We start from the raw sequence: 288358 nt of genomic DNA, 5'->3' as shown, positions 1-288358 counted from the left end.
AGTAAAACTTTTAAATCCATAAATCTGGATGAATGGAGCAGTCTTAGCCAGTGGGAGAACCAAGAAAGCATCAGCATCCGAGCATGCGAGACGAACCCACAGATGGTGGCCTCTGTGTGCCTGATGATCCCAGGGCCATTGGCCAGTTGGAAGTGAGGTTTGAGGGGGATCAACTGCTGAATGGGTTAACAACTGAATTTACCCTGTTTGATGCTCATGATCAGACTGTGAGCTGATCAGGGACATGTTCAGATTGCATTGGATAACTACAACAGCTGCTGCTTAACAACTGTACAACCAACTGCCAGTTGGTCAGAAGTCAGCTCCCATGGCTCATGACTCAGTGAGACTATGGCTCAGTAGCAGAGCATCTGTTTGGCACATAGATAGAGCTCCCAACTCTGGACTGGAAAATTCCTGGAGAGTTGTGCATGAAACCTAGATTTGGGGAGAGGAAGGACCTAATACCATAGGGTCCATAGAGCAGCCATTTTCTCCAGGGGAACTGATCTCTGCAGTCTGGAGATCAGTTGTAATTGCAAGAGATCTCCAGGCCCAATCTGTAAATTGGCAACTCCACTCCACATGTAGAAAGTCCTCAGTTCCATCTCTAGCATCTCCAGTTTAAAAGACTGGGTAGCAGGAAAGACAGAAGGCAAAAGAAGAAAGGGACAGCAAAAGATGAGATGGCTGGACAGTGTTACTGATGTAACAAACATGAATTTGAGCAGACTTTGGAATATGGTGGAAGACAGAAGGGCCTGGTGTGACTTTGTCCATGTGGTCGCAAAGAGTCAGACTCGACTGTGCGACTGAACAACAACAAAGTAGGTAATGAGCCCTTGAAAGAGACTCCAGCACCCTGGAGAGCTGCTTTCAGTTGGAGTAGATGGTACTGACCTTGATGGACCAATGATCTTATTTAGTATAATGTAGGGTCTTGTGTTCATATTTTCATGTGTTCACAGCTGGTCAGGGTTTCAACTAATATTTGGGGGTTCTGATCCTTCCCCCAAATAACAACACAGTGGAGTTACAAAAGGGAGAGGAGATGTAGCTCATTACTCTCCCCAGCTTTACAAGCTGGGCAGGAACAGAAGCAATGCTTTCAATCATTGCAATACAAAAGGAGGAGGAAAAAGAGATTCTTTTATGGGATGTCTTGAATGCCTTGAAAATATGGCATGCTTCATTGCTGCCAGTATAGCCTTTCCTTATGAGATCTGACTATAACATTTGAGTTTGTTTTCAGTCCCAGCATTGTTTCTTGCAAACACCCTACCCCACCCCACCCCCCAAATCCCTACAGTTACAGTCAGACACAAGATTACTCATGAGATTTTATGGGAACATCTGAAGACCTTGAATTTTAAAGAAGTACTAACCTGCCCAGAAAAAAAACACTGACCAATCAGAGAACAGAATCAGGGACAACTTCAAAAATATAATATACTGTTCCGGGGGGGGGGGGGAACCCTTGAGAGTAGGCTTTCTTGTACTTCCTCTGAAATAAAATCTTAGTCGAACATGCGGTTTCAATGACGAGTTGAGTTTGATACAAAACTATGTTTATTGATAGACCGATACTTTCAGTGTAACAGATTCTTGAGAGTGATGCTAAAGATACATCGATACAATACTTTTAAGGCTTACTTCAAAAGGATTCCAAAAGGTGGGGGCGAGGGATGCACTCTCATACAAACTATCATAAATGTCTACATTCTCATGGCGTTATCAGGACTCCAACCTTGCTTTCCCCAGATGTGTCACACTCTCTAACAGGAATGTATGGGAAGGTACTGATTACTTTTTCTCTAGTTAATTTCATTTCTCCCTACTTCTACTTTGCAAGCAATAAAGTAAGAAGGGGGAGGGGAAAGAATAACAGAGCTAACAGACCTTGGTCCTGCATGATATTTCACAGACCAGCTTTATGGAGGACCCTAAAACAATCAATTACCAATGGAATTTTACCATGCTTGACAGTCTTATGTCAATCTTGACTACCATAGCTTGTAAACTGCAACAAATACAAACCAAGCTGGACTTGCACTAGGTAATAACAAGTGGGGTTAATGCCTGATGTAATGAGCAGTGTCTCCCAAAAGCTGATGCTATGATAAAGTCATGAACAATGTCCCAACACTAGGTTGAATTCAAAGTACCATGAGTTAAGCAACGCTCCTGTACTGAGATGTCACCACTTTCTCCCTTCCGCTACAGCCCGTTGAGAGTGTCATGTTAAGCAATCACACCCTTCTAAGTCTGTTAACTTCAATGGACTTAGATGCAACTCTACTTAGATGCAACTCTACTTAGGATAGCACTGTAAGCCCCTCCATTCTGCTCCTGGGGACTCTCATAAAGACAGTGAAAGGCACTATGAATGCCATGAGTAAATGCGTTCTCTTCTTTGCTAATAGAAATGCCATTCCTCTAGTATTTGTGTGGTTATGCTGGCAGAATGCTCATGATCAGAACAGCACCTTTGGATCGAACCGAGCAACTACTAATATTCTGTGGAAGATATTTTATATTCAGAGAAAATGTTCAAATCAGGGGAAACGTGGTGAAAAGTTTAAATCATTATTCTTGGTCTTGCCTGCTCTGTAATGAATTAAGGGCAAAACAGCTCACACCTTTGAAAAAAGTCAAGGAGTATGGGTCTGATCAAGAAAAATCAATTTGGCTTTTAATCAGTCAAAGTAAAGACATTTGCTTTGCATTAAGTACATTTGCCTTGTTGGATCAAAGGTTGGGAGAAAAGGTTAAATACAAATCCAAAAGGGCAGAGCTACAATTATTGAAGCCATAACGTTTTCCCCACCACCACCATATCAAAAAAATTGGCATAAATCTAGGCTGCAAGGCTAGTTTTGGTAGGGATGAATAGATGTGACAATGAATTCTTTTATAGTTCTGGAATTATACTACATATTTTGGTTCACTTAGTTCTGATTTCTCTAAGAGAATTTCAGAACTGGAGTATACGCAAATAGTTGCAGCTTCTGGATTCTCAGGTTTATTTGTATCTCCTTCCTTGTATTACTAATGTGCATGTGCTCATAGATAAAACATTGCACACAAAAAGGCAACAACATATATAATTGTACCAAGATTCATTGTGCATAGTGTTTTACTGATGCACACATTATGGGTGTGCATTTGGTTCGGCTGAATCTTATTCTCCAATGTGATTTGGCAGCAGAATACAGCCCCCCCCCCCAAAAAAAATACTGTCAAATAGGTATTCAGCAGTATTCAAGGCTCCTGAATAATAGCAGGAAAGTGCATTTAAAAGTTAAAAGGACTGAACCTGCCTCTTTTTTTGCTGTTTCTGGGCTTTTTTATGCCTCTTCCTAAGGAAGACTCAGCATGGGTTCTGTTAAGGGAAGATCTTGTCTCACTAATCTGCTAGAGTTCTTTGAGGGAGTGAACAAACATGTGGACAAAGAGGACCCAACAGATGTTGTTTACCTTGACTTCCAGAAAGCTTTTGATAAAGTCCTCATCAAAGGTTCCTAAGTAAGTTCAAGAGTCATGGGGTAAAAGGACAAGTCCTCTTGTGGATCAAAAACTGGCTAATTAATAGGAAACAGAAAGTGAGTCTAAATGGGCAATTTTTGCAGTGGAGGGTGGTAAGCAGTGGGGTACCGCAGGGCTCAGTACTGGATCTGATGCTTTTTAATTTGTTTGTTAATGATTTGGAGTTGGGAGTGAGCAGTGAAGTGGCTAAGTTTGCAGATGACACTAAATTGTTCAGGGTGGTGAGAACCAGAGAGGATTGTGAGGCACTCCAAAGGGATCTGTTGAGGCTTGGCAAGTAGACATCAATATGACAAATGAGGTCCAATGTGGCCAAGTGCAAAATAATGCACATTGGGGACAAAAATCCTAACTATAAGTACAAGTTGATGGGGTGTGAACTGGTGGAGACTGAACAAGAGAGATATCTTGGGGTCATGGTAGATAACTCATTGAAAATATCGAGACAGTATGCGGCTGCAATAAAAAAGGGTGCCACGCTGGGAATTATTAGGAAGGGAACTGAAAACAAAACAGCTGGTATCATAATGCCCCTGTATAAATCAATGATGATATTGATGATGATGATGATATTGGATTTATATCCCGCCCTCCACTCCGAAGAGTCTCAGAGCGGCTTACAATCTCCTTTACCTTCCTCCCCCACAACAGACACCCTGTGAGGTGGGTGGGGCTGGAGAGGGCTCTCACAGCAGCTGCCCTTTCAAGGACAACCTCTGCCAGAGCTATGGCTGACCCAAGGCCATTCCAGCAGGTGCAAGTGGAGGAGTGGGGAATCAAACCCGGTTCTCCCAGATAAGAGTCCGCACACTTAACCACTACACCAAACTGGCTCTAAATCAATGGTGTTGCCTCATTTGGTGTACTGTGTACAATTCTGGTCACCACACCTCAAAAAAAGATATTATAGCATTGGAAACAGTGCAGAAAAAGGCAAATAGAATGATTAAAGGGTTGAAACACTTTCCCTATGAAAAAAGGTTAAAATGCTTGGGACTCTTTAGCTTGGAGAAATGTCGATGGAGGGGTGACATGATAGAGGTTTACAACATTATGCATGGGATAGAAAAGATAGAGAAAGAAATACTTTTCTCCCTTTCTCACAATACAAGAACTCATGGACATTCAATGAAATTGTTGAGCAGTTGGATTAGAATGAATAAAAGGAAGTACTTCTTCACCCAAAGAGCCAGTAGCAGCAAATTAGAGCATGAGTAGATCCATGTTGTAAAGAGTAGAGCTGTGGCTCCATGTAACGTCGGGAGAAAGAGGCTGAGGAAGAACTAACTATTGAAACTGTGAGGAGTCTTTTTAAATGCAGTTCCTTATTCGCTCCACACCATCACAAGTGAAACACTAAGAAATTAAAGACTTCACCCATATCTTCACTAAGTCCTATTTGAAGAGGCTATCATTTTTTCGTGACTGTTGAGTGACTTGTGGGAAAAATTTCAAGAATGTTCAGTGTTCCTTAGTTCTGTTTTTGTTTAATCTCAGTAAATACGCATACGTTTACACTTTGCGTGAAAGTTTCATTGCTTCCGGTGGTTATCTCATATATCTGGGAATAGCTGAATATCTCCAAAATCAGATTCGGCCATCACATCTGATATTCAAGGGATATTCCCCCCCCAATATTTTTGCCCCCGAATATCCCAAATCTGAATTTTACCCAAAAAAATTGTACATTCCTAGTACACATGTGCTGTGCTCCTGAGTTTTAGTAAAACAGCATCTAAAAAAATTGAGATGCTGTTTTACTAAAACTCAGGAGCACAGCACAGGAGCACATCTAAAAAAAATTGAAATAAAACTGTAAATACAATTACCATTGCATGGTTTTATTAATGTGCTTATTCATGTTGGCAATACAGAAGGAAATCATGTAAACAAACAGAAGAAACTGGATGCTGTGGCAAAGCATGCATGCACAGTGCTCTGTTCAAAATTTAGATTTTTTTTTAAAGAAAAGAATAATTCTTAGTATCTTGGTTCCATCTTGAATAACAAATAGGTGATTCAGGAGCTTCCCAACTGTAGCAGTACTTTGGATGAGAACTACAAAAGTATCTTTAAATATGACCAGGGCCAGCGTGTGGGGGGTGGCCAAGTAGGCAGCCGCCTCAGGCGCCACTTGGCCTAGGGGTGCTATGAAGCACCCCCCTCTGCCCATGGGCACCCCCCCCCATTGTCCTACTTGGCTGCATTAAAAAGGAGAAACAGCTGAGCAGCATCAGCACATTGATGGCATCTCAGTCTCATGTCTCCCAATAACTTCCCTCCCAATTGTTTCATGATGTTGTCACAAAGAACTATTCTAGGTCCCTTCAAGAACCAGGAACAAAATCAATCTCATTTTTCTAAGGAAAAAAGAAATTATTTAATACAAATTAGTACTAGAAAGGAGGGTCTGATCATCATCAGCATTCATATCTAAACTTAATATTGTGTCTAATACTAAGGAGTTAAAGGAAGAGATGAGTTAAGAGGACCACTGGAAAGGATGACTTGAAGGAGTGGCAATGTTAAAGAATGGATTAAAGGCATGTAGGAGAAAGTTAAAGAATGGCTTACATTAAAAATAAGCAAAATCAAACATAGATTCAAAGTAAGAAGACATTATTACAATATAATACACATTTCAGAAATGATTTTGAGGGCTGGCCTTTTAACATTCATTTTTGTTTGAGAATTTATAGAAATGAGCGTAACGATAAATGTTTCTTAGGGTTAATTTACAAACTTCAAGGGCCAGGGCTGTACACTTATGCATTTGAGTATATACACATAGGGCCCAGCAGAGGCAACCATAAATTCTTCCCTTCATGTGTTCATTTAGATCTCAACTGATTGGCAGTGTATTCCCATACAACATTATCCAGTCTAAGTCCATTTGCTTCAGTGGGTCTTAGATTGCGTTAATGTTGCATAGGATTGTATAGGATTGAGTAATGAGGGCTTTAGAAACCAATTTCTATGATCGTGGCAGCTGAAAAAGGACTATTGTGACCCTGAAAATCTCTGTGATGTATCGCCACTTCATATAATCCTTTTTTCCATAGTTAAAGAACATTAGAAGTGATTGTAAAGAGAAAAGATACCAGGAAACTGTTTGTGTGAACTGGCCCTTATTTTTCTCCTCCCTCCCCCGACATTGGGTTATAAAATTCTTAGTGATTCCTAGCAGGAATTTACTCAGTCTCTTGATGACCTAGTTTAAACTGGGCATGATATGCTGAAAATAGTGGCTGGATAAAATGGAAGATTTCATTGTCATTGCTTCAGAACACAAATAACTGGGTACAAGGAGTTCAGTGGAGTTTTAAATTGAGGACTGAAATAGGACTGCACAAAATGAACTACAAGTAAAATATGACACAAAGTTTTTAAAAGGATATTAGTATTGGTACAGTAGGCAGCTTTTATGTACAATCTAGATCTCTTTCTTTTTTTGCCATGAAATCACAGCTGATTTATGGAGACCCCATGGGGTTTTCAAGGGAAGGGATGTTCAGAGGTGCCTGCATCTGTGCTGTAACCCTGGACTTCCTTAGTAGTGTCCCATCCAAATACCAACTAGCACTAACCCTGTTTAAGCAGCCAAGATCTGATGATATCAGGCTATCCTGGGCTATCCATGTCAGGACTTCCCGATTAGTAGTGCTTTATTGTCAGTATGTTAGAGTAATTTAGGTTTATGGGTGAAACGTGAGTGCCATTGCCAAGATTCCAGAATATGTACCACGTTGTTAATTCTTATAAGCGTGAGACTTGAAGGCAAATAGGACATTTCCACAATGGTATGGTTGTCAATTAAAATAGCTTTGTGCTTGTGTTGATGCAACTGAACATAGCTCCACCAAAGTTGGATCATGAATCCATGAATCATAAGAACATAAGAGAAGTCATGTTGGATCAGGCCAATGGCCCATTCAGTCCAACACTCTGTGTCACACAGTGGCCAATATATATATATACACACACACACACATACACACACAGACTGTGGCTAATAGCCACTGATGGACCTCTGCTCCATATTTTTATCTAACCCCCTCTTGAAGCTGGCTATGCTTGTAGCCGCCACCACCTCCTGTTGCAGTGAATTTCACATGTTAATGACCCTTTGGGTGAAGAAGTACTTCCTTCTAACCATTTTAACCTGACTCCTCAGCAATTTTGTTGAATGCTCACGAGTTCTTGTATTGTGAGAAAGGGAGAAAAGTACTTCTTTCTCTACTTTCTCCATCCCACGCATAATCTTGTAAAACTCTATCATGTTACCCTGCAGTCGACGTTTCTCCAAGCTAAAGAGCAAGAGGACCTGTCCTTTTACTCTATGGTCGTTTTCGCACTCACCTTAATCAGCAGCGACGACCCTCTTCACCACGCAGGATCTGCGCGGATTTCGCACTAATTGCCGCGGAGCACCCAGAAGAGCCGGAAAGTCCCGGCGCTTTTGCGGCGCAAACGGAAACCGCCAAAAACCAGTTTCCGTTTGCGCCACAAAAGCGCCGGGACTTTCCGGCTCTTCTGGGTGCTCCGCGGCAATTAGTGCGAAATCCGCGCAAATCCTGCGCGGTGAAGAGGGTCGTCACTGCTGATTAAGGTGAGTGCGAAAACGACCTATGACTCTCGAGCTTACTAAGGAGCCTTTGATGAGGAACTTTATCAAAAGCTTTTTGGAAGTCAAGGTAAACAACATCTATTGGGTCTCCTTTGTGCACATGTTTGTTCACCCCCTCAAAGAAATGTAACAGGTTAGTGAGGCAAGATCTTCCCTTACAGAACCCATGCTGAGTCTTCCTCAATAACTCGTGTTCATCAATGTGCCAACTCATTCTGTACTTGATAATGGTTTCTACCAACTTTCCCAGTATTGAAGTCAGACTGACTGGCCTGTAATTTCCTGGATCTCCTCTGGAACCCTTTTTAAAGGGTTTAATCTAACTCAGGTCTTTCAACACCCCTTCCAAAATAAGTGGTTCTGGAGCGGGCAAACAATTCTCATCTTCCAAAGTGAAGACGGAGGCAAAAAATGCATTCAGCTTCTCAGCCATTTCCCTATCCTCCTTCAGTAATCCTTTTACCCCTTGGTCATCCAAGGGTCCCACTGCCTCCCTGGCTGGTTTCCTGCTTCTAATATACTTGAAGAAATTTTATTGTTGGTCTTTATGTTTTTTGCAATATGCTCCTCATAGTCCCTTTTTGCCTGCCTGATCACAGTCTTGCATTTGATTTGCCACTGTTTCCTTTCTAGCTTTCCACTGCTTAAAGGAGTCCTTCTTACCTTTTATAGCTTTGTTTGTTAATCATGCAGGCCTTTTCTTATACCTGTTTGTGCCTTTCCTAACTTGTGGTATATATTTTATCTGAGCTTCTAGGATTGTAGTTTGAAATAGCCTCCAAGCTTCCCCAAGGGTTTTGACTGTATTTACCTTTCCTTTCAGTTTCCTCTTCACATGCCTCCTCATCTCAGAGAATTTACCCCTTTTAAAGTTAAACGTGGTTGTGCCGGTCTTTTGGGGCAACTCCCTATTTATACAAATGGTGAAATCAATAACGTTATGGTCACTGCTCCCAAGCGGTGCAATCACTTTTACATCTCTCACCAAGTCTTGGGCATTACTTAGGACCAAATCCAGGATTGCCCCACCCCTGCTAGTTTCTGTGACCATCTGCTCCATAGCACAGTCATTGAGAGTATCTAGAAACTCAGTCTCTTTCTCTTGACCTGAACACATATTGACCCAATCAATCTGCGGGTAGTTAAAATCACCTATTATGACACAGTTTTTATGTTTAGCCGCTATCTTTAATTCTTCCATCATATTATAATCATCTATCTTTGATTTGGTGGGCGATAACAAACTCCCATAGTTATATTTCCTTTTGGGCCCCCTATTTCGACCCAAAGCATTTCTAGAAGGGAATCTAATTCTTTGATCTCAGTCTTACTGGACTGTATACCTTCTTTGACATACAGAGCCACCCCACCTCCAACCCTTCCCTCCCTATCCTTCCAATATAACTTATATCCAGGAATCACCGTGTCCCACTGATTCTCCTCATTCCACCAAGTTTCTGAAATTCCCACAATGTCTATGTTTTCCCCCAACACTAAACATTCCAACTCACCAATTTTACTTGGAACACTTCTAACATTTGTATACAAACATCTATAATTTCCCAGGCAAGTTAGGCCCGCAACCTTCCTCCTGCTGCCTCGAGACTTTGGCAGACAGCCCATACTGTTTTTCATCATCTCAGTGTACAACTCTGATCCTTTAACCAGTAGAAAGGTATCAGCTAACCCTTCATCTCTTTGAGATGAGTCCTCCCGAACCAGAGACATTTCATCTCCTGTTGACTTTCTCCTAACAGTTTAAAAACTGTTCTGCCACCTTTTTGATTTTAAGTGCCAGCAGCTTGGTTCCATCTGGGGACAAGTGGAGACCATCTCTTTTGTACAGCTCCCGCTTGTTCCAGAAAGCATCCCAGTGCCTAACAAACTTAAACCCTTCCTCCCTACACCATCGTCTCATCCACGCATTGAGACTTCTAATTTGTGTCTGTCTCTCCAGCCCTGCACGTGGAATAGGTAGCACTTCTAAGAAGGCTACCTTGGAGGTCCTGGCCTTAAGTCTCCTGCCTAGCCGCCTAATTTTTTTCCTCCAGGATCTCACGACTGCGTTTCCCCACATTGTTGGTACCAACATGCACCACGACCACTGGCTCCTTCCCAGCACTGTCTATCAGCCTATCTACTACACTCGTAATGTCCGCTACCTTCGCACCAGGCAGGCAAGTCACCATACGGTCAGTATGCGGTTTTGCCACCCAGCTGTCTACTTGCTTAAGGATCAAATCACAAACTACCAAGACCCCCCCTCTCTCCCTGCCCAGGGATGGTTCCTTGGCGTGAAAGGATACCCACTCACCAACTGAAGAAGAGGTCCCTTCTAATGGCGCATTCCCCTTATCCTCAACACGGTGCCTTGTTCCCTCTTGACCCTCATGCTCCCTGGCAGCAACGGGGCTGCCACTTTCAGAGTGGGGCTCATCCAATACGTCCCCGAGAGTTTTCTCCGAGTGCCTAGCTGACTGTCTCTGCTTCTCCAGATCAGTCACCTTGGCCTCAAGGGTATGAACTTGTTCCCTGAGGACCAGGAGCTCCTTGCATCGAGAACACACCCAAGACTTCTGTCCTGTGGGCAGATAGTCATACATGTGACACTCAGTGCAAAACACTGGAGAGCCCCCACCCCCCTGCTGGCATTCTACCTTCATGATGGCTGTTTAAAAAATATACAGTCCTCTTTTAAATCCTGTTTGTTTATGTGGCTTCCCTTCTGGAGGGTCAACTTACCTTATTGGGAACACAAGGAAAATAGGGATCTGGGTTCCTGGTCTTTACAGAGCCCCCAGGCGAAGAGCCACAGGCCAAAAGCCCTTTAGCTCTTGCCCTTCAGCTCACACCTCTGACAAGGTGCATGCAAAGAGGGTGGGGAACACGGCCGCTCATAATCAATCAGCAACAATCACCTTCAATCATCTTCAGCCCACTCAAACCAAACAGACAGCAGTTCCCCAGCAACCACAAACTCAGAATTTTCAGCAGTCACACGAACTCAGAAATTCTCAGCAGCTTTCCCAGCTGCTTGGAAAGCCAAACCTCACCCTTATAGCACTTATTCTCTGTTCTCTTTCAGAGCTTCTCTGTTCTCTCACAGAGCTCTCTGAAATGTGCTCAGCCTCTGGCAAGATGCAGCTTAATAATCCTCTCTTGGTAACCCATATTTTGAACATTTTAGGATATGGACCCCAAGGCAATAAGAACATAAGAACACAAAAGAAGCCATGTTGGATCAGGCCAATGGCCCATCCAGTCCAACACTCTGTGTCACATAGTGACAAAAAAACCCAGGTGCCATCAGGAAGTCTATCAGTGGACTAGAAGCCCTCCCACTGTGCCCCCCCCCCCAAACACCAAGAATACAGAGCATTACTGCCCCAGACAGAGAGTTCCAACAATATGCTGTGGCTGATAGCAGCTGATGGCCTCTGACCATATGGTTATCCAATCCCCTCTTGAAGCTGTCTATGCTTGCAGCTTCCACCACCTCCTGTGGCAGTGAATTCCATGTGTTAATCACCCTTTGGGTGAAGAAGTACTTCCTTTTATCCATTCTAACCCAACTACTCAGCAATTTCATTGAATGTCCATGAGTTCTTGTATTGTGAGAAAGGGGGGAAAGCACTTCTTTATCTACCTTCTCTATCTCATGCATCATCTTTTAAACCTCAATCATGTCACCCCTCAGTCAACTTTTCTCCAAGCTAAAGAGCCCCAAGTGTTTTAACCCTTCTTCATAGGGAAAATGTTCCAACTGTTTTATCATTCTAGTTGCCCTTTTCTGCACTTTTTCCCAATGCTATATCTTTTTTGTGGTGCGGTGACCAGAATTGTACACAGTATTCCAAATAAGGCTGCACCATCAGTTTATACAGGGGTATTATGATACTGGTTGATTTGTCCCCCGTTTCTCACAGAGTTTGCCACGTCATGGTGCGACTGAATGTCTGGCGGTATAACCGGATGGGCAGGCTGGGCTTACCAATCTCGTCAGCCAAGAGAAGGAAAACTCTAACATCAAACCCGGGCAGATAGAGCTCGTTAATGTAACACCTACCACCTGGAGGACTTGCTGCCGGCATCCTGGCTTACTGGGCCATGGCAGATGACCCCAAGGTGAAAGGGTGGAGCCAGTACCGCGCACACTGTGCTTCACCTAAAAATTCCTCTGCTCAGGCCTGAAGGGCATATCCACATCTACAACCCAAGACTTTTCCCTGCATTCACTGTGGCCGGATCTGCCTGTCCCACATTGGTCTTGTCAGCCACCAGCGAGCCTGCAGCAGACGTGGACCCTTCTTAAATCTTCGTTCGCGAAGTCAAGCCGAGAGAGAGAGATATATATTTGTTTTCATTTTCCTTCCTAATAATTCCCAACATGGTGTTGGACTTTTTTAATTGTAGTCTCACACTGTCTCATTTTCAGTGAGTTATCTACCACAACCCCAAGATCTCTCTCTTGGTCAGTCTCCGCCAGTTCACACCCCATCAACTTGTATTTATATTTAGGATTTTTGTCCCCAATGTGCATTACTTTGCACTTGATTACATTGAACCTCATTTGCCATGTGGATGTCCACTCATGCAGCCTCTACAGATTCCTTTGGAGTGCCTCACAATCCTCTCTGGTTCTCACCACCCTGAACAACTTAGTATCATCCACAAATTTAGCCACTTCACTGCTTACTCTTAACTCCAAATCATTAATGAACAAATCATTCATGAACCTTGGCTATTCATATACAAAGTGGGGATGGGGTTGTCTTGTTTAACAGTATAAGTAGGAAAGTATCATTGAAACTTCTCACTTCCTGTATCATCTCTTCAAAGTCCACTCACTGTTCTGCCACCCACATCCAGCACATTTTCTCCTAAATTTCCTCCAAGGAGTTTTGGTTGAAATATAATTTTCCTCTCATCCCCCTTTTATCCTCACAATAATCCTAAAATATAGGTTCAGCTGGCTGTTACAGGGTCATCCAGACTGAGTTGAATTTGAATCCGTATTTTCATTTTGTGACATAAGACATCAGTGCTGCTGATGAAAGAATGCTCCCTCGTAGTGCTTGTTGTGAAGTTTGTAACACAGTTTCCTATCAGTCCCTGAACAACCATCATTCAGCTTCATTCTCTCCCTCCAAGAGGTTCAGCTTTCCTCACCTTACTAGCTTCAAGCATTTATTTCTGTGAGCTGAAAACAAAACAAAAAACCTGGGTCTGATTAAGTGAGGTATAGTGCCATAATCTGACTCCTCGTGCTTGGAGAGACTGTGTTCTGCTGCAAACTAAGGATTTTCCTTCTTGTCTGTGGCTTGCAAAGGAGGAACTTTGTACATCAAGGCACACACAGAATTGATCTGAAACAAAGCATATCACAAACTGCAACATCATCAACCTGTCCTTTCATCAGAGGCCTCAGATCAAGAAGCTCCCTAGAGAGAAAGATGCTTTGAATATTCTCACTGAAGAAGTCCATTATGCTACATGTTGGCTGTTGATGAAAGATCCATTTGCTTGAGAAGAGCCTAACATTGCAGGAATGGGTCATCAGTCACTGAAACCATCCAGAACAAGGTGAGATGGAAGATCAGAGTTGCCAAGGTGGACTGTTAACTTCAGAGCTAATGGCAGACCAGATGCCCATGTCTCTCATATATTTCTTCCACAATAAGAATTTCCTGGATAAAGACTTTGACTACAATAAAGTATATCCCAATAACCTCTGCTTCTTGATTAATGAGGCATTTCTTTCATGTCTTCTTCAGAGTGAGAACAACATTTTTACATGATAAATCTCTTTCTTTTGAACAGAACAGTGTCAACTGAAGGAAATCAGGTTGCTTATACATTAGATTAGAAGTATCAGAATGGTGGGGAAAGATGCCACCTAGTGATTGATTATTTCTTATTTCTCTTCAGTTTCTACTATTGATTCAGTCTTGTGCTAGGTCAGTGGATCATAGCTTCAGGTGGAAAAAAATCTGATCATCTGTTCAAAATAAGTATTATTCTTGTTCTGGCTATCTTCTTGGTCCCTAAGAGAGACCACAAAACGGTAGTAAGGTGTAAAGGCGGGATTTCCTGTGAGAGGGCACTTTATATTTCTGCTTTAAAATGGCTGGGTCAGTGGATCATGCTGTGTGAGGGGAACCCTCATCATGAGTTTGAAGTAATTATTGTTGCAGGAATGGGTCATCAGTCACTGAAACCATCCAGAACAAGGTGAGATGGAAGATCAGAGTTGCCAAGGTGGACTGTTAACTTCAGAGCTAATGGCAGACCAGATGCCCATGTCTCTCATATATTTCTGATGACCCATCATGAGTTTGAAGTAATTATATATATAATATAATTTTTTATAATTTTTTATTTCTATCCCGCCCTCCCCGCCGGGGCAGGCTCAGGGCGGCTCACAGCATAAAATACATATTACATCCGTTCATATTATAAAAACATAGTTAAACAATTATAGGTTGTTAAAATTAGCATAACAATAGTAATAATAATAATATGGCGTTATAGCATCAAGTTTTTAGTAGACTTCCAAGAATAAAACATTTCAAGAATAAAACATTTTCAGCAGCATATCTAGCTTTCCCACTAGTTCTGTCACTAGTCGAAGGCCATCCTGAAGAGGTGGGTCTTACAGGCCCTACGAAATTGATCTAAACATCTTAGGGCCCTCACCTCCTCAGGAAGTTGATTCCACAATAATGGAGCGGTGACAGAGAAGGCCCGATCCCGGGTGGCCTTCAGTCTGGCCTCCCTTGGCCCAGGGATATTCAACTGGTTTTTCCCAGATGACCTCAGTGCCCTCTGGGGCTCGTATGGGGAGAGACGGTCCCTCAGGTAGGCAGGTCCTCGGCCATATAGGGCTTTAAAGGTAATAACCAGCACTTTGTATCGAACTCGGTATGCCACCGGCAGCCAGTGCAGCCCACGCAGCCCCGGCCGTATGTGCTCCCACCTTGGGAGCCCCAGCAACAGCCTAGCCGCCGCGTTCTGCACTAGCTGCAGCCGCCGAGTTCGACACAAGGGCAGCCCCATGTAGAGGGCGTTGCAGTAGTCCAGTCTCGAGGTGACCGTAGCATGGATCACCATTGCTAGGTCACGGCGCTCCAGGAAGGGGGCTAACTGCCTTGCCCGTCGAAGATGAAAGAACGCGGACTTGGCAGCAGCCGCTATCTGTGCCTCCATTGATAATGAAGGCTCCAGAAGAACCCCCAAGCTCTTGACCTTATGCGCCGCTTTAAGCTGCACACCGTCAAGGACTGGCAAGGGGATTTCCCCTCCCAGGGCACCGCGACCCAAGCAAAGGACCTCTGTCTTCGTTGGATTCAACTTCAGCCCGCTTAGTCTGAGCCAACCTGCCACGGCTTGCAATGCTAGGTCTAGGCTTTCTGGAACGGAGCCAGGCCGGCCGTCCATTAGTAGATAGAGCTGGGTGTCATCGGCATATTGATGGCACCCGAGCCCAAACCTCCGGGCGATCTGGGCAAGGGGGCGCATATAGATGTTAAACAACATCGGGGAGAGAACTGCCCCTTGTGGCACCCCACATACTAGTGGGTGCCTCCGGGACCGCTCCCCCCCAATGTTCTTCTTGGTTCCTAGAAAAGACCAAGGAATAGTGATAAGGAATAAGTGATAAGGAGGGGCTTTCTGTGAGAAGTCACTTTATATTTCTGCTCTAAAATGACTGCTAGCTTTTCTGTCATGCATACCACAGTCTGTATAAATTGCATATTTGTCATTCTATAGTATTAAAATGATGGTGCAACAGTTTGAATAAAGATTCACAAATAAGAAATAAACATGAACTAATTTATTAATGATATTTCACCAAAAGGAAATACAAAAATCTTGGTAGAAGATATGGTGAAGAGCAAGAAAACATTTGCATCCTCAATTGTTCAACTAGGGTTGCCAGCTGGCAGTCAGCACCCAGTTAGAGACTGGGGAGCAGGGATATGAAGGGGTGCCCTTGCATTAATGTCATGATGCCGTTTCCAGGGAAAAATCTGGAAATGATGTCACATCATTGATGTGATGCTCTAGAATTCATTGGAAACCTATGATACCACAAAATTTCCAATGAATACTAGAGTAGTGTTGATGGAGTGATATCACTTCTAGGTTTCCTGGAAATGATGTCATGTTGTCAACATAACACCAATTTTTGATTAATTTTACCTCCACCACCCTACCAAACACTGCAGGGATTCAGGGCTGCTATATGGAGGTTTCCCCTTATAATGGGAGACATGGCAGCCCTGACTTAAACAGTCATGACAATCCAATATGGATGTCAAATTGTTCACAGTAAATTCAGAAGCTCCTGCTTATGATGACTGTATAGGTTCCATATACCTAGGATTTCTGATTGGAGAAAATTAATATTAATGCCAATTATTTCAAACATATAAATTAATGGCCTATAATTAACTTAGTAGTAACATATTATCTGTTACTACTATTACTATTAAACTATATTTTAGTTTAATAGTAATAGCAGTAACACATAGTATTTACATAGCACTCTCCACATTGAAAGCACTTCCCTTACCTGTCATTTATTCTTAAAGCACTTAAAGCCATTATGGAATAGTAGTTAGAATGCCAGACTAGATTCTAGGGAGACCCAGGTTCAAGTTCCCACTCTGCAATGAAGATCACTGTGTGACTCTGGACTGTTGTACTCTAACATACCTCAGAGGAGTTGTTAGGATGAAGAGGATATTTTTTTTCCCCCAAGAACAAGATTTTTATTGAATATAAAACAGAATACAATTCAGAACCCTAAATATAACATAAGCCACATTAAAAGGGATAATAGGGGTTAATGTCCCTTGCACTCCTGCGGTGGTTCTGTTAAATTTATGGTCTGACCAATCGCTTTCAACATTAAAACAGGATTTGGTTGCGTTACTTTTGCTTGCTGGTAAAATTACTCTGGCATCATACTGGAAACACCCGGATACACCTCCACTCCAGAAATGGTGCACAAAAGTGTGGGACATCCTGATCCAGGACAAGCTAACTACTGCTATTTCTATGCTTGACAATATCAAAGCAGGAGATTGGTTTTTACAAAAATGGTTTGGTTTCCTGGATTATGTAAATAGCTCTGACACTATATTTGGGAAACTGCCGGTGAAATATGTGAATTTTATGATTTATTAATTTTGAATTGGATGTAATCTATAGGTTTTTGAAATCCCGATCTATATGCTTTTTTTGAGAGGGATCCTTTTTCTTTGTTAAAATTTGTTGATAATATTGAGTGTGACGGTACATGTAAGGCAATGTCGTAGACCCCATGTTGGGGCGTGTTTTTGGTTATTGGAATGTTATTTAAATTTCTTTAATAAAATTTAAAATTTAAATTTTTAAAAAAAGGGATAAAATTCATTAATGCATCCATCAGAATTATATATAAAGTGCAATCACAACATTAGCATAATTCACTATTTGCATAAGGTAAACAAAGATCAAGGGTAATCAAAAGAATAGTAATCAAAAATATAACATTCTTTTGCAGATATAGTTATTTGGAATAACCTCATTTTCAGTAAGGTAATTAATAATGGGATACCAAATTGCAATCAGTTTAGCTTCTTGAGGGACAGATACAACAGGTTCAATATATGACGTGATTTTATACATAATGAAATAGTCCTACAGCTTGCTTTGCCAAGATCTAACAGAAGGACTGGACTCAGAGATCCAGAGTGAAGCTATCACTCATCGTGCAATGGACAATAACAAGTGAACAATCTCAGTTTTAATTCGATCGTGAGTGCCCATCTCTTCAAAGCAGGGCTGGCCCTGTCACTATACAAACTAGATGATTGTCTAGGGTGCTGGCCTTCTGGGTACCCCAAATTGGACATCTCCTGTGTGACTTGGTGATGTTATCAGTGCAAGGGGGGGGGGCACCAGAAGTTAGCCTTGCCTAGGGTACCAGACAGTTTAGGGCTGGCCCTGCTTCAAAGCTACATGATTATAACCACACACACCATACATAGTGGTCTGTGGAAACACTACAATTAATATAACAAAGCAATGTTACATCACCACATTTCACCCCATGATATCATAGGATCAATCCATGATATTATCATACCCCACCCAGTCAGTCTTTGTGTTTGGGGTTATGCCTAGGGATGGGTACAAACTGAGAAAATGTGATTTGGTTCATGGTTTGTGGCTGAACCATGAGCTGAACTGAACTGAACTAGAACATTCTCATGAATGGGCTTGGGTGGTTTCTAGCCCTGCAAACCCAGTTGAAAGGGACCACAGTCCCTTTAAATGTAGTTTGCAGAAAACCTGAAAAACAGCCACTCAGCTGTTTAAGGCTGTCTTGTGCAGTCCTTGTAAAGTTTAAAGGAAATGCAAAACAACATGAAAAACAGCTGTGCAGCAGGGAGGTGCTTCCCACCATACATTTATTCAGGATGTCTTCTGCAGTCTCTATTAAAAAAAAATTGTCATTGTGGCTTTCAAGGGGAACAGAAAGCAGGGGTTGAAAGAGACACTGAGTCCATTTAAACTCCCACTTTCTGCTCCATTCACAAACCACTCTAAAATTTTGTGTAAGTTCGTGATGGCAAACCCATCATAAATTTCTCTTTGTGAACCACAAATGGCAATATCCACCACAAATTTTGATTTCTGGTTCCGTTTGTACCCATCTCTAATTATGCCTATATGGTCACCCACCCCTTCCCCAATGTACATTTATGTCCTTTCACAATAATATTTCAGGCTATGAGACTGTGAACATCTTATCCCTTCTGCTTTGAATCCATTGCCCAGTGTACTTTGAATCCTTCCCCAGTGTACATTTATGTCCCTTCACAATAATATTTCAGGCTATGAGACTGTGAACTTATCCCTTCTACTTTGAATCCATTCCCTATCCATTGGCTTCCATTCGATATGCAGCAAACATGCACCTGGCTTGACAAAGAATTGTTGAAGAACAATTTGAAGAGACAAAGTCATGAGTTGGGAGGCGGGGACAAGCACCTTATCTGCTTTTTGTTTTCTCCATCAAGGATTGAAGAGTTAATTGAAAATTTAGATCCCTTTTTATACATCTAAGAAAAAAAAATGTCAAGCAACAAAGAATCTTAGGAAACGTTTAGCTGCAACAGCCAGAAAATCAAACACTGATGATTATATCACTCCCTGAACACCATTTTAGAATGAGTACCACAAGGCACTCCATAAACTTATCCTTACAGGCTTTAGAAGCAATGAAAGCTGGCAACCATTAAAAAAAAAAGCAATGTAATGGATTGTATAAGTAAGGATGAGCAAATATGCCTCATTTTGGGGTTGTTTTGTTTTTGTTTTGTACACAGTCATTGTGAACCTTTTTCATTTTATTGGTTTCCTGCTGATGTCCTTGATACACTTGTTCATTTACGCCTATATAATGTGTATGTTACGCATTTATATGTTTATGCAATAAACACAAAAAAGAAAAAGGAAGACATAAAGACAACAGGAATCAGAAAATGGTGGGAAAATAAAGACAGAATGAAACAAAATATGGGTCTTTAAATCAAAATGGGGAAGCTGGTGGAACCCCTACTGATAACCCTATGTCAATATCCCTAGCTATTAGGCCATACTGAACAGAAAGCAGTTCTACCCAAATCTGCTCTAAGTGATCAGCAACAGGAGAGTGGGGCTAATGTGTCTTATCCCCCATAGATCAGGCCCTCTTCTCTGAGTCCATGTCTTTTTCACGCCAAACATGACTGAGGGTCTTACAAGGTTGTACTAGCACTATGGGTGCAAACCAATTAAAAACCTGGTGAATCATTTAGAAGTCACCCCTGACCTCTGAGGTTTCAGATCATATTGCTTACATACTTCCAAACTTATATCATAGTGACTCTAAACTATTGGAATACAAAAGATGAAATTCTTAGGGAGCTGAATTTTATGGTCAGAGCTACTCTCCGTGGCTTTTCTGAGCATGAGCAGGTCTGGCCCTAGACTGTCTGGCATCATAGGCAAGGTGAACTTCTGGAGCCCCCCCTGCACTGATAATTTCACTGAGCCATATGGGGGGGCACCCAATTTGGCACCCCCAGAATGCTGGCACCCTAGGTGATTGCCTAGTTTGCCAAGTAGCAGGGCTGGCCCTGAGCATGAGGAATTGATGTATACCAGCAGACCTATTGTCTGTCATTTACAAACATGGTATCATCTGTTCACCAGTGTTTCTGCAGAGATGCCTCCAATTTCATCTGCTTATTATTCAAAAGCTACCAAAAGTAGATAGAAACATTTATTTTTATCCATATGCTTGAAATATAGAGACAGAGACATGCCAACTGTAACATGGAAAATTATATCATATATTCTTTAACACATGTGAATTCTGAAAGCGAAATTATATTTAATGTTCTGAAGAGACTATAGTCCTGAAGGAATACAGGGTGAAGAGACAATGGTTGGTGGGCAGCTGAGTTTAAAAAATCATCATTCATAATATTGATGTTTGGAATTTATAGCTGAAATTCTGCCAGTTTTTTTTTTTTTAAATCTCAAACACAAGTCCTTCTCTCTCCCTGATATGCTTAGCATGGCTCTGGATATTGTCTAACAAACAGTGCAACCGAAAGAGCCTCTGCAGACACATTACTGAACTGGCACTTGCTGACTATTTACGAGCAATTGCCATCACAGCCAGATTGTGGGAGATGAACAAAATTCTGTTGCCTGCCAAGTGCTGACCCTAAATGGCCATTGCCATCAGCTGAGGGAAATATTCCAAGGATCTGATTTTTCCTCCCATCATTGCCAAGAGCCGTTTCTGAACTGCCTACCAAGCCTCTTTTCAAGTCAACTGCTGTTCCCAGTGTCATCTCTTGGCAGAAGTGCAGATGAAATTGGTGCTAATTTCTGAGCATTATTTGATTTTCTCCCCTCCTGTAGTTTTCTGTATCCAGTCAAATGCGCAAGGGAGAAGGTCACTGTATACTGGTTCCCCATCTGACCCTGAACACAAAGCCATGAATCACAGTAGTTTAGGGTGTTATATAGTATGAGGAACAGAAAACACAAGCAGTTCATGCTTCCTGTTCTCTATATTTTAAAAAATAGGAATAAATTTGAATTTCTTATTGTGATTGTTTTAGTCACCCACTGCAAATAAATAACTAAATCCCTAGTTCAGTTTTATTTCTGATGGGCAAATGGAAACCATGATTTTATTTTTTGTGCCATATTCTGTTTTCTCACATCCATTTTCCTCCCACAAGATATCCACATTTTCTAAATTTATTTGAGACACTAAATCAGCATGAGAGCCAGTTTGATGTAGTGGTTAGGTGCACAGATTCTAATCTGGAAGAGTCTGGTTTGATTCCCCATTCCTCCACATGCACCTGCTGATGTGATCTTGGGTCAACCACAAGTTCTCTCAGAGTTCTTCTGCTCAAGAGCAGTTCTGGGAGACCTCTCTCAGCCCCACCTACTTCAAGGGTGTCTGTTGTGGAGAGGGGAAAGGAAAGGATATCATAAGCTACTCTGAGACTTCAATCTTTTCTTCTTCTTCATTATACATGATATGCATATTATACACAGCAATAACATACTGTACATTGTGTATTAAAAACCCCATGTGTTTCACTATATACTTTGTCAGGGAATCAGTTATCCAGTTGTTCATGATGGGAGCCAAAGAAGTTTCTATGAAAAATTCCTTGATGAAGCATATAGTGAAATGCTTAGGGATCTAGAAGTTCTAATATCACGACTGACAGAGTTTTGCTACGCGTAGGGAAGTGCCCCTGTTGAGTAGGTAGTAAAGTGCAACTCCAGAACACTGCGGTAAAGAAAACAAAACTCCAAGACAGCCGAGTAATCAGTTGTATTGGGTTAACACGTAAGAAGCAGTCTCAGGCAAGCCAATGGGTCATACACATTAAAGTCAGTCAGTCCAACATACAGTACCAATTCTTAGTCCAAGTAGAGAAGTCAGAAATCCAGTCCATACATCAAATTCAGTAGCTAAGCAATCCGTCAGAGTTTCAGTATGCAAGCAAGATGTTCCTCCTTCACACACAACGTCTGCTCCTTCTCTCTCTCCATCAACACCACAAACCACACAGGGCAAGGCCTTTTACTAATATAGTACAGCCCACCAATCATAACACTGATTGTTTTCATTAGCTGCACCTGAGATTCTCGTGACTCCTGTATAGCTTAGTTACATAACAAATGATTCAGCAGTTTTTAGTTGTCTTAAAGCAACTTAACACTGACAACGACTCAGACTTGTACCTTGTTCTTATTTTCTCCTGCTTCTGGTGTGGCCTTATCTTCTTTCTATATAAAAACCATTCCAAATGCAGAACCAACAGCAAAGAGTAGAGAACTGTAACCACAGACAATAATGCACATGAATATACACAACAATATACAAAGCACAGCATTTGCTCATCCTGAATACAAATGCATCACTTTTTCATAATTTAACTTTGCACACACCCATAGGTTTGTTATGCCCCATTCAGGGAAATTGAATGGGGCATCACCCTGGCAACCTAAATAGCACTTTCCAATGTAGACAAGGCTGGAAGAGCTGATTATGTGGAACACCAGGCAAAAGGTCTTTTGGCAACTCCTCCACCACTGCTATCATCTCATACTTCTTCACATCATTTCTCTCCTCTTTGCTTAGACAGAAAGCAAAGGGTGACCACATTGCTGCTGCCTGGAAAGTGATTGATCAGAGGTTTGCAGCCTCTGGCTTTAGAGCCAAATATGGCTCAGTACAGACCAACCAAATATGGCTTTTTGGAATAAAAATGAAATATTTCTGTCTATTGGAGTACATGAAGGAAACAACAGCAAAAAAAAAAAAAAGACTGAGGGGCTTCTTAGAGATGCTTTCAAGAAAAAGAAATTATAGAGGGGATTAGTGGCCAATAAATCAAGTGCAAGCCATGCACAGATTTATGCCAGTCCTCTAAAACAATAACATGGGGTGATCCTCTTTATATTTATTACTTATTGGCTGTTCTACTAGGAGGTTCTAGGGTCAGCCATGAGCCTTCCTGTCTATGTCAGACATCAGCAGAGCCCAAGGATGAAATATCAATCATGAAGTGGCCCAGAAGCTTCACTCCCTTGTTTTGCTCTCACAACCCTTATCTTGGCAAAATGGCAGCCAGTCTAGCTGCAGCTGAGTAAACAAATTGGGATGTACCTAAGCAGTACAATTATGCACACACATCATTTTTAATCCAAGAATAAATTTATTTTGTTTTTAGGTCTTCTGGGGAAAAAAAAGCTTGCCTTAACTGAAGATGCCCTCAAAGCACCATTTGAGTCCACACCCTCTAGAGGGCCTGATTATTCATTACCATTACCATTGCCAGACACCTTCTCCCCATAATTGAACTTTTGGTGAGTTGTATATAAACTGCCCTTGCTTTTGATAAATACATTTGCCATTTTCAGGTACTGCTCAAACAAATTTGCTCAAGCAGACTTCATACTCTTTTAGTTCATAAAACTGTTCATTAGAGCCAGTTGATGATTTTTTTTTCTCGGTCAGCATAATGGTATGATGGTCAGGACTTTTTTTAAAAAAAATCAGACATATACTAAATGAAAAATGACAAAGGTCAAACCATTATTGATTGTCTTTGCAGACGAGCTGATGCTTTTCATTCAAATATAAATGGGAGTTTCTTTGTAAGTTTCAAAAACTTTGTTTGCGCTACATTTGATTTTTCATTATTGCCTTTTTTCTCAGTAAGAAGCTAAGTTATTCCACTATAAAGATTTGTTGCAATATAAAAGAAATCAGATGTGAAACTAAAACAGCACCCTTCTGACAGCTGAAAGACTTATATTTGCATACTCTTTGCATTTCATTTGCTCATCTTTTGGGGTAGGAGCACATGGCTGCCCCTCTGGAATATATAAATATAGCATAGTTTCCTATATTAATAAATTAAACAAACTACTAATTGCTTCTGGAGATTATTATGTCTTCTGAATTTAATTGGGTGAATATTCCTTCAATATACACCATTGCTTGGTGATAATTGGCACCGAATGAAAGATCATATGAATTGCATTTTGGGGAACAAAGTCCATATAGTCCATCATTCTTAGTACAGTTGACTTTTGGACTTGAAGATCATCACTACTAGAGAGGGGCATGAACCTCATCATCAGCTTAATTTCCTGATAAACATTACTGGTTCATGCTTTGTGAACAGGAGGTTCATGCTCATCCCTATCCATGCCCTCCCACAACCCTTCACAAGGTTTCAGGGGTTTGTGTTCTTGGGGCGGGGGGAGGATGAGAAGGATTGCTGCAATTGCTTGCATCTATTTCAGCCAAACAGGCTGAAATGAATGCAACCATTTCAGCAATCCCTTTCACTCCCCCTCCCTCCATTTCCAAGTGCTCCCTTTAAATGGCTTTTGCAAGCTGCAAACTAAGAGAAATCTTTACTGCGTAAGAACAGAAAAATCCACTTGCAAACAGTCACCACTAAACCTCTGAATACATGTGCTAGGAAACAACATCAGGATATGGCCTCAGCCTCTATGCCCTGTTGTTGGTCCTCCAGAGTAACTGATTGGCCAGTGAGTGAAACAGGAAGATGCACCAGACAGCAGGTGGAATCAGCTCTCCATGGAGATCTGGGCCCTCTCTGATCTACTATCATTTCACAGGGCCTGTAAGATGGAGCTATTCTGCCAGGCCTTCAGTTGAGGCAGCAGGCATTCTATTCCATCTGTTTTGGCCTCCCTTGCTGTGATCACCATCTTACTATTGTATTCCATAGGCCATAGTTATATAGACTTGCAGAATGTGCTCAATCAAAATTGCTGCCTATGTGTACATTATTGGTTTTATGGTTTTAGTGTATAGTTATATGGTTTTAATCTATATGTTTTCATTGTGACTTAATCTATGTTGTTATCCACCCTGAGCCCGCTTGCAAGAAAGGGCAGAAGAGAAGCCAGCAAACATAAACAAACAAATGAATGAATTTCAGGGGAAAAAAAAAGAAATTTACCTCCCCATAACAACATCAGCATTTGATTTTTAAGGATACACTGTAACAAAAGTTTCATTAATCCATTAAGTACTAATGGATTCATACATGGAGATTCGGTACTTCACTACTTAGTGAGCTTATGGATAACATCCCATCTTGCAGAATTAAATAATTGGACCTAATACTTTGGGACAGGAAAAACAAAATCTCCCTTCATATTCATAATTTTATAAACCTGTATCGTGCATCCTATTTACCTCTTTTCTAAAATATAAAAAAATAATCTAGCTAATTGCAAGGAAGAAGATATTTGCCATGATGAAGTAAATATCACCTGTCATCCTTTGGGGTTATTTTTTGTCATATGAAGTAAGAGCATAACAAATAAGAAGAGGACTCCTGGATCACAGCAGTACTCTGTCTGGTGCAGCTTCTTGTTTCACTCAGTGGCCAATAAGTTACTCTGGAGGACCAACAACAGGGCATAGAGGCTGAGGCCTTACCCTGATGTTTTTTCCTAGCACTTGTGTTCAGAGGTTTAGAGTGTTTCCTGAGACAAGTAAGATCCCATTTGCTCCTTGATTATTTAGAATTCTGCAGTTCTGAAATATGCAATCCCCAACTTGTGCAACAGGCAATGGTGTGGAGGCTCTGTCTGTACTTATCTTCTCTATGGGAACTAGAGTTTCAGTGATATGTGAGTCCTTTATGAAATATGGGATTTCAACATCTCCTTCCTCACAAGAAGATGATTTAGAAATTAATGGCAGAAGTCCAGTGTTTCCTATGTTATGCCACAAAAGTAGATACAGTTGCACTGAAATTCATATAAAAAGTTTATCTGAAGTTCTGAACATGGCACATAGCAGTAGTCTAGCAACCAAGATATAGCTGTATGTCATGATGAAATCAGGTTCTTAACCAAATGCAGTCCCACTAATTTCAGTAAAACATTCTGTCTATCTTACAGTGCCATCCTAAGAAGAAACTATAACTCTATTTAGGAATGCTAGAATTGTTTAGGAATCTTAATCATGAAATAAGTTCTGAAATAAAGCTTATAGCTCATAGATTTCATTAAACAGGTTAAATGGAATGTGATCATCACTCAAGTTTCACTATTTGCATTGCCCTCTTGCTTTAGTTATCAGCCTCATGGATCGTATAATATTTAAATCATCAGCACCTGAGATATCAATATGTTTACTGCCATATGCAGATCCTTTTGAAAAGCATTGCTCAGGTATATATATCCGATCAAAGAATAACTGCAGCTGAAATAAATTCCCACTATAACACATCTGTTTTTTTGGCTCATTTTGTTTTCAGGGAGTCTACAGATCCTATCTAACCCTTTTCTAGGTTAGATAGCAAGATGTGTTTCAGTTGCTGATTTCAGTTACAATTCAGTTACAAATAAGCAAGATGTGTTTCAGTTACTGATTTGTATTTAACTCTTGAAGCATATTGAGGTTTTTAGTTCAGGGTGGGTCAGTTATATTCAGTAAACATGGCTAAAGGGCCTATTTGTATATTGATAAACAAACAGAAAATGCTAGTGTTGGGGGCTGTGCTGTGACAGGCTCTGTAGTTGTTCTCTGGCATGGGTAGTCCATGTGGTTCCAGGCAGGAGTGTGCAAAGAACTATGTGGTTCTGCTAATGAACCAATGAGCCAGTGCCTTACTGTAGCCTTAGAAGGCTTTTAGTTCTGGCTCTTGAGTTAGGAGAAATGTTCAGAAGAAGGAAACCAGGGAATAACTGGTACCAGTGCATTTGAGGAGGCTGGCAAGGCACAGTGTCTTTCCCAATACCACTGGCCTAAAGGGATCTAGTCTGCAGTGAGAAATCTCTCTAGCTATTTCCTAACCTGCCCTGGAGCTGAGTAGAGAACAAGTGACTGATTTCTGAGGTGATTTCCAATGGCTATGGTCTCCATTAGCTGTGGAATAAACAAGGAAGATCCATGATATAGAGTTTTGTTGGAGGTTGGGGTTGTACCTTCTCAGAAGAGTTGTGAAGCTCCAGGAGGTGCCTGGAGAGCTCTGGAACGACAAAGGAACTCCAGGTTATAGAGATCAGTTATTCTGGATGAAATAGCTGCTTTGTGGGTGGACTCTATGACATTATTTATTTACCTGATTTATATACCACCCCATAAGGAGCTCTATATCCTAGTTAAGTCTCACCTCTCCCCAAACCCTGCCCTCTCCAGGCTCCACCCTCAAAATCTCCAAGAATTTCCCAAACCAGAGGTGGCAACCCAATTTCTGAGGCCTACCAAAAGGAGTATATTTGAAATGTAGGGACATGGAGAAGGTCTGGGAGCTATCTAGGGCAAAGAATTCTCAAATTATTAGACCAGCCATTTAGAAAAAAACATTGGGCTGGCTTAAATCCATGGGCCAAAAGGTGAAGGCAGATGATCTCTTACACCCATAGAGGGTTGCCAACACCAAGGGCCACACAGAAAAGGCAGATAGACTATCAGTTCTCTTTTAAACATTTTGTTCATCTTGTAAGAAGTATGTTCTTAGTTGTAATCATTAGAATGGCTAGAAAAAGCTGAAAGGCAATGAAAATAGATGGAGCTATGTAAGCTGAAAGAAGATCACATTTACAAAAGTGAAAAAATATGAGGAGAGCAGGAGACAGATGCTGAGGGGGGAAAACAGCTATTATATACACTTGAATGCTCAGTAAAATCATGAGAAAATGGGAGTTTTTGAAGCTTCTCCTCCACAGTGTACACAACATAATCATTAAAACGACCGTGCGGCAAAGAAAATAGAAATGAGCTTCATGCTTGATATTATTTATATAGACGCATTAGTAATGCTAGACTTGTGCCTGGCCAACTTCTCAGTTTCCCCTCCTGCTTGCTTATAACAGGTGAAGACAATGCTATTTGGTGGAATGAATCTGAACCATATAATTAAGAGAGGCCTGGTCCTTTCCTTGGGTGACCCTTGCAGGAGTTGTTTCTGTAAAAGCCATATATGCATTCCATAAACACATGAAGCCATCTGTGTCTGTCTGTGTTTGTCCACATTGAGCTCTGGATGGTCCTTTGTTGGCTGGGATGGCAGAAGGGGGGAAACAATGCGGCCATCATGGCAGTTTCATTTCTGCAGGTAGAGGATCTTTGTGGGATTCTCCTTGACATCTAGCATTTTGCAGATAAAGTAATCTTGAAAGTTGGGTTTCTATCATTAGATTATATCAGTGTTGCCAACTGTGGGTTGGGAAATACTTGCAAGGTTCTGGGTGTGAAGGCTAAGAAGGGCAGGGTTTGAGGAAGGGAGGGACTTCAATGGGGGATAATGCCATAGACCCCACCTTCCAAAGTGGCCATTTTCTCCAGGTGAACTGATATCTGCCACCTGGATATCAGTTGTGTCAAGGACAGGCTGAGATGGCTTTAGGGTAGCTATGCTTCTGTGAGTTTATTAAACTGGTGGTTATATGCAGACCCCATGCCCCTTAGCCATACCTGCAAAGCAGTCCCTTCTGGCCGGCCTCCCCTCAAGTGGCCTGTTGGGTCACAGCTTCATCCTCTGGTTGCTCCTTGTGCTGCCTTCTCTGGAGTCAGTTGTCAGCTTTTCCCAATCTGTGGCACCCACAAATCAGCTCAGCTGGTCTTAAATCTCACATTGCTGCACCTGGAGCTCGGTTTTCAGTCAAGTGCCCCTGACTGGTCTCCTTTTCCTTACAAGCTGTAATAGCAGGAAATCTCTAGCCATTACCTTGAAGTTGGAAACCCTAGATTATGTATAATGATTTTGTGGGACTCAAGGTCTAACTGGCTTGCTCTTTTTAAAATCCTGAGTAAATGTTTTATGGATATTTAATCAGTTTCATATTTTATTATTGTTATTCATTGGTTTCAAATATTTTGCTTTTATTGTTCTCTACTGGTTTGACATAGCTTTGTAAGAGGAGTATTGAGAAAGGTGGACTAACAGTATTGGAAATAAGCATCTGGTTAGGCATTGTGTGAAACAAAATATTGAACTAGATGTATCACTTATGCAATACAGCAGGACTTCTCATGTTTATTGATGGATTGATAAATGTTCCTTTATGTTCCAGAGGTGTCACTGTTTACATGTTCTAGAGCAGGTGTGGCCAAACTGTGACTCGGGAGCCACATGTGGCTCTTTCACACACATTGTGTGGCTCTCAAAGCAAGTTTGGCCACTCCTGTTCTAGAGGGAAGTTCCAGGTATGCAGAAGTAGAATGGGGAGAACTGTTTCACAGCCCAAAATACCTTCTGGCAGTGAGATCTAAAATGAGGAGTAGGAGTTTAGATTTATACCCTGCCCTTCAGTTGGAGTCTCAGTGGTTTACAATCTCCTTCCCTTCATCTCCCCACAACAGACACCCTGTGAGGTAGGTGGGGCTGTGAGAGCTCTCAATGAACTGCTCTTGAGAGAACAGCTCTGTGAGAACTCTGGCTGACCCAAGGTCACCCAGCTGGTTGCATGTGGAAAAGTGGAGAATCATACCCAGTTCTCCACTATTAGAGTCCATGCACTTAACCACTATAGCAAACTGGCTCTCAGGATACTAAGATTGTGGCAGAAAATCATTATGTGTTTTAATTTATGTTAACATTTGAGAGTGGGTGTGGTGGATTATTTAGAGTGTCAGTGTAGACATGAGTTCTGGTAGACATGGGTTCAGGTCTCCACTCTATCATTAAGCTTCATGGGTGATTTGGGGCCAGTCATTGTCTTGTAGCCCACTCATGGGGTTGTTGTGGTCCATGTAGGATGAAGAATGGCATGAAATTGTGTGCCATCATAATATTTTTCCACACATACAAAGACAAAATGACTCAAAATAGGTTTAAGTATGATAAGTATGTAGGCTGAGGTTATATACTCTGTTTGCAAATGAGAAATAAGAGCCCTTTGCTTCTTCAGATTGGCACTAGGTGCAAACATTAATCAAAGATATTGTGAGATTGTTGGGTATTGTAGCAATATAGTGGTGTGAGAAATGCGCAGGAATACCTGGGGAGGGGAATGTTGATTTTTTCTGCAAAGGACAGCTATTTAATTAGGGATTAAGAGCAGACATCTGTTAATTCTGTTCATAATATATTCTGATTTGCTGTGTTAGACAGAATAAACTTTTATTAATGGCATCTGAAAGCCCGGAGGCCAGTAACTGCCTGGCTCCCTATGTGCTGCATTGTCCTTCCAATGAAGTCAAAGTAAATCTTGAATAAATAAAGCTGGTTCAGGCCTCAAATACAAATGAGAGGAATGCTCATGTATCAGCTCCCTCCTTGCATCTGGACTGCTGGTGGTGGTAATATAGTTTCTGCTCTTTTCGAAGTGTCCTTCACATTATATGCCCCACTACATGGTGCACAAAGACACACAGGTGACATACTTGCATAGCATAGATCTTGTCCTCTCTGCTATATAACAACTACATCTCAGCAACAGGCAACCTTTTCAGCCTTGGTGCAACAACAAAAAAAAATGTAGTGTCTACTTGCAAAGATGTTGGTGGGCCTGGAAACAAAGGGAGATGGGGAGAGGGAAAGGCAGGAAAGGATAAACAAAAAGAAGAGACACTCAGACATACCAACACCCAGCATCTCTGGTACAGGACTCTGCCCTATCTGGTAACTATGTGGATCTGGGAAGCAATGACATGATGGGCAGGGTGGTGTAGAAGTTAGAGTGCCAACCTAGGTTCTTGGGAATCTGGGTTTGAATCCCTACTCTGTCATGGTATCTTGCTTGGCAATCTTCTGCAAGTCTTCCTCTCTCTCTCTCTGTCTCTCAGAGCCTTATTTGGTTTATATGGTTGTTGTAAGTATAAAGTGGAGGAGGAGAAATTAACCTTGTAAGCTGCCTTCGGCCCCCATTGGAGAGCAAAGCAGAATGAATGAATGAATGAATGAATGAATGTTACAGATTTTCCAGGCTGTGTGGAAAATCTGACCCAGAGAGAACCCAGAGAAAATTTGACCCAAAGAGGCCTCCAGTTTTCTGGGTTATACCTTTGAGGATGCCAGTCACAGTTGCTAAAGAAACATCAGGTCTCACAATGCCAAGACCATGGCCACACGGCCTGGAAAATCTACAACAACCAACGGACTCCAGCTGTGAAAGCCTTCAACTAAATAAATGGATAAAGGAATAAATGATACCTTTTCCCATGTCCGCAACCCCAGTGGCATTGCCAGTGCTCCAGGGCTCACCTCAGTTGCCTGGACAAGGAATTTGTCCTACATTCCAAGCGAAATGGTCTGATATGCCACTGTTTAGCAGCTCCTGGACCAGATACCTATTACTGGTGGCAGCTGTAGGCTCTTCATCCCACCAATCCCAGGTATTTTCCAGCCTTTTCTGCTAAGTTCAACTAGAGGCATTCTTCCCCTTAGGTCACCATAGGTAGACGTCAAGTGAAACTCTGTGAACAAAAGAAGGAACGTGTCATTGTTTTAAAAGAAGCCAGATACATGAGGTTCCTCACAATGATGACCAGAATCTGATAATATTACTCAGAGGAATTCGGCACTGCCCAGCCGAGCGGCCCATCGGCCGCCTTAGGCTGGGGGCCGTCCATTGCCTCCCCTGCAGGATGGGAGACAATGGTTTTACCCAGCTGCTTGGGGGCGGGTGCCTTTTATAGGCTGGCCCGTCGTCTTGTGGCGCAGTTTGGAAAAAGGTTTGGTCGGTGCAGCCACGATCGTGCGTGGCTGGGCGCGTCTGTTGGAGGGGCCCTGCTGGCTGACGGAGAGCTGGCAGCCTCCTAGACGGCGGCAGAGGCCCGGAGACGTCGTTGGATCGTCGGCGAGCTCGCCGCGGACCTTTCGGCAGGGGCGAGGCTCGGAGCAGCGCATCGCGCTCGCCTCCTGAGTCGGCGGCAGTCGCTACTGGGCGCGGCCCTGATTGACGCGGCGGGCCGGGTAGCGAAGGGGGAGGCCAGCTGATCGGCGGCGTTGCGTCAGGCGGCTTCGGGAGCGTCGCGCGGATCTTTGCAGGGAGTATTTCGCTGGGCGGTTTGGATACGGCGCTTTGCCGGCCCTGGCACCCCCCCCCTCTTATTGGGAGGCCTCTTGTTTCCACCCCTCCCTCACCCCCCCCCTCTCCATCTTAGCAGCCGTTTTGAGCACGGTTTAAGAGGGGGCAGTTGGCTGCTTATTGTTGGGTTCATACTGGAAGGGAGGGACGGGGGCTCAAGGTGGAGCATTGCTTGGTGGCAGAGGGTACAGTTTGGCCCCCGGTGTCTCTGGCTCTTAAGAGTCTAGGCATAAAAAAAAAAAAAAAAAAAGGAGCCCCAGCTCAAGACCCAGGAGAGCTGCTGCAGTCTAAATGGATAAGACTGCCTTTTTGGGCTTTGGGCTTTTGACCGCTCTGAGGAGTGAGGGGGCCAGACTGCTTTATCCCTTGGCTGCTTTGTTAAGGGATCTTCACAGCTCCGCGTTAAACGGCAGTTGGGTGGGGCAGCGAATCGTTTGGTGAGAGATGGCGCCAAAGAAGGGCCAGGGCCCCTCAAAGGGGAAACAGCCGGCTAAAAAGCCTGCAAAAAGGCCAGTTCCGGCTGAGCCCCCGGGTGAGGATTGGGATGATGCCAGCACACGCCTGGCTATTCTTGAGAGTTTGGCGGCATTGGAGGGTGAGAGGGGTGTTGCAGGCCCATCACGGCGCGTGTCAGGCTTAACGGGCGGCGGCAGGGCGGCGACCATTGCATTTCAAAAGGAGGTCCTGGCGCGTTTATCTGCCCTACAGGGTGCCGGGAGCAGTGAGACGTCGGACCAGGCGACACCGGAAGAGGAACAGGGGCAGGAGCCCGAGGAGGTTGCGGTTGTTCCTCATCAGCAGGAAGGTAGGTGTTCAGTGCAGCCTTATGGTGGGGTGTGGCCCTGGGGCCCTTGGGGCCCGGTGGTAGGACCCGGGACGGGTTCAACTGTGCCAGCCCAGGGGCAGGCCTTCCAATGCCCTGTGGGGGGTCCTCCTTCGGGTCAACAGTCGCAGGTAGTTTGGCCACCCCTCCTGCCCAGTATGCCGGGACAGGCGGGTTCTGGGTCTGCATTCGCATCGTCATATATAGCTGGGGGCCAACTCAGCGTTGCTGGGGGTGTTTCGACCCCCTTAGGCGGCGGCGCCCTTCCCTGGGGCTCCCAGACGGTTTTGTCACCCGCATTCCCGTGGCACGCTCAACAGTGGGGAGGTTTGGGGTTTCCCGCCCATCCATCTTCGGCCTATGCTTCAGTTCCTTTCCATGCCATTCCCTTTGGCGACTCGGCCTTACCGCTAGGCGATCACCTTACGGCGGCGACTAGGGAGAAGATATTGAAGGGCGAGTACGTGGACGTTTTTAGTCTACTCTTTAGGGAGTTAGAGAAAAAACCAAAGGAGGAAATGGACGAAAAGGACAAAGAGAAGCTTAGGAAAAGAAAAATTGATCGGACCTGGTCTAATTGGTTGCCAGGGTTTTTGATTTACGCGGGAGTGATTGCCAGGGCTCAGCCATGGCGTGCGGCCCCGCTGTTTCAATACTGCGATATTATTTATCGCGCCTACAGTGATTTTGTGGGTGGGGCATGGCTCCAGTATGACGAGGCCTTCCGGATGAGGGCCGCTGTGAATCCCAATCTACCGTGGGACCAGATCAGCCAACAGCTCTGGTTACAGCTTATGGCTCCTGCTAAGCCTAACGCAGGTGAGAGATCTGACAGCGGCCACATCGTCCAGAAATCCAGTCACCCTGCCGGTTCCCGCGCGCCCGCGGGGCAGTCGGTTCAACCTCGGCTGCTTTGTTGGGAGTTTACCTCCCAGGGGGCGTGCTCTCGGAAGTTCTGTATGTACCGGCACGAATGCCCGGTGTGCGGAGGCCCGCATGCCTTCACGGCATGTAGCAAGTCAAAGCAGAGAGGGGGCTTCAAGAGACCCGGGGGCCCCAATCAGCTGCCTGGAAAAGGGCCCCAGCCCCATCAGGATAGCGGTTCTCACTGAGCTTTTGCGTTATTATCCAAGTTTAGAGGATAAGCGTTATTTGTTGGAAGGTTTTGAATTCGGGTTTCGGATCCCATACCAAGGTCCTCGCACCCCCTTTATGTGTTCCAATTTGAGGTCGGTTAGGGGTTTGGAACACGTGGTGCGAAACAAGATTCAGAAGGAATGTGCGGAGGGCAGGGTTTTGGGCCCCTTCGCCGAGCCACCAGTGCCTAATTTGAGGGTTTCCCCGTTAGGGGTGGTACCCAAGAAGGCAAAGGGGGAGTACCGGCTGATCCATCATTTGTCATATCCGAGAGGCCAGTCGGTTAATGATGCCATCCCCGACGAGCTTTGCTCAGTTAGGTATACATCCTTTGATCGGGCAGTTCGTATAGTTCGGCATTGTGGGCTTGGCGCGGAAGTTGCCAAATGTGACATTAAGTCTGCCTTCCGCTTACTGCCGGTGCACCCTGAGGACTTTGAATTGTTGGGTTTTTGTTTCGAGGGTAGTTTTTATATGGACAGGGCCCTCCCCATGGGATGTTCCGTATCTTGTTCCGCCTTCGAGCGTTTTAGTTCATTTTTGGAGTGGGCTCTGCAATTCAGGACGGGCTTGCGCGACACGGCGCATTATCTTGATGATTTTTTGTTTGTGGGCCCCGCGGGTTCTGGCCAATGCGCTTACTTGTTGCGGTCGTTCGAGCGGCTAGCGGCGGACTTGGGTGTGCCCTTGGCTCCGGAGAAAACAGAGGGCCCTGCGACGGTGTTAACTTTCTTAGGTATAGAATTGGACACCCTGCAACAGGCGTCGCGACTGCCCCCGGACAAGCTGAGCAACATGCGAAAAATGGTGACTTCCATGAAAGGGAGGAGGAAAGTTTCATTGGTCGAGCTGCAACAGCTGGTTGGCCACTTGAACTTTGCATGTAAGGTGGTTGCCCCCGGGAGAGCCTTTTTGAGGCAATTTTGCGAGGGCATGACCGCGTTGCGCTCGCCTCACCATGTTACGCGTGTAACTCGGCGTATGCGCGAGGATCTGGAGGTGTGGGAGTCCTTTCTCCTCCGCTATAACGGTACATCCTTCTGGCGGGAGGTCTTGTTGCTGGAGGCTGAGCTGCAGATTGTTTTGGACGCTGCAGGCTCCACCGGGTTTGGAGTTTATTTTCGGGGCCAGTGGTGCGCAGAACCGTGGCCGGCTGAATGGCGCTCCTCCGATCTGATCCGCAACCTAGCGTTTTTGGAGTTTTTTCCGATTGTTGTAGCCGTTTTCATTTGGGGCAGGGACCTGGCCAACCATACAGTGCACTTTTGGTGCGACAACATGGCGGTGGTGCATGTTGTCAATAACCTCACGTCTAGGTCCCCCCCTGTTATGGGTTTGGTTAGGCGTTTCACTTTGCGCTGCCTTGAACTGAATGTGCTTTTTGCCGCCCGGCACGTTCCGGGGTCTAATAACGGAGTGGCGGACGCCCTGTCTCGTCAACAGATGGAGCGGTTCCGCCAACTCGCCCCGGAGGCCGACAGTTGTCCTGTGCCAATGCCCGCGGAGCTGTGGCGAATTGGAGGGAAGAAGTGACACGGGCCATTCAACTCGCGGTTGCACCCAGTACAAGGAGGGCATATGACCGGGCGGCAAAGCAGTTTTCCATGTTCAGAGCAGGTGCCGGGCTAGAGGCGTGTTGGCCGGCCCCAGTTGAGCAGTTGTTACAATATTGTGTGTTTCAGAAGGAACGGGGCCTGTCCGTTAAGTCTATCAAGGGCCAATTGGCGGGACTGGCATTCGCTAGCAGGTCCAAGGGACACCCTGAGTTTACCAAGGACTTTCGTATTGCCAAAATGTTAGAGGGGTGGGCCCGCGAGGCGGGCCGTCAGGTCGACAATCGGGTCCCCATATCCCCATCGATCTTGCGGGGTCTTCATGCCACATGGGCAGCAATTTGCGGGTCTAATTTTGAGCAGGCACTTTTTCATGCAGCGGCGTTAACCGCATTTTTTGGAGCATTGAGGGTCTCAGAGTTGGTGGCCTGCTCGCGCAACGACGTTTCCGGTAGGGCCTTGATGGTGGGCGACGTTAGTTTGGTTGGGGGGCAGGCTGTCATCCGAGTTCGTATGTCCAAAACTGACCAGAAACAGAGGGGGAATGTCATCACCCTGGGCCCTTGCGTGGACAAGGAGTTATGCCCCGTCCGGGCTTTGGAGTTATATTTGGACATGCGGGGCAGGTCTAACGGCTTGTTATTCTGCCATGAAGACTTCACCCCTCTTTCCCGGTTTCAGTTTTGGGCCGTCACTTCCCGGGCGTTAAAGAAGCTAGGACTTGGGGGATTGCGGTTTGGTACCCACTCCTTCCGCATAGGTGCGGCTTCTACCGCCGCGGCTATGGGATATGAGGGCGATGCCATTCGCCGGGTGGGCCGTTGGAGGTCCCGGGCCTTCAGGTCTTACATTCGCCCCCTGGTGCCGTAAGTATCCGTGGCGTTTTAGTTATGTTGGCTATTAATATTGTTGAATTTACTGTTTCTTCTCAGGTGCTGTGGCTGGCCGGGAAAGGAGGAGGATCCTCATTTGCGGCCACAGTATTGTCTTCTGGGCGGCACATCAGGCACGTCGGATGCCAGGAGGACCTCAGTTGGGCCTGAGTGAGCAGGCCACGATTGAGTGGCAAGGCCGGCGTGGAATGCGGTGGGCAGGACTCCTCTCACTTTTGTTCAAGGAGAGGAGGGGCCTGCCCCCCCATATCTTGGTGATTCACCTGGGGGAGAATGATTTGGGCCTAGTAAAGGGTAAGGCCCTATCAATTCAGGCCCGGGATGACATCACCCTGATAAAGCGCAGGTGGCCTGGCGTCCTCGTCCTGTGGTCGGCCATGCTGCCGCGCCGGGTGTGGCGGGCAGCTTGGGACCCGGAGGGCCTGGAGCGGGCTAGGTGGAAGGCTAACAGAGCCTTGCGTATCGCAATGGAGGCGGGCTTGGGAAAGTACGTCCCGCATCCTTCTATCAAGGCCAAACGTGCCGAACTGTACAGGCCGGATGGGGTCCACTTGTCAAAGAAGGGCAATGAGGTCTTTTTGGCCGACCTCAGGCAAGGGTTAGAGCATGTCCTGGCTTGTGGGGGGTCAGTCGCCTAAGCAGAGGCTTGGCGCTGTCCTTGGCAGGTTTACCCTTGGGGACATGTTCTATTGGGGGCATTTCGGTGAGCGCACATGGCAACGCACCTTTGGGGGTGCAGGGCCTACCTGGGGAACCTATGCTGTACGGCGCAAGGTTGGCTCCAGGGAAGCCTGGTGATCCAGTCATTAGGGAGTGGTCCACAGCCCAGGCTGTACGGCACGGGGAGGGTGGAGCTCAGGTGGACTGGATCTGTGCCTGGCCGGCCGGTTTTGAGCCGTTGGGTCGGCTCAATCCCGGGGCCTGTGCCTCGCCCTGTTTCAGGTTGGGGAGGTGGTCTTGGTTTTTGACCCCTGGCCCATCCTGGCCCCACGTTTTGACCCATTGCCATCATTTAATAAAGTGGCCCTTCTTACCAACTTGTTGTATGTCTCTTTATTCCGAATGGGGGGGCAATTCGGCACTGCCCAGCCGAGCGGCCCATCGGCCGCCTTAGGCTGGGGGCCGTCCATTGCCTCCCCTGCAGGATGGGAGACAATGGTTTTACCCAGCTGCTTGGGGGCGGGTGCCTTTTATAGGCTGGCCCGTCGTCTTGTGGCGCAGTTTGGAAAAAGGTTTGGTCGGCCCGCCCGCCCGCCCTTCATGCAGTGTAGGCACAGGCTGGTCGCCATTGTGGGGCCAGGTAGGAATTTTTCGCTCCCAAGCGATTGGCCTGTTTGGGAGTGTTTTTGCCTACCTTACACTGCTGGAGGTGCGCTGGCAATTGGTTGTTGGCGGTGCTATACATAGGTCACTGGCAGGTTTACCCTTGGGGACATGTTCTATTGGGGGCATTTCGGTGAGCGCACATGGCAACGCACCTTTGGGGGTGCAGGGCCTACCTGGGGAACCTATGCTGTACGGCGCAAGGTTGGCTCCAGGGAAGCCTGGTGATCCAGTCATTAGGGAGTGGTCCACAGCCCAGGCTGTACGGCACGGGGAGGGTGGAGCTCAGGTGGACTGGATCTGTGCCTGGCCGGCCGGTTTTGAGCCGTTGGGTCGGCTCAATCCCGGGGCCTGTGCCTCGCCCTGTTTCAGGTTGGGGAGGTGGTCTTGGTTTTTGACCCCTGGCCCATCCTGGCCCCACGTTTTGACCCATTGCCATCATTTAATAAAGTGGCCCTTCTTACCAACTTGTTGTATGTCTCTTTATTCCGAATGGGGGGGCAATTTGTTCCCAGCTGTACAAGGTGTGTGCATGTTGTCAATGAAATGACATTTTTGACAAATCTTAGGATTTGGATTTCAAAACATACATTCTGATGTCATAATTGGAAATTGTGATGAAACTGTTTGAAAATGAGGCCTTACTAATGTAAAGTCACTAGAAGTTATTTATGAGGCAATAGTAATGAGGGTTTTTTTGGTATTTTTGTATTTATATGTGCATGTGTGTCTGTGCATGTCTCTGTGTGTGTGCACCTGGAAGTCATGGAAGTCATGGCGAACTCTGGTGACTGACCCCTATTGGGGCGTAGAATACCTCCTGGTATTCCAGGGAGGTCTCCTATCCAAGTACTAACCAGAGTTGACTCTACTTAACTTCCGAGATCTGATGAAATTGGGCTTGCCTGAGCTATCCAGGTCAGAGCAAAATGTCATTAATGAAAGAGTAAAACACTGACAGCATGCTGGTTTATTTAAATATTTTGTGGTTATCATAATAATTTAAAGTTTCAATAACAAAGCACAATACCCATGATGCAAACACACTACATAGCAGCAAACCAAATTTACCAGAGTGTACATGATAGGATGGTCAATTTGCTTTTTTGAGAGGGAAACCTTCAGCCCATAGCCTGTGTCTCCCCATTGTGTTCAACAGGGTGATGGGAGGTAATGGGGGGGCAAAATGGCCTCCCATGATGCCTCAATATCACTTACAGTGGTGTAACCAAAAGTGACATCATCTTGTCCCAGGATGCTCTAGGATTCACTTGAAACTCTATTTTTTGACAGCGTAATATGCATAAAAGCCTAAATCTGTATGCCTAGTGCTCCTAGCTGCACTGGGGAACAGGAGAACCATCTACTCCTTTCTGTTCTTTGTGGATGGTATGACTAGAACAGCAATTTCCAAGTCAGAGGGGACAAAGCATAACATTTCCTACGTACCAGACACCCCCCACCCCAGCCTTGGTAGCATTAGGACATGTCAGCGTATAATATTTCTGTATTTTCTTTAAAAAAAGAACTGTCCTTTTGAAGAAAATACAGCAATATCATCATGGCATCAGAAGTTTGCTTTCTACTTCATTGGAAAGTACTCATAATAATATCGAACATTCATAGGCAGAAGGCGAATGAATATTGCTGCCAAAATTCCTGGGATGCAACCTGCATACTTCAGTTACTCACTCTCTGCTGGAGGCCATTCACTTGCTAAACACAACCCAAATGTTGCTACTTTAATCATTTCCGAAAATTAGTACTGAAAAGAAGAGAGGCAAAATGTAAGGAATCTAAATTGATACTCCTTCTTTCTTGTTTATTTGCTTAAATAAGGTTTCATTTCTTGAGTTGGGCTGCTCCAGTGCTTTCTAATTGAATAACAGTATTGGGTTACTGCTGTATCTAATCAGCAGTATAATATCAAATGTCAGGAACTGATTACTCTAGACTGTCCCCCCCTCTCCTTCATTCTTCCAGCCACAATCTATGGGCCAAATCTATCAAATGTTCAACATGCTTTTTTTTCAATTACCAAGTTTTGATAATTTTTTAAAATGTGATTTTAAAAAAATCTAAATAGATTTACAATTGACATGTCTCTAGTATTAACATGGATATATGTTCGAACCTAACGTTTGCTTGCAAAAGGTGTAGTTCAAATAGCATTCAGATTTCACTGCTTGCTCGTACCATAGCAGGATCCCCTACTGAATTCTTGAACATACATGAAGCTGTTTTATATTGAGTCAGACCATTTTTTTTCAAGGTCAGGATTATCTTCAGGGTCTCAGATAGAAGTCTATCCCATGACCTGTGACTTGATCCTGGAGGTGCTGAGAATGGAATCTGGGACAATCATGAATGTCTATATGAATGTCTGTATATGATTTCATGACAATTGTTTTATTCTCTCAGCTACAATGAGAACATAGTATAAAATGTCCATGGGCTGTATGGCACAAACACTGGCTACATCCAGTCTGGTGGCTCACAGCCATGGGCACAGAGCTGCAATGATGGACTGTTGGCAACCCGGGGTGTTATAAAATACCCTCAAGTCTGTTTGAGATGGTGGTGGATTGCTATGGTGTCTGGCTTTCTGGTCTAAAGATGCCAAAAGATAGTCAATATGAGTTAGCAAGCACATCTGGAAAGGGTTGAATTTCTTCACAGCTGAAATAAAATCATCTTGCACACAGATTTCAAACTGCAAAGTTGGAAATTTAAGCAAAACTGTAATAACCAGAACACTAATTGACCACACCTTGTCCTTCATGCTATTGAATATTTCCATGGAATTTGAAAATATACCTTGGCATACTTAAAAGTTTACAGGCCTAAGAGATGTAGGTGGCGTTACTTTATAGATAATCATAGGTATACTGTAGATGGGAAGAGATACAAATTTCCAGGGCTTTTTACAGAAAAAAAGCCCAGCAGGAACTCATTTACATGTTAGGCTACACCCCCTGACATCACCATTGTTATACATAGGACTTTTTGCAGAAAAAGCCCAACAGGGACTCATTTGCATATTCGGCCACACCCCCTGACACCAAGTCAGCAGTAACTGCATTCCTGTGTGTTCCTGCTCAAAAAAAGCCCTGAAAATTTCTTTGTCTTTCTGTGTGTGTGTGCTTGCTTTTATATGAAATCCAGTCTTTGCACAATGCAGAATATACAGGTTGGCGTTTAAACAGGAGAGTAAGTCCCTAGCACACAGCTGGGGAGGTAACATTCTAATGTAATATTTTCATGGCAGCCAGAGCATGTGCGGCTGCCATGTAAGTAATGTGTGGGTCTACTGCACAAGAAGGAATATTATTTTTCTCCTCAGCTGTGCATGCAGTAAGATTGACTAAGGTGGCTAGCAGAAATTTATATCTGGTCTCCCAATATAGAGGACAATGTAGCATGTAGTGAGGAAGATCCTCAGTGCACTGGCTGCCAAGCAAATATGTGTAAAACTGGTGTCTGAAACTTAAAATCTGTAGTCTTGCAATCCATTTTAATTGTGTGGCTTCTTATCTTGATTACTATTTTCTATTCTTCCTAGAACTTTGTAATGGCCTTTGGCCTCATGCAGCAAACATTTATTATTGTTACTAATATTAAAGTAGTAGACTTTTGGACAGATTATAAATGGAGAGGATTACATTTTTGAATGCTTATCCATTTTTCTTTTTTGTTTGTATTTAACTAGCACATTTAAGGGTGTAATGGATGCTACCTTCTTCCTGGTGAATTCCTAGGGATATTCATCACAAGGAACATTCAGATATATGTCTCAGATGCCCTAGCCTGGATAGCCCAGGCAAGCCTGATCTTGTCAGATTTTGGAAGCTAAGCAGGGTAGACTCTAGCAAGTACTTGGATGGGGGAGACTTCCTTGGAATACCAGTAAGGAAGAAAGGGGCAGGCTTTATTCAGCCACCTCCCTGAATATCCTCCAGGCCCCCAGTAGGGGTCAGTCACCAGAGGTTGTCATGCCTTCCAGGTGTACACACACATGAGCACGTCTGCATACACACACAAACACACACAAGAATATCAGAAATATGTCACTTGGACAGGATTGCTCTCATTTCATTCTGTGGCAAGTACAGGCTGACCTTCATTCTTATAACTTTCAAATCAGAGTTTCTTATTGCTTTGTCTTACCCCCTATCCAAGTATATCTTCAAAGAGCATTTAAAAATCATCAGCATCTTTTGGGGAATGGACTTCTTTTGGAATCACAATAAGAATAGTGGGGATGAGGAGACGGAGAGCTCAGTCCAAACGTTTGCCTTGAAAGCTGTTTACATGTAAATATTTGTTAGGAATGGAGCCCTAGCAATGTTTTTTTGCTGATGTGCCTGAGTTCAGACCTTCCTCTGGGTGTACTTTTAATTCTGCAGCCCAGAGTATTAGCAATATTAAACTGAAAATGTCATATAATGTCAAGTCTGAAAATGTCACTGAAAAGAGTGTGTGTGTGTGTGTGTGTGGGGGGGGGGGTTGAGGAAAAAAGTGATGGTGACCCTGCTCCATCAGCAGATGAAATAAATATGTCTCACTGGTACTGTACATTGGCTTTTGGGGTGGGTATAATTTTATACATTTTGCATCCTATTAATTTTCATGGCATCAATGGAGAAATATTAGAACAGCAAGAGTGCTAAAGACAAATTAACTCATCAATTACATAGATGGGACGGTGGAGACTGAGTTTATTTCACCATTTCCAATTGCAATAAAACTGTAATTACCAACTCGTGGAATCTTCATGGAAATCTGCATTCATTACCGCTTAATTTGAAGTCAGTGACTGCTGTGTACTTAACTTTTCCCGATATCTCGTACAGGGCACTAAGACAGGAGTTGGAATAAAACAGCTGTCCTGATCCCTGCAGTGACATTTTAAAAAACTTGTCCTAACTCAATTTCGCCCCTGACACCATCAGGTTTGGCTTGGCTTTCAACAGCACAGCTAAAAATGAATATGGATACATTGTGTTCAAGGTCATTGCTCTTCTTTAAAAAAAAAAAATCCTCTGTGTCTGTCTGGCTCCTGAGGGCAGTCTAAACTTGCTTTGTATGTGCAGAAGACAAATGAATAATGACCTGTGGGTGATGACCACCACTGAAAGCTGTGTCCATGTATCTCTTCCTCACTGTATCCAGAGTCCATCACAGTGTGCAGGATTTCCTTTGGCATTTAGGTCAATATGAAAATGGGTTCTTCTGGGCAAAAAAAGTTTGGAAACAAGTGTTTAATAATAATGACTTGGGCCAAAATCAATGTGACATTTAAAGAACGATTGGTTGGATCCAACTAGTTTTCCCACTTAGTCTGCTCCCTGTCTCACATGGTTTTTGTCCTTGCAGGTATCAGATCCTTAGCATAGCTGTTTTGAGTCGTCAGAGGGCTCTTCTTCCTTTTTCGTCAGCAGATCTAATCCCATCATCAGATCTTCCTGATCATAAAAAAGACATTTGTGAGATTCAGATTGAAAGGGTAATGTGGAGACAGGGGGAAGAGGGTTTAAATTCTTCCAAACCACATGTCTGTCCTGCATGGGCTTTCATTAACCCTTGAAACAGGACAAGACAGGCATGTTCTTCTTGCCAGTCTTTTGTTTTCCTGTCTAGGGTTAATAACAGCTCTGCTGGGGTAAAGACAAGCATTGGTTAATAACAATGTGTGTGGTTGACAGGGTTAAATCTCTTCTTTTCCCTTTTCCTGGGGTTGCAGTGAATCCAGACTAGGACCCAGCATGGTGGCATTTACAATTTCTAAAATATTGGGAACATCTGATGGCAGATCTTCCAGCATCACGTCTCTTTTAGCTCTTCAAGTAGGAAGCATTTGTTTCCCGTGGAACTTCACAGCAGTAATAGCAGTTGTCATTTGAGAAGAATATATTTTCATTCCTCCCTTCCCAGTACTATGCAAAAATGTGTTTAGTCTGTACACTGAGAACAACTGATAAATAAATTGACACCACAGGGTTTTTTCTTCTGTTGCAGAACAAATGAATCATTTTTTTCATCCCACTCTCCTCCAAGAAGCACAGGATGACACGTGCAGGAAGAAGAGTGGTGTTGGACCATTTCTATGAGGTACCACAATGACATATATTTCTCTTCAAAGCAGTCAATGTCCCCTGCTGCCAGATACAACAGTGTATTTTCCAATATCTCTCTATTACTGAATCTCAGGAGCCCTTGCTGAGGGTTCTTCACCCATGAAAGGCATCTTTAGTGAACGATCACATTTTTTAACCTTCCCCCAAGGAGCTTGTGCTGACATATATCATTCATTTCTCCCCTGTCTTACTGAGTTCTTAGACAGATCCAGGTGGGCAGCCATGTTGGTCTGAAGCAGTAGAACAAAGCATGAGTCAAGTAGCACTTTTAAGACCAACAAACCACACATCATTTTGAACATATGAACATATGAAGCTGCTTTATACTGAATCAGACCTTTGGTCCATCAATGTCAGTATTGTCTTCTCAGACTGGCAGCGACTCTCCAGGGTCTCAAGCTGAGGCTTTTCACACCTATTTGCCTGGACCCTTTTCTGGAGATGCCAGGGATTGAACCTGGGACCTTCTGCTTCCCAAGCAGATGCTCTACCACTGAGCCACTGTCCCTCCCCTTCATGTTTTAGTAAACTTCTCCAGATTCAGAGGACTTCTGGAACTTTGGTTGCTACTTCTTGCTCTTTATTATTGTGTATTACTTTGTGCATTCTAGTTGAATGTCATACAAGGAAGGAAGGAAGAATACTCAAAGTGTACCTGGCCAGGTATCAGTAAACACTATAAAATATTTTTTTAAAGTCCTCACATCCAATAGTTTTCTTAATCATAGCTGGACATTTTTTCGAAAATCATTCTCTATATAGAAATCAAAGACTTTGTGATGTGTCCTATTGCTGATATATTCTCTTTTAGATCTTGGAGTCAAGGGGAAGTTTTCCCCTTACACCACACTTTCTTGATTCCTACATTGGCTTCTACTAAACTGAAGCATTTAGTGGTTCTTTTTGCATTTTGATTTCCCTGCTTTGTATAGCTGTTCCATTGCTTCACTCTAGGAAGGAACAAATCATTTTGCTAAATGGAAAAAAAATCCCTCTGTCTTTAATGATGTTTTTGGACTGAACCCATGATTGATTTTTTACTAATCCGCCTTCTTGTAAAGTCTGTGTTCTTTTGCTGGCATCACATAATTTGACATCATCATGGCTCAGTTGTGCCTCATCGATGAGTGATCACTCACATCAGAAGCACCAATGAGAGCATGTTTACTACCTTGTATCTTTCCTGGTAGTGGAGATAAATAGTGCATTGCTCCAGTGAAAAATAATTTAGCCCCCTGCAAGCCACTGCTGTCTGTAAATAGTATCTCCATTTTCCTCACACTCCTTACAGTTCTGTTCCTGGTGCTCTTTATCCACTGTTTGATCTTTTGGTTTCTTCTCTTAAAAAAAGACTCAGCACAAGTGGAAAGGATTTGATGCAACTCAAAGATACATGCAACTGGTTAAAAAAAATGATGGTGAGGCATATGAAAGTATTGTTAAAGCTGAGGTCTCAGACTGCTCAGCAGCTGGATGAGCATCTACTGGAGAGATCTGATGTAAGCCTTTTTCTAGTCTCCTAGCAAGAGCATTGACAAATGCAATAAATAAATATGCTCTGCCATGGTGTCTGAATTCTGCCATTGCATCTACAGTCCCATAAATATCTTAAAGGTGAAGTGCTTCACATAGGAACTGCCTTGATATAGCATTTAACAGAGATATTAAATCTTTCTAGCAGCAGAAACATAATTGCCTCTAGGAGCTCACATTATGGCATTCTCCTGTTTATCCACAGAACCTGGGACACAGCCATGTTTAGCTGTTATAACTAATAAACCTATCCTCCATTCCTCCCTCCCTCCATCCATCCATTTTACCCAACCCTTCCACCAAGATGGCTTAGGTTCTTCCTTCCTTTATTTTATTCTCATAACAACATCATAATGTCAACGAAGCTGAAGGAGAGTGACTGGCCAAGGATCACACAGATTGCTTCATGGCCAAATCTAGTTCTAGGCCAAAACAGGAGATTTAGGCAACTTTCTGACAATAGGAGAAGGAATCTCTGTGTAGGGATCAAAAGCTATTAAACACAGGACTAGGAATGCTTCAAATTTCTCAGTGAACCTGTTCGGCAGATGAATTTATATTGTTAAACACTCATAATCAGAATGTGAACTGACCAAGGGATATGTTCAGATTATGCCGATCAACTGCAGCAGCTGCTGAGCACTAATTTTCCATCTGTTGATCAGAAGCCAGCTCACAGCTGATCAGAGAATCAGCAGGGAGTCAAGCTTTTATCCACCTCCTCTCCTCAGCAAACAGTTTGCTGCAAACCAGCTACACAGTGAGATGTAAAAGGGATCTCGTCTCTCCTTTCTAATCTCCCTTCTAATCTGTGCATGGACAGATGCAATATTTTTAATTCTAAAAGTAGCCTGTTCCTGCAAATACAAATGAACAAGTTGCAGGCAGACAGACAGCCTGTCAATTAATTAACTGCTTGATCACCACTAGCAAATGGGAAGTGACCCAAATTGGCTGGTCCTACAGAGGACTAGTAAAAATGTGAGTTCCAACTTCATGACAAAGTTGGCCAATGATAACCAACTATAGGGCCAACCTCCTTGTGTCCAAAGTTGTTAACCTTATTTCCAACTTGGCAGAAATGAGTCACCTTCTTCATGATTTCCTCCTTCATCCCTTTCTCCCCATAACAATGCCATGAAGAATTCAAGATTTTGTTCTGAAGATCTTTAGCTGATTTACAAATTTACTGAAATATTACGCACAAGGATCATGTGCTGATGGTCCCTGGCATGAAAATGGAAATGGCTAGATAATGGACTAAGCGGTGTGATGTCTTTTCTTTATTTACTGGCAGAACATTTTCTTGATGTTAAGATAGTATATTTTATGGCACCGAATTATACTCAAAAATTATATAATCATGAGAAATTCTAGTGAGTATGATACATTGTTCACATGTGCTATGTCACTAAGCTGTCTGAATAAAGTGACAGTCTTCCAAAATTATCAAGTGAATTCCATGTCTAGGCACCATTGTTTCAGCTAATATTAACTGATTGAAGACATAAAGTTTTTTTTCATATATACTATACGATGCTATATTTTGGCTATAATCCAACTGAGTTAGCATTCTTAGGTCTGCTGAAATCAATGGACTGCAGTTAAAACTGGGATGGGCTGTACACTCCATGATTTATAGTATCATCAATGGACCTATTTTTTTTTATCAAGAACAGATCATAGCTCTTGTACAGTATTTTATCATAAAGTAACCTTCCTCTATTAATCAATTTTTGATAATCATCATAGCAAATCAGCAAACAATCTGCATTAAAATGTTAATAATGTTTAAAACTCCTTAGTAGCCACAATGGGGATATGAAAAATCCACTTTTTTTTCTTTCAAAAATCTGTAAACGTTTTTCTCAATCAGAAACTTCCAAATTTGCTTCACAAAAGAAGAACATTCTTGGAGCTTTGGGCTGTTCAAAGAAATCCCTTGAGGAATTCTATTCCTTCTAATTGCTAATCCTAATTGCTATAGCTTTTAGGCCAGCACACATCTGTGCTGTTGCTAAGGCTATTCCCACAGCCTTGAGAATATGCAGCTAGAGACTACAGATAAGCTCTTCCACTTCCCTTCAACTACATCTTCCTGCCTTCTCTAGAGCTTCATCACTCCGACTGAGGGGAATGGACCATAAGCATAAGCAGACTTTTGTGCAGAAGCAGACTTACTGCTCACATAAAACATCTCAGGAGCATCAGTATTGTGATGGAGGCCCCCAATCACTCCATGTGATTCCCATCTGAAATGGATGAAGACTAACATTCACATCAGTCTTGCAATATGAATGCAAAAGCACCATTTTGCTCATGAATATAGCATAATAGTCAGGCCTCATTTTGGGCAGGAGTTCACAGGAGCAGAGCTCCAGAACCTCTAAATTTTATTTTATTTCTTTCTTCCCCCCACCCCCAATACTTGCTTCTGGGCTCCATTTTTCAAATCCCCAGTGAGAATTTTGCTAAATTCTAAGATTTGACAAACTTCCTAATATTTTTTCCCCATAAAAAAATTGAAAAATAATCAAAACATCTAAAGCAGACAGATGGAAATCTTCATCATGCGACTGTGGCCACATAGGAAAAAGTCATTTAAAAAGTCTGATGGGAGTAAGGTTTTATCATGATAATTATAATTCAAGAAGCATTTGAAGGTAGATGCTGAGATGATATAATTTAGTACACCTTCCGATGATGTCAGGGGGTCTGAGGCATATGCAAATAAGTTATGCAAATGAGTTGTGCTAATAACATAATTTAGTACACCTTCCGATGATGTCAGGGGGTCTGAGGCATATGCAAATAAGTTATGCAAATGAGTTGTGCTAATAAGCTCCAGCACCTTTTTTTCCTACAAAATGACTCCTGATAATTGTACAAAACAACCATTGAATTGGACCTCTGCTGCCATGCTGTTTCACCATACAGAGGCTTCCCCCAAATCCCTGCACAGCAATGAGAGTAGGTAGCCATGTCCCATCATCAGCATTAAAGCACAGAAATAATGCTTTCCTTTCTATTGTTTTTTGTGCCAGTGAAGCAAACAGCAATAAATGGCTATTCTTTCTTCTGAGAAAAGACACTGGTGTCAAGTGTGTTAAATTGTACATAGTGCAGACTTTCCACGTATTCATTACTGTGGCACCAATATTTTAAGCTGTTATGCAGAATGAATGGAACATAACAATGGTGCTGTTAACATTCAGTTCAACATTACTTGCCTATTGTGTGATGAACTTTGAATACCCAAGTATTTATTGTGGTTTTATAAGGTGCCTGAGTAGGGCAGAAATTGTAATGTTTCTGGGTCACATCTCTGAGGAGAGAAAAGTGTAATTTAAACAATCGCTTGATTGTTTAAATAAAAGCACATGTGGGGAAACTTTCATATTTGAAACATTTCTTCTTGTGCTAGAAAGTAACCACTGAAGGGACCTGGAAATACTATCAGCTGAAGTTACAAAACAGCTTGTGTGACTGTGAGCATCCTTTTACAGTGCTTTTTAGGGATGCTGGAACACCCAACCACTTCAGCTCACATCCTGTTTGCCAGTTGCGATCAGGCAGCTGGTTTTTGGATGGGCTATTCATCATCCCGATGTTCAGCAGTTTGCTTTGACATAGTCCTTCCTAACAGACAGTTCAGCACAATCTGTTTTTGGCATGTGCACATTCTTACCACACTCCAGTGGAATTCTACTTCCCCTCCCTCCTGGCTGTGCCACGGCTCCATTCAGCAGGCAATTGTTTAAATACACAAACCAGTCACAAATGGTATCTATCAGCTGTAATTAAATGCTGAATTTAAAAAGACCAACCCCCCCCCCACAAAAAACCAAAACCACCCTACAATTCAGTGTTCCTCTAAGTAGCCCCTTTGACATTCACGACTGCTCTTCTGTTTGGACTGGCAGAATTTTTCACACATGGCTTTGCAAAATCTGGATGCAAAGCTGTTTGGCAAGTGTTTCATTCATTTATTGCCAAAGTGAAGAGACCCAGTGATCAGCTCATCTCTGAACCCCCCAGCTGAGCATGGAATGTTCAACTAACAAAACTGAAACAAAATTTGCTGCAAAATTTGCGGCATCCCAAGTAGTTTTACCTGATTACAAATCTCTCTCTCTCTCGCTCTCATTGTTTAATCCTATCTAATCTATCTATTTTAGTTTAGCCAGATCTACTGCAGATATGCACTGTAGATATACTGTAGATATATGGTAATGGTGCAACAAAAGCAAATGCACCTTAGATACATCAATTCTTCAGACCAACCCAGGAGTAGAACCTTGGTTGGAAAAGGGAAGGGGGGTCAGTAGTGCTCCCACCATACATTATTTTTTTCTGACTGACCAAATGCCTTGATGGCAGTTAGAATCTTCCATAGGAGATGAAAACTAGTAGGTCAGATGCTATTGTGATTCCAGCATAACTCTTTTATTAGCAAAAACCCAACTGAAAACACATGTGGCTAGCTGCAATTATATACACAGAAGCTCCACCCAAAACACACCTCCAGCAATAAACAACCCAATAGAAAAACAGGTGCTTGGAATCCTCATTTGCATGGGCTTCATTCAGATGGATATTACCTAATTAGCTGGCTCAGCAAGGGCAGCCACTCTGAGTGTAGCTGCAAGGAGCTTCTCAAACAATTGGCCTCATTCAAATACATATCACCTGATTGGCTGGCTCAGCAAGGCAGCCAATCTGAATGCAGCTGCAAGGAGTCTCTCCAGCAAAGGGTTCAAGTGCACTACAGGAGAGGACTTCATAGATTCATTTCCCTCCCTTTACAATCAGAGGCAGTTCTGGCTTTCTTGAGTTGAACAGTGGTAGGGCACACGCCAAGTAGTTCACTGTCAAAACTGATTGTCAGCAACTCTCAAAACCTTCAGGAAACATTGTACTTATTGGAATCTTGGGACTGAGTATGCTCCAATACTGAGCTACAGTTCCTGTCTGGCATACTGAATGCACATTTCATTTAATTCCTGTTCATCTGATCACTATCTAGAATGATAATTTGGTATGTTGCAGTTCTTTTACAGTTCTTTTACAATGCAGGTGTATGAGCATATTGCAGCCCCTCAGAGTAGGATACCAAGACATTTCAGTGCTATTTCCAATTGGTTTCAGATTACTGGCCCAATTTAGCTCTAGTTAATAACTCTATTTACTGGGAGATGGTTGCTGTTCTTTTATCAGCTCGGCAACACTACAAAACCCATTATGAACAACCCATTGGCGACATAAATCTCTCGATGTAGTAGCACAAGGAATGTTTTGTCTGTTGTCTCTTAAAAAGCAGCTTCAGAGAAACCGTGCCTCAGACTTCCATTTCTCATTTGCAAAAGATCACCTCAGCATCCCACTGTGTTAAAACTGGGTGGGCTCTTCAAAATTTCAGTTCAGGAGCCAATCAGGTGTCAGCTTTCAGGCTGAACACTCAGTTGATGCAGTCCTTCAGATAACAATAATAAGTGTGAAAGACAAATTGGAAGAAGCTGAGGAATCTGCTGCTCTGTGGGGTTCAAACCAAGGGACCTATGTAGTACCACAGCATGAGAACAAAGATCTAAGCCCCTAAATATACTTCATGTACCACAGAACTGTGATCTGCCTTCTGGAGTTACAGAAGTGAAGGGCTTTCATGTGTCAATAATAAGTCCTTTCATATTTTGAGCTTGGGCATTTCATACTACTAAGCAGTAAACACAGGAAATCAGCCCGTACAAAAGAAATGTGTTCTCTCAACTCAATGCTACCAAGTTGTACCATTGAGTTATTTCAGTCTTCCATTCCTCACCCCTTGTCTGTGCTGTAAGTTCAAATACCATGGGTATTTGGTGTCATGGCAAGATTGTTTTCTGGAACTCTGTGTTCTTGGTGCAGTGAGAAATGTTATTACTGTGGGAAGAAATACAACCAGAAAAAAGGGGGGGATGGACAAAGCACAATGTCACACTGGCCAATGATTTATGACCTAGAGTTGGAATGGAACAGGGGAATCTGCATTTCCTGGATCTATAGAGTTGGAAAAGCAGCTGAATGGGAGTTTTATGAAATGAATTAAGGAGAGAAGGTGGAGGGGGTTATGGAATTGAGGGATCTGTGGCAACAACAATAACAGTGTAAGTCAAAATTGATTTTTCATTTAAGGGAATGAGGATAGCTTTTCCCAAGTTGCATACATTTCACACTTTTGGCTGAGCCAGGCACAGCTAAGCTACAGATTGTGGCTGTACATTTTTCAAATCCACCTAGAGAAGGTATCAGCAACTTGAATATCCTGGGCCAGATCTGGTCTCTTGGGGTTCCTAGCCTTCAAACTAACGAACGAACAAACAAGCAAACAAACCTGTTGGAAGGGCAGTTAAAGAAGTAGCAGTCAGCTCTCAATCAGAGTTCAAAGTGGCCCTCTAGAAAAACAAATGGCTTACTGGAGCCTGGTAAATAATATGATCAAGCAAGAAAATATAATTGGTTGAGCCAATGAGGGAATGTCTAAGTAACCTATACAAAATGGGAATGGAGATGAAATTTCTAACATCGGGTCTCAAAGATGTTTCTGTCAGTGGTTCATGTGCAGAGTGCAAAAACAGGGAACAGCCACCAGGTCGACGCGAGGAAAGAATTTGAGCCTCACACCAGCACCTAGTATAAAATAGTGTATTTACAACTATATACAAACAACTTGGTGCGGTGAATAACATATACTATACTGAGAGACAAAGTGCTTCACCAGGAACTCGTTCTCACAAGAGAGAGATATTGTCTGGCACTGCATTCCATATATACAATGGCCAGCCAATCACGGCAGTCCACACAAATGCTGACTCCAGCAGGTGCTTTCCCCAGATACAGTCCAGCTTGAACCGGCCTTCTTCCAAGGTTGCTCTGACCTGAGCTGTCAGAAGCTGTCACTGTAGATCCACCTGCTGCTCCATGCTGCATCCATGCTGTGGACTGAGGACTCATACACTAACACACCTCCTAGTCCAACAGAAACAGCATGCCCAGTAAATTTGCAACTTTACAATGCTCATCAGTATTTAAACATTTTGTTCCCTTCCCCAAACCCAGGAATCTGCTCCACATACAAGTCCTGGTCCAGTGGGGAGTTCAGATAGGCAGTCTCAAATTCAATGTGATGTGCTCTCTGCTTTGAGCACCCAGCCTTACACAGAGCGGCTCTTAAGGTCTCAGCCTTCAGGGTTGGAGCGTACACCTGCTCGTAATCAGAACCCTTCCTCTGGGAAAACCCCCTGGCAACCAGCCTAGCCTTCCGCTGCACTGCGCCGTCAGCGGCTCTCTTGACCTTGTAGGTCCAGCGGCAAAATATCACATTCCTATCGGCTGGCCTTGGCACCTTTGAGAACACCTTGTTCTTCAGCAGAGAGTCATACTCTCGCTCCATGGCTGAGAACAAGGCCTGCCTCTCATTGCTTTTTAGCGCTAACACCTCCTGGTAGGAGTCAGGCTCAGGCACAAACACATGGTTAACCTCAGGGAACCCATACCTCTCAGGGGGAACACCCTTGGTCACTCTGGAGGACACGCGTGGCTCCTGGCTGGTACCGGGCTCACTCTCTCCCAGAGACACCTCCTGACTGGGTGATTCACACTCCTGTTTTACCTCCTGCTGCTCTGTCTCAGAGCTGCTCTCTGCTTTGTGTTTCATAGTAAACACCCAGCAAAACCTGGAATAGTCATCGGTCACCGTTAGGCAGAACCTATTCCCTGTATGGCTCCTTGGAAAAGGGCCCATAACATCCAAATGCAGCAATTCCAGAGCTTGCTTAGACACTCTGGAGCTCTGCCTTGCCACTGTGCATGCTTTACTCTTTACTTTCTTGCACACTTGGCAGTCAAGAAAACATTTACAGGGCTTAACCTTCAGGTCAGGCAAGAGAGACAGGGTCTTGTTTAGTACATGAAAACCACAGTGCCCTAGTCTGCAGTGGAGCAAGTGCACACATTTATCATGTTCAGGAACATTAGATACCTGATCAACTCCCACAGACTCACTCCCCAGCACATAAACCTTATCCACCCTGTGGCCAGTAGTCAGTACCTCCTCCCCTCTCAACACTTTACAACATTTGCGAGTGAACAGAACATCAAACCTTGGTCATCAAGAGCACTGACACTCAGTAGATTCGATTTTAGAGAGGGTACACACAGTACATTTTTTAACTGGCAGCCCAAAGAAGGAAAGTTAACAGTTCCTTCACACTCCACAGTAGCTGTTGAGCTATCAGCCAGCCGCATGTGGGAGAGTTTGGAAGCTTGAGAGTCCTGCAACAAACCTCTCGAGTTACAGATATGGCTAGTCGCCCCTGAGTCGAGTAACCACAGCGACTCAGCACATGCTGCAGACGTCACCAGCCGAGCTTGCTCTTCACAGCCGCTCCTGGAATGCTGACTCCTCTTCCCCTGCCTTTTCTGTCATCCAGCCTCTGTGCAGAAATGCAGGAGATGAGATGCAGATCCACACCGGTAACACCTCCTCACTGCCAAAGCTCTCAGCTCAGCCTCCGCCTTCGGCTACTTGGCAGCAGCTGCATGAACAGGCACTCCTCCAGACGGACGCTCCCCAGCCGACATTCCTGGATAGGCAACAGCCGCCGCTCTCTCCTGGAAATCATACAGATGAGCGCAGATGTACTCCCTAGTCAGGACAGCTGCATCCACAGTCTCCAGGGCAGTAATTAGCGGGGAAAACTCCGCAGGGAGGGAAGATAACAGGATGAACACTCTGTCGTCCTCTGCAATCACTTTGCCGCGAGTTTCCAACTCGACAAAGCAGTCGGTCAGCTCTTTGATGTGCTTCCTCACACACCACCGGCCGGCATCAAAGTGCGATACATTCTGCGAGTCAAGGCCATTAATGAGCCCGCAGTTGTTTGCACGTAAACTCCTCTCAGAGCATCCCACACTTCCTTGGCAGAGTCCTTGCCGCAAACATAGATTAGCTGGTCGTCTCTGATGCTCAGCATGATGTTGGCAAGTGCCTTTTCCGCCAGGACAGTCTCGTTAGGAGTTAACACAGCGGGGGGGTTACTCACATAAGTCCACAGACCTTCACGCTTCAGGAAGAATTCCATCCGCAAACTCCACACAGCATAGTTTGTGGACATGAGCTTCTCCACCAGCACGGCAAGCTGCTGTTGAGCCATCACTCCGGCCCCAGCGGACAGCTGGCTATCGTCCTCCCCCTCGTCGCTCTCGGAAAGAGATAGCTGGAGTTCCTCAGCACCGTCCTCCACGGCTTTCACCTCCGGCTCCACCTCAGCATGCCGACAGACCTCAGACAGCCCCTGCGCAGCAGAACCCGGCTGGGCCCATAACCCTGTCAGTGGTTCATGTGCAGAGTGCAAAAACAGGGAACAGCCACCAGGTCAACGCGAGGAAAGAATTTGAGCCTCACACCAGCACCTAGTGTAAAATAGTGTATTTACAACTATATACAAACAACTTGGTGCAGTGAATAACATATACTATACTGAGAGACAAAGTGCTTCGCCAGGAACTTGTTCTCACAAGAGAGAGATATTGTCTGGCACTGCATTCCATATATACAATGGTCAGCCAATCACGGCAGTCCACACAAATGCTGACGCCAGCAGGTGCTTTCCCCAGATACAGTCCAGCTTGAACCAGCCTTCTTCCAAGGTTGCTCTAACCTGAGCTGTCAGAAGCTGTCACTGCAGATCCACCTGCTGCTCCATGCTGCATCCATGCTGTGAACTGAGGACTCATACACTAACAGTTTCATGACTTGTTCCAAACATGGGATTTGAGTACCCTGGCAACAGTCCTGGACACAGTTAGATTGTCTTCATTGGAATTATCATGTGGCTTCATCATGGTCAAAACTAAGTTTTCTTTGGATGAAGAGTGGCGTACTGGATCTAGCTTTTCCTTCCTTTCAGTAGGGTCTGCCCACTGATTTCAGTATCACACAATGTGTGCAATGCATGCTGGAGTGGTGGATTGGACTAGTGTCTGAGAGGTAAGGTAAGGTAAGGTAGTCCCCTGTGCAAGCACCAGTCACATCTGACTCTGGGGTGATGTCACATCACAACGTTTTCATGGCAGACTTTTTTTTACGGGGTGGTTTGCCATTGCCTTCCCCAGTCATCTACTTTACCCCCAGCAAGCTGGGTACTCATTTGACCGACCTCGGAAGGATGGAAGGCTGAGTCAACCTAGAACTGGCTACCTGAATCCAGTTTACGCTGGGATCAAACTCAGGTCGTGAGCAGACCTTAGGACTGCAGTACTGCAGCTTTACCACTCTGTGCCACAGGGCTCTTTTAGGGCCTGAGAGACCCAAGTTCAAATCCCTACTCTGGCATGGAATCTTACTGAATGAATATTCTGCTTGCATGGAGCACTGTAATGAATGTCAGAACCTCCACATGTTGAATAGAAATGGCAGGACTGGGAACAATGGACAATAGCTTTCATGAACCATTTAGTTTCAGCTGCCCTCTAAGTAAAGTCACCATTTAAAAAAAATATAGAAATGTTGTAAACTTATGCTAACCAGTCAAAAAAAACCCTGCAGAACAGCATTAATGCAATATATGTGACATCTAGAATTAATCATTGATTGTTACGGACACTGAGAATTTTAGGACAATACTGATTTGAGGATATTTATTTTCTAAATGTTTCCTTGTAATTTAGCTGGTGGAAGACATTTATCCTCGGAGAAAGGGACGGTTGTCATTGAACATCCTGTGATGGGCAGGTAAAATCTGTTTTTGATTAAAAAGTGCTGCAGTGTTCAAAATAGAACATTTCAATTTGACCTCAGTGAGAGCCTGGCTGCCTTTTGTCCAACCCAGCACAATCAGCCCAGATTTTAATATAAACAGGTTCGTTCCGTCAGCAGTGGCTGCTGTCACCTGAGGATACTTTTATTTAATATGTAGCTGATGAAACTAATTTAGCTATGCATGGTAGTTTTTATGCATAGTGTGCTTGTGGCTCCTGGCTGGAAATCCCCATTCCCTTTCAGACTTCTGCTCTGACAAATGACCATGGCATTGTTCTGAGAACTGGAGAGTCTTGTGGCTACATGCACATCAGGGCTTTGGTCTCCCCTTCCTCTCTATTGATAACCTACATAAGCTCAGAAGAAGGAGGGGCTTTCAGCAGAAGCTGGGTTCAGAAATGGAGTGCCTGGGTGATGCCTCTCTTCCCTCTACTGGTTCCACTCATACATCACAACCACCAATCACCAATCACCTTTGTGAGGTATGAAAGCTTGGGAGGAGGCAATTGTAAGCATAAAACCTCAATGCTCATTAGCCTCTGAATATAATTAAAGGGATCATCTGGGTTAGGCCATTAATTCCGTAGGTCAACCATTAACCAGTTTTATGTGTGAATGGCAGAATTTTTATTTCTGTTGTTCAGTATTTATTTATAGAATCTTGATGGATCCTGGCATGTTGATTTCTGAGTAAGAGTTCAAAATTTTGCAGGATGTTACCCATAATTATCAGAAAGTCTTGTATTACTGCTCAAGCACCACACATAGAATCTAGTACAGCACTGAGCAATGTTCTATTAGTCCAGTGCTAAAGCCACAATCTCTTTATGACTGCAAGCATACAGCAGTGGGTATTAAACAGAGCTCCATGGCTGCTCGGCAGGAATTCAAATGTGCAGAATACTGTCAGCCACAAATTCAATCCATTTTCTGGCCTTTGCAAACATATACAATCTGCCAAAATGCAAGGCAGCCAGAAGCTTCATCCCCAGATTTGCTCAAATGCTGTTAGCTTTATTCATTTATGTTTGTTCTGTTCTTTTACTGCAGAATTCAAGAATTAGTTCATCAAAATAGCATTTAGTTTCTTGGTATGAATCACGTAATATAACAACACTGGGGAAATTATTTGCAGTTTGCAGCTGAAAATTCTGCCAGCACTCTACTGTACCATCTCTAAATGCATTTGTTGATTCTCCACAAAAGAACCTGCCCATCTCCTTTCTCTTTTCTACTTCTGTAGTTGTAGAAATCCTATTTGTTGTGTTCTTTGGCTTTAAGGGGGCTTTGGCTATACTTCTTTATTAGGGAAGCAGAACAAAATGGCTCCAGGTTTATAGTGACTCTTTTTTTCTCAGCTCAATTTTCCCCCTGCTGGTCTTACATGATATGAAAAATACTATGATAGTGGTGAGGGGAAGTGCCACATACTGTTGTATAATACAGTTATCTACATTTCCTGATTAACCATAACCACCACATTTTCTCTCTTTTCTTCATGAAAGCAGCTCTTTTGTTTATCTGAATTTCTGATTTTTTTTACATCATTTCAAATGTCCACAAGTTCTTTTGGATAAATCTAGCATTATCCTGAATTAATAGTGTAGCTAATATTTAAAAGATATCTGCTATTTTAAGTGGGTTTTCCTCAGTGATTTTTTTTCTTGGGCAGGGCATCACAGATCTCAATGTGAGGGGAAAATTAAAGTGGTATAGCTACACATAAATTATTACAATATATAACTCCCTTAACTTGAGTTTACACATTCAAGATGAAAGTTGTTCTACAATCCTCAAACAAGAGCAACTGCTCTTATGAATAAAATTCTGTTGGTCATAAAGGTGCCACTGGATTCTTAACTTGATCTATTGCTCCAGACCAACATGGTTACTCACCTGTATTGGAATAGTGTTTGTAATGTAATACAATATATAGGAATAGATTTCTCCAACATAACACCTCTAAAGAACAATATATTAGTCTATAGTATTTAAAACAATATAGAGTGATTATAATGCAATGTATTGAAAATGCAAATATATTACATAACACTGCACCCCACCCCAACAAAAGAAAAAAAATGCTGTTATCTTCATCCTTGAGAGGAGATAAATGGAATGATGCAACAGAATCTCAGTAAACTTTCTATGATTAGAAAGGATGCCTTTACACGTTTATCTCCTATTTTGACATATTTATTATTTCACTGTTATTCCCCTTTAATTAAATCCAAACAACTGTTGACCCAATAAATTTAACTTGTTATTCCCCTTTTGTCTCTGCATATCTTTAAATATCTTCATCATGTTGCATGCTAATTTGCTGTTCAGCCTCTCTCTATGTTTGAGCTGTTATCTTCCATTTCTTTGCGACCAAGATTGCGTCTGCAAATTCGCGCCTGGCACAATTGTTTAGGATAATTCGGAATTTTACTACATTGCCCCAGGGCAATCCAAACGCTAAGGAATTGGAGATAGGCTGTGAGGCTTTCGCGAAATTCTTTGCAGACAAGATCCAGTCGCTCCGCCACGACTGCCCTGCCAATTTAGATACAGTAAGTGAACTCGAGGCCCAATGCGTGTCTTCTAGTTTGATCTTGGACTGCTTTGACTCACTCAGCTTGGAGGAAGTTGACAGAATCCTTGTTACTGCACGCCCTACGACTTGTGATCTGGACCCATGCCCCTCCTGGCTAATTAAGGCTTGCCAGGAGGAGCTAAGATGTCCTATAAGGGACATCATAAATAGAGCTCTTTCAGAGGGTTTCTTTCCAACACTCCTGAAAGAGGCAGTGGTCCGCCCTCTCCTGAAAAAGGCTACATCAGACCCGGCCGAATTGACTCATTACCCGGCCGGTCTCAAATTTGCCCTTTTTGGGCAAAATTATAGAGAGGGCTGTGGCGTTGCAGATGCAGGATTTTCTGGATGACGCTTCCACCTTAGATCCATGCCAGTCCGGCTTCCACCTGGGCCATGGGATGGAGACAGTTCTGGTCGCCCTCATGGATGACCTCCGGCGACATCTGGATCGAGGCGGCTCGGCAGTATTGCTGTTGTTAGACCTGTCGGCTGCGTTCAACATGGTCGACCATCGGCTGCTGATCCGCCGCCTCGCCGATGCAGGAATTCGGGGGCTAGCCTTACAGTGGCTCTCCTCCTTCCTTGAAGACCAGGGACAAAGGGTGGCGATTGGAGGAGAGCTGTCCCAAAGACACCCACTTAATTGTGGGGTGCCTCAGGGGGCAGTTCTCTCCCCGATGTTATTTAACATCTATATGCACCCCCTTGCCCAGATTGCCTGGAGGTATGGGCTGGGTTGCCACCAGTATGCTAATGACACCCAGCTTTATCTATTGATGGATGGCCGGACTGACGATGTCCCTATAAATCTGGACCAGGCATTGCAGGCCGTGGCGGGTTGGCTCAGGCTGAGTGGGCTGAAGCTGAATCCAGCAAAGACTGAGGTCCTTTGCTTAGGTCACGGCGGGCCAGGAGGGGAGATCTCCCTACCAACCTTTGACGGTGCGTCACTGATACCAGTGCGCAGGGTCAAGAGTTTGGGAGTGCTACTGGAGCCTTCCTTGACAATGGAGGCCCAGATAGCTGCCACTGCTAAATCTGCCTTCTTCCATTTTAGGAGAGCAAGGCAGTTGGCCCCCTTCCTAGAACATAGAGACCTGGCAACTGTGATCCATGCAACAGTCACCTTGAGGCTAGACTACTGTAATGCCCTCTACATGGGGCTGCCCTTATACCGAACGCGGAAACTGCAGCTAGTGAAGAATGCGGCGGCCAGGCTGTTAGTGGGACTACCTCAGTGGGAACATGTGCAGCCTAGGCTGCGGGACCTGCACTGGCTGCCGATTGTGTACCGAGTTCGCTATAAGGTGCTGGTTATTACCTTTAAAGCCCTATATGGCCAAGGACCTGCCTACCTTAGGGACCGCCTCTCCCCATATGTTCCTCAGAGAGCACTGAGATCTAGTTCCCAAAATCTTTTCAAAGTCCCTGGACCAAGGGAGGTTAGATTGAAGACAATGAGGGAGCAAGCCTTCTCAACAATGGCTCCCCAATGGTGGAATCAACTACCAGAAGAGGTGCGAGCCCTGCGAGACCTAAATCAGTTTTGCAAGTCCTCTTTCAGCTCTCATTAAAATGAAACCCGGGAAACGACACCTAGCCATCCTATATATAGTTTGAACTGTAGCACCGAAATCTATAATTTTTAATAGTTTAACTGTCTTTCTAATTTTAACTTAATTTATGAATGTAATTTTATCTATTTTAATTGTTTAATTTGCTTTGTTGTAATGATTGTATTTTACTGTAATCATGGTGCCTACCATGTCGTGTTAGCCGCCCTGAGCCTGCCTTTCGTGGGGGAGGGCGGGATATAAAAATAAATTTATTATTATTATTATTATTATTATTATTATTATTATTATTATTATTATTATTATTATTATTATGTTTCAGAGGAAGTAATCAATTTGTTCTAAATTTGTTCTAAAGCAACTGCAGTAAATAGCAGTCGGTTTAGTGAGATAATTACTCAAAACCACCTATAGAATTTTTAGTTATTCTATTTAAAATTTGCATTAAATGATTTTCTCAATGCAGACTCTGTTTCCGATTGTCTTGTGCACAATAAGCTTTCTTCTCTTCCTGCTTTCTAGAATAAGCATCTCTACTTTTAATCTTCTGCATCCTTAGGACGCACTGCTGTTGTTTCCCACTGGAAGGCAACACTCTTTTCTTTTCTTCTTTGTTTGGTACACCATGATCCTTGGTGGAAACGGAGCTGCCAGTTTTGTTGAGCTCTCTTGAAGAAAAAGTAGGCAACAGAAGCCAGGATTTTCTGACTTGACTATAGTCTTCAGGGCAAGGCTGAAATACTTGTAAAATGTATGGTTTGTATAATGTATAATTTACTCAGAGAAAAACGGCTGTTTTTATGAGGGTCTAAAGGAGATCAAAAGATGTGCTGAGAGGAAATCTGGCCTCCCTGCTTTCAATCAAAAGCTAATGTGGAGAATTCTGGAGGCAGGGAATAGGAAGCTTGAATTCTCCTTTAATACTCTCTGGAAAGGAAGGCAAATGAAGTACAATGAAAATTAGGTGTAGCTCACATAGCTAGTACAAATGCTTTGCTTGATTTTACTGATGTATGCAATCAGTCATACAAGAGGCTTTTGACTCTGCTCTGTTCTTTTCATTTAATTATTCAGATGACAGGGGCTGCTTCCTACAGCAGCTGGAAGAGAGAATGAAATGTATTCTTTAAAAAAAATAATAGAAAGGTTTTTTTTTAAAAAAATCAAAAGTTGTCACAGTCTCTGGTTGTTTGTATAATTTAGCTGTTTGGGTTTGATTCTATATGGCAGATGCCAGGTTATATAAGGGGGGTGGTGGTGGTGGTAATTGTAAATAGTAATTGGGGGCTGTGAAGAACCACAAGGGGAGACAATTTGGAAATCCCACCCACTCTTCAAAATTTTACCATCCAAAATTAAATAATAAGCCCACAAGGGCTTGAATAGGATGATTTTCCTCAGTTAAAAGACCCACACAACTGATCTTGATATTCCATCAATTTTTTAACATCTCCAGGCCTCATCAGGATGTTTAAAAGAATTTATTTCAATTAACTTACAAGGGATAGCCTGAATAGGTAGGTAGAGATCTTGTCTGTGAGTGGCACTGCTATGTGGTTGCCACGATTCACACAGGGACAACCAGTTGATGTATGTATGTAATACACACTCATTGTACAAGACTATTACAATTATTTACAATCAGGGCTTTTTTTGAGCACGAATGCCCAGGAAAGCAGTTCCGATTGGCTTGGTGCCAGGGGGTGTGGCCTAATAAGCAAATGAATCCCCGCTGGGCTTTTTCTACCAAAAAAAGCCCTGTTTACAATTATTACAGTTATTTGGACACAAAGAGCTAGAGTCTAGAAACACATTGTTCAAGGCACAATATGGGCAGATGGGTGTATCAGGAAGAATGAACATGGCAAGTGGGGTCAAGGGCTCCATCCCCCTCTCAGTTATATCCTCCAGACTTTCGTACTGACCATGTAATGCATATGACTGTTCTAGATAGAGTGAGGCGCAGTGGGCATGATCCCAGCTCCCCATTCCTTGTTTTATTCAGTCTGCCTGATGTGTCTTCTACACAAGCTTCTGACTAAAACAGTAATCTGCAAGTGATTCTCTCTCTCAAAACAAAAACCTCAAAAGTTCACCCTTTAAATATTAAGGATTTGAAGCTACCCCAACAAGCTGAAAATTGTCAGACACATAGGCTGTCAGATACAAAACTGTACTAGTGTCCTGCTTACCTTTTACTCTAGAGCAGGGCTGTGGGTCCATAACAGAGGGTTGCCAGTGCTGGGTTGTGACATTTCTGGAGAGGAACCTGGGGAAGTTAAGGTTTGGAGAGGGGAGGGACCTCAGTGGGGAAGTTCTACATTTAGGTAGGAAAAATCCATGCATGGTTATAGGATGGGGGAGGCTTGTCTTAGCAGTAGTATGTGCGAAAAGGATCTAGGGGTCTTAGTGGACCATACGCTGAACATGAGTCAACAGTGTGATGTGGTAGCTAAAAAGGTAAATGCAAATTTTGGGCTGTATCAACAGAAGTAGTGTCCAGATCATGTGAAGTGATGGTATCGCTTTACTCTGCTCTGGTAAGTCCTCACCTGGAGTTTTGTGTTCAGTTTTGGGAACCACATTTTAAGAAGGATATAGACAAGCTGGAACGGGTCCAGAGGAGGGCAACAAAGATGGTGAGGGGTCTGGAGACCAAGTCCTATGATGAAAGCTTGAAGGAGATGGGCACATTTAGCCTGGAGAGGAGGTGGCTCAGAGGTGATATGATCACCATCTTCAAGTACTTGAAGGGCTGTCCTATAGATGATGGTGTGAAATTGTTTTCTGTGGCCCTGGAAGGTAGGACCAGAACCAATTGGTTGAAATTAAATCAAAATTGTTTCCGGCTCAACGTTAGGAAGAACGTCCTGGCTGTTAGAACGATTCCTCAGTGGAACAGGCTTCCTTGGGAGGTGGTGGGCTCTCCTTCCTTGGAGGTTTTTAAATAGAGGCTAGAAGCAATGAAGATCCTGTGAATTTAGGGGGAGATATTTGTGAGTTTTCTGCATTGTGCAGGAGGTTGGACTACATGACCCTGGAGGTCCCTTCCAACTCTATGATTGTATGCCATACAGTCCACCAGGGGTGGAATTCTAGCAGGAGATTCTTTGCATATTAGGCCACACAACCCTGATGTAGCTCCAAAAAATAGCCTTGTAAGCTCTTGGAGGATTGGCTACATCAGGCATATGTAGCCTAATATGCAAAGGAGCTCCTGCTACAATTCCACCCCTGCAGTCTACCCTCCAAAGCACTCATTGTCTGCAGGCAGACTGATCTCTTTCGTTTGGAGGTCACGTATAATTTTGGGAGATCTCCAGGCTGCACCTGGAGGCTGGCAACCCTAATAAGGAGCAGGCCACCCAAGATATAGAATTGGAGAGTGGGAATTTTGCTGCCTTTTCAGACCTGTGGATTTGGGGAGGGCAATTTGAACAGCAGCCAAATAAACCACCTCGGCTTTCAAAATGAATGGTTTCTACTTGGATTAAATACAGATTCTAGTAAATACAGATCCAGGAGATTGATAAAGTGACAGAGGTGAAGCTATCTGAACAGCCCATCAGATATTCAGCTGAGCAGATTCCAGGGGGAGAAATATGCATAGAATACAAGATAATTTTTTCCTGCAAAAAAACATAACAAAACAAAGGAACTCTGGAAGGAAACAAAAGCAAAGTTCAGCCTTTCAAAAGAGTTTCTGTCTCCTTTCTTTTTATATATTCTTCCTAGATTCTGTTTTCAATAGCAACAGCAATCCAAGCAGTTTTTATCTGAAACATTAGCCTGGCCCAGTAGGTGTCAGATTAGATATACATTACTCCATTATCTCTGCATAGTCCTGTGCATCAAAGGGTCTGCAGAGATGGGGCTCGCAAGGGAAGGAGAATAAATAAAGGATATCTCTTTTCAGTTTTGGAATAGCGCTTTTACCATTAAGAAAAATCAATAACTGGATTGACTGCATTCAGTGGGGAGTATTATTGTTTCCCATAATGTATCTAATGCATATCATTACCAAAGTAATCACATTATTATCTGCCGCTGCCTTCCTACTTGCTTGGCTAGATATAAACCCAGAGCTATTTGTAAAAGTTCCTGTCCCCCTCCTCCTCCTTCAAAATTGCTGCAAATTGTATTTCTTCCCTGTCTCTTTATTAGCTGCTTGAACTGCATAGAACCTTGCCATTCAAATTAAGTAGATTGCATTGCAACTTGTCTTTTACTCACAATTTTCTATAGCAGAACTCGCATCAATTTAAAATCTGGCCTCCTAATTGTGTTTTTAGCATTTGAAGCAGGCTAGGAAATCCAAGAAAGGGGAGGAGGGAGACTTCGAAGCATATCCTTTGAAAAGGAACTGGGCTATACACAGCATGCGGCACCCCAAGCTGAACCTTGAGAACATCCAGAGAGAATGACATGATGTGGAAGGCCTGTCCCAAATGGCATTGCTGACGAGGGAATGTGCAAAAAAGAAAAAAAGAAAAAAGACGTCTGATTAGGATCTTCTTTTTAAATATGTATGTGAATCACCTATTGTAACATCCGACTTAAAGCTAGCTGTATGAGGATCAAACCACACAAGACATGAAAAGTGTAGAATCATCTGCATTTTTTTTTTAAAGCTCACATGCAGCCCTAGTGTCTGCTTTGAAGATGAGGGAAGGGTCACTGGGTGAGCAGGTGTTTAACCCTTTTGTTTTATGGATTTTCTGTGAATTAAAAAGGAAACCCCCCCCCCCCCATTGCAGTTAGCTCTGTGTGGGAAGAAAGATGAGTTCAAGGTGACTGTGTTGCATCTCATTTGGCCCTGTCTTTCATTGGAGGAAGTAATTGTCTAAACAACAACACCCCCATCTGCAGAGGGCCAGAAGGAGAGAGTGCAAGTGACATGATAGCCTCATTCCTCTGCTCTCATGCTTCCCTAACTGACTGCTACAAAGCCCTCCTGGTTGTACCCCCATCCTGTTGGCAATGATTGATGGATTGAAGATGCCAGTGCTGTGCACAGAAATGCCAAATGGGTTGATTCTGTATGGTGGGAACACTGGCAAATGCTTCTGGTTGGGCAATGTCCCTCACAAATGCTCACATAAAAGCTGAATCTCTTTCTCATTTGACTACTACTTCTACTTCCTGCTGTCAGGGCTGTATTAACAATTAGGCCAAGTAGGCAATGGCCTATGGGGCCCCACATCTTTAGGAAACCCAGACCAGCTACCCCCGTTCCCCCCCTGTTTGCAGCTGTCTCAGCTTGCACATGCAGCCAGCAGCTGAGCTGCTCTTTGCCTTGCTTGCCTGGTGCAGCTGCTGCTGGCGTTGTCACCAAGTTTGCCTCTTTCTGCCTCTCCCCACAGCTTTGTCAAAGGGCTTTTGAGAAGGTGCCTGCAGGCTGCAGCAGGGGCTGCGGGTGACAGGATGGGGGCTCCGACTGTGAGATAATTTGTGAGTGGCATTCCGAGATTTTGACTGCTTAGGGGCTTCCAGAGGGTTTAATCTGGCATTGCCTGCTGTCTAGGAGGGTTCATCTACACATTACAAAGTCCTCATATTTGTCAGAAGACAAAAGCTTTGTCCCACATGTGTGATAGGAGGTTTGTGCCTCCCAGGCATGTACTGACTCTTTTCTGTTTGCAGTCACAGCAAATCCCATCACCCTTTCATTTCTTCAAACTGTTCCATGAAACTGCTATTGGCACCATTGTAAAAAAATCATAAAGTCTCACAATGGAATCCACCCCACACACATCTGCTAATTATTATTTTTTGCTCTGCCAATAAGTTCAAGATGGAGCACAGGTTTTCTGAAAGGAAGATGTAAAATGTATCATCTACATATTCCAATTTTCTGCTAATATTAAAATGAACACGAGATTGACAAGAACTCTTACTCAAGTTTGAATACTATCCATTTTTCTTCAGAGATTTTTAAAACCATACAAAATTTACAATAAGCATTCAGAAGGACTTAGGACTTAGAGGAATTGATTTTAACCACATTTGATATTACTTTAACCCAGGCAGTCCTGGGTTAAGTCCCCATTTAGTAGGGTTGCCAAGTTACAGTGGGCAAACTTCCACCACCACCCTCAGTTCCCTCTGCCCTCTCATTATAGTGAAGGGATAAAAAGGGGGGGGGCAGCATCAATGGTGCTGCTTTATCCCCTTGTCTCTATGATCTGTACCATGGAAATCATAAAACTTGCTATGTTCCAAGAGTACCAGAGTGATCAAGGACCCTGGAATCTCAGTTATCTTGATCCTCCTTTTCTCATTTTTCCAACAGTCATACTCCCCCTTGAAACTTGCCTGCAAGGAGGAGGAGGAGATTGGATTTATACCCCACCCTTTACTTGAGGTCAGAGAGTTGTTTACAATCTCCTTTCCCTTTTACTTCCCACAACAGATACCCTGGGTGTGGTCACATGTCACATTAAAAGCGGGTGTGTAGCACTCAAATTTGAACCGCTGAATATTGATTCGATGCAGGGTCGTTCAGACAAGCATCCAAGAATGCTACTCATTCTGTTGTTGAGCATTCAGACATCCAATACTATCACACTCTTTTCTTGGAGCATGCGTGATCAGATGGTGATTTCTGGGAGGGGGGGGTCCATTGAACATGCTCCCAACTGTTTGGAGGTGGGCAATCAAACGCTGCTTCAGAGGCAGGGCGGGGGAAGGGGGAAAGTTTCCGGAATTAACATTGCCGATTCAAACCAAGGAACTGCCAAGAATTACTTTCCTAGAAATTGGTAGTGACAATGATATCTGGAAATCCTCCACATTGAAAAAAAAGATATATTCTCCCGTTCTGAATAGTGGGATAACGTCCCCCCCCCCCCCCCGATGCTGTGTTGATTGGAGAAGCAGAAGCGTCACCTCAGATTCCCGGATGATCTGGCAATGTGCATGTCTGCTGGGGCTTTTTAAAAAAAAGTTGGGAGGAGTGGTAAACATTCCAAGGGGCAGTATCACGCATGAGCTGTCCAAACAGGAAAAAGCTGATCTTGTGCCGCTTTTCTGAAAAAGGGCAGGACTTTCTGCACTGTCAAATTAATGCGGCACTGATCCACAGCAAGTCGGAATGACCCTGGATGACGCTCGATTGCCAGATGTGGATGTCTGGATGAACATATTTAATCTGTCAGCGAGACGGAGCTGTGTCGCCACTAATAGTACGTGTGACCGCACCCCCTGAAAAGTAGATGGGGCTGAGACTGCTCTTTTGAGAGAGAGAGCAGCTCATTCAAGAACTGTGACTGACCCACTGGTCGCATTAGCTGGCTGCATGTGAAGGAGTGGGGAGTCAAACCCAGTTCTCCCAGATCAGAGCCCATGGTCTTAACCACTACACCAAACTGGCTCTCAGAAAGGAGGAGGAGTCAGTTTTTATACCCACCTTTTCACTACCCAAAGGAGTCTCAGAGTGACTTACAATTGCCTTCCCTTCCTCTCCCCACAACAGACACCCTGTGAGGTAGGTAGGGATGAGAGAAAGAACCGTGACTGACCCACAGGTCACATTAGCTGGCTGCATGTGGAGGGGTGGGGAGTCAAACCCAGTTCTCCCAGATCAGAGCCCATGGTCTTAACCACTACACAAAACTGGCTCTCAGAAAGGAGGAGGAGTCAGTTTTTATACCCACCTTTTCACTACCCAAAGGAGTCTCAGAGTGACTTACAATTGCCTTCCCTTCCTCCCCCCACAACAGACAGCCTGTGAGGTAGGTAGGGATGAGAGAGAGAACTGTGACTGACCCAACATTACACACCTGACTTCGTGTAGAGAAGTGAGGGATCAAACCCAGTTATGTAAATTAGAGTCCCCTGTCTCTTAATCCCTACACTGCACTGGCTCTCTGAATTATAATAGTTGCATTGTGTCATAAACTTGCACGGGTCTGCAGCAGAAATTAAATCATCTGGATTCCCAAAAGTTGGACCAGTTTTTGGTAAGTTATTACCTAATTTTCTCCAGTAAATCAGTACTTTGAGATCAAACTTGTTGTAAGAAAGTTTCAGAGTTAGGAAAATGGGATAGCCCTTTTCCATTTTCCTTAAAGGGTCACTGAGCAGCTGATAAGATCATATCTAAGGTCAGATGAAGGAGAGAAAACAGCTCTTCTTTCAGCAGGGGCTTCCTTGGAGTGTGTATCCAACCCTAATCCTCAAAAGTTAAAAAGATCATGTTTGCTCTGCTCATAGTGCCCATTTTCTCTCAAGCTAAGTGCTGCAAACATGGATATTTTTCCAGTTTAAAATAAGCAGATTTTTAAAAAGTGTAGTTGTCAATAATCTTTATTATATAGGAAGTTAGCTATCAGATGCTGTTGAAAGTTATTCATGGTCTTCATAGGTTTTTTTTTGTTTTTTTAAAAAATTCATTTTGAGGGGTCTGACGTTCATGTGCTATGGCGCTCAAACATCTGGCATTTATTCTATGTGGCTCTTACGTTAAGCAAGTTTGGCCACCCCTGATTTAGAGTGTTGCACTGGGAGACTCCATCTTTGCTAGTGGCCCAAAGTCTCTTGTTAGAAGCACTGATATTCAAAGCCTGAGTTGATTCTTCCCCCCACTGGAAGCCAGATGCAGGATGGCCCAGCTGTTTCAAGGGTTTGGGATCGCTTAATATTCTTTGAGCTCACAGCCAGCATTTAGGGTATAAGACACCTAGTTCTAGTTATGCTCTTGGTCTTGTGGTTTTGGCTAAGCTCTGTTGTGTGTGCTAAACCCAGCATCTGCTTTGATAACTATGATGGGTTATTAAAGCTCTCCTTGTAAGTAAACCCAAATTTCTTGTGTCAATTTTTTGGGTACTTCTGTGAACTTATGAAAGAAGAAGAAGAAGAAGAAGAAGAAGAAGAAGAAGAAGAAGAAGAAGAAGGAGAAGAAGGAGAAGACCGCAGATTTACTGTATACTCCACCCTTCTCTCTGAATCAGAGTCTCAAAGTGGCTTACAATCTGCTTTATCTTCTTCCCCCACAACAAACACGCAGTTAGTGGGTGGGGTTGAAAGAGCGAGAAGCTGCCCTTTCAAGGACAGTTCTGGGAGAGCTGTGGTTGACCCAAGGTCATTCCAGCAGCTGCAAGTAGAGAACTGGGGAATCAAGCCCAGTTCTCCCAGATAAGAGTCTGCACACTTAACCACTTAGAATCATAGAATCATAGAGTTGGAAGGGACCACCAGGGTCATCTAGTCCAACCCCCTGCACAATGCAGGAAACTCACAAATACCTCCCCCTAAATTCACAGGATCTTCATTGCTGTCAGATGGCCATCTAGCCTCTGTTTAAAAACCTCCAAGGAAGGAGAGCCCACGACCTCCAGAGGAAGCCTTTTCCACTGAGGAATTGCTCTAATGGTCAGGAATTTCTTCCTAATGTTGAGCAGGAAACTCTTTTGATTTAATTTCAACCCATTGGTTCTGGTCCTACCTTCTGGGGCCACAGAAAACAATTCCACACCACCCTCTATATGACAGCCCTTCAAATGGTGACCAGGCTAGGGTCTGTAACAAGTGTTCAAAGTATTTAATATCTTTATCCTCAGGAATCTTGATCAAAACCTTTTAAAATAGACCAGTATTATCTCTATGTTGATACGTGTGTCAAAGATTGAAAGAACAATGGCAAAGATCTATTTATCAAACTTACTGTAGAAGCAGGACTTGAATGATGAATTTCTTGGTTCATGGGACACTCACTCATTTAACCCCCCTCCCCCACTAGTTCCCAGTAATGTCAAAATAAGCCTCTTACAATCAGAACAAAATAAAAGCAAATTAAATAGCTTTGCAAACAAGCACATAATTTGGATTTTCTTAGCTCTGCATTGGGATTGATAGAATCCATGGAGTCCCAGGTGTAAGGTAAGGAATGTGGTGTGCCACCCAGGGAGATTTCAGTGCCTGCATTTTAGTGATTTCAGTGAGATTTACAATCCAAACTGTTTTTACTCAGAATTAAGTCACATCCATTTGATTTGAAACAATTAGCTTTCTTTGCCTCTAGTAATCTGCAGAGCCCTGAAATAATTCAGAAGATAATTCAGAGGCAGAAGGCAAACATCTCAAGGGTAAAGAAGATGTCAGAGATGCCCGTAGTGTTCTAAAGCACTCACAAGACTCATGCAAGCTCTAGAATGGGTAATATGATGATGATGATGTCTTGGTAAAAAGCCAAGTGTTGGGTTGGCCATGTCAGTAAAATGGCAACTGGGATTTTCTTTAATAATGTGAGTCCTTGGAAGTACAGAAAGCATTTAGAGAGTGCCAAGCACTGAGTGATGCGATCAAGCCAGAATCATCTCCATTAGATGGGAAATGATGAACATATTCTCCTGGCACTGCTTCCCTGATTTGGCTCATGAGGTTCAGCTAGCCGTTTTGGCACAAGGTTTGTTCCAGATCTCAGCATTAGGTGATCCCTCCCTCCCCCTCCTTATGCTGAACAAGTCATTAATAATGGAAAGCTGAAAAAGCATTGTCTGAGAAAGGCATTGTTGTAGCTAACAGTTCTCTGTACACTGTGAGGCAAGCTGGGGGAAGCCTGCTATTGCAAGGGCAATAGACCAGCAGCTTTTATGGATTATTTGAACTTTGGCAAACAAGGCCCTTTAGGCTTGGCTGCAAAGGCTCCCTTGTAATTGCTACCGTTCACCCATTTTGCACTGGGAAGAATAGGCAATACTGAAGGCTGCCAATAAATTTGCGTATTTGACTCAGTTCTTTGAAAGGTGAATTACAGAACTGAAATGAGAACTGAGTCAAGGCCAGAAAGATGCCCTGAATGATCCTGTTGATAGATAAATTTTTATATTTTCAGAAGCATATTATACAAATCACCCAACACTTTGTGTAAAACAACAAATTTAGCTTTACTGGAGAACAATTTTACAGAGTGATAACCAGGGCTTTTTTTTACAGCAGGAACTCCTTTGCATATTAGGCCACACACCCCTGATGTAGCCAATCCTCCAAGAGTTTACAGGGCTCTTTGCACTGGGCCTACTATAAGCTCCAGGAGGATTGGCTACATGAGGAGGGTGTGGCCTAATATGCAAGGGCTTCCTGCTACAAAAAAAGCCCTGGTGATAACTAATATACTGCATGGTACAGCATATAACAGAAGAAGAAGCAGTTGGCTCACAACTGAAGCAGAATGCTCAGAAATGCAAATTAGCATTCTCAACTGACCAGTAAACAAATAGTACTTCACCTTTGCTATACCTGATGTGCTGTCAACTTGTAAATCCTAACACCCTGATAGCTAGATTGTGGGGGGAAAGAAGAGGGGGCTGGGAAAACATCAGTGCAAGGATGCACTGAAAAGGCATTTCAAAAAGGATCCTGCAAAATGTGTGTTGCTACTTTGGCTGTTCTATGCTTTTGTGACACTAAATAATAAGGGCTTAGTTTAGACATGTATAAAAGAAACCACGTATTGGTTTCACAAGACTTGGCAATTCACAGTGCAATTCTATGCAGGCCCATTCAAAATCCTGTGGGGCTTATCCCAGGAAAGTGTCCTTAGGATTGCACTGTCAGAACTGCACATTCCAGGGAGAAACTCAAGTGAGAAGCTTGGAAGCCAAACTTTGTCAAACCCACTGATTTCAGGAGCAGAACGTTTAACACATCATCATCAGGTTATTGTCAGAATCTGCCCAGAACCAGAACCAGAAGATGATGGCCAATTGCATCAAAGGGTCTTTTCATAAAGCAGTAACATTATCTTGAAGGGACAACTAGCAGGAAAACCCTGAAGAATTTGGAGGGAATGTATCCATTCACTTCACAAAGATGAGAAATAAAGAGCAAGTATGAATAGTTGTTGGAAGTCAGGATTCCATGTTGAGGTACCCACCACAATACCATTTGATCCTGCCTCGGGGGCTGGGTCCTTTAACAACTAATGTTGTTTGAGAAAGAAACTATGCTCTGGGTTAAGGTACCATAGGGCATTCAAATCATAGTACAGCTTCTAAAAGACAAACTACTTCAATGCAGGAGCAAAGCTAATTATTTACCCAAAATGTGCAAAATCCTTTTTCTAAGATTTTTATTGGAATTCTTAAAAATTAAAATGAGCTGCGCCTATGGCACACCCCAACACTACTTTTACAGGGTCCTGGGATGGGAGAGAGCCAAGAAAGAGCATGCAGTTTGCAGCCAAGTGCACAGATTGGCAAGGGACGGGGTCCCACATTGGCTGGAGGGTAAGGCTGGTGTCATGTGGGGCAAGGATGTGGGCCATCCCAGGGCTTTGCCAGCCCACTCCCTCTTCTATTTAAATCCCTGCAGGGCTTTTTTTGTAAAAAAGAAAAGAAAAGAAAAGCGCAGCATAAACTCATTTGTGTATTAGACCACATCCCCTGATGCCAAGCCAGCCGGAACTGTATTCTTGTGAGTCCCTGTTCAAAAAAAGAGGGAAAATCCCTAAATCCTTGCCACCAGGACTTCTTCCTCATTTTTTGTTTGTGGTGTGGATTAGAGCACTGAACCCACCCACCTCCCACTTCAGCGGGCATGCTCACCATGAGGACAGCCGGCTGGGGCATTCACTGATCTTCCAGCTGGCCGTCAGCTGGGACTCTGGTAGCTGGGTTTTCACCCCCTTACTTCAGCAAGCCCTAGGTTTTTTGTTGTCTGAGCTGGGCCATGACTTTTAAAAGCCTTGGGAAAGCTGTGAAGTAACAATCAGGAGTGACGGCCCAGGCCAGCATGACAGAACCGATCTCAGGATCCAGGACCCCAGCAACAACTTTTGAGGTTGGTGATCTTTCAGGCCAGATAAGCTACCAGGCAGAAAGAGGGCTTCAGCAGCCAGTGCAGGGTGCATGCAGGTCACTATGATCTGGGGGCGGGGAGCAGCAGCCTGAGTCTTTTGTGCTCCACCAGGCTGGTGCTTTGGCTTCGAGCAGCCTCTTTTCACTGCCCTAGTGGATTTCCCACCAGCACCATGAGGCATTCCCCAGAGCTAGGCTGCACATTTATGATTGCTTGCACTAGCAGCAGGCGCTCCTAGATCAGTTTAGTGAATTGCTTGTAGGCTTCCAGGCCTGGTTTGATCATTTCATGGCATGCAGCTTTGGGCTGATTGCCCTTGCAGGGAATCAATTTGATAAGTCAGAGCTGGTAGATTGGCCTGTAGCAGAGGCTTATGGGGGTGATTGTGTGGTTTGTTTGTTTCTTGCATAGGCATTGTTATATGGGGTTTATTTTCATTCCATAGTTCATTTTAGAAACTGAATTGATGTTTGCATAAATAAGTGGAAAATAAGTAAACAGCAAATTAGTCAATTTGTTGGTAGACTCTTATGTACATGTACAATGTTATTGGTGATTGATTGGCTCCAGCACTGAGATGCAAATAAATAGGTGCATACAGTCTCATGGGGATTTGGTGGGGAGGAGGAGCCACTCAATCTCTTACTGTGGGGGGAGGGGGAGGGGGAGGAACAAGCAAGCAGGTGTTAAGGTAGCCATGCCTCCCAAGAATGCAGTGGTGAGGAGTAAATGGGCCTCCAAGCCCAAGTTTCAGCCCTTAATGAGGGGTTCAGCCCTCAGGAGGACTGCCCAGTCACAATCTGCCAACTCCTGGTAGTGCCCTTGTGGTGCCATATGGCACAAGGGGCTGTTCCTGTTGGGATAAAGCTTCAGGGGACATGCCATCTGGCGGCACCCAGCAGCTCTCCTCCCAAGCATTCCCTCTACCAGTAATACTGTCTTCCTCTCAGGCCTCTGATCATATAGCGTTTTACAGCGGATTGCTACTGGACTGTGTCAAGTCGGCTGAATTCAATAACGAGTCTCTTGGTGAAACAGAGTAACAAGTTTATTGTAAACAGAACTAGAGACCATGGCAGAGATTGAAGGACTGAAATACATAGGCACTAAACCAGCATTTAAGGTATGGATGAAAGGAATTCCTACGGTGGGGGTAATCTATGCAACACATTTTCGCACTAGGATGCTACTCCCTTCATTCCCAGGCCAAAGCCTCGACGCCCCATCCTCCCACAGAGAACAAGGCTGGGAAGGCGCCCTTATCTTATTCACATGTTAGCATTTCAAAGCAGACTACACAACAAAGGCCTCTCTAGTGAGGGGGCAGGAAAGTGAGCTAGCAGCAATCAGTGTACACTGTAAAGTACCCAGACTCCTTCACTTCAGAACCAAACTTAATACAGGTATTGAGTAATTCATAGCAGACTTGACATACTGCCCCCCCTAGGCCCCCTCCCTTGCCGGGCGGGCTTGCGAGGAGGGCGGTTCACATTTATGGCTCAGCAACTCGGGTCCCGAGAGGCTCCGGCACTCCCCCTTCGAGGGGAGGGTTGGTGAATCTTGTGAATGCCACTTGGACGGCTCCGGAGATCGGCGCAGTAGGCTGCAATGAAAAACAGGGTGGACTTTACCAAGAGCAGGGGGGAGGTCTAGCTCTACTGTCACCGGGTTGATTACTCACTTGATCTTAAATGGCCCTAGGAACTTAAAAGCCAACTTCCTAGACGGTTGTGCCAGAGGCAGGTTTTTTGTTGACAGAAATACAGAATCCCCCACCTTCAAGTCCCAGACTGGCACATGGCTTTTATCGTACTGTCTTTTATACGCCTCTTTGGCCAGCTTCAGGTTTTCTTGTATGGCTGGCCAACATTGGCTGGGACCTTGCCACCATTGCTCGAAACTTGAGCCCGTCAATCCCTCCCCCCCTGGCAACATGGGGATCGGCTTCCCCTCATACCCAAACACTGTTGCAAAGGGAGATGCTTTGGTGGAACTGTGAGCGCTGTTGTTGTAAGCGTATTCTGCGAAGGGGAGGAGGTCCACCCAGTCTGATTGGCGTAGGCTTACAAAGCACCGTAGGTACTGCTCTAGCACCCCGTTCACTCTCTCCGTCTGTCCGTCCGTCTGGGGGTGATAGGCAGAGCTTAGCCCCTGTTCCATCCCTAATAATTTACAAAACTCCCGCCAGAAGGTGGCAACGAACTGAGGCCCCCTGTCACTTATGACCTTGTCAGGGATGGAGTGATGTTTGGCCACGTGGTCGAAAAATAAAGCTGCTAGTTTCTTGGCTGTGGGTAACTGGCTGCAGGGGATGAAGTGGGCTTGTTTTGAAAACGTGTCCACTACCACCAGTATGACTGTTTTCCCCCGGGAGGGTGGCAGCTCGACTATGAAGTCCATGGACACTACGGCCCATGGCCATTTCGCTGTTTCTAACGGCTGTAGGAGCCCCGGGGTTCCCCCCCCCCTCTTTTTTGCCATCACACACACCGGGCAACCAGCCACAAAGTCCAACACATCCTTCTTTAGAGACGGCCACCAGAACTGCCGGTGCACTAAGTGCAAGGTTTTGACATAGCCGAAGTGCCCAGCTAGCTTGGAGCAGTGACACAGTTGGAGAATTTCTTTCCTTAAGGTTTCCGGGATGTACAGTTTCTCTCCCTTGTACCAAAGACCGTCTTTTCTTTTCTGCAACCCCTCTGGCCGCCCACCTCCCTCCCGTTCGGCCTCCAGGGCGATTCGTTCTTTGCTTAGCCCACTCAATTCCTTTTTTCTCTGCGAGCGGGTAGTGACCATAGCCGCCACTTGCGTGGGGGGGATCAGGGAGTCTACCACCTCCTCCCTCTGGCTCTCATGCTGTGGGAGCCTGGACAGGGCATCCGCTAGAAAATTGCGGGTCCCCGGGATGTGCTTCAGGGTGAAGTCGAATTTGGAGAAGAAGCCCGCCCACCTGATTTGTTTTTCACTCAATTTTCTTTTCCCTGTTAGGGCCTCCAAATTTTTGTGGTCCGTCCATATCTCAAAGGGCACCCTGGCTCCCTCCAACCAGGACCTCCAAGTTTTCAGTGCAAACATGACAGCGAAAGCCTCTTTGTCCCACACCGACCAGTTCCTCTGCTCCTCCGAGAACTTTCACGAAATGTAAGCACAGGGTCTCAGCTTCCCCTCCTCATCCCTCTGCATGAGAATGGCTCCTACGGCGACATCGGAGGCGTCGCATTGGACCACGAACCCCTTCCGCTCATCTGGGTGGCTTAAGACCGGCTCGCTTGTGAACAGTTGTTTAAGCCGGTCGAAAGCTGCCTGACAAGTCGGTGTCCAATTCAGCCTGGCCCCTGGTCGCTTTGCCTCTTCCCCCCTCCCCTTCGTCTTCAGGAGGTCTGTTAGGGGCAGAGCGATTTGGGCGAACCCCTCAATGAATCCCCTATAGAAATTGGAGAATCCGAGGAAGCTTTGGAGCTGTCTACGTGTCCTCGGGGGGGGGGCACTCTAAAACTGCCTGAACTTTGGCTGGATCCATGGCCAGCCCGTCCCCAGACACCCGGAAGCCCAAATAGTCTAGTTCCGTGCGGTGGAACTCGCATTTGGACAACTTGGCGTAGAGCTGGTGCTTCAGCAGGGTGGCCAACACTTCCCTCACTAGTTTCACATGGGACTGTTCATCTTGAGAATAAATAATGATGTCATCAAGGTACACAATACATCATTTATGAAATTCATGAACACCCCAGGTGCCCCTTGCAATCCAAACGGCATGACCAAGTATTCAAATTGTCCCATCGGTGTGTTGAACGCCATCTTCCACTCATCCCCCTCTTTGATGCGCACTCGGAAGTACGCGTCCCGCAGGTCAAGCTTTGTGAAAATTCCCCCCCCCCCCCGCCACCGTGCTTAGCAAGTCTTTGATGAGGGGGATGGGGTAGGCGTTTGACATGGAAATCGCGTTAATCCCACGAAAGTCAGTGCAAAGCCTAAGACTGTTGTCCTTTTTCTTTCTAAACAACACGGGGGCCGCGTGGGGGGCCGTCGCGGGTCTGATGAACCCCCTTTTCAAGTTCAAGTCTAGAAATTTACGCAACTCCTTCTTCTCAGCCCACCCCATTTGGTAGAGTTTGGCCCTGGGAAGGCTTTCCCCGGGGATCAGTTCTATCGCACAGTCTGTGCTCCTGTGGGGGGGTAGCTGGTTGGCCTCCCGCTCACTAAACACTTCCATTAGGTCGCGGTAGGCGTCCGGGACATGGTGCACCTCTTCCACCAGGACGCACTCCCTCTCCCGAGCGGCTGGCGCTCGTGGCCCCCATGCCGCTTGCCATAGGTGCTGGCTGCAACTTGGGTCGGGAAATCTGATGGTCTGGGCTCTCCAGCGGATGAGGGGCTCGTGCTTCTCCAACCACCCCACTCCCAGGACCACGGGGTAGCCGCAGGCGGGCGCGATCACAAACGTCTGTGAGTCCCAGTGGTCCTCAATCCCCAGGGGGCACGGCTCAGTCTCTTGCGTGCAGGGTTCCCCCCCCATTACTGACTCATCCATCTGTTCAAAGTGCATGGGGTGGGGCAGTTGAAAGCGTTCCAACCCCAGAGCCTCCACCACCTTGGGGGAAATCAGCTCTCTATTACAGCCCGAGTCTATGAGGGCCCGGATCTGTAGGAACCTTTTTAGCTTTGGGTTCAACAATTTGACCACTATAAAGTACAACCTTCCCGTGGGTCTCACCGTTAGCGGTGCCTCCTCCCGGTCGACCTGCTGGTTGGCACCGTTCAAAGCAGGTCGGCGTCGTTTCCCGCCGGCTCCTCTTCCCACGCCAGCTCGGCCAGCTCCTCGGACAGACGCACCTCCTCCTCTTGCAGGTCCTCTTGCACCAGGAGCACGCTGCCCTTCGCCGCATCCTTAGGGCGGCCGGTGGTCTTCTTGGGGCCGGGGGTGCCCGGGTGGGTGGCTCCCTGCGGTGGGGCAGCCCCGGTGGCTGGTTGGGGGCAGCCGGAGGCCAGATGGTTGGGGTCCCCACACCGGAAACAACGTCGGGGCCCCCCCGGAGCAGCCGCCGCCGGCTTCTTGACTTTAGGTGGCTCAGCCTTCCCGGGGGCTGCTTTCGGCATTCCCCTGCTGGCGGCTAGTGCTTGGCGCAGCATTGCCACTCGTTTCAGGTTGGTCTCCACCTCCCCCGCCAGCTGAATCCACCCCGCCAGGGTATTGGGGCTGGCTTGCGTGAGCGCCCTATCCAGGATGCTCGGGTTCAGCCCATTGGTGAAGTGCTCGATCTTCATCACCTCGTTCCAATTCCGAGCCTGGGCGGCGTTGGCCTGGAAGTCGGCCGCATACTCTCGGATGGATCGGGCCCCTTGCTTCATGTTCCGCAGCGCCGCCAGCGCTCGGGTTTCTTGCAGGGGGTCCTCGTACTGGGTCAGTAGAGCTTGCACGAAGGTGTTTACGAAGTGGAGGGCCGGGCTGTTAGTTTCGCATAGGCTCACATACCACTTCTTTGCTGCGCCCCGCAGCTTCGACCCGAGGTAGTCCACGCGGCTCATCTCATCGGGGAATAGGTCCCCCCAGTAGTACATGTAGCTGTTCGCCTGGATCGTGAAGTAGTTCACTTCCTCCGGGTCTCCGTCAAACGTGGCGTCCAGCTCCCGGCCTCCCCCCAGGTCTCTTTGTCTGACCGGGGCAGGAGGGTGCGCCGCTGGGGCTTGCGGGGCCGCTCCGGGTGGAGGGGCGGCAGGGCCCGGTTGAACCGGGGGTCCCCGCGGACCCGCCGGGGCTGGCTGCTGCTGGCGAGCCCCGGTCACCCCCAGCGCTCTGCCCAGCTGCGCGGTCAGGGTCTGCATCTGGTCCTTGAGGTCTCTCACCGCCCCGTCGATCTCCCTGCGGACCATCGCCCGAAACGTTTCATAATCCTCATCGGCCTGGTCCTTGGGTCTCGCCCCTCCGTCATCCGCTCCGCACTCGGCCCCTTCGCCTCCACTCCCGGGGTCTTGAGTCCCCGCAGCTCCGGCGCCTTCGCTCGTCTCGCCCGGGTTGGCGGCGGCGGCCTCGGCCAGTGTGGCGGGTCATGATCGCCTCCCGTCGGACCGGGGCTTGATCCATCAGCGTGGTGGAGGTCCTTGGCTGGTATTGCCGTGGGGTCACCACCAGCTGAAACTGGGGAGGGGAGGCCGCGGTCCTTCTGGCAGTATGGATGTGCCAGTGTGTCTCGGCCCCCTCCACTCTGGTTGGGAGTTCTCCGTTCTCTGGAGACTGTTCGGACATCGCCTTTTCAGTTGCCGGAAAGGTTGAACTCCAAGATAGGGGAGTCCTTCAAAATGTCAAGTCGGCTGAATTCAATAACGAGTCTCTTGGTGAAACAGAGTAACAAGTTTATTGTAAACAGAACTAGAGACCATGGCAGAGATTGAAGGACTGAAATACATAGGCACTAAACCAGCATTTAAGGTATGGATGAAAGGAATTCCTACGGTGGGGGTAATCTATGCAACACATTTTCGCACTAGGATGCTACTCCCTTCATTCCCAGGCCGAAGCCTCAACGCCCCATCCTCCCACAGAGAACAAGGCTGGGAAGGCACCCTTATCTTATTCACATGTTAGCATTTCAAAGCAGACTACACAACAAAGGCCTCTCTAGTGAGGGGGCAAGAAAGTGAGCTAGCAGCAATCGGTGTACACTGTAAAGTACCCAGACTCCTTCACTTCAGAACCAAACTTAATACAGGTATTGAGTAATTCATAGCAGACTTGACAGACTGCAACTTGGTTCTATTGCTTCAGACCAACACGACTGCCCATGGGGAGCTCTCATAACATTTTGACCATCGGGTAGCCCCACAATGCCAGTAGAGGCACATGCAGCCCCTTGTCCTTGAGGCAGGAGATGACAGGAGTCTTCAGCTGACAGAGACAAGTCCTGTCAAGGGAACTAGGGCTGGTGCCAGGCTTTCAGTTGGCCTAGGCTGGGAGGGTAGGGACTGCCTCCTCCCTCCTGAGCAATTTAAATTGCGCAGGATGGGGCCCAGGATCCTTGTCATTAAAGACATGGGACCCCAGACAGAAATTAATCTGATGCATGCTGTTTTCCTCAGCCTTGGCAAACCAGTATGGGGAAAGCTGCATCTGTTGGCTTTCTGCCTTCCGTGCAGCTATTAAAGGCACCAAAAAGAGCTTGCAAAGTCAAAAGGGTACAGCCTTGCAGCCAAGCAGTCACCCGTCAATGAAAGGAATCCTGGTCTACCCAAAGCTACTGTTCTGATAGTTACATCATGTAACAGACATGGAACTTCAGTGTCCAGGGGCAGTCTATCCCTGCGGCAATTTCCCAGGGGTCAAACCACTGGGGAACTTGTCTATCCACCCAATGAATGTCCTTTGGGCTCAGGCTCTTGCCAGAGACAGTCCCCTCATTGGATATGATTGAGGGCTTTAGAAAGAGTGCTTTCCATTATGAGCTAACTAGGTGGGACCTCTTGGATGATAAACTATGGCTGCTTATCATTGGCCTGCATACTGGGATCAGGCATGACCCTGCCCAGAGAAAGACAAATATGGAGAAGAAGGGGGGGAAACCCAACCTGAAAATCAGGCCAGGAGGCTGCCAGAAAATAAAATAAAATACAAATATTTATGACATAGTGCACAGAATTTTAGGATTAAAAATGACATGCATAGGATACCATTAAAAAGTCAGATCATAATATACATCAACATGAAGTTGCATGTCCAATAACAAAGAATCACAATAATGGTTCCACATGTATATTAACCAAAGGACCCGACATAATCATATGAAGCAGAGATCCATTAATGGCTATTAGCCACAAGGTATAGAAGAAACACTATGTCTGGAGCAGTGATGCTCTGTACTCTTGATGCATGGGGGAGCACAGAGAGAGGGTTTCTGGAGTTCTGGTCCCATTGGTGGACCTTCTAATGACACTTGCATTTTGACCACTGTGTGACACCTTGGAGTTACGCCAGCTGAAACAAGGGCTCAGACGACTAGAGAGGCAGTGGCGGCATACTCGTAACGAAGCGACGAGAACATCCTACAGAACGTTTATGAGGTCTTATGAGATGGCAGTCAAGGCCGCAAAGAAAGCTTACTTTGTGGCCAGGATTGCGTCTGCAAATTCGCGCCCAGCACTATTGTTTAGAATAACTGGAAATCTTACTGCACTGCCTCAAGGCAGACCAAATGTGAGAGAATTAGAGATAGGCTGTGAGGCTTTTGCAAAATATTTTGCAGATAAAATCACGTCGCTCCGCCAGGACCTGCCTATCACATTGGATATAGTACAGGAACTTGAGGCTCCGTGCCTGTCTTCCGATTTCGTTCTGGATCGCTTCGAACCACTCAGCCTGGAGGAAGTTGATGGAATCTCTCTTCTGCATGCCCAACAACTTGTGATTTGGGCCCTTGCCCCTCTTGGCTGATTAAACCTTTCCAAAGGGAGCTTAGATGTCCTTTACGGGACATCATAAATAGATCCTTCTCTGAGGGGCGCTTTCCAACACCCTTGAAAGAGGCTATGGTCCGCCCCCTCCTGAAAAAAAGTACAGCAGACCCGGCCGAATTGGCAAATTACCGACCGGTCTCTAATTTACCGTTCCTTGGTAAAATTATTGAGAGGGCAGTGGTGTTGCAGTTGCAGGGTTTTCTGGATGACGCTTCCATCCTAGACCCTTGCCAGTCCGGCTTTCGCCCAGGTCATGGGATGGAGACAGTGCTGGTCGCCTTGGTAGATGACCTCCAGCGGCATCTGGATCGAGGCGGCGTGGCGGTGCTGATGTTATTAGATATGTCGGCTGCATTTGATACGGCCGACCATCAGCTACTGACCTGCCGCCTCGCCGACATAGGGGTTAGGGGGCTAGCCCTACAATGGCTTTCCTCCTTCCTCAAGGAATGGGGACAAAGGGTGGCAATCGGGGGTGAGCTGTCCCAGAGGCACACACTAGATTGTGGGGTGCCACAGGGAGCAGTTCTCTCCCCGATGTTATTTAACATGTATATGCACCCCCTTGCCCAGATTGCCCGAAGGTATGTGCTTGGGTGTCATCAATATGCAGATGACACCCAGCTCTATCTGCTAATGGATGGCTGGCCTGACTGCGTTCCAGGGAATCTGGACCTGGCATTGCAGGCCGTGGCAACTTGGCTTAGGCTGAGTGGGTTGAAGCTGAACCCGATGAAGACAGAGGTCCTTTGCGTGGGCCGCGGCGCCCTGGGGAGAGAAATACCTCTCCCAGTTTTTGACGGTGTGCCGCTGAAAGCGGCGCACCAGGTCAAGAGCTTGGGAGTTCTGCTGGAGCCTTCATTATCAATGGAGGCCCAGATAGCAGCCACTGCCAAGTTGGCGTTTTTTCACCTGAAGCGGGCAAGGCAGTTGGCTCCCTTCCTGGAGCACTGGGACCTAGCAACAGTGATCCATGCAATGGTCACCTCAAGATTGGAATACTGTAATGCCCTCTACATGGGGCTGCCTCTGTGCCGAACCCGGAGGTTGCAGCTGGTGCAGAACGCGGCGGCTAGGCTGTTACTGGGGCTCCCGAAGTGGGAGCACATACAGTCGGGGCTACGCGGACTGCACTGGCTGCCAGTTACTTACCGGGTTCATTACAAAGTGCTGGTTATTACCTTTAAAGCCCTATATGGCCGAGGACCTGCCTACCTGAGGGACCGTCTTTCCCCATACAAACCCCAGAGAGCACTGAGGTCAGCAGAGAAGAACCAGCTGGCTATCCCCGGACCAAAGGAGGCAAAACTACAAAACACTCGCACACGGGCCTTCTCTATCACAGCTCCACACCTATGGAACCAGCTCCCGGAAGAAGTGCGAGCCCTGCGGAGCCTTGACCAGTTCCACAGGGCCTGCAAGACCACTCTTTTTAGGATGGCCTTTGCCGGCTGAGCGACTGATGTTAGGTGACTTGTATCACCATTATTTTGTAAACAGAATTAGCACCTGAAATCTATTTGTATTCATTTTAAATTGGAATGTTTTAAGACTAATGTGATTTTAAACCTTTGTATAATTATATGAATATGTCGTTAGCCGGCCTGAGCCCGCTTCAGCGGGGAGGGCAGGATATAAATAAAATTTTAATATTATTATTGTTATTGACAATATAATCAAATGTAATCAAATAATCAGATAATATAATCAAATATTATTATTTGAACTAGATGGGCCATTGTCCTGATCCAGCATGGCTTCCCTAATGTTCTTATCCTTTGGCTGGAGAGGTGGTGCATGTGTGCCTGCATAATGCATTCTGGAGACTCCCTTAAGGGGTCTTTGGTGGAGCCAAGTCAATGGTATGCTCAGCTTGCGGGCTGTCAGTGAGGCTCTCACCAGCAGATGGCAAAGGAACAAGGCAGAGGCCGCACCCACATGGCTCCTAGAGTTTGCTGCTCCTTGGTTGCACCCCCAACAGGTGGGCTGGGATGTGAGGGTTATCTGGCAGCAGGCAGGTCACCCAGTTCTGGATCAATCCCCATGCTGCACCAGTGCTCCTGTGATCTGCTCCATAAAGCTCTGGCCTCTTTGGTTCTCCAAAATATTTTTGGTTTTGTGTGTCATTTCTGTGTCATTTTTTGCCAGCATTTGTTCTCCAAACTTTTTTTTTTTTGTTTTGTGTGTCATTTCTTGCCAGTGTTCCTCCTGGGCCCACAACTGAGATAGTCCTCACTAAAATATTAAAGCTGTGTGCCAATAACTTAAAACTAAACCTACTTCATATATAATTAAGGAACAGTTTTGGGAAACTGTTAAACTTCATTTTCAAATAGAACTATGTTCGAGTCCAATGGCACCTTTAAGATAAACAAAGTTTTATCCTAGGTATAAGCTTCCATGTGGAGTCAGTGTGCATGCACACAAAAATTTATACCTAGAATAAAATTGTGTTGACCTCAAAGGTGCCATTGGACTCAAACTTTGTTCTGTTGCTTCAGACCAATATGGCTAATCACCTGAATCTATCTTCATATTTAAACTATGAATAAGGCCTGTTGTGGAGAAAAATTCAGCAGGCTCTGGAAAGAGGCTCTGGGTGAGTGCCCCCCACCCTTGCTGTCTTCCCACTCACCAAAGTGAAGGCATTTACTCCCCCTTCCACCTCAAGGGGAGCTGATCTCTGCCATCAAAAGAGCAGTTTAAAATCTGAGTGATCTCCAGCCCTCACTTAGAGATCGGTTACAGTATTTCCCCAGGAGGAAATGGCATTGTACCTGTCTGAGGTCCCATCCCTCCTCAAACCCTACTCTCCAGGCCCCACCCCTTAAATCTCCAGGAATTTCTTAACCTGGAGTTGGCAACCATATCCCCTTCCCTTTTTCTGCCCCTCTGAGTTCAGCTTTCCATTGTCTTTCCCCTCCCTGCAGCCTCTACATAGGAAAAGCACAGTCTTTCTGCACAGTGTGTGTGTGTGTGTGTGTGTGTGTGGGGGGGGGGCAAACAGTTTACCTCCTCTCCCCCCTTTAATCTGCATCACAACCCTGTGGTAGGTTAGGTTGGAAGTCTGTAACTGATCCAAAATCACTTAGTCAGTTTCCACAGCAAGAACCTGGATCTGGCAGACCCCACTCTGAAGCCCTAATGCCTATGCTCTCCTCAAATCTTCAAATCTTTAGGGATTTCCCAACCTGGAGTTGGCAACCCTATCTCCTTGTTAGCTGACCATCCTGGAGCAAGGCTGAGGGGAGTAGGGAGAGAGGGAGTGACAGGGAAAAGGCAGGAAAAATGGTAAAGGTGGGACAGCCATGCCCTCTGAGGAAATGCTCCCAATTGTGGCAGGCCTTGCTGCCTACTTGCATTATGGTGGTGACAATGGCTCCCTGGCTATTTTGCTGGCCTTCAGAGGCTGCGTGTGCTGGGAGGCTGTCTGTGTGGGCTGCTGATGGAGTGGCAGAGGTCTGTTTTCCTTGATGGCTGTGATGCCTCTCATGAGGCTGCAGTAGACAGAGAACAGTTGAAGACACAGAGAAGACACAGTAGAAGACACAGAGAAGCACTGAAGATGTGTCTGTATCTGAGGCAAGACTGTTTTGACAGTTTGTTCAACATTCCTGGGCCTGCAGTAGGTAGGGGTAGGGGAGTCAACCAATGGGAGGCCAGAGATGGTGACAGAGGCTTCATTAGCCAATAGTTGATATACCACATCCAATCAATGAGGAGCTGAGATATGCCAGGACGAAAAGGGAATTATATATAAAATATGTTATTAAAAATGGGATATGATATAGGGGACAGCTGTTTTGAATTAAGATAGTTTGCTGGTTGCTGGCAATAATACACAGTTGTTAAAAGGACATATCAAAGGATAAACTATATATGTACACATACATTTTGGTTTCATAACATTAAGTTCATTAGCACATAGAAACAGGTTTCCATGCACACGAGGAATCATGTATGGAAACAGACACCATTTACAGCCAGTTTGGTGTGTGGACTCTTATCTGGGAGAACCGGGTTTGATTTTCCATTCCTCCTCTTGCAGCTGCTGGAATGGCCTTGGGTCAGCCATAGTTCTCGTAGGAGTTGTCCTTGAAAGGGCAGCTGCTGTAACAGCTCTCTCAGCCCCACCTACTTCACAGGGTGTCTGTTGTGTGTGTGTGTGTGGTGGGGAAGGTAAAGGAGACTGTGACTGCTCTGAGACTCTGAAATTCAGAGTATAGGGTGGGATATAAATTCAATATCTTCTTCTTCATATATGGTTCTCTAGCCAGTAAGAGTTGCTTATAGCTAAATAAATCTATTCCATTTGCTGATCCCAACCAAACATAGCAGGAAAATGTACTTAACGATAGTGCCAATCAGCTGTTCATGACTGAGATTGGATTGGGTAGATTTAGTACCAGTCGCTAGTCACTACATTCACTGCCAAATTGAGAATTAGCTCTGTTGCTGAGTTACTGATGGGGAGGATGTGTGTGCAATACCAGTATGTTCAATGCCCATGCATTTGGGATCGCAGCCACAGATTAAGTTAAATTATGGATATAAATTATGGTTACTTGAGTTAGCTTAATGTTGGATCTTTCATAATGAATACAGGATTTCCCAAACATCCCATGCTAAATAGTTTTCTTGACTTCAGATCAGTACAGAAAATGCCGCCTAATTGTTTTCTCCCTCTTCACCCCCCATCAATGGAAAATACTAAGCTCAGTTGCATTGTAATTGTGAGGCATGTATCTGCTAATGTTATAACCACATATTTGTTGTTTTAAAAGATACAACTTTGTCCTCAAGGGATTAATTAAGATGCCACAACTAAAAGAGAGTGAACCTTTGTGTGAAGCAGCACCCTCTTCCTGTGTAATCAAACAAAAATAAGCTGTAGCATCTTATTTGGTAGCACACTTTGCTTTAATTCAGTGATGCTATGTACATGGCAGGAAGGAAAGCCCACTTTTTCACTTGTTGTTTCTATAACAAACTGATCAAATAAAGAGATGAAGGTGGAAAAAGCACACATGGTTGCCAACAGTATGTGAGGAAAAACACCCTCCCTTTTATGATCTCTTCTGGAACATTCTTGCGGTGTCTATTGTGGGGAGCAAACTGAGCAACTTCCCAGATCTCTACACTATAAGTCTCTCTCTCTCTCCCTCTCTGGATAGATCAGGGGTGGCCAAACTTGCTTAAGAGCCACATAGAATAAACAGATTTTTGATAGCTGCAAGACATGTATATGAGATGCTGGAGAGAAGGAAGGAAATATATGGGGAGGGAGAGAGAGAAAGCAACTTTAACTTTAAATGTATTCTCGAAGCCTTTGGCTAGCTTGGATTGGAGAAGTGATTTAAAGAGATAAATGCCTTCTCCAAATTGGCTAACAGGACAGTGGGGGCTTCAAGAGCCATACAATATGTGTGAAAGAGCCACATGTGGCTCCTGAGCCAGAGTTTGGCCACCCCTGGTATAGATAACATGATGGGCTCACTTACATAACATGTATTTATGAGGCTCTAAAAAAAAATTTGCAAAGTGACATACAGTTCATAAATCAGGCAGAATAAAAAGATTAAAAATAGTTATTGTAACACACATATACACATCACCTTTATTCAAAATCTAGACAGCACTGTATTCAAAACAACTTACCAAATAACTTGTCTGCTGAGGGAATGAATAGGGGGGGAAAGGATGATTGAGACTGATTTTATGCATGGCATATACCAAAACTAAACCCTGCTACATGTCCTCACACTTTATCTACATAAATGGTACAATGAAGAACAGATCCTTGTTTAAAAATCTAAAGCAGCAAAAAAAGAAACTCCCTACAATATGCAGGACCCTAACCATGTGGGTATGTCTTACAAATATTATAACCAGGACAGGAAAACTCTTCAAGGCTTTTTCTGGGGATGAACATAATATATGCTAAAAGATTACCAGCTCCTTAAGCTATTCACAGTTACTTAAATCTTTATGTTGAGAGGCTTTTGTTCCAGTGTTATCCCAAATATTCTAGTACATTTTCTTTGAGTGTTCTCTTGATTTCCAGAAGGCTGGTGCACTCTTTCCAGTACCCAGACCCCTTATCTTGAAATATCAGTATTTGTTTTGAGTTTTTAACTAGCTCTTAAGGTCTCTAAAGGCAGTTTCTACCACATCAGACTAGGGATCTTTCCACTCTCCAGAGCTAATACCCTGTTTGACTGGGTATGGGATTTTCTTCTTTCTCTAGAAGCTCTGTGCTTGACCCAAATGGGAGTCTTCACCTACTTCCTAAACGTCCTTGCCAATTTTCTCCCCAGTTCTCCTGTCTGTGTTAAACTGCTCTCAGCTAAGGCTGAATTCTGAAGTTGTTAGTACTTTATTCTTCCCAGCTACAGCTGAAATCAGACTGTCAGTACTCAGCTCAATCAAGGCAGAAATCTGACTGACTCTTCAGCATGCAGCTCTCAAATCTTTCTCTGTTCATTTGATGCTAGCCAATAAAATTGTTTGGAGCAGCATGTCACTCAAGGCTTTCTGGCTCTGTGAAACATTAACTGTTCACAGTTCTTCACATGTTTACACAACACTTCTAAGCTTCTTAAAAGTTGAGTCCATCACATCATTTTATAATATTTGCAGCTATAAAGATTACACCTGCTCTCGGACCAGAAAAAGAAGGGAAAATGCAAGTTAATGTAAAAAGAAGCACTCCTTATGTGAACACAGCTTTGGTGATATCTTAGAACGTTACAGACTCTTTTTTTTAAAAAATCTTCTACTGTTTTCAAGCTTTCACTGTGGCAGTTTTGGTAAATGATACCATATGTATACTTATCTCCAAGCCTTTTCCCAACTATAACAAAGATTCTTTCCCACTTCACTGTAGATGGGTGGAAAATGACCTCTCACTAAGTTGGCATGAGGAATCATGTCATTATATTCATTCGGCTTTTCAAATTAACTAACAGGAAGGAGCCAGAGAGTGTAAAAGAAGAGAATGCCAAAAAACAACAACAAAAAACCCCCACCCCACTGGATGTGTTAGGAAACATCTTCCTTGTTCTCCTTATCTTTTGTCTGTCTGGTAGTTCTTAAATATGCAGTGTTATATGCCAGAGTCCACTAACTAAGAATGTTGGGACATTAGGGATTTCTTATTTCCTTCTTTAAATACTGACTTAACTGCATCTCCTGTGGTTCTTAAGTAAGAAAAAAAATGGATATTGTATCCCAAGTTCATGATTGGTTTGGAATCTAACCTCCAGAGACCAAGATGCAGGATATGGCTATAGCTATAGATTTCCTTTAAAAGAGTATATTGACACTTTGTACAATGGGACATTTCTCAAGGAGAGACAGATCACCAGAACTCCAGCTTGCTGACCACAAGAAGACAGATATTGATTCACAAATGGAATAACAGTCATGAGTTGTTGAACTTTAAGCATTTTGTGTGCACTGCTGCCCTGTTTTAAAATTCTCCCACGCAGCTGGAAATATCATGATTCCCCCTCCTTCAAAAATAACAAAGAAAATCATGGACAGCATTTCATGGACAGCATTTAATTCTCATGGATCACTGAGCTCAGAGTCCTGATATGAAGCCCCTTTTCAGCACTGACTGAATGTTTTTGGGATAGACTGATCCTCTGTAGGTTTACTTACAAGTAAGTTGTACTGAGTTCAGTGTAAAACATGCATAGGATTGCATCCACTAGCTGATCTTATTCATATTTACTTGGAACTAAATCTCACGTTGGCCTAGCCTACAAGTGCAAGTGAAAGGGATGGTAGAATACACTCATGAAATGACTCTTTGGTTTATCAGGATATATCCCAGTGGTACAATCATCCAGAAGGCTGCTGCTTGTATGGTGGCTCCTCTTCCACACCTCTGCTTAAGAAGGTAGCAGTGGCTGGGATAGTAGTGGCAACAGCAAGTGTGCTCAGCTCTTTGTGAAGATGAAGTATCCATGAAAATGGTGGTCCAGCTGCTGTCACATTAGCTGCCAATAGCTCCTTGCCTGTTTGGGAGGAGGAGGAGCTTGCCCTGAGCCATCAACTTCAAATGGAAGCAAATTCTGCCACCTCTACTTTCCCATAGTGGGAACAGTGCAGGTGAAGTGAAGAAGCTTCCACTGTGTTCTTCCCCTGTCATAAAAAGGGAGGAGGAAGAGGCCACTGTTTTCATTCCTTCCTGTGGTCAGTAAGCTGGAGTTTTGGTGATCTGTCTTTCCTTGAGAAATGTCCCATTGTACAAAGTATCAATATGCTCTTAAGTGCCCCTCGCGCAGTCTCCAGTAGGATTACAAAGTAAGGCCAAGAGCAACTCTTGGGTAGGTGTCATGTGACACAGGCTAGAATTGATGTGGGTGTTCAGGGTTGTTTCAAATTTCCCAGTATGTTCCAGATAGAATGGACTGTACCAGAACTGCAGATGGTGGATCACCATCTCAAATGCTCCTATGCAGGTGCAAAATGGCTAGAATAACTAGCAAAAATAAAATAACTGCTAGAATAACTAGCAGAAAGTGTTTTGTCTGCTTTTCTGGTTTGCTATTTGCAAGGAGTTTTTAGGGAGGAAGGGTTCAAAAATGTGATTGTGATCATCACCAATCTTCAGTCTGAGGTGGTACAGGTCATTCTGTCACCTGATAATCACTTCATTCTATTGCCTACATAGACCAGGACTTAACTTGGTCCTAACTAGGTGCACATAAAAATGCTCAATAGAAAGTGAGCCCCATTAAGCCCAGTGACAGAGAATTCCAAATAAACATGTATAGGGACTTAGATCTGGCTAATGTATGTTTTATTAATTTTAATATACAATGGCCTTGCTTGGTTTTTTGGAAGCTGAGTGTGTTTACTAAGGCTTTCATACATAAATATACATGAGTTGCAGGGTTAGTTATGAAGTCATGATTGAAATGTTTACAGGACCTGACAGAGGACCAAGTATGTCTCTCTCTCTCTGTGTTTTACAGATAATGTCATATATGATGCACACTCTGGCCAGGATATGTGCTTGTGTAGATAAATTCAGTTTTTGTAACACAAATCGAGCACTGGTGTCATTTGGTATTTTATTGCGAAGTGCCTTATAGTTTATCAGAACTGTCTACTCCCTCTGGCAGCAGGTTTTCAGGATCATAATGCCTGTTACCTAAACCTGTTAAACTGGATATGCCAGAGATTGAACCTGGGACATTCTATATGCTGAGCAGAACCTCTACCACGAAGAAGAAGAAGAAGAAGAAGAAGAAGAAGAAGAAGAAGAAGAAGAAGAAGAAGAAGAAGAAGAAGAAGAAGAAGAAGAAGAAGAAGAAGAAGAAGAAGAAGAAATTGGATTTATTTAACACCCTATACTCTGAATCTCAGAGTGGTCACAATCTCCTTTACTCCCCCCCTCCCCATAACAGACACTCTGTGAGGTAGGTGGGGCTGAGAGAGCTCTTATAGCAACTGCCCTTTCAAGGACAACTCCTACGAGAGCTATGGCTGACCCAAGGCCATTCCAGCAGCTGCAAGAGGAGGAGTGGGGAATCAAACCCAGTTCTCCTAGATAAGAGTCCATGCACTTAACCACTACACCAAACTGGCTATGACTTTTCCCAGTAATGTAATATTGGATTGCATCTAGAGTAAATTTTCCATCAGTGAATGGAACTTTTCTGCCTCCTGCTCCCAATCCACTGCAGTTTACTGATTTCCACAAAATGCTACTCCTAGGGAGCAGAAGGAATAGTACATATTGAGGGGTCTACAGTGGGGAGACGAAAGTGGTGTAAATAGTCAGTGTGGTGAAACCAACCCATTATCACCATGGTGGACAACAGGTATTACCATTTTCTATCACTTACTAGGATTTTTCTATTCCAGTAAATGGATAGTGGGCCTACTTTTTCTGGGCTGTTTGTATTTCATTAATAATAGGCTTTTCTAGAAGAAAGGAATATATTTACATCAGGTATCACAAAAGGCCAGTGAGCATCCAGTACAAATGGGATATACAGTATTAATATGCATTTTGGCATTCAGGTTTATGAAATGAATGTGCCCTATAAAACAATTACCATATACAATCCCTTTCTTTAAAAGAGACACACACATCAGATAACTGAAAACTATATGGGGAAGATAATTAGATTCAAGTTTTGTCCTCTAGTTATTAGTTTGTTTCTCTTCTGTTGTTCATCCTTAGATGCATTTCTTTGTTAGGATTATGCATGCATGCTAATTCATTACCATGTGGTTTCCCTATTCTGAGGCTTGTCAAAGATCTAATTTATGTGCAAGACTGAAAGCTGTTTAAATGGATAATATGCTGCCTTCATGATACATACCACCCTCTTTATGCTCCATTAAGTTCCAGCATTGGCTTTATAAGCTATGTACCAATTATTTCTTCCCAAGAACAACTGCACAACTTTTCCTACAAAGGACAGCAGATTATTGTAACATGCTATTAATCTCCAGGTGTGCTTACAAATATTGAATACAATTGAGATCTGAAGACTGAGTTTTAAAATATAGACAATCCCAGACGGTAAATGGAAAGTGCTGGAATCAAAATGCTATTGTTTAGTGTCAGGTGAGGAACCTTTGTAGAAATTGGTTGCTTTCAAGTGGTCACTGGTGGTCAGCTAATAATTTTTGAGCTAGAAGATATCATTGATTAGAGGATTGTTTGTTTGTTTTTTAAAAAGCATAGGCGGTTTCTGAGTACTAGATGTTAGTTCACATATTCCAGTTTAGGATTAGGAGTACCTTTTGGGCCGCTGGAACATAGCCAGGGATGAAGATGAACGATAAGGTTTTTAGCTGACTGGAGACAGGAGCCTTATGGGACGTCAAAGATACATTGTTTTGCTCTAGAGGCAACTGATATTGCTCTTAAGACAAGAAATGCCTCTTTGGTGCTTGGCTGTTCCTCCATGCTCAGCATCTCCGTCTTTAAAGAAAGAGATATCACAAAAAATAACATTAAAAAACCCCTTAGAGGTCCTATCTCCTCTGAGAAGAGGGAATTCATATTGACTTCAGTAGAAATCGTACCTGAAGTGGAGTTGCAGAAGCAGTCCCCCTCTGTGAATAATTGTCACACCAATCAATAGGAAACCAAGAATAAAATATTTGTCTAATTAATTTGTGCCAAAGTCCACACAGTACTTTAGGATCATCCCATAGTGCACCCAAAAGGTTGGCTTTTGCCCTTGAATGTAATTTATTTATTTATTTATTTATTTATTCATTCATTCATTCATTCATTCATTCATTCATTCATTCATTCATTCATTCATTCTATGACTTATATCCCGCCCTTCCATAAAATGGCTCAGGGCGGCTCACAGCAAACAATAAAACAGAGTTTAAAATATTATTACATATATAAACATTTAAAAAATCAGAGCATTTAAAAACCTAAGCCTTAAAATCTTAACATCACATCTATACAGTATGATTCACAGAAGTCTAATAAGCTACATTTATTTCCCAGTCAGGCGTAAGCTAGCCGGAAGAGGGTTGTCTTACAGGCCCTGCGGAATTGAGCAAGGTCCCGCAGGGCCCTCACCTCTTCCGGCAGCTGGTTCCACCATGTAGGGGCCATTGTGGAAAAGGCCCTGTCTCTAGTTGTCTTAAGACGGACTTCCTTAGGCCCGGGGATGGTGAGAAGGTTTTGAGTCCCAGACCTCAGTACTCTCTGGGGAACATGTGGGGAGAGACGGTCCTTCAGGTAGGCAGGTCCCAGGCCATATAGGGCTTTAAAGGTAATGACCAGCACCTTGTACCAGACTCGGTATGTTATTGGGAGCCAGTGCAGAGCCCGAAGGCCCGGCCAAATGTGCCCCCATCTTGGGAAGCCCAATAACAGCCGGACCGCAGCATTCTGCACCAGCTGCAATTTCCGGGTCCGGCACAGGGGCAGCCCCATGTAGAGGGCATTGCAGTAGTCCAACCTCGAGGTGACCATAGCGTGGATCACTGTTGCTAGGTCGTTGCGGTCCAGGAAGGGAGCCAACTGCCTTGCCCGTCTAAGATGAAAAAACGTGGACTTGGCAGTGGTTGCTATCTGAGCCTCCATCTTTAGGGAAGGCTCCAATAGCACCCCCAGGCTCTTGACCCTATCCGCCGCCATCAGTGGCGCACCATCAAAAGCTGGCAAGGGGATTTCCCCCCCCCCGGTCCCCGCTGACCCAAACAAAGGACCTCTGTCTTCGCAGGATTCAATCTCAGTCCACTCAGTCTGAGCCACTCAGCCACGGCCTGTAGTGCCCGATCCAGATTTTCTGGGGCGCAGACCGGTCAGCCGTCCATGAGTAGATAGAGCTGGGTGTCATCAGCATACTGGTGACACCCCAGCCCATACCTTCGGGCAATCTGGGCAAGGGGTCGCATATAGATGTTGAATAACATTGGGGAGAGAACCGCTCCCTGAGGCACTCCACAATTAAGTGTGCGCCTCCGGGATAGTTCCCCCCCAATCGAGACCCTTTGTCCCCGACCTTCAAGGAAAGAGGAAAGCCACTGCAAGGCCAGCCCCTGAATCCCCCCGTCGGCGAGGCGGCAAGTCAGTAACCCATGGTCGACCGTATCGAACGCCGCTGATAGGTCTTTCAAAAATTGATAATGAGGAAATGAATTAAATCAAGGAAAGATTGGCCTGATAAAGTAAAAGAAACTAAGACCCCTATTGTGGCTGTATGTACATACATTTCAACCTTCAGCATCTTGGTATAACCTTCCTTCAACATTTATCCTTGAAACAGAGTAGACAAATAAGAATAAGCTCTCTTTTAAGTTCACTATTGATTAAAATGTTTCTGTTATTGTTATTTATTAAACTGCTGTCCAACATGGCTATCAGAAACACTAATATAGGTTCTGATACTTAACTCTCTATGTCAGAATGGTTTTTAAATGAAAAAAAAAAAGAAGATAGTAAAATACATCTATGTTTGTGCTAACCTGTATTTATTTGTTGGTACATTTTGATCACAGATGTCATGAACAGATTCCAGAATGAGCCTGTTTTGTCTTTGGGCTTGCCTGCTCCTTTCCCCTTATCTCTTCTTTTTTGCCTTTGTGTGCACCAACCAAGATCAAAGACTTCCTGATTTAGGAATTCTTCCATCCCATCATCCACTTGTTCTGATGTTGAAACTGGAGTGTCTGACAATGTGGCTTGTTTCATGCATACAAGCTAGGTTTAAGCAGTGGTTTTGAACCTTGGTACTGGGAAAGAAACTATAATTTATTAAGCTGCCCTATTTGGAATGTCACAAAGTTAAAGCAAAAACTTCTTAAACCAAGAAATCTTCAAAATTAGCAATATCTGCCAGCAGAAGGGAATGGCATGCATGAGAGTAAACCAGCCAGTTTGATGTAGTGGTTAAGTGTGCGGACTCTTATCTGGGAGAACCTGGTTTGATTCCCACTCCTCCACTTGCACCTGCTGGAACGGCCTTGGGTCAGCCATAGCTCTGGCAGAGGTTGTCCTTGAAAGGGCAGCTGCTGTGAGAGCCCTCTCTAGCTCCACCCACCTCACAGGGTGTCTGTTGTGGGGGAGGAAGGTAAAGGAGATTGTAAGCCACTCTGAGACTCTTTGGAGTGGAGGGCGGGATATAAATCCAATATCTTCTCATTTAGAGCACTGTTATCAAGAACATTAAGAACATGGGAGCATTGTGGGCATGTCTTGCTGGGTTCCAGTACTTGCCAGGGTGGCTTGGAAAGTGTTGCCTCAAATGTTACTTGTGATAGCCTTTCTAAGTGATATAAAAGGCAAAAGACCATAAGGACACTGAACTGGGAGTAATTCCTAGTGAATAACATGGGATTTACTACTGCATAGCTGGGTTATAATCTTGGAGTACAAGTCAGTAAACCAAAGAGACAATTCACTGGATTTGGTAGTCTTTGAGTGCTTGGAATCCAACCAGTAATGATGGCAAAGGTCAGTCTGAGTTATTTAAGTTTTAAATATACTTTATTCTAATATTTTCTGAAGCATTGCTCTCTGTTATTCACACCATGACTAATAGTTTTTGATCTTCATATTCTCTAAGACCTTTACTAAAGGCTTATACCCAAGCAAATGTGGTTACATTCAACAGGAAAATCTTTCATCTTGTGGCTGCTCAGAAACATAAAGATTTTAAAAGACGGTAATGGAAAAAGAAAACAAAGAATGCTTGGCTTCAGACTTTTAAGTAAAAAAATAGTAGAATTGGCCTATTTAATTATGAATACACAAAACCTCCCTTCTCCTCCTCCAGATAGTTCAACTTTCTCATGCTTCTGAGAAACAGATAAACTTTTGGGCATCTTTAAATTTTAGCATTACCTCTTGTACATTTTGACAACTTCATTTCAGATATACAGAACTACCTTCTCCCCTATCCAGAATTACATAATGGTGTAAACTTGTAATCAGGGTTACCAGCCCTTACTGGGAGAATATAGGATGCAGGGACAAGCTATTAGGTATCAGACCAAAGTCACTTTTGGCAGGAAACTGCAAGTGACATTACATCTAGGTGAAACTCTAGGATTCACCCAAAACACATACTGACACAATGATGTCACTTCTATTTTGTGACATTCACCCCATCACTCTGCCAAGTGTTAGCAGGGAACAGGGTCTCACAGTCTCCCTATTAATAAGTAATGAGGGATGGACATTAAGATGGCATCTGAAAGCAAATGTTTACCTAGGGCAGCCAAATGTTTGGTGAATATTCATTTTACTGAGATAAATTTATTAAGGTGAATTTTAATTAGGATGGCCTTTGTCATGTTAACTAGTCAATATGCTTATCATAAGTTTATCCTGTTAATATCAGTTTCCAATGAATGTTTGGTTTCTTCTAACCAATTATATAACCCCCAGCCCCCAAGTTGGCTTTAAAGGGAATTGTAAAAAATCTTGAAGGACAGGTCCATCAGCGGATATTAGCCTTGATAACATATGCATACCTCATGAATACTGGTGATGAGATTGAGGGTGGAGAAAAGGCTCCCCCCCACACCATGTTCAGCTTATAGGCCTTATGGAGCTATCTGATCACCCACTAGGTGAAATAGTATGCCGGAGTAGATGATGGACCATCAATCTGACCAAGAATAGTCAAACTTCCTTTCTTATGTTATTCTTCTTAACTGTGGTAAAGTGTTGCATCTAAACAAATCACTATGAGTTTGAACTACTGGGATTCCCATTACAAGTTGCATATTGAAACATTATATAGCTTCAGCACAGGCTGTATAATATTTATTGAGGACCAAGCCCATTCTTCCCATAAGGAAATCTAGTTGACTCTACAGGGCTATCCTATTTTACCATTACAGACTGTTGAGGTAGATTAAGATAAAATATATGGACATCCAAGATAACCAGTTAACTTTATGTCCAAAACAAACTAAACAGAATGCAAAAGATTTGTATTTTAAAAAGTCCTGGGCATCTGGTATAAAAATTGGGAAGGTTCACTAGGTGAGGGACTATTTCTTCAAAACTTCAATTAGCTTTGAACGAAGGATAGAATGAAAATAGATGGCCACTGGAGAGGTAGGCATGAGGGATAGCCTTTTAGGATGGGGGGGGGGCAATTCAGGGGGGAATTATTGTGTGTTAAGAGGAGAGAGAAATGGTAGGGATGATGGCACTAGAAGGAGGGAAAGGATGAGACCAACATAATGCTTAACTGAGAGGAAAGGAGAAAAGCTGGTGTAAGAAGATGGAGAAGTCAAAGAGGAGGGGGAAAGGCCAAGAGATAGAACACAGTGGACAATTTCAGGTTTTATCTTTGAAAAAAAAAAGCAACATCTTCAGCAGAGAATGAAGAGGAAAAATGTAGTGGGACAGGTTTTGAATATTAATAATGCAATCTTAAGAATGCTTTAGTGGAGAGGCTGTGACTCAATGATCCAAGGTTCAGTCCCTGACATCCCAAGGGCTGGGTAATTGGTGATATGAAACACCTGAAGCCCTGGAGCCCACTGCCAGTATGAGTAGATAATACTTACTTTGGTTGACTGATGATCTGATTCAGTGTAAGGCAGCTTTGTGTGTGTTCCTGGAGGTGAGCCCCATTGCATAGACCTAAGTTGGATTCTGAGTAGACCTGCTGAGGACTTCTGTCTCTCAAAATGCCAAATAAGTCTTCAGAACTGAGTGTGTTGCTAAAGAATTTTGCCCAGTGAGATCTTAATCCTGAACTCCTTTTAATTCCTTCACTTTACACATAATAACACATTGACTAGAATTTGATAGAACTGAGACAATGATTTGAGCTTGAGGGTTCTGAATAAGAAAGACTAGAAAATAGAACTAACATAGTATTTGAAGTACTTTGGAATTCCCAGAAGCGAGTCGGTACTAAATTATAAACTTGTACTATGTATTTGTTTCAAATCTGATTGTTTCATTATCTCTGGTAGAGATCTAAAAAGAAGAAAAGGATTCAAGAGAGTACATCTCAGTCCCTTTTTTAAAAAGGATATTTCAGTTCCTTTTATATGCGTAGCACATTTTTTCCATTATGGGAAAAGGTCTTCTATTTAATTTTTTGCTCCAAGTAGTCCATTGATGTGTTTTTCTTTGCGCCTTGACAGAAAATGGCAGTGTCCTAATTCTGACTACAACATCCATTCACTGATCAATAAAATTAATTCATTTTTTAAGAAGAAAAAAGGTTTCAGAAAGATGGATTTGGGGAAGAATCTGAAAGATTGCAGGTGTAGCTTTGTGATATACAGCCTTGCCTGGTTGATGTGAATCATTGGAAAATTTCTATTTTTTTATTCCTTTTCATGTGGCTTATAAGGAAACCTCTGCTGGAATCTATTGTTCACAATCCCACTGGAGGTTTAAGGAAATGCCAAGCCATTTCACTGCAAGGCTCAGCTGTTGGCATAAGGTCAGAATCACAGCACCTGAGGTTTAGTTTGTAATCACCATTTCTCCAGAGTTCATTTGAAGCACTCTCTTTTGGCTATATGACCCTTCACTGCTTCAAATAGTTTTGTTCAAAGGATTATGAGTTGATGGCTGTATATCCTACTGCAGTCAAAGAGACACAATCTTTTCAAAACAGGATCAAGGCTACATCTAGGCCTGTTCTGCCTGCGATGAGTTCCATAAAGGAAAACAAAGAATCCATTCAGGGAGGACTGATGCAGATTTTGAATTCCAAATTCATGCACCTTTGATATGAATCTTAAAATTCTGACTGAATTCATAGTAAACAGATAATGAGAGACAGTGAATGATAGAAGGTCACCCAAGAAGGGGCACAGGGAGATTTAAATCTGGGCATAACTACTCTGTTCCTTTAATCATAATACATAACTTACTCGGACTACTACACTAAAATGAGAGAAATCATTACATTAAAATCCAGAGATCATGCAGAAATGGAAATAATTATTGTAAACTTGGCATGCATTTTGATAAAATGTATAATAAATATACAGGAAGAAATCTGTGGGGTGGCAGCTTCAAAAATTATTTTTAATTGTTTTTTTCTTTTCACTGACCATTCAAAATATAAAATATAAAAAAGGTGGGGAGCTGACTTTTAGATAAGGACTCGTATTTTCATTCTCTGCTTGGGTATTCCTGCATGCACGCATGCACAAGGCAAATGTGCATTATAATTTTAAAAGCACCATGGAAGTACATCTCACAATACATATAAAATATATTTCAATAAATGGGAACCTGCAAAGACTTACTGGAGGGATCTTATTCCCCCCATCCCACATTTTTCTCTTTCCCTTCCCTGAAAGCCCCTATAGGCCCCCTTCCCCCCATGGAATCATAGAATTGGAAGGAACCCCCAGGGTCATCCAGTCCAACCCTCTGCACAATGTGGGAAATTCACAAATACCTCCCCCTAAATTCACAGGATCAGCATTGCTGTCAGATGGCCATCTAGCCTCTGTTTTAAAGGAAGGAGAGCCCACCACCTTCCAAGGAAGTCTGTTCCACTGAGGAACCACTCTGTCAGCAAGTTCTTCCTAATGCTGAGCTGGAAGCTCTTCTGATTTAATTTCAACCCACTAGTTCTGGTCCTACCTTATGGGGCAACAGAAAACAACTTGCAACATCTTCAATATGACAGCCCTTCAAGTACTTGCAGATGGTGATCATATTACCTCTCTGCTGCCTCTTCTCCAGGCTAAATATACCTAGCTGCTTCAACCTTTCCTCATAGGACTTGGTCTCCAGACCCCTCACCATCTTTGTTGCCCTCCTCTGGACCCGTTCCAGGTTGTCTATATCCTTCTTAAAATGTGGTGCCCAAAACTGAACACAATGCTCCAGGTGAGGTTTTACCAGAGCAGAGTAAACTTCCAACTCTATGCAAATCCATGTGGGTTCCTTCCTTGTTTCCTTCCCACCCAACAGCCAATATACCTTTGGTCTGCTGTCCTGTCTTCAGCTCCCCTCACCCCCCACAGACTCTACCTAGAAAAGCTATGGCTCAGTTGCGTGGCATTGGCTGTTGGGTCAGGAACACTTGCATGATAGGAAACCTGCAAGGACTTGCAAGGAGTACTTCACTCTGCCCTATATCCTCTCTGTTTCCTTCTTACCTCCTCTTAGTAATCCTCTGCCCTTTCCCTGCCTCATTGTCTCCTTCTCAGCCACTCACCAACCTACTTTTTATCTGCTTCCCATTTTTAGCTATATTCATTACTTTTAAAATTTATACCTCAACTTTTGCTACAGTGGGAATTAAGGCACCTTACATTATTTTTTATCATCATAACAACCTTGGGTGGTAGGTTGGGCTGAGTACAACCAGGAATTGACATGAACTGGGAAAACGTAGTTCAGTTATGTTTGTAATTTCTTTCTTTCTTTCTTTCTTTCTTTCTTTCTTTCTTTCTTTCTTTCTTTCTTTCTTTCTTTCTTTCTTTCTTTCTTTCTTTCTTTCTTTCTTTCTTTCTTTCTTTCTTTCTTTCTTTCTTTCTTTCTTTCTTTCTTTCTTTCTTTCTTTCTTCCTTCCTTCCTTCCTTCCTTCCTTCCTTCCTTCCTTCCTTCCTTCCTTCCTTCCTTTTCCTGCATTGCAGGATTCATGAGGTTCATGGCATGGAAGGACCCCCCCCCCCAGCATAGTTGTAGCCAACCAGCCAACTAGTATATGATAGTTGGGCTGTCATAAGCAGCAAGCCAGTTATCTTTTTATAAGCAAGTACAAAACGTTTTGTTTCATTGCTGGCTAAACACTCTCCATAAGTACAAGCACTGAAGGAACCACCCATTATTGCAATACATTTTTATATAAGGAGCAACCAATCATTTCCCTTAATCAGGTTACAAACCTTCAATTCAATAGTTGGCCTAATGCTCTCCCAAAAATACAAGCAATGAGTCCTCATGAAGGAAAATATTTGTAGAATTCTTATATAAAGAGCAAGCCATTTTTTAAACAGGAACAAAGCCTTTTCTTCTATTGCTGGGAAAACATTACACCAGCTATCGAACTGAAGGTTTGGAACCTGATTGCACCAATGGGCGGTTCCTCTGTTGAGCATGCTGCATCACAATACAAGGATAACATAAGAATCAACTCTGTTGAATATGCTGTACTGCATCACAGTACAAGAATTAGCTCCTTTGAAAATGGTTATATAACATTTTTAAGGTTGTTATTGCTAGTTCTCTGTGTAAATGATATTTGTGAAAAGTATTTTTAGTTAAAAAGTAGAGTGGCCATATATATCACAGTTATGTTTTTTGTATTCCTTGTGATATTTACACTTTGATCCCATTTATTTTTTTTTGCTTCAATATATTAGTGCCCAGCAGAACCAGTATATGTATATATATATATATGAAATGTGCACTGTATACACATGCACACAAATGAAGTTTGCAGAAATTTACTTTGTCTCCCTTAATGCCTTTGTATACTTGCAATTATATTTTGCTTGGCCCTTTCTTCCCTAGCAAGAGAGAGATTTAGGGATTCCTATTTTCTCTGGTTTAACTGGATTTTTTTTTTTAAAAAAAACTTTTATTGTAACCCACTTTCAACCAGATAGGAAGGTGGGGTATAAATATTTTAATAAACAAACGAAGGTTGACTGCTTACCATCTACTAGACCTATTCTCCTACGTTAATGGAACCTGGAGTTGGAACAGGGACACATGTTTAGATATTTTTACCAGGAATCATATGGGCATGTTATTTGGGTGAGCCTTTAACTGGGTTTAAGATGCAAGCAATTTTTTGGGGGGGGATTATGAGGTTTAGATGAATTTTGTATTTTAAAATTAAATTGCAAATTGGTTTGAGCCATACCGGAAAGGTGGGGTATAAATAATTAAACAAACACACCAACAATTAAATAAGCAACCAAGCTGTGGATCATCCAAAGAACAAGATAAACGAGATAAATATCATTGGTTCAACTCTAGGAAAGCCAGAAAAACTGTAGAAAAGGCAAAGCCAACACTTATAAGAAGATTATCACTAAACTGGTGAGCAGATTTCCTGCTGTGTTTTAAGCAGTATTCAAATTAATTTCCTTGCACAAAATCTCCTTTGTAAATGTTGCTATTGAACAATTTCCGAATATCCTCTGAATGGTCATATATTTGCTGAACATTCTCCAACCATTAGAAATCTGCATTTGACATACAATAATGCTTGATTACAAAATCTGATATATAAAATTTATATATAATATACAGAGAGAGAGAGAGAGCATACAATCACACTAACTGTTGACAGTTTTGATTACCAGTGTAGAATGCTACACATAGGGGTGTTCAAAAATACTACTCTCAGGAAATCACTTTGCTCATTGATCCGTCTGCAGAATCTGGATGCAGATGATTTTGAGACATATTCTGGTAGCACGCTCAGTTTGGGCAGGGTACTGCCAGTCTTCAGTATGTCCATTATGAACTAAAAGGATGTCCAGAACACATGCAGAGCTCTTCTACTGGAGTGCAATAAAGCGAACTAAAGCTCATCATGAATTTTGGCCAGTTCATGGTTCAAAACTGAAGTTGTTGTGAACTGGAGAATTGTGATGAACTTATATGAATTTTGGTGAAATTTGTGGTGGCTCATGGTGATTCAGAAAAAGCAGAAAAGCAGGGCCAACAGTCACAAGAAATAGCTGAGCAGCTGGGAGCTCCCTGCCATACAGCTGTTTGGTTTAAATGGCTCAGAGCCATTTAAACTCACTACTGCTTTCTCCTACATTGGTGAGGCAGTGGGTCAGGAGATCATGATCAACCATGTGATCATATCACCTCTCAGCAACCTCCTCTCCTGGCTAAACATGCCCAGCTCCTTCAACCTTTCTTCATAGGACTTGGTCTCCAGACCCCTCACCATCTTCGTTGCCCTCCTCTGGACCCATTCCAGCTTATCTATATCCTTCTTAAAATGTGGTGCCCAAAACTGAACACAATACTCCAGGTGAGGTCTTACCAGAGCAGTGTAAAGCGATACCATCACATCATGAGATCAGGACACTATACTTCTGTTGATAAAGCCCAAAATTGCATATGCCTTTTTAGCCATCACATCACACTGTTGACTCATGTTCAGCATATGGCCCACTAAGACCCCTAGATTCTTTTCACACATACTACTGCTAAGACAAGTCTTGCCCATCCTATAACCATGCATTGGATTTTTTCCTACCTAAATGCATAACTTTACATTTATCCCTGTTAAAATTCGTTTTATTGATTTTAGCCCAGTTTTCCAGCTTGTCAAGGTCATCTTGTATCCTGTTTCTGTCTTCTGCTGTATTTGCAACCCCTCCTATGAAGAAAAGTTGAAGGAGCTGGGCATGTTTAGCCTGGAGAGGAGGTGGCTGAGAGGTGATATGATCACCATCCACTTACTAACAGCACCCTGGCCCAAAACTCTACCAGTTAGGGGAGGGGGCACATGTAGATGTCAAATAACATTGCAGAGAGGATTGCCCCCTGAGGAATCCCACAAACTAAGGAGTACCTACATAAGCAACTCTCTTCCAGGGTCACCCTCTTTCTCCAACCTTGGAAAAAGAGGTTAAGCCACTTCAAGACTACCCCCCCCCCCCAGACTCCTGTGTTGGTGAGGCAGTGGGTCAGAAGATCATGATCAACTATGTGAAACACTGATGTAAGTTCCAACAATAACAGCAGCTCTGATCCACCTTGAACCAACTGTCTGCGGAGCTCATCTGTGAGGGTGACCAATTCTATCTTCAACCCATGGCCAGGGTGGAAGTCACTTAGCAGTTTAGCTGCTAAGATGGAGGTTCTGTGGCTGGGGTAAGGGGAGGCAGGTCAGGGGTGCCAGCTTTTGGCCCGTGATATTGTGCCCTTAAAACTGGCACCTATTGTCAAGAGTCAGGGTGTGATCCTCGATGTTTCCTTATCTATGGAATTGCCAGATTTGTGTTTTATCAGCTGTGCCATATCAGGCTGCTGGCCCCCACCTGTCTCATTCTCATATAACCATAGTAATCCATGTACCAGGAAATTGGATTAGCAGTTTGTTCATGGATTTTCTAGCACCTGTTGGCTTTACCTTTTCTGTGGTCCGGTACAGCCATACTTTTTAGATTCCTCAAGGCAAGCTTGTAAATGTCATGGCATTATCTAGAATCTGAACTTGAATATTGCTCATAGTCACATTGAAAGATTATTTTTTTATTCACACATGCATACACAGATGAACACAATTGTTTAAAATATTAACATGACTTTTTGAATTTCATTGCAGTTCCATTCCACACTTTCTGTCTGTCTTTTTCAGAGTTTGATGAGAAAATAAATAGTCCAGAGGTACCTAAAACAGTCATATAATAAAATTGTGGTGCCCACTTTGTCAAGTGGGCATAGTGTTTATTAAGCAGACATATATATACTAATACATGTTTCTATCAATGTAGTCCTGAGTAGAGTTACACCCTGTTTTGTTCACTTAGCATATCATTTAGTCAATATATTGCTTAGTATATATAGTTCACTGAAGTCAATAGATCTAGAAATGTGTAATACTGTTTAGGACTGCACTATAAATATATTATAGAAGTTTTCCCTGCTTGCTCTGCCATGTTAGTTACTTTGCTGGGTTTTCACATTTTTTCCTCTGCCTGTAAAACAGAATATTTTCTTCCTTTCTGCATGAAATTTTGCTGGGAGATTCCCTATGGGATGAGGGAGAAAGGATACAGGTTTTCTTATTGAAATCAGTGAAAAAAATAAATAAAAGTAATAACATTAAAAAATTACATATTGAAATGAAAGCAACCCTCCCCCCAACCCCCCCCCCCCAAAAAAAAACACTGGTGTTTTTTTTTGGGGGGGGCACATTTGATGAATAACTAACCATGTGTATTTAATTCAAGAGTGTCATTTAATTTAAACCTCTAGATTTGATCAGTGAACTGTGTATATTTAGTAAGACTGATAAATTTGCATTTCTCAAGGGTAGCTTTTCCTATAACACATTTTGGAAATGGAGGAAAGGAGACATATACTACAAAATTCTTCTTATTATAGACTTAAAATTTCCCCTTAATGTACTAGTAAATTTAATGGAACTGTCAATTAAAATCATTTAAAAAACTAAAAATGACTAAAATGTTTAAGTAACAAACTATCTAATATTGGTGTTTCACATATACTCAGAGATTGGCATAAGGTTCACTAGACTTCTATTGCCACCACACCTCTACAGAGGGAGAGGGAGAGAGGAGTTATATAGGAAGTGCCCATGGGCAATGCATTCCCTGTTATGAATCAGGTTTTGTAGTCTCTACTTGCATATATGTACATATCCAAGGGCAAATGGGGCAACAAAACTCAAGTGAACCCTGTACTGTTTCTTCCAGAAGCTGGCAGTTGTGTCTTTGGTTATTAGTTGTCTGCTATCTATACTTTAGGCTTTATGGTGATCCAAAATGTGTAAGAGGTACACAGAATATTCATCAGTCAACCCAAACTAGCGATGAGTGAATTTTTCATGGTGCAACTTGGGGTGGTAATTAAGAGCAGTATCAAAGCACTCAACACACAGTTCACGTTTTACTAAGATTTTTACAGTAGCTTGAACTTCTACATATGCACACTGACTCATTTTGCTACTAGGAAATTGATGCAGGTTGCCTTGGCTCTGTTTCCTTCCACAGAGATCGTATGTCATGCCCATCACATGTCTTCATGGTTCTCTCATAAAGGAGGAAAAGGAGGAGGCAGCTGCTCCAGCAAAGTACAGTTACATATTCAGAAAGCTCAGCTCAGTTGCTGCAATAAATACAGTTTCACTGAGACAAAGTAAAGGTTAAAGTAGGCAATGGCTCCTGATCTGAATTGCCTAGACTGATCAACGCTGACTTCTTGGCATATGGAGATATAATCTCATAGTGAATTGTAGTAATTTCAGGGCAAGGCATTTTAACTAGCCATAAGAGTATTATGACAAGGAGGAGGGATTCATATTACAAGACTATTATTTTCCAGGTTCATAGATGAACTGGGAACATGCAGTTTGGTTTGTGGTTCATGGTATGCCCAAATTGCAAGCGATGAATTGACATGAACATTTTGGGGCTAAACAATCTGGTTCAGTTAGTGAGGTCTGTGAACACTCCCCAGCATGTTAGAGATCCCAAACTTGACAGAGATCTTTGGGAAGCTTTTCTCTACCTGCCCTCCAAGTTTGGTGAGGATTGGATTTATGAGGTCTGAGTTACAGCCCCCCCCCCCCAATGAATGTGCCCCCAGGAAAGTGCTTTCTGGGGAGATTACAGGAGTAGGTTCAGGAGAGTCAGGAGTGTATAGAACAGACCCTGAGAAAGCTAGAAGCAAAAAACTCACAGAGAATCTTCAGCTGCCTTTCATTTACATTTCTTCCATAATATGTGCAGATTGGGCTGTGGGAGTCAGAGTTATGGCCCCAAAAATGTCCCCAGGAAAAAATTCAGGCACATGTTAAAAAGTGTACAGCATGGAACCTCTGCAAAATGCATATATCAAACGCACAGGGAACTTTACTCTGTAACCCGTGTAGGCACAATTCCAGAATTATTTGTTTCAAAGTTTGTATGCTGCCTTTTCACCCAATTTAGGGCCCCAAAGGAGACAAACCATGAAAACACAGATAAATATGTTTTAAATATTTAAAGCCATTAAATAGAATGTATAAACATACAAACTTGCAAGCAGGGAAGAGTGCCAATGAGAGTTAGCAAGGGAACACCAAGCAAATTAATGTTTGAAATTTTCATAGTAAAACCAGAGGGAATGCTGTCCAGAGTAACTTTCTGGAACTAGAAAGGAACTAATCCAGGGATATCTATGGTATTTCAAATTCTTACTCTTCATCTTTTTATGCCATAGGCTAAGGTAAGTGATACTATTGATCCTTTGAGACTGGGGACAGAGAGCCTTCTTATATTAATGCTGATTTTCATGCTTAGTTTTGCAGTTTTGAAGGATGTTTCTATTGGATGTCATAGGTAAAGATGTGGATTTGTTGGCACTCAGATGTTGAAGTGGAGTAGACAGGCCCAGTGTGTGGAGTTCTGGCACCTGAGGCAGAACCCCAATGTGTGCCCCCCCATCCCAGGAGCAAACCAGAGGTGATGTCATCGCACCGGGCACTCAGTGCGTCCCCTGCCTAGTGTGCTCCAAGTTCAGAGTGCACTCGGCAGGGGAAGGCTGGTTCTTTCTGGGTTTTGAGGGATCAGGGGAACACTCCTGATCCTTTAAAGTCCAGAAAGAACACTTGGCGCTTCCCCTGCCCAGCATGGTCCACATTTGGAGTGCACTGAGCAGGGGAAGCTGCATTCTTTCTCAGCTCTGAGGGATCAGGGACGCTCTTCTGACCTCTCAGAGCCAAGAAAGACTCAGGGACGATGCGAGCAGGGATGGGGAGGGGGTGCCTGCCCCTGCTGTGAGCTAGCGCCCCAGGCAGTTCCCTAGTTCACCTACTCCCATGTGCCGGCCCTGGGAGCAGAACACCTCTTGAAGTGTGCTTCTGTGCTGATGGATTCAACTAACCTCATTCATTTAACTCCACTTATATCATTGCCTTATTTACCCTTTATTTACATAAACATTTAGATTTTAGATGACTAATGTTGAAAAAAATATAGGAGATTTACTCAGCTTTGAGTCCTTTTCCTTGGCATTCATTCGTTTGAACACCAGGATGTCAAGATCTCTACATTTCCAAGCAATACAGATCTTTACAGGTAACCTTTTGAAGCTGAAGTTCGATAGATGAGGCAGAACTGTGATTTATATATGAGTTTTGTTTTTGCAACAAAAGCCATTCTTGTACTGTACGAGGAGCAACCACCAAGATGCATTAATCAGACCTTAATTAACAAGGAAGAAAGGTGATAATTTACATTTATTCTGGATTGACACATTGTACTTTATTTAGCAAATGAGAGCTGTCAGGTGCTACCAGTGAACCTTAGATTGAAGATGTAGGGTTGAAAATGTGTCTTCTGCCTGCCGGAGTCTTTGTAGGAGGGAGACTTCAGTGTGTTTATACAAGGATCATTAGACATACCTCATGCTAAGCTTTCATGAATCTTTGAATACGTAATGCTCAAAGGTCATCAGGTATGAAATATTTTATAATGGCAAACTGTCATCATCAGCGAGAAATGGTGATTTATCAAAAACCCTGTTCACATATGGCAACTGGATAAGATTCAAAGCATTGCTAGGAAATCTATAATACTTGTGGAAAGGAAAGGATGAAAGGCCTGGGTACCATCAAGTAGCCATGGGGGTGAAGAAAGAGAAAAGTAAGCAAGACTTCACTGGGGAGGAAGGGCTTCATTACCCTACTATCCTTTATTCCTGGTATCCAGGTCAAAGCTTCAGGGATTCTGTGACAAGGGATGTTACCAAATTCCATGCTAACTCTGACTTAATTTAACAGCTCAAGTTATTTTATGGTATCTCCATACTCAAAGCAAAACTGAACTCATATCCCACCCCACCCAATGATATTAATACATTTTGGTAAAAATATTGCCATTTAATTTAACTTCCATTTCTGGGCCAGTTGCTATATATAGTGTACAACAGTGCAGTCCTAAATGGTTACACTCATCTAAATCAAATGAAATCAGTGGGCTTAAAACAATGGATTGTATTGTGAGTGTTGTAAAAATGCCATATAAAATTAAAAGATGGCAGAATATGGTATTCTGGGCATTTGCAAACGAAAACAGGGGGCTGAAAATGGTCCACCCAACCATACATGGACATTCAAATATATATATATTTTAAATGCACAGTCCTTGACCTCAAAAACCAAAGACTGATTCATGGGTGGTAGAGTCCTGCTAAATCCACTTGTGGAAGCCTTAGAGCTACTAAAGCTGAATCAGCTGCATACAGTCTAGTTATGCTTGAACAAAGTGGAATCCACTAAAATGAAGGCTGAAGTCCAAATCAGACTTTTCAAAGGAGGGTAGTCTTTTAAGGAGGGGAGGGAAGAGGGATTTGAGACTTGCTATTTTATCTTTGGTTTTAGCTGGGGATATTTTAACTATTATTGTAAACTCCCTTGAACCAAGAAGAAGAAGAAGAACGTAGATTTATACCCTGCCCTTCTCTCTGAATCAGAGTCTCAGAGTGGTTTATAATCTCCTTTATCTTCTTCCTCCACAACAGACACCCTGTGATGTGGGTGGAGCTCAGAGAGTTCTCCCAGAAGGTGCCCTTTCAAGGGCAGCTCTGCGATAGTTATGGCTGACCCAAGGCCGTTCTAGCATGTGCAAGTGGAGGAGTGGGGAATCAAACCCAGTTCTCCCAGATAAGAGTCTGCACACTTAACCACTACACCAAACTGGCTCTTTATCTACACTAAGAGGAAAGGCAGAGTATGAACATTTTAATAAATAAAATAAATAGTGTGGATACTATCTAAAAAACTCTCAAGTCTCCTTCCTTCACCTCTGTCAGAAGAAACTCAAGCCTAGTGGCAAATTCTGGTTCAGGATACATCTAGGGAGAGGACTTACCATAGGATTACTATCATTACATTACTACTGATCTCATTGTGTGATACTACTAAATTACTCTTGATGGCTTTAGGAATGGTAAATCTAAAACTAACAAATACAATTAAAAAGAACATGGCATTCCCTCAAGTGATCTCTTTCATCTCCTGAACCAACCTAATTGTTTGTTATTTTCATCATAGAGATGAAATCTCTAATATGGCAAATCATTTCCTCCACACTGTATCCTGAACTATAATCCACCAAAACGGGAAATTTTAAGTTTCCTCTGATAACAGCTGCCATTGACTTGGCTCATGGGTGGTTGTGGGAGCTTTATGTCATCATAAATCAAAATATGAGGAGGGAAAGAACATAAGGAGACTGACCAGGAATGGGAAGTAATAATTGAGAAGTTGATGTAACCAGGGCTTTTTTTTTGTAGAAAAAGCCCAGTAGGAACTCATTTGCATATAAGGCTACACCCCCAACACCAAGCCAGCTGGAACCATGTTCCTATGTGTTCCTGCTCAAAAAAGCCATGGATGTAACACTGAGTTACTGGGAACCATTTTAGAGATTATGATAACATTCTGCTGTATGCAGAGCCAGTTTGGTGTAGTGGTTAAGAGTATGGACTCTTATCTGGGAGAATCAGGTTTGATTCCCTTCTCCTTCACATACAGCTGGTGATGTGATCTTGGGTCAGTCACATGTTCTCTCAGAGCTGTTCTCTTAAGAGCAGTTATTGAAAGAGCTATCTCTGCATCACCTGCTCTACAGGGTGTCTGTTGTGGAGAAGGGAAAGGATAGAAGATTGTAAGCCTTTCTGAGACTTCAAGTAAAGGGGAGGGTCTCTCTTCCCTCCTCCTTCTCTATCATATGTACAGAATAATCAGAAGAGGAACCTCAGACAGATTGCTGATCTCCTATGTGAATTGTACACGTGATGGAAAATGTTATACATGCTATTGTACAGAAAGTGCACAATGAATTATGAGACATTTACCCTTATATAATCCATGTCCTACACAGGAAACATATGGTTCAGGCAACTAAACAGCCTATCTCATTAACTTCTCACACAAGTAAAGCAATGTTCACAATCTTACAACAAAAACTGTTACTTACTATATATGAAATGAGAAATGCCAGATTTTCAAGCTGGATTCAGAATGGAAGCACCACGAGAGTTCATACTGCAAATGTACATCAGGGGCATACAAATGTACAAATGGGGCATACAAGAGAATTTCAGAATAAAATCAGTTAGTGTTTCAAAAATTACAGCAAAGCTTTTGACTATGTGGATCATGAAAAGTTATAGTTGGTTTTAAAAGAAATGGGTGTGCCACAACGTCTGACTGTTTTACTGCACAGCCTGTACTTTGAACAAGAGGCTACTGCTAGGATAGAATATGGAGAAACAGAATGGTTTCCAGTTGGCAAAGGTGTCAGACAATGATGTGTTGTATCTCCCTGTCTCTCAGTCTTTGTTCAGAATATATCATAAGAAAAACTGAATTAGATTTAAATGAATGTGGAGTGAAAATTGGTGGAAGGAATAGTAAAGGTTTGAGATATGTAGATGATACCATGTTATTAGCAGAAAATAGTAAAGACTTGAAACAACTAATGCTGAAGGTTGCAGAAAGCACCAAAGCAGGACTACAGCTGAAAATCAGGAAGACAAAACAGAATCACACAACTTTAAGAGTGATGATGAAGACATTGAAATTGATAAAAGATTTTCTATTCCTTGGCTCCATCATCAACCAAAACGAAGTCTGCAATCAAGTAATTAGGAGATAGAAATTGGGAAGGGCAGCCATGATGGAGCTAGAAAAAGATTCTTAAGAGTCAGAATGTGTTGCTGGTGAACAAGATCAAAATAATTCATAGCACAGTGTTCCCCGTTACCATGTATGGGTGCAACAGCTGGACAATGAAAGCTTATTCATTTAAAATATAGTTGGAGTGTTTTACAGATACCATGGGCTGCCAAAAAGACAAATAAGTGGATTCCAGATCAAATCAACATAGGATGGATTGACACAATAAAGGAAGCCATGGTCCTCAGTTTGCAAGATCTATGCAAATTTGGAGGTCGTTAATGCATAGGGTCACCATAAGCCAAAAGTGACTTAGCAGCGCTTAGCTCCCACATACATATGGGTTCCAAGAAGAAGCTTGCAAAAACAAGTGGAAATCCAGCTGAATCATGGAGAGTTTGCCCAGCTTTCCAATCTTCTGTTGACCAATAAGATCTCAGGCTATATATAAATAGATATGGATAGCTAAGAAACAGTCCTGCCCTCTTCCTGTCTTATTAGCAACACAGGGATCTAGAGGGAAACCACTATTCTAGCACAGCCTTCTACATTGGCCTCTTTCAGCTTCTTGAGGAAGCACATAGGATTGGTCCATAAGTGTTTTAGCTTGTTTAGCATAATAAATAATACAGTAAGTAATTATATACATTTTTCATCTTCAAAGGTCTTCACCAACATTATTTAATTAATCCTCAGAGAACAGAGATTTCAGTCCATTAATTGGCATATTAGCTTCACCCACTATTCCCCAAACCATATAACCATGAAACCAGTTGGGAATAATGTGTTATAAATAGTAAATGAACATTTGGATTAATTAATCCATAATTTTAAAGAAGAGCTTTGTAGCACGGGGTTGTATCATCACAAAATGTTGACTTTCTCAAATGCAGCAGTGGTAGCAAATATTTACCTTTAAAACTTTAAAATGCTATTTCCCACCATTCAGTATAGGTGTTGATCGTGCACGGCAGTTTGGTTGAAAGCAGTGATTTTAATTTGCACCAGTAAATACAATTATTAAGCAATTAACCAACAGGCATTTATAGATGGTAATTATCTTTGTTTAAATAAACACAAATGAGTTGTCTAACAATAGAATTTTGCTAGTGGCTCAGCAAAGTATTATATTCTGAGGTTCAGAAGCCAGAGGAAGTCAACGTGAGAGATGACTGGGGAATTGCATGGGTGAAGCCCATAGGTGATTGAAACAAAAAGTACTCTTTTTTTTTTCATTATTAACTTCAAAAGGAAAAGCTTCTCCAAAGTGATGAATATTTTGTCAGCTAAAATTATTCATCTTCAGTAATGGGAGGCATTCTTAGAAAATGAGGATTTAATATGTAACCAATTAGCAAAAAAATTAAGTCAATTACCATACACAATTTTCTGTGTTAAATGTTAATTAAAGCCAGGGGTATTTTTAATAAAATTAATATGGAGAAAACAAATCATGAAAAAAGAGCCAGTTTAACCTAACCTATTAATCTATTAATCAAGAACAGAGCTAGCTTCTTAGAGATATATTTATTGCCACTGCTAATTTAATATTTGGAGGTTCAGTGCATAAGCAAAACCTTTACAATTTAGGAGATCATATTTCACAACAAATGAACACAAATAAAAAGCACACAGCTAATTAGCAATGCCTCTCCACATACAAGATCTCCCTTGAAACTGAAGAAGGCCTCTAGAATTAAAGGGAAGCTTGGTGAATCTGCCCATAGGCTATATCCTTGCTGCGGAACTGTAATCTATCCAGTTCCGAGAACATTTGGGCATTATGAAGCAATGTCAAAAGAAGATTTCAATGTATACCCCAACCTTCACTTAGATTCTCAAAGCAGCTCACAATTGCCTTCCCTTCCTCTCCCCACAACAGACACCCTGGAAGGTAGGTGGGGCTGAGAGAGCTCTTTCGAGAATTGCTCTTGAGAGAAAAGCTCTGAGCGAACTGTGACTGACCCAAGGTTGCACTGGCAGCTGAATGTGGAGGAACGGAGAATCAAACTCAGTTTTGCAGGTTAGAATCTGTGCTCTTAACTACTACACCAAACTGGCTCTCTTTTGACACTTTTGATAGGCAACGTTATGATTGACACACAGTATAAAAGGACAGTCCTGTTCCATTTGTCTTGGCTGGAATTCCTGTTAGGGAAGGTTACTGTAAGTCACCCTCACATCTAAGACCAAGGTGTGATGCATCCCTCAAACATTTTCTCCCCTTGTTTAAAACGGAACATTTTTCTCCATTGCTTTGTAAATCCCAGCAGTTATACCTCTTCGACTCCCTGCTTTGATTCAGAAGAAATCAGCTAAGCCATAGTTTGGTCTGGAGTTTCTTTCACAATATGAAGTTTTCAAGACACGGTCACTTCAAGACAGACACACCTCTTGGTTGTGCCACATGGTAAGAGAAATTCTCTTATTTACTTTTTACTCAGTTTCCCCCTGAAACCCAACAATCCTTTTTTCCCCCCTCTTTGCAGGACTTTGGACTCAGTTGGACTAATCAATTCCTTTTTGATCAAAGAGAAATTTGAAGAGAGAAGGGGCAGGAAATGTGGTCTACAAAATTTCAGAATTTCAATCTGTAAATGCTCAGAGGAAGGTAATGTCTTCCCAAATCTTTCTACCCTCCTGTTAGAGCACCACTCTGTAGTGAGTCACCTAAAACAACACATGCCATTAAGAGATTTTGCACATTCCATCTTTTGGTTGTTTTGAGACATCTCAAATCTAATGGTGCAATTCTGTAAAAAGTAATTCCAGCCTAAAATCTTTCACACCATTAGGTGTTAGAGGAATATGGCACTATAAGAGATTTAGGAATACATTTAAAATGTAAATGTTGCATGTAAGAAATGTATATATCATACAAGTATTGTCTCAGATTTACAGGTTCAGCTTCAACTTCCATGGTTCATATGCAGTTTTTTAAGCTGAGGGATGCCTCTGAACATATTCAGTTAGAAGACAAAGTTCAGCAGGCAGAATAGATGCTAATATCGATACCTGCTGTCCAGAGACTGAGAATAAGTATCTTTTTTTATACCATGCTGCTCTGCTGACTGATCATTCTTTTGTTATGCTGATAACTGGTCATGAATGATTGTGCACTAGGTTGTAGGAAATCAGCAGTTTTGAAATGTTTGCTTTAAAGGAAAGTCTGTCTTCTAAATAATTGACGTCACCTATAAACTTTGAGACTTCATTGGCACATCTGAACTTTATCCCACTATTGCTAAGTTTTTTCAGGTGTCTTGATAAGGAGAATTTTGGCTTCTAGAATTCTTTAAATGACCAGCTAGCGGCTGAACAAGATTCAGTAGCAGTTTAAAGAGCAACTTAAAGATATCTACAAAAGATAACCCACCAGGACTCTTTTTCTAGCAGGAGCTCCTCTGCATATTAGGCCATGCCCCCCTGATATAGCCAGTCCTCCAAGAGCTTAGAGGGCTCTTAGTACAGGGCCTACTGTAAGCTTCAGGATGATTGGCTACATCAGGGGAGCATGGCCTAATATGCAGAGGAGCTCTTGCTAGAAAAAGAGCCCTGCTAAAACTATCTCCAGGTAGAATGAAATACCTTTTCCCTTAACTTGACCTTTGCTGGCTGATCACTGTTTTGTTAATAGGGTTGCCAGCCTCCAGGTGGTGTCTGTAGATCTCCTGCTTTTACAACTGTTCTCCAGCTGGCAGAAATCAGCTCCCCTAGAAAAAAATGGCTGCTTTGAAGGGTGGACTCTAAAGAATTGTACCATGCCAAGCCCCCCCCCCCACCAAAAAAACCCACCCCCTCTCCCAGATCCACCCCAAAGGTCTCCAGGTATTTTCTGACACAGACATGGCAACCTTATAGTGATAACATTTGCTGAATAAATGTAAATTATGAGATTTTGTACCCTGGACAACAGCTCGGAATGGTCTGATTTGCAGGAAAGCATTTCAAGTCAGTTTGAGATTTTCTGTTGAATTTGTTGCTATCTAGAAATTTCAGTGAACAGTTTTCATATCATGAGACATTACAATCAATTTGAAAAACACCAAAAATTACAGGAACAAATCAGTTCTTTGGGTGGACTGAAGTATAGTGAACAGCCAAACTTTTTTTAAAAAAATAAGATACACGCAGCAAGAATTTGGACTTCTGGAACAAAGTTGAACCATAAAAGAATAATTTATGCTTTGTGTTAGCTTTTGACTATATGTCCAATTGCAAATCGTATTTTAAACCTTTTTTTTTCTTCCATGTGACTCACTGAGTCTTGTTGTGCATATCAACAGTAGCTAAAAGGACTGTATTACAAGAAATAGAAACAGAGCATACTTAAAGCAGGTAGGGATATGCACAGAATCTTTATGCAGTTCATATGGTTTGCCAATAATTTCTTAATTTAATTATTTGACTTTTGAAATCTTAATTTGATATGAAGATTTTTAGATTTTTCTGCAATTCTGTAGCATTTGTAGAAAGGTTTGTAGAAAAGTATGTCTTATCTGTTCATGGCTCCAGTCTTTGAATTTAAATATCCATAGATGGAGCCATGTTGAAATTAGATATATTGATAGTAATTTCCATTGACTGCTCTTGGATATTTTCCCCTCCTGACCCAATTGGGATGAAATTCTCAGACATTGTTTCCCAATGGGTGCTTCTTTCAGAATTTCAGTTAGATGAGAAAGAGCAGCACATTTCTGACTTTAACCTTCCATGCTCAGGGATGGGAATGCTCAGGTTTTGTAGCCCTCACTCAAGGGATCCTTTCTGTCAATTTGTGGACAGAAAGGATAAAAGACCAATGGAATCAGAGACAGCAGTTTTCCCATGGATGGCACTCATAAAACAGTTCCATTTGTTTAACCCTTTGGTTCATGAATTACCTCCAAATCCCACCTGTCTATCCACTAAGCTTTATGACAGCATCACACAACCAATCCAATATGGCTTTACAACAGTATAATCAAATAATTTCAAACAGACAGAAGGAATCATTGCTCTTACTCTGAATAAATAAACACTTTTTGCTTTCTGCTCACAGCACGCTAAAAATGACCAAAAAGGAGTCCATTTTGTGCAGCTTTCAAAAACTCTCTCGAAGCACTTCTCCTAGTTAAATAAGACACACCTTTAATAACTGTAGAGCCAGTTTGGTGCAGTGGTTAAGTGTGCAGACCCTTATCTGGGAGAACCAGGTTTGATTCCCCACTCCTCCACTTGCACCTGCTGAGATGGCCTTGGGTCAGCCATAGCTCTGGCAGAGGTTGTCCTTGAAAGGGCAGCTGCTGTGAGAGCCCTCTCCAGCCCCACCCCCCTCACAGGGTGTCTGTTGTGGGGGAGGAAGGTAAAGGAGATTGTGAGCCACTCTGAGACTCTTTGGAGTGGAGGGAGGGATATAAATCCAATATCTTCTTCTTCTTTAATATAATAATAATAAATTTTAATTTATATCCCACCCTCCCCGCCAAAGCAGGCTCAGGGTGGCTTACAAGACATAGTACATTGTACAATGATACAACAATAAAATTCAAAGCGATTAGCAATTAAAATACAATTACATATAAAAACAACATTTAAGTTAATAATACAAAACCACAATAACATAATATGGTGCTACAGTCTTTATGTGCGTATAAACATAGTTTTTATGGAGATAATGCAATGGTTCCACCTTTCTACTTCAGCCTAGTTAAAGGCTTGAATTGCCTTGCTAAAACTTAAAAATGTGCTCCAATAACAAAAAAAGTTTTTTTTTTTTTTAAAAAGCTTATAATGTTGAGCTATTTTATATTGTGCTTGTGCTTTGGTTCACAGGGATATCCATGTGTCTTCTTACTCCACAATGTAGGTGGATTTTATTTCCCCAAGATATGCCAAACTAGTTTAAGTGTCTGTATATTGTATTTTCCATGATTACAGATGAGTCCAAAGGTTTTCTACCAGCAGAAAAAGGCCTGTCCCTTTCACTAATTCCCTCCCACTGAACATTTATTTTGCCCCCTCCCCACCAGGTGCAAGCGAGTTAGGAAAGGAAAGGTCCCCTGTGCAAGCACCAGTCATTTCTGAGGTTGCAGTTAATACGATTAATACCTGTGAAATTCAAGGAAGTCTTTTTCAGAGTTGTCAGCCAGTCATTTCTATCTCCAAGGTACACACAATGTCATCTATGGTTTCCTGCTTCTCCATTTAAACCTCACAGCAGCCTTGTAAAGTAGGTTAGGCTGGCCAAAGCCACATAGGGAATTTGAAACTTAAGTGGGGACCTGGAGCCTAGCAGTGCAATCCTAAGTGTAGTTATACCCTGTTTAGTTTTGCACTTAGTCTAACAATAACAAAAATACTTCATAACAATAACAGCTCCTAACCACAGTGTTCTCTCCTAAAACTAGAGTAACTTTTCTCTCATGCTGACTCAATCAGTTTCATGCAGCGAAACTTTTGGGGAGCTCATGGTGATAATTACAGGCCTCTGGACCTTCACTACAGTTAACAGAAGTGTAGTTGAGTTGCTGCCTCAAGTGTGTGACTTTCAACGAGTGACTGCTGACTATTCCAAGAATCCAGGCTTCAGAGGCAACCAACAATAGCAGCAACAGACATGCTTAAGCCTTCAGAAGACAGATTCCTGCTCTTATATGTCGCAATCTATTGATGAAGCAAGCATTTCCCAGAGTTAGTTGGGAATTTTCCAGCAGATGCATTTTCTCGTGCACAGCTCAAGAGAAACAGCTCCTCACTGTGGAGAGCTACAGGTTTGGGCTACCCAAATGAGAAATGTGTACAGAATTTTAGAAAAAGAAGCTAAGTAGCAGCAGGGAAGGTAGTTGTTCACTCCAATTGTTTTTCTAGTGCCAATTAGAAGGCAGATTGAGGAGTCATTCATAGATGAGATGATTGCAGCAGCTGCATTCCAGTTTGGTTGTGTGCAATGACTATCATAAACATAGCTATAATTCACTGTCAGTGGTTGCAGTGATGGCCATGTGCACAGATGGATTCAAAAGGGGGGTCAGACAAATTCAAAGAGGAGAGGGCTATCATTGGCTACTAGCCATGGAAAGCAAATGGAAGGTCCATATTCAGAGACAGTAAACCTCTGAAACCCGTAGCTAGGAGGCAACATCTGGGGAAATCCTTGGTCTCTATGCCCTGTTTGCTGGCTCTCCAGGGCAACTAGATGGTTACTGTGTAAAACAGAATGCTAGATTAGATGAGCCACTGGTCTGATCTGGCAGAGCACCTCTGATGTCCTTACAACTGTGATCAATATGGCTGTTCATGAAGCTTTCCAACCAGAAATCACTCAGCAGCTATCAACAAAGTTTGTGAATGATACCAGGTAAATTGATCTTATGGTAGGGTTGCCAGCCCCAGGTTAGGAAATACCTGGAGATTTGGGGGGATGAGCCTGAGGATAGCAGGATTTGGGGAAGTGAGGGACTTCAACATAGTATAATGCCATACAGTCTACCTTTCAGAGTGGCTATTTTTCTCCAGGTGAAGTGATCTCTGTCATCTGGAGACCAGTTATAATCCCAGGAGATCTCAAGTGAGGTTTGCTTGCAGGTAAACATGTATAGGATTGGGGTTAGGAATGGGTACAAACCACAAAAATGCAGTTCGTTTCATAGTTCATGGCTGAACCGTGAACCAAATCATGAACCCCATAAACCCAGTCAGCTTGCATACAGACAGAATTGGAATTGTGAGGTTCATGCACAAAACAGCTGAGCCACAGAAATATCCTGCTCCCATGGCTCAGCTGGTTTGGGTTCTAAACAGTTGAGCTGTGGGAGCAGGCTGCCTCTATGGCTCAGCTGTTTCCTATCTAGACAAATGAGTTGCAGGAGCTGACTACCCCTATGGGCAGCTGTTTAGAACAGAAAAAGCTGAGCTTTTTCATGATGGCCAGAACCAAGAAAGAGAATGCTCTGGCCGAGGCTAAGTGGACATCTTTTAGCAGATGTTGGTCAGCAGAGCACAATGCTCTATGGGTCAGATAGGGGAAGAGGTGGTCCTGCAGACCTGTCAGCCTCACGCCGCATAGGGCTTTAAAAGTTAGTACCATAACCTTGAACCAGACCCAGTACTCAATTGACAGCCAGTGCAATTGGTGTAATCTCAGCTGAATGCATGCCCATACAGATGGTGCAGTAAGCATGCGTGCTGTTGCATTTTTCACTAGCTGCAGTTTCCAGGTCAAATTCAAGGGCAGCCCCACGTAGAACACATTACAGTAATCTAATCTGGAAGTGACCATTGCATGGATCACTGTAGCTAAATCCTAGGAAGAGAGAGAGAGAACCAGCCGCCTGACCATTTATTTTACAACAGTCAATGTGAATGAAATTACAGCTATTCATGTAGCAAATCAAAGTGGCTGAATTAACACAGCATTGCTTATTCCTAAAAATTCCTAAAATATTGAAATGGATTATTTATGAAGATTAGATGATTTTTTAAATTGTTTTTACTTGTGATCTGCCTTGAGCAGGACTCTGGAGAGGCAACATATAAATTCTAATCATCATCATCATCTTTATGATAGCTACTGACATTGACATTTTCTTAGGTGTACAAACTATATTTACAAGTATGCTAAAAATAGATGAGGTGAATGTGTACTTTATGGGTAAACTTAACAGTCTAGATTGGCTGAAATTCCCTGCAATACCTGGATTTGCTGACATAATGGGTGACATGACCCATGTTGCAATGCCAAATGCAATAATAGCCAGTGCCAAATGGTCCAGTTCACTTCATGAATGAGCCATTTTGACTCAGGAGCCATTTTGCTTGCCTGTTGCTGGCCAGACTAGAATGTACTCAGATAGGAATTAGAGGCACATCAGTACTAAGAGACAATCTCTATAGGAATTGTTCATAATTTTTCTCATCTCGTACAATGTTGAGCATCTAAAGTAGCCCTCTTTCCTCTCTGTGTGATACTTCTATACTTGTAAACATAAACTGGGCTCATCTGCTTTCCCCTGTTCATCTAAATATGATGGGGCAGATGGTCTCTCCCTCCTATAGCTTAATAAAAAGACTCTAGTCTCCGGAGCCATCAATCTACTTCCTTTTGCCAGCACAACATTCAACCCAAATTCTATTTCAAGGCAATTTTTTTTTAGTTTACAGTGTTCCCTGCTCGTCAATGTTATATGTGCAATGGTTCTGTATTAAATATCATTTCTGTATTTCTATACTGTTAGTGTTAGTTTATTTGTGTCAGAACAGAGGGACAACAGCATTTCCCACAAAATATTTCCTGCTATATACAGTATAAGCAGTAGATTTCATTCTGTACAAAGAAAGGATATGGAATTTGACCTGTTCCCTGTTGGCATGGTTTGCAATAAAGTTACATAGCATCTTAACAAAGATTTAGTGAAAAACTTTATCAGATTCCAGTTTCCATAAATGCCCTAGGAACCTTCATAGAGTCTAGAGAAATCATACTGCACAACTCTTGTACAGTTGCCAACAAAGAAGCAGGGCTTTTTTGTAGAAAAAAGTCCAGCAGTAACTTGTTTGCATATTAGGCCACACCCCTGACATCACCATTGTTTCAGACAGGGCTATTTTTTGTTTAAAAAGCTCAGCATGAACTCATTTGCACATTAGGCCACACCCCGATGCCCAGCCAGCCGGAAATACATTCCCGTGCATTCCTGCTCAAAAAAAGCCCCGCAAAGACGTATTTTATGCTCTAACTTGTAACCTCATGGTTTGAAAAACTCATAAAGTCAAAATTCTAGTACGTAACTGACCAAGTTCAGGTCTGACCCTTACTCTTACAAGTTGCCATCTCAACTCCATCTCTGACCTGATTAGCCGCAGTTTGTTCTCTAGCATCCTCTAATGTACCAGGTCTAGGGTTGCCAAGCCCCCGGTCTGGGCAAGGATTCCCCTGCCCAGGAGGTTCCCAACCTGGTGACCCACATTGGGCTGGTGGGGGGAACCTCCCCCTACGTTGCTGTCATGATGATGTCACCCGGAAGTGATGTCATCACACCAGTGACATCCCCGCATGACTGCTCTAGGCTTTTCTGGGAAAACTATGATTTTCCCGGATGCTCTAGCCATTTGAGAGGGAAAACTCTATGGCACTTGGCAACCCTAACCAGGTCCCTCTCATGCATTGTTTACTTAACTCTTGCCCTCTGACCCAAGCCAGAAAAGAATTTATTTTTAAAAAATCACCAATCCAACTTGTAGTAATTCAGGCAAGCATGTCAAGGTAAAGAGAGAACTTCTCACCTAGTGCCTCCCACTAGTTTCTACCTGCAGTGTCTTTCTGTGGTAAGTAGTTCAAATATATGATTCTTGCAATCTGCAAAACACAGTATAGCAAGGGCTGCTGACCATATATCTCAGTAGTTCTTTTGGTTCATTTTACTCTCAATTAGTACTGAGTATCCAATCAGTACTGGTATTATTGGTAGGCAAAAAAGTAATTGCTTCTCATTGGAAGGCCTTCCAGTTGCCTGATGTAAAGAAATGGTATCTGTGTTTGTGGGATTACATATTTTTTGATAAAATAGAGGATATTAAGAGGTCAAATTAATATCCTATGTCTGAATCAAACTTCCTGAGTGAGTGGTACCCAGTTTTGGAGAGGAAAAATTAAATAATGTAGATTGCCCATATTCTTTTCGTAATCATTGCTATTTTAAATTTATCTCATTAATGTGTAATAATTTAGATTTATATAAGATGATAATGATAATTTTAATTCTGTAGTCATTTTATTCTGTCAGTGTTGATGTTACATTGATATGTTGTTGTTGTGTTATTAATACATTATTTATTAAAAATAGAAAAGAAAACCAGAATGGTACTTTAGAAAACAACTCTGTCATGAAAGGATAGCTGGCTCAAACTAGTTTTACCAGTAAGAGAAGTTTTTCCCAAAGAACTGTTGATTTATTGTTTTTCCCTCTGGTGCTCACAAGTACTCTTCCCTCTTTTGACTACTCAGTTCTTTAGTTTATTACTCAGAGCAAGACCTCTTCCAGTAGTAAAAACACTCTGGATAGCAAGATCTGCCAATCTCTTGGCTTCTTTGCCAAGTTTATTTGCATAAAAGGATTCTACTGGGTGGGAGGGTTTTTTTTTTCTCCCAGAAGGCCTTAGACAGATAGAAAGGTGTAGTTTTTCAGTGGGCAGGGAGAATAGAAATATAAACTGGACCATGATAATTTTATATTAATCAAGGGAAAAACTGTCCTCATTATGCATACAAAAAATGTCTGTAGTCCATAACTGAAGTCATTGCTAATCTGCCTATCAACTACTAGAATCGCTTGCCTCTTTGGTTGCAGTACCATTTACTGCTAGCATTTGAAATGTTACCTGGGATGCCAAGAATAAAAAAAATTCAATTTATTGGGATGCTTTTAGGTGTAAACTTGCCTTTCTCCTCCCCGCATACTTCTTTTCTTTCTTTCTTTCTTTTTTCTTTTTAAAGCCACGAATCTTTATTGTCTTTGGTTCTCGGTTTTATGAGCAGCAGAGGAGGAGAGATGCAAACAGAAAGCTATTAAACCATCCATATCTTCCACAAACCATATATGCTAGACAGCTATATTTCCAATGGAAGGTTTTAATTGTTCGGGTTTCATTTCTGCAGTATATATTTTTTACAGGGCACCTATCAATGCAGCTGCAAGTTAAAATAATGAGAAAAAAAACAAGGAGAAAGAAAAAGAAGAAATCAATGTAACCCCAAGTAGTTCTCACTAGAGTCCTTAATTTATATAGGGTTTTTTTCAGATACTTCTCTTCTTGCTGTTTCCTTCTCTCCACACCCCGCCCTCTTCCTTTCCTTCCTGCCTTCTTTCTGCTCTCTCTCTCTGGTGCAGGTATTTTTAAATTCCAGGCACCATACAGCGAGAATGTGCAGGTGCTTCTCGGAGAACTTTTTCCCCTCTAGCTGGCTGTGGAAAGGACAATGCAATTAATAACAGATGGTATGGAATGACCACGTCCTTGAGAGAATGCCTTATTGACACCTCCTGCTAATTGTATCACATATAACACAACTAAAAGCATAATAAATCTGAACTGGGGGACATTTTATGCAAGTGCTCGCCTCCTTTTCCAGACGGTAAATTGCTCAGCTCTTGAAATATCTATAACCTTGTGACACCCAACTTGCATTAGCTTAATTGCCTTTTTTTCTTTCCCTCTGCCTCCCTCCCCTCCTCCTTGCCTCCTCCTTTCAAAGAGCAAGTCTTGCTTCCTTAGTAAACCTTCTTTACTCCAAGAAATGAAGGAGCGGTGGGTGTTTGCTGTTGTGGGATTTTTGTCAAGCCTGGACTGATTTGCAGTTTTAATGGGAAATTGGCCTTTTCGAGGACGCTTTGCTGAGTATCCATTGATGGGTGAGAAGAGGGGGTGACTGATTAGATTTGGTAAATCAGCTTTCTCTTCATGAAGACTTCCTCTTTGTTTTCAAATGCCAAGCTGCCTGTCGAGCCAGAAGTGGGCGTGCTAAAAAGCTTCAGTGCCAAAAGCATAATTTCCCTCAAAATCAGTAATAACAAAGTATTGCAGAGGAATTGTTGAGATTGCTTCTGGCATGTCGCTGTCTAGCACTCAGAAAGGGTAGTTCACCCTGTTATTGTGCCTGTGAGGTTCCCTGCTTCTCAATTATGAAAATTAGACTTTTTTGCCCCTGGAAGAAGGGATTGCCTGCACTGAATTGGTTCCCCTGATCAGGAATTAACATACCTGCACTGAATTAGTTCCTCTGACAAGTATGCTGATGACAGCTCTATCTGCTGATGGATGGATGGCCGGACTCCACCCAGGAGGTTTTAGTTGGGTGTTATAGGCCATGATGGGATGGCTTAAAAAGAATCAACTGAAACTTTATCCAACAAAGATGGAGGTCCTGTACCTGAGTCGAAGGGATCTGGGATCAGGAATCTGGCTCCCAACCTGCAATGAGACATCTTTGGTGTCAACACCAAGGGTGAAGAGCCTAGGGGTTACTCTGGACTCCTCTCTTTCTGTAGAGACCCAGGTTGCCATTGTTTCTAGGTCAGCCTTTTATAATCTCTGGTTGGTTCCCTATCTTACTTCCTGGGACTTAACTACAGTGATCCATGCAATGGTCACTTCTAGACTAGATTATTGTAGCTCACTCTAGGTGGGGCTGACCTTGGGTTAAAAATGCAACAGCATGTATACTGACAGTGACACCTATGTGGGCTTGCATTCATCCAGTGCTTCACCAACAGCACTGGCTGGCTATAGAGAACTGGATCCAGTTCAAGGTTTTAGTGCTGATTTTCAAAGCCCTACCTGCATATCTCAGGGACCATCTCTCCCCATATGTGCTCTGCAGACCCTTGTGCTCAATCAACGAACAACTCTTGGTTGTCCCTGGCCCAAAGAACATTCAATTAGCCCCAGCCTGGTGGAGCAAGCTCCCAATTGAGATCAGGGCCCTGTGGGATTTATTACAATTCCACAGGGCCTGCAAGATGGAGCTGTTCTGCTGAGCTTTTAGTTGAGGCAGCAGGTGTCCAAATTGTTCTTTCATTTTCTCCTATACTTGAAAAATGTATCTTTGTTAACATGGCTGGCTCCCTGTGTAGTATATAACTATCTATGATATTTGAAAACCTTTTGATGAATTTTCATCTCTCCTAATCCTTCTTCCTTTCTGTATCCCAATTTTTTCATTGAGAAAAAAAACTTTATATAGAAAAAAACCAAATTTCCCAACTCTTGACCACCTCTACTGCTAGCCCTAGCCTATGGTCAGCAGCCAACTGCCATCAGCACTGTTCAGAATTGGTCCATCGCAGCATCGCCACCAAGGCATTATGTTGGTTCTTATTACCATGGTAAATTTTAATTTTCTGATTTTATATTGATGTGTGATATTGTCTATTTTCATATCAGGTGTGCTTTACTGTGAATGAACATAACAGAAGCACAGAAGCTTTCATGTATTTATTTCTTATAATGTGCTAGCAGTTCTTTTATCAGTCTTTCTTGGCTCCATATAATTTAGAAATTCCTTTACTTTACAAGAACCTGGGGCTACCATTAATTACAAAACAAACCAGACTAATTACTAATTTTTTTCCATAGGGTTGGATCTAGGAGCAGTTCTCCAATAATGGAAAAAAGATGTAAATTTTGTAAATTCTCCTCTCCTACTCTCCCCTAATGCTATTCCTGAGAGTGTCCTATCCCTCAGGAGCAGCATTTTGGGTTTCAGTGGAAAAGGGGAAGTATAAGAAAGTCTGCTAATGGAAAACGGGAAGAAAGAAAGTCTGCTAATGTTCTAATAATGGAAATCACTACTGGATTCAGCTCACTATTTCCTTTGCAGATATTTCAGCTTCAGTGCTAGCTGGTGGGCCATTGTAAATGTAAATTTAGATAGTGATAAATACAATGGGATGAATCTCTTTTGAAGTATGGTTTACACTTTAGGCTCTTTTGTTTTCATAAATAGAAAATTGACTGAAATACAGGGCTGGGAACATAATGCAGAAGCGGTCTGTGAGGAAGCAGGTGGAAGAAGAAAGGGGAGGAGTATGGTCCTTGAAAGGGTTTTGAATAAGAATGAGCCAATGTACCTGTTTTAGTTCTTTTTGATTCTGTATGTTATCATTGTCATTGGCTTTGATTCACTCTATTTTTGTTGGTGTCCTTTGTGGTTCCATTGTGTCTTTTATGTCAGATACACCATTTTACATAATTGATGCAAAAGTAATAGTTTTAATTTTAACGGGGAAAAGTCAACATGAGGACAGAGAGACTAGAAAGAGTATTTCCTTCCCTCAAGAGGAAAAGAAACCAAAATAAGAATATTCTAATCTTACCAAATGGTTTTTGAAAGTCTCATCCCCAGTTTCAGATATATTCAACATTTATTGTGTAATTCATCCAATCTTATTTATGTTTACTATATGAACTTAATTCAATGAAATTTATTCTCAGGTAATTGAGCATAGGATTGAAGTTTTAGCTGTATTGATAAAGTTGGTTGAAACTTCATTTTTTGTATTTCTGTTGGCTGGTATATCCAGGAGTTGAATGTTTACAATAGTGCAATATCCCTGTGTCTCCTACTCATTCTCAGGTGTTCTTGAATGTGCACCCACTGATGTACATTTGACACGTAACTAAATTGAAGGATTATGATTACTGAGTGACACTGACTTTACTGTTAGTATTTAATGAAGGGAGCTTTGACTACTGAGAGCTCATATCCTGAAAATGTTCCTGGTCTCTAAGGTGCTGCTTGAATCTTGCTACTGCAGGCCAACATGGCTTCCCGCTGAAACTAACTTTAAAGTGCAATGGATGCATTGGCCTCTTGGCACCTCTACAGCCTGATTCTATACATGCTTACTCAGAAGTAAATTCCACTGCATTCTATATTCTATATATATATATATATATTCTATATTCTATTGTTTATTGAATATTGTAATAGCATAATTTCATCCATATAAATATAATATAGTAAACATCAGTGAGTTAGAAAGCTGCATATAATCCTCAGAGGTAACAAAAGTCTTTTAAAGACAGAGACAGATACACACAGTCACCATTCACATCCATCCTCCGAAGATATGAAGTGAAGGAAATCAATCCACATAGGAGTGTAGTTCATAATTCTACATTCCATATCCTCTTCACTGGAAATTAATCTACCATGGACTGTAGTAAGGTCCAGGGGTCATTTGGTAGAAAAAGGGGTGGAGCTGCAGCTCATTAGCACAACTCATTTGCATAACTCATTTGCATATGCTGCATACCCCTGACATCACTGGAAGGTGTACTAAATTATATCAGGCCAGCATCTACCTTAAAATGCTTCTTGTATTATAATTGTAATAATAAAATCTTACTGCCATCATATTTTTAAAATTACTTTATCCTCTGTGGTCACAGTGGCATGATGAAGATTTCCATCTATCTGCTTTATATGTTTTGGTTATTTTCTCATTTTTTGTGGGGAACAATATTAGAAAATTTGTCAAATCTTACAGTTCAGCAAAATTCTCAGAGAGGTTGAACAAAGGAGTCCAGAAGCAAGTATGTGGGGTTTAAGAAAGAAAGAGCACAATAAAATTTAGAGCTTCTGGAGCTCCAGCCCAAACTGAGGCCTGGTAAAGTCCAAATATTTTGATAAATTCATGCTCTCCTTGACACATTTGTAGCTAATTGCTCCCTCATTTTGGAGCTGTGCCTTACAGCCAAAACCTTTACCTTGAATGAAGAGTTCCAACCATACTCATGCAAAAATCACTCCATCATTAACAGACACATGCTCATTAACAGGCACATGGAGGCTGGCAACCCTACCTGCACCAGTTACTGTTGTCAGCCTAATTTTCCTCACAAAGTTATTGCTGGGTTGATAAAATGGAGGAACAGAGAATGATATTGTAAACCACTTTGGGTCCCCATTGAGAAGAAAAGTAGGAGATAAATATCTAAATAAAAATAACATTAAAATGTACCATCTCCATTCCATAATCCCCAAAGGCATTGGTTGATTAAACACCTCAGATTTGCCCACTATTTCATTTATAGTATTGCACTTTTATGGTCAGAGATCTGCAAAATCACTCAGGATTGAGAATATTATGAATTTCTCATCTCTGATTATTATTATTATTATTTTTTAAAATCTCCATTTCAATTTTGTTTCTTTCTGGTGCCAATTGTACCCATATGTGTTTATTTTAACATTACTTTCTCTTTCCTTGCACTGAATTTGTATGCAGTTCCCAACATTATGTGTGTGTCATGGCTTATAAATAGAATGCAAATGTTGTAGAAACAAATTAATTGGAAACATCAGTGCTGACAATGGGTGGAACAAAAAAAGAAATGCAAAAGAGAATATTTGTATATCCCTACATTGGAGTGGATTATAGTTAGTAGTTTCCCCCGTCAACTGTGATTTATAAATTGTTTGAGAAGGTCCAAAACCACTAACCCTTTGCCAAACCAGCATAATCTAGTTTGCTGAAAACATTGTGGCCAAAATCCATTCAAGCAGATTCCGCCTCCCCCCCCCCCCCCCCCCTTGTTGGAAAGCTTACTGTAAGAGCAATGCCTGATTAGAAGAGGACATGAGTCACAATTGTGGCTTTTACAAAAATTGAAAAGGGAGATCTGTCTAAGGACTGATTCACATTTTTCCTCATTTGGGTGGAAACCAATTTCCCATGGTGTGACCCTCCCCAGTGCATTGGGAAAGTATGACTATGACCAATAAGGTGGCTTCTTTGCATGTGAAAATAGTTCTCTCCTCACTAAGTGACATCCGCATTGCAAGAAACCATGCCATAAGTACCACCTACCTATGTGACTCATTCTTGTGCTTCTTATCAAAGCGATTGTACCATGGCCCTGAGAAAAAGATATAATCAGCCATCAAGGTCTCCTCTAATACAAACTTAGCTGTTTCAACTAGTGATGTTACCAACAGCATGAAAACTGGCCTACAAAGATCCTTGCCCCCCCAGTTGGAATGAAGAGGCAGACACAGTGTGTTGGGTATAAAAACCGGGCCGCTTTATTAAAAGAACTTGTCAAACCTAAAACTGGCAGGGATGAGGCCTAGGAGGACAAGCCCTGGGGTCACCCCCTGACCCCGCCTTGTCCTAAGAGGGTGAGCCACCCTGCTCCCAGCACAAGCCCGCCGTATTCGGGTTGTTGCTGAGCAGCCAGGCCCCCAGCCATTCTCCACCTGGGCTAGCATCAATCCCCCATGGAAAGATCCACCCAGGTGAGGCTCTTCCGTGATCTGCATTCCCCATACTGAGCCATGTAGCCCATCTGTGGTTCATACAGACCACCCGCACACCTGGTGCTAGGCCATAGGTACTCCCCTGTAAACTTTGTGGCCAATACATCCTCCAGCCTGCGACCAAACCACAATTCCAACTAACAAACCCTAACACTACAAGGCAGTACAAGGTAGGTGAAAAACAACTCCACATGGGCCAATTCTGTGAAGATGAAAAAATTCCTACCTGGCCCCTAATAAGGCAACCGGTTAAAACCTGTACTGCCAAAAGGGGAGAGCGGGCGGGCAGAGAGCTCGAAACAAACTACGCAGCACTGGGCGGGGGCAGGGCTTATATAGCCCCGATGCCACTCCCAGAGAGAGCACCCGGATGAGCCAGGGTTGACGCTCTTCTGCTCCCTCCTTCCAGGGAGGCAAAGACGGCCCCCAGCCTGAACGCTGGCGATGCCGGCTTGGCTGGGAAGAGGCCGGGCCTAGTGTTCTATAGCTAGACATATACCATAGAACAATTATTTTACTTCATAAACCCGTTTTATTGGCAAGATTATTCCCTCTTCCTCCTATTTAACAAAAGATCATACAGGAGCCCATGAATGGTGAGACGCTTCCAGGTGATTGTAGACATTCTAAAAATGCCAGTTGCTTCTCAACACAGCTTTTGCCTTCTCACTTTCTCTCCAACAGTGCCAGAGTTCTTTGGAGACACTATGGAACAAAAACAAATAGGCAACAGCACTACTGACAGCCAGCAGGAATGTATTTATATCCTATGAAAGCTCATATGTGGATCTTAAAATTCTGGGTCTGCAATCTTTACTAGACTGAGCATATAACCATTTATCAAAAACAGATGAATTGTCATGAGGCACACCCAAGGGACAGCACCCTAGACAACCACCTAGTTTGCCTAGTGGCAGGACTGGTCGTGCTTTGAGTTGTTTGTCGCAGAAATGAATACCAATTGAGCTCTTTGAGCCAAGTTCTGCCAGTTAGTAAGCAAACCCCTGCTTCTTATTGATACAAATAGGAATTCAATTTGAAAACACTGAAGATAATACATATAAGATAGCTAGCTGTCTGAAGTCTTCTTAGAAAACTAGGGAATGGAAAGACTGACTTGAACCATACTTCAAATATAGAAGAAGAAGATGATATTGGATTTATATCCTGCCCTCCACTCCAAAGAGTCTCAGAGCGGCTCACAATCTCCTTTACCTTCCTCCCCCACAACAAACACCCTGTGAGGTGGGTGGGGCTGGAGAGGGCTCTCACAGCAGCTGCCCTTTCAAGGACAACCTCTGCCAGAGCTATGGCTGACCCAAGGCCATGCCAGCAGGTGCAAGTGGAGGAGTGGGGAATCAAACCCGGTTCTCCCAGATAAGAGTCCGCACACTTAACCACTACACCAAACTGGCTCTCCTATATAATTATATATATAAATATATAATTAAAACTACACTTCTGTCAGATTCAGGTATTAATTATTCCCTGTTGAATCAAGTCCACAAATATTATGAAGAGTCAACCCTCTTGACTCCGCCTTCATGTTTCAGTAACTACTGCTAATATGAGGTATGGAGGGAAGATCTGAATAAACTGATGTATGGAAATGTTGTATGCACAAATTGATGTTATTCATACATTTAAGCATATAGCCATAAAGAATAAATAATAAAAAGAAGAAAACGCAGACCTCTGTGAGCAGGTATAATCCCAACAATCAAGCTGATGCACTCTAATTATAGACAGTGATTCCATTTGGGGAAAGTAAAAAAGAAGTTCACTCCTCATATTTCTGGTAACATCTGGGTATTCCTCAGGAGCATCTCGAGTTATTTGATTTAAATGTGGTGTCAGGTAAGCTAAAATTGCGAACATGAGAAGCATTCCATGCAGCTGTCTTAGCAGGTAGCCAAGGCCCTCAGCATCTGATTGATAGCACTAGCTTGCCTGAGATCTTTGTATGCTGCCTATGTTTGCCTCAGTGGTGCAAACAGCAGATTTGAGGGCCATTTCAGGTCAGGAAAATGGCATGGAGGGAAAGGGTTAACCCTGTCCATTTGTACCACACTGCTCTTCTGAACTGGGGTCCTCAACACTGATCACAGAATTCCAAGTATCAGATTTGGATTGGCTCTATAGCAACATATGAAGCCTTTTCTTCTACAGACTAAATCACAACCCATACTGACATTCAGGGCTTTCTTTTTTGTAGCAGGAACTCCTTTGCATATTAGACCACACATCCCTGATGTAGCCAATCCTCCTGGAGCTTACAGTAGGCCCTGTACTAAGAGCCCTGTAAGCTCTTGGAGGATTGGCTACACCGGGGTACACCAATATGCAAAGTAGTTCCTGCCACAAAAAAAGCCCTGCTGAGATTCCTCTAATGTGACATTTAGTAAGAACAGCTGTGACATTTGTTCTGATGTTCCTAAGTAACTTTTGAAAATTCTACTTTTTGAAATATTATTATAATTTTTCCCTCTATTTTATAATTCTATTTTATTTTCTCACATTTTAAATTGTTTTCTCTCTGTTCTGTAAGTTTAAAAAAGAGAAGGGGGATATAGAAAACTATTTCCCATTTTGAGGCATGAGGCATCATAATGCATCACAAAATGCTACATTATGATGAAACAAATATAATAAAGGATTTTTACAACAGTGTGGGTGTCACAGCATAATAGCTTTATATTGTGTTGCTTTTAAGTAAATCAGATGCATTGCGATTCAAACTTGATTCTGTGAAGGAAATTATTTAAGTGAGAAAAAACAGGGGTTTTTTTTTTTTACAAGTAGGTGACTTATAGTGCTGTCTTAAGCAAAATTACACCCTTCTACGTCCATCAAAGTCAATAGATTTAAAAGAATATAATGCTACTTGGGATGCCACTGTGAACTGTGAGACTGTCAGTATGATGACCCTAATCAATGGGGAGTCAAATTGATTGACTAAATTTTAATACTTGGAATGCTGACTGGAAAGTTCCAGATGTGGTTAGTAAGCAAACTTTACTACTTCATTCCAGTTGTGTAATCATATGCAGAGTGTTGGACCTGGGATACCTTGGTTCAAATGTTTAATCCTTCCTAAAGTGTTCTGAGTGGCCTTGGTCTATGAACTTTTTATCTAACCCTATCTAATAGGGTTACATTGGTATGTGGCATCCCACAGGGGGCAATCCTCTCCCCAATGCTCTTTAATATCTATATGTGCTCTCTCACCTAGTTAGTCAGGAGGTTTGGGCTAGGCTGCCATCAATATTCTGATGACACCTGCTGTATCTGTTAATGGTCTGGCTGGCCAGACACTGTCTCGGAAGATCTGGCCAGTTGTCTGGGAGCTGTGTGTGTGTGTGTGTGGGGGGGGTGGTAGTTAAAACACAGCCACCTAAAGCTTAACCCAGTGAAGACAGTGGTTCTGTGGCTCAGCCAGGGGGGTCAGACCAAGATTTCAACTTCTCATTCTGGTTCGGGTACAGCTGACGTTAGCTTCCTTTGTCAAGAGTTTGGGGGTGACCCTTGATCATACAACAGGTATCTCTAGACTTGATTACTGCAACTCCCTTTATGCAGGGCTATCCTTGCACTTGCTCCAGAAAATTCAACTGGTCCAGAAAGCCACTGTATCCCCTTGAGTGGGCATATACAACCTGTGCTCCATCAGCTGCACTGGTTCCAGATTGAATACCAAATCAAGCTCAAGGTTTTAGTACTCACCTTCAAACCCTTAAACAGTTTAAGACCATCGTATCTGTAGGACCACCTCTCCCTGTATGCCCCTCAGAGAGCTTTACCCTCAACTGGTACAAATTTGCTGGTAGACCCTGGTCCCAAAATGGTTCATTGGTCCTCAGTCAGGGCCAGGGCCTTTTCAACCCTAGTCCCAGCCTGGTGGAATTCTCTTCCTAGTGAGATCTGGGTCCTGTGGGACTTGACTTAGTTCCACAGGGCTGAGATGTTCCACTGGGCATATGGTTGAGGAGAGCAACAGCTGGTGAGATCAGTGGTCTCACAAGATTCTTTTCCCCTACTGTTTTATTTCCATACCCCCTGGTTAAGAACTTTCCCATTAGTGGACTATGATGTTATACTAGCCACCCCAGTTGCTTGCAGGGGAGATGTGTGATGCCATCTAATAATGCAGGAATCTGAATTTGTTGTATGTACTTACTGTTTATTTTATTCATATTTGTTGTATGTTTTGACTCTGTATTGATGAGATATGTGGTGCACTGATATGAGCCCAATTTCAGGAGATGGGCAGGATAGAAAGTAAAGTTGTCAGGGCTGTTTGTGTAGCAGGAACTCCTTTGCCTATTAGGCCACATACCCCTGATGTAGCCAATCCTCCAAGAGCTTACAGGGCTCTTCTTACAGGGCCTACTGTAAGCACCAGGAGGATTGGCTTTATCATCAGGGGCTGTGGCCTAATATGCAAAGGAGTTTCTGCTACAAAGAAAGCCCTGAAAGTTGCTATTGTTATTTTGAGGATACAGTATGGAACAATATTGTTTATTGCTGTCTGCTTCTTGAAAGAATAAATCAGAGATCCTGAAAACATCAACATGAATATTATCAGTATTCAGAATTACCACAAACTACTTACATTTCCACAAGATGAGTCCCTCACCTGAACAGCTTGACATTTTTGTTCAAAGTTTAAGCAAAATTGCTTCTGGGTAATAGTTTCTTCTACCAACTTCCCTGAATAAGTTTTTTCTTATGAGAGTCAAAAGAGCTTGAAGACAGCTAATCAGAGCAGCTCTTTGTCATCATGAAGGATGAGAGTCATGCAGTTGCCTAGGGAGTGATAGGTCTTTTGGAAAAAAAAAAATCTACAACTCCCACCAGTTCTGAAAAAAATGTGCATGTGAATTATTTCCAATATGAACAGACATGTGTTCCCATGAGACCATATAAGAATGCACCTACATAAATTGATTCAGGTCAAGACAACTCACTTGCCTTGGCTTCAATGATCACCAATATCTTGCAGCCGGAAGTCACTAACTGTGAAAAGTTTTTTGTTTTTGTTTTTAACTTAAGGAACCTGTAAAAAGGTTGGCAGGAAAGTGATGAACATGGAAGGACATGTGGGAAAGCTGATGTTGGTTGAGCATGTACAGTTTTCTAACTTAAATTTTGCATATTTATTTTCTCAAACACTAGCAGATTCTCTGCTTGCCAGGTATGAACAGGGAGATGATTTTTTTTATGGACTGTTCAGTTGGTCAGGAGCATTTTGAGCATGTACATCAGGTTACTTTTCATGTATTCAGACAGTATAGTACAATGCACTGCAGTTGAAAGCATCCAGGCAGGTGTGTACACTCTTCACCCCCCTCGGAAGGACAGTAAGGAAAAAAAATTCTCAATGATGGGTTATTGTGACATCAGCAGCCTATAGGGCAATCATTTTCTATTACTTGGAAACATCTAAGCTCACTATGATAAACTGACATATTGCAAAATTTCTATAATTTTAACTATCCAGTGGGCATTTTGCTAGTTCTAATAAAACTCCTTCCCAAGTAACCAGTAGATTGCTGTACTTTGGAGTATAGTTTATTCTTAATATCCAGGAAGTAACACTGGGGCAGCAGGACCCTCTGATTGTTTTTTTTTTTTTACAATACAGATACCTCAAGTTCTTAGCTTACCTCTGGCTAAAATTGCCTAACAAATCAAATTTTCTCCTGGCCACCAAATAGAAAATAATCTGAATAGTACGTGTCACAGTTATATTTTCTGCTTTTTCCTGCTAACACCATTCTAAAAGGAAAACAGACCAGTCAAAAGCAGAATATGAAAAAGAATATTGCATTAGGAGTCTGTTGTCAAAGTGCAACCATCTTCAAAATCCAGCTAGAAAGCAGATTCCCCCCCCCCCCATCATTCTTGGTCAAAAGTTCCACAAGACTCTGGTTTATATTTTGATGCAACAAGTAGACACAACCACCATTCTGGAATAAAAAGTTAACATTATGTATATATGTGCCATCAAGTTACAACTGACTTACCATTACCTCAGCAAAGGGCTTTCAAATCAAGTGAGAAACAGCCATGACTAACTAGCTATTACCTTCTTCTGCAGAATCTTCCTTTGTGGTCCCCCATCCAAGTACCAACTCTGCATAGCTTCTGGGATCTGATGAGACTGGGCTATATTATACCATTCCACATTCCAAAGTTCACATTACCTGGAATGTAATATAGGACATGCAGTGTAGAAGATCAGATTTGCATGAGTCCAAAGAAAGTTTCACCAATAAATGATTGGGTACTTTCATGGCCCAAGAACGTACTGTTTTTAACCATTAAAAACTCTATGTACCATCTCTCCTTCTATGTTCCACAGTGTAAGTGTCAATTCAGCAAAGCATTCTGAGGGTGCATCCTTGGAAATGGGTAAGATCTGCAATGACCCATACACGGGGCATTAACTGTTGTGGCTCCCACCTTCTGGAATGGCCTGCCTGATGAGATCAGGAAAACTGCCAAAATTCTGTTTATTCTGGCTGTTCAGGCAAGCATGACCAAGACTCACATGCACCATCATTTACAGGAGAAGAGGCTGGAAGGAGGGCAGTTTGTTGTCTTGTATTGCCCTAAGGCTAGGTAGGAGCTGGTTGTCTACTGCTTCTTCAGCAAGTCATGCCATTCATGTTGGCCTGCTGGAGTTAGCTCAGCCCTGTGGTTGGCTCAGCCTCTGCATTTCCCCCTTTCCAGCTCCTTTAATTTGAACTCCTTAAGGATCACCATTTTGCCCACAAGCTTTTTTGCAAGTCTAGCCAGTTCCTTTGGATCTTCAGAGAATCTTCAGCAAGGATTTAATGGGCCATTAGCTGTTCATCTGCTCCATCAGCTGTTGGGGCTGTGAGGCTTTTAAAGGTGCAGACCTGCTTCTTTGAAGAACCATTACTTTGCCTATTCTCCCCCCCACCGCAAAAAAAAAAAAAAAGATTCATGAAGCAGCTCTCCAAAGTATGTTTTTCTGCTTTTGAGGCCACTATTTTCAAGGCAGCTTTCTCTTTAGTATTTTTGGGGCTTTTTGCAGCAGTGAATTTCTGGCCTCAGCATGTAATGATAGAGCCCTAGCCCTTCAGGACATTTCCTTGCAGGGATTCTGCTGTGAAGGCCCAAGATGAACCAATGGGGTCAGGGGACATGTATCCAGCTTTGTTGCACTCCTTGAGGTCAGCCTTGCCCTGTTTGCTATACCACAAAATATCTCTCTATCTGGCCTGCTGCCTCTGTGCATGCTAACAGTTCCTGCTTATCCTTTCAGTTTATCAGTGTCCTGGCAGCATCACAGGTTGTTGAGACTCTTGGTGGAATGATGATAGGGCACCCAGACATTTCCATTAGACTATCTGTTCTCTGCAGGTCTGGTGATGTGCACCTCTTGGAGTGGAGATGGCTTCCACCACCAGGTGGAAGGAGGACCATTCAGAGGCCAGAACCCACATGGATCTCAGTGTCACGGGCTGGGGCCGGGTCAGGCAAAGTCCAGGGGCAGTCCAAGGTCTGTAGCCGGTGAGCAAAGAGGGTCCAAGGCGCCAAAACCAAATCACAGTCCAGGTATCACAGATCAGAGGTCCAGAAGCCGAAGTCAGGGGGTCCAGAAGTCAAAGCCAAAGTCAAAAGCCAGAGTGGATGTTAGAACGTCAGGTAAGTGACTAGTTGCTTCCACAAAGCCTCCTCCCAAAGCCCACAGCTATATAGCCCTCTGCTGTCTGTTGCCCATTTGGGCTAATTGCTGGCTCAGAGAGGCAGCCAGGATCCTGCTGAGACTCAAGCATCCTCACTCCTAGAAGGGCCAGAATCCTTTCAAAACTCAGGGCTCAGGGAGCGTCTTGCTCGTGAGCGTGCCACCCTCCTCCGATCCCTGAGGTCCTGACGAAGGCGGTCACGCACATGAGCCACCCGAGAGGGCGAGGCAGGGGGGCTTGGATCTTCTCCAGCAGGAGGCAGGGGCACTGGTGCAGGTGGCAGGGGCACAGTTTCTTCTGCAGGCTCAGCTTCTTCTGCAGGGTCCCCAGTACCCATGACACCCAGTTCTTGCCACTCCATGGTCTAATCCACCAGCAGGTGGGCAGGGGTAGTTATCAAACAGCAGGTGGGCAACCCAGTATTGGATTTCTCTCCATGCTGCACCAATGCTCCTTTGACTGTATTCAATAAAATAAACTGTGGCCAAGTTATCACCAAAAGATTGAATCTGTGTGTGTTATTCCTTCCACTGCCTCATCCCTTATCCCTTCTTGAACCTTGCAATCTGCTTGAGGTGGGTTACAATACAAAGCATAATAAAAAACATAAAACATTAAAAATTCTTAATTACATTCCATTATAAAACACCAAACCAGAGCATAAGACATAAAGCAACTTAAAATGAATACCAGTTCCCAGACTGAATTACACTATTAAAATGATGGTAAAGCATCAACACCGTAATTAAAAACCTGGCTATACATAAATGTTTGGGCATGGTGCCTAAAAGAGAGTAACATGGGCAATATGTGAGCATCAGGTGGAAATGATTTTCACAGGTGAAGTGCCCACAGAAGAAGCCGAATGTCTAATTGCCTCCCATCTTAACCTATGAAGACATGGTGAGTAGAGCTAGTGTGGCAGATCTTAACTAGCAGGGTAAAAAGTATGGAAGAAGGTGGTCCCCAGGCACATACCTATGGTGGGCCTCTGGGGTCCCAGCTCCCTGCCTTCCTCCTAAGCCCCTTCCCCCCATCCCAGTCTTCCAACTTCCCATTTTTATTTTATTTTTTGCCCCTGCTCAGTCTAAAAGGTGCCTGACCCTTTCCCCATTGATGAGCAAGGCAGGCCAGGTAGGCAGGCAGGAGGCCAAGCTCCAATGTTGATGTCACCGGCAGTTTCAGGCAGAGGCAGTGACCATAGCATGAAGTGGGAAGGGAGGGTGGGGAAGCTTTGCCTGTGACTGTGGCTACTGCCACTGCCAGAGCATTTCACAGGTGAAGTTCAACATGATTCTTCTCAATGGTGCCGCTATATTGTGCTATATTGGTTTAGTGTCGTAGTGTTCAGCTTAGAACATTCAGAAAAAGTCCGTGGAAGATCACCTGGCAGAAAGGGGTGGGGAGGAAGCAGCATGGCAGGAATTGCTATGGACATTTTAAACAACACACCACAGTGATTCAAAAGCACAACAAAAAAGTTGAAAAACGGGGGAAAGTAGTTTTCCACAAAAATGGCTCAACTATGCTTTGCTAACCCAATGCAAGTGGGTTTGTATGAGCAGGTGAATAAATTCTGTTAGCAGCAATTTAATAAAATGAGTCTGTCTGAAATGACAGAAACATCAATTAGCAATTAGTAATTAAAACAGCATATAAAGGCAGTTTGAAAACTTTGTTACCTCTTTCACTACAAATGTTAAGATGTATGAACAAACTTTGTTACCTCTTTCACTACAAATGTTAAGATGTATGAACAAACTTTGTTACCTCTTTCACTACAAATGTTAAGATAAAATTATAGCTTTATAAATAGTGTCTTGCATCCCACCTAGAGTTTCCATAGGAGCATGGAAGGGGTCAGTTTTCATCAATGCCTCCTTTCCATGGCAGCTAAAACTTCCCTGAAATTCTGCCAAGGGACAGGAGACTTCCAGGAATATGTCTTGGGGAATTAATGAAAATTGCTCTTCCCTCTTGTACCCTTGTAAATATGTATAAAGAGATCTGAGTCATAAAATATATTTCTTGCCTCTAAAAAGGCAAGAAATATTGATAGAGGGCATGATCAACCTCCAACGAAGCTAAAGTATACCTGCAATTTTTGTTCTCACTTTGGCAACTCTCACATGACCATCTTTGCAATCATGTTTTAGAGTAGCAGTAATCATGTTCTAGAGTAGCCAAGAAGAGAAGGAAATAGTCAGCAGGGTAGATGTATAGAAGGTACACATTTGCCACCTTTGGCAAGTAACTGATGAACTTTACATGCCTGGCCCACAGCAAGAGAAACTTGCATGCCTTTGGCTGGAGATGCCAGTTTTATGGTTTATGGTTTATTAAATTTATACCCTGCCCTCCCCACCAAGGCAGGCTCAGGACAGCTTACAACAATAGTCATAACACTAAGTTTTAGATGGGCACAAAGAAAATACAGGCTTATCTTCCACTGCAAGTGAAGGCTGATGCCCTGCAGTACATGAGCATAGATGAGCCAGAAAGGGGGAGGGGAAAGGAGAAATCACTTACAATATGTACTTTATGATGGGAATCATCCCTATGATACTCCCATCCCAGAGACACAGCTGCATACATGATATAATTGACAGCAGAGCTCTGTGGCTATTTGGAATACATTTACACTTAGGCTTGTTGCTTAGAAAAGAAAGAGAGGTTTTTTATTTTGAGCCAACTCCATTTTAGATAGGAAAGGTAGCCTAATGGCTTCTAGTCAGCTATCTAAGCTAGGATGGAGAAAGAATGTAGAAAGCATGTCCAGCCCTCATGGTGGACAGAAGCAGAGAGGGGCGGGGTGATTGAAGGAAGGAATACCCGAGAGTAGCATTCTGGGTAACAAAGGGACATCAGGAGCGGACAAAGAAAAAGATCAGAGAGCAACCTATCTACCCAGGTACTAACTCTCTACTGATCTCCCATGAGACTCCAAAGTCTGTGTTAGCATTTAATGACATTGCACAGTATATTCCTTCCAACAGTAATTAATGTAGGACAATGATTAAGATAGATTCAGTGTGATGTTGTAATGAACCAACTTTTCAAAATTGGAGCTGAGAAATCCAGGTTCCGTTTTCCACTCTGGTGTGGAAGCTTGCTTTTGTAGCCTTGGAACAGTCACTATTCTGCATCCTAATCCACCTCATAGGGCAATTATGAAGACAGAATGAATGAAGAGAGGGGAGAATGATATAAGCTGACTTTGGCCCTCACTGGAGAGAATGGCAGAGTATAAATAAAGTCAATATAAATAAATAAATAATTTTAAAACCCCATGTCTCAGAGGATGATAAGAAGCAGACGGAAATTCTAAGCAAAGCACAAATCTAAAAGTTTTGTGCTATGTTACACAAAGTGCTGAAGGTATCTTCCTAACACCAACTTTTATTTGATATCTTTATTAATGATGTAGAAGAAAGAGCAAGCAGCACATTAATTAAATTTGCAAATGATGCTAAGCTGAAAGGGGTTGCAGATGCCGAAGATGGTAGGGAAATAATACAAAGGAATCCATGACCGTTAAAAGAATGAAAAGCCATAAAATTAGATTAAAACTGGAAAAAGAATGCAAGTTACTGTAATAAATCTCTGGGAAACTATTCAGAGTTACTGTAATGGAAGGCTCAAAAATAAGTTATATTAAAAAGACTCAAGGCTGATAGTGAATGGAAGCTAGAACACAATAGCCTAACACATCTTTCAACAAACCCTAGAACTATTTGGTTGAAAATATGGTAATGATTTGTTTCTAATATGCTAGCAGGTTCCATAGATCCTACAGAATGGCTTACAGAATATGATAAAATCAACTAATAAGCATGATCAGATGTCAAGATTTTGAGAGCAAATGAAGGAACATAATTCAGTGGCAGAGCACATGTTTTGCATGCATACCATACAGGCAAAAGGCTGTAAGACCCCAAAATATTCCTTTAAGACAATACCCTGAGGCCCTGCTCTCTCCTTTTTGTGAGGTAAAGTGAGTAGCAGCTAAGAACTGATAACAGGAATTAATAATTTACCTATGCTATCTGAATGTTCTTAAGAAACTGTGTTTTAAACAATGCTGTATCCTGACCTGAGTCCTCTGGGGAGGGCAGTGTAGAAATAAATAAATAGAAACAAATAAAACAGGGCCTTTTCAATGGTGGCATGTCACTCAGAGAAAGAAGCACATCTAGGCACTACTTCCTGAGTGTGTTTATCATTTAGGTATTTATTTCCGTTGACTTATACCCTGCCCCTCCTGGGAACTGCTCGGGGCTGCTTTAGTGAATGATATTTTATTACTGTGACTTAATTGTTCTCAACACAGTATTGCTTGTTCCAGGAACCAATATTTTGGTTGGGGTAGAATGTTTAAATAAATCCAAATTAAATATTACTCTACACCCTGAAGATACACCCCAAATCCCTTCAAATCTCAAGAGGGGAGCCCAGTTCAATTTATTTCAATATTAATTGTTGGAGATCATAGATGATCTTATAGGCTTATTCTTTGGTGAACATTTCTTTTAAAATCTTTTTGGGTGTTTTTTTAAAAGTCATTTTCAGTGTTCACAAGGAGCTGTGTTGTGTGTGTGTGTGGGGGGGGAGGAGTATTGCTGATATTTGAGATAAACTCTTTGGTTTGCTTTCATCTCACACATATATTTTTAACCAGCCTTTAGATGTCAAAAGAGGTTGAAATGTATCACTGTTAAACTGCTGCAAAGAAGTTCTCTGCTGAAGAGATTTATAACATCTCCCACAAGTGATATAACCCCTTTACAGAATGTGTCTTAGCAGCATGGGAGGGGGGGCAAGAGGGAATAAAAGGAGGCAGGAGTTCAGCTACAGGAGAGAAAAACACATTGTCTCTGTTGCTGGAAAAGATTGTGAAATACCAGCAGATCTATCCTATTTCAGATTTATTATTAGAATTCAGGCTACAGTACATGGGGTGGGGGTAGGTAGAGTTCTGCTTAATATTATTTATAGACTAGCCTTGGCTTATCCTTCAAGCTCTGTAAACTTAGCCGATATGCTGCTTGTCAAGTCCATCAAACCTTGTGCATCAGTGGCATGCCACAAAACACACACCACACACACACACTCAGTTGCTGTTGTGAAAGCTTACTCTTCTTTTTCAATGAAATGAGATTTCCCAATGTAATTTTAGTCTATTTAATGCTGCTACCCCCTGTTTATGTTCACTTAATTTTGATCTTTTGATTTCGAACACCAGAGATTTTTTTTGACATTGTAAAAAATGCAATGTCCATAACAACAACAGAAGCTAGGAGATGCCAAATGTGTTTATGAATTTAGTTATGCGATGATATCATTGAAGAGAAAGCAAGCCAGACCCAAAGAGGACTAGGGAATGATCCACACCAGCCAGAGAGAATATGTGGTCAAAACAGTGTCAGTGATTACAAACTAAAATGAATAATTTTATAAAGATCTGAAAACACATGAATTGCATTACCAAGGTGATACAATGATATTTTATAGCAGAGATGCCATCTTGAGAAGCAGACATACACAGTGCTCATTCTATCTGCACCATTACAATGAGAGCTGTTAAACATACAAGAGAATCTGTGGATTCTAACAAGGTCTGTGAACTGGCTGCCACAAATAATATTTTTTCTTGTATATTATGTTTGTAGCTGTGAGCACCCTGCCCATGCTTGAGACAATGTAGCAATGTAGCATCTCCCTACTCCATTCCAGGTATTTGTTCCTTGCTTAATATATATATATATATATTTTAACCTAAGAACAATGCTATCGTAGAAGAAACATTTCAAAGGATGCTTTTGAAATTTTCTGAATTTGTTCCCATATTTTGGAACCCAGAATTACCTGCTCTTGTTTCTGAAATGTATTCAGTGCATTGAAAATTATCCTTTTGTACTGGTACATTGCTATTGGTCCATGCTCTTGGATTCTTTGAGACTGGTAAAGTGTTTACCCAGCCCATCATTGGTTCAAGTGGCCTGGAGATCCGAGGCTGGAACACCGTTGGTGATTAAGCAGCATCAACTGGACTAGCATTTGTGGGGGAATGAAGCTTATCATCCATCAGAACTGTTTTCCATGCTAATAAGTGTAACGTACTGAGACAGGAGACGTTGGTAGGGCAACATGCTTTAATGGAGGCACGTTACAAGAGAGAGAACACGCGGGCCGGGTCCCGCTTATGTACAACTCCGGGAACCTCCCTCCAGACAGGCCAGTCCAATCCTGGCCTGTTGAACTTCCCGCCACAGCTGGTGATTGGCTGGGAGTTCGCGCCCTGCGCTGAGCAGCCCGGGGACAGCCCGGTCGCTCCGCGCAGGGTCGCGCTGGCTGGTTTATGTTATTGCGTTCATGCGTTGTATCGTTATCTCGATACACTACAATAAGGATAGGTGAAGCCTGTAGTAATGCTGGCTTAGCTTAGAGCCAATGTGGGCTTGCCTCAAACATTGCTAGTCCTCTCGTTAGCATCATTTAGCACAAATCCACAGATCCAGTTGATGTAGATCAGCCATCAAGCAGCGTGCTGGTATTTCAGGTATTTGGGCTGGCTTGGCTCAGGGTGCTTGCCAGATAGTCCTACTATTTTGTAGCAACTTGCAGTATTCCTGCCAAAGCTAATTACAGGGAGGAAGGACCCACCACTTTGGCAGGAGACCTCTCACCTCATTTTTGCCTGCTGCTGTTCAGCTGGCAGTGTGTGTGAGAGAGAGGGAATTCTAAGAGAAATTATGAGGTATCTGGAGACTTCCTGCATGGTGGAAGCCCTTAATGTCACTTTCTGAGATAACATCATATCATTGGATGGCACTCTAATATTCATTCAAAATTCTACAGTTAAACCACAGAATTTTGGATGAGTGCTATAGGACCAGCTGTGCACAATGCCATCTACTCAGGAAGTTATTTCAGTGGTGGGAGTCCCACCATGCAGGAAGTCTTCAGATCACCCCACCATTTCTCCTAGAATTTCCCCCCACTGCCCAGCTGTGTTGCAGCAGGCAAATATGGCTGCAGATGCTGGTCTTGCTCCCTGTAACTAGCTTTGCAGGCAGGGTTTTTTTTGTAGCAGGAACTTTTTTGCATATTAGACCACACACCCGTGATGTAGCCAATCCTCCAAGAGCTTACAGGACGCTTATCACAGGGCCTAGTGTAAGCTCTTGGAGGATTGGCTACATCAGGAGAGTGTGGCCTAATATGCAAAAAAGTTCCTGCTACAAAAAAAGTCCTGTTTGCAGGAATAGTGAAAGTTGCTATTGAAGATGTAAGGCTACTTGGCAAGCACCCCGAGCCATCTAAGGATGGGAGTTCTTCCTAAGATCTCTGTGAAAAAAAGACAATTGAAAAGTCTTTATGGGTAAAGTCCAAAGTTTGCAGAAAAATCGGAAATCTAAAAAATAAAAATTAAAAACACTTGGGGCTGCCAGGAGGAGAAAAAGAGGACATAGTGTGAGGGAAGAGGTTCCTACCTCTTGCAGATTCCTTGCAGGTTCTCCACTTGTGTTCTGTATATATATTCCAAATATAACCTTAAAAAGAGTAAGTCCATCAAATTAATTTGCATTAATAACAGTTTTTCTAACAAGAGGCACCAATGTCTTGCACATCACTACTGGAAGAGAAAAAGAAGAACGTATGATTAATCCAGTTGCACAGTGAAACTGCACTTTCTTTTAGTTTTAATTTTTATGATAGTAAAATGTATTAAACTAGCAAAGTCATCATTGAGACCCAGAGCATGATATCAAATTTCAGCTTACGAGTCATTTGACAGTTGTGAAAATGTGCTCATGCAATCTTGGGTGAGAGCATTACAATGCAATTGCAATGAAAAACAATGCTCATATGTAAAATTTAATTTAATGAGAAATGTACATTGTATTTTACTGGTCATGAGAGCTAAGGGCTTATAGCACTTACTGGAATTGGCATTTTTTTAAAAAAGTATTGTGCAAGCTGCCTTAATATGTCTACCTGAATGTATTTATCTCTCAGAATTTGTATTCTGCCTGTGCTCATCTGAATGGATTGGTTCTGTACTGTTTGTAGGATGTAGGGTCACAGCTCAGTAGTATAACACATAGTTTGCATACATAAGATCCCTAGTTTTAATCCTCAGTAGTTGCATTTATTGGGCCTCAAATGGCTGCTGCTGCTGGAAAAATATTGAACCTAGGAACAGACTGGGAAATACAAATGGGACAGGCCAGCTGAGCAGCCCCTATGATACTACAAGCTAGCCCTTCAGGGGCCATTGAACTCAATGGTACCAGCAATGGACATTGGTTCACCCTTTGACTCACACCACAAAATGGCAGCACTGTAGGAGGAGACAATTGGTGAGCTGACACCTATTACCAATGCAGGGTCTGAGTGAAGTGGCCCATAAAATTCTGGCTTAGCCACAAAAAGCCCTCAAGGGCAGTGGCCCACCAGGAAATTTCCCTGTAAATTAAATGACCAATCTAACCTCTGCTAGAGCATGTGGTTATATGAACTAGTTTTCACACTCAGTATAATACTGTTTCATAAAGTTGTGACAGTTATAACCAAGCCCCATAATGTACATTAATTTTGTGATAGATGCTCAATAGCCATACAGATTAGGGACAAACATGTATATTTCTATTTTAACCAGTTATATTTATATTATAACCGGTTCAGTTAGTTGTTTTTTTGCTGATGGTTTTGTATGTTGTTTGTTTTGTGTTTTCATGTTGTACAATATTTATCTGAAATGTATATAGTGTTTATATGAATTTATGAGTCCTACTGGATTGCAGAATGCTCTTGGGAGCAGTAATGTAGGAGCCAGCATGGAACAATGAGTAATTTGAGACAATAGACAATATAGGTCCCAAGTACCTTGCTCCCTGATTCTAGGAGAAACCATCTCCCAAGTTTACCAGATCTGCAGAAAATGTGTTAGGAGAGGATGTAATCAAATAGAACAGAGGTGGCCAACAGTAGCTCTCCAGATGTTTTTTGCCTACAACTCCCATCAGCCCCAGCCAGCATGGCCAATGGCTGGGGCTGATGGGAGTTTTAGGCAAAAAACATCTAAAGAGCTATCATTGGCTGTAAGCCAAAATGCCCTCAAAACGAGGTTGGGGAATTGACAGGTGGGCACCTGGCTTAAAAAGGATCTTTTAATCTATGTATACAGGATACACGTCTAGAAATTATTGCTTAAAATTACCAGGGACACTAATTAAATAAAACAATTAAAAGTTATTATAGAAAAATATAGGCACACATACAAGACAATAAACTCATAAAACACACACAGTCCTAAGAAAAATAGAGAGAGATTCAGAGATAACACAAGGATGGACAAACAGGGTGATAATTACCGATTGTAGTCTTCAAGGAAGGCTCCAATGGTGATGAACGAGGACTAGGGGGAGGGGACCCTCAACTGATCAGGAATCGGGGATGTATCTAGACAGCAGAATTGGGGTACTGCTAGATGCACACCTGTGGGGAGCTGGGTCACAGGTTATAAGGACTACCTTGAGCCCTTAGGAGATGGGAGGTACAGGGGTGGATGGCAGTGGTCATCTGGTACATGACCTCAGAAAATGGGGAGGCTCTGCAATGACCATCTCTCTCTCTCGGCTTGGCTTCGCGAACGAAGATTTAAGAAGGGTGCAATAGTCCACGTTTGCTGCAGGCTCGCTGGTGGCTGACAAGACCAATGTGGGACAGGCAGGTCCGGCCACAGCGGCTGCAGGGAAAAGTCTGATTTAGGGTTGGTCCTGTAGCAGTGCGATTCTTCCTCAATCTCCTTTTGTCCTCAAGACCAGCTATGCGTGCGTTCTCAAAGGAAGAGACAGCCTGGTGGATGGTGTGCCTCCATGCTTTGCGATCTGAGGCTAGGTCAGACCACTGGTGATGGTTGATGTGACAGGTGCTAAGGGATTTCTTCAAGGAGTCCTTGTACCTCTTCTTCGGTGCCCCTCTATTTCGATGACCGGTGGAGAGTTCGCCATACAGGGCAATCTTGGGAAGGCGGTGGTTTTCCATCCTAGAAATATGCCCTGCCCAGCGCAGCTGCGTCTTCAACAGCAGTGCCTCAATGCTGGTAACCTCCGCCCGCTTGAGGACTTCAGTGTTGGTCACAAAGTCACTCCAGTGGATGTTGAGGATGGTGCGAAGGCAGCGCTGATGAAAGCGCTCAAGGAGTCGCAGGTGATGACGGTATAAAACCCACGATTCGGAGCCGTAGATGAGGGTTGTCATCACAACCTCTTTGTAAACATTGATCTTTGTGCCTTTTTTCAGATGCTTGTTGCTCCACACTCTTTTGTGCAGTCGGCCAAATGCACGGTTTGCCTTTGCCAGCCTGTTGTCAATCTCCTTGTCGATCTTGGCATCTGAGGAGATGATGCACCCCAGGTAGCTGAACTGCTGGACTGTCTTCAGAACTGATTCACCCACAGTGATGCAGGGGGGGTGATAATCTTCCTGGGGTGCAGGCTGGTGGAGAACTTCTGTCTTCTTCAGACTAACTTCTAGGCCGAATAGCTTGGCAGCCTCTGCAAAGCAGGACGTCATATGCTGCAGAGCTGATACCGAGTGGGAGACGAGTGCAGCATCATCAGCAGACCTCAGAACATCATCAACATGACCTCAGAAAATGGGGAGGCTCTGCAATGACCATAAGGGCTGGACTTACGCAGTAGCCAATAGCCAGTTAATTGGCATTTCCTGATCGGATGCTCATAGCTAGCCAATGAGCAGACCTGGCCTTAGTTACCTGATTGGACTTCCAGGTAACAATGGGCCAAGGGGGAGGGCTCCAGGATGACCATTAAGGGAAAGTATGGGAAAATTGTTAAGGTGGAGGGTACTTAAGTCTATCAAACTTATCTAAAAAGATGACAATAAATGGCCAAATTGCTACCTAGATAACATCCGGTCTATACGAAGAAACTTGGCTCTGGGTGAAGATGTTCTTCTTCCTCTTCGATCTTCTATTGGCACAAGTCTTTGTCCTGAGTTCCGTTGGACAAAGGCTTAGGCGGTCCAACAGGATCCACACCTAAGATAAGCTTGATGGTTTATGCATAGGTGACATCTGTTGAGTATGTGAGCCTCCAGCTTCACTGTGATGGAGTCTGGCACTGCAGGAAGATAGCTGCTGGTGGTGTTAGCCTCCCAAGATGGATTCTATGGTTGAGGCTGGAAACCGCTTGCCTGAACAGTTCCTGGTGGTGCACCTTCTTCTGCCGCTATGGCCAAGATGGGGATTGCATGGAATGACTGGAAACCATCTGTTCTCCTGGTTAGCACTCCTCCAGAGACACAGAGTGCTGCTGCAATGTCGTGGCCATCAGTACTCATAAGTCCCTTCCAGTTTCGTAGACAAAACCCACGTTCTCCTGGTAGATGTGTGTGAATTGAGTCTCCAGGCACCCTGGCAACCAAGCAGGTGACCACGATGTTCTGGAATTAGGGGTATTTTTCTCACATGGCTACCCCTGAAATAGAACATATCTGTTACTGAAGAGCCATGATTTCTAGCAACCCCCACACCAGACCCTGTGCCTAAGGATTGTACATGGGTTGGCACCGTTGCCAGATCTGCTTCTGGGCACTTGGCCCTCCTGGATTGTCTTGGTTCTGAGCCAAGCAAGGCATAAGGTGCCTCTTACATGAACTGTTGAAATGTGGAAAGAGTTACCTACAGAAACATAAGGACTTTGGACTATGCCTCATCCTCAGCCACCCAACCATCCTGTTGCAGACCACGGCAACCATGTCTTCATGAAGACAAGACTGACAGCAAACCTGGGCAAAGCCATGTTCCTGAGGGTTTCAAAATTAAAGTTTGATCCATTTTTTTTATACCACTTTTATTCATGTTTTGGTACTCAGTTGCATTTCTGTGTCATGAGAGATGCTATCTGAACTGTTTTTAACATTTCATAATGAGCCATTTTATTTTTCCCACCCGTTCTACTTTAAAGAAGCAGTTTCTCAATATAATGACAATATCTCAGTGTATTGATAAAGCGCAAAACTGGCAGAAACAAGAAAACACAGGTGCCATGGGGAAATGTAGCAACATTCAAAATTCAAAATCTGACTGAAAGGCAGAGTGCATACCATTTAAAGGATCCATCCAAGAGTGTGAAATAATCCAAGCTCATTTTTACAACACCAACCCAGATTCAAAATGAGTTAATAACTTCATGTAAAACTGTGCTTAGTGTTGTGTCTTTTAAAGTTTCAACGTATTTATCCCTTATTCTTGTCCATATTTATGCCAGAGCATTATAGAAGATCATTTGAAGATTTGGGATTCCCCCCCCCCCCCCCCGAGATTTCATGACTTTATCTTATTTATGGCTTATATCTTATTGGCCACCATGCCTCAATAAATTGTTTAATTCATGTCAGGAAAAACTAGTGACTGTGTTTCTTACTGATTTAACCAGTGTGATCTTAGGCAAATTAGAAAGCAGATTTACATTAAGAGAAGAATGTCTCATGCTAAATTACCCTAAATTACCCTCATGTTAAATCTTGCCACTTTGATCCATGCTTCTGTAACATGCTCTGTTTAGGGCTGTCCTTATGCACCAGTTAAAAGCTTCAGTTAGTACAAATGTGACTCTCTAGTTTTTGATGAGGTTCGGTCAGTGTGATCATAATATACACAGATCCTGAGGTCTGATCTGCTTCTGGGTTCAGTTCAAGATTCTGGTTCTTACTTTTAAAGCATTCCATGATCTGAGATCCACATATCCATCTCCTTTAGCAAATCTGCTAATTATCCTCGTTCCATTAAAATCACATCACTAATAAGAGTGGCTAGGATGGTGGTCATGTGTCTGAGTCTTTTTGGTCATAGTCTCTACCTTGTAGAATGAGCTAGCAGCCAAAATAAGCATGAGTTCCCATCCCCACTCCACATTTTCAGTAGGACAACCAATATGATTAATTTTAATCAAGTTTTCTTAAAATCTGATGTGAAGTATGTTTTCTCTTTTGGCTACTGACTTTTCAACTGATTCTGATTTGGGAGAGCTATTATATTTGTGTTTTCTTGGGGCTATGGAAATGTTCTGCATTTTACAGTATTTTGGGATGAATATGGAACAGAAATGTTTTAAAATAAAATACATTTATTGATTCACAAATAACAATTAAAAATGTATACATTTTATGGGAAGAACTGAATATGGTGAAACAGAAACCATCCCAAAATAAAAATTTGATTCATTCAGGAAAGGTAAAAGTTGGCATGGAAGAGACATTTTAAATCATCCCTTCTGCAAATTGTTGGAGTCAGTGCCAACATTATGGTTATTTACATTTTATTATTGTATCTTTAACAGATCTTTTAAAGTCACTGTTTCAGTGCATTCATGTAAAACTGGAAGCTGAGGAGCTTTGTTATCTTCTCTAAGTTATTACTTAAAAATATGCTTAACATTCTGAAAAGATATAAAGGCAGGATAAAGGCAGATATAAAATACTTGTTGCAGTGTGTTCATGCCTTCCTTTTTAAAGCTGAAATTACTGCCCATTTACCAGTACTAGATATTTACAGTACACAAAGAAAAGGACCATACTTGAAAGATCATCTTTCCTGACATGAACCCATGTGGCAATTGTGTTCCTCACAGCTAGGTCTCTTGAACTTCTGCTGTTGTTGAATTTCTAAATCACCTTTCCCCGAAGATATCAGGGCAGTTACATCATTATCAAACATACATGAATTAAAATATACAATAAATAAATAATTATTAATAAAATCAATGAATCAACAAACATCATACAGATAGTTAATGACATACATTGTATTTATCTCCCTCAGTCAGTAAGGTGGTGCATAGACCAAACATGGGGGAAAAGACCATAGTAGAAGGCCATTGTTGTCCTCAACCATAAGCCTGGTGGAACATCTCTGTCCTACATGCTCTGCAGAACTGAGCTACATCCTGCAAGGTGTGGATGTCATTATGCTTTCAGCAACATGATCCATTAAAGTCCAAGCCTTCTTTGTTGCTGTCCTTGGTTGAGAGTCAGTTTGCTGTAGTGGTTAACTGCATGGACTTTTATCTGGGAGAACTGGGTTTGATTCCCCACTCCTCCACTTACAGCTGCTGGAATGACCTTGGGTCAGCCATAGCTCTTGCAGGAGTTGTCCTTGAAAGGGCAGCTGCTGGAGAGCCCTCTCAGCCCCACCCACCTCACAGGGTGTCTGTTGTGGGGGGAGAAGATATAGGAGACTGTAAGCCGCTCTGAGTCTTTGATTCAGAGAGAAGGGCGGGGTGTAAATTCTTCTTCTTCATGAAGGTGTGGAAGAGGTCTCTGGGAGAGGTGATAGGTGCCTATTCTTGAGGCCTTCCAGCAAATTTGTAAAATAAACCTACTTAAGAGAGTTTATGAGGCAGCTTGAAGATTATAAATGTGGATTCTACCTTATTTGAATAATGATGTGTTATGTTATTGTTACCCATCTTGGGTCTTGACAGTGTCAGGATAAAGGCAGATATATATAAAATACTCTAAATAAGTAAAACACTGTCATCAATGCCTGCCTCAGGTATTTGGACCTGCAGCAGTGTAACATGGTTGAGGTAGAGAATGAATATTGAGAGCATATACATCTGGTATTACACAAATTATATAACTTGCAAGCTAGGGAGTGTAGGGGAAGGGTTGTACAAAGGCATGTGTGAATTTGGAGAAGCAATTGCTCAGCTCACATTGGTTGGCAAGTGATGTCAAGCTCTTGCACTAATTAATGACATGTCACCAGAGGTGATGCTCTAGGGTTCACCCTAAATTCAGTGGTTCCTCAGGAAGAGACACCTAGAGGTACCAACATGTTGTCTGCTATGGAGTTATGGTTTTCCATATCAGAAATTACATCCTGCAAAAATATTAGGAAGGCTGCAGACATAGGCCAATTGACAACTAGAAAGAATTACATCAACCATAAATGCATCTCATCAAAATACTAATAAACATGAGGTTGGCTTCACAGAACTGCAACCTGTAGATTGATGATACAGATAGATAGGGCCATTTTTCTCCAGTTCAAGGACACTTTAGATATGATTATGACTTATGAGTGTCATATGAGTGTTTGAGAATCAGGACCCCATGAATTTAGATATTTAAACAATCAAATATAGTGAAGACAAGAATGCCTGTTCATTATCATGCCACTATCAGTGTAGACAGCGTATGGATAATGGGATGATAAAAGAGTTACATTATGGAATCTGGAAGTACTAAAAACTAAGCACAGCACTTGACAGCAATCAAAATGTTAGCGTGATCCCACATTTTATACACCAAGCCCAATTGTTCTGGTTATGGTTGTGCTGCACCCTTCATTTTTGGTTTACACATGGACACACACTTTGAAGAGCAACAGCCAAGGGCAGTATGGCGGTATAGAGCTATTATCTTTGATGGGTATGGGGTTCTCTATGTGTGCAGGCCTGACTGACATCAATACTTTATTATTTGGAGCTACACTATTTAGTTAATTCGCATACAATCCACCTAGTCTGGAACAGATATTTTATACTTACATTTCTAGCATGCATTGTCATTATTTAGACCACTGAAGAAGGCCCTCTGGGCTGAAATATGTTTGATCTAATGGCTATTTTGTGTAGCCAGCATTTTGGTCTTAGTTGTTTAGTTCATGCAATTTACATGTGTTGTTGCATGCTATGTGGATATAAAGTTATACCCACTACCTTGTGGTTTTTATTTATGTTTTTAATCTATATTTACTGTGTTCTTTGCAATAAATAGATTAATCATATTCTTTTGTTTAGCTGCTCAACCTTCTAGGTTCCTGATTTGCTTCTCAGGTTGGATTCCCCACCCCACCCCACCCCCTTTTTCTGTTTCCTATATAAGTTGTGTATCCAGACAGACCACAGCTAAATATCAGTAATCAGAATTCAATGTTGTCAAAGCTGAACTTCAAATATTCTTAACATCTCAATTCAAAGCCATCATTATCTGCCCATTCAACACAACAGTTTCCAGCCTCCTCAGAGCACCTAATGTTTTGGAGAGCAAAACAATAACAAGCCACTTTTCACTTTATTGTGTGCATATTCATTCATGTAGCAGACAGATAGATTCCAGCAAATGAAGAACAATTGCATGATCTCTTTAGAATTTAGCATTAAGGAACCCACAAGTTACCAGAATTCGGGGCGATGCAAACTTAGACATGATGTGACTGCCAAGCAAACTCACCTTGCATGACTCTCAAACAAATTAGTGCTAGCCATTGCCAAAGTCTATGCTGGACAGCTTAAGGCCTACACTGTAGCCATTTCAACATGGTTAGTTACTTGTATTGTCTATTCTTATAAATTCTGGCACAGTTATCATTTTAAAAATTAAAATTGCCAATATTAAACCATTACACTATTGACTCAAACTGAAAAAAGTGCAGAGGTATTCCACCAACATCAATAAACAATGGAAAAGCAGATTCAAGATAATATGAAGCAGAATTCAGAAGAACACAGAGGAAATCTACTGTTATGCTGTAGGGGAATATCTAATGGTGATAACAGGTTATATTTAATGAGCTTCAATTCCATAAAGTGGATAAACACGACACGTTAAGCTACCTCATACCTTGTTGTATCAAAGTCTGTATAGTCTACTCAGACTGGCAGCAGCTCACCAGGGTCTCAGTTAGAAGTCACATCTCCCATACTGATCTTTTTTCACTGAAGATTCTGGGGCTTGAACCTGGCTGGGACTTTCTGCATGCCAAGCAGAAGCTCAACTACTGAATCACAGCCCCTCTCCAGTGGCTTTTGTGGATCCCCCCCTTTGGCAAATGATAGATGGCTAACAATTGTAAATATGAAGGAAAATTATTAGGCAATGATTAGAAATGACAAGATCAGTAAGTGTTCATTTCAACCCACTAACCCAATGAGGCTGCAAAAATTCTGATTCCCCTTGGAAATCTGAAATGAAATCAGTCTTGTCAAAGACAATTCAAGAATATAGCAATCACTTAATCACTACACTGGGACAGAGAGGGAAATTGTGATCCTAACCTCAAACACACTGATATGGATGACAAGAAAACTGACTTCTAAATAATCTCTTGGCTGAATAAGAATTGTCTCCAAGAGACCAGATGAGAAACTTATACAAAAGATGGTTATGTTCTTTTAAATAATAAATAACAGAAAGGTTTTTGTAAGCATAACTAGAAATGTTAGTCTGTGAAGGTACTGTATGACACAACCGCAATTTATATCATTGTAAGACTTGCAAAAGGGTAATTGTGATTTCACAGGATTGTAGGCAAATGTATACTGTCCCCAAATGGATGCACCAAGGTGTACAGATGGCACCTCCACATGAGCATAGCCTGGTTATAAGCATTACAGATTCCCCACTCCCTAGATACTCATGGAGCTACCATTAAAATGTGAACTAGCCCTAAGCTGTTCATTAGGAGTCCAAAATTGGTTCTGAGCAATAACTGGTACAGACAGCAAGCAATGTCTCTAAGAATTGGTTTACCATCATGAGAGACCTCACAGACAGAATAGCTGTGCTCACAGCACCAGATTTTTAGGAAAAGAAATCTGAAAATTGCTTGTCCCCTTAGGCATGACACATAACTTGTGAAATAAAATGATAGTGCTGGAAGAATGAAGATAAAGTAAATTTCAAATTAATGTGTAATATTGTTATGAATGGCTTTAAAGGATGAAACAATCTCCTGCTGCATCCTTCCCCATTTCATGTCCTATTTCCATACTGTTTACTTCCCCATCTTCCATGGATAGATTTTTGGAGAAAAACAGAAAACTCAACATAACTCAGTAGTGCACAGAAAGGATGAATCAGGCCCATAGCTTTTGTTCTGTTCATTTAACTTCCTCCTTAAAACATCTTGAATTTGTTTAAAATGGTTTTGTAAGCTGTTACTTTGGAATGGAAAATAGACATATATATTTTTTGGGGGGGACATGATTCATCTTTCCATTTTGCACCCAAAGTTAGCACAGTGTTTGCTTGCTCATGCAGAATGACTATGGCTTTCCTTATCAGAAATACAAGCTACTGAATTGTACATGCTGACTGCAGTGTTACAGTCAAAAGTTCAATTTCAGGATCCTTCGGTCAACAGTTTTATGCTGAATTGATTAACTGATTGATGGCATTTGTGATACAGATATGAAATGGGAATTGGTGATCTTTCAGAAATGAATTCCTAAAAAACAGATTTACAAATTGTGTATCTATATGTGTGTGTGTTTGACTGACCTATTTCCTACAAATAGCAATAGTTTCCCCCTTTTCCATTTTCTGCACAGTGAAGAAATTACATTGCACTGTAAAACACAATTTGTGCTAGTTTGCACCTAAAAATCCTTCCAAGTGACCACTAAAGATTGTTTATTTTCCATCATCTCTACTTTTCTTAGGTAAACATTTCTACGTTCTGAGCAAAGCCTTGTCTTTCCTGTAAATGTCATTTAATACATAAAAAGCTCTCAGACTTTGACAGACTTAGGATGAGATACACAACATATAATTCCTAAAGTGCCTGATGCCCCATATATATTTATATGTGTCTAAATCATTTTATCAACCACTTAATAGCAGAACAAATTAGTCATAGCCTCTGATTCGGTACACATTATGCTGAGACATGCCCACACTAATATGCTTTCTGATAAAGTAAATGCTTACCCTGTCGGAGTACAAATCTTATTTGGATTCTAGTAAAGTCAAGGGACAGAGAGCTGAGTCTGCAGCAGGATTGCTTACTCAAAGAGAATTTGAGATTTATTAGCAGATTTCATTAAATATATGGTTGCCCTGAGCAGTCAAGGTTGGGAAATGGGGATATAACAACTAGCCAGCTTGTATGAAGGAAAAGGAGGTGGTGGGAAAGAAAATGGCAGCAATAGAAATGTACCCAGGGACCAAACAAAATGCTTGCTTGCTTTGACTAACAGTGAGTAGTTGTTCCCAAAATTAGCAAGGAGCTATAGCTTTTAAATAGGAATGATTCTGAATGTGGCTCAAAGAGAATTTAAAAATATACACAATGAAACCCATCTACAGACAATAGAGGATTTTTTTCCCCCCTGCAGGTATTTTTAAAAGTTGAGATAACTAACAAATTGGAGAAGCCATTTGCAAAATTGCAGACATTGCAAGGAGGGAGGGAGCCAACTTACTTCTTACGAACGTGAAAGATATTTTAAAGCAAAAATAATGAGAGCTGAGAAGGAAGGTGGATAAATAGGTGGGATAGGGGAACATAGAAAAGACAGTGATTATGGGGGTGCTGTGGGGAGCGTGCAAGTCATCAGGGGGAGAAGAGAAGGAGAAGGCAGCACATGGGAAAGAAAAGGAGGAAGAGGAGAGGGTGCCAGCATAGCGAGGAAACCAGGGACCAGTGAGAGATGGGATTCTCCCCCACCCTTAAGACCCTCAAGAATTCGCAGCTTATTTCTGAAATATATGTACCAATTTTCTATATAAGAACATGAGAAAATTGGGGAATCCATGTTGGATCAGATCAGCCCATTCAGTCCAGCACTCTGTATCACACAATGGCCAAAACTCAGATGCCATCAAATGGTCCACCAGCAGAGCCAGAACTCCAGCAGCCCTCTCACTGTTGCCTCCCAAGCCCCAAGAATGCAGAGCATCACTGCCCATACATAGTGGGGTAATAACTACTGATGGACCTCTGTGCCATATGTTTATCCAGTCTCCTCTTAAAGCTGTCTATGCTTGCAGCCATGAATTCCACAAGTTAATTACTCTTTTGATTACAGAGTACTTCCTTTTGTGTGTTCTAAGCCTATTGCTCATTAATTTCATTGGGTGCCCACAAGTTCTTGTATTTTGAGAAAAGGGAGAAAAGTATTTCTTTCTCCAAGTCCTCTAAATAGATACACAAGATGGCTTATGAATAGGGTTGCCAGATTTTACCTGGCTGCTGGTGGGGGAAGCCTCTCTCATGTGCAGCATGATGATGTCACCTGGAAGTGACATCATTCCATCGGGCACATATGCGCATATAATGCTCTAGCATTTGGGTAAAAACTCTATGGTAAAAACTCCTATCCAACCACTGCCCACTATCTAACTTACTGTTCTTGGATAAGGTACTTGAGAAGGCAGCAGCTGCACAACTCCAGCTCCAGGTCTTCTTGGATGAAGCATCTATCCTAAACCCATTCCAGCCTAGTTTTCAGTTTCCATCCCTGCCATCTGCATCTTCCAACTTGGATGGAGGAGCAGATGCCAGGTATTGTATTTTCCAAGTTAGGTTAGAAATCTTTCTCTGTTTCATTTTTATTAGTCCAAATCAATTTCCTATAAGCTGTATTGGCAAGCCAAATTTCAGTAAGCTACTAATTAGATGGTTCTTTGCATTCTTGCCATGCCTCAATAAATATTTTTGAATGTTGAGAGCCAGCTTGGTGTAGTGGTTAAGTGCATGGACTCTTATTTGAGAGAATCAGGCTTGATTCCCCACTCCTCTACTTGCAGCTGCTGGAATGGCCTTGGGTCAACCATAGCTCTCACAGAGTTGCCCTTGAAAGGGCAGCTTCTGGGAGAGCTCTCTCAGCGCCACCTACCTCACAGGGTGTTTGTTGTAGGGGAGAAGGGTAAAGGATATTGCGAGCTGCTCTAAGACTCTGAGATTCAGAGTGAAGGGTGTGATACAAACTGGGCTGGCCCTAGACTTTCTGGCACCCTAGGCAAGGCTAACTCCTCCCCCACACTGATAATGTCACCAAGTCACATGGGGCACCCAATTTGTCGTCCCCATAAGGCTGGCACCCTAGGCAATTGCCTAGTTTGCCTAGTGGCAGGGCTGGCTCTGGATATAAATCTAGTATCTTCTTCTTCCGAAAATGCTAGACAAAGCTGAAGTGAAACGAGGAATCAAAATACTGCCTCAACAATTTGAAGATTTTCATGCTTGCTGCAGACGTTGGAGGATTTTACTGGTCTTAGTGACTTACTGAAATCTGACTTGCCGATACAGCTTATAGGACATTGACTTGGACTCTTGTGGACATTTTTGGCATGAGGTTGCCATTTGAATGTATGCAAAATTTATGGGTCCAGGTTGTGCTGTTTCTATCGCTATCTCTTGTAGTATGGAGTTATTTAATTATTTATATCATTCATATTTATAATTCCTTCATTGTGCTTTATCTATATTGAGGCTGGATGTTCAAGAAACCTTTGGGTTTTTCTCCAATCTACTTGGTAGGGTACATGGCAACTTCACTTTTGCAGGTACTAGCCTTTCCTGAAACTAACCATAGCATGAAAAGGAAATGTCATGTAATATCAACATTTCTCCCCAGATTGAATTATTATACATTGTTACTGTATTTCTGGAAGCATCTTCCTGGGATAATTTTATATTGGTTCATTGGAACTACAGCCACTTTGAGGGCTATTATGGTAGGATACACATTTTAGCCTAAATGAATATGGACCCTTTTGCTTGCACCTGGGGTGTCATATCAAATTTCAACTCAATGAGTGAGGAGAGAACAACCATTATGATGTCAAACTATGTAGACACTTGTGAGGACCAATATTTCACTGTAACTCCTGTGTACAGTGGAGTAAATCTATGCTTATAGGCTGTTTGCTATGCATACATGGATGGACATTCTTTGTGGGAAAATAAACAAATGTGCACACTCTACAATTGTAATGTAACAACTGACATCAGCACTCCATATATGAATCTGTAGTGATGGAGGCTAAATTAAAAAAAAATCATTCTCCCTTTTTGAAAAAGAATTGTATGGGAGGAAGAGAAGGGAGATCTATGTTTGTTCTACCACCATGTTCGACCAGGTTAATTCAGGAACAAACCTTCTGTCTCCTCTTGATTTTCCACCTTTTCCTCTTTTCATTTCTTAGCAACAATGTTTTTGTAGTTAATAAATTAAAGGACAACATAATGTTTGACAACAATGAAAAAATTAACCAGGCCATTTACTAACCGGAACAACTGACAAGGACAGGGTTGTGTTTTCTTTTCTTTCTTTTTTTTTTTTTGGGGGGGGGGGAGTCTCTTCCACAACAGCTGACCTGATTAATGCTATGAAAACCATCAGGAAACAAAGTGCTATGTGACAAGAGTTGCTGTCAAATGTGAAAGGCTAATTCACTGAGTGTATGATCAACTTAATTTTATTTTTAACATTTTTATTTATATTCCACCCTCTCTTCAGGTGGGCTCAGGGCAGGTAACAATAAGCATTAAAAACAATTAAAAGTATAAAATAATTACAAAAATCAAACAATTAAAACAGTTAAAGATGGCATTTTATCATTGTATAGCCCCACAGCTGGGATGAGTACATGGACTCAATCAGATCTATATGAGAGATCTATATGGCGTAGTGGTTAAGTGAACAGACTCTTATCTGGGAGAACTGGGTTTGATTCCCCACTCCTTCACTTACAGTTGCCGGAATGGTCTTGGGTCAATCATAGCTCTTACAGAGTTGCCCTTGAAAGGGCAGCTGCTTTAAGAGCTCTCTCAGTCCCACCTACCTCACAGGATGTCTGTTGTGGGGGGGGGGGTAAAGGAGATTGCCATTGCTCTGAGACTCTGAGATTCAGAGTATAGGGTGGGATATAAATCCAATATCTTCTATATAGTATCCATGCTCGATATGGCAGATGGATGGTTGGTTGTGACAGGGAGGCCAGTTGACAGACAGTCCACTGCCTCAACTGAAGGCCTGGTGGAAAAGCTCAATTTTAAAGGCCCTGCAGAACTGCAACAGGCAGGAGCTTGTTCCACCAGGTAGGGGCCAGGCTGTGGATATCCTTTGGACCAGGGATAATCAGTAGATGTTGATCCATGGAGTGCAGAGCTCTCTGGGGTATATGGAGAGATATGGTATATAGGGAGATAACTTAAGAGGTTATTATCAAATTCTTAAGGCTCATACAATACCATCAAGATTTCCCCCCTTTTAATCCATTACTGCACTGAACAAAATTCATTAATTAATTGTGAGGAGAATAGCCTCTCCTCTTAAAACTCTTCTGTTTGAGTCTTGGTATGTTTTGTTAGCATTTCAGGTTAGAATGGAGACTTAAAATATGACACTGACTGCTTTAAAAATGCAATAAGCGGGGGGGGGGGGGACGCAGAGTAAAATCAATAGTGTGAAGAATGACTCAAACAGCTTGTATTTTCACAGTGGTAATCAAAAAGTAATTTTAGATCCAATAATTTGTATTGATTGTTTGTGAAACTGTAACGCATTATGCCAGAAGCTGGGTTGTGTGGTTATAAATATGTGTACCATTTTGTTGGGCTTGTCCTTTTCTTATTGAGTTTTATTTTCTCCAAAAAGAATCTTATTTGATGTTGTTAATACATGGAGGCAAGGTGCAGCTTCATGAACATTATTTCAAGAGAACAGTTTCAGGTTTAGCTATCAACTGTATTTCCCCATTGATAGAAAACATCAAAGAGGCACACAACTTAAGGGAGCCCTTCAGCTAACACAGTTGAAACGCTGGTATTGTTAGCAATTGCCAATGAGTTTTGACATTTCAAAATATATGCTAGGCAGCATGGAAGCTAACTTGGCTAGACTATGTCAGCAGCAGTTCCCTGTTGACTAATGAGGAGAAGGAGAAGAAGAGGAAGAAGAGGAGGAGGAGAAGTTGGATTTATACTCTACCCTTCACTCAGAGTCTCAGAGCAGTTTACAATCTACTGTCCCTTCCCCTCCCGCAACAGACACCCTGTGAAATAGGTGGGGCTGTGAGAATTGCTCTTGAGATAATAGCTCTGAGAGAATTATGAATTATGATTGACCCAAGGTCACCCAGCTGGCTGCATGTGAAAGAGTGGGGAATCAAACCTGGTTTTCTCAGATTAGAGCCGTCAGCTCTTAACCTGGTTCTCTGGAAAATGTCTTGAACTTGAAATGTGTCAAGGGCCACCAGGTGCCTCAGAAAGAGATCCCCCATGGGCACCAACACAGACACAGCTGAAATGTTGTGTGAGTACAAATCACATGTCTTGTTTAGCTTCATATGCTCCAGGGTGATTGTGGTATCTGAATTTGGTACCTCTAATTTCCATTGAACCCCGTGACAATCCTCAAAATAAAATAAAAAAGATTCAGGATATATGGTAAGGCATTGTAGCACATCTCTGTTGTGCTCTGAAACCATCTTTGTATATAGATTGTTGTAGCTGACTTGAAGGATCAGCTCTAACTGGTCCTATATGTTTATGTAGATATTTATACCTTGTTTATCCCCCAAATAATAGTCCAAGTCAGCTTACATCATTTTCCCTTGTTCAATTTTATCACAACAACCACCCTGAGAAGCAGGTTATGCTGAGAAATTAATGGGCCCAAGGACACTTTCATGACAAACTGGGTTTGAACCTGGGTTTCCCAGATCCTAGTTTGGCACTCTATCCACTACTACATGCTTACTTTCTGAGTTTCTGAATCACCATCACTTAGGTGAAGGCAGCGTGTATGAGTTAGCATGTCTGATTGCACCACTGATGAGATCATTATGGCTCTAAGAAGGTTGTAGCTATCATGGCACTCGTCATATTTATGTATTAATCTCCAATTCATATTTTCTCCTCAGTATGAAATCAGACAAATGGATGTGAGTCTAAAGATGTTCTTATGCGGACAACAGAGCTTCAGCTTGCATGAATATTTAACAAAGTACCCACAAAGAGTGTGTATGTACTTCATCTCCCTTGTATTGTTTCCCTGCATCTACGTACCTGGAGACTTATACAAAGACACCCAGCACTTGTTGTTATCACTAGACAGCCTTGTTTTGTAGAAGTTTTGAAGATATCAGAATGAAAGACTCAGAAATAACACCTCAAACTTTTTTTAATTTTGTGAACCATATATTTGGTGTTTGTACTTCAGTTTTGAAATCTGGTAATTCAGAACCCTACCCTGACCTTGGAAACAGCAACTCCCCCCCCCCCCCAAATATATTCACACACATTTATAGATTGATAAATATAAAATTCAAATTCCCAGAATGGGAATAAATTCCATTACTTCTGTGATACCCAAATTGTGAAGTTCAGAAATCTGGCATTTCTAACATCCTTCCATTATTTTTAGCGACCCCATGGCGTAGAGTGGGAAAGCAGCAGTGCTGCAGTACTGTGATCTGAACTCTCTGCTCACGACCCGAGTTCTATCCCAGCGAAAGCTGGTTCAGGTAGCCAGCCCAAGGTTGACTCAGCCTTCCATTCTTCTGAGGTCAGTAAAATTAGTACCCAGCTTGCTGGGGGGGGAAGTGTAAAAGACTGGGGAAGGCAATGGCAAACCACCCTGTAAAAAGTGTGCTGCGAAAACGTTGTGAAAGCAATGTCACCCCAGAGTCGGAAACAACTGGTGCTCACACAGGGGACCTTTCCTTTCCATTATTTTTATATTTTTAAATTATGCTTTGGGTTTTTATTTTATTTGGAGGATTGATATTGTACTGATTTGAATTTGTACTGTTGTTGTTTTAAAACAATTTGTAGATGCTTTACCTGCTCTTCATGCTGGTTTATTACCCATACTGGGGTCCTATTATGGAGAAAGACAGTTTAGAAATATGCTTAACAATGGGCCTATGAGAAATCACAGCAGTGGGGAAGATAAATAGTTAGGAAATTCTTCCACAGTGCAATAGCGTGACACTGCTGGATTTTGAAGCTAGATAAATAACTTCCTGTTGTTCTAGCAAGACATTCTGAAGATTCTTCCTATAGGTCAATTACCCTAGAGCACTGAAAGCCCAGAAGGATAGCTGCTCACCAAGCCCTGATTCTAAGCATTGAAGCATTAGAAGAATATTTTCCTCTCTCTTGAAATGTGATCTGGGAGACTTTGGAAAGAGATTGAGATTGGTCATGCCCAGACCCTAATTTTATTATCCATGGTTCTAATTCACGTTTAGGGTTAAACTGTGAGTGTGTGGGTCAATTGGGACAATGTCTAGAATTTCCAATCTCCTGGAAAGGCCTAAAATTCTTCCAGAATTACAGCTGATATCCAGATGGCAGAGATTAGGTCCCCTGGAGAAAATGGCTGCTTTGGAGGGTGGACTCTTCAACATTCTAATTGCGGAGGTCCCTCCCTAGACTTTATCTCCAGGAATTTCCCAATCTGGAGCTGGCAGCCTAAGAGCTGTAATTTAAACAATCTTTACCGTCACTCCAGTATTTTTTGGTTTTAGCCTTAGAGCTGTCCCATCCACACAAACTCACACTCAATTGTCATGAACATTATATTCTTATTGAGAGATCTGGGGAAACTGTCCCTCTTTCCTTACAAATTAATATTTTATTAATAATGAGGGGGACCCTTGAGTATTGAGAAACCGATGCCTCATTCACTGGCTATGTTCTTCTGCCCTACTGATTTTCACAGAATGATCAAGATGATGATAATTCATACAGAACAATCAAACTTTTCCAACCATGTTCACTTTTTTTCTTTTAGACAAGCACCCTTGACAAACCATTTCAGTCATGATTTTACAAGCTTTCTTTGCATTAGCATGACATGATCAATGGGAATGCTGTAATATATAAATATTGCTTGATATAAAGGTCTGTGTGCCAGTTATGTATATATAGGAGAGAGTTAGTCTAAGCTTAGGTTGATAAAGGGATGCTAGAGCTGCTTTCACAAAACCATGTGCTTATATTAAACTGCTTGGTCTTTCCTCCCCCAAAGGTAGTCTTTATTGATGACCTTCTCAACAGCACCTTTAAGGTCAGATAAGCAAGTAAAGGGGACAGTAATTAGGAAATGGATCTCTTGACTAATAAAATTCTACAGCTTCAAAGATGGAGCCTTGATATTTCACTTATGTCTATTAGAAACAATTGTAACTGGCAACTTTCTGTGATTTGCCAGTCGTCACTTGCAATTTGTTAATCTCTTCTTCTTTCTCAATCCTGTTCCTCTCAACTATTTACATTGCCTCCTCCAAAATGGATTAACTACCTGGATTTTTTTCTCTCAGGTGCATGGGATACCTTGGGTGTTTGCGTTAAATATATATATTGTGTTTATAATTTTAAGATGCAGAGTAAGAGAAGATTCCAAGCCCCGCATTGTCTGATAGCATTTTCTCTATTTTTTCATAGGCTCAGGCAGCAAATATCTTGATTGAAGTTGACAGAAGAACCATGCTACTCTGAAGAAAGAGGATCTGCCTGCATTCAGCAGCTTACATCTATAGCAACACAAATGGGACACATTTGATAATGCTCTAGTTTTATCTTTAAACTTTTGATAAGGTGGTATTGTTAATTGTCCATAAAACATAATTCTGTATTGAACAGAATTACAAACCGGACAGGTCTGTGTTCTATTGTGTTTACAATCTAAATTTTGGTACTAAGAGATAATTCAGAAGGTAATTAAAGTCTTCTGAGGGAACCCTATTGTAATTCTTAGAGGCTTGCTTGTGGTAGCTCAATGCAAGGTGGTGGAAGGGATAATATCTGGAAGCCATTTTGAGCTGGCCTGATCACATGGAGACACTCCATATCGGGGGCAGTGGCAAATGGTCTTGGATTCCTTCTGAATATGGACATTCATCTTTTAAAATGCCCAAGATAGTCAATCCAGAATCACCTCCATCTCTCCCACTTATTTCATTTCCAATGCAATGATAGGGCTAAATAAACTTCTAAAATACTCAAAAAACTACTCACTGTCTTGAACATTTCTCCTATTAATATGAAATAATAAAATGTGTAGTTCAGTGTGGAGGAGGGGTTCTGTCAGCTTTTCCACTGGTAGAAGATGGAGTAGGGGTCTTGTTTGACCACCCTAAAGACTGTCAGAGATTTTAGAATGGACATCTGGGATTATCTCTCCTCTATTTTATCCCAAAATAAAAGCCATAGAACTGACTTTTCTATCATTTCCCACCATTAGGGATGGGCATGAAATAAGATAATGCAGTTTGAGTTCATGGATCATGGCTGACATGGAGTCCCTTTAAACCCCTGTATTCTGCTCTATCCATGAACCACACAAACTGCTCTAAAAGTTTACAGAAGTTCATGATGGTAGACCCATCCCAGACCTGTTCCTGAACCTTGAACAGGGCAAAATTTTTGATGAATTGTGCTTTGTGGTTCTGTTTCTGCCCTTCCCTATCTACGATTTATATGACCCATGGGCTTCAAAATAATGCTAACTGGTATGAATTTAACATTAAATATTTGCCACAATACATTAGAAACATGTTATTAAAATACATATTCATGGATTTGATTCTCATAAGGAGAATCAAAATCAAAATGTGGATTTTCCAACTTAAAACAAATGCCTCTAGTCTAGACAAGACAGGTCTTCCTTGGAGGTATGTGAGAAAACTATATAATTGGGTTAATACAACCTCTCCTCAAAATCCTGTCAAATTTAGGAAATGGGCTGCTGATTACAGGCAGAGTCTCCTTCATCAAAGTGTATGAAGCTATTTGGATAATTTAAGGTATATGCTAATATACCATTTCTTCTGGGAATGAATAAGTTCTTCTTGCTGTAAATATAAAAGCTGAACATTCTTAATACCCCCATAAAAAAGATATTCCTACCATCCCCACTCTTTCAATGCACGTTTCTGTTGCTTCCGAAAGGTCACATAGCGTAATTTAAGAGTGTTGCTTTCCTTTCTTTTTTTCAGCTTGCTAAGGTTTGAGATTTTTCTCATTAAGAAAATACTGTGGGTCCACAATCAACTTGCTTAAATACAGGCCAAACAAGCAGCTAAACAGGCCTCTTCATACAAATGTAACACAGGAACAAAGGAAGCTATTCTTCATGAAAATTAGAATCACACATGTGTGGGGATGGGAGATTGAGATAAAATATAACTCTGTGGGTTTCTGATTCTGGGGAAAGATAAAGAAAATACAATAATGCATTTTCCCAGAATGACAGCTAGTGATATCTGCAAATGGCTTTCACCAGAAGAAAGCCAGCATACTGCTCCAATCAATACACTGATAGTCTGTAATGTAAAGATTAAGATCAGAATATTTAAAAATTTAATACTTTGCCTCTCCATATAGCACTTTGGAAGTCAATATCTTTGGGAACCAGGTCCATTTCCCTGCTTTGAAAGCATTATATATTTAAGGTTTCTAAATAATTCATCAAGTCCGTGTGATTAAAATGAAAAATGTAAGTCCATCCATTATCTTCTGCAGCTGCTGCCTGGATATTAGTTTGCCTAACTGCTCTGGATCTTTTGCCCTATACTTAATTGAGACCAATAGAGGTATCACAGAAACAGAGGGCAGATGCATTGTGTCCCTCCCTCCAAAAAAATAAAACACAGATGCTGATCTTTCCAATAGATTTATATGTAAACATAATACATGGTGCAATATTTACATTTATGTGCAACACTGAAAAATAAGATTACTTGACCAGCAAAAGTCACTCACTAAGAACATAAAAGTGAAATAATCTTGTATTAATTGTGTCTCTCAGGGCAATTAGGGTAACATAAAGTAAAGGTAAAGGTGCAAGCCCCAGTCATTTCTGACTCTGGGGTGATGTTGCATCATGATGTTTTCATGGCAGACTTTTTACAGGGTGGTTTGCCATTGCCTTCCCCAGTCATCTACACTTCCCCCCCAGCAAGCTGGGTACTCATTTTACCGACCATGGAAGGATGGAAGGCTGAGTCAACCTTGAGCCTGCTACCTGAACCAGCTTTCGCTGGGATTGAACTGGTCATGAGCAGAGAGCTTATACTGCAGCTTTACCGCTCTGTGCTGCAAGGCTCATGGAGACCTGCAAAAAAATTGCAAGTTTTTTTTTTTCTTATGTGAAATATCTTCTCTGGCTTAGATTCTACCAGCTTTTGTGCTGGTAAAATCTTATCTCCAAAAAGGCTAGGTGGGGCTATGGGACCTGCATGGACAAAAAGGCATGCTGGATGGAACTGCAATGAGGAAGGGAACCATGTAAGATCACTACTGCTTCCTGTTGCACCAGGGGAAAGCTGGAAGGCTTTGATTCCATATCTTCTCCTGACATGCATATTCATCCATTCTCATTACTGACCATTTTAGTGTCACTTTAGTTCATGGAAACTTATCTCATTCAATGAGATGGAGAAAGTAGAGAAATAAGTACTTTTCTCCCTTTCTCACAATACAAGAACTCGTGGGCATTTGATGAAATTGCTGAGCAGACAGGTTAAAACGGTTAAAACGGATAAAAGGAAGTACTTCTTCACCCAAAGGGTAATTAACATGTGGAATTCACTGCCACAGGAGGCGGTGGCGGCCACAAGCATAGACAGCTTCAAGAGGGGTTTAGATAAAAATATGGAGCAGAGGTCCATCAGTGGCTATTAGCCACAGTGTGCGTGTATATATATATAAATTTTTGCCACTGTGTGACACAGAGTGTTGGACTGGATGGGCCATTGGCCTGATCTAACATGGCTTCTCTTATGTTCTTAAACAACTCACTCATTTTGGGCTTCCAGCCTTCAATCAGGGCATGGAGTTCTCCTGAATAAAAAAATAATTTTTTATTGTTGATCTTTGCATTTTTTTGCAATATGTTCCTCATAGTCCCTTTTTGCCTGTCTGATCACTGACTGGCATTTTCTATGCCACAGCCTGTGCTTTCTTTTACTTACCACACTTGGACTAGCCTTCCATAGTGTAAGGGAATCCTTCTTACTTTTATTGCTTCCATTACTTTGTTCATTGACCCTACAGGGCTTTTAAATGCCTATTTGTTTCCTAACCTGCAGTATTATTATTTATTTGATTTCAAACCACCTCCTTTGCCGAGGCAGGGTTCAGGGAGGTGTACAACATAAAATTAATTCAATATCATTATAGTAAGATTTAAAACCATAATGATATGTAATTACTATCTGAGCTTACAGTAAAAGGTAAAGGTAGTCAGTCCTCTGTGCAACCAGTTGTTTTCAACTCTGGGGTGACGTTGCTTTTACAACGTTTTCATGGCAGACTTCCTATACTATAAACTTCCTTCTGGGCCCACTATTTCCACCCATAGCAGTTATGTAAGCAAATCTATTTATCTTAGATTCTCAGTTTTTACGGACTGTATAGTCCAGGGGTGTCGAACTCATCTGTTATGAGGGCCAGATCTGACATAAATGAGACCTTGTTGGGCAGAGCCATGTTGGGCTGAGCTGTGTGTGTACCAATTTAAAATTAGGTAGCAGAGATATAAACTTTTTAAAGGACACAGACAAACACAATTAAATATTTTTTTTCAAAAAAGCCCTTAAAATAAAACATGCTTAAAACATTAGCATATTGGTCTTAAGGGTGTTTTCTTTTTATCTCTCCCATGGGATCCAGGGAACTGGACAAAGGAAGCTCTGGCTCTTTCCTTCCTTCCCAGGGGGCCAGGAAAGGAAGGAGCTTCAGCCAATAGACAGAAGAGAGGCTTGGCTTAGTAGCTCTGCTGTGCAACTGAGAGAGTCTGGCAAGGCAAGCTCTCTCTCCCCCCCCCCTTCCTCCCCAAGGGAGGAGCCTCAGCCTTTGCTCTGTAGCTCCTGTGCAAGCCTTGCAAAGCAAGCTGTTATGCAGAAGGAAGCAAGAGAGAGGGAGATGGAGGCAGATGACAGCTAGTTGTTTGGGGGCATGATAGGAGCCCTCTGAGGGCATCATTCATGCTCTGAGCTGCATGTTTGACACCCCTGGTCTAGCCTCTCTGACATACAGAGTTACTCCACCTCCAACACTTCCCTTCCTATCCTTCCAATATAATTTATATCCAGGAATCACTATACCCCACTGGTTATCCTCATACCACCAAGTTTCTGAAATGCCCACATCTATGTTCTTCTCTGCCACGAAGCATTCCAGCTCCTACATTTAACCTTGGACACTTCTAGCATTTATTTATAAACATCTGTATTCCTCAGCTATGTTGGGTCTGCAACTTTCCTTCTGTGGCCTCAAGACCTCAAGATCAAGCAGTCAATATTATTTGTCACCCTCTCAGTGGCCTAATCCATTTTACTCTAGAACAGTAGGAGCTACTTCTTCATCTCTTAGAGATAAGCCCCTCTAAATCAGAGACATCCGCCAGGATTTAGTTTTAAAACTGCTCTGCCACCTTTTAGATTTTAGTTATTTATTTTACAAATAAACATTTATTCCTTTTTTATTTTAAACACCAGAAGCTTGGTCTCTTTTTGGGACAAGTTGAGGCCATCCCTTTTGTACAGATTCTGCCTGTTCCAAAAAAAATCCCCGTGTCTAACAAATTTAAACCCTTTCTCCCTATACCATTGTTTCATCCATGCACAGTATCTCCTAATTTGTGCCTGTCTATCTAGCCCTGTGCATGAAACAGGTAACACTTCTGAGAATGCTACCTTGGAAGTCCTAGCCTTAAGTCTTCTACCTAGCAGCCTAATTTTTTCCTCCAGGACTACACAAGCACATTTCCCCACTTTCTTGGTGCCAGTATGTGCCACGACCAGCGACTCCTTCCCAGCATTGTCTACCAACCTATCAAGACTACATGTAATGTTTGCTACCTTCACACCAGGCAGACAAGTCACCATGAAGTCAGTACTAATGATCAAACCACCAACTACCAAGAGGCCTCTCCCTTCCTGTCTAGAGATGGTTCCTGGGTGCAAAAGGATACCTGTTGACCAACTATAAAAGGGTGAATATCTGAGGGAACATTGCTCCTTTCTTCAACACATTGTCCTGTTTCTCCTTGGCCCTCATTTTCAGAGTGGGACACATCTAACAAGTCTCTGAGAGTCTTATCTGTGTGCATGACTGCCTCTGCTTCTCCAGGTCAGCCACCTTGACCTCAAGGGTGCAAACTCATTCCCTGGGAACTGGAGCTCATTGCACTGAACACACACTTGTGCAGGGCTTTTCTCGTAGAAAAAGCCCAGCAGGAACTTATTTGCATATTAGCACACATCCCTTGGTGCCAAGCCAGCTGGAACTGCTTTGCTGTGCATTCCTGTTCAAAAAAGCCCTGCACTTGTGACTTCTGTCCAGCTGGCAGTTAGTAATACATGTTGCAATCAGTGCAATACACTGGATAGCCCCCAACCCCTGCAGACATTCTACTTCCATAAAAAAAAAATTTAAATCCCTCTTTTTAAATAAATTGTTGTTTGGTTGTTTGAATTTAGGTCTTTTATGACCTTTTCTGAATTAATAGACTGCTTATCTCATTGAGCCTTGACAAGATATGATATGTATTTTATTTATAATCTGCCAGACTCACTGAGTAACAGATTGCACAATAGTGTGTTCTGTCATGTATTGTATTGTGTTTGTATGAAAAACTAATTAAAGAAAATTGTTCTCCAGATTAGAGAGGTGAACTCCTCTGGAGGAAATGTCAGCTTCAGAAGGTGAACTGGATGGCATTATCATCCCCATTGAGCTGTCTTCCCTTGTCAAATGCAGTCCTTCCCAGGCACCATCTCCAAATTTCCCAGGAATTTGCCAAGCCAGAGTTCACAGTTCTACCTCATAGAGCCAGCTTGGTGGTAATGGTAAAGAGCAGCAAACTCTGATCCGGAGAACTGGGTTTGATTCTCCACTTCTCCGCATGCAGCCAGCTGAGTGATCTTGGGTCAGTCACAGTTCTCTCAGAACTCTCTCAGCTCCACCTACCTCACAGGCAATGTTCCCCCTAAGCTGCAGAGTCTTTTGAGCAAAACTTCTACTTCATGAGCTACTGGCATTAAAGTTGTGAGCTACTGCATAAACTAGTGTGCTCCGGGGTCATCCTTCCTGAGCCAAGATAAAAACATGTGAGCTGGAGGCTAAATATCTGTGAGCTAACTCACGCTAACTCAGCTTAGAGGGAACACTGCTTACAGGGTGTCTGTTATGGGGAGACAAAGGGAAGGAGACTGTAAGCTGCTCTGAGACTCCAAGTGAAGGGCAGTATATAAATCCTCCCCCTTCCCCCCTATGAGCCAATTCCCACTACTCAGTTAACACCTAACTCCCCTTTTCTGCCCATTCTCCTACTTACAGTCCTTTCCTCTCCTGAATCTTAAACAAATTCTAGAACCTCAGTTGCTTAACCAACAGCTTGGGGAAGTTAACTTTAATCAGCTGGAAGTGGATTTCTCTTAGAACATTGATGCCAGACATGTTTTACGGCAGTATTTGTTGTGTGCATTTCTCTTTTTTACTGCATTGTTTTCTACACACACAACAGCACCCTCTCAACAAATAACTGTGGAAGCTGGCAAACCAAGGATCTAGGATTCATGCAAAACTCTATAACTTTACTGAGTCCCCAGAGAGTTGTATTGACACGCAACCTGATGTTAAAGGGACATGTTACTGGTATAAGTTAGCTGTGTTCAGTTTAAATCCATCATTTTATCCATTGGGTATGTCTCCTCTCCAAACGATGTCAGCTTAGAACAGATGCTTCTCCACAATTCTCTAAATAACGTCTGTGTTGCAAAACATGTTTTTCCTAAACAATATGAAGCAGGCTACATCAAAAGCATAGCCGATCCCTCTTTTTCCCCCATAGGAAACATCTGGGATTTGTTGGATGGGTGGATCAGGAGATCACTAGCCTCCCATCGGGGACAGTTGCCTCAGTCCCCCATAGGAAACAGCCGGTATTCATTTTGTGTGTATGTGGGAGGGCAGCTGTCACTTTGGTATGCAGCTTGATGATGATAGGGTACCCCCTATCTACTACTGGTGTGAACACTAAACTGTACTGAGAGATGCTGCTATCAGGACCATTTCTCTATGTCTGTCAGCAAGACAGTGCAGAACTGACAGAGTTCCTTCCCTGAGAACTTGGACTGGAGTGCCTGGCTATCTTACCTCTCCCCATCTTAATATACTGGGTACTTGCTAACTGACAGGGGCAGTCTTAACAAATGGTCAGCAGGGGAAGCAACTCTGGGCTCCACACTGGGGGCCCTGATCAGCCATGGCCTTAGCCTCTCAAAGAAGGGGGAAGAAGAGTTGGTTCTTGCCACTACTTGTACCTGCCCTGGCTGGATCTTAGACAGTTGCATTCCACTGGTAGGGGCCACTCCTTGCTAGACCCTGGCAGGAGGGTGGCAGCTATGCTGGGGTCCCATCCTACAGTGGAGCCCATTGATTGCTAGGCAGCATAAGGTAGCCTGGCTTACCCAGATATCTGCTGCCACTCTTTTCACACCCTATTCTTCATACACCCTCCTACAAAGGTGATGTGCACAGCAACTGGAGATAGGACTTAGTGGTAGTGTCTTCCTTTTAAAATGCCTCCCCCTTAATGCTTGCCTTGTGCCTTCCCTACTGTAATTTAAGCACCAGGAAAGAACATTTCTCTTCACTCAGACTTTTAACTGAAGCTTTATCCCATCATTTTTGAGCTGGTTATTTTATGGGTTGCATCTCAATGGAGCACTCTTACTGCTAGTTATATGATTACTACAGCCTTGTAACTTCTGAAATGACTTCCAGCTGTTTTTATTTATCTATCTATATTTGCTGTTTTAGGGCTCTTAACTAGGGTTGCCAAGTCTGTGTTGAAAAATACCTGGAGACTTTAGGGGTGGAGCCAGAAGGAAGTGGGGTTTGGGGAGGAGAGGGGTCTCAATATGGCATGATGCCATAGATTCCACCCTCCAAAGCAGCCATTTTCTCCAGGGAAGCTGACCTCTGCCAGCTGGAGATCAGTTGTAAAAGCAGGAGATCTCCAGGCTCCCACCTGAAGGCTGGCAACCCTATGACTTCAAGCCTTGTCCATATAACTGCCTAGAGCCTTTCCTTGCATTATAGAAAGGTGGTTTCTGAGCAATTGGTGGTGGCAGAAAGTGCTGTAAAGTCACAGCCCACATGGCAAAAGATGTTCAGAGGTGATTTGCCACTGCCTGCCTCTGCATCACAACTCTGGTATTTCTTGGTGGTCTCCCATGCAAATACTGACCAGCAACAATCCTCCTTAGCATCCAAGATCTGACAAGATTGGCCTAGCCTGGGCTATCTGTGTCAGGGCTTCTGAGCAACCAGGGGGAAGTAAGCTAAGGGACAATCAATCCATTAATCAACTAAGGGACAATGTGATTGGCAGCTCTGAGCTGTCAGTGAGGCATATGGCGACTAGAGGAAGGCTGCTATTTGGTGCTTCCTTTGCTTTGTCTTCCAATCAGTGAAAAGCTTGAGAGAGAACTATGAAAGTGTGTGCCTATGTTAACTATTTCCTCTGTCCTGTGTAAATTCTTGTTTGACATGAAAGATTGCAAAGTGTTTGGTGTTTTCATTATATCCATAAATTCTTTCCCATTCCATTGTTTTTAATTAGCTTCATTTTGACTCAGCATTTAAACTGCAGTATGCTTAAGTATTACACTTATACATGAGATAGTGATTTCCTTCAAAACTCCTACAGTATCTTGTGATGTTTTGCAGGTAACTTTTCTAGTATTTGCTCAGTATTTCCTGGAATTTTGATGCCAATTGTCTGAAAAGAAACCCCTCAGAATAATAAATTATGATTGGCTTGTGAGTAACTTCTGAACTCCTGAGTTTTAATGAAATTTTACAAGGTTCTTACCAAGAAACACCTCCACATCCCATGTGAGATTTTGTGCACATTAGTCACAAAAAGGCATGGAAGTATAATCAAAAACCTGGTTAATTTCTCAAATACAATTACCCCAAGCCAGAATTAAAAAAAAAAATATCAGTATCTATTTGGATAGAATTTAGTAGTTATTATTCCCTCATGAAGTAGTTACTATTCCCTCCATTTCTGCAAACTTTTGAAAGAAACAACCACAAAAAGTTATAATGAATTGAATGTTGCCCTTTGAAAGCTATTGGGAAGCAATTCAAAAACAACTCAAAAACTGAAATGAAGCAAGCACTCAAATCAGGCATGAAAGGAAGCAAATTGGTGAAATCTGCCAATGAAATGAATCAAGCCACCAAATGAAGCAATAAAACAGAACTGCAATGAACACACAACTTTTGCTCATCCATGCTAGAAACTGTTTCAAGGTTAGTATGATTAGATGGGGTGGCATGTTTCTTTGGAAGGCAAATTATAGCACTGATGACGGTTTGTATAGATAGAATGGTGTAATGTTGAAGAGACCCAGGTTTGAATTCCCAATATACCATGAAAGCTTGCTGGGTGACTTTGGGCCAGTCTCAGCCAACCATACCTTGCAGTGTTTTATGAGGGTAAAATGCAAGAGAGGTTCACCACTTGGAAGAAAAGCACAGAGTAGCCAATATTGCCTAGGCAACTGCCCAGGAGATTTTGAGTGCAGTGCATAGGGAGGGTAGAGTTTGGGGAGGATGTAACTATGGTAAAAAACATAGAGACGTGGGGAAATTCCTTGGGCATCACTATGGAGATCACTTTATGTCACCTCTGTTTCTACAGAGCAGTGAATTGGGACAGACAAATGTCAAACTTAGAAAAGCAGGTTATAAATACAGAGCCAGCTTGGTATAGTGGTTAAGAGTGCAGACTCTAATCTGGAAGAACTGGATTTGATCCCCCACTCCTCCACATGCAGCTGCTGGTATGACCTTGGGTCAATCACAAGTACTCTCAGAGCTGCTCTCTCAAGAACAGTTCTCAAAAGAGCTCTCTCAGCCCCACCTACCTAACAGGGTGTCTGTTGTTTGGGGAGGGGGGAGGGAAAGGAGATTGTAAACTGCTCAGAGACTCTGAGTGAAGGGCGGGGTACAAACCCAATCTTTTCTTCTTCAAATCAAATAAATATAGAAAATATAAATATCAGTTGATTTAAACTGGCACAAACGTTTCATGCTGTTCCTTGGAAAGGAATGCAAACTTTTAAAGTGCCCATGGAAATGTGCCTTTTACGCCTTGCACTTGGTAATAATATTAATCCCCACACTGTGAAAAGTTGCACTTATTGATCAAACAACTATTCCTACTAGAAATATTTCCAGATATTCATAAAAACCTCTGCATTTGGTCTTTCTTAATAAAACCTTTTGCCCCCCCAGTCGGAAAGGAGAGACAGACACAAAGTGTTGGGTTTAAAACCGGGCCGCTTTATTGAATAATTAATTAAGCTGTAAACTGGCAGGGATGAGACCTAACCAGGACAAGCCCTGGGGTCACCCCCAGACCCCGCCTTGTCCAAAGGGCGAGCCACCCTGCCCCAAGCACAAACCCACCATATTCGGGTTGTAACTGAGCGGCCAGGCCCCCAGCCATTCTCCACCTGGGCTAGCATCAATCCCCCATGGAAAGATCTGCCCAGGTGAGGCTATCCGTGATCTGCATTCCCTGCACTGAGCCGTGTAGCCCATCTGCGGTTCCAACAGACCACCGCACCAATGGTGCAAGGCCATAGGTGCTCCCCTGCAAACCCTGTGGCCAAAACATCCTCCAGCCTGCAACCGAATAAAAAACTCCCGCAAATGAACACCTATCACTATTAGGCAGTACAAGGTAGGCGAAAAACAACTTCACAAGGGCCAATTGTGTGACGATGAAAAAATTCCTACCTGGCCCCTTAAAAGGCGACCAGTTGAAACCTGTACTGCCAAGGGAGGGAGGGCGGGCAGAGAGCCAAACAAGACTGCCAGAGCTCTGGGCGGGGCTGGGGCTTATATAGCCCCGACGCCACGCCCAGAACTAGACCCGGATGCGCCGGGGCCGAGCAGTCTGTTGCTCCCTCCTTCCGAGGGGGCAAAGACGGCCCCCAGCCCGAACGCCGGCGATGCCGGCTTGGCTGGGAAGGGCCGGACCTTGCCCCCCCAAGTCGGAAAGAAGAGACAGACACAAAGTGTTGGGTTTAAAACCGGGCCGCTTTATTGAATAATTAATTAATCTGTAAATTGGCAGGGATGTGACCTAACCAGGACAAGCCCTGGGGTCACCCCCGGACCCCGCCTTGTCCAAAGGGTGAGCCACCCTGCCCCCAGCACAAACCTGCCGTATTCGGGTTGTAACTGAGCGGCCAGGCCCCCAGCCATTCTCCACTTGGGCTAGCATCAATCCCCCATGGAAAGATCCACCCAGGTGAGGCTCTCAGTGATCTGCATTCCCCGCACTGAGCCGTGTAGCCCATCTGTGGTTCCAACAGACCACCGCACCAATGGTGCAAGGCCATAGGTGCTCCCCTGCAAACCCTGTGGCCAAAACATCCTCCAGCCACCGCCAATGCCAAGCCTCTGCTTAGGCATTAGCGCCCCAACGGACGGCCCAGAGCCGACCGCAAACCCTGCCGTATCTCATCTAAAAAAGGCCCGGTTGCCCAACTCTGAAAGGAACCCCATCCAGCCTATACATGGCCGGATGAGGGATAAAATCCCAAGCCATACTCCATGGCTTTCTGTCAGGCCCTATAGGCCTTGCGCCTAGCGCACTCTAGGCCCCCAAGCGCAAGGGCACCTCCAACTCCTACCTGGCGATCTAGCTGACCATACTAGGACCAGCCAAAAAGGACAAGCCCTGGGGTCACCCCCGGACCCCGCCTTGTCCAAAGGGCGAGCCACCCCGCCCCCAGCACAAGCCCACCAGAGTCGGGTTGTTGCTGAGCGGCCAGGCCCCAAGCCATTCACCAACTGGGCGGGCATCAATCCCCCATGGAAAGATCTGCTTGGGTGAGGCTGTCCTGTGATCTGCAGTCCCCGCACTGAGCTGTGTAGCCCATCTATGGTTCTTGCAGACCACCTGCACACTCGGTGCTAGGCCATAGGTGCTCCCCTGAAACCGACCAGGTGGATGACCATGATGTGCAGAGGAGGTGCCCTCCTCTCTCCGCACTGCAATGGCCTAATCCCAGGCCAACACAGGCCCCGACGACCCAGCCAGTCCCCAACTGCCCCATCGCTAAAGCCCAGCTGGGTGCCTGTTGGGGAGCACCCGGCTTGATGGGCCGCCCGAAACACCTTGCTGCGCCCGCAGACGAGAATACGATGCCTCTCACTACGAGCCACAGCACCTGAAAAACAGAAAATTGTCAGAACAGAAAATGGCCAACAGGTGATAAAACCGTCGCCCTCCAAAATTACCCCCTAGGTGACCAACGGGTGCACCTGTTTTTTTTTTTAATATAAAAGCTGCCAACCGCCACAGGCCAACCAAGTTTTTAACGTCCCGGGCCTGGGGCGCCTGCCCCGCGGTATCAGTCATAAACTGCATAACCAACTCGCTAAACATAGCTCCGAAAAAAGGAGGGTGGCCATCAACGTGCCGCATGAAGCAGAGCGGCCCCGAAAAGGGAACTGCATAACCTGTGCCACGGAACCGGCCCACTATCCAGCAGTCCCGCGGTGCCCCCAAATGCCCAGAATTGGGAAGCCGCTCCGTCCTATGCCCTTCTGCTAGTGGGTATTCTCCGCGAACCCATGAGCTTTACACTAAAGGCCAACACCACCAGTCGGCCCTCAATAATGCACAACCCCAGACCCCTCTCTTTCTAAAACATGCAGAATTGCCTAATATGAGCCGTCGGGATCGGCCAGCCATCCTGCAGCGTAGCGGCTCTTCTCAACTCCTGGAATCGGGAAGCCACTCTATCCTAAGCCCTTCTGGTACCAGGCGCTAAAGCCAGTTGAATGGCCCTACCGGCTTCAGCTTCCCAAGTTACCAGAGGTCCAGGGGCAATTGACTCATAGCGTCACAAAGACACCTCAAAAGGCCCTACCGGGCGCCCCCACTTTGCGTGCAAAGTTAAGGTGACCCAACACCTACTGCAATTCAAGCAGCAAAACCTTGCGCTGACTCCTCAGGGCAGCCAACCCGGCCTTAAGATCCGTTACTGTGGCCTCCGGCCGCCGAGAAGCCTGTTTGTGGGTATCCAGCTCAATGCCTAGAAAGGTAAGCACTGAAATGGGCCCTTCAGTCTTCTCATGCACCAACGGTACCCCCAGCTCAATGGCTAAGTCCTGAAAGGAATGTAACAGCCTGGCGCATTGCCCTGTGCCCACAGGACCGACAAAAGACAGTCACCCAGGTAATGTGCCGTGTCATTAAGCCCGGTCCTGTCCCATAGCGCCCCCTCCACAGAGGAACTGAAGCGCTCAAATGCAGTGCGGGATACCGAGCAACCCATCGGAAGGGCGCGATCCATATAGAAGGGCGCGATCCATATAGAATTTGCCCTCAAAGCAAAAACCCAGGAGCTCAGATTCCTCAGGATGCACTGGCAAGAGACGAAATGCATACTTGATGTCGTATTTCGCCATCTCGGCCCCAACACCACAACCCTGCACCACTTTGACCACCTGGTCAAAGGAAGTGTACCGCACTGAACACAATTCCTCAGGTACGGTGCCCCTTTGGGGTAGGACAGGTGATGAATGAGGTGATACTCCCCGGGTGCCTTCTTAAGCACCACCACCAAGGGGGATACCCGCAATGTGGGTACAGGCGGCGTATCAAAGGGTCCTAGGACCCTGCCCTCCTGACACTCCTTGGCGATCTTGGCTCTAACTATGTGCTCAAGACCTACCACTAACTGAAGGTTAGAAGCCAAACAGGGATCCTAAACCCAAAAGAAAACCCTTCCCACAAATATTGCCCATCTGCTTTACGTGGGTATTATCTCAATAAACAATTGAGTACCCTCAGCCGAATGGGACTGGGTCCCTTTTCCAGGGTTCTGTTGACTGGCGCCACCGCCACCGGGGCGCCTACCCCCAGGCCAAGGCTTCGACCTGCTGCAGGCGGAAAGGGCGTGAGGCCCCTAAAAAGTGAGCACTCGTGTTTGAATTTGCAGGGCTTTCTGGGGCACACTCCCTTTGAAGCGAACTCCCAGCATAACAGCTGGGAATGAACCGGTTGGCCCGCCGTAAAGGCGGGCCCCTACAGAAAGCTGCTGTTGTTGCATCTGTACCAAGTGTCCGTTATCGGACCTATCCCCCACATTAGGCTTTGCCGGGGACATCAACTGCGGCCAAAGCTGCTGGTTGACCTGGTCCCATGGCAACCCCAGGTTGACGGCGGCCCTCATGTGGAAGGCCTCGTCGTATTGCAGCCATGCCGCACCGACGAAATCCGTATACGCCCTGTAAATAATATCCATGTACTGAAACAACGCAGCCGCACGGGCCGGCTGTGCCCTAGCGATGACGCCCGCATAAATAAAAAAGCTGGGCAACCAGTTTGCCCACGTCCTATCCACCTTTCTGCGTTTTAATTTTTCTTTTTCCTTCTCGTCGAGCTCGTCTTTACTATTCTTTTCGAGCTCTCTATAAAGTAGGCTGAACACGTCTAAATACTCTCCACGTAGGATTCTTTCACGTGTAACAGTCGTTAAATGATTGCCCAGAGGCAACGAGATGTCGCCAAATGGGAGTATGTGGAAAGGTATACTGGCATAAGGATTTGGAGGGTAAGATCACCCGCCTCCTTGCCCACTCGGCCACGTCCCTTGCGTATTGAGCAACTGCTGCCCACCCCAAGGCAGGACCCCCTGGGGGGGCAGCACCATGGGAACTGAAGGCGTCACCACCGGGACCACCTGTTGACCGAGCGCCTGGAATCCGGGGCTACCCAAGCCAGACCCTCGTGGGGCGGAACTCTGCAGGCCACAAGCCCAAGACGGCCCAGAACCCCACTACACAGCGGGTGTTCTGGATCGCCCTAAGACCCGAGCCCCTCCCCCCGTACCCGGGGGGGAAGGGGGGTATTTGAACAGGACCCCAGGGCCACCCAGGTGTCTGCTGCAACAAGATCTTACCACCAACATCCGAGGGCATTCCAGCCCCACCCGGAGTCTGCTGTACACCGCCTCCATACACGCCGCCGATCACCTGTTCACCCGACGGACCCTCGCCCGTGTCGTCATCCTGTTCCAGTTCCGGCAGTGGATCGGGCCCAGCCGCGCCACCCTGTAAGGCATACAGACGAGCCAGCATCTTCGCTTCAAAAGTTAGGCGCGCCGACCGCCCTGAAGCGCAGCGACGCCCCTCCCATATGAGAGCCCCCGTGGCGACCCTCTGCCGCTCTAGTGCCTCCAATTGACTGATGATGGCCAACCGGACCCGCTCCCCCTGGCCCGGCTCCTCAACAGGACATGGTTGCTGAACCCGCCCACGTGACGGGCGGGCAGGCTGCTTGCCTTTGGAGCCTCCCCGTCCTTTCTTAGGCGCCATAAAGATGACCCTAGTATCAGCCGCACACACCACAGTGACCCAGGTGACCCCTAGATACTGTGAGCCGCCCTGAGTCCACTTGCGGAGAGGGCGGGATATAAATCAAATGTAATAAATAAATAATAAATAAATAAATAAACTACAGTGACAGGCTGGCTACTAAATATGTTAATATGAGCCCCCCAACCATCAAACTGGGAAGGAGGGGTGGAGGCGGGATGAGGCCCAACCAGGCCCTAAATGGCCCATATGTATGCCAGCCGGCACAATAAACTGAGGGGGGAGGGGTGTGTTCACTGAACAGGGGTTACCATGTTGAAATCAGTATGGTCTACTCAGACCAACTGTAGCTCTACAGGATGTCAGGCAGAGATCTTTCCCAGTGCCTACTGCCTGATCTTTTTAACTGGATAAGCCGGGAGATGAACCTGGGACCCCCTGCTTGCCAGGCAGATGCTCTGCCACTGAGCCAAGGCCTCTCTCCTAATAAAAACGAGCAAATAAAATGGCCACCACGTGCGCCGCCGGCCGTGCTCAACGGCCCTTGAAATGCGCCTCGCAGCGCTATAACAAAAAGGCCCCCTCATACGCCGTGTGCCGAAAATGCCTTGCTTCCCCTTGCCGCTCTAAGACGCCGCTCCTTTAAAATGGCCACCACGCGCGCCGTGTGCAAAGCACACCCTGATTTCCATTGGCGCCCTGAGCAAGCCCAAGAAACCCCTAGCTAGCCTGCAAGCTAAGGAAGCAGGCACTGTGAACCGAGAAAGCAGGAGGTGGGGGGGGGGTGACAGTGGAAGAGGTGGCTGGCTAAGGCCCAATCCCCCAGCACTGCACCATGTAATCCACCCTCAAACATCAGGGAAAGGAGTCTACTGTAGTGGCTATGGTAAGGGGGGGGTAAGGGAACCACTCAACCCCCCCCCCCAAATTAAGCTTTTGCTCTTGTAGACCGTAACTTTTCGGTCCCCACACGAAATGGCCACCGTAAGCGCTTTCCCGCTCAACTGCCGCCGCACCAATGATTGAACACCATAAAATGGCCGCCGCATGTGAGCCGCACGCTACCGAGCCCACGCGTATCACCCAGTCCCACAGGGACGAAGAACTGCCGCTCCTCGCTCCTGCTACACTCCGGCCGCTTGCGCCTCAGCCGCCGCCAGCGAGCCCGCGCGTATCACCCAGTCCCACAGGGACGAAGAACTGCTGCTCCTCGCTCCTGCTGCACACCGGCCACTTGCGCCTCAGCCGCCGCCAGCGCCACGAAGCTGCAGGCGCTCCTCCGACCCTTTGACTAGGTCAATGACGACGCACCACCGCCTCGCGCTGCTGAGACCAGCCGCACGTTGCTCTCCCTCAGAGAGCCAAACAAGACCACCAGAGCTTTGGGCAGGGCCGGGGCTTATATAGCCCCGACGCCACGCCCAGAACTAGACCCAGATGCACCGGGGCTGAGCGGTCTGTTGCTCCCTCCTTCTGAGGGGGCAAAGACGGCCCCCAGCCTGAACGCCGGCGATGCCGGCTTGGCTGGGAAGGGCCGGACCTTGTCTCCTGTCTGCTCACATTGTGACTCATTCACATAAATTAAACCAAGTTCACTGAGGCTCAGTCCTTAATTCATTAGCATAATATTTTAGGGTGATGGTTTCAGAGGATAGCACAGCAGTATGGGATTGTGGGTAGGGGCAGAAATGATTTTCTGGTGTGTTTAATGCACACAAATACTCTGGGGGAAAAAATCCTATTTGGCCCCCCAACAATAGTAACCAGCAGGTCCTCTAATGCTCTTTCATTAAGAGCGAGTGGCTTGCTACGCTGGGAGCAATTTTAGCACTCCACAGGTGAGGTGAGGTGAGGCTTTAATGATCTCAGAAGTTCCACTCACTCATTGTGAATACATTTAGATAAGCTCTAAAAATGTGTGTCTTCTGTGAAGTATTCTCAGGAACTAGTGTGACAAGAAAAAAGAAGCAATTACAAACACTTCTGAGTTGTTACCAACAGTAAATGTTTTATAAACACATCAAGGTATGTGATAAGGTTTGGGATCCTCTCTTGTACAACCCCCAATCTGGTCTGCTTGCTGATATAAGCTTTTTCATCCAGAATGAAACTAGGTTTAGGAGTACTGTACCTCTTTTTTACAAAACCCTTCTGTATAATGTTTTTTACATTCTGTTTTTTCCCCCCCAAGGAGCTCAGACTGACATACATAATGCACCAATGAGATATATGAATTTGAGAGAGTAACTGGCCTGAGGTACCCAATGATTCCAATGCTTTTAACCATTATAACACACTTGCATTCCTTTCTTGCATGTTCCCACTACTCACACATCACACAGGCAGTACCAGTCACAGTCTGGCCTGCTATTTTGCTGGCTCCAGTTCTTTCTCACTTCTCCTGAGCTTTCCATTTGCCCATGTCTCAAGGTGATGATTCATAACTATTGCCTTCAGAGTTTCGCAATAGCCCTGTAATAGGGCTGTAATAACCATATCACTATGAGAAAAGGGAAAGAAGTTCAGAAAGTAGTGACTTGACATATGAGTGAGATTCTAGCTGAGATCAAATTATTTCCAACCTACAAACATCAAGCATATGGAGCTAATTGCATCCTCCTCTTCCATTAATGAGAAAAGTCATATTGTTCCACCATGTGATCCCAGCTCTGTATAAGTTTGCCCTCTTCATCAACAAACTGCATGTATTTCAGCCCACTGTATCTGATCCCTTTGTCTGAAGAAGTGTGCTTTTAGCACACAAAAGCTTACATTCTGAATAAAACTTAGTTGGTCTTAAAAGTGCAACTTGACTCTTGCTCTATTAATGAGAATAGTTAAGTAAAGCAAACGCCTTACTTAAAGCAGCCACTATGGCATGTGGTACTCTTTCACCACCTCTTAACATTACCTTTTGAGATGGAGTGGAGGATTCTAAGAATAAAGGAAGGTAGGGAAGATCTACTACTTCCATGGTGATTTATAGTAGTCAGCACTAAGTGTAGCATGAATTCTGGAGGTTTAAATAAGGTGTCAAGATGTATATTGGAAAGACTGGAGAACAGAAACCATATGTAGAGAGGTTGTCCACAAAGTAAAATATATTGGAATAGGGTGTTACAGATTATCCATATTAATGCTGCATAGTATTGCTGATATTGACTAATAACAAAAGAAATAAAAAAAGATCATTATCGTCTTCTTAATTACTGTTTCCATGACAAAAGTCATAAACAGTGAGCCATCACGCACTTCTAAAAATCCTAAGATTTGCTACCAAATTACAATGTGATTTACTACAACTCCAAAAAATGTAGGCTCACACAAAAGTACTTGTTTATCTCCATCTCTTGGTAATGAAGAAGACTTACTTTCTAAAGAGGCAGAGTCCTGCTTAAGCAAAGGGAAAGATCAGTGTTTTAATATCAAGTTATTTCTTCCTATGTGTCAGATTTTTATTCTGCTATTTTACCAATAAGCTCAGAATGGTGTACATGAGTGTCGTTTTCCCATGCTATCTTTACAAGACTATGTGGGGTAGGTTAGGCTGAAAGACACTGGAACTGGCTCAAGATCACCTATTGAGCTTCATGGCTGAGTGGGATGCTAATTCCTAAGCAACATTGGCTCTGGTTGAGGTCAAGGTATATACCAGGTGAAGCAAGCCATTCCAGATGTTAAGATCGAGTTTCTGAAATTCTTGGATTTAGCTGTAGTTGGAAAAAAATGCCAAGCTCTGTTGAAATAGTAAAGTTTTCAGAGACCTTCCAAAGGAAGTAACATTCTTCTATCTATTTTAATGAAATTTGGGGAAATACATAGATTTGACAAGTCAGTGAAAAATGCAGAAAGAATCTTTGCTAAGTTATAATAATGAACTATGTGTATAATCATATAAGGTATTCCCTGTACATCAGCTTAATTTTGTATTGCAATTTTTATATTGAAATGTTAATAAACATCAGGAAAAAGAAAGAAAAAAGCTTTGCCCCCGAAGTGTTTGTGTTATGCAGGATAGCAAATGAATCTGAAGCAATCATATTCTCTTCACAGATGCAGGCATTAAATGAGACTAAATTCATTGAGCCAGTTATTTACTGTGAATTATTGGCTCAGCTTGAATAAGCTGTACACTAATCTATGCTCCCCTAGTCATAGTTCATTTTTGGATTTGTCTCTGCTACATATTTTAAATCATCTCTCAGGAGTTGCATCGGCTGCCCTGGGGAATGGCGTCGGGGTCTAAACAAAAGACTTGAATGAATTGCTAAAAAGCTTGAAATTCCCTTCTTCCCCTTGCTGCAAGAGCTGCAAATGCCTCTTCCTATTTGTGTTTCCTAAATAGGCTTTATTTAGTAGCTAACCTATAGAATAACAAGAAGAAAATTTTTGCTGTACCGGTGAACTGAATGCAGGAAGCAAGGCCTGCTTTGCCCTTTGGATTGGAACCGAAATAGGATGTGACTCACCCTGCGGCCATACCATATGTTTGAAATCAATTACTACATTATCAACATACAAAACATTCTATGCCATCATAAAGAACATTGTCGTATGACCTTTCTGGCCCAGGAACTGAAATTGCATGTAATGGGGATAGTCAGTGTTTGCATTTGTGGTATGTGGATTCATGCTGTTATTCAGAACAGTAGTCTGGTGGCTGATAGGAAGCTGGAATGCTTCAGCTGTCTGGTGGAGTGCATGCTTTCATGCAGCTGTTCCCACATTCAATCTTTGCTTATTTGTTCATTTAGATACTTAAACACTGCTTTTCTTCCCAGTGGAGACCCAAAGTAGCTTACAACATCATCTGTCCTGTCTCCATTTTTGAAACACCATTTTGAAAAAAAAAATATTAGCAATAGTGTACAACTCTCTCTACATTGACGATATTGACTGTGTTGACTACAGGTTCAAATGGCTGTGGCTTAGGGGAAGAGTCTCTTACCAATTCCTCACTAGCAGTTGCTCCACCCCCAGGCTTCTGCTTTCCCCAGCTCAAGCACTCAATTCCCCATCAGTTGCTGGGTGGCCGCATTTTGATCCACGACTCCCTCAAATTTCCCTTTTGACTTCCTGATCTTGGTTTGTTTTGTTTTGTTTTTTGGAAAGCTGGAAGCTGTGAGGAAAATTGGAGGGAGTCTGCACAGCAACTGATGTGCCTGTACAGCAACTGATGGGGAATTGATCGCTTGAGCTGGAGAAAGCAGAAGCCCAGGGGCAGAGCAACTGCTAGTGAGGAATTGGTCTCTCCTTTGTCACTCAAAAGGTTCCAGGTTCAGTCTCTGGCATCTCCAGTTAAAAGGATCAGGTAGTAAGTGATGGGAAAAACCTCCACCTGAGACCCTGGAGAGCCATTGCCAATCTGAATAGACAACACTGACGTTGTTTCCCTCTTCTCCTCAGGTGAGTCAGTGTTTCTGGAAGCAGCCTCTTCCTCCAGCATCCTGAGGGGAGGGGGGGTAGGCAATTATCTGCACCCACCAAAGTACTCACACGTCCCAACTCCTAACCAGAGAGCAGCTCAGTGTTTAATAGGTGCCATCCCACTTGCTCCTATAAGCACAGGCTGAAAATTAGCAGTGACTGCCGCCCACAGACACTCAAAGGTTCCCTCCGTGCTAATCAAAAGGCAAAAGCCCAGTCCAACCCCAAAACAGCTACCCTAGGCTACAGGCTCCCTGAGCCCAAAGGGAAAGGAGGGGTGGGGGGGGTGTCTAAAGGAATGAGCCACAGCACAACGTCCCCACAGCAACCAGTGTAGGTGGGCTCAGCAAGAGAAGAAAAGGGGGGGGGAGTTGCAGGCAATTATCCATCCCCCCCACCAGGTACCACCAAGCCTAATTCCTCCTCACCGGGAGCTCAGTGCTTACTGAGCCCTAGATGGCCCAAAGCCCCACTCCGTCAGAGCACCAACCCAAGAAAAGGCTACTGCCTTATGACTGGCCCGGCGCTTGCAAACCGCCCCACTAACAGGGGGCCGCTGCGCGCTTCCCTCGCTCGGCGGGGAAAGAAGAGTGGCCTCAGCTCACTGCCTCCTGGATCGCTGCCCTGAATCGGCCCCCCAAAGCCCAAGGGGCTGGGGAATGCCGAAGCCGCCGCGCTAGCTTCCCCGCTCAGGCCAGCCAGGCCGTTAACAACCCCGCCGCGCGAAAAACAACTCAGCCTCGCAAGCGCTGATCAGCCAGCCGCACGCGCTCCTTGAAGCCCGAGGGGCTGGGAAATGTCAAGGACGCTGCGCTAGCTTCCCCGCTCAGGAGGAGCTACTCAGCCTCGCAAGCGCTGATCAGCCGGCTGCACACGACGTCGCCGAGCGCAAAGGAAGGAAGGAGCCAAGGCCGCGCCGCGCTACAGTGCCTAGTCCAAGTCCCTCGTCGACTCGACGCTCCCAACCGCACGTGGCTCTCCCTCACAGAGAGCCAAAAGGAACTGCGTGGTGAGGGGCGGGAAGCCGGGGCTTATAAAGCCCCAGCTCCGCGCCCAGGACAAGCACCCGTATGTCGGGTGATGTCGCCCCTCCCTCCTTCCGGAGAGGCAAAGACGGCCCCCAGCCTAAGTGCCGGCAAGCCGGCTTGGCTGGGAAGGGGCCGAACCTTCTGGAAGCAGCCTCTTCCTCCAGCATCCTGAGGGTCTCTTCAGGAGGAAAAGGAGTGAGAAGGTTTGCCCAGGTGTCAGACATTGGCACCTTTCCTCATGTCAGTGCATCCTGCAGGCAATATGCCGGCCTCCCAGGTAATCCCGCCCCCCAACCGGGGAAAGGTGAACCAGTCCCTGCCAGGCTGTTTGCCTCAGCCTGGTGGATCCAGACCATGGCACAGCCTATGTGCCCTGCAAGCTTGCCCTCCCTTGGGCCACCACCACACACAAGAGTCCTCCCTGACCTGGCCTCGCCCAACCCTCCTTGCCTGGACAACTATCCTGGTCACACCTGGCCCTCTCTTTCAGCATCTGTTGTTGGCTTCACAAGTGTATTTTCCAACTCTTGAGGATCTGTTTGTGTCTATTAGTCTGTGTCTGCCTGTCCGCCCATCTGTCTGTCTTCATCTCCCTCTTTGTGTCTTGGTTTATCATTTCTCTATCTCTCTAACTACCTACTTAATTGTTTTGGTCTATCTCTACATATCTGTGTCTGTTCCTTTGTCTTTCCTTTCCAGCCCCAACTCCCTCACCAAGGCCAGGGCACACACCCACTGCCTCTTTCTAGGGCCTGTTGCATCGTCCCACAATGGGCCTTATTGCATGCTCATACTTGTGCCAGCATCATTCTGCTTACAATAATTAAATGTTCCATCAGTATAACAGGATTTTTTAAAAGTTTAAAATGTTTTTTTTACAATAAAAAAATCATTGGAGATGTCAAATAGGGCACAATGTTCACTGTTTCCATATGGACTAAACTCCAAAATAGCTCTACTAATAGTCATGTCCACCATAAATGAACCAAGGTCCCCCTTTCTCTACCTTTTCTCTGAGATGTAGGTTAGGCTGAGAAAGAGTGACTGGCCCACAGTCATTTAATATGCAATCTGCCATGCTTCCATGGCAGAATACAGATTCAAAACTTGGGACTTCTAGGTCCTCACCCAAAACTTTAACAATTATACCATGCTTCTCTCTCCAGTTAAAGGATTTAATCTACAACCAGTGCAAGGAAATACATTCTTCAGCATGAGACTTTGAAGTTCTAGTGCTAGTCAGAATGGACATTAACTTGGTATAAGGCAGCCTTACTATGCATATTTTGTCAATAAACAGAACTCCATACAAGTGTTACAAGTCCATAATCAAATGGCCATTATTTAGCTGCTAGGATTTCTTGGTTAAAGAGTCTTTATAGCTAAATAGTCAAAGCAAGAAAAATGAACACAAAATCCAACAGAGATATAACATTAAAAGTGTGTTGTAAATATCTTTCAGGTTGAATATTCTTTTGTTTTCCTTAAGAACGAAATGTTGACCAAACCTCAATAAAATTGGATAGACCTGCCAGGCGGCAGATAAAATTGTTTTGGAGTCTAGATCCAGCCCACAGGCCTCCAGATGGCCATTTCTGACATGCAAGCAAACTGTATTATTATTGATATTGTGGTAGCCTTAGCAAAATGATTACATTACTGTACTTAATACAAGAGGAACAAGACATGGGGTTAAACTAAGGCCACATTTTCACTTTAATAGTTATCTAGTATTTTAGTGAACAGCAGTTCTAGGGATTCAATATACCGTATTTTTCGCACCATAAGACGCACTTTTTCACCCCTCAAAAGTGGGGGGGGAAGTGGGTGCGTCTTATGGAGCGAATAAGGAAAAAAAGAGTTCACCTTGGCAGGCAACGGCCGGGCCCCGCTGGTCTCGCTCTTGCCTTGCCGGCTTCCGCTGCTGGTTGCGCCGCCGGCTGGTCTGCCGCCGCCCCCTCGTCCTCCTCTATCATTGCGAAGATGGCGAGGCAGGGAGGAGAAGCCAGGAGACAGACGAAGCGCTGGCTCCGTAGCTTCAATGCGCCGCCTCAGCACCCTCGCCCGGCCTCCGCCTCTTCCGGGGGGCGGGAAGAAGAGCCGGTGGAGGCAGAGGCACCTCTTTGGAGGCCATGTTGCAAAGGCTCTTCCCCCTTGGCAGCAAGGGGGAAGAAAGGAGAAGCCAGGAGACGGACGAAGCGCCGCCTCTGTGGCTTCTAGTGCCACCTCAGCGCCCTCACCCGGCCTCCGCCTCTTCGGGCGGCGGGAAAAAGAGCCGGCGGAGGCAGAGGCAGCAAAACGAGCCTCTTCGGAGGCCATGTCGCAAAGGTTTTTCCCCCTTGGCAGCAAGGGGGAAGAAAGGAGAAGCCAGGAGATGGTCAAAGCGCCGCCTCCGTGGCTTCTAACGCCACCTCAGCGCCCTCGCCCGGCCTCCGCCTCTTCGGGGGGCGGGAAGATGAGCCGGCGGAGGCAGACGCAGCAAAACGAGCCAAAATGAGGCAGCAAAACAAAATGGAGGGGGGTGCGTCTTATGGTCCGGTGCGTCCTATGGACCGAAAAAGTACATAGAAATCATCCATAATTCTATGTTCAGTTATTTCTGCCACAAGTCATCACTACATTTTTATCTGGTACTTCCTCCAAGGTTCAAGCAGCTGTTTGTGCCAGCATGGTGGTGTGGATGGACTAGGCTCTGGGAGACCCAGGTTTGAATCTGCACTCTGCCATGGAAACTTGCTGGGAGACCTTAAGGCAGTCATTTTGTCTCAGCCTTCCCTACCTCAGATGTGGTTGTGAGGAAAAAATTGTGTATGCTGCCTGGCATCTCCACTGGGTATAAATAAATAAATAAATGTATGAAGTACATGGTTCTTCCCATTCCCATGTTATATTCACTACCTCCCAATGAAGTTGTTTAGGTGATACTGGTTGGCTCAAGATCCCATTATCAATTAGAGGGGCTGAACCCAGGTCTAGTCAGTTCTAACCCAACAGTCTAGCCATTGCATCTATCCTATTCCATCAGCTACACTCAGGGGTGGAATTCTAGCAGGAGCTCCTTTGCATATTAGGCCACACACCCCTGATGTAGCCAAGCCTCCAAGAGCTTACAAAAAAGAGCCCTGTAAGCTCAAGGATTGCTGCCTTGATGTTGCGAGAGGGCTTGTGCGGTTTAGTGAGGTTGTGGGCTATGCCATGCAGGGCCACCCAAGATGGACAGGCCACAGCTGAGATCCCAGATAAAATGTGATCCACTGGAGAAGGAAATGGCAAACCACACCAGTATTCTTGTCAAGAAAACCCCGTGGACAGTAACGAAAGGCTAAAAGATATGGCACTGGAAGATGAGCCCTGCAGGTCAGAAAGTGCCCAATATGCTACTGGGGAAGAGCGATGGGCAGGTACAGGTAACCACAGAAAGAATGAAGCAGTTGGGTCAAAGCTGAAAGGATGCTCAGCTGTGGATGTGTCTGATGGTGAAAGAACAGTCTGATGCTGCAAAGAACAATACAGCATTGGAACGTGGAATGTAAGATCTATGAATCAAAGTAAGCTGAATGTGGTCAAACAAGAGATGGCAAGACTGAACATCAACATCTTGGGAATCAATGAACTAAAATGGACAGGAATGGGTGAATTTAACTCAGAGGATCACTACATCTATTACTGTGGGCAAGAGTCCCGTAGAAGAAATGATGTGGTCTTTATAGTTAAGAAGAGAGTGAGGAAGACAGTAATGGGATACAATCTCAAAAATGACAGAATGATCTCGGTCCATATTCAAGGCAAACCATGCAATATCACAGTAATTCAAGTCTTTGTCCCAACCACTGATGCAGAAGAGGCTGAAGCGGACCGTTTCTATGAAGATCTACAACACCTTCTAGAATTAACACACAAAAAAGATGTCCTCCTCAAGATGTCCTTCTCATCATAGGGGACTGGGATGCCAAAGTAGGAAGTCAAACGATAACCAGAACAACTGAGAAGTGAAATCGCTGACCTCGAGCCAGACATTCTGGAATGTGAAGTCAAATGGGCCTTAGAAAGTATTACTAACAAAAAAGCGAGCGGAGATTATGGTATCCCAGTTGAGTTATTCAAAATCCTAAAAGACGATGCTGTTAAAGTGATGCACACATTATGTCAGCAAATTTGGAAAATGCAACAGTGGCCACAGGATTGGAAAAGTTTATATTCCAATCCCAAAGAAGGGCAATGCCATGGAATGTTCAAACTATCGCAATATTGCACTCATTTCACATGCCAGCAAGGTCATGCTAAAGATCCTACAAGCTAGGCTTCAGCAGTATGTAGATCAGGAACTACCAGAAGTTCAAGCTGGGTTTTGGAGAGGTAGAGGAACTAGAGATCAAATTGCCAACATTCTCTGGATTATGGAGAAAGCACAGGAGTATCAGAAAAACTTCTATTTCTGCTTCATTGACTATGCTAAAGCCTTTGATTGTGTGGATCACAATAAACTGTGGCAAGTCCTTAAAGAGATGGGAGTACCAGACCACCACCTCACATGTCTCCTGAGAAACCTATATAAGGGTCAAGAAGCAACTGTCAAAACGGGATATGGAACAACTGATTGGTTTAGAATAGGAAAGAGGGTTCGACAAGGATGTATATTGTCACCCTGCTTATTTAATTTATATGCAAAGTACATCGTGCGGAATGCTGGCCTGGATGAAGCACAAACTGGAATTAAGATTGCCGGGGAAACCATCAACAACCTCAGATATGCAGATGACACCACTCTAATGGCAGAAAGTGAGGAGGACCTAAAGAACCTATTGTTGAGGGTGAAAGAAGAGAGCATAAAAGCAGGCTTGAAACTCAACATCAAAAAACCTAAAATCATGGCATCCGGCCCCATCACATCCTGGCAAATAGAAGGGGAAGACATGAAAGCAGACTTCATATTTCTGGGATCCAAGATCACTGCAGATGGTGACTGTAGCCATGAAATTAAAAGACGTTTGCTCCTTGGGAGGACAGCTACAGCGAACCTGGTCAATATAGTAAAACGTAGAGACATCACCCTGCCAACAAAAGTCTGTATAGTCAAAGCAATGGTATTCCCAGTAGTAATGTATGGCTGTGAGAGTTGGACCATAAGGAAGGCCAAGCGCAGAAGAATAGATGCTTTTGAGTTGTGGTGCTGGAGAAGAACCTTGAAAGTCCCTTGGACCGCAAGAAGATCAAATCAGTCAGTCCTAAGGGAAATCAACCCAGACTGTTCCCTGGAAGGTCAGATGCTGAAGCTCAAATACTTAGGCCACCAAATGAGAAGGGAGCACTCACTGGAGAAGACCCTGTTGCTGAGAAAGACAGAAGGCACAAGGAGAAGGGGATGGCAAAAGATGAGATGGCTGGACAGCATTGCTGATGTAACTAACACGAATTTGAGCAGACTTTGGAGGATGGTGAAGGACATGAGGGCCTGGCATGACTTTGTCCATGAGGTTGCAAAGATTCAGACTCAATTGTGTGACTGAACAACAACAAGCTCTTGGAGGATTGGCCACCTCAGGGATGTATGGCCTAATATGCAAAGGAGCTCCTGCCAGAATTCCACCCCTGGCTACACTTAATGGGAAGTTTTTAAGCCAGTACTGGAATATACTGAGCCTCCACTGTACTTGGAACAATTGCATTTTTACTTGTGAAAATTACTCCTAAAAGTGACTATGGAAATGGAAGAAAGAATGAGAAATTGGGACACTAAAAGTAGAACAAGAAGAAGAACAGAGACCTACATTACAAGAGTTACTAATGACTCACACAGAATTTCAAATAGTCTTTATTCCCAGAATGAAAATAAAGCGAAAAGGTTTTAGGGAAAGGCCATATTTCAAGTGAATCTGTTGGGTGCCTTAGAAGTCATATTCTCTGATTGGCTGCAATCCTTTAAATATTGGGAGGTTTTTTTTATTTTCTCCAATGATCCTGCTGAGCCTCTAATATCAAAATTCTAGGCTGTTACAACTGAAATGAATCTATTAAATATTATGAACATTTCATAGGAATTTAGGTTGGCACCATAATACTTGTGTTTAATCTGCAGTAGTTATAATGATATCAGCACACCTAACACCTTAACAAAGTTCTGTAAATTCTTCATGTCCACCCAGGGAATACAGAACTAAACTATCTTCTGTTGTAGTAGCATTCTCTCTCTTGCCTTGTTCAGTTGCTTCCTTTTAATATTAAATCAGTATTTTCTATTTCCAGTGTCATTTATCTCAGGGTCAACAGTCAGGGCAACGAATAGTAAAAAAATGCAAGTTGTTAATCCTATAATGTTCACAATCTCTGATTTATTCCATCTCACCAAATTTATTTGTGGTCTCTACAACTCTTGTCAACGTACAGGAAAGTCTAGTGTACAATAGGAATACCACAACCTCCAGGCTGGTGCACCAAAGTATGGCAAGAAATGATTCTGCAGCTCCAGACTAAGTGTAGATATAAAAAGTTGAGTGCCTATCAATGTGGTTTATTCCCCAAGAGTCCCTAGTATGAGTCTTGAGGTAAATCCTAGACTTTGTTTCTTCAGCCACAAAAAGCAATGCAGTCAGAGTTGCCCAGAGGAACCCTGCAGAAGTACCATTTTACAAAGATGGATATCTGCTGCTTCACCAAGTGTATCCTTGGAATTACATGCCACAAACCAGGACCATTCTAGAGGCTTCTTCTAGTGTACTAATACCAACTATGCAAATTGTTAAAGGAAAAAATATAGAGATTTAATAATATTCTGAGTGAAACTGATACTATAATTGACTAATATTTATTTTCACACCAGCACTTAGCAGTTGGTCTTCCAGGTGGTACTCAACTATAGAAGAATGCTGTTCAACCTGAGAAGTCATCAGCCACATAGATCTCTCTTTAAAGACTATCAGCACAAGTCTTAGATATTGATTTTCTGAGTCCAGTGGTATGTGTTTCTTATGGAGCACACTCTTTTGGTCAGCACCGCAATCCCTGATACCCTGTAAATCACCAATCTTACTTTGGATGTTCTCACACCTCCATCATGCATTGTAAGGGACACATAGAGGTGCAAACAGAAAGCAATAAAAATTCCAACCCTTTTGAATCTGTTTGTTTATCTATAAGCTTGGCATTGACCCGAATAAACATTTCACACTAATTGACTCTGTTCCTATCAATGTACACTTCTACATTGTGCTTGGGAAAGACTGAACACTAAGCCAGACATGATTCTTGGACATCCATGAAAGGATGTTTCTGGCATGTTTAAAATGTAAATTGCAGCCACATGGGGTGCCGATTCATACTGGGACCAAGATGCGGAAAACAGGAAGTTTACCCCTTTCCTAGTGTGGCTTTACTCATCTACCTCATGCAGGTATTAGTCCTAGAAGGAAAGAAAGGTGACTTCTTTTTGCCTCTCTTAATTTGCCTCCAGGATTGGCTTTGATAGGTGAAACCAAATGTATATCATGCACTTCCAAGGGCCCGGCACCTGAAAATTTATGTTTATAAAACACAGATGATCTGATTGGGAATCTCCCATGGTCTGGTTTAGCCCTTTGAAGAAGTGGAGCAGATAAAAGAAAACGAACACACTGTGATCAGGCCCGGAGGACTGTGCAGAATTCTCTGCCCTACTTCTCTATTGCTGTAGGTAATAGCATCTAGTAAAATTCTTCTGGGAAGTAAATGGCTTAATATAAACAGATTACCTCCATGTGAAGCTAGAGATACAGTGCTCTGGGCTAACTGGAAACTTATGTAGGCCATAGAATGCTGACATATTGTAGCATTGGACTGGTACCATACACTGTCATAATTATTCCATTCCTGTATTTTCCACATACCAAAATTCAGGAGGTGAATGGTTATGGAATGATTATGAAAGTGGAATATCTAGTGATCTTTGGTTAATCACATCATCCTCTGTAACCATAAGGAGAATCACTAGATTTAATCACATGGAAGTCTGCAAGTAGACACTCATGCCAGTTTGGTGTAGTGGTTAAGTGCGCGTACTCTTATCTGGGAGAACCGGATTTGATTCCCTACTCCTCCACTTGCAGCTGCTGGAATGGCCTTGGGACAGCCATAACTATCGCAGAGCTGCCCTTGAAAGGGCAGCTTCTGGGAGAACTCTCTCAGCCCCACCTACCTCATAGGGTGTCTATTGTGGGGAGAGGAAGGAAAAGGAGATTGTAAGCTGCTCTGAGATTCAGAATGTATGATGGGGTATAAATCTAATATCTTCTTCGTGTCATCTAGACCATACTGTGGGTGTGATTTAATACTAGGACTGGTTACTGCCATAGAAATATTTTGGATCCATTAGTACTGAAGCATTTTTAAAATGTGAATTATATTGTTCTGCTGGTAAACAGTCTGAAATATTTAATATTATTCACATTAAAATTCAAACAATGCTGTCAAAAGAGTGTGAAGAGGAACCAGTTTAAAGCCAATAAACTAATGAAATGGAGGATTAAATGGTGACATATACCCTCACCACAACCCCTAGTTCAAGTGGCCAGAAGGCACAACAGAGGAGGCAATTTAATTTTTAGCATGAATGTCAATGTAATTTTGGGAGTATGCTCTCTTTCTCTGTCTTTTTCAATTCCAAAAAACAACCAGAGATTTTAATGCCAAGCATTAGCATGAGACTTCAGTTTCAGGAATCTATTTTGATTCTTCTTTTATTCATTCTTTCTTTCAAATCTGTGTGAAACCCCCATAGATTTCTTCCAGCCACTTGACAGCAGATTGACACAGATGATCTTGCTCAATTTTAAATCTCCAAACATTCTGGCATATTTCTAAGCACTTAAAATTGTCCCACTCCAAACTTGCTCAATTTTCTTGATGTGCCATTATGAAGCCACTGTGGAAATAAAAGCATAAAGATTCCAGTCATTCATTTACCCTGCACTACAGCAAGTGGAGAAGGAGAAGATGATATATCTATTACAGAATGGTAAAAGTCTTCCCCCCCTCTTTCCCTTAGGATTTTCCTAGCAAAATGTACTGTGGCAATCCACTTTCCCAGGGTCCCTAAAACACTTGAAAGGACTGGCGTACTGGTCACAGAGGAAGAAATTTGTCAAATATTTATGCTAAAAAGTAGTTGCAATAGTAAGAGAGCAGATCCCAAGGCAAAAGGAGTAACAATTGCATAGTTTATCTTCCTCCACCTTAAGAAGTTTTAAAACCATAGTACTAACATTGTTTCTTACTATTCCGAGCCACTTCAACAGACATCTAGGCTGGTTTTTCATCTCTGTTGTCCACCTTTCCTCAAAAAATGTGACCGCTCACTTGCAAGGCCTTTGAAAATTTCCTGAGGCTTCAGCAGTATCTTCTGCTAACAGAGGTGAGGAAAGGAATCAATTCCACACATGCAGAGTTGCATTCTGTAAAATTTACAGCAACAACAGGATTGCATGAAGGATTAGCTAACCTGTAGGCCTTCCCATAGTACAAAGACCTACAAGATAAATTACTTGCAGGCAGACAAAAAACACAGTATAAGGATGAGGAAAACTAGAGGAACATTCAACAAGGTCTGAACAGCAGGAAAGATAAATTACAACACCCCCCAGTCCGAGTTAGAATGGCCAAAACTTGCCCTGTATAAAGCAGTCTTTTCTAAAAATAGGACTGCCAAGTAGGGATGGGCACAAACTGAACTATGAAGCAAAATTCATCATGAATTTTGCTTTGTTCATGGTTTGTGAACAAGAATTCGTCATAGGTCTACCATCATGAACTTCCACAAACTTTTAAAGCAGTTCATGGCAGATCGTAGATACAGCAAAAAGCAGGGATTTAAAGGGAGTCCAAGTCCCTTTAAACACCTGCTTTCTGTTCCCCAGAAAATCCTCAAAAACAGCTGAATAGGGATGGGCACAAACTGAACTATGAAGCAAAATTCATCATGAATTTTGCTTTGTTCATGGTTTGTGAACAGGAATTCATCATGGGTCTTCCATAAACTTTTGTGGAAGATTCATCATGAACTTCCACAAACTTTTAAAGCAGTTCATAGCAGATCTGTTTTGAGTTGTCTTGTCTTGTTTAGTCCCTTTATGCACAAGACAACCTAAAACAGCAGAGTTGCAGGGGGAAGCTGCTCCTGTCTATCAGCAGTTTTGTTTTTTGTTTTGCTTTCTGCAGACCCTATTTAAAAGGACTCCAGTCCCTTTCAGTGAGGCCTGTGGGGCCACAAACCAGCCCATTTTGTGAACAAGCTTCCTGTTTTGGTTTGTGGTTCGGCTACAAATCATGAACCAGCATGCCCATCCCTACTGCCAAGCCTCACATTGAGGTGGGCAACCTCTCACCTCAAGCTCCCATTGCAACCACTTATAGGTTTGCCCCAGAGGTTAATATCATCGCAATTGTGTCTTCACCGCCTACCATGTTTCCACCCATAACCCTTTCAATGGGGTCTGTGGGGCCACAGCCCAGTTCGGTTCATGAACAAACCTCCTGTTTTGGTTTGTGGTTTGGCCACAAATCCCGAACCAACATGAACCACATTTTCATGCCCATCCCTACTGCCAACCCCCCCTCCATTGAAGTGGGCATCCTCTCACCTCAAGCTCCCATTGCAACCACTTCTAGCTTTGCCCCAGAGGAGATATCATCACACTTGTGTTATCACCCCTTACCATGTTTCCACCCCTAACCCTTCCTAAAAATTGTTTCCTATGAAGGCGTTCAAGTAAATGCTCTTCCTCCTAGTCTGCAAGTTATGTAGCACCGCTGGCAGTGGGGCAGCCGCCTCTCAGCTATGTTGCAGAGCTATAAAAACCTGCATTGTTGACAGAGAAGGGAGGCATAGAGTTCCCAGGAGAAGCCTGAGGAGATCTGTAAAGGAGATCTGCAAAGGCCTCTCAGAGCATTCCAGCACAGGACCCTAGCAGAGGTGGTCAACTAGTGGTTGCCACCTCCTCCAGTAGCCAACTCATAAGTCACTTGCACTTAAGCAATTGTGATACTATAAATACATCCCCATAAGAACCAGTGTTGTCAATTAGGAATGTTTTGAATTTCACCATGAACACATTCAATTGGCAAATATACTATGTTTGATGGTTACTCCATCACTCCAGTTCATGCCAATAACTACAAACACCTGCCAGATTTGGGTTGCACTGAGTTTTTCCAGAACCTAGCATGCACAAAGTTCCTGCTGATTCAAACAGATCAGAGGCCATTAGCATCACTAAGGACTATTTAGACAAACACCAATGGGCAGGCCTTGAATTCAGCAGAAACTCACAGGAGTGCAGCTCCTCAACCTTTCTGACGCCCCCCTCCTCCCCACTTTCCTTGTCCATTGAATAGTAGTTGAAGCTGTATAACAATCCCTGGATTAGGAGAGGGGGCAGCCAGCAAGCCACTAGGAGCTTTGCCACACCCTCAGCAGCCCTCATTAACCCCTGGAGAAGCCTACACCACCTTTCTCCACTTCTTATGTGATTTTGTGTGATGGGTGGCTTGCTGGGCTCTTGACTGGAGAGGGCAACATGAGTGAGGCTAGCTTTGGCTGGCTGCATCTCTAGCCAGCCCAAGCAAACCTTGCTTGCCCAGGGCTCTTGTTTCTTGCTTTGGGTTGCTTTGGGCTGTGGGGGGACAGCATATGCTAATGAGTTATGCTAATGAGCTCCACCACCTATTTTTCTATGAAATGACTCCCACCAATGGGTAGGATTTTATTGAAACATGGCATTTACTGATGACTGATTTTTATTATTTGTGAGTAATCTAGTTGTCTATTTAAACAAGTGACTGCTGAACAAAGAAGTTGCACAGCAAGGATGGGGGAGTAGTAAAACTTCATCGAACTGTGTGAGATGTGCATGTACTAAAAGCCAGTTGTGCTATACTGCATGAACACAGTGAAATAAGCTGTTGAACACCCACAAATAAACTAAGTATTTTGAACTAATAACTGAGAAATCAGTTCTCTGTGTACCAGTGAACAGGATACAGAATGAACCAGGGAATGTTTGAGCTTCCCTATTATCAATGCCTCTTAAAGAACTGTTCTGTTAGCATTCTGTTTTCAATGTTGAAGAAGGTATTGCTGTCTTTAGCAATCACAATGCTCATATGCTATCACTTCTGTAGCCTTTTACAGACATTAGATTTTACCATGAGTATGGGAAGAATGTGCTATACACAATCCTTCCAATAAGGATGACTGCCATTTTGTCTGAAAGATGTGACATACATATTTTCGGCCTCAGTACACACATACCATAAGTATGAAAAATCTTGACATTTTGGGAATAAAATTGATTGGCATTGCAAGTTTCTATGTATAGGCTGAAACCAGTAGCAACAATGGCAGCAATGATCAACTTGAGATAAGAGACTTATGAACACTGTGTATGCCTCTAATACATACTGCTATGTATACAAGCTAATAACATAAACCACAGAAATATCTCTGTCTTGCAGCTGCAATGAAAATCCATTGGCTTTTAAGGTATTGTTTCAGAAAGTAACACAAATTGGACAGTGGGCTTCCCCAACCACCTGAGGTACACTGGGGGGCGATGTAGAATAGATCTAGTTTGGCAGCAGAACCAAGGCTATGGATCGATGGAAACAGGGAATGCTCACTCATCCCTAGCCATTGCAGCTCTTGTCATAAGAACATGACGAGAGCTCTGCTGGATTAGACCAATAGTCCATCTAGACCAGAATCCTGTCTCACACAGTGGTCAACCAGGTCCAAAACAGGACACAGAGGTCAAGGCTTTCCTCTGATGTTGCTCCTGGCTTAGGGATTCAGAGGATTAGTGTTTATTATCCCTTGCATAATTGTGCATCAGAACTCCTTTGTATTTCTTGGGACAGCCTATTTTTGTGCTGGTTGCTGATAAAGAGTACTGAGCTATGAAAAGGAATTCAGAAGAAGACTGGGATCCCAGTGCTGGGTTTCAGGACAAGTGCAGAGTTCCATGAGCTTTCAAGATTGCACCCCTGAAATATGCATAGGTAGCTGAGTTATGCTGGTTTGCAGCCAAGGAGCAAGTAATGTAGAAAGAACTGGATTGGTTTAATTGACTGGATTGGTTTAATAATGAATGGTATTTGTTTCTGGGGTGCTTTGGTTAATTGAAATCAAGTGCATGCCCATGATTCTCAGCTTTCTCTCCTTCCCCCCCCTTTTTTAAAAAAAGCCTAGATAAAATAGTTACTAAAGGTAAAGGTAGTCCCCTGTGCAAGCACCAGTCATTTTCGACTCTGGTGTAATGTTGCTTTCACAACATTTTCACAGCAGACTTTTTACAGGGTGGTTTGCCATTGCCTTCCCCAATCATCTACACTTCCCCCCCAGCAAGCTGGGTACTCATTTTACCAACCTCAGAAGGATGGAAGGCTGAGTCAACTTGGAGCCAGCTACCTGAATCAGCTTCCACTGGAATCGAACTCAGGTCATGAGCAGACGGCTCCGACTGTAGTACTGCAGCTTTACCACTCTGCACCATGGGACTCTTAAAATAGTTATTACTCCACAGTTAATGGAACACATAGCTGTAAGGGTTATCACAAATGTTAGATATACACCAAGATGGGACACATATGGGGATTCTGAAGGACTCGTGAAAAGTTGGGAAATCACATTTCAACTTCCTGACTTCCTTTTTCCTCAAGCTCTCTCACTGCTGGCTAGAATTGCTAACTTCTGTCTGGAACCTGGAGATCTTCCCGAATTAAGTGCTTTCAAGGCTACAGGGATCAGTTCCTTTGGAGGAAATGTGTGCACTATTCTGTTGAGGTCCCTCCCCAGGTTCTAACACCAAAATCTCCAGGAATTTCCCAATTCAGAGTTGGCAGCCCTAGGTCTTTCCAAAGTCTCAGGCTGAGGTTGTTCTGATCGCTACTATCTGATCCTTCTATCAAGAGATAACAGGGACTGAAACAGGAACCTACTGTGTGTAACACAGATACTCTGTCAATGAACCATGGTGCAATAAAAATTGTGATGCCCAACTTAAGCATGGTGACAACTCAGATTGGACAAAGCCTCATTGCATTTTATTAGCTTTTGGCCTTGAAGGCAGGAGTAGAAAACTAGGTTAACCCCATATCAGGGTTAGATCCCAGCTGAATTTCTAGATTTACCATGCACTGAAGCTGAAAGAGACCAGGCAGCTGTACAAGTTTGCAGGCATAGCAGGAAATATCTTTACACTGAGATCTTATTCAATCACTTGGAAGATATCTATTTCCAGCATGACCCTGTACTTACTACTAAATTCCTGATCCACATCTACTTGTGCTGCAGACAACTGCCATCTTGAGCACATATGAAGCTGCTTTATATTAAATCATTTGGTGGAATTGGGTCCACCAAAATCAGTACTTCTACTCAGACTGGCAGAAGCTTTCCAGCCTCTCAGGCAGAGGTCTTTCACATCACCTACCACCTGATCCTTTTTAGCTGGAGATGCCAGGGATTGAACCTGGGGTCTTCTGTATGTAAAGAAGAGGCTCTTCCACTGAGCCACAGCCCCTCCCAGTGGCAATCTATAAATGGAGATTACATGACTGCTGAACTGATATTGGTATAGGGCTTCCCCGTGCCCAAACCTTCCTGCTTAGGTGGGAAATAGTTTTCCCCCTCACCCATATAATCTGCATTGTTTGAAGTTGGAGTGGGGCAAATGGTTCATTACTGGCTGTGCAAACACATCTCCAAATTAGTTTCTCTTCTCCATGTGCAGATTATTTTTCTTGGCAATCCACTGAGGTCCTTTGCAACCTCTCAGAAGCTGATATCATATGTGGCACTAGCCAGTTTGGTGTAGTGGTCAAGTGTGCAGACTCTAATCTGGGAGAAATGGGTTTGATTCCCCACTCCTCCCTTTACACTTTCTGGTATGTCCTTGGGTCAGTCATAACTCAGACTTGTTCCTCTCAAGAGCAGTTCTCAGAGAGGTCTCTCAGCCCCACCTACCTCATAGAGTTCCTGTTGTGGGGAGGGCAAGGGAAAGGAGATTGTAAACTACTCTGAGACTCCGAGTGAAGGGCAGGATATAAATCCAATCTCTTCTTCTCTATTAAAATTTGATTCAAGATGTGAATAAAAATATAAAATGTGCATTATCAGGAAGCCTTGCTGTGTTCAAGAACCTAGTATTTATCAATCAAAATCACAAGCATTTTACTTTCCTTCTTCCTGCTCTGCCTGGGCCTTGTTACTGAATTCAAATCTCTTTCCCATCAAGTTGACAATTGTTTCTGGGCCTCCAGTCTTTGTTTTAATTAGACATACTATGACTTACTGACAAGGTGCCAGCGCTCTTGGAATCTTCCCAGGTACCCCCAGACTTCAGTTTGCTCACCCTGCCAATATCAGATGTAAGACAATTAAAACGAGGAGGGGTAAGAAGAGGATGGCTGTCGAAGTTCATCTTCTGTATCGCATCTCAAGGAATTGTTATGAATACCCGGCTGGATATGGACTATAGAATGCTGCCAGTTAATAGGCAAATGAGACAATTATTTGACCAGGGAAGGCTAGGAAGGTTGTTGTTCATGTTTGGTACATGTCTAACATAACACTAGACCCATTACTGCTGAATCCATGCTGATAATACTTAACTTTTGTATGCTAAGTATTATTACAAACTCCCTTAATAAAAGCCAGTGGACTGCCAAGTATTCACTATTTGGATAAGTGGCGATGATTTAACAAGGCAAAACAAGACAATGGTTCTATTCTGCTTAAGACATATGAGCAGTATGAGAGAGAGACAGACAGACAGACAAACAGAGGTTCTAGAACCTGTACACATGGTATATAGGCTGGCCAATGTGCGAACTGCCAATGCATTGTTTGATTTATGAATCTAGAACCTCTGTTTGTCTGTCTTTCTCTCATACTGCTCATATGTCTTAAGCAGAATAGAACCATTGTCTTGTTTTGCCATGGCAGTTCGCACATTGGCCAGCCTATACACCACGTGTACAGGTAGATCCCAGTAACATCCACTGCCATGCATGTAATGGAAGATATGGCATGGGAAATAATTGTCAATGCACAAAGCAAAATCATCAACTTCAGAACAAAAAAGTAAAAAGATCATAGAGATCGGGACATAAACAGCTTGGCAAGCATTCATCTACTACATATTACACTAAACACTGGTACATAATATTTCATGATAATATTTCTTTTTTAAAAAAAAAATCCCCCTGGATAGAAAAAGAGAGCAATGGGATATCCAGTGGTGTTTGGATGAGGCCTGCTGCCAGGCAGTTAGAGCTTCTTTCTTTGGCTTGAAGCATGGGATAGGTTGCCAACTGGCTAGTCTTCTATTAGCATATCAGTTTTTTCCACCCTCTGGAATAAGACAGAGACTAGTTTTAAACCCTTTGGGTCTTTTCAGGCAAAAGAAGCCAGCATGGGTTATTTGTTACATTGTCTGAGTAGCTTCTGGGAGACCCAGTGTCAGATCCCCGTTCTGCCATGGAAACTCAACAGGTGAACTTGGGCCAGTCACTGTATATTAGCCTCATCTTCCTTACAGGGCTGCTGTGAAAATGCTTTAGGTCCCCACTGGGGGGGAAGGACAGCATAAATTTCTTTTTTTTTTTTAAAAAAATGAGAATTTGCCGTGTGTTTGCTTTTTAAGACTTTTGCAGTACTAAGCCTGCAGCCCAGCATAACTTGCATTTTCAGTCCAGGTTTTTTGTTCCTCAAGTGCACCTTCTATAAACATTACAGGTGTTTTGGGCTATTTGTTTTCCTATATCCTTTTCCCTCTTGATTTCTCCTCAGCCAGAGAGGAAGAGGGTGGAGAAAGAGAGCTATGCATCTTACCAAATTGGTATTATCTGTTGGCTCTGCCCTATACACCCATTGCATCCATTGATTGCTCAGCTTTGTTTCTTGGGGAAATGGGATCCACTCCTTGATACCAATGAGTTCCATCTCTTGTCCACACCAGACTCATCCCTAAGTATGTAGGCCCTGGGCTGGATTTTAGTCCAAATGGGACCTATACTTTGCCAGGTCAGTGGATTCCAAGAGTTGATATCCTGGGATGGTTCCAAGAGGCATGCAGTGATTAAGAACTGTAGGGCACAAAAGATGAGAGCCCTTCTCAACAGCTTCTTTGATTGCATCTACAAGTAAACATTCTTGTTGGACCCCTGCCATACAAGCAGAACCAAACGTCAGACACTCTGCCAGTGTCTTGGAGAATTTGGAGAAAACCTGAAATTTCCTAAAACACACACACATGGGGAGGGGCAATGCCTATAACTTTAAGACAAGAATTCCCTCTCAATGGCCACTGTGGGGGCTGATAAGCAATCACACCGGTATTGCCAGTGCTCAAACCTTTTACCTGAGTAAATGGCAAGGGGAGAAACCAGGGCCCCTTTGAGGGGTATTTTGGTTATGGGGGGGCTTTTAGGAAAAGGAAAGAGAAAATAGTGGGGGACGAGGGATGAAATGCCTTCTGCAAGTCCTTGCAAGTTGCTCACTTATGTTTCTGATTATTCCAATCGTGTAAAATGATCCACAAATAAATTCTATGATTCCTCCCTCCTTTAGCTTCAGGAGTTTATCTAGACTCTGGTTTTACCAACTTGAGATCTTTACATATAAACATAGTGCTTAAAATTAATTACTTTATTCCATGGATATGATTGCCAGCCTTTGAATATATTGGTATCCTTGGTGAATAACTCAGCAATCTTTTCCATAGACAGTGGCTTTTCATTGTAATCAATATAGCTTTTTTTTTAAAAAAAAAGATATAAAATGATACGCAATAACTAGAATGAATACTCACACAATTGAAATTTAGTGCCAGTCTTTTGGAGAAGCTAAGCCTCAATCACAATAATTTTAATCACCTGATTTCCATAATGACTATTTTGCAGAAAGAGAAGATTCACAAATAAGGTTTCAGTTGTTGTTGGGGTTTTTTCTCTCCTTCTGCATATGATGAATGTTCATTAATTTGGCTTGAGCATTTTCAAAGCATCAAGCAAGAACAAAGAAAACCCTTCCAAGGGTGGGGTTGGAATGGGAATGACTATGCAAAGCAACCTACATGCAGGGCTGAGAGTCAAATCTAATGTATGTTTACTCAGGAATAAGTCCCTTTGAGTTCAGTGTGCATAGGATTTCACCCTAAGCACATGTCATGAAAAACATCATCCAAGGGAATGCTAGTGCCGTATGTAAACTGTATAATATAAATTTCACATATTTGCATGATGTTATATACACAGTGTAATTACTTCCATAATATCTGGATCCACCTTTCTCCACACGTGCAGTGGAATCCTCTTTAGATATGCACATGCCTGGCAACAGCTCTTCTCCCTATTAAAGCTTTGTCCAGCATGCGTAAATTACCTGCTATATCAGAGCAACTGATACGTGAAAGCACAAAGGAACACAATCAAATGGGGGGAAAAATAGATGAGAGAAAACATCTGGGTTCTTGTTATCTTTTTATTATCTTGTCAGCTTATGTTTTATTTTTCTGAAGCACTTCTTGTGAACCTGGAGACCTGCCTTCAAAGATCTGCAGGACAATAATAAAGATGTCCCTGAGATGGGGGGGGGGGGGGGGGGGGAAGACAGTTGTTCCTAAGAACTAGTAACTGCAGATATAGGTGCATGTCCTTATTTCAATTTGTGAAAAGTGTGTGTGTGTGGGGAGGGGACTTTTAGAAAAAATATAGGACAGGCAGAGACTTCCTGGTCTGACATGGCTGGCCCAGGCTAGCCTGATCTCATCAAATTTTGGAAACTAAGCAGGGTCAGCCAAGGAAGTGTAGGGCTGTTATGCAGAGGCAGGCAATGTTCTCTTGCCTTGAAATCCCTATGGGGTCACCATAAGTCTGCTGCAACTTTATGGCACCTTCTACCAGCCACCACAGAGAATTGCTACTATGTATGCTCCAGCAGGTGAATTAGTGTTGGACACATTGGGTGTTTTCGCACTCACCTTCAGCCGGCGCCGCGACCCTCTTGACGACGGAGGATCTGTGCTGATTTCCCACACGAAGCGCTGGAGCAACCAGAAGAGCCGCCAATTTCCGGCGCGAAGCCCGCTCAAATGTAAATCGCCAAGAAGCAGGAAAACGCTTGAGCGGGCTTCGCGCCGGAAATTGGCGGCTCTTCTGGTTGCTCCAGCGCTTCGTGTGGGAAATCAGCACAGATCCTCCGTCGTCAAGAGGGTCGCGGCGCCGGCTGAAGGTGAGTGCGAAAACACCCATAGATATGTGAAGGAGACTTACTTCTTATTTGGGTCCAAATTCAGTCTGGGGAACCTAAGGATAACGGAGCTATCTTCTTTCCGCTTGTACATGTTCTAAAGAAGTTGCAGGGTTAGGTTTTAACATTCTGATAAGAGGAATAGCATGCACTTCTATGGAAACTTTAAAACAACTATACCCTGAGGTAGACTTGGAAATGAAAACACAGATAGAAATATAATCAAAACAATCAGAGGTAGTTTATAGCAGGGGAAAAGCCAAAGTAAAATTACAGCACAAAAATGCCTGAAATGCCTGTACACACTCCCAGTGCCCATGCAACCCCCCTGTGCAACATGTACATTAAAAGATGGAGGGCTGGAGTGGGAAACAGGGAAAAAAGGAACTGCAAGGAATACAAACACACACACACACAGAGGTGAGCTTTCAGTTTCTTCAAGTGGATGCAGGATAGCCTATGAGACTGAGGCATCCAATGATCCGAGCAAAATGCAAGCTTAACCAGAGCTTCCCCTCTCCCCCAGGGAATATGGTAGAGTGAAGTTCTGGAACCTCTTTGTAGAAACAAAATTCTCAAAAAAATATTCTAAAAGTTCATGAGGGGCACCTGTGTATTTCTAATTTATTTCCCTCTTGAGAGTTGCAGCACCTCTTTCCTCCAAATTAATTATTTAATTATACAAGACAAAACCACAACACAAATTGTTGTGTGAAAATATGTCATATTTTAATCCTAAAATAACAACATAAAATATAGGTAATACCTGTTCATTCTCATAAATGGAGGTGACTAGTTATCCACAATTATCAATATCAATGGTGCTTTAATGATATTTTCCCATGTGAGCTTCTTTCCATGTGGGCTTTTTCCCTGTGAGCATTTATGACTGGGGGTTTCTGTGGGTTTTTTTCCATTTACCCAAAATGCAGGATGAGAGGTTATGCCAACCAATTATCAGGAGAGTATTCCCTATCACAATTTGCAAGGAGAACTCTGAGATTAATAAATTAACTTTATCTTTGGATAGGGCTCAATTGAGCATTGTGGTATGGATGCACTGGCAATGAACAAAAATGTCTGCTTATGCTCATAAATCTCTCTTCTTGGAGCAGGGTAGTTCTGGAAGACTTCTGGAAAAAAAATTCCATATGAGCAAAGATAGAGCTTTTTTTAGCAGGAAAGCACAGGAACGCATTTACAGCTGGCTTGGCATCAGGGTGTGTGGTGTCACGGGGTGTGTATGCAAATGAGTTCCTGCTGGGTTTTTCCACAAAAAAGCCCTGTGTGAAACAATGGCGATGTCAGGAGGTGTGGCATAATATGCAAATGATTTCCTGCTGGACTTTTTCTACCAAAAAAAGCCCTGCACAAAGCACATCATGTTTGTGAAGAAAAGGTTCACATTCTATGCTGACATGATTTTCTATGTCCTGAAAAGGTTTTTTTCTTTTTTTTTCATTTGATCATCTTCATGTAATGGTTATCACTCTAACCCCTTAGTGTTAATCACTTATCTTGTAGCAAACATAATTGAGTTCTATGAATAATGAAAGTCAGAAAATAATTGATTTGGTAAGTTTTTCTTCTTTTCTTTATGCAACAATTCATAACATTCCCCCAAACGATTCATTATGATTCCAAGCTATTTGGGCAAGTTCCTGGCAGTTCTTCAGACTCTCTGTATTGTAACTGCCCCAATCAAATATTCATTTTGTCATCGCCACTATGAAACACATTTAATTCATTTCTGCAGATGACTTGTGTGACTTAACGCAATGTTTTTCAAATGGATTTTTCCCTTCATTTATGTATGTTGGAGTTAATATGCACTGAATGGAAACTATATATAAAAACATCAGTGAATGTGCATGTTCATCAGACAGTGTTAGATAAATATGTACGTAGTAGCAATATGAATAAGAAATTTAGCCCATTGTCTGATTAATATACATATTCTTTTAGAGAGATGGAGAAATCTATATAAACTAACACAGTTTTACGTTGCCTGACTATGATGTACATTCTCCAGATCACATCCAACTTGCACTCCTCCAATATGTCCCTTCAAGACTGTTTGGATGCTTCAAAAGACCTAATATAAATATAACCAGTGTAGAATTATATGGTTGTTAGCACTGAAAAGTTGCAAACACTGAAAGATCTACATTAGTCAGTAATTTCATTTCCAGCTACAATTCCAAGTAATGACCATTACCTTTTAAAGTTTCTTTTCTCTGCTACTGAGTATCTACACTGGTAGGATACACTGGTGCCAGCATTGCATTGGTATCCAAAGCTTAGTAGTGAGCTGCTTCAGACTAATGTTACAGTTGTGGATTCCTCTTACGCTCTTTATTCTCTTAAAAGGTGGAGTTCTCTTTAATTTCTCTTAGATTTCTCTTTGAAGAGATATCAATGCTTTGCAGCTGTTTTATTTTACACACCATGGAATGCTGTTCTATCAGGAGGATAGAAAGATTTGGGAAGACACTGCCTATCTTTGAGCACCTCTGAGCAAATATTTAGAGACAGAGACAAATTCTGACATTTTTTTCTGAACTTAATTTTCCACCTCTTTTCAAATATATCTTTGATCAAAAGGCAAATGATTAGAAACAGACTCCAATACCTTTTAAAAATTGGAAAAGAAACTGATCGCTGGATTCCAGGGAGAAATTAGATAAAGACGAATTAAGAGAAATTCTCTTAAGAATGCTACTTCAGATTCAGTAATGAATAGGGATGGACACAAATTGAGTTACAAACCAAGGTTCATCACAAATAGGGCCTGGTTGGTGGCTTGCAAACCTTGGTTCATGCCACACCACTCTCGTGAACCCCATGAACCTCCCAGGTGGGTTTGTGTTGACAGACACGCTGGCACTGGTGGCAGGGCATGGAGAAGGCATTTTAAGAGACCACAGTCTCTTTAGTGGCATGGCTTGCAAAAACCATTTAAAGGAATCCCTCCCAAGTGAACTGGGAAGGCATTTAAATCCCTTCCCAGTTGGAAGTAATTTCACTGATTTTTTTTGCCCCCCCCCCAAGCTGGAAATGGGGGGGGGCAGAATGAAAGGGATTGCTGAAATGGTTTACATCTATTTCAGACTAATGGTTTACATCTATTTCAGACTAACTGTCTGAAATAGATGCAGATTATAGATTATATTGTAATGTGTTGACCATAGGTCTTAACATTGTTACAATATTAATACTATTTAACAAAATTCACAGTATTAAAAAAAATGATACCGATCAGGGTCTGTAGGCATTTAAATTTAAAAAAAAGCTAAAACATTGTCAGCAATTTATAACTAAGGTTGCATACCATTTGATCTAATCTTTCTGGCAGCCAGTGCAATCAAAGCAACTCAGAGTACATAAGCATCATCATCTGGAAGTAAAAATATTACTTTTTCCAAATCCGAAGCTCCTTTGCACATGGATAGCTTGTTAGCAATAAACTTATTTCAGGGTTCATGATGGGAGGGCAGCATTTCAAAATATAGTGAATCAGATGATCTATTTCTTTTGAACCACATGCACAACATCATAATGGGACAGGCACATTTGAAAAAACATCCCAAACAAACTGCTGAGGACATAGCCTGGAACCTTAGACTAGTAAAGGCTATCCTCAGTTTCACTGTTGTCAAAGTCCTTAGATACGATGTCCTGACATGATCTCTTCTCAGGAATTTAAATGGGGGGGGGGTCTGCTATGGATTGATCAATTATGTGACTATTTTCCCATCCATTTTAAAAATCCATTCCTTCAGCTTCTGACCTGATCTTTTAGAACTTTACAGATCATTCCAAATTTTGTATTTTGACTGGATCATTATAATGCTTAGCATATTTTAAAAGAAGATGGAGACTTTGGGAGCCCAACAAATCCTGGGAACTATCAAGCTTCTCCATTCATTAAGACAAAACTCTTAGATTAGCCCTAGCTTTTAGAGAAGGGGGGAAATGGATGCAAGTGATGTCAGTGATCCCTCTTGCTCTCTCTCGCTTGGAAGGGATCAGTGAAATGACTCTTAAAAGGGAATGTTTCCTTTAAATGGCTTTTGCAAGATCTTCCCCTCTTTCCATTGTGCTGGCCTTGGGGAGCTGTTGCTAGCAGAAAGGAGAGAGCAAAGATCCACAAACCTCACAAACCAAACTGGTTTGTGAAACGCGGAAGGTTCATTCCAGTTCGTGGGACCTAACAAATCATGAATCAGGATGAACCTCCATTGGTTCATGTCCATCTCTGGCAATGAACCAGGAAGTCTCCACTCTGAACCTTACCTCTTTCATAAATTCACTCTTACCTCTTTCATAAAGCCAAGCTACTCTCATTCAGGTATCTAAAATACAATAATACTAATATTTTATTATATATTGGGCAGTAATAAGAATTATAACAAAATAATCTGTGTAAAGTTATTTGAATAAATGAAAGCACCATAACTTCCCCTGGACCACCACTTCCTTTATAGTTTGGGCACTAAGTAACAATATTCTTCTACAATTCCATATTTTTATTTAGGACATTGAATTAATAGGTATACTATGCAATCATATGCAGTTACTATATAAATTCAGTGAAGTTAATGGAATTATATTGGACTAACATTTCAAAGGAGCACACTGCTAAATAGTTACCACCATCACTCCCCTTTAAATTTCTAACAAAAAAAATCTCCCCCACTAACTCAAAATGTCTTTATATTTATTTATTTTTTCTTTGGACTTCTAGGTCACCCAAATTCATTTTAAACAAGTTTAGAAGAAATTATGCTTTTATTACATAAATCAAAATTGTGTTTCATATCCTGGATTTCCCTCCAGGGGGAGTGCATACTACTTGGCAGGCTGGGATGAATGAAGTGTTCTGCTCTAAACAGGATTACAGTAAGCCACCATTCACTATCTGAGGACATTTTGTTCAGAGCAGAAAATGCCCTCTCTTCAACAAGGATCATGCCAGAAATAACCTAAGTGAAAGAAAAGGGACTAAGATTATAATCTGTTTACAAGGAACACAGTTGAATTTGTGTCTTCTGAGATTTCACAGCTTTGCAAAATCAATGTAATAAAGAGGTCTTCCATTCCAGATAAAGTGTGTTCCTTTGCAGGGCATGGTCCTTGGCAAATTTATGGCTGATGCATGTACTTGTGGGGTACAGATGATTTTGAATTGTTCATCTTGACCCTCAAATCCTTATTCTGATTTCACATCTCCACCATTCAAATTAGACCCACGATCCTTCATTGCCATGGTGTTTTCTGTTCTTGTGTGCTGAATTTTCTCTGTACAATATACTCATTTGTCAACACTATCTGTATATAAGTAAATAACTGGTGTAATTTTGTATGAATAATGTGCATTGTATATATAAAAGCCATATAAACTGTGCATAATAAATACAAAATGTGCATATGTGAAATGTGAAGAAATAAAATAAATAAAATATGCAATGCAAACAAAGATAACTGAAATAATTCATAACTCTATGTGTGTCACACACACACACACACAGATGCACATCCCAACTTCAAACTATGTGATCCCAGCTGACCAATGATAACACTCTGTTACCCATGAAGAAAAATTAAATATAAATTTGAGGCTCCTGTTCTTAGGAGACATCTGGGTTTTGATAAGATTAGTTAAATGTCCAAGGATAACTCACTGCCAAAGCCACTCAATGAAGTCTGAACGCCAAACAACATGAATTTGTTAAAACTTGTCAGGTCTGCCAAAGATATGTAGCAGCTGTGAGAAACATTCATTTAAAACTATGTGGGCACCCAATTCGGCTTGAGATCATGGCATGGGGGAGGGCCTCCTGCCTCCCCACCATTCCATTTTCTGGAGCCAAAGATGGGGGAGTTATTTGCCCAGCTTTAGTGTTGCCTGTATAGTATTCTGTGCAGCTGCTGTGAGGCAGAAGGGAAAGGGAACTGAGTTTTAGGAAACTCAGTCCAAACTGTTAAAAAATGTCTAATATAGTTTGGCCCTGAATTTATCATCAGGTGCAGAATCAAATCACATAAGGGCAACCAATTTAATGTGTTTTGATAAGCTAATCAGAAAGCCAAGCAAGGTAGTGAAAGAAGGATTCTCAGAGTCCCTTGAAAGGTTGTGGTCCATTCTGCAGATGGTTTATGAGATGCTCTCCATCAACCTCACCCCCTCCCACCATTCCGTGAAGGTGTTCAGGAGATTATTCACAGCTACACCAAGGGGACATGAAGGAGCAGCCATTGGTGATGGCATGATATCACTCCAGGGAGGAAAAAAACAGATGTGACATCAGCTCTCTCTGGGAGTCATCAAAAAGCTATGGTTTTACTATAGAGTTTCCTCTTCTTAGAAAGATGAGACATAGCTTCCAAGTTTTTCTCAGATGTGACATCATACCATAGGCCCAACTGACATTTTAGAAATTTTTCTCCTGCCACCACTCCAAGTAGTGGTGGGAAACAAGAGGTGAGGACAGGAGGTTTCCTTCTCCCATCAGGGGACTGGCAACCCTAAGTAGGTGAATGATATTAGCAGATATTAGCAAATGCTTGTAACATATTAAAGTACTTTTTGGTTCAAGAACTACATTGAGATAACCTTGATGGCCATGATGGGGTCTGCTTTATTTCTATGCCAAGCTTGGCCCAGCTGTTCTAGGACCTGTATGCGGGGATAGAGTCTCCCCTATATAGAGAGGCACTTGGGCATGCAGGGTTCAGGCTCCATATTATTTGGGGACTCTGATACTCAGGGCTCATTTTTTAGCAAGAGCTCCTTTGCATATTAGTCCATACACCCCTGATGTAGCTAATGCTCCAAGAGCTTACAGGGCTCTTTTTACATGCCATACTATAAGCTCTTGGAGGATTGGCTACATCAGGGGTGTGTGGTCTAATATGCAAAGGAGCTCCTGCTACAAAATTATCCTTGCTGATGCTTACTTCCAGGCATGCCATAAGAGGTATTTGGTCAGTGGATCTTTATTACCATAATCAATTTTGCCAGTCTACTGATCCCAAGCAATATTACAATTACCTTCTTCGTCCCCATTTAGATATATCAACAACATGCTCCCTTTGACTTCAATCTACCTGGGATAATTAATAATCAATTGGACAATCTGGAGTTTACACAATATATTGATACTCAGAGAGATTCTTTCCTCTACCTAGACTATTGCAGGAATATTATTCATATTCTGCAATCTATTTCCTTTGTTTGCATCCCACAAATGGCTTGTATGCTGTTCAAAAATATTGTGCTAAAAGTCCATGCATGCGTCTTTGATCATCCCATATCCCTGTCTTGTATTTTGACAGCAAGATTTATACCTCCAAAAAGTGTTAAGAAGATTGGATTTAATTCTCATTCTGTTATTGTCTCTTAATATTTAATTTCATTCTTCTTCAATACTTCTGTCATTTTGGGAAAAACAACTACAACAGGAAAAAAACTGTTTGTGCTCAGCAGTGATTGATTAGATCAAACCATTCCAACATCCATTTCAAAGATCTGATGAATATTGTTTGTGTCTTTTTGAAGGGTGGTGTTTGTTAATGACATTGCTGTGTAATTTGGGCTATGGGAAGTAAAAGAAGAGCTAAAGAAGGAAAGTGGCCAAAGGCTACTTTTGATGAAGGGAAGATGATGCCGTTGAAGAATTGCAGTTATTTTTCAACACAGGAACAATTTTGTAATTAGAGGAACATCACCAATATGATAAAGGATTCTTAATTGGAAAACATTGATTTCATTATTAATTATGTTGTCAAATAACTGTATCCTGCTTTTCCAGAGATGTGAGTGACTTGCAATAGTAAAGACCCAAGAATACAGGCAATGCAGTACAGGCAATGCAACACAGACTTGCAATATATAGACCCAAGAATACAGACAATGTAATGCAAATAAGCTTCATAATTAGGGAAAGGCACAAACTGGCTGACAAATTAAAGTTCATCATGAATTTTGGCTAGTTTGTGGTTGCAAAGCAATGTTCATGAACTGAAGAACTGCCATGAACTTTCATGAATCTTGAAGCAGTTCATGGCTGTGTTCACACAGCACAAACTAAATAATGCACTTTCAATCCACTTTCCAACTGGATTTTACTGTATGAAGAGATGAAATGCGGTTGGAAAGTGCATTGAAAGTGGATTGAAAGTGCATTATTTAGTGATCACAGCCCATGAAGAACAGTTGTTTGGTTTAAATGCTTTCTGTGAAAAGCTGGGAGCATTTAAGCCCGTGCTTTCTGCGCTCCACAACTTTTCAAGGGAAGCAGAAAGCAGCAGTTTAAATTTTAAATGGCTCACAAACCAATATAAACTAAGCCAGTTCCTGAATGAACCTCATGGTTAGTATGAGTTTGTAGTTCATTTAGGGTTGCCAAATCATCTTCAAGTCCCGGTGGGGGACTTTGGCACACGTGTGACAAAATGATGTCACTTGGAAGTGACATCATCAAAATGGCGGCATGCACACGGGCCGCTCTAGGCATTTCCAGGGAAAGTCTATGATTTTCCCCAGACACTATAGCCCTTTGGGAGGTTAAAGATCTATGGTACCTATTGTACCATAGAGTTTTACCTCCCAAATGGCTAGAGCATTTGGGAAAACCATAGAGTTTTCTAAGAAATGCCTAGAGCAGCCCAGCGTGCGCACCACCATTTTGATGATGTCACTTCCAGGTGACATCATCGTTCCCCCCACCGGCCTAATTTAGCAGCCCTAAATTCATTAAAAATGCAGTTCGTGCCCATTGCTATTCATAATTCTCTCTTTTCCCTATTAACTTCTCCTTCAATGTATAACTCCACTAAAATAACTCCCATTTTCCTCTTGAGAGCTACCAAAGTAAAATCTAAAAACTCGGGTCTTACAGGTTTTTCATCCAGAAAAGTCAGGAACTCCCAGAATTCTTCTGGCAGTGCATTGCACAGTTGTGACACTACCACTACAAACACCTGTCCTTCCATTGACATTAACTCCACTTTTTGAAGAGAAGGAAACCATAACATAGTGGGTTCAATGCATGGAAGAGGTGAGGTGAAAGAGTTCATAACTCTTTATTATAGTACAGCATAGTATAAACTGTACTTGAAAACTGGGGAAGGGGGCCAATTGGGCCAACTATATATTCACACCAGGGTGCCCGCGCAAGCACGCTATTGGACCATTCAAACCTGGGCAGCAGGGATTTGGATCCTGCTGCCCATTGTTCCCAAGTCCCCAAGCTCTGTTCCTAGGGCTCCAATGAGCCAGGCAGGAACACTCAATTCAGTTCTCACTTGAGTCCACATACACAACAGAAACAACAATATTTTTCAGTTCAGACCAAACTGTTTTGCATCATCCTAAGCATAAGTAGGGGTCAACTTGACTATTTTGTAGATAAGTCACCATCAACTGAGTACCCTCCTTAGGTTTTGTGTAACATCATCATAGTTTTAAGGCTATTAGTGTATCTTGAAAGTTACTTTAAAAATTGTGCAGCCACAGCTGATGGCCACTTCTAACAAGGTAGTTTGACTTCAATTTTTAATTGAAAAACATCTTCAGATGTTAAAGTCCCGTGAAATGCCCTCCTCCAAGAATTTCGTGGTGACTGCCCTACTCTCTTTTAGACATCAGGTCAAAATATTTCTTTAAGCCAGGAATTTGTTCTTCTGAATTGTTTTTTTTACAGTCTGCTTCTAACCCAAAGAGTATCATGAGGATCAGTTAGCCTACCAAATGTTTTAATGTGTTTTTATGCCATCCGTGCTTTTATGTGCTTTATTGTGCATTTATGCCTCTAGGTTTTATTGGCTGCTTTTAATGGTTGTTAATTCTAATGGTTTTATGTTTTATGGCTTTATCTTTTTATGTTCTGAGCTACCTTGAGCAGGTCCCTGAAGAGGTGGTATATAAATGTTTTAAATAACTAAAATAAATTCTAGAGGGAAGAGCGGTGACTTCATGCAAAATCATTCTACCAACAAAGCTGTTTTCCCACTTACTATGGTTGCCAGCTCTGGACTGAGAAATAACTGGATATTTGGGAGGGGAGTCTGAGGAGAGTGGGGTTTGAGGAGGGAAAGGATTTCAGTAGGGAATAATGCCAGAGTCCACCTGAAGCAGATGTTTTCTCCAGGTGATCTCTGCAGCCTGGAGATCAGTTGTAATAGCAGGAAATCTCCATTCACCACCTAGAGGTTAGAAACCCTATCACTCACAAGGACAATTCACTCAGAATGTGCACTGAAAAATGACTTGAAAGGAATGGGCTAAGCTGGCATCTACCTCCTACCACAATCTGCTCATACAAAGTCTGTTGGTGGCTTTAAAAAACTGAAACAAAGATAACAACACAACATTGAGCATAACATTTTGGTGAATTCTCAAATAGGATTAATAGATATGTCCATCATTTGTGACTTTCCCTTTTTGAAAACAGTCACATGGCCACCAGAAAATAACTCTTCAGATAAGGCAATGGAAAGCAGTGAGTTATCCATTTTCATAAAAGCAGTCCCAACTGTATCATGGCCTGGCTTTCCTTTAGCATTCTAAAAAGATAACCTCATTCCATCATATCCCAGGGAGGACTGGAAAGGTATAAAGGCTCAGAATCAAGTCTAGTTTAGTGGTCTCTGCAGTGCTACAAATCAGCACAGCAGGGTCCACTCTAACCTGGCCACTTTTGCCAAAAGTGAGTGTCAGCTCACCTGTTGTCTCCCTTCTATACTGCTGATATCCACAATTGGCACTAAAGGCCTGTTCTAAAATGAGTGGCTCTTACAATGCTGACAGAATGTCCGAATGACTGGGGCTTGGCTCTGCTCGCTCCCAGCTGCCGGAAACCATCCAGGGCACTGACTCTCCAGGAACTTTCATTGTACATTAAATGACCAGTCTACCACTGTTCAGGTAACACAGCTGTCTTCTGGGGCAGTGACTAGGGCTTTTATTTAACTTGGATTGGAAATGGTTAGGTTGGAATCAGGTATAGGACTTATGAGGTGAACAGGCAACAGGAATGAGGTAACTTCATACAAAAATAAATGCCACATGGTTTGTCACAAGCAAATAATTGTTTCTGTTATTCAGACAGGTCTTTAAGACTTAAGGAGAGAGATTTCTTGGTAGCCTCTACTTACATAAGCAAGCATAAGTGCTTCTTGGTATCACAAACATGAAAACTGGTAAGGCAGGAACCTACTTTTTTGGGCCCTGAAGCTTGAACTGTTATGGGTGTCCCTTCTCAACCAGCAACAACAGGGTGACATTCAGTAAGTTCCTAAGGGCCTTGTTGCACTTGCAAGGACCTCAAGGCACAAATGACAGAGAACAGTGTGGTGGGATGGAACCCTTGAAAATGGGTCATACATTGAACCCCTTCCCACCAGCAACAAGGTCTGGGTAACCACTTTTATTTTCTTCAATGGGGTTATTCCATGGCAGGTTATCACAATTTGTTTTTTAAAACTGAACACTAAATCTCACGTTTTGATTAAAGTTGCTATACTGGACTATTTCACATATCAAAGTCACTTGTATGAATAAAAATTTCTTAAATTATGCCTTATAGTTTTCAAGTAATGAGGGATAAAAATTAGGGAAACATTATATAGATGCATGATGCATCATAGAGTGATGAAATAAAGCATAGCAAAGACCACAACTGGGGATTTGGGTGCTGCAAGTCTCTGAGAAAATTTTGAAATTTGACCAAATACAGGGGCATTTTGAGGCCATATGAATGGATATTAGAGAATATTCTAAGGTCAATATTAAGCACTAACCCATTGGCTTATGAGTCTGTTACTAAAATACACTTATTTTAATAACACTTAAAAGAACTCCATCAATTTTGTTGAAAAATTCACATATTAAAAAAAAGTTGCTTCAGGACCCCTCCAGGATTAGAGGCCCTGAAACTTATACCATTTTTGCACACAGCTAACCTCGCAGTCACAATCCTGTTCCCTCCACAGCATCCGGTAGGATTTCGCACCATCTGCGCCAGAGTTACAGGAAGTGCCGCGGCTTTTGCATAGCAAACGTAAACCGCTAAAACCCAGTTTACGTTTGCTACACAGAAGCTGTAGCACTTCCTGTAACTCCGGCGCAGATGGTGGGAAATCTGACCGGATGCTGTGGAGGGAACAGGATAGTGACTGCGAGGTAAGCTGTGTGCAAAAACGGTACCTAGCTTCATTAGTTTCAGAGTAGATCTGCCCCTGTTTACTATATTGGGGATGGAGGGATGGAGGCAGAAGGAATTGACTTTTGCTCTTGAACTTGAATATATATATTTGTTTCTGATATGTCTGCAAATCCTAAATTTCTGTATTATTTTTAAAAATTAATGAAAATATATTTCTAAAGTCAGAAAGCAATAGCTCCAAGAAAAATATATTTATATAGGTTCAATTGAATTCTCAGGTTGGGAGTGTACTTTGCTTCCTAATGCATAAAAGCCAAGAGCAATAAAGGTTAGAATTGTGCAATAAAGGTTAGAATGTGCGGGAAAACCCTTTGAGAGTTTTCTCCAGGACTACTGCTATATGAAGCATCTCATTTTGTTGTGATGAATGGGATACATCTCTTTGACAAAGGTATTTTCTGAAACAGTACTACAGGCAGCTATACTGTCGAAGGCTGTTGGCTACCCACTGCATAAAGCTTGCACAAAAGATGGTTTAGCACAACATCTCTGAAAATGAAAGAAATAGTCTTGAAAAATCAAAACTGACTGCATGCAAAATACTTTTGGCACTGGCACTTTAATTTACCTGCAGCGTCGGGCAAATGGCCTTCAAGTGCTTTAAGTCGAAAATTGACACGATGAACTGAAAATAACTTTTGAACTTTATTCCTTGCACATTGAACCTTGTATTTATGAACTGTTGTAAAGTGTGGAGTGATATGGATTTTTGAAATGTTTTCTGAATAATCAATTTATATTTATAAATTTACTTTCAGTATTATTTGTTAATTTTCCACAGTTTTGTTGGTCTTTATATAATATGAAAGCCAAGAGCTGGCAATCAGCCACATATTTAAGACCATTCTAATGCAGAAATGTATTTATAGTCTATGACAATGTTTGGGAAAAGTTAAGCATGTGATTAAGATAATCAAGCACAAGTGTTTCCTGAACAGAAATGTGTACTATTCCAAATACCAAGGAATGTGCTTTACATTTTCTTAAGTATTCTCTTTATGCTATCAGCAAATTTTTTATTTTATTTTTCAAACTCTGAATTCCATGGGTAAAAGTGCTTAGAATTGTTCAATGAATGGGCTTCAAGCTTCAAAATGGAAGACCAATTTAGCTGTAATGAAATGGCTCATTTTTTCCAAGTATCTAATTAGAAATTAAGATACCTGTATGTATCTCTCACTCTCCCTAAACCCCTCAACCTATTTCAGCATATTTTAATCTTTGCTATAGTTTGCTCTTAGCATTACTGAGCACATGCTCAAATTCATTGTGCATTCATTGCCAATTTTCATTTATGTCTGAAATGAATATTTCCCTCCAATTATATTTTTTAATCATTTTCAATCATTCTTTCCCATTTCTTTTATACCAGAGAATATTAAGTCTTCAGAAAATTCCTGCTGAGTGATAAAAACTCAGTCTGGATTAATAGCAGGGGCTGATCAGCCTTCAGTTATTACTTTAGTCAGTGTTACTTTGCTTTATGCTCTTCTGCTTTATTGCCACTGACATTGATTTATGGGGAATAAAAGGGACAAACTCCATTTTAAAGACATGAAATTCTGGGAGGGCACTGCTATCTCAGAGATGACAATTTAAGATAAAAACTATTCTTCTTTCACTTTTAAATGCATCAGAGAAATTTAAGAGTGGTGACAGGCTTGCCTGTGTCACGTCGATGCATAATGGCATAAAACCAGAAGTTGCATCATTGTGTTAGGGCAATGCTCTAGGTGGATTCTCCCCAAACTGGATCCTAGAGCAACACCCAAATGTGATGACATCACTTCTGGTTTTGTGCTGAAAGTGATGCCACAAGTTGGCATAATGACATTTTTGCAGTGGCAGGGAATGGGGACGGGCAATATCAGGGGTGCATGAATGAGCATCACTGTTAAGGCTGGGGATTGCTTACATTCATACCTGTGCTGCATGCTCCTAAGAATGAGGGCCAGTCCATATACTAAAGGGAAACAACTGATATTAGGGTTACCATATTTTGAAAAGAAAGAAAGAAAGAAAGAAAGAAAGAAAGAAAGAAAGAAAGAAAGAAAGAAAGAAAGAAAGAAAGAAAGAAAGAAAGAAAGAAAGAAAGAAAGACATATTTCCTAAATGACAACTTCAAACATGTGATCACTCTGACAAATCTCGTTTTAAATACCTATCCTATTTAAGCTTGGATAATTGCTCCTAACTAGAAATATTCCAACCTCCAAAAGAGGACATTTTCATCAGGTTTTTTTAGAGAGAATGGATACAAACAAAAAGAAGACAGGTCCTCTAAAAAGAGAACATCTGGTAGCTACATTCTGAATAAAACTTTGTTGGTCTTAAAGGTGCACTTGACTCCTACTTTGTTCTACTACTTCAGACCAACATGGCTGCCCACTTGGATCTGTCTGGTAACTCTGATACAGTTCTTCAGGGCTGAATCCAGATGTCCACCTTGGGCCAACAGATGACTAGAGTTAAATGAACATATGAACATATGAAGCTGCCTTATACTGAATCAAACCCTTGGTCCATAAAGTCAGTATTGTCTTCTCAGACTAGCAGTGGCTCTCCAGGGTCTCAAGCTGAGGTTTTTCACACCTATTTGCCTGGACCCTTTTTTGGAGATGCCCGGGATTGAACCTGGGACCTTCTGCTTCCCAAGCAGATGCTCTACCACTGAGCCACCATCCCTCCCCGTTCTTATCTTGTCCTCTGCTGTCTTTCCCCCGCTTTAAAAAGCCAGAAATTCATAACTGATGGCAAATCAGTGAAGTGCTTCTGGGGTGCCTTTCCTGGCCATTGAATGGTCAGGGAGTGCCAGGAATGTGCCTCCCATTCGCTTAGCGGCATGACTGTTCCTCCAGGGTGCAGGCAACCAGTCTTTGTTCTGGCAGCGGGATGTGTGCTGTCTGACCGCCCCAGGGTGCTTTCCACTATGCCGGCTTTCTTCTGAGATGCGAAGCTGCCTCAGCTGCCTGTCTGTACCCAGCCCAGGAATGCACCATTTCATTCTGCAGTTAGGTAAATCACATCTGAATGCCGTTTCACATACTACAAATATTTGTCCGAATACCATGAATGAAATAGATCACATTTTATTGAAGACAACAGGCTATATCAATGGTATGAGCCTTCAGTTCTCTGAATCCAAATCTGATGCAAAGTCCTCAAAAGAGGACAAGGAGACCACTGCAGTACATGCAGGAGACTCTGAGTTGAAAATAAACAATTATGGCTTCCATTCACACAACAGAAAGCAAAATTGAAATGAGATTTCCAAGTTGGTTCCATATTGATGAGAAATTTGAAACCATTTTCTTCTCCTCTCTTGTAACCTTTGCCCAGAAAAGTATTTTATTGTAGTTTTAGTGTATTAGTTCTAATAGCCTCCATTTTTAAAAATAAATAAATAAATACAGGTATATTTCCACTGACCTCACTAAACAGAGGGGAAAACTAATTTGTGATCATAATGAGCAGACATAAGAAGCACACAAATCAATGCAATCCTATTAACACTTTCCTGGGAGCATGTTTCATTGAGTAGACTTCAGTAAGATTCTGAGAAGACTTTCTCAGTGTTACAGGTGACACATAGTAAGTTTCAGTCCAAACAGAATGTTTTCCTTTCAACTGTGTGGTTCTTAAAATTGGAGACAATGGAAGATGAGTAGCAGAAGAAGGGAAGAAGCTGTGAGAAAAGCTCTATAACTGATGATCTAATAGAAATTATCCTTTTTACTGATTGCCCCCCCAGTCGGAATGAAAAGGCTGACACAGTGTTGGATGAAAACCGGGCCGCTTTATTAAACATAACTTGAACGAGCTGGAATAGCAAGAGGTCTAGGACTAACAGGACAAGCCCTGGGGTCAAACCCAGGACCCCGCCTTGTCCCGAGAGGGTGAGCCACCCTGCCCCCAGCACAAGCCCAATATCATCTGGCTGGTGCTGAGCAGCCAGGCCCAAACTTCACCTCCACTTAGGCCGGCATCCAACCCATTGGAAGGATCCGCCCCGGTGAGGCTTTGTCATGATCTGCACTCCCCGCATTGAGCCGTAAAGCCCATCTGCAGTTCGTACAGACCACCAGCACCAACTGGTGCAGAGCCATAGGTGCTCCTAAAATACTGTAGCCAATATCTCATCCTGCCAAGCGACCAAACTAACAACTCCTCTGCCCTAAATTCTACACTAACCAGCAGTACAAGGTAGGCAAAAAACAAATTCACTTATGCCAATCCAGTGAAAATGAAAAAATTCCTACCTGGCCCCTAATAAGGCGACCAGTAAAACCTGTACTGCATAGGGCGGGCGGGTGGGCCGAGAGCCAAAAGAACTGCATTGTTCAGGGTGGGGCTTTATAGCCCTGACACCACGCTCCCTCAGCTTCCCGTATGTCGGGGAGCCGACGCCAGCCTTCCCTCCTTCCAGGAGGGCAAACCCGGCCCCCAGCCTGAAAGCGGCGCTGCCGTTCGGCTGGGAGGGGGCCGAATTTCAGTGAAAGTTGATCTCCATATTTTTTTTTTCCTGTTTGAATTGATTGACCCATTATAATATGCCACCAGGAATTTCTCTCCCATGGTAGAAATAGTGTAATGGTGTAACAGTGGCCATTTTAGCTCAGAGTTTCTACAGCAAGCAATTCAGACAAAGGTTAGTAACCATTACTGTGTTTTCCAGCTTGTGGGAGAAAGAAATGTAATCATGTGACACACATTTGTTCCGACATGGCTAAGCATGACAACAAACTATTGGCTCCCAACTTGTGATTGGTGAGCATGACATGAGCTGGACTGAGGGTAATCTAACACTCTAGTCTTTGCTTTAAAAATAGAGACAGGAAACTGGTCACCCAGAAGCCCAGCCCTGTCCCCAAAGGCCTACACCACCTGGGTTTTGATCCCACCATGTCTCCTCTGTTAAGCTCCTCAACTGCTTTCTTTCACATGTAAACATATGACAGCAACAACAACAAAAAGGTACAACAAGGTTTGAGTCTGCTTCAGACCAACATGGCTATCCATCCACCCTAAGAACTGTGTGATTATAATATAGCCACTATGGCAGAACAGTCCTGCTCTGGCCTGCAGACCCTGTTCAACCCTGCCCTCCAAGGTTTTCTCTCTCTCCGGTAACCTTTCACCATCACCTGAAGTTTGTAGGAATGTTCTGAGACCTTGCCTCTGTGAATCCTGCTGCCTAACACCTGGTCACCACGAGGACTGTTTACTGCCTTGTGGGCTTCTGGAGAAATGATCACTTGCCCATTGACTGCCTTCCCCCTGGTGTTCTTTTTAAAAATATTATGTCCAAGATGGCATCAAAAGTTATAATGTATTTATTAAAAAGAAAATGTTCACAACCATACTTTTAGCACAGCACCAGATTAAGCAAAGGATTGAAAAGAAATGGGTAAAATGCAATTCCTCTGTTGCTCTCTCTATAAATGCCCTACCAGATATTAAAATATAGGATAGACTCTTTAGTTCAGGAAGTTACAGATCTCTACAGAGTTTCTATTACGTTGAAGTTTCCTCCAGTTCTTCGGGTCAACAGAATAGTTAATGGCCAACTCTTCCAGACCTCAATTAAGAATTCTGTCTGCTCTGATGGACTCAGCACAAGAGAGACCTTCCTCCTTGCTCACCTGAGTTTTATCACCTGTCTTTTTCCCACCCACTGAACAGGTCAAGCCAGGTCAGAGAATCTTTTCCTGAAGTCTCCAGATTTATCCTTCCTTAAGTCTCTCTAGTATTTAATTCCTCCAAATCTGTTTCCTGATGGGGGGGGGGGGGAGCTTGATCATCTCATTGTCTAGACATATTAGCATTTGTATGAATGTGGGGTGAGGTAAGTCTGGAAAGCAATTGAACTGACTTCTCCCCTTCCTGCCTGTTCTCTGCTCAGAAGGGGGAAAAAATAAAACTCTGAGTAAAAGTTTTGATCATTTCCAGGGCTGTTTTTATAGCACCTATTTTATCTATTTTTAACTAATTTATTTATGTAATTGATTGTATTTAAAATTGTTGTTTATATTGTTTTATTGAATCATGGAATTCCATGTCTGTGAGCCGCCCTGAGCTCGCCTTTGGCGGGGGAGGGCAGGATATAAAAATAAAGTTGTTATTATTATTATTATTATTATTATTATTATTATTATTATTATTATTATTATTATTATTATTATTATTATTATTATTATTATAGGGAAAGCCCAGCAGGAACTAATTTGCATATCAGGCCACACTACCTGACACCAAGCCAGACAGAACTACATTCCTGCTCAACCCCCCCCCCTCCCAAAAAAACCCCCCCTGCGCATTCCAAACCTCCAAAGAAAAAATGTATTTCTCCACAGCCCACATTAGGAATTAATTGCCAACCAGGATACACTGACTGAAAGAAAATAATTTTAGTGTAATCTAACCTTCAGTGTCGGGGCTATAGTATCATGGTATGTATTGCTATCCCTCAGAACTAACCCTCAGACGTTTATATTGGACCTAAAACAGTGAACAGGGGAAATCAAATATGTTCCCATTTTCCTTTTTTACAGCAACTCCCTAGGAAATCAGAAATTTATAGTAATGTTGCATTTGGACCTTTGAGATGCTGAGTAAATATCACCGTGAACTCATTTTTCCATTTGCTTTTTATAAACATGATTTTTTAAAAAGCAAATATTATATCAGAGCTCTTTCCTGAACAATTCCCTCCTGGAGAAAGATTTGACTAGTTAATAGCTTACTGGTTATCTATAGGAAGGATTATTGATGAGGGACAGTTTAGACCAAGATGCCGACAGAATCTGTTAATCTTCTTATTGGATTACTTAATTCCACAAATTTCTTACTGTCATCCTTTGTTCACATTAATTTCTGTGGAATGTCCCCAAAGGACTATGTTTAGTTCTGATATTTATTTTAAAACAAATAAACAGTTCTGGGGATCTGCTTCATCACGTGAGTTGTAGATCCACTTTATATGAAATACCCTCACATGACAATTCAGGGATCCTCGAATGCAGGAATTCCAAACAGAATGTTCAAATATATTTCTAGGCGTTATTGCATCTCCCCCCTCCCCCTTTGAGAAAGAGCTGGCAGACTTTTAAGGTCCTCCTCTTAACATCCTACTTTGTATCACATACAATATTTGGATATTTCTCCACTAAGGAAAAAAAAAATCTGCTTCCTTCATGTATACATCCAGGTGGGCAGCCGTGTTGATCTGAAGCAGTAGAGCAAAGTCCAGTGGCACCTTTATGACCAATAAGGGTTTATTCAGTGTATGAGCTTTCACATGCACTTTTGTGGGTATTAGAGGAAGTGCCAATAGAACAGTAACAGCAATGGAAGTGCTGACAGAAGCCATGTTTTAAGACGATACATATTGCATTTACCTCTTACATGAGACATACCCCCTTCCGTCACATACAGGAGGGAACGCCTCTTTCAAGTCCATGAAAGCCACTTGTAGTTTTATCAAGTTTATTTATAAAATTAATTTAAAATCTGCTGCACCATTAATCAGGCATACCTTTGTAGTCAATTACAATGTTCTAAACTAATTAATCAACAACTCACCTGAATGTTGTGGTATTACCTACAGACAAGCATCCGAGCTTGTCCTGGAAAAAGTTAGAGCTTGGGGAACACTTAAGTGTTACAGGATCAAAGCCAACAGGCAAGTTCTCCAAGAATTTGGACTGTCTGTATCTCAAACTTCCTCAGAATTCAATTGCAATACATTTAGGAGGGTGTGATAAAATTCTGCTAAAGATAATGCTGACAAAGGTAGGTAAGGGAAAGGTCACGCTTAATAGATTGCTCCAATTTCTTTGCAGTTAACAGTTCCGCTCAAGAATCTACCCAGAAGTTTTAACTAACACCACAGCTTTTTTTTTCTGGGAGAATGTGGTGGAACAGAGTTCTGGAACCTTTTCATGGAAACAAAATTTTCAAAAAAATGTTTAAAAGTTCATGAGGGGCACCTGTGTGATTCTCCTTCATTTCCCTCGAGAGTTCTGGCACCTCTTTTTCCAGAAAAAAAACCTAACACCTTTTTGAATTGTGGTTCTACCTCACTGAGCACAGGCAGCAAACACAGATCCCCCAACTCTGCCCTGCTCAAGTATTGCCCCTCCATCACACACCATTTGCATTGGCAGAGCTGAGAACCCTAGAATTCTACCTGCAACCAACCAGCACAGTATCTATTATTATTATGGTATTGTTTTTTTCTGCTAGCTGGCACTCCTTCCTGCCTATGCATAAAGAAGTCTGGGAATGGCAGTTCTTGAAAAAGGATCGCAAATCCCTGCCTCTCAAGTAGCAAGAAGTCATAGTCTATCTGCTCAAACACACAACCCATTCTAGGAGAAGGGCATGAGCTAAAACAGAAACTTCTAGTTAAATAAGTTTTTATGAATATCATCAGTCTACCAAATACCTTCCACAGTTCAGGAAAAATGGTCCCAAAGCAAACTAATCTATGCAGTAACTCACACCTTCAAAGACAGTAGAAATTTTGATCACAAGACTCCAAAGCTTAGAGCGAGTATTGCTGTTCAGGCCTACCAAAACCTGAATTTCCAGATCCTGGTTATCTGTATCCTTCTCCCCATACTCTGCCCCATACTTGAACTCTGTTGCCTTGGACATGATGGCAATTTACAAGCTATGGAATAACCTGAGGCTACTGTTCTTTTCATTTTCCAGTGAATTTGGATTTTTATTGTAAAACACATTGAGTTTATGGAGGTGTGGAAGATGTAAAGTTTTAATCAAACAAACACAGAAGACTCATACAGAAACTTCTGTGGAAAGCTTTGCTGGACACCCAGTACAACAATCAGTAAGGCTGAGATTACCTAAGTGTGAAAATCTGCATTAAAACACAGTCCCTGCCCATTAATATAGGTATTGATCACCTACCTTGTCTGTCAGAGTTCTTGCTCTGTGATAATAAAGTTATTGCATTTAGTGCTTGTACAGCAGTTTCAAGTGTTCAAAGGATTGCGCATACATGTCTTCCTTACCAGACTCATATAAGATAGATCCCTGTTGAGACAAAACATCCTTAAATCTCTAATGAATTCATATTATCATCATAATTTTACTTAGCAAATGTCTATGCCACTTCACAACCATAAAACAAAACCAAGCAAACAAACAATAAAACAAATTTTATCAGTAACAGCACATCAATTAAAAATCCAAATCAAACCAAGTCAATACAATATAAAAAACAGGCCCATAGCCAGAAAATTTCAGTTAGGGGGGCCCACGGGAAAAAAATTGGGATGGAGGCCCCTCTTCTGGTGGCCCCCTCTCTCTCCGCCACCACTTTCCTCCCCCTGGCTCTGGAGTCCCTGCCCCCTCCACATGGCACCTCCTCCTCCTTCCCACCCACTTACTCACCCACCCACTTACTCACCCCCCAACTGTGCGAAAGAGTAAAGAGCGGGCTCCTAGGGCTCTTGCAAGGTGGCCCCCTCTGCCGATCACATGATCGGCAGAAAAAGCCACTCTAAAGCCAGCTTTCCAGAGCAATCAGCAAGTTCAGAGCTGGCCGCCCCAGTGCTGAACATGCTGATCGCTCTGGAAATTTGGCTTTGGAGTGGCTTTTTCTGCCAATCATGTGATCAGCAGGGGGGCCCGCCTTGCAAGAGCCTTAGGAGCCCGCTCTTTACTCTTTCGCACAGTTGGTGGGTGAGTAAGTGGGTGAGTGGGAGGGAGGGGGAGGTTTCGTGTGGAGGGGGGTGGGGCCGCCAGAGCCATGGGAACAAAAGTGGCAGCAGAGAGAGTGGGGGCCAGGGAAAGGAGAGGCCACAATGGTCCAATGGGGGTTGGGTGGGGGGCCGCCACCCCCCCCCCCCGTGACTATGGGCCTGATAATAAAAAAACCCAACAACCACGAAACAGCATAAAAACAAATGTGAAAAAAGCAAAAACATCCAAGGCATCAAAACAACATAAAACACCTACAGGGGTGTAAAATCAGCGTAAAACATATTGATTCTACAGTAGTGTCTGCAGTTTATACAAGTTGGTTGTCAAAGAATGTTTTGGGCCAAGCAGCAATTGGAGAGATTGACAGTTAATTGTTGCGAAAGAGCAACAGCCTCATTGATTTTTAAAGCCAAGAGAACCATTATCATCATGCCATCTTCTCTTCCAGAACTTCCAGCAAAAACTGCCCTTTGCAGATGAGATTGTTCTGCTCTGCCTTTATGCTTGTTACTGAACAGTCTTGGATCAGAAAGAACAGAGCGATAAAAGAAAGAACTTAAAATGAGATGCTAACCTTCTCAGGAAGCCATGGATATTGCCTAATTTGAAGTTCTTTATTCTCCTCACATTACATTCTTGATTTTGGGCAATCATCCCGCATTTTATAGGGTCAGCATTCCACACTTGGTCTTCAGTCGAATGAAGAGTGTGTGATGGGTGAAGAGATCAAATTAAAATGAAAGTTACCGCAGGGACCTGTAATAATGTTAATAAAACTTTTTTATGATAAAAGCCTATAATTACAACTCTTTAGTTTTCTGCATAAGTTATAAAGTTCTAATTTACAAGAATTGCTGTTCCACGAAGCAGGTCAAAAGCAGCTCTCTAATGCTAAATGAGATTTTGGCTTCTTGCACATTAGAGCAATTTCCATAAGACATATTGCTGCTAAAGACCTGGTAGCTTAGTGGAAAAGATGCCCCAGTTCTTTTCTTTAGTTGACTTGCTCAGTTCAGTGTAAGAGAGTTTTGATGACCCTTTCAGTGGCATTGAACTAGTTGAATTTAATTTACCAGGTGAGTAATCTTCTTAGGAATCTGAGGTTATATCCAATTAAATTGTTAAACTTAAAACACCTCTTTATTAAACCCACCCCCCTCTACATATATTTCAAATTGGCTACAGAAGTCATTGAGGAATGTTCATTTCATGACAAACCAGAGAGAGAGAGAGAGAGAGTCTCAAAGTCAAGACTTACCACCCTGCAGTAGCAGAAACCAAGAAAGAAGGCTGTTTTGTTCATGGATGGATATCTTGATCACTAGTGACTGGATGGGAGAACCTATGCTCCTGAAAAGTACCCTGTTTGAAGTTGTACAGATGATATTTGCTGGATCTGGAATATGAACATACGAAGCTGCCTTATACTGAATCAGACCTTCGGTCCATCAAAGTCAGTATTGTCTTCTCAAACAGGCAGCGGCACTCCAGGGTCTCAAGCTGAGGTTTTTCACACCTATTTGCCTGGACCCTTTCTTTTGGAGATGCCAGGGATTGAACCTGGGACCTTCTGCTTCCCAAGCAGATGCTCTACCACTGAGCCACCGTCCCTCCCCAGTTCCAAATGGCTCAGTTCCAAATGCAAATAACCTCCAGTGAACCAGGATCTCAACTAAAGTAAATGCAGTATATTGCTTACCCCCTAATATTTCCTAGAGGAAAAAAGTGAAACACCCCAATTCTCTTTCAATGAGTCACTGTCCAAGCTCTCCCCCAGCTATTATTGCTTGAAGGCTATACTCCATGTTGGCAGAGTTCGAAAAATAATCCAATCTCATGCTTTGGAGTTTGCTTTCAATTACTTTTACTGCAACAGGATTTTGCAATAAGGCAATAACTGACTTCAGGCCACTAATACAACAGAGAAGCCTTCAGAGTACAAGAGAAAACATTCAATATATCATGAGCACTAGGAGATGCACCACAGCTCCCCCTAGGGTACAAGTGGCCTAAATCATTTCAATAATATTTGCATTAACTACATTTGTAGCCAACTGTTGCTTCTCCAACACTCCATCTATTGAATACTGAATACATGTTTGCTTCAACAGCTTGTGCTCCACCTAAGATGTTTGAAGAAGCATCTTTACCCTGTGATATGTCATTAGCAGTTTGAAATCTACTGGAAAAGACTGCATTTCATGATGCTTTGCTGTTTATGCACATGTGCGTGTGCTAGAGACAAGAGGTATTCATGACTTGGAGTTTTAAGGATCTCAAGAAGGCAGTAGAACCTTGAATGACAAGGCTAGCAACTCACACTTGCAAAAATTTAACAAGGCATTGTTAAAATACAAAAATAGGAACAAAATCTGTCAGGGACAACCACCTGGAAAAAAAGAATATACCTGAGGACAGTTGGATTGTATGATAGTGCCAGTAAACAACTGCAACATACATGTCTACTGTTTCAAACAGTAGGAATTTACCAATTACAATTACAATATTCATGCTGGAGGGGAAATCAATTTTTCTCTCAGGATTTCCTCCAATTTATTTAAAGTACTCATACTTCCAACTCGGGTTGGAAAGGGGTAGGACTACCAACTCTGGGTGGGAAAATTCCTGGAGATTTGGGAGTTGAGCCTAGGCAGGGTAAATCTGGGGAGACAAGGAAACTCCTCAGGTATGTGATGCTATAGAGTCCAGCCTCCAAAGCAGCTATTTACTCCAGGGGATAAACAATATGAGATAACCACTGGAAGCAATGAAACTTTCACACAAAGCGTATAAATATGCATATTTAGTGAGATTAAACTAAATCAGGAGCACTGAACATTCTTGAAATTTTTCCCACGAAGTCTCTCAACAGTCACAAAGAATGAAAGCCTCTTCAAATTGGACTTAGTGAAGACGTGGGTGAAGTCTTTAATTTCTTAGTGTTCCACTCATGGTGGTGTGGAAAGAATAAGGAACTGCTTTTAAAAGGACTCCTCGTGGTTTCAATAGTTAGTTCTTCCTCAGTCTCTTTCTCCCAACGTTACATGGAGCCAAAACTCTACTCTTTACAAGATGGATCCATGCATGCTCTAATTTGCTGATGCTGGGGGGGCTGCTCTCTGTAGTCTGGAGATCTGTTGTAATTCTGGGAGATTTCCAGGTCCCATCTAGACATTTAAATTAAAAATATACCACTCAAGGCACTACTTACCTATCTAGACAGTGGCAACACAACATATGGAGTATTTGAAATAAGCAAAAACTTTGTGAGACATAAGAAAATTCTGAGAACAAAAACTAAGGGGTTTTTTCCTTTTAAAAGGGGGGGGAGGGAAGAAATTCAAATAAAAAAAATGAGTCAGTTTCCCCATCTTTAACTGCAGATGCTTGGGAATGCCCTGACTTCTGGTTCATTGCTTATACCAGGCCTGCTTAAGCGTTATCCCTGAGAATTGTATGAGCTTTGGCTAGGCCTTCAGCATCATCCTTGATCAATATTTGATTTGTATTCCCAGCTGAATCACAGGAGCATGCTGACCCTCAGGTCCTTTTCTTTTTAGACTTGGGCAAAAATCACATTTTCCATAGAGAAGGAACTGTTCACATATTTTATTGCTCATTTCCCCAGTGTCTGTTCCAAGTTCTTATTATGTCATATTCTGCTAAGGTTCGCTTGCTAGTACTAGCACACTTAGTTGCCATAAGCGTTTAATACCTTTGGTTTCCAGGTGGGGTTTTATTCAAATTTAGGAATTTAAAGAAATCACATGAAATAATATTTTTACTTTTTTGCATTGTTCATGGAGGTTTACAACCAGCAATTGCTCTACCACTGACATAAAACTATTACGGACAAGCAAAATCAAATTTCTGTTTTTTTCTGAAACATTTGCCTAAATAAATGAACTATAAGTACAATCACAGTTCTGATGGACCATCATTCTGGGGATATTATATCTGTTGCAATCAGCACATTGGAGGAGAATGTTTGTATTTATAGTCAATGTTCAGAGAGTTTTTCTCAGGATTTTTTATATTCAAGTCAAGTTGCTTGTATTTCATCCCATGAGTTATTTAGTAGGAATTCGCCACCTCTTGTTTGAAGACTAAAATATGCATCCATGTTATGGAGGAGACTTATTTTCTTGGCAAACAACTATTTTTGTTACATATTTCCAGTTAGAAATCCAATGCACTCCTGCCACTAATATAATCTACATCTTCAGAATTTGCCCAGGTGATTTCAAAGTCTGCAGAATATCCTATATGACTAGGTTCAAGATAAACGGGCTGCCAAGACTGAGTTATTCTACTTTTCCCCCCTCAGATTTTCAATTAGTAACTGCAGCAACATAAAACTCCATAGTCATCTTTGGATGGAAAAGTAAAAAGGTAAAATCAATGAGGCAATAAAACCAGCAATGTCTTTTCGTCACATTTTATGACCTCATCACAAAAGGGGATCCTTAGAGTTATCATTCTTTACATTACTCTGATAATGGACTGGGGCTGATAAGCTTACTCTGCCACATTATCTTTTGAACTGGTATATTTTACAGTATAGCTCCATAATAGTCTTTTGTTGTTGTAATGAAATCTATAAGTTTGATGCTATTAGAGTGCTATATACAGTCTGCATCTCTAAGGTCAGTCCAGGGTTTTTCTAGTAATGACCAGAAAACCTGTTTATTTTGGTGGACAACCAGCTTCATTTTCCATTTTCTGTTATTCAGAATTGCCACAAACTTTTGCCTTATAGAGAAATTTCAGAGTGAATTTAGAAACTAAGATGAAACATTGAAGAAATTCTGACAGAAGCAAATTCTCAGTACTAAATGGACAATCTTATCTGCAGCATCTTTAAGTTCCACCAAAATCACCTTGCCTTTCAGTTATTTTACACACACACACTCACTCTTCAGTGTTTCATTGGAAGTCCAGTGTTTCATTGGCAGTCCAGTGATTCCATAATATTGCATTCCAAAGTATCTAGCTATGGATAATTTGATCATTAATTAAGTGAATAATTGCCATCCTGTTCTAGAATTAAGTTATGAGTGAGTCCCTTTTGTGATCAATGGACAGAAGATGTTTGAAATTTTAAACCACGTTTGTATGGTTTGGCATTTTTGAAGTTTAATTACATGTATGAATATACAAGTATTTGACCTGGATAGCTCAGGTTAGCCTGATCTCATCAGCTCTTGGAAGCTCAGCAGTTAGTATTTGGATGGGAGACCACTGAGAAAGCCCAGGCTCACAACACAGAGATAGGCAATGGCAACTACTTTTGACTGCTCTTGCCTTAAGAATCCTACAGGGTCACTATAACTCATCTGTGACTTTATAGTGAAAAGAACAAACATATGAAGATGCCTCATATTGTATGTTCATCTAACTCAGTATTTACTTGTCTGACAACAGCATTCTAGAGCTTCAGACAGAGAAAGGTCTTCCCTAACACTTGCTACTTGAGATCATTCCACCTGGAAATGTTAGGCTGATGGTCTAGGAATCTCCATTAATTTCTATTGTTCCGTATAAACCAGGGTGTTATAGACACAATATATAAAGGGAGCTTAAAAAAAAAGCTAAGGGACACCAATCAATCATCCAGTTTTTCAAGTCTTTTCTGTTCTCTGGTTCTTGTAACACTATCTAAGGAAGTAAATGAACTAAAACAAGGTGAAACTGATTTAAATATGGAGACTCTGTGGCAGTTCATAATGAAGCACAGCAGCCAGTGTATTAAACAACTCCAACCAAATGCTTTCATAAAATAACCATGTAGATGGTCAGATATGTAAGGGCAGAATTTACAATGTACTCTCCCATCCAAATACTAACTTGTCTGGCAGCAGCACTGGTAAGCACCCAAACTGGATCTGGGTTTTTGATCTAAACTGATAATTCTGTAATTATGGTATTTTTTGGATGTGGTTTATTTAATGTTGCTGTAAAGTTTTGAATGTTGTAAGCCTCCCTGAGCCCACTTGTGGGATAGAGCGGGATATAAATCGAAAAAATCACTTAAATCAAATTAAATTAACTGAGGGCAACACCAAGACCAATTCCTTTAGAATTGTTAGGGAACTTGTAGTTTAAGGACTTGCCCTATAATATCACATGCCCTAGTAGTTCTAGAGCAAGGCTTGGGTTCCTAAAGCTGTCCCAGGAACCCAGAGTAATGTCATGAAACAATGATTTTCATGTATATTTTCCATGCTGGAGTTCCATTGTGTATACCCCTAGTTGCTAAGTCTCCCACTATGGCAAAAGACCTCCCTCCAGCAACCTGCTCTTCCCACTGCTATTCAGAATGGCAGAAGGAGAAAAAGAAACAAAATAATTGCTGTGAGGCTGATGGCATGATGTCACTTCAGGGGAAAGCCTGGAAATGATATCACACCTCTCTAGGAATCCCCAGAAGCTCTATGATTCTACCATAAAATTTCCAATGATTCTTAAAGAGGTGTGATGTCACTTCTGTGTTTTCTTCAGAAGTAACATCATGCCGACACTAAGAAACCTCCTGTATCTCTGTCCCTCCAGGCTCCCAATGGTTGCCAGGCCATGACTGATACCTTATTCATAGGACTTTTCTTCAGGCTTCATTTTATGTTAAGCAAAAATAGCAAAGGGGGAAGGAGTATGGTAGAAAGGCCCATGGTGGACCACAGTGTAATTTCAGAAATGTAAATAATGTATTTTCTCTTTTACCACCAGGCCAGGCCAGATATATTTTGGTAAACATAGATGGAGGCTGGATCAGTGAAAGCTTTCTTCCCTGTTGCTGATAACCTTGCCTCATGCAGTGCTAATGGCACTCAGGATACAGAACCTGTATGCATGTGTTCATACAGGAGAATCAGCCAAACATATCATACCTACAGCCTTCAAACACTATAAATATATTTATATTCCTTCACTGTCTCCCTCCAGGTGACATAGATGTTTCACCTACCCCTTAGAGTTGCCAATCATCATCTGGAGGCAGGGAATCCCCTGGTTTGGAGTCCCTTCACTTACTTTGGGGTTATTAGAAAGCACGGGGCGGAGTAGGTTGAATTCCATTATACCAGTGAAGACTGATTCCCATCGGGTATAATGGAGAATTGATTGGTCAGTATCTGGAGCTCTTGGGGGGGGGCTGGGTTTTTTTTGATAGAGGCACCAAATATTGAGCATAGCATCTGGTGCCTCTCCTCCATGCCCATCCCCAAGTGTCCAAAAGATTGGACCAGGGGGATCAATTCTATGAGCCTCCAAAGAAGGTGCCCATCCGCCATTATTTCCAATGGAGGGAAGGTATTTGAAAGGAGTGTGGTCCCTTTAAATGTGATGGTGAGAACTCCCTTTGGAGTTCAATTGTGCTTGTCACAACCTTGCTCCTGGCTCCACCCCCAAAGTCCCCAGATATTTCCTGAGTCGGACCTGGCAACCCCACTTCCCCCTGTTCTGTTTATCTACATGAGAATCCTATGGGAATGGACTGGTCCTGTCTGTCTCCCTCCAGCCAAACCAACATTTTAACCACCACAAAACAGTGCCTAGTAATTCAACATTCTGTATCATTTGTGATGCAATTTGGCCCCCACCCAGCCGAGCGACCAATCGGCTGCGTTAGGTTGGGGGCCGTCCATTGCCTCCCCGGAAGGAGGAGACAGTGGACTCTTCTTGTTGTAGGCGGGGGTGTGGGTGGCCTTATAAGGCCGGCCTCGCCTCCTGTGGCGCAGTTGGAACTGCGCTCTCGGTCCGATCAGCCGCACATCAGCTGTGCGGTCTGAGGGCCCTGAGCGCGTGTAGCTCTGTTCAGCGTGTTTTTGCACGCCAGGGAGCAGCGCGTGCCTGGTGGCTGCGGTGCGAGGAGCCGCAGCCCAGCTGATTCCCCCCCTTTTTTGCGGGGGTTTACTTCGGTCACGCAGGCTTGATAAAAAGGTTTCCTGGACCAGCGGCTGCTGGTCCAGAGGGTCCCAGTCAGTCTGCGGATCTGGGAGGGACCTTTGCTTGGCGGGTAGGGGCCCTCAAGGGGACTTTGGCTGCACTCGCCATGGCAGCAGCGGGAGGAGCCGCGGCCCAGCTGATTTCCCCCCCCTTTTTGCGGGGGTTTAAGAGGCACACGGGTTTGTTAAAGGTTTTGCCGGACCAGCGGCTGCTGGTCCGGAGGGTCCCGGTCAGGCTGCGGATCGGGGGTGGGACCCTTGCTTGGCTGGTAGCCTCAAGGGGACTTTTGCCGCGCTCACCTGGGCAGCAGCAGGAGGAGCCGCGGCCCAGCTGACCCCCCCCCCACGGAGGCCAGCTTCGGCTGCATAGTGGGGCAGGCGGTGCGCAGCAGAGGCGCGTGGCAAAGGTTTGCCCGACCAGCAGCTGCTGGTCCGGAAGCTCCCGGACAGGCTGTTGCTCGGGGGTGGGTCCTTGGCTTGGCATGCAGGGGGCCCTGGGTTTTGTCCCGTGTATCTCCAGTTAAGGGGACTTGGGGCCGGGGATGCAGGGAGTCGCCTCCCCCCTTTTCAACTCAACTTAGGCCTTACCCAGACGGCCAATGGTGAGTCCGGGCATGGACTTGGATCAATGTTTCTGGATGGTCCAGGCTGGCCTGGTTTTACCAGGTCTCTGAGTGCGCAGGGTGGTCCCTGTTGGTCGCTCGGATGGGAGAACACCAAGGAAGTTCACGGCCGCTATGCTGAGGCAGGAGTGGCAGACCACATTTATATTAAGATTGTAAGGGTTTTGGGGGGTATAGGCATAGTTTGTCAGAGCCCCCCCTCCCCTCGTTTGCACCTTATTTATTGTGCTCGCTCAGCATTTATCAGGGGGCTTGTGCCATTTTGCCTGTAGGTTTAGCACTACCTGGGGCATGGGATGGGACACAGGGCCACCCATGTGGGAGGCGGCCCATCCACATATTCACCACGGCCCAGTAGTAGAGCATCTGCTTGGTAAGCTGAGGGTCTGCCCTGCCTGGATGGCCTGGGAGGGCTTAGTCTGGTGGATTTTAGTAGGTGAGTTGGTTGTCTCTGGCACCTCCTTTGAACACCAGGGTTGGGAGGGCGGCGGCAGGTTTTATTCTGCCACCGCGCTGTATATCCTCCAGACCCCCTATAGGGGTTAGTTCCCAGGGGTCGCCAGGACTTCCTGATGCATAATACACTTTTATACTTTAAACCCCCTGGCTTATCCAAAAAAGGATCCATGCAAATAGGTGTGGAATACATCAGCCTGAGACCCGGCAGGGCCGCTGCCAGTCTGGGTAGACATTACTGATTTTGATGGACCAAGGGGCTGGTTCAGTATAAGGCAGCTTCATAAGTCAGATGTTTAGGGCCTTTAGTGATGACATCGAATCAGTTCAGAGGTTCTCTTCCTTTTTTCTTGGCACCCAAGTCCAGGGTGTTGGCAGGCGTAGCGTGGGGGTCGACGGGCCTTTGGCGGTCGGGAGCGCCCCCGTGGGTTGGCAGATAACCGCCCCCCCTTTTTTGGTAGCCTGTGGGGGCTGTGCAACAGCATGGGGGTCGGGGGATTCCTCCTCTCTCCCCCCCCGTCCCTATAGCGCAGTGGCTTTTCATGCTCTACCCTTCGAGGAGCTGTTTATGTTGCTGGGTGATCATCTTATAATGGCTAGGGAGAAGAATTTACGAGGAAAATACGTAAAAGTTTTTGGCCTTTTACACAGAAAATTGGAAAAGAAGTCCAAAGGGGAGCGGGATGAAAAGGACACGGAAATTGAAGCGGAAAAGGTTGATAGGTCATGGTTGAAATGGCTATCTGGATTCTTTATTTATACTGGGGTTATTGACAGGGCCCAGCCGTGGACGGTTGCTCCCCCCCCCGTCTTCATTATTGTGATTTTATTGGGCATGTAGTGACTTCCGTGGGGGACGTGGCAGTAGTATAATGAGCAATGGTCAGCAACTTTGGGCTTAATGGCCGGTAATAGATCCAGGCCATAAAAGGCTGACAAGCGGCTGGGGGCCCGGCACCCTGGAAAAGGGGCCTAGCACCATTCAAGTGAGGGTCCTTAGAGAGTGGTTGCAGGTTACCCGCATTAGGGTGTTGTCCCCTAGAAGGCCGTGGGTGAGTTTCGTCTTATCCATCGTTATCCTACCTCAGGGGGCGGTCGGTCAGCGATACCATCCTGGCTGAACTGTGTTTTGGGTAATGCTTACGATGGTTAACGGTGTTTAACGGCTGGCAGTGAGTCGGGCGTTCCTTGGGCAAGGAAAGGATAGAGGGCCTGGCTACAGTTTGATCATTTTGGGGGAAGGAGCTGGATACGGTGTGCCAACAATCGCAGTTGCCGGTAGACCAGTTGGAGAATTTGCGGGCATGTGTGACGGGGGCGCGGGTTAAGCTTGGGGCACCTTCCTTGAGTTATAGCAGCTCGTGGGCCCCTGAACTTTGCAAGCAAAGTGGTGGCCCTGGGGCAGGCCTTTTTTCTTTGCAATTTTGTGGTGGCATGGCGACCCTGTGTTTATCATTACACCCGTGTGACCGGGGGTATGCGTAGCTACCTTAACACGTGGGAGAACTTTTTGAGGGATTTTAATGACATTTTCTCTCCAAAAAAAAAAAAAGGGAGAGGTGTTATGCAGTGGGTGGCTGAGTGCAAATTGGATGCTGCCGATTCCACTTGCTTTGGTGTAGGTTCAGGGCAGTGGCGTGCCGAACGTTGGCCAAGGGAGCTGTTGGGTCCGAGTTCTGCCGTAAGTTGACTTTTTGGCAGTTCTTTCCCATAGTGGTAACTATATTCCTGGGGGTTACTCCCTGCCCAATCACACGGTGCAATTTGGGGTGTGACAACATGGCGGCTGTCCATGTTGTTAACAGTCTCGCCTTTAGGTCCCCACCTGTCATTAGGTGGGTCAGGGCGCTTATATTGCGCTGTTTTAGGTGAATGTTTGTTTTGGCAAAGCACGTGGTGGTCGTTAGTAATTGAGTGGTGGACGCCCTGTCCCGCCAACAGATGGGGCGCTTTCGTCAGCAAACTCCAGATTTTTTCCCATCTGCATCCCTGCGGGTGTGGTGGATTGGACGGATGAAGTTAGACTGGCAATTCGCCGTGCCTTAGCAAAGGCTTCAGCGGGCACCTGCTGCAGTTTTGAGTTGGCAGAAGTGGAGGGGGCCTTTTCGGCGTAATCCATCACGGGCCAGGTTATGGCGGCGGCCTTCATCTGAAGGCCCGAGCTATTCGGAGGTGACTAAAGACCTCTGTGTTGGGAAATTTGTTGGAACGTGGTTTCGGTAGGTTGGCCAACCGGCGGATCGATGCCAGTCGATTTCCTCATCTATCCTCTGCGGGCTAAGTGCCACCTGTGCCCTGGTTTGTGCCTCTGCGTTTAATTGGTGCTATTTCATGCAGCCCCCCCCCCTTGTCAGGTTTTGCGGGTGTCTGAGCTTTTTGCTTCAACACTCCAAGTTGGGGGATGTTAAGCTCTTAGAGGGCCAGAGTTCTTTGCTGGTTCATCGATATAAGACAAATCAGTGGTACCGGGTCTGCACGGTTATGTTAGGACCTTGTACAGAAGAGGAGTCGTGTCCGGTGACGGCCCTCGAACACTGTGTTGAGTCGAGAGGGCAGAAGTGGGGTCCATGGTTTTGTCATAACGACTCCACCCCCTTTGGCTAAATTTCAGTTTGGGGAGCGACGGTGGCTCAGTGTTAGAGCATCTGCTTGGGAAGCAGAATGTCCCTGATTCAATCCCCGGCATCTCCAACTATAAAGGGTCCCCAGCCTGAGACCCTGGAGAGCCGCTGCCAGTCTGAGTGGACAGTGCTGACTTTGATGGTCCGAGGGTCTGATTCAGTATAAGGCAGCTTCATATGTTCATATGGTGGCATCTTGCCTGTGGGATGCCCCTTTTTTTCAAAAAAAAAAAAAGGCCATCACAAGGTGGGCCATGGCAAGAGTTGGGCCTGAGTGGCATGAAATTCGGTACTCATTCATTGGATCGGGGCTGCATCAGTAGCTGCTGCTATGGTTACGAGGCTGATGCCATTCGTCGGGTGGGACGGCGGAGATCTGGTGATCATCAGAGCTACATATGGCATTTCACTCGTTGGGTGCTGTGGCTGGTAAAAAAAAAAAAAAGGAGGATTCTCATTTGTGGCCACAACATTCTTTTGGGCGGTACATCATGCTCTTAGGGCACCGGCGGTTCTCAGTGAGGCCTGAGTGAACGGGCAGTCATGGGGCCGGTGGGGCATGAGGGGGTCGGGGCTCTTCCACTTCTTTTGGAAAAGTGGGAGCCCCCCCTCCTGCCACATTTGGGTGATTCATTCGGGGGAGAATGATTTGGGCTTACTCGCGGGTAAGGCCCTTTCGTGTCAGGCCCGAGATGGTATCACCGGGATTGGTACTATGTGCCCGGGTCCTCAGCCTGTGGTCAGACATGCTGCCGCACCGGTAGGGCAGGCAGCTTGGGACCCAGCAGGTTCGAGCGGACCTGGAAGAAGGCTAACTGGCCTTGTGGTATAGCCCTGGAGGAGGGTTGGGTTTTTTATGTGCCGCATTCATTCGTAAGGGCCAGTTGCGAGGATTTGCACTGGCTGGATGGGGCCACACTTTGTTAAAGGGCACAAGGCCTTGTGGCCGAATTAAGGCAAGGGCTAGAACATGTTCCTGGTTAGCTGGGGGACAGTTGCCTAAGCTGAGGCTTGGCTCTGTCAGTGGCTGTTTATTGTTGGGAACATGTTGTGTGGGGTAATGGTGAGCTCCCACGGCACTGCTCCATTTGAGTGAATGGCGTCCCTGGTGTGACCGTTAAGCTGTACGGCCCAAGGTTGGCTCCGGGGAGCCTTGGGATCCCGCCACCTGGAATTGTCCTCATCCCGGGCTGCATGGCTTGGGGGATGGTGGCGCGCAGGTGAACAGGATCTTGTGCCTGGCTGGCCGGGTTTGAGCCGGTGGGTATGGCTCCCACCCGGGGCCTGGGGCTCGCCCAGTTCCAGATTGAGGAGGTGGTCCGGTTGACCCCTGGCTTAACCTGTCCCCACTGTTTTTTCCCCTTGCCGTTTAAAGTTAATAAAGTGGCCCTTTAATCCATATCTTCTTGTCTGTCTCATTATTCCGACTGGGGTGGCAATGACAGATTGGAGTTTCATTTATTCTGTTTTGTCTACTTTTTTCAAGGTTTTCTCTTACTTCTAAGTGCCAATCCAGGACAGGAGGAAACTCCTGTGAAGATAACATCCTTGGACTTAGCCCATAAGGTGCCATATAACCCCTTTCAAAATACACTTGGAAAGGGGTTTGCCCTAACTTCTGTTTTGTTCTGTAAAATGGAGATAATTATGGTCTTCAGGTTGAAGGGTCTGGTAATGTGGTAGGTTTCCTTTGGGTTTTCTGCCAGAAAAATTTATAGTCTTGGAATTAAAAGAAAAGGTTGTGCCCCTCAGCATGTCCAGCCTTATGATGAATTGTTGAGCATTCAGATCCATAGCCTTCTGCCGTCTCTTTGCCCTTACATGTCTTAACAGGCCAAAGATCATTCTTGCTGACTAAAGCCTTTATTTTAGGATACCTCTGGGCATAGATTTGACAGAATAATCAATCATGATTCTTAACATTTTTATTCCAGTTATTCCATTTCTGCCAAAAAGTCCTGTCTATTTGCAGAATCACCCATGTATGAGATTTGGCTACAGTTCAGTCTTAACCCACCTGGGAACTGAACTAATTATATGAGGAGAGAGGTTTCTTAATCTACTCTTAATGGGAATCCATGGTAATTGAAGAGATAGGTAGGAAATGTGGCAGTGGGAATCAACTTCGTGATTATTTTTCTGAAAACTTCAGAAAACTTAGTTCTCATTCACACATACAAGAGATTGAGGTGGAGTGGAGAATAAACTACAGCATATGAGACTGCAAGTGGAGATTGCATTTTGGAATGCTCCCCTATTTTAAAACTCACTACAAATAGAAAACAAGCACAGGGGTTAGAGCTTTTCCCCTGACTGTGCAAAGATTTTTAATGTGAAGGAATCTTCAAAGCTGGAATCCTCAGCTGTAGTTTGAAGTGGTACATCCCATTCTACCACTTCATGTTTACCTCATCTGTGAGCTAAGCTATGTGTGAACTAAGCTTTAAAGGAATGCTGTCAGGCTGATGGCTTTAAACTTGTTCATACGCCCATACCTTCTTAACCACTTTGGCTATTATATTTTAGTAGAAGTTCCTTATATAACTAAATCTTACATCATGCATTTATTATCATTCTTGAAATACCTCTTCCTCTTAATATATGTCTAAAACATGGCCATACTTTGCCAAATGAAGACAATTTTCTGCATGTTTGCTATTATACCAGTGATCCAGGGCCGCCCTGAGCCTGCTCTGGCGGGGGAGGGCGGGATATAAATAAAATTTTACATTACATTACATTACATATTTTAATTTCTCCCTTTGACATATAAAGTTACTAAAGGCTCTGGTGCTGTGTATTTAAGGGTTCATTTTGCTTTGCTGTGATTTTAAGTTCAACCACATATATCTCCAAATTGTTACCCAGATACCAAGTTATGTCAACAAAGGCCCTTATATATACCAGTGGCTTCTGTCTACCCAGATCTGGGAAAACCAAGTCTGATCAAAATACACACACTTAACCAACAGAAGAGCCAGTGATCAATGTAGACAGGTTTGTGTTCAGTGCTATTATTCATACACTTGCCAAGATTATCTTGGGTCCATCACTATTGCCTAGTCAAACTGCAATGGAGTACTCATTAAATTTGCAGATGATATTAAATTAGGGGGAGTAGCAAACACACTGGAAGATAGACATAGAATAATTAATTGAAATCTGAACACACTGGAAAAGTGGGCAGCTGTGGATAAGATGCCATTCAACTAGGGTTCCCATTCCCCAGGTGGGAGCAGGGGATCCCCCAATTTTCGGGGCTTGTGCCTGCATGACATCATCACATTGGGGGACATCATCACTGCCCCCAAACAGTGACATCCTCATGCTACGTCCCCAATGCAATGATGTCACATGGAAGTGATGTCATCACATTGGACATATCACACAGCAATTATCTGATTTTAGGACAACACTCTGATTTGAGGCCTCACTTCAAAAAGGATGTGGACAAAATGGAGTAGGTGCAAAAGAGAGTAATTAAGATGACCAGGGTTCTGGTGACTAAATCCTACAAGGAAAGGCTGAGGGACTTGGGAATGATCAGTCTGGAGAAGAGGATGCTGAAGGGGGACCTAAGTGCTCTTTTTAAGTATTTGAAAGGCTGGCACCTAGAAGAGGGCAGGGAACTGTTCCTATTGGCAGCAGAGGATATGAGTCATAATAATGGGTTTAAATTATGGATGGAAAGACATTGGCTGGTTGAACACCTGTCAAGGATGCATTAGGCTGATCCTGCATTAAGAAGGGAACTGGAATAGGTGGTCTGTATGTTCTCTTCCACTTCTATTATTCTACTTCCCACTAGCTATCACTGTTCTGCACACTAGCTCTTCCTAGGCCAGCAGGGAAAAAAATGAAGGCAAATGGAGAACAGAGCAGTGCATGACATAACATCTGGTAAAAAACAGATGGAATGTCCTTATGTTAGGAACATGCTTGCATAACTCTCCTTACTTCCTGATTCTTCCTGAGGGATTGCCAGACACAGCTAGCAATGCTACAATTGCCCAGCTTGTTACCCATCTGTAGAATGGGATTTCTAGCCATCTGCCTCACAACATCACCTTCAAAATCAAAGACTTGGTATTTGACAATACTGTAGAAATCAACTTGAGTCCTATGGCAAAAGCATATTTCAGGGGTTTTTTTTATCGCTAATGACCGTGTCGGCCATATTGCAGCAACTATACAAAATTCTCCTGTCCTCCTCAGTAAAAAAAAAACAAGTACACCAAGGCTTGCACAAATGTAAATAAATTTGCATTTTATTGCCTTTAGAAAAAGAAGTCCAAACAAAACTCAAGCTGACACCAAAGATAGCTGCCCAGCACGGAGGTCATCATCATCTAATTAGTTTTGCTACATTGCCACGATAATTTTGCCTGACAGGACACTGAATGGAAGCTCAGAAAGCAATCAGCAACTAACAACCATGATGGGCATTAGTTACAGCTAGTGACAGACTAATTAGCAACTGACTGTGCCACTTTACATGAAAGATCAGGAGATGCACTGCTTTCTTTACATGTAAGTGTAAGAGAATTCTCATGCTCATAACAACATAGGATTCTGGATCTAGAATATATATGTATGAGAAAACAATGGTCTATCTCCAACAGAAGAGCCACTGAAATTGGATGAAGGCTGCCCAAAGATACCACCCATTAGTGATATTAACAGAAAGGGCTATTTAGCCAGGAGACTAGCAGATGTTGAAAAAAGCTGCTTTTTAACCTCCAGATCTTGAACAGGCTAACAATATGTTTGCTGACTTTTCAAGGAATTCTAACAAGGTCTTAAGTAAGGCCTTATGAAAGGCGCCTAAGAAAATTTAGCAATTGTGGCCAGGTGGATCCAGTATTAATATTCTAGGACAGACACTCACTATATCATTTGTCTAGTACTAGGATAGACTACCAAAAACAAACAAACCCTTCTTTATTTCTTTAAAAAAAAAAGAAAAGAAAGAGAAGGGAGGCATCAGATCATACAATATATCCATGAAAATATGAAAAACGAAAGAATCTGGAATCCATGCAGGGGTGGCCAACGGTAGCTCTCCAGATGTTTTTTGCCTACAACTCCCATCAGCCCCAGCCATTGGCCTATACTGGCTGGGGCTGATGGGAGTAGTAGGCAAAAAAAATCTGGAAAGCTACCGTTGGCCACCCCTGCTAGAGAAATCATCATCTTGACTATTTGGCCTAGCAGGCCGAAGAATTTATGTGGCCTGTAGCTAGTGCTGGGACCTTTCCAAGAAATGGCAAGGAACAGTTTGAGTGAAAAATGGTAGGAGAAGGCCTCTGCTATATTCCTCACTTTCTCCATTTTTCATTACATCTCAACCTTTTGTTGCTGTTGTTGATATTCAATCCCAGTCTCTTTTTTCCCCTCAGCATAAAGGAAAGCCGAGGTAAACAATGAATTCTTTCGCTGCTGTGCAAGCCCACTTCATAAGAAACATGACAAGTGCATGTTCCAGCAAATCAAATATTGGCTGACTCATCAGTCATGCCCCACCCACCCTCCATGGTTCAGGTGAATTATCTGCCTTCTTTGATTTCTTAAAGTGTCATATGAACATTGATTCATTTATCTTAATTTGTCAACTTTTTAAAAAGCCATAAACTTTTTTCTTTAAACCGCAAAACTGCTCCCAGGATTCTGGGACTGGAGGGAGATTTTTTAGTGACAGACAGATGACTTCAGCTTCAAATCTCCCCCACCCCCACCTCCACACCCTGACGGAGTGTTTTCCAGTATTCAGTCCTGGTAAAGTAAAGTACTTTTCCTCTTTTGTCAGTGCAGTTTTAAGTGGGACTAGCTTAAGTCTAATCCATGGGGTTTAGTCACTAGAAAATGTCCCGAGTATTGCAGTCTGTGTTTCCTAAAGTGGTTTCTCTCCATGCAGCCATGCATAGAACAGTTTGGTTCCAGCTTTGAGTCACCATTGTTTCACTGTTAGCCCCATTTCAGATGGATTTTAGAAACTGTGCATGCATGTTCACTATTTTCATTTCATTCACATGCATTTCTGAGATCCCATCACAGCAACATTGTTTTCTTATGTGCAGTAAATAATACTTTTGCAAGTTTTAAGTCTGTGAGGACAACTTGCATTCATAACACATCTACAACTGTACAATCTCACGAGACTTCACTTTTATTTACTCTGTCTTACTATAAAATCACCAACACTTCTATCTCTCATTTACTTCTGTTAGAATCATAAGGGCATCAGACCCCTGTTGGATGAGATCAATGGTTCATCTAAGCCAGAAGCCTTTTCCCGACATTGGTTAGCTAATATCTCCAATAAACAAAGGAGGGTAATCAAGGAAATACCTCACCTTTGTGGTTTGTCATCCAGCATCTGTTATTCATAAGGTGGTAATCATGAGTAATAAGCATTGATCATCCTATTATCCATTATGTTGCAGACTCCATTTTTAAAGCTATCTGTGCCAGAAGCCATAACCTGATTTCTGTGGCAGTTTTCTGTTTAAGTTAATTATGCATATAGCACCATCAACGATTCTGATGCTGCAGCCTTCTGTGTCCCCACAAATTATACTCCTGATGGTCTGTGGGCATCAATAACAGTAGTGTGTGTGTGGGGGGGGGGGGGGTATGTGAGGTCTACAGTAGTTGGAGGAATGAGCAGAGATGCAAACACAAATGAAGAAGAATTGTTTTCTATATCGCATTTTCCTGTACCCCGAAGAGTCTCAAGGTGGCTTACAATTGTGTTCCCTTCCTTTCCCCACAACAGGTACTATGTGAGGTAGGGAGAGCTTTGAGAGAACTATGAGTGGCCCAAGGTGTCATGTGGAAAAATGAGGAATCAAACCCAGTCTTAACCATACACTATGATGCCCTTCTTCCAGGAGAGCTGCTGCTACATCTTAGAAACGCAGTTTAGGATCAAAGCTTATTTTTCCGTTCAAGCACAGGGCATCACTCTGGGATCTGATGGACATTTTTGAAAATGCAGAAGGGATATACTAATTTGCCCCAGTAAATAGATATGCTGGAGTACTCAGTTTTTGAATAAACCCATCGAGAAGATCTGTGGCACTGTTGATTGTATGACACTACCTTATAACATATCAGACTATTGGTCTGTCTAGATGAGTGGTGCATGCTTTAATTGGCTCTCCCTTTTAGGCAGATAAGAGTCTTTCCCAAACACCTCCCTGACAGCCATTATCTAGAGATGCCACAAAGGAAACTTGGAGATTTCTGCTTGCAAAATGTAACCTCTGAGCCATGTCCCCCCTCTCCTGTTCTTCTGTGTTATTCCTTGCTACTGCAAGGATAATCCTTCCTGCTTATTTCTTTTCTTCATAGGAAATCATCAGCTATCAGGTGCCATAATGCAGTATGCCTACAGGACATTGTATTAATTCTGACATAGTTTCCAGACAGATCCCTCATGCATGTATTTATTTGGGAAGGGAAAAGTCACATCAGAACACAGACTACCAATGCATTACCGTACATTTTTACCCTCAAAATACTTTGAATTAAATTTAACAGCTGCTGTATCATTGATTAAAATGAGAGTAAATAAAATACCTTGTGTTGCATTTAAAAATGCTAAGCATTATAATGGGATTAATTTGTTTCATACATTCAGACTTAATTGGGTGTTTGAAGGTATACTTTCACTTTTATTTTATATATCCAGCTGATATTAATTTTCTGTTTGAGTTGCAGTGCAGCCAAGTTTCTCTGGTACTAGTCATACAGAGTTAGAAGCCCTGATTCCATCATTTACATACATATGGCCCTTCTGGTGGGTGTCCTGTCGTGATTGTATTAGTCACTGGTTCCTGTTGTTAATTTTATTGTGCAGAAATGTCCCGTCTAGAAATTGCTGGAGTTTTGGCTGCTATTCTAGTAACACATCTAAGTTTCTGCAGCTATCAAGTATCTTGGAAATATCAAATTATACAATATATATTTATAGATTAGATATCAATATACGAATTGTTAGAACATCCTAGCAAACATTGCCAGAACCAAAATATATTGTGCAAATGATGGGATACTCTTTCCACTACAAAAGAAAAATGTTATGTGAAATATCTTTTTGTAAAAAAATTAATGTTGGAAATCCTGTACTTATTAATTGTGTCATCATAAGCAGAGTTGTTTCAAGGACTTAGAAGAGTGTAGAAAGTTGGACCATGAAAAAGCAAGACATGAGGAACATTGACTCATTTGAGCTGTGGTGCTGGAAAAAGCTCCTGTGTATTCCTTGAACAGCAAAGGTGACAAACAAACAAGTATTGGAGCGTATAAAACCAGACATGCCATTAGAAGGTGGGGTGGTGGTGGAATCACACTCACTTATCTCAGCTATGTCATGCAGAAGAACTCACTAGAAAAACCAATTATGCTTGGGTTGGTAAGAGGCAAAAGGCTTCCAAGGACACAGTGGCCATAAAAGTCAACAGCAGTCTGAGCATGGAACAACGTAAAAAAATAGTACAAGATCAGAAAACATGGAGAGAGCTGGCCCATAGAATAATCAAAAGTTGGACAACAGCAACAACTACTCTCCTGAGGATTGTACTGTAAGGCATGTACATGATGTCCTAACTCTGGTGCCCTTATGATTCTAACAGAAGTAAATGAGAGATAGAAATTTTGTGATTTTATAGTAAGGCAGAGTAAATAAAAATGAAATCTCGTGAGATTGTAGAGTTGTAGATATGTTATGAATGCAAGTTGTCCTCACAGACTTAAAACTTGCAAAAGTACTATTATCACTGAAAAAATGTCTGAAAACTGTCCCAGTGAAGGGGTAAGTTATGAAGAGACACACTTGTTTCTTCTTGGGAAGGGAGAGAAGTTATCTTGTTAAATGTTTTTATCTAACCCGTTGTTCATTTCTTGCACTTGGGGGAGGGTGCCATTATGTTAGAGAATTTGCACGCAGCAGAAGACACTGAAGAAGAGGGACAGGGAAAACACAGGAATTAATAGACAAGAGAGACAACTGTATTCAATAGTAGAATATATTTACCAGGACAGTATCCAATATTCAGAGTCATTGCCAGGCCAAGGTCATACACAGTAATCAGTACACACAACAGTAGATAACAGTATACATCAGTAAGTATACATAGAACGATCCAAGCACAGTAGCACAGGATCAACACAAGCAGTGTTCGCTGCCACCCGGATGGTAAGTTACACAGTACCCACAATCCTTACAGGCAGGAAGAGCAAGCTCACTGAGCTTCCTTAAATACATACATCAATCATGCAATCTCACCAGAGGTTGCATCAGCTCTGTGAGTCAGCACAAAGCCTAATTACAGGTGAGGTCATTCCACCTTACCTCAGTATCAAGAAACAGCTGGGCCATGATGCAGCATGACTCAGCATGACATTGCAGAAACAACATTACTATTACTAAGATGGAGTCAGTCAGCCATTTTAGGACTGATTTCCAACACATTAGTTGAAAATTGTTGCTCCAGAAATCATTTTTCCTCATATGGGTAGAAAGATTGCTGGGGAAAATGCCTAATAAGTGTTTTACAGTACAGTACAGATTGTACTGTGAGATCTTTAGTAGACATGGGAGACTAGGTTTGCTGAGATGATGTTGTCATTTGGTCAACAAACAACAAACAAATTCTGCGATTTCCTACCTTTTTATACAGTGGGAACAATGGAAAGAAGGAAAGTGAGTAATCCTTCAGAGGGCCACAGAATTGGACCCCTTTCTCCATTTCATTTGAAATTAGGGGGTCATTGGTAGAGATTGGGGGCTTAATTTGCTGAAATTGTGGTGCCATTTGGTGAAAAAGAGGTGCTCTGGAAAGGCTGCCATTCTCCCCTCTCCTGCTAATAATTGACAGACATTGAATCTGAAATTCCTGGAGACAGAAATTTTCCTCAACATGATTTGAGATACAATAAATGCATGCCCAGCATTGAATGCCAACACTAATCCTGCCCTTAGTGAAATGGCAACCCAGAATTAAAACAATATTTCAAGTATGCATCCTTATTGCATCACAAGGTAGTGCTCTAGCAGGACAAACCTTCACTGACTCTATGCCACTGTAGAATAAAATTTTGAAAATGTTGCAGAACCTCCCTCTTCCCCTCTTTTCTTTGGGTTTCACTTTGATTAACAGAATTAATTAAAAAACAGACTTCAGATACCTAAAAAGAGGGAAAGAAAAATAAGATTGGTGTGTTTTAGGAAGGAATTGGATAAACAGGAATTAAGAGAATTTCTCTCTTTAGCAACACTAGTTGTAACACTGTGTTACATGAAATAGCATTGTTACAAAGAGAAAGAATTCCAAATTTGGTTGCTGTTTTCAGCATCCATCTTATTAATAATATATAATTCCTGCCTTGGTACCATTTGGGTTGCATTCTTAAGCATTTTTTAAATGTAAGTTTTCAGAAAGACACTTTGGGAATGGGAGTCTGTTTACACTGTGTTCTGCAGCATCCTAGGTCCTAAAGGAGCACAGTGGTGTTTGTTGCCTACCATACAGAAGAACATCAAACATATTGATCTATGGATCAGGGTCCTCATTTATACCTGGTTGGGGTGTTGTGTGCAGGTGTGTAAAACCCGGGTCGGAGCAATATGTAAGTCACTGAAATCTGAGCAGTTTCAGCACTGATGTCCTTTGTGCATTGTGACATTTTATAGATGCAGAAAAAAATCTATACAATTGTTTGAAGAATGAAATTAAACCTTGCTTGAAATCAAGCCCTGTCCCTGCTGGCAAGCTTTGCCATTTGCTGCCACTCATGGTAGCACTTGAAAATTGTAAACTGTGACTTAGGCTGCAAGAATGAGTGGCAAGAACAGATAGGGTGGGGACAAGTTATTCAATCATATTTTCCTTTATAAACACAGTTTTCCAATTTACAGTTCCCTTAAATGTTTAGAATTATGAGTCAGATGGATTAATTTTGATAGTGACAGTATGATTGTGCAGGATTTTATGGAAAGCTGAAGCTGCAGTCTTAGGAAATAGCCCAAACTAGAGAAATTTTGAACAGCTAAAGGCTGGCAAGACCCAGCTACCCTCCCTGCATGCCTTCACATGTGTGTGTGGTGCACTCTATTCAGAGGGAGTCCTAGCTAGTAGAAATTTTGAATGAGTACCATGTTGCTGAACCCTTCATCCTGTTCCTCCTACCTGCACAAACTTTTTGGGTTGGCTGTGCTTGGGTTTTTATCTATCATTTCTCCTTGTGAGATCAAGGCCAACTCTGGATAATTTTAAGGCCCCATTTGATGATTGCAGATAAACCAAAGAACTATAAAGTTATAGCACAGAACACAGAAATAGTACAGTTGTAAACCTAAGAGGAGGAGTAGAATAAACCAATATATCAACAGAACCACCTCCCCTCCCCCCCAAAAAAAACCCCTCTTGCAAGTGGTTGTTGTTTCTGTTGTTCTACCAAGGCTTTTTATTTTACTATAAAACATTATCTAACCCAATAGGAAAGGAACTTTGAATGGAGGCAATGGGAATGTGGGAATTATAGGCAGCCCCAAGGCCTCTTTCATTGTGAACTCCTGTCACATATCTATAAATTTATTTTCACTTTTGAGTGATTTGTCAGGGATGAAGGGAATGGGAGGTAAAATAGGTCATACTTACTAGACTGTGTCCCAAGACTAAGGATGTAGAAGAAGTCTGTATGGTGTCTTTGCGCGTTTTTTTCTTTCCGCCTATTTTCTTGTTGGTATTTCTCATTTGTTTGTGTCTTTTTCTAATTTATCTGTTATTCACCATTTATACACAACTAACAAACAAATAATATTGAAAAATGCATACATTATATAGGAAAAATTCTGTTCAAGGAATGAGAAAATGACACAACAATAAAGACTGATAGGGCTGAATCACATAAAGCAGAAGCAAAATCATAGCTGAAAATTTCTGAGTCAGAGCAGAAGGCATGAGAAACTCAAGAGCATCCCTGCTGGAGAACTGCAGTTGATACAGGCTCCTACTGAAAGCATGTAGAAAAGAGCTTTGGAAGGCCAGGGGAATGGATGGGATTGGTTGTAGGCTAGGTACTCATTAGTATTGGCTTCCTTTGATGAAAGCAGTTTTGCCCTGACTTTCAAGTAGTTTTCTTCTAGCCAACCCAAACACAACAAAGATCTAACATTTTGTTTGTTGAGCCCAGCCTTTTGATCTTTTGTATATTTCCTGATTCATTTAGGATTGCCTTCCATATCTCTTGGATGTCATCAGAAAAGAATTGGGTCCTTTTCAATTGCCTCCAGAATTGGGGGCACTACGGATCTTAAAAGGATTAGCTCCTGGACATGGATAACATTTTCATGCAGACTATAGTTCTCTGTTTCCGGAAACTCAAGAGGGCTCAGATTCATTTGGGCAAAGTCAGAAGACAAGCACATAAATAGATGTTGCTTTTATGATGACATTGTGCAAACAGTGAGTGGACTCCAGAGAGCTTACCCTACACTCCTGAGGAACCCTAATAAAGTAGCATTCATAATCAATCACCTATAGAGACAATCCTTGTCTTTTTTAATGTGGATCACACTTAAATTCATGGCCATTAAAAATGTTTCTCAGGCATTGCTTCAGGCTACAATGTTATCTCCTGTTTTTTCTTGGTTTATGTACAGATACCAGGAATCTGTTGTAGAAAGTTACATAAAAAGGAAGCCACAAGTTCCTTAATGTCCCAATATGGTTTTCACACTATTTCAGTCTTGGACAGGGTTAGAGAATCTTTGAAAATGGACATTCATGATCAAAGTGATACCAACTTAAAAGTATCTTCAATAAATAATCAAAGAGCTTCCCTAGTGTTTTCTTTAGTATATAGTGTTCTCTTTATAATTAATAATGAGGTGGGAAATGGTGTCCTTGAAATTGATTACTTTCTGGTTTTGTCACTGCAAAAATGGGGAAGTGGTGGGGATTATATAATACCATTAACTCATATGATTATAAATATTATCATGTGACCTTTTAAAAATGAAAGGAAGTGAGGAATTTGAATCTCTTCATTGAGTCTTAGAAAATGGGTTCAGCCAGATGTTTTCGACATCTCATATGGTTGTGCCAATAAAGGCTCTGTGACTGTGACATCTTATATGATCACCTTTAGGAACATACGGAGCTCATTGTCAGCTTGTAATGGTGATACATGAAGTCTCCTTCGCTCATGTTGTGCTGTTTTTGTTACCACTTTAAAAAATGCTCACATTATTGAGATCTATAAATTCTTCTAAACAGAATCACAAATATTTGCTCATTATTCTGTGCATATTCTTACAGTCTGGAGGGGGAGGGACAGTTGCTCGCTTAGGCAACCATGAGGTGCTCTCTGTGTGTCAAGGATCATAATTCTGAGCATGAGCCAAAGTGATAGTGGTAGGCCAGCTGCATAGTGTGATGATGAATGATGAACACTTCTGACTGCACAGATGCAAACCAGCACATAAAACATGAAATCTATCTCAAAGACGCATCACCTGCTGCTGACCTTGAAGCATACAGGACCTTGCCAACAATCAAGTAAGTTCTGAGCATGAACCAATACAGCAGCCTGGTGTGAAAATATATGATAAATGCCACCAGCAGACCAGATGCAGAAGCAGAACACCAGCACAAAAACTAGGGATAAGTAGATCCCCCCAACTTTATCCTGATTTGGATTTATTCTCTCTTTACTCCTGGGTTTTTCTTTCATGATCTTCTATCAAAGTTCTTTGATCTTTAGGGAGCAAAACTAAAGGAATAAAGAGAAAACACACATTTGAGAATACTAGATTCTATAAAGCAAATGGGTACCGAATAATACGTTTTGTAAAATTATCAGTGCCCTTCCGCAACCAAAATGGTAGACAGCCTGGGGAGTATACATCAAATGCAGAAATAAAATAACTGTATAGATACCTCTTCAAGACTAGCTCTTTGGTAGGCCAAAATCCTAAAAACAAAAGAAATGTGTATTTGAAGCATAATTTTCAAGTGGTTTATTATGGTACATTTCATATGAGAATATATGGCTTTCCCAGAGATCCCCTAATTAATGGACATAATAGCTACAATACATATGAGAGCCAGGGTGGTGAGCTGAATCTGGAAGGCCCAGGTTGAAATCTACCTTTGGCCATGGAAGCTCACTGGGGGACCTTGGGACAGCCACATGATCTCAGTGTAATCTACTTCACAGGGTTGTTGTGAGAATGAAATGGAGGTGAGAAAAACATTAAAGAATGCTTTAAACAGTTATGGCTGCACTTCATTGAATCACAATGCTATATAAGCACCAAACAGAGACTCTTGGTTCATAAAAATGATGATGCTTTTCCAGCCAGGCCGCAAGATTACAGGTTGCCTCGTAGGCAATTGCATGGTGCTGCTGAATTGTCATCATAATTATTTCAACTGAGGAAAACCTTTATGGCTTAAAGAGAAAGCAAAGACTTTGCAGGATAACTCTGTTAACTCTGAAGGAACATGTTAACTGTGTGTAAAACATTTAGTCAAAGCAATGGCTGGAACAACCCTAGCTCTCGCAGCCAGTTGATTTCTTTACTCTTCCATTTCTTGTTCCCTTCAGATGCATGTGAAACTACAGAAGCTGCATTAAGGGGGAAAAAAACCCTCAGTAAATTGATTATAATTATGCATGCCACGCAGATGAATAATAATAACCTGCCTGATAAATTCATAGAAAAATCTTGCATGGATTAAAATGATAAACATGGTTTCAGTAGGAAATGAGGAATACTGTATATCTGGAGATGCCAGCAAGCTGTCCTTCAGCTTAATTTGGCTTCCAGCTGAGTCCCAGGTTTTGGAGACAGAACTATTTATTTCAAGTAATTGTCATAAATAATCAGTCAAAAATGCAACTGGGTGCCATTGTCTTGCTTCCGATCGCCAGTCTGCGAGTGAATGCAATATGCTGCTATGTAAACGTAGCAGTATGTCAACATTTCCCTGGAATTCAAAACAGTCTTATTATCTAGATCCAGGACTTTTTTTGTAGCAGGAACTCCTTTGCATATTAGGCCACACACCCCTGATGTAGCCAATCCCCCAAGAGCTTACAGGGCTCTTTGTACAGGACCTACTGTAAACTCCAGGAGGATTAACTACATCAGGGGCATGTGGTCTAATATGCAAAGGAGTTCCTGCTAAAAAAAAAAGCCTGTCTAGATCTACATTTATTTTAACAAATAAATAAACAATTTTAAAAACAAAATCTAAGGCAATCATTTTCAACTGAAAACTACTTGCTTGGCTTGTCATATTCATTCTAGGACTTTGAGATGGTCTCAGATCTTCAAAGCATTCATTTTGTCATTTTGATAACCAATAATGGAACAGACGGGTTTGGATTTGTATTACAAAGGGAAGTGGAACTGAGATGCCTGCTGGGTTGAGTTCAAAATGGTGACTACCAGGATTTCAACAAGATGACAGCCACCTTAGATTAAAATCCCATTTTAAAAGACAGCAGGTGGTAAAAAGTTTTTTTTTCAAAAAAAAGTCCCTGTCATTCTCTATCACCTTCAGATATTCAAGCATGAACCTGTTAAATTAAATTGTAGAGCTAACATTTTTCAGTCCAGTGGGCATAAGGCCAAATCTCATAATCCTTAAATTTTCTGGCCAGAGACACCTGAATTAGGACGCCACAATAAACAGAACTGGAAAGAGTGCTTTGGGGAGCAATTGACCCCTACAGGCCTGATTTGTGCCCCCAACGCAGCATAAGCTGGAAGTAGTAGGGTTGCCAACCTCCAGGTGGGACCTGGAGACACTCCACTATTACAATTGATCTCTAGGCAATAGTTATCAGATCTCCTGAAGAAAATGGCTGCTTTGGAAGGTGGAGTCTATGGTATTGACCCTGCTGAAGTCCTTCCCCTCTACCATCCCTGTCCTCCCTAGGTTCCACCCCACCAAATCTCCAGGTATTTTCCTACCCAAAGCTGACAACCCTATGAAAAAAGCCTGAATTCTCTGTCCAAAGGAACATAATGTAGACAGAGTGGTGACTGACATAGCAAATAACTGAATATTATGAAAGAAGGTGAAAGGAATTTGCTCCCCATAATTTCTTCACAAAATCCTCATCTGAGAATGTCAAATTCTGGGTTGTTCACAGAATATTACTTATTTGCCAATGACTCACTGAATGTTTGATTGGTATATTTCACACCCCAGTGACATCTGATTGCAATCATTGATACATTAGTCTTGTAATTGCATTAGTACAAGTCAATTATGTATAATGTGCTTCCACAATAATGTTTTTGGCTACTCTTTCTCTCCCCCAAATGAATCACCCTTGAGACATGACATTAATGGGTGTGTGGGAGTGTGTGATCTTGTATTAATTTTTGCTTTGTGTGCTTGTATTGCATTGCCTTTATCTTGCTTTATTTATTTTCACATATTTTGCTTGGTATCATGAATTGTGTTGGTCCATGTGATTGGAAGGCTGGCAGAGACATTTTTTTAAAAAAAAGAAAGGAATGAGAGTCATGCTGAACTGTGTGACTCCCTTTCATGGTGTTATTGTAGTATTCTACACTAAGAGCCTAGCAACCATGGAAACCGACACAGTTGCTCATTTCAAACAGATTGCTGAACGTCTGCTCATCCGTCACAGCAATAGGGGAGTATCAGGCACTTGTACATGTTCATTTCACAGGGGAAGTGCACTCGCCTGCTCCTTCTGCTCATGCACTACAGTGGCAAAGAGAAAGAGCAGTGAGCTCAGAAGGTCTTGCTTAGAAGTTGCACTCCAGCTATTGAGAATTCTTATGAAGAAGATGATCTCTGCAGTTCAAGAAGACAGCATAATAGCATGATGCAGAATCTGGGAGCTGAACCTAGGACATAAAGTCCCTGTACTGGGGATGGTGTCTGTAAATGACCTGCAAGCTCATGTTAGCGTTGTGTTGCTTATGCAACATGTGTATGTTGTTTAGAACCCTGGGTGTGTGTGTGTGTGTGTGTGTGTGGCTAGTCAATGTGTTATAATAATTAATATGTCAGACTAGGATCTTGGAGACCTCAGTTCAAATCTCCATTTGCCCATGAAGTTTCCTGAGTAACCAGTAGGAAATGTACACCAGTATGTATATAAGATAGCCAGTGTTGTATACTGGGCTGAGTGCTGGGCAACGATCTGGGAGAGCTGGCTTCAGGTTGCCATTCTGTCTGTCACTCTCTCACTGCCTCACTGGCAGGGGTAATTTTGTAGAAAAAAGTTGCAGGTCAGTAGCAAATCTCATTTGCATATGCCCTGGGGTCTGTGTGTAGCGGGGAGAGAACTCCTCATTGCATTCAGACCCTGGCTGGAGGTTCTGGAGCTGTGCTCCTGTGAGCTCCTGCTGAATTCAAGCCCAGCTTACTGGGTTGTTGTAAGGATAAAAGGGGGGAAGGGAGAACCACATATGCTTTCCCAGGCCCGAATAGAGCTGGTTTGGTCAGGGCGATTTTTGAGCAGGAACTCACAGGAACACAGTTTCGGCTGGTTTGGTGTCAGGGGATGTGGCTTAATATGCAAATTAGTTACTGCTAGGCTTTTGCTACAAAAAAGTCCTATGTGAAACAATGGTGATGTCAGGGGTGTGGCCTAATATGCAAATGAGTTCCTGTTGGGTTTTTTCCTACAAAAAAAGCTCTGGGTTTGGTGTTGTAGTTAAGTGCACAGACTAATCTTGGAGAACCGTGTTTGATTCCCCACTCGTCCACATGCACCTGCTGATGTGACTTTCTTCTTCTCCTTCTCCTTGTGTTCCTCTTTCTCCTTCTCCTCCTCTTCCCAGTTACTATATTCTGACTCCTCTTCAGTTCGGTGCAAAGACTGGCCCATTGGAACTGAATACAGGAATTCCAGCTTCTGGTCTCAACAAAGCTTTGAAATTCAGAGAATGCCCTTGGTTATTCAATATTTATCAGTCTAAACAAATTCACTTTATTGCTATTGGGCCACTGAATGTGGGTCACTGAAAGGTTTTACATGGCTCTTCCTTAGGCAAGGTACCAAAGACCTGATTTCACCCCAGTCTGCCTGATCACTTACTATCTGATCCATCTGGAAAGCCTTTATCTGATTTTCTTTAAATGAGAGAGAATTTCCCCATCATGTATGAATGTCACGTAGAAATAGTAACATATGTGAAAGGAACATTTTAAATGACCAGATTTTAATTGCCATTGTGAATGCAATATTCTTACTAGTAATAAATAAAATAAAATGGTAGAATTGTATGCAAGGATAAAATGCACTAAGAAACTCAATGGGAAGATTTACTTATAATTGATTAATATAATAGTCCTGCCTGCTCCAGTAGATCTTACCAGACGGTAGTTTAAGAGTACCAATTAAGAGATGGGGCAAGAGAAAGTAAGACTCCCTACTGCTTTGTTGGAGCCCATGATCATCTTCTGTAAATCGTCTTTCAGGGAGGAAAGACCTATTCCAATGACGAATGAGCTGCGGTAGAGGGAGAAAGGGTTCCTCTGATACAAATAAGTCAATGTTGAAGGAAATCCTTCTCTGTAGAAAGAAAACATGCTGGAAGGGAGACATAGGATCTAGCTCAAAGTCTGCATCCTTTATAGCAGTGGTAGGGATTTTAAAGAAAACAGGAGGATTCTCTGTCTTCACACTTTACAATTTATGGCTCTCAAGTAGAGCTAAGCTGAAGCTACTAATGGTTATGATAAATATTTTCCACACTGCTTAAAATACCCTCCACCTTTCTGGTAATCCTTGTCATTAAATCTGCATTGTGATGATCTCCTGTTGGCTGGATGATGGGATTATCTATCTAACTAATCCATTGTAATCAGGGGACTTTTTGTAGAAAAATTGATGCTGGAGCTCATCCAGGGATTGTTATGCAGTTGCACCTACTATTCAATGGACAAGGAGGTGGAACTCTCAGAAGATGGAGACTGAACTCTCAGAAAAGTTCAGCAGCTGCACTCCTGTGAGCTCCCACTGAAACCGAGGCCTGCTTGTAATAAGGAAAAAGCAGAAGCCAAGGAAACATAGCTCCCAATGGGTTTGAAAAATATATTTGCTAGTTTTTAACCTGAAATGGACCCTGGGATGTATTCTGTGAAGTTGTACTATAGGAAGAAAGTTCTTACAGGTCAAAGAAGTAAAAATTAAAATACACAATAACTATCATGATATGGATCATTAGTTTCAAGATATGAATCTGTAATCAGCTCATTCTTCTCTTACAGTATCATCTTAGCTTGAACATGATTATAGGTAAGTTAACAGCTTTCCCCCATATAATTCTAAAAGATGACTCAGTAACTAGGTAATATGAAGCTGGGCCTTTTCTTTCTCCATTGTTAGAAATTGGTACTATTATTTTTCTCTTTGGCAAGCAAGACATGCTCCATTTAAAGTTATATTGTAAAAAAAAATCTTATTAAAACCTATATACTAAGTTATTTCAGGATTTCAAGTATAATCAAATTGAACCAAGATCTGAATTGAACCTAGAACAGAAGGTCATATTTTGGTTGCCGATCGGCTTTGTGTTCCAACTTTTACAGGACACCACAGCTTTTGATTGGGCAAAATCAATCACTACAATTGCTCTGGGCCTCTGAGGATATGCAGTTTTCAAGGCAATAGGGATCAGTAGATTTCTCTAGATATAATTAGTATGTTGCAAAAGGAATTGCTTTTAGATGTCCTTGACAAGACAGCCACTGGGATGCAGGAGCCTTGAGTGTACTTAGATATGAAATCTTCAGATGGCTTCGGCAAGTTAGATTCTTTCAGCCTTACTAGATTTTGCGTAGACTAGGGATGGACATGAATCCAAAAAGCAGTTTGCTTCAGGGTTCAGGTGAACCCCCTGTTAGGAGAAAGGGGGCAGGGACCACCCTGGATGGGACTTCCCTTCCATTTTTCTCACAGCTTACCAGGGTCAGGAGAAAGGGGGGGGGGATGCCCTGGAAGTGTTAAATAGCTGTCAGTTTCTCTTCCTCCTGCTTTGAAGAGAGGGAGTGAAACCGAGGGATTTAATGGCTCACATCCATTTAAACCTAATGGTTTGTTTAAGCTACTAAACCTAATAGTTCTGTTTAAATCTCTGGCAGCCATTTAACCCTTCAGTTTTGCTCTCCCCTCCCTCAAAGAGGGAGGGAAGCAAAACCTAATGCTGCTCAGCTGTCAGGTTTAAATGGCTGGCTCCAAACAGCTGAACTGAACCAGCCACAAATCTGGTAAATGTTTAGGAAAGGCACCTGCTCCAAATGTTGGTTCGTGAATTCCAAACCAGCCCAAATTCTGGCCAAATTTTGGTTCGTGAATCACTTCATGCCCATCCCTAGTGTTGACAGCTGTAACTTCTTTTGTTTTTTTCTGGAAGCTAAGGATGGAATTATTGAACTCTTTCTCCTGACCAAACTAATTAAATTTGTTTGCATATTTGATGGTAGAATTGCATATACATGACAGGGAAATGGTGTACTGTATATAAACAGAGTAAAAATGACATTAAAAGGCCACAGAAGGAACCTAATGAAATAGCGATCTTGCAAAGATGAGGTGAAAATTCTGAACATGACTGTCAGAAAACTGAAAGAAATGAAATATAGTGAAGTCATACCTTACCTATCTTTTTGGGTTGTACAGAAGATAAATGTGTTAGTCGGGTGCATTGGAGGAAGGCCAATTAACCAACCAGCAGATGAAACTGGAATGTTCAAGGGGTAGCTTCAGAGCTCCAGAGGTTTTGCTCAGTTGAACAGTGATACTGAACAGGAAAGTCTAGATTCCCCTCTTAATTACACTATGGTAACTCTTTTGTCTCATCAGCAATATCATAACTGAGAGCAAGAAATGGACCAGAGTCTATGAAATCTGATTAGAAACCACTTTAAGGTTATTAAGAGAATTAAGACTGAAGGCTGAAGTACATTCCTAACCTTATAGCACTCCCACAGAACCTCCATTATCTACTAACTATATGTTCCATTCCACTTCTATTCTTCAGCTGGGTCCCACTTAGCAAAAGAAAATAAACTTTTAATCATTTTATTATATTGCCATTAGTTCAGTTAATCAACAAGTTATGACAAGCTATTTTGCATTTCTTAATGGAGAAGTCTCCACAGCCTCTTCTGAACGAATCCCCTCTTGCCAGTGTTAAAAATGGTGGATGGCTGAAGATTCAGAAGACCAAAGATTGAGGTACAATACACACAGATAGTTCTATCATACAAGTCCTTTTCAGACATCATATTTGTGCTTAATGGGAGCCCATCAACTGCACATATTTGGAGTGTGCAGTACCTACAATCCTCCCAGGATGCATAGTTGCTTGCTATGTTGTGCATGGTGTGAATGAAGGTCATTTGTACAGATATTTGAAAACATCCATAAACCCCTTATGGTGCACTCAGGAAGAAAAAAATTATGGTGACAAGTGTGAAGGAGGATAGAAACATGCTGGATGGATTGATGCTTATATCTGCAGCAGCATGCCCTAAAGATCAGTGGAACAAAACATTGTAGAATTGAGCAACAGAACTTGATTCAGGTTCAAGGTGCTTTCTTGAACATGGCATCAAAAATATGGAACCTTCTCCGCAGAGATGTCTGCCCTCTTTTGACACTATCTTCCAGCAGTGGGTAAAGACTTTATTATTTTGTCCTCAACAATCCTTCATTCCTGCCTTATGTTTTAGAAGAACAATCCTTCATTCCTTGCCCTTAACTACAATCACTTTCCCTTCCCCACAACAGATACCCTGTGAGATGGGGAAGGCTGAGAGAGCTCTGAGAGAACTGTGACTTAGCCAAGGTCACCCAGCTGGCCTCATGGAGGAGTGGGGAATCAAACCCAATTCTCCAGATTAGAGTCCACCTCTCTTAACCACTACATCACAGCTGGCTCTCACAGCTGATTTAATTATTGTTTTATGTTCTTTTAATGTATATTTTAGTTTTGGTTTTAACTGTCTTTATGAATAGTTTTAATTGTATTTTTATAATGCTTGAATGGTCCAGATGGGGAAGAAAGGTGGCAAACAAATTTTGTAAATAAACAAACAAAAATGTGACCACAATATTAAGCAAGTTTGGGTACATGCAATTATAATGTCTGAGAAGGGATCCCTTCCCCCCCTCCCCCCCAAGATCCATGCAACTGGGAGGGAGTTTAAAAGCCTGTTTGTTTGGGGAAAGGCACATGGAGTAGCTGGATGAGCAAACTGGATGAGATTATCCTCAGCCAATCTCCTGACTATTCAAGTTCATCCTTTCCAAGAAGGAGGGACGCTAAGAATGCCAGGCAGCAATTCACCCAGACTAGGTTACCTAGTTATTCTCTTTTTTTGTTTTGTTTTATTGCTTAGAAACTATGCTTTGTTATATTTGCGTATCCTAGCACAGCTGTGTTGCTGTTTTGAGCACAATGTACGTTAGTTAAATACACTCCTTTTCTGAAAGGATGTGTAAGACTACAACAGAATTCTTACTAAAAGAGGAGGAAGAGGAGGAAGATTTACACCCTACCCTAAAAAGTCCCAGAGTGGCTTACAATCTCCTTTCCCTTCCCCTCCCCACAGGTGGGTGGGGCTGAGAGAGATTTTCAAGAACTGCACTTGAGCAGAACAGCTCTGAGAGAGTTATGATTGACCCAATGTCATTCCAGCAGATGGAGGAGTGGGGGATCAAATGTGGTTTTCCCAGATAAGAGTCCATTGCACCTAGCCACTACTCCAAACTGGCTCTCAAGAAGCTGCTCAAACAAGCTACAAAGATCCCCCTTCTAGATGACCCAAGGTATCTAAGAGGAGTTTTTGAGGCTACCAAAATCCTTGGATGGTGGACATTCCTTTGGTGACATCCCATAAATTGATCCTGAACCCCCAACATCTTGGGAAGGACCTGAGGACCCATAAAGGGGAAATCCCATAAAGGGACTGAGATTCCTGGGGAACATGAATCCCTGGGCAACTCAACTCTTTTGGCCACTTAGACCATGTGAAAGGAAGAGAGAGTATGAGGATCCCCAGATGATCATGTTAGTATGAACAGGGCAATCCCCAGTAGGTCTATAGTTCGCTCACTGTAATGACAGAGAATGCATTATAGACTTGACAGTTGTGGGGAAAGATCCTATGGGAAGAGGCTGAGAAATTTATCTTTATTAATTAGTAATTAGGGATTCCACAGAGTTGGAGTTCATCTCCTTTTTACATTCATAACCATTGATAAGGCCTGTTATAAACATTGGAGGGTGAGGCTGCTTGCTGCTGACTTTCTGAATGTGATACAACTCCTGGACTTCACTAGAATCCAAAGAGTAAAATACATATGAAGCCAGGTGATGTGGCTCTTTGTTATGGCTCCTCACCTTAAATGCAAAGATTTTGCACAACATACTTGCTAAGGTAACTCTTATTCTTGTAAAATCTAGAATCTGCATCCTTGAATCTGGAGAACTGGGTTTGATTCCCCCCTCCATCACATGAAGTCTGCTGGGTGAACTTGGGCAGTCAGAGTTCCCTCAAAACTCTCTCAGCCCCACCTGCCTCACAAGGTGATTCATGTGGAGAGAGGAAGTGAAGGAGATTGCAAGCCATTTTAAAGGTAGAGAAAAGTGTGGTATAAAAATCAATCCTTCTTTGTCTTCTTTTTGAATCTGCACACAGGCTGATGATGCAGCCTTTCACAAATCTGAACAGGGATTGGGTTACTTGGATGCTTTGGTAATCATGAAAGGTGCATTTCCTATGCTCTTCTGATTGTGCTGCCAAGAATTACCTGCTGACTTGCTATGGAGAGCATGCATGTTAGAGGCTCCCTCCTTAATTTCTGTGACACGAAATGAAACAGTCTCACTTGCCGATGCCATTTTGCAGTGGCGTAGGGAGGGGGGCAGGGGGGCGGATCGCCCCAGGTCTGGGGGATCTGGGGGGCCCCCGCATTGCCAAGGGGGGGTCCCTCCCCTCCTCGGCAGGGTTCCGGAGCGTCGCGCAGACCTTCCGGCCACAGTCCCAGCTCGGGGCGGGGGAAGCGGCGTCCGACCCTCGCCTGCTCGAGGCTTCTCCTGCTGCTCCACGTGCCGCGGGCAGCAGCAGGAAGCAGAAGGCGGCGGCGGGCAGCAGGAGGAGGAGGAGGCGGCGGCGGCATTGCATGCCCAGTGGCCGCATCCCCACGCTCGGTAGCAGCGTCCCGGAGCTCTCCGGCCCCCTCAACTCCCAGGCGCCGACGACTCAGCCGCTCCTGGCCCCGGGAACTTCGGGCATGCGTGAGGCAGGCTGCGGGGGCGAAGGGATGTGGGGAGGGCCGCGCGACGCTCGGCGTCTTAAGGCAGGGAAGCCCCTCCCCTCCCCCTCCCCTCCGCCACACACATAGGGGGGCCCACATAAATCTTGCGCCCCAGGCCCCCGAAGCCCTAGCTACGCCCCTGCCATTTTGTGAGCCACTGTAAGACTCAGTTTTGGCTAAGATGGAAAAGTCATTCAAGCATGCCATCATAAATCCCACAAACCATAAATCCCACAGAACTCTACATATCATCTAAGAAATTTCCAAAGTTGCAGTGGAGATGGCACACTTCTGCAGTCATGCTCTCCTCCGGGTGTTGATCTCCTTTGTGAAATTTAGATCACTGTAGTATCATTGATGACATTGCTGAGAAAATTGGCTGTAATAAGCCTACAATTTATCAAATTTTGGGAGAAGCATGGGCAATGAGCGATCTTCTTATGGCAAATGTCCAAGCCCCATAGACAGTCGTGGGGAGAGGAGAGCTCTCTTCTATATAGGGTCATCTATCTTGTTTCCTTCAAGATGAAAGAAAGGCCTCTTTGCTTACAAATTCCAAGAAGCAGGTTTGCTAATGTCAGACTCTTTAAGGTGTCCCAGAGCAGCCATGTAGAGTACAAGATCTGCTCTGGTTCCTGAACTGTGGCCTTGTTCAGATTGCTACTAGTAGTCCTTGGGAACAGAATCACACAACTGTTATTATATATCAGCAGTCCAATCCCATCTTTGCCACTGCGAGAACTGCTAGGTCTAGTAGCATAAGATGTGAGTGAATCTTCAAGGTGACCATATGAAATGTTCAGCTTCAGGAGGGAGAAGGCATTGAAAATGAGCTGTTCAATTTCTAGCACTTTATTGGTTAAAATCCAATAGTCCCTGCTAATAACATACTAGAAGTATAATACCCTTGAAAAATAAAGGTATTTTTAGCTAGCAATGGAACCAATTTAAACTGGACACTGCCAATTAATCAAGTAAAGTTTTAATAGATTAATCTACTGATCAAATTGAATGAAGCTGGCACCACACACATAGAAAATCCTGAATAAATACCCTACCCAACACATCCATGGCTTAATTGGACCAGGGGGTCCAATTATGGATTTAGATGTCATCATGATAATAAAGCTGTCTCTGAGTATGCACAGAGTACAGTTTTGATTGCTTGGATCAGTTCTTTCATTAGCCTCAGGCCCATCACAGATCCATCAGATAAGATGAACTATCTAACAGGAGAAGCATCAAAAATGGAAAGAGAAACAGCTGAAATTACTGGTAGAAATTCACTTGTTCATTTATCCTTACAAACTTGGGGAATTATGAAGTATATAATGTCAGATGGTAAGCTTTACCCTTTGGGGAAACTGCATTTGAAATACCATCTGCCGGGCTTGTAATATTTTCTAAGGCATGAAGTCATGAAGGTCAGACATGGTCATTTCTACTCAAATAATCAACTGGGATTGATAAAAAAAATTATATTAAAGGTTTGTGTTTTTAATAACACTTCTTACATTTCATTCCTGTGCCACGTAAGGCTTCCATAGAACTGTAAGGTGACAAACTTGCTCATTTTAATTTTGATGGTCATAGAAATTAACTGACCACAGAGCTGAAATCTAGTGACCTGATCCTGTACAATACAGGATCCACAAACTATCATGTTATTTCAACAATCTGACAACATTGTTTCTGACAACTATGGCTCATTTTATATCTGGTCAAGTAAGGATCAGCTGACACAAAAAAACTTCCCAACCAGAAATCACTTCTGTGTGAAAAGTCAGGTGTAACAGGCACACAGATCTATGTCACCATGGGAAGAAACTAGTCAAGTAATGTAAGATTTAAGCTGATTTAAGTATGATCAATACTTCATAGGATAGTGGACTAGTATAATAAATTAGAATATGTATAATTACAATAGTGAAATAGTGAGCCACGTGCACATCCAGTCTCAGAGGTTTGAATAATAAGAGTGAATGGATAAAAACAATAGCTGACAAAAGGTTAAATCACCAGATAAGATTGAACATATATTATTTATTTATCTAGAAAAAAATTGTGCCACCTCTCCAGAAACCTGCCCAAATCAGCTTACAATAAAACAAAGCATTAAAAGAGATTAATTGAAATTTAGCGCCAAGAACCCCAGCACAGAATAAAGACATAGACCAAAAAGCAAAACAAAACTCACTAACATCTTAAAAATTTCTTGACTAAAACACCTTAATTAAAAGCCCGCGGGATGGAAAGGCATCATGCAAGCCTTAAGACAAGTCCCATAAGCAAAATGCCACTGCTGAAAAAGCCCAGTCTCTGGTTTTCACCTGCCTCATCTCTGATGGTGGGGCATCTACATCTGAGTGTATGAGGAAGATCTTAACTGGTTGGATAGACAATATGGGAGGAGGCAGTTCTTTGAGTGTCCTGCCCGCAAGCCATTTAGGGCTTTAAAGGTAAGAATATAAGAGGTGATCCTGCTGGTTTGGTCCAACTGGTTCAATATCCTGTTTCAAACAGTGGTCAACCAGTTGATCCAGAGAGCCAAGGAACAGGGCATAGAGACTAAGGCCTCTTAGATTCATTGAGGAGAGGCCAATCAGTGGCTGCTAGCCATGGTGACTTTAGGGAACATTCATATTTAGAGTTGATAGACCTCCGAAGACCAGTGCTAGGAAGCAACATCAGCACATCACTGGTGAATGTAAATTAAACAACCATAAAACAAATTGCAAAAGAAACCATGAGATCAAAAGGTTTGCCAAAGAAATTAGGCATAAAAGAAAATTAACTATGTAACTTTATATAAAAGCACCCCCACCTCTGCAATCAAGATAAGAAAACCCTTGCCATTCATAGATTTGTGACCCATAATTTAGTTTCTTCAGGGTCTGCAACCTGACCATGTGATGCAGCTAGCCCTAAGCAAATGGCCCTCTGTGTACTGGGAGAGGAAGAGTGGACATAGGCACATTGGGTTTACACCCTGCCTCTGGCTCATCAGCACTGTGCTCACACATAGAAGAAGAATGTGTGCCAGGGGAGTTGTTTGGTGACCACCTCAGCTGCCCAGACAGGCCACTTGCATAGCAGTGGCTGATTGAAGGATTGCCAAGTGAGGAGGCTGGTCCAGAGAGGAGGTGGCCAGGCTGCAGCAAAGATAGGCTCCGTAGGTGACTGTGCCTGGCCTCCTTCCATAAGGATTGGGGTGGGGGTGGGGGCTGTCCAGGGCTGGTTTAGCCCCCCTGTCCATCCCCAGAGGATTAATTTAGCCAACAACACAATTTGCCTTGACTGAAAGGGTTTTTTTGGCAACATGCCAGTTTTTAGCTATAATAATTTTTGCAGGATCAGCAATCATAGGATGGTCTCAGATTAGCAGTAACAATTTACATAAGTCCTAGCAGCACTATTTTTAGAGGTTTAAGTACTGACGAACATAATTTAACACATTTAATTTCATTCAAAACTTTTGTCTAGAAGATAGAAAAAAACCGAACATCCACTACATGTATAAGTAAGCTGCTGACTACTGCCCACACTTCCCACTGTTCCCACTTGCTGTGATTTCTATTATGTCACCTGGGAAATCATCAGAAATTATATGCAACATTGTTTCTGTCAGTGGTGAATGTGATAATGAGGTGGTCATGGGAAAGAACATGGAAAGTGGCCTTAAATGGCTATCTATCTATCTATCTATCTATCTATCTATCTATCTATCTATCTATCTATCTATCTATCTATCTATCTATCTATCATCTATCTATCTATCTATCTATCTATCTATCTATCTATCTATCTATCTATCATCTATCATCTATCATCTATCATCTATCATCTATCTATCTATCTATCTATCTATCTATCTATCTATCTATCTATCTATCTGTCTGTCTGTCTGTCTGTCTGTCTGTCTGTCTGTCTGTCTGTCTGTCTGTCTGTCTGTCTGTCTGTCTGTCTATCTATCTATCTATCTGTCTATCTATCTATCTGTCTATTTATTTATATTTTGATTTATATCCCGCCCTTCCCACCGAAGTGGCTCAGGGCGGCTTACAACATATAAAACTTACATAGGTTTGGCTTAAAAACAATTACATAGCAGCAGTTAAAACAGTATATTAATAAAACAAAAAAAACCAGCGGTCTGTCAGAATGCACTCTAGCTCCATCCAAAATTCTCAGTGTCGGTTAGTTATAGGCCAGCCGGAAGAGGACTGTCTTGCAGGCCCTGCGGAACTGCCCTAGGTCCCACATGTAATTCTTAACTCTGCATGCCATCCTCCAGAATTCAAAGTACCACAACATTTCAAATAGGATAACATACTAGAGAATTACTCCAAATATAAGGTGCTAAAGTACTGCACACATGAAAAGAATACAGAACAAAGTAGGTTATTGTGGTTCATTACTATTAACCCCACCATAAAAAGAAGTATATATCTCATACAGTGAACATTATACTACTTTTCCATCATTATGTTGTTAAAAGAACAGACTGGCGATGTATCTTGCTCAGTTCTCCAAGACTAAAAGATAAAGGTAATCCCCTGTGCAAGCACCAGTTATTTCCGACTCTGGGGTGACATTGCTTTCACAATTTTTTTATGGAAGACTTTTTACAGGGTGGTTTGCCATTGCCTTACCCAGACATTTACACTATACCCCAGCAAGCTGGGTACTCATTTTATCGACCTCAAAAAAATGGAAGGCTGAGTCAACCATGACTACAAACACCATAGAGCAAGCTAGATAGCTAGGTTCATATCAATCTCCTTCCTGTCCATTCTGCTATCACTCACCCTCTCTGATTGGTAGAATGTAATCTCAGGGAACTTCCTTGTTCTCCTTTTTTTCTCCTTCCCTGTATGCATCAGGAGGAGCAGCATGGTGTCTCTTCTTCTGATCTGAACTAAGCAAATGGCCTACTATCAATCCAAAGCCATCCAGTTATAAAGAATAGTTTAGACTATGGGTAGCCAAACTTGCTTAATGTAAGAGACACATAAGAGACTTCAGATGTTTGAGAGCCACAAGATAGGGAGGGAAAGAAGGAGGAAGTGTGGGACACAGCAGGAAGGAAGGAAGGCAAATAGATGGGGGAAGTGGAGGTGGAAAGAAAGCAACTTTAACTTTAAATGCATTCTCCAAGCTGCTGGCTGACTTGGTATGAAGAAGAGGAGAAATGCCTTCTCCAAGCTGGCTGATGGGGCACTGAGGGCTTCAAGAACCACACAGTATGTGTGAAAGAGCCACATGTGGCTCCTAAACCACAGTTTGGCCCCCCTGGCTTAGACACTTTTTCTCTCCACAATACTTATACATTATGTTTTCTTTTTAATAAATCCTCCAGTGTTGGTTTCTTAACTTAAAGCAAGGCTCTCTGTGCAGTTTGTGAGATAGTACAATAACCATTAGACTGGCCATGCTGCTGTGTTGAAGTTCAGAAGGAGCACTCTGCTAAGTGAAGATAAGGACAACTGCCTGACCAGCCCAGCCATCCTAAACCAGGCCCCGCATATGTTTCTGGTGCTCTTGTCTCAGTTACTGAACACCATCCCTGTGAACTTCCTTTGCTATTGTCATGTAGTGTAAAAAGAGCAACATATATATTGTACTGCTTTAGTATGTAGAAATATATACCCTTGAAAATCCAAGTTAAAAGTAACTTGTATTCTAGCTGGAAAATATATATAAATGTATTCCTGATATGCAAGATAACAGTGCCAGAAATGTAATACCTGAAAAGGGTCAGTGTTATACTTTTCCTAAAAATGCATGTGAGACTGTGCATATAAGCAAGATAAATAATAAAGCGATAAAACAGAGAAAGGGGAAAAGGAAACTACAGATTGAAATGCAATATCATAGAAATTCTAGGGGGAAATATATAAGCAGAAACATGGAGTTACCTTTGTTCTTGAGCTTTTTGGCCCATTTATTCCGCAAGACAGACATTTCACTGCCCCTTCTCACTCAACACTTAGGGCAGGGGTGGCCAACGGTAGCTCTCCAGAAGTTTTTTGCCTACAAATCCCATCAGCCCCAGCCATTGGCCATGCTGACTGGGGCTGATGGGAGTTGTAGGCAAAAAACATCTGGAGAACTACCGTTGGCCACCCCTTACCTATGGGTTTCAGCAAAGATGTGGCAGGGTGGCTCAAGAGAAAGAAAAAAAAGTAGTTGTGGGACAGGCAAACTAAGCAGCTGTCTTAGAGGAAACCACCTGCTGAGCACAACCTGACAGTGGGCTTTGAAAAGATTTGGGGGGGAAATGCAAGGATTCTGTCCAGATCTGTATACAAGCTGCTGCAGGCACAAAACATGAATGTTTGCAGAAATATGTGTCTTTTCGCCCTTTATGAATGCACTGGATAAAACAAATACAGTGACCCAGCAGAATGAAGAGACGTGACTCTGAAGTTACCCAAATGAGCACAGGGTCTGCCAACTGCAATGACTTTGAAAAATGAAACTTTGAAGACTTACTCCTTTGCATGACACACAACTCTTGCCTGAACTCTCGATGTGACACATAATGTAAAGCTGAAATAGCCAGTTTGTGTTTGAATTGCATTAAACTGTCATATCTTGTGGTCCCTGAATGAACACCCAATCTCTTCTTGTTGGTGGTCAAATTATTTAGGTGGAGTGGTAGCTTAATTAATGAATGGTTACCGGCTGACCTTTGTTTATGTTTTTAACTGAATTATTTTATCCTTCTAAGTTTTTTAAGGTGCTTAAATATTTTCATGAGTTTTAGGTTTGCCTCCTTGTGGACCTTGATTGGGTGGAAAGGTGATATAAAAATGTTTTCAATAAAAATAAATTAAATAAATAATTTACCAGCTACAGTTTTCCTTGACTCGAGGCCAAGTTTGACAACTGCTGACATAGTTCATATGTTATGTTAACTTTTTAAATGAGACAATATAAAATACTATCTTAAAATCAGAATATCACAAAAAAAAAGAGGCAATTGCGCTTGGAGCCTTGTTCACCTGCTAGATTTTGTGTTATGGTGCTTTCAATTAAGGGTGCTTGTGGGCACACTTCATAGCCATTGACTGGCTATGCTTCTACTACAGCAGAGGCAGAAGCAGAACTGAGCCAGCTGGGCTGGGAGAAAAAAACCTGGAGAGAACTGCTGTGGTGAGGTCCCTGCCCCCTTTCCATAAACTGCTAAACTACTGGTATTGTGAAGTGAGTTCAGCTTTTGGTAAACAGTAACAGTTTATTGATCGAGAACAGTCATAAACAATACATGCAACTTAACCCAATATATACACTGTGACCAAGTTCAACATGCCCCCCCTTAATTGGCAGCAATCCCTCCTATTGGTCTCTCCAGGATCCTTTATTCCTAGAAGAAATTCCTCACTTCCTGATTGGCTGGTTCTAAAAGAACAGCCAATCAGAATGTAGGCTTCAGGATCCTGGCAAGTAATGGAAGCATGCTTCAAGCTTGAGCCTAGAACAGCAGTATGGATTAGAATACACAACAACTGGTAAGCATTAATTGAAGTTCCTTTGTGAGAGGACAAAGTGTGAGGGTGAGAGGGTGTTTGTAGCCTGCTAAAGAGTGGTGTTTTTGTCTTGGTCTGTTTGGGCTTTTTGTCTGGACAGTTTTCACTGAGCAAGGTCTGTTTAACTGGGTCTGATTGCAGGCCCTATCCTCTGCTCTTCATGCTGGGATATGGGGGGCTGTGGACCTCTGAACTGTAAGGCTCTTCCTAGGCGAAGGTGCGAGCCTTTGGTGCAAGCTGCAGGGTGAGAATCAAAGGGTTCTTGGCCTGTGGTTCTTAGCCTAGGGATCAGGCCTGAAGAACATGCTTCACTCTAGATACCTTTAAACAGGGCTTTTTGTAGCAGGAACACCTTTGCGTATTAGGCCGCACCCCCTGATGTAGCCAATCCTCCTAGAGCTTACAGTAGGCCCTGTACTAAGAGCCCTGTAAGATCTTGGAGGATTGGCTACATCAGAGGGGTGTGGCCTAATATGCAAAGGAGTTCCTGCTACAAGAAAACCCTACCCTGAAGGTAGAAGTTCTAGACCTACTGTGAAAATTAAAAATCAATAAAATCTGATAGCATACTCCTGAGTGTTCTTAAGGAACACAGATGTGAGATAGTTGATCTATTATATGTAACCTTTCACTGAATTCAGCAACTGTACCAGAAGACTGGAGAGTAGAAAATGCAACACCATTTTTTTTTTTTTTAAGTATTGAGTGAAGAGCAAGGAAATTACAGGTCAGTCAGCCTACCATCTGTCCCAGGCAAATTAGTAGAAACTGTAATCAAAGATAGAATTGTTAGGCACATAGAGGCACAAAGCCTGCTGAGGGAAAATCAGCATGGCTTCTGCGATGGGAAGTCCTGCTTCACTAAGCTTTTGAAGTTCTTTGAAAAAGTGAACAAGCATGTAGACAACAATGACCTGATAGACATTGTATACTTTCAAAGGTCTTTTGACGCGGTACCTTGCCAAAGATGCCTGAGTAAACTTAGCAGTCTTGGGATAAAATGGGTTCTCTTATGGATTAAAAAGCAGTTAAATGATCGGTAACAAAGAGTAGGTATCAGTGGGCAGTTCTCACAATAGAAGAAAGTAAGCAGTGGGATCCCATATGGATCAGTATTGGGGATGGTACTATTTAATTTATTCATCAGTGGTCTGGAACTAGGGTTGAGTAGTGCAGTGGCCAAATTTGCAGGTGACACCAAATTATTCTAGATTGTGAAAACTAACTGACTCTGAAGAGCTACAAAAGAATGTCCACATTGGGACAAAATATCCCAACTTCAAGTATAGGCTAATGGGGTCTGAATTAGTTGAGACTGATAGGGGAAAAGATCCTAGAGTCGTAGTGGATAGCTCAATGAAAGTATTAACCCAGTGTGCTGTAGCATTGTGAACAAGGTAAACTCTATTTTAGGGATTATTAGGAAACTGAGAATAAAACAGCTAATATTGTAATATTCCTGTATAGATCTATGATTCAGCCTCATTTGGAATACTGTATACAGTTCTGGTCACTGTATCTCAGAAAGGACATTGTGGAGTTGGAAAAAGTACAGAGGGGGATAACCAAGATGACTAGGGGTTTGGAGCATTTTTTCTATGAATAAAGGCTGAAGAGTCCAGGACATTTCAGTTTAGAAAAGAGATGACTGGGGGCGGGCATGATAGAGATTTATAAAATTATGCATGAGATGGAGACAGTTGACAAAGATAATTTTTCTCTCCCCCCCCCCCCCCCCCGCAAAATACTAGAACTCAAAGGCATCCAATGAAGCTAATGGGCAGTAGATTCAGGGCAGTCCCCATATGTCCCCCAGAGAGTACTGCGATCAGGCTCTTGAAATCTGCTTGTAATCCCCGGGCCAAAGGAGGCCTGGTTGAAGTCAACCAGGGACAGGGCCTTCTCAATCACAGCCCCTTGCTGGTGGAACTAGTTACCGGAGGAGGTCAGGGCCCTGCGGGATATTGCACAGTTCCGCAGGGCCTGTAAGACAGTCCTCTTCCGGTTGGCTTATAACTGACCGGCACCGAAATACTGAAGGAATTCTATAGATAACACACTGATATGGACTGATGTATCGATATTAATGTTTTAATTATGTAAATTACTACTGTATTTTAATTCTGAATTTTATTGTTAGAATTTTATGCTGTGAGCCGCCCTGAGCAGGATATAAATAAAATAAATAAATAAATAAATACTACTTTACACATTGATTAAAATGTGGAATTTACTGCCAGAGGATGTAGTACTGGCCACGGGGGGGGGGGGCAGCTTTAAGGGGGGATTAGAAGGATTCATGGAGGATGTGTTTCTACAGTGAACAGAGGGGCATCCTGGGACATAGCTACCTGCCTCCATCTTTAGACAAACATAATACCCATGGGCACCATGGAGCTTACTGATATCTTTTCTGGTGTACACATATTTCCTTGCCAAAGGATCTCTTCCTTATAGTAAAGTACCCAGCCTGATGTTTCTCAAAAATATTGGAACAGGAGTTCCTTCAGCGTCCAAGAGGTATCATGACTGTGTCTGTGTCAGAAACATCTATCAGCATCCTTGGAGCATCCAGCATTTTGTGATTGGCATCTGTTCACCTGGCAGCCATTTAGTTATTGTTCCCACTTTCCATGGAAACCATTTTGTAATGGAGCCCACTACCTGTCCTCAACAACACTGGTGATCCCTAGGTGTGTATTGCAGTACTGAGGTGGCAGAATGGAAAGCCAACCTATAGGCAAGCATTTACACAATAATCAGAAATTGAACATCTTCTGATGTAGATGAATATTTAAACCTCCTCCGCATCATTCCTTTTCTATATGTGAATAATCAAGTATACGTTTTAGCTGGACAAAAAGCAGAGTCCTGAGGCCTTTTTGACATCTGCCCAACACTTTTGGCCAGGCAATAGCTAATCCATCCATGTCTTCATTTTAGCAAAAATTTGCACTAGAAGCAAAGACAGTAGATTTAGTAATATTGGTCATATGGATTTTGAGAATAATTGTCTTTTAGGGTTTTTTCTTCCTAATGAAAAAACCAAAATGGACAGTTCCAAAGCCAGCTCCTCAGCTGCTGATAAGATTAATGCACTGATTAACACCTTTTCCAAGTTGGATTGGAGGTGAAAGTAATTCCATTTGGCAAAACCTCATCCCATTTGCTGACATCTTCATTAACCTCACTGATAAGGAAACCATTTCACAATAAAAAATTCTCAAAGCTAGCGATGTTATCTTCATAGCTTCACCTAACAATGCTAATTCTCAGTGTGAAACACGCAGGTTCAATTGCCTTGATAATTCCAGGCACCCTATACCATTTTTCCCCTCTGGTTAAAAGGTTGACAGAAAAAGAAACCAATTACTTCACACTCAGAAGAGAAGGTTGATTCTCAAAAGGACATTTTCACCTTTTAAGCAAAAGAGAGAGGAAGGATATGGACAGAGGAACTTGAAAGTGGCTGAGCGATCACATTGAAAGATGAATTGAGCCTGTTTAGAGTCCCACAGAGTTTCAGTCTGAAAATTAGAACTGCCACTATGACTGTCCTGTGACTAAAAGCACAAAGCCATGACTCTGTTTTAAGGGTATTAAATCTACACAGCTACGGTCCTCACACTATGTTTGCATTCACACACACTAAATAATGTGCTTTGCAAATGGATTTTTACTGTGTAAGAAACCGGCCCCTCCCAGCCGGCTGGCTTCGCCAGTGAAAGGCTGGGGGGACGCTGTTGCCTACCCGGATGGAGAGAGGCTGAGCGACATCCCGGCCATCTGGGAATCTGCTGCTGGGCGTGGAGTCAGGGCTATAAAAGCCCCAGCCCTGCCCAGTGTGTCGCAGATCATTTTCAGCTCTTGGCAGGAGAGCTGTGTCGGGGGAGTGTCCTGTTCAGGCCTTGACGAGCCGGTGCTGACGCGATCGGCAGCGCTTGCGAGGGGCAGTCCAGTTTTTGGCATAAGCGGCGGCAGTGGGCTTGGCCAGTTTTCTGGTGCAAGCGGCGGCAGTGTAGTCGGGCCGTTTACAGGCAGCGAGAGGAGCGTCAACAAGGGGTTTGGCCTCAGTGGGTTGTGGGGCATCAGTGGAAGGCCCGCAGTTGTAGGGGGCTTGGCCAGTGGGCCTCCCCCCCACATATTTACACTTGGTAGAGGCCTACGTGGGGCTGGTTGGGGGTCGCCCCCAGTTTTGTTTTGTGTCCATTGCTTGGTCAGTGGACAGGGGAGTTAATTGTAAGGGGTTGGCTGTGCCCCCCCTTCTTTTTGTTATCCCCTCTTGCTGGGCACAGGGTGCAGGGGGTGACAAGGAGTGGGGGAGGTTGTGTAATTCCCACCCCTCCTTCCCCCCCTTTTTTCAAAGTAGGGCTTCATATAGGTGAGTCGGGGAAGCCACCAAGACAGAGTTAGTACAGGGGCCTTGGTAATGGCTCCTAAAAAGGGTCAGGGCCCTTCTAAAGGGAAACAGCCGGCCAGGCCTACAAGGAGACGGGGCCAGGAACCTGGCTCCTCTGGAGAGGGGGGTTAGGAGGCCCAGATAAGGTAAGCCATTATGGACCAATTAGACGCTTTGGAGCAGCAGAGGGGTGCTACAGGGGTGCCTATATAGGAGGGGCGCTGTAGGGCAACAGGCCGATCTGCCCGGTTGACATTCAAGAAGGAGGTGCTGGCCCGTCTTTCTGCATTACAGGGCGGAACCGAATGTGCAGACATGAGACACGAGTCGGACCATGAGGACAGTGACAACACGGGGGGATTGCCCGGCAGGGAACCCCAGGATCGTGGGGCAGTGGAAGAAGTTGGGCAGCCGGCCCCGGTTGTCACGGTGACAGTTACCCCCTCGGGGGACGTGGGTAAGCCTCCTTTTCAACACCAACCTCAGGTGTGGCCTTGGGGCTCCTGGGGCTTGTCACAGTCAACAGTGTCCCCAAGTATGGTGGGTGGGGTAGCGGTAATGCCTGGAAATGTTGGGCCTTGGGTACCCCAGGGTTTGGCTGGGCTGTCATGGGCTTGGGACACTCCTTTGGTACCGCCACAAAGTCAGAGCGGTGCAGGTGCTGCTTCACAGGCTACTTAGCCGCCCTGAGCCGCTTGGTCGGGGAGGGCGGGATACAAATAAAATGTGACTGACTGACTGACTGACTTCACAGGCGGTTGCCCCAGTGGGCATGCTTCCATGGGGTGGGCAAGGACAGTTGCCAATGCAAGGGGGGTGGCCAAGTTCCCCATGTGGCACGTGGAGCTACCCCCAAAATCCCTATGGGACCATACCATTTCAGATGGGGCGACACTGCACTGCACTGCCATTGGGGGATCACCTGTAAGTGGCTACAAGGGATAAGATTTTGAGGGGAGAATATGTTGACGTCTTTAGCCTCCTCTTTAGAGAACTGGGGAAAAAGGATAAGGAGGAATTAGACGACAAGGAGAAGGAAAAGCTAAAGTGGAGAAAGGTGGATAGGACCTGGGTTAATTGGCTGCCAGGTTTCTTAATGTACGCAGGGGTTATAGCTAGGGCGCAGCCAGTTTGGGCAGCCGCACTTTTTCAGTATTGCGACCTAGTGTACCGCTGATTTTGTGGGTGCGGTCTGGTTGCAATATGATGATGCGGGCCTTTTGGATGCGGTCCACAGTCAACCCTGGGATGCCTTGGGACCAGATTAATCAGCAGCTCTGGCTGCAGTTAATGTCACCAGTGAAACCTAACTTAGGTGATAGGGCTGATAGTGGACACCTAGTGCATAAGCAACAGGTGAGTGTAGGTGCCCGCGGTATGGCAGGCCAGTCGGTTCAACACCGGCTGTTACATTGGGAATTCACATCCAAGGGCATGTGTTTCAGGAAGGCATGTAAGTTTAAACATGAGTGCCCGCTGTGCGGCGGGTCACATGCCTTTTCAGCCTGTAGTAAGTCCAAACCCAGGGTGGGTGCTCAATGCCTTGGGGATGGGGGTAGCCAGCAGCCACCTGGAAAAGGGACCCAGTCCCATACAGCTGAAGGTACTTAGGTGGTTGCTGGTCAATTATCCTCTGGTGGCAGATAGGGTCTATCTATTGGATGGCTTTTCCTTTGGATTTCACATTGCATATCAGGGACCTAGAGTACCTTGTTTGGCTTCCAACCTGCGTTCCGTAGTAGGAATGAAGCATGTGGTAAGAGCTAAAATAGCTAAGGAGTGTGCGGAGGGGAGGGTCCTCGGCCACTTTGAGGCTTCGCCAGTACCTACTTTACGGGTATCTCCCCTGGGGGTGGCGCCTAAAAAGTCGCCCGGGGAATACCGTTCGATACACCACTTGTCTTACCCCAAGGGCGGATCAGTTAACGATTCCATTCCGGATGTTCTCTGTTTGGTCAAGTACACCTCGTTTGACCAAGCAGTTAAAGTGGTTCGGGGCTGTGGCGTGGGGGCTGAATTGGCAAAATACAACATTAAGTCAGCCTTTCGCCTTTTGCCGGTGCATCCAGAGGACTTTGACCTGCTGGGCTTTAGTTTTGAAGGGAAATGTTACATGGACAGAGCCTTACCCATGGGTTGCTCAGTGTCTTGTGCTGCTTTCGAGCATTTTAGTTCCTTTATGGAATGGGCACTCAGGGCTAGGTCTGGGCTAAGCGATACGGTTCACTATTTGGATGACTACTTTTCATGGGCCCGGCGGGGTCTGGGCAATGCGCCAGGTTACTGCAGTCATTTGTGGAGCTGGCGCAGGAGCCCAGGGTGCCACTGGCACATGAAAAGACAGAGGGCCCTAGTTCAGTGCTCACGTTTTTGGGTATTGAGCTGGATACCACACAGCAAGCTTCACAGCTGCCTGCGGAAAAAATGGAAGGTTTCAGAGAGCGATTGGCCTCTCTTAGGAAGCAGCGCAAAGTGTCGTTGCTTGAGCTCCAGCAGATTGTGGGGCATCTCAACTTTGCATGCAAAGTTGTGGCCCCGGGGAGGGCCTTTTTGCAGTGCCTATGTGACACCATGGGGTCCTTGTGGCTCCCTCACCATAGAATTCAAGTGACTACAGGCATGCGGAGGGACTTAGAGGTATGGGAGGAGTTTTTTTATTCCTTCAATGGAGTTTCTTTTTGACGGAAGGACTTGAAGATTGAAGTGGAGCTCCAGATATCTTCGGATGCGGTGGGTGCCACCGGATTTGGAGTATATTTTCGAGGCCACTGGTGTGCGGAACATTGGTCCACCAGGTGGTTGACCAGTGGGCTCTGCTGTGACCTCATTTTTTTGGAGTTCTTTCCCATTGTAGTAGCTGTTTGGCTTTGGGGTGAACAACTGGCCAACAACACGGTTCATTTCTGGTGTGATAACATGGCTGTTGTACATGTTATCAACTCCAGATCAGACTTGATTATGAATCTGGTGCGGGCATTTACATTGCGGTGCCTTCGGTTGAACATTCTATTTCTAGCACGGCATGTTCTGTGAGTGTGCAATGTGGTGGCGGATGCTCCATCTCACCAACAGATCGAGTGCTTTCACCAACTTGCTCCGGCAGTGGACCCGCAGCCAGCGCGAATGCCCCAGGAACTTTGGCAGCTTGGGAAGCTGATGCCGGTAGGGTGATTCAATTAGCGTTGGCTCCAAGCACCCAAAAAGCCTATGAAAGGGCTGACTTGCAGTTTGGGGTGTTTAGGAGCGCTGCCGGGCTGCCAGATAGTTGGCCGGTCCCGGTAGCACACATCATACAGTTTTGTATTCATCAGAAGGATAGAGGGTTAGGGCTGAAGTCAATTAGGGACCAGTTGGCAGCACTTGCCTTTATCAGTAAAGCGCAAGGCCTTCCTGAAGGTACAGGTGATTTTAGAGTCAGGAAGAAGCTGGAGGGCTGGCCTAGAGAGCGTGGGCCACAGGCGGATGCCCGGCAACCCATATCCCCTTCTGTCCTGCAGAGACTTTATAAGGTTTGGCCTGGTGTGTGTTCATCCTCCTTTGAGGCCACTCTTTTTCACGCAGCCTCTTTGGTGGCCTTTTATGGTGCACTTCGGATTAGTGAGTTGGTGGTGCAGTCAAAGAAGGACAATTCTGACCGGGCGCTGCGTGCCAGTGACATCAAATTTGAAGGGGGGCAAGTACGGCTGATGGTTAGGCAATCCAAAACGGACCAGCATCGGAGGGGCACGCTTATTACAATTGGCCAGCGTGCAACGCCTGAGTTGTGCCCAGTCAAGACACTGGAGCAGTATTTACAGCTCAGGGGGGAGGGGGATGGCCCCTTGTTTCGCCATAGTGATGGGTCCTCCCTGACAAAATACCAGTTCTGGGCCGTGACAGGTAGGGCGCTGGCTAAGTTGGGGTTAGGGGATGTTAAATTTGGGACACGTTCGTTCTGAATTGGTGCCGTATCCACGGCAGCCGCAATGGGCTATCAACCCCCTACTATACAGCGGATCGGCCGTTGGCACTCAGCAGTCTTCAAATCCTATGTGCACCCGTTGGTCACTTAGGAACGCAGGGGGGGCTGGTTAGTATTTTTTGTGCCCATTGGCAAATTTTTCCTGTTGGTGACTGTTTTCTATTTTCCAGGTGCTGTGGCTCGTAGGGAGAGGCATCGGATCCTCATCTGCGGGCACAGTATGGAGTTCTGGGCTGCCCATCAGGCCAGGAGATCACCAGTTGGCACCCAGCTGGGCCTCAGTGAGTGGGCAACGATGGAGTGGCTGGGTCACCGGGGTCTGTGCTGGTCAGGGATCATGCCACTGTTGTTTTGTGGGAAGAGGGCGCCTCCTTCACACATCCTGGTCATCCACTTGGGTGGGAATGACCTGGGTTTGATGAAGGGAAAGGCCCTTTCGTTGCAGGCACAAGTGGATCTTCAGGCCATTAAACATAGATGGCCAGGAGTTATTTTAGTATGGTCAGCAATTTTGCCACGCAGGGTCTGGCGTTCCGCCTTGTCCCCCAGCGGGATAGAGCGAGCCAGACGCAAGACCAACTGGGCCTTCCAGAAGGCCATGTAAGGGGGCTTAGGGATATTCCTACCCCATCCAGCCATACGAGTCAAGAATGCTGACTTGTATAGGCCAGATGGGGTTCATTTATCAGAATTGGGTAACTGGGCCTTTTTGGATGAACTAAGGCAGGGGTTGAGGCTTGGCATTGGAAGTGGCAGGATGAGGTATGGGCCACAGTGTTTTTGGGGAGCACCTATGGCTCAGCAGCTGTTGGTGCAGGTGGTCTGTATGAACTGCAGATGGGCTTTACAGCTCAATGCTGGGAGTGCAGATCACGACAAAGCCTCACCGGGGAGGATCTTTCCAGTGGGATCGATGCTGGCCTAGGCGGAGGTGGAGTTTGGGCCTGGCTGCTCAGCACCAGCCAGAATATATTGGGCTCATGCTGGGGGCAGGGTGGCTCACCTTTTCAGGACAAGGCGGGGTCATGGGACTGACTCCAGGGCTTGTCTTGTTAGGCCTTACCCCTTGCCAGTTTTAGTTCGTTCAGTTGTTAAATAAAGCGGCCCTGTTTATCCAACATACCGTGTCAGCCTCTTCATTATGACTGGGTGGGCAATAGCAAAATCCACTTGCAAACAGTCGCCGTGTGCAAGCACACAATGCTTTTTTTATCCCAGTTGCTGTAAATGTGCAGATAAGGGCTGTTGATTAAATGGGAAGCAGTGAACTTTCCACTGCTATATGTTGTCCAAAAGGAATAAGAGCTGGCCCAGACTTCAGTTTTGTCATGAGCCAGTGCGGGTACATTTTTGGCAGCAGTTCCTGTGCATTACTGTTTAGTCGAGCAGAAGAAAAAAAGGGAAAAGAAGCAGTCCATAGTGTTGGTGGCATCTCTCTCATTGTCAAACACATGCGGACATTATTAAATTACTTTATTTTTATGGATGGATCTTTGTAGCATATCCCAATCACCCTTGCTCAGCCCCTCTAACTAAACAAGAATTAGTTAATATTCCCAAAAGGGTAGCCATGTTAGTCTGTTGCAAAAATAAAACAGGAGTCTTGTGGCACTTTGAATACTTTATAATTAGGGTATCTTGTGCCCAATAAGAGAGACATAGGTTGCTTTATAAAATTCAAATAACAGCGTACAAGAACTCTGCTTCTTGCACGCTGATGATAAATTAAGATAAAATGAACCCCACACTTAACTAAACTGAAGGTAACCAGGCAACTTGAACTGGAAGAAAATAGTTTTGTTCCAAATAGAGTTACATATAAAGGCTGAACTCCCCCCCCCCCCTTTTATATAGGAATTTTGAGTCATTATTATATGTTTGCTACTAATGCCTAGCATTTCCTGGGGAATCTGGTGTTGCAGAAGATCTCCCTAAAACCAATAATAAAGCAACTGATGATTTTCTGCTGAAACTGAAATTGCACCCCAAGCTTTCTATGAGCATCCACCCTCCTACCCTGTGAGGACCTAAATTTCACCTAACTACGTCAAGGAGGGAAGTTTTCTCTTTCTCCCTGTGTACAGCTGCTATCCAGACATCTAGAACCCTTTTAGAAATTAGATTTATGTGTGACTGTTTTCTTTCATTCATTTTTATTAATCCCAAATGGGAATGTTGGGTTGTTTCCTACAGCTTCATTTTGTTATTTCTTTGGTTATTGTTGTGTTTCCATAATTCTATTTTGTTATTATTTTCCACTAGTGAATTTTATGACTTAAATGTATTTTGGATTGATTTTGTATCTTTTATATGCTTATAATCAGTTGGTCTGTGAGCATCAATAGATGATGATGATGATTTCCCACTGGTTTCAATGGAGGACCCCCCCTACACTATTCTTGGGCAGGTACCTTTATGGTTTTCAATCCAAATTACAAAAAACATAGAAGGAATGTAGCCCCTAGGACATTCATAGTTTCAAATTTCTGACAGAACAAAGGGACTTCCCTTTCTAAGGCAATGAAAGCCTCATATGTTCAGCATTAAAGTCTAAGGGAGAATTGATAAGAAAGATTCCAAGGACTTTGGCACTGCAACCATTTAGCTTGAAGGATGGTAACACAAGGTAAAGGCAGACTCACAAGGCAATGATATTCAGTTGCACATGTCCCACCACATATTATTCACACATGCATATAATCTTATTGCCCACAGCTTGCAATCAGTCGAGAAAGGGATACAGCTTATGCCCCTATTGGGGAAACACTGGCTGTCTTGAAAAAGTGAAACTGGTAGAATCAGAGAGAGGCAAGTCTGAAATAATGAAACAGAACAAAACAAAAGAGGGGAGTGGAGAGTGGCAAGTCTGCCTGGAGTGCCATGCGCCCTAGGCTGGCCCTGGTGGTGTGCCCAGAGCTTTCTGGAGAAATGACAGGTGGTTGTTTTGACATCACAAGATCAGGAGATTCAGGAGTGTTTAGAATTGATCTTGTGCAAGCTAGAGACACCAAATTTGCAGGGGATCTCTGGCTGACTCTCTATCTGTTCTCCAAGTCTGGTGAGGACTGGATTCACAGGGTCCAAGTTACAGGACAGTGCTTTTGGGGAAATGACAGGCATATATTCAGGAGGTTTGGGAGTATATAGAACAGATCCTGTGCAAGCTGGAGACATTAGAGTCACAGGGGACCTCCCCTGAATGCTCCTCTACATGACCTCTAAGTTCTACCTCCCCTGTTTCCTTGATGTTTGGCAAACATTTAGATTGAGCAAAGACAGTCAGACTGGAAATGTATCTGTTCATAAACCACCATGAACTGCCACAAACAGCTTGAAAGTTCATGGAATGTGACCCACCCTGAGCCCATTTTGGAAAGGGTGGGATAGAAGTGTGAAATAACAAGCAAACAAATAGTGCTGGTTGATGTGCCACAAACTTCATTTCGCGAACCACAAACAATCCAAAATCCATCATGAATTTTAGTTGCCCATCCCTAACCCATGACCTGAGTTTGATCCAGGGGGAAGCTGGGTTCAGGTAGCCAGCTCAAGGTTGACTCAGCCTTCCATCCTTCTGAGATCGGTAAAATGAGTACCCAGCTTGCTGGGGTTAAAGTGTAGATGACTGGGGAAGGCAATGGCAAACCACCCCATAAAATGTCTGCTGTGAAAACGTCATGATGCGGTGTCACCCCAGAGTCAGAAATGACTGGTGCTTGCACAGGGGACTACCTTTACCTTTTTTAGCATTTAGACAAAAGAAAGTGAAGCTAAAAAGAAAAAAAAACTGCAAGAAAGGCTGCAAAAGGGCACAGAACAGTATCAAACCATTGCAAATATTTGGCAAAACTGGACAAAAGAAATAAAAAATAATAATATTTTAAAGTACTGACACATAGGGCCATGAAAGGAGCAAACAGTTCCAGTTCAACCTTAGTTAAGACTATATTTTAACTAAGAAAGAGTCGCAAAGATACTTTATCCCATGCAGTTGCATCCAAATTGTTATGGTTGATAACTGACTACACCACCAAACCATTAATCAATACCATACCTGAAAACAATTTATTATTGTCAGTATAAATGTTTAAAGGATTAATTTAGAAGATCTTTCCTTAAAAAAAAAACCAACACCCTGCATAGCCAGTGTAAATCTTCTTAAGTGAATCCTAGTTAATCATGTAAAGGTTTTTATGACTTAAAACACTCAAAAGTTAATACCTTTTTTCTACAAAGCCAATTTTCATCAAATACGATTTGCTGCCTTTGAAATGTGTAACTCTGAGGAAGACTAAAAGGTACCTACATCTGAGCCATTCTAAGGATTTTAAGTTATCTGTGTAGGTTATTTCTCTAAGCCTTCAAGTTATTTAATTTGTGGAAGTAATTCTGAGAGTAATATCCCATTTAAAGTTAATGGTAGCTGTGCACTTAAATACATTGACTGATAGCTGCTTGGGCATTTGAGCCTGTTAGTAGGTCAGAAAATCACTACAACTCATCAGTGAGAAATCACCTAATGTTGGAGAATGAACTGATAGAAAGGCAGAATAGCTGACTCCTAAAGTACATCAGAAATGACTTCCAGCAAAGAAAAAGGAGGCTACGGTGATATTTTTACCACAGTGACACATGGATGTTCACTACTTAGTCCATTGGACCATAAATAAAGTTTCAATCCTATGTGCATTCACTTCTCAATAAACCCTATTGAATGCAGTGGGACACTTACGAGTAAACAAACTCAAGATAAACACCTGCAATAAAAATATTGCTAGTAGCCAAAGGATCAAACTAGCATATGCATGGGTTTTAGTTCTGGAGTATGGATAAAGGAATACAGATGGAGGAATATGCATTTTTCCTCCTTGTTCTAGAGACAAGAAAGAGATGTCCTCGTTCATTGGTCTGATAGAAATGATAGTATTACAAAAGGATTATTTTAGAGTGAGGAGTAAACCATTCACTGGATGTGTTCAATTCCCAGCTGAATTTCCAGAAGAAAACCAGATGTCATTTACATGACCTATGATGTCTCTTTTACTCTTCAGTTTACTGGCTTTTCTTTGTTTAAAAGAGCTATACAAGTAGGTCATTCCCTTAAATTTTATCGTAATTTATTACACTTGTAAATTTTTATACAGATGATGATAATGAGAATATTAATGACCAATTAACTAAGTGATGTCTGTTTTTTAACATTTTTCCCTCAGGAGCTCAGAAATGTGATAGCATTTTAAAATCAAACTATCTATACTATACTGCTTACCATATGAAACAATGTGGAAAATAGTTTTACAATGCAATTAATTTTTTTTTCTTAATGAGTTTTATGCTGATAGCCAAGTATGTCCTTTTAGATTGTGCAGTCTTTTAAAGAATACTTGATTAGCAATGCCATTTATTTACAATAAATATGTATTTTGAAGCAAGGAATGTTGCTTTGTTTATTGAACTTCCATTCTATAATGCAGAAATCTTAGTGAAGGTGCCATCAGGAACTGTCTTTTGTGCTAGTCACCCACAAAGGAGAGCTTCTGGTGGCACCTGTAGATGCAACTGCTGATTAAAGGTAAGAAAATATTGACCAATTAAAAAGAAATGAACACACAGCTTGTTGCCAGTAAGAAAATGTCACCCCCATCTTTAAAAAGGGTTCCAGAGGAGATCCGGGAAATTATAGGCCTGTCAGTCTGAATTCAACACCGGAAAAGGTGGTAGAAACCATTATAAAGGACAGAATGAGTAGACACATATATGGCCTAGGACCTGCCTACCTGAACTCGTGGGCATTTAATGAAATTGCTGAGCAGTCAGGTTAGAATGGATAAAAGGAAGTACTTCTTCACCCAAAGGGCGATTAACATGTGGAATTCACTGCCACAGGAGGTGGCGGCGGCTACAAACATAGCCAGCTTCAAGAGGGGATTGGATAAAAATATGGAGCAGAGGTCCATCAGTGGCTATTAGCCACAGCATATTATTGGAACTGTCTGGGGAAGTGATGCTCTGTATTCTTGGTGCTTGGGAGGGGAGGAGGCAAAGTGGAAGGGCTCCTAGCCCCGCTTGTGAACCTCCTGATGGCACTTGTGGGGGGGGGGGGTTGGCCACTGTGTGACACAGAGTGTTGGACTGGATGGGCCATTGGCCTGATCCAACATGGCTTCTCTTATGTTCTTAAAATACCAGATAATACCTAAAACTAATTCTTATAAACTCTGTTGATTTCTTTAAACAGAAAGCAGAAATTCATTCTGGATTGGAGAGGAGACTTTCTTTGCAATACAGAAACAACACCCAAAGACTCCTAGAAGTTAAGCCCCGTTCATTTCAAAGGCAGAGGTTAGCATTCTTTGTTTAAACTTGTCTTGGGAATGCTACTATTTCAATGGCTTTCTGGCAGTCCTGAGAACCTGAAATACGAATAACTCACAGTGCTTAAATCCATACAAGATCATGCAGCCAAACAAACTTTTCCATATCTAAACATTAAAGAAGACTCTTTGTTAGTAGTGATTTCATCATATTTCAAAGTAATATTGATGTCACAATTAGGTACTCCATTTTTGGATGCAGTCACCTAAGGGTAGTTCTGGGTATAATAGTTGACTAGAATATTGCTGTAATTGTTCAAGGTCAGCAAGTTTTTTTTACAACAGATTTCTAGTTGATAATTACAGAAATATATGGGATGTGGTAACAGAACAAGAACAAGGAATGGAAAACCACAACAGTTGATTATAACAAAAGACTTTACACCAATGTATGATGATGATCCTTATACAAGTTGCCCCAGTCCTCAAGGGGATGGTGTAGGGTTGCCAATCCCCAGGTGGGGGCAGGGGATCCCCCGCTTCGGAGGCCCTTCCCCCGCTTCAGGGTCGTCAGAAAGCGGGGGGGGGAGGGAAATGTCTGCTGGGAACTCTGTTATTCCCTATGGAGATTTATTCCCATAGAACATCGTGGAGAAATGATCTGCGGGTATCTGGGGCTCGGGGGGGCTGTTTTTTGGGGTAGAGGCACCAAATTTTCAGTATAGCATCTAGTGCCTCTCCCCAAAATACCCACCAAGTTTCAAAAAGATTGGACCAGGGGGTCCAATTCTATGAGCCCCAAAAGTAGGTGGGGAAGGAAGGAATTGAAAAGGTGTGCCATCTCTTTAAATGTTATGGCTAGAACTCCCTTTGGAGTTCAATTATGCTTGTCACAGCCTTGATTTTGGCTCCACCCCTAATGTCTCCTGGCTCCACCCCCAAAGTCCCCAGATATTTCTTGAATTGGACTTGGCAACCCTAGGATGGTGAGGTGACTGTAATCACTGATGATATTTGGGGGTCTTCCTACTTCTTAGGAGTAAGATAAGTCACTTTTCTTAATAGAATTCCTCTCAAAACATTACAGAGAATGAAGTTTGCAGTTCATTGGAGCCCATCCCTTTGGGTTGTTGATAGGAATAGTTTAGGATTGGTTCCCAGGACTGCTCAGGTTAAAACAGTAAGTATTGCACTTGAGATCCAAGACTGCGGGGATCAACAATGAAAAGGCTTTTGCCTCTCAGCCCTGCTTTTGTAAGCCTTCTTGGGCATGCTGTTGACCACTGTGAAACAGGATGCTGGCCTTAACCAGCATGGCTGCTCTTTCCTTACTTAACAAAGCTCAGCTGTCACTGAAAGATTTCCAAGGAATTGAATCATCTGGGTTTTTGTGGAAGGTGGGTGGGTGTCTTGTCCTGCTTGCTGCTTTACTAGAACCAGAAGAAGCTTCCATGTAGTTAAACCCACCTTTTTATAATCAATTGGAATTGTAAACTCAGAAGGTTAAGACACTTAGCATTTGTTGAGCAACACTGGATTGGTGATATGCCTACTAACACTCATCTCCTGCTTTGCAACAGCTGTTTACCCTGCTCATAACAGAAGCTTAAGTGAATAATATTTTCAGCATTCAATACAGAAGCAACTTCAGAGGCAAGTTCAGAAAAAGTTCAAGAGTGCCAGACATCATCATGTATTCACACTCCAGTCACCACATTTTTGGATTGGGCCCTTCTTATAATCACGAGATACCACATCTACAGTAATGTATTTTATGTTGGGTGCTGCATATCTCATGCTCTGAGCCTATTGAAATGTATGCAATTTTTACTCAAGCAAAACTCTTGCTGACATAGAGAAGGGTTTCACTCCATTTATTCTCTCTGCATAATTTGGCCCTTGGTGATTTAATTGACTTGTAAAGTCTTTTTGATATGCTTCTTATTTAGTGGAAAGAGATTGTGTTGTGGGTTCTTTCTCTGAAAATGTTACAGCATTCTTTTTCTCTCCCTGTTGGGTGGTGATGTTTCTGAGCAGAAGAACTTTAGACATAA

The sequence above is a fragment of the Heteronotia binoei genome, chromosome 4 (genome assembly GCF_032191835.1).
Source record: "Heteronotia binoei isolate CCM8104 ecotype False Entrance Well chromosome 4, APGP_CSIRO_Hbin_v1, whole genome shotgun sequence".
Lineage (NCBI taxonomy): Eukaryota > Metazoa > Chordata > Lepidosauria > Squamata > Gekkonidae > Heteronotia > Heteronotia binoei.
This window is presented reverse-complemented; position numbering follows the sequence as displayed.